Source organism: Perissodus microlepis, chromosome 13 (genome assembly GCF_051167445.1).
Source record: "Perissodus microlepis isolate ML-2025 ecotype Zambia chromosome 13, ASM5116744v1, whole genome shotgun sequence".
Taxonomy (NCBI): domain Eukaryota; kingdom Metazoa; phylum Chordata; class Actinopteri; order Cichliformes; family Cichlidae; genus Perissodus; species Perissodus microlepis.
In genome coordinates this window covers 29,101,055-29,386,516 of record NC_140473.1, presented here as the reverse complement: position 1 = coordinate 29,386,516, position 285,462 = coordinate 29,101,055, and the positions used below count along the sequence as shown (strand labels likewise).

The 285,462-nt window shown below is 40.5% G+C and overlaps 21 protein-coding genes, 1 long non-coding RNA gene and 1 pseudogene across 30 annotated transcripts; 18 read left to right on the top strand and 5 right to left on the bottom strand.

Annotated features, from left to right (window-relative positions):
* The first annotated feature begins 3,712 nt into the window (after positions 1-3,712).
* On the top strand, positions 3,713-4,547 carry LOC146375316 (uncharacterized). The gene is made up of 2 exons (XM_084949276.1): positions 3,713-3,819; positions 3,950-4,547. Exons 1-2 carry the CDS (start codon positions 3,713-3,715, stop codon positions 4,545-4,547), a joined length of 705 nt encoding a protein of 234 aa, XP_084805402.1.
* A 7,669-nt stretch (positions 4,548-12,216) lies between these two features.
* LOC146375315 (uncharacterized) lies at positions 12,217-14,413 on the top strand. Its single transcript, XM_084949275.1, has 3 exons — positions 12,217-12,240; positions 13,507-13,685; positions 13,801-14,413. Exons 1-3 carry the CDS (start codon positions 12,217-12,219, stop codon positions 14,411-14,413), a joined length of 816 nt encoding a protein of 271 aa, XP_084805401.1.
* Positions 14,414-16,575: 2,162 nt separating this feature from the next.
* LOC146375313 (uncharacterized) lies at positions 16,576-37,288 on the top strand. The gene is made up of 6 exons (XM_084949274.1): positions 16,576-16,591; positions 19,916-20,010; positions 20,863-20,871; positions 26,956-27,131; positions 27,265-27,690; positions 37,219-37,288. Exons 1-6 carry the CDS (start codon positions 16,576-16,578, stop codon positions 37,286-37,288), a joined length of 792 nt encoding a protein of 263 aa, XP_084805400.1.
* Positions 31,791-36,780, top strand: LOC146375314 (uncharacterized). Its single transcript, XR_014802122.1, has 3 exons — positions 31,791-32,139; positions 32,264-32,485; positions 36,093-36,780. It is a non-coding gene; the product is annotated as an uncharacterized LOC146375314 (long non-coding RNA).
* Positions 37,289-44,743: 7,455 nt separating the features above from the next.
* LOC146375312 (uncharacterized) lies at positions 44,744-50,492 on the top strand. The gene is made up of 4 exons (XM_084949273.1): positions 44,744-44,873; positions 47,993-48,117; positions 49,729-49,904; positions 50,039-50,492. Exons 1-4 carry the CDS (start codon positions 44,744-44,746, stop codon positions 50,469-50,471), a joined length of 864 nt encoding a protein of 287 aa, XP_084805399.1. The 3' UTR covers positions 50,472-50,492.
* Positions 50,493-59,122: 8,630 nt separating this feature from the next.
* Positions 59,123-61,242, top strand: LOC146375311 (uncharacterized). The gene is made up of 3 exons (XM_084949271.1): positions 59,123-59,212; positions 60,368-60,537; positions 60,635-61,242. Exons 1-3 carry the CDS (start codon positions 59,123-59,125, stop codon positions 61,233-61,235), a joined length of 861 nt encoding a protein of 286 aa, XP_084805397.1. The 3' UTR covers positions 61,236-61,242.
* Positions 61,243-69,582: 8,340 nt separating this feature from the next.
* Positions 69,583-78,275, top strand: LOC146375310 (uncharacterized). The gene is made up of 4 exons (XM_084949269.1): positions 69,583-69,890; positions 76,194-76,335; positions 77,196-77,371; positions 77,470-78,275. The coding sequence occupies exons 1-4, from the start codon at positions 69,583-69,585 to the stop codon at positions 78,041-78,043; spliced, it is 1,200 nt and encodes a 399-aa protein (XP_084805395.1). The 3' UTR covers positions 78,044-78,275.
* A 27,759-nt stretch (positions 78,276-106,034) lies between these two features.
* On the top strand, positions 106,035-108,763 carry LOC146375309 (uncharacterized). The gene is made up of 3 exons (XM_084949268.1): positions 106,035-106,106; positions 108,049-108,224; positions 108,355-108,763. Exons 1-3 carry the CDS (start codon positions 106,038-106,040, stop codon positions 108,761-108,763), a joined length of 654 nt encoding a protein of 217 aa, XP_084805394.1. The 5' UTR covers positions 106,035-106,037.
* A 3,871-nt stretch (positions 108,764-112,634) lies between these two features.
* Positions 112,635-114,366, top strand: LOC146375308 (uncharacterized; annotated as a pseudogene). Its single transcript, XR_014802029.1, has 3 exons — positions 112,635-112,706; positions 113,151-113,338; positions 113,436-114,366. The product of XR_014802029.1 is annotated as an uncharacterized LOC146375308 (transcript).
* A 1,824-nt stretch (positions 114,367-116,190) lies between these two features.
* LOC146375307 (uncharacterized) lies at positions 116,191-117,137 on the top strand. The gene is made up of 3 exons (XM_084949267.1): positions 116,191-116,312; positions 116,384-116,559; positions 116,696-117,137. The coding sequence occupies exons 1-3, from the start codon at positions 116,247-116,249 to the stop codon at positions 117,135-117,137; spliced, it is 684 nt and encodes a 227-aa protein (XP_084805393.1). The 5' UTR covers positions 116,191-116,246.
* A 9,225-nt stretch (positions 117,138-126,362) lies between these two features.
* Positions 126,363-151,583, bottom strand: pdxkb (pyridoxal (pyridoxine, vitamin B6) kinase b). 2 transcript variants are annotated; one of them, XR_014802001.1, is made up of 12 exons: positions 151,259-151,583; positions 142,687-142,741; positions 139,117-139,221; positions 138,554-138,637; positions 137,074-137,108; positions 136,566-136,651; positions 134,527-134,572; positions 134,293-134,404; positions 134,079-134,215; positions 132,432-132,498; positions 129,543-132,042; positions 126,363-129,351 (listed from the first exon to the last, which is right to left on the bottom strand). XR_014802001.1 is itself a non-coding variant. In XM_084948937.1 (11 exons), the coding sequence occupies exons 1-11, from the start codon at positions 151,337-151,339 to the stop codon at positions 131,927-131,929; spliced, it is 924 nt and encodes a 307-aa protein (XP_084805063.1). In that variant the 5' UTR covers positions 151,340-151,583; the 3' UTR covers positions 126,363-131,926. The 2 variants fall into 2 exon arrangements, 1 of the variants encoding a protein (XP_084805063.1); XM_084948937.1 differs by having other exon boundaries at positions 126,363-132,042.
* Positions 151,584-152,392: 809 nt separating this feature from the next.
* Positions 152,393-162,486, bottom strand: LOC146375305 (uncharacterized). Its single transcript, XM_084948936.1, has 8 exons — positions 161,880-162,486; positions 160,222-160,321; positions 159,389-159,487; positions 157,166-157,990; positions 154,497-154,634; positions 154,047-154,107; positions 153,561-153,685; positions 152,393-152,692 (listed from the first exon to the last, which is right to left on the bottom strand). Exons 1-8 carry the CDS (start codon positions 161,922-161,924, stop codon positions 152,664-152,666), a joined length of 1,422 nt encoding a protein of 473 aa, XP_084805062.1. The 5' UTR covers positions 161,925-162,486; the 3' UTR covers positions 152,393-152,663.
* A 500-nt stretch (positions 162,487-162,986) lies between these two features.
* On the bottom strand, positions 162,987-214,195 carry itsn1 (intersectin 1 (SH3 domain protein)). Of its 5 annotated transcripts, XM_084948934.1 has the most exons (48): positions 214,028-214,195; positions 201,357-201,416; positions 199,523-199,615; positions 197,904-197,967; positions 197,554-197,714; positions 196,915-197,100; positions 196,591-196,669; positions 196,309-196,409; positions 196,140-196,203; positions 195,912-196,049; positions 194,080-194,174; positions 193,541-193,680; positions 193,187-193,309; positions 192,733-192,882; positions 191,453-191,593; positions 191,242-191,329; positions 190,567-190,706; positions 188,879-188,962; positions 187,517-187,594; positions 184,307-184,443; positions 183,787-184,064; positions 182,823-182,992; positions 182,601-182,615; positions 181,070-181,317; positions 180,812-180,986; positions 180,645-180,731; positions 180,407-180,564; positions 180,129-180,208; positions 179,874-180,046; positions 179,737-179,782; positions 179,350-179,471; positions 178,963-179,086; positions 178,275-178,469; positions 171,212-171,333; positions 170,088-170,194; positions 169,801-169,902; positions 169,622-169,703; positions 169,201-169,299; positions 169,023-169,106; positions 168,225-168,308; positions 167,815-167,946; positions 167,613-167,693; positions 167,380-167,501; positions 167,090-167,172; positions 166,923-167,006; positions 166,771-166,835; positions 166,420-166,528; positions 162,987-166,307 (listed from the first exon to the last, which is right to left on the bottom strand). In XM_084948934.1, exons 2-48 carry the CDS (start codon positions 201,382-201,384, stop codon positions 166,159-166,161), a joined length of 5,466 nt encoding a protein of 1,821 aa, XP_084805060.1. In that variant the 5' UTR covers positions 201,385-201,416; positions 214,028-214,195; the 3' UTR covers positions 162,987-166,158. The 5 variants fall into 5 exon arrangements, with proteins under 5 accessions (XP_084805060.1, XP_084805057.1, XP_084805058.1 ...); XM_084948931.1 differs by lacking the exon at positions 187,517-187,594; XM_084948932.1 differs by lacking the exons at positions 182,601-182,615; positions 187,517-187,594.
* Positions 214,196-214,918: 723 nt separating this feature from the next.
* Positions 214,919-221,708, top strand: cryzl1 (crystallin, zeta (quinone reductase)-like 1). 2 transcript variants are annotated; one of them, XM_084949373.1, is made up of 13 exons: positions 214,919-215,150; positions 215,528-215,605; positions 216,649-216,721; positions 216,886-216,930; positions 217,593-217,661; positions 218,194-218,327; positions 218,431-218,542; positions 218,742-218,762; positions 219,077-219,175; positions 219,566-219,690; positions 219,862-219,967; positions 220,047-220,092; positions 220,931-221,703. In XM_084949373.1, the coding sequence occupies exons 1-13, from the start codon at positions 215,070-215,072 to the stop codon at positions 221,025-221,027; spliced, it is 1,086 nt and encodes a 361-aa protein (XP_084805499.1). In that variant the 5' UTR covers positions 214,919-215,069; the 3' UTR covers positions 221,028-221,703. The 2 variants fall into 2 exon arrangements, with proteins under 2 accessions (XP_084805499.1, XP_084805500.1); XM_084949374.1 differs by lacking the exon at positions 218,742-218,762 and having other exon boundaries at positions 220,931-221,708.
* setd4 (SET domain containing 4) lies at positions 221,361-226,667 on the bottom strand. Its single transcript, XM_084949372.1, has 13 exons — positions 226,538-226,667; positions 226,184-226,304; positions 225,989-226,084; positions 225,133-225,170; positions 224,346-224,434; positions 223,868-224,104; positions 223,638-223,697; positions 223,412-223,541; positions 223,149-223,323; positions 222,577-222,655; positions 222,383-222,463; positions 222,129-222,252; positions 221,361-222,040 (listed from the first exon to the last, which is right to left on the bottom strand). Exons 2-13 carry the CDS (start codon positions 226,257-226,259, stop codon positions 221,882-221,884), a joined length of 1,344 nt encoding a protein of 447 aa, XP_084805498.1. The 5' UTR covers positions 226,260-226,304; positions 226,538-226,667; the 3' UTR covers positions 221,361-221,881.
* A 1-nt stretch (position 226,668) lies between these two features.
* LOC146375301 (carbonyl reductase [NADPH] 1-like) lies at positions 226,669-237,988 on the top strand. Its single transcript, XM_084949379.1, has 7 exons — positions 226,669-226,791; positions 230,606-230,720; positions 235,734-235,903; positions 235,997-236,104; positions 236,739-236,947; positions 237,054-237,107; positions 237,230-237,988. Exons 2-7 carry the CDS (start codon positions 230,608-230,610, stop codon positions 237,401-237,403), a joined length of 828 nt encoding a protein of 275 aa, XP_084805505.1. The 5' UTR covers positions 226,669-226,791; positions 230,606-230,607; the 3' UTR covers positions 237,404-237,988.
* A 746-nt stretch (positions 237,989-238,734) lies between these two features.
* LOC146375298 (carbonyl reductase [NADPH] 1-like) lies at positions 238,735-254,896 on the top strand. Its single transcript, XM_084949378.1, has 6 exons — positions 238,735-239,419; positions 239,587-239,756; positions 239,876-240,057; positions 252,267-252,407; positions 252,542-252,595; positions 252,727-254,896. Exons 1-6 carry the CDS (start codon positions 239,193-239,195, stop codon positions 252,898-252,900), a joined length of 948 nt encoding a protein of 315 aa, XP_084805504.1. The 5' UTR covers positions 238,735-239,192; the 3' UTR covers positions 252,901-254,896.
* On the top strand, positions 241,588-246,472 carry LOC146375300 (uncharacterized). Its single transcript, XM_084949383.1, has 9 exons — positions 241,588-241,970; positions 242,920-243,132; positions 243,379-243,514; positions 243,714-244,207; positions 244,389-244,699; positions 244,811-244,986; positions 245,349-245,521; positions 245,704-245,918; positions 246,213-246,472. The coding sequence occupies exons 1-9, from the start codon at positions 241,603-241,605 to the stop codon at positions 246,470-246,472; spliced, it is 2,346 nt and encodes a 781-aa protein (XP_084805509.1). The 5' UTR covers positions 241,588-241,602.
* LOC146375299 (uncharacterized) lies at positions 246,865-247,703 on the bottom strand (the record flags this gene model as incomplete). Its single annotated transcript, XM_084949184.1, has 1 exon — positions 246,865-247,703. A coding segment is annotated over one exon (762 nt), but the record flags the coding sequence as incomplete, so codon positions are not given.
* A 2,200-nt stretch (positions 254,897-257,096) lies between the features above and the next one.
* LOC146375297 (carbonyl reductase [NADPH] 1-like) lies at positions 257,097-263,856 on the top strand. The gene is made up of 7 exons (XM_084949382.1): positions 257,097-257,231; positions 259,588-259,702; positions 260,144-260,313; positions 260,407-260,514; positions 261,862-262,070; positions 262,231-262,284; positions 263,179-263,856. Exons 2-7 carry the CDS (start codon positions 259,590-259,592, stop codon positions 263,350-263,352), a joined length of 828 nt encoding a protein of 275 aa, XP_084805508.1. The 5' UTR covers positions 257,097-257,231; positions 259,588-259,589; the 3' UTR covers positions 263,353-263,856.
* Positions 263,857-263,944: 88 nt separating this feature from the next.
* On the top strand, positions 263,945-267,251 carry LOC146375296 (carbonyl reductase [NADPH] 1-like). 2 transcript variants are annotated; one of them, XM_084949377.1, is made up of 7 exons: positions 263,945-264,479; positions 265,191-265,305; positions 265,473-265,642; positions 265,762-265,869; positions 266,326-266,534; positions 266,670-266,723; positions 266,851-267,251. In XM_084949377.1, the coding sequence occupies exons 2-7, from the start codon at positions 265,193-265,195 to the stop codon at positions 267,022-267,024; spliced, it is 828 nt and encodes a 275-aa protein (XP_084805503.1). In that variant the 5' UTR covers positions 263,945-264,479; positions 265,191-265,192; the 3' UTR covers positions 267,025-267,251. The 2 variants fall into 2 exon arrangements, with proteins under 2 accessions (XP_084805503.1, XP_084805501.1); XM_084949375.1 differs by having other exon boundaries at positions 263,945-265,305.
* Positions 267,252-271,963: 4,712 nt separating this feature from the next.
* LOC146375295 (carbonyl reductase [NADPH] 1-like) lies at positions 271,964-275,481 on the top strand. Its single transcript, XM_084949381.1, has 6 exons — positions 271,964-272,076; positions 273,535-273,704; positions 273,822-273,929; positions 274,209-274,417; positions 275,001-275,054; positions 275,308-275,481. Exons 1-6 carry the CDS (start codon positions 271,964-271,966, stop codon positions 275,479-275,481), a joined length of 828 nt encoding a protein of 275 aa, XP_084805507.1.
* A 2,396-nt stretch (positions 275,482-277,877) lies between these two features.
* On the top strand, positions 277,878-284,142 carry LOC146375294 (carbonyl reductase [NADPH] 1-like). The gene is made up of 7 exons (XM_084949380.1): positions 277,878-277,928; positions 280,290-280,404; positions 281,010-281,179; positions 282,688-282,795; positions 283,154-283,362; positions 283,469-283,522; positions 283,622-284,142. Exons 2-7 carry the CDS (start codon positions 280,292-280,294, stop codon positions 283,793-283,795), a joined length of 828 nt encoding a protein of 275 aa, XP_084805506.1. The 5' UTR covers positions 277,878-277,928; positions 280,290-280,291; the 3' UTR covers positions 283,796-284,142.
* Positions 284,143-285,462: the final 1,320 nt, after the last annotated feature.

Genomic DNA, 285,462 nt, shown 5'->3' with positions numbered 1-285,462 from the left:
TGCAGTGATGCGGACGCTGTACCGGTCTGTTGTGGTGAAGAGAGAGCTGAGTGTAAAAGCGAAGCTTTCAATTTACGGGTCAATCTACGTCCCTACCCTCACCTATCGTCACGAGCTGTGGGTAGTGACCGAAAGTACGAGATCGCGAATACAAGCGACAGAAATGGGCTTCCTCCGAAGGGTGGCTGGCCTCTCCCTTAGAGATAGGGTGAGAAGTTCGGCCATTCGGGAGGGGCTCAGAGTAGAGCCGCTGCTCCTCCACATCGAAAGAAGCCAGCTAAGGTGGTTCAGGCATCTGACAAGGATGCCTCCTGAGCACCTCCTGGGAGAGTTTTTCCAGGCATGTCCCACCGGGAGGAGGCCCCGGGGCAAACCCAGGACACGCTGGAGAGATTATATCTCTTGGCTGGCCTGGGAACGCCTTGGTGTTCCCCCGGATAAGCTGGAGGAGGTGGCTGGGGAGAGGGAGGTCTGGGCTTCTCTGCTTGGGCTGCTGCCCCCGCAACCCGGCCTCGGATAAGCGGAAGAAAATGGATGGATGGATGGATCTTTTCAGTATTTTTTTTTTCAGTTTTGCATTTGGGTAGGGTCCGTGTCACTACTGGTTTCATGAGGAAATATCTGTACCCTACAGAGGTTACACAGTTAGTCTGACAATGGCACGTATTGATGTGCCATGCTAAAGTAGTTAGAGGGTTTCCTGGGTCTCCCAAGACAGTATCAGGAGAAAGACAGTTACTCTAGGAAAGCTGGGCAGGGCTGTAGAAGGTCCTTAACCTATCAGCATGACTGGTTTCAGTAAAGAACCGGGTGAGCACTGCCAGAGACCTACAAAATGAACTCCATCACTCTTCTGGTGTGAATGCCTCTGAAAAAACAATCAAAACAAACTTCATGAAGGTAGCATGAGAGCCCAATATACACTAGTGGGCCCTGTGGTCACTGCCCGACACCATGGAGCCCAAGTGGCATTTGCCAAGTGGGGTTTGTGGCAGAGCCACCACTGTTATCCTGTGCTTTTCACAGATGAAAGCAAGTTTACTTTGAGCACACATGACAAGTGTCAAAATATCTGAAGCCATGGATAACATAATGCTGCCCGTAACATAATTCAGCATGACCGTTTTGGTGGTGGGTCAGTGATGGTCTGGAGAGGCAATGAAGGGACACACAGTCCTCTATGGGTTAGGCAACGGCACCCTGACTGTGATTTATATCAGGATAAAATCTCAGACCCTGCACTGGTGCAGAGGGTTCTGGGTTCCTCCTGGTGCAAGAGAATACTCATCCTTATGTAGTGAGAGCAGGCAGCTCCTGGAGGATGAAGGAATTAATTCCACTGACTGGACCCCAAACTCACCTAAAGCCAATGGAAAATCTCTGGGTCACTGTCCAGGAGCTCAGTGATGCCCTTGTACCCACATCATCCTAGATGTGGGATGAGATTCGCCAGGACACAAGCCATTATCCTATTGTCAGGCATGCATACAAGCATGTGGCAGTATTTTGAGTTGCTATTACTATTATTATTATTATTTTTTAAAGAGAGTAGAAAATTCTTCTACAGCAACTCCACCACACAGAAAGTCAGCTGGAGATGTGGGGAGTCCTGATGTGGATCGAGGTCTGCTTCTTCTTTCCAGTGACCGTGCTGTTCTTCTGCTGTGCATGTGGTGTGGTACGTAAATATGTCACATCTTTTTATGTCTATAAGTTTGTGAACAATTAAAAAAAACTTAGCAAAAAAAACAACAACAAAAAACTAAATTCAAATTAAAAACAAAAATAAAAGAAAACATATAAAAATGAAAAGAAATAAAAATTAGCCCAGCGATAGACTGCCAGATGTCAGATACGATCCAGCACCCACGTGACCCTGAACTAAATAAGCTGTTGACTCAAAGGAGAAAGAAAATAAACATGGAGTGTTGAGTCATAATTAAAGTTAAGTAGTTATCTTTACAAATAAAATCAAAAGTCTGACAATCAAACACTTTCCAGTTACACTCTGTAGATTCATCTTACTACAAAAGTATCCCATTGATAGTGTAGGAAGAGTAGAATAAAATAATAAATTCTTACCATATTATATTTTATTGGTGCAGCAAAAGTAAAGTGTAATAATGTCAACTTCACTGAACCAGATACAGTCATGTCATAAAATTAGCACATCCCATGTTAACTGTTGGGCTTTTGACATACAGATTAGTGAATAAATGAAACTCCTTAAAGCCAATCATGTGCTGACAGCTTCACTACTATTCAGAAATTATTCTCTAAGTTCCCAAAAGTTGATTCTGTTCATCTGGACGTAGTGTTTTGTGGGAGAAACGTTTCGTCACTCATCCAGGTGACTTCTTCAGTCTCAGTTGACTCCAGGTTTCCCCAATCTTATAAACAGTACATTTGCATAAATGAAACTAGCACCATCAAAGCCATTGATCAGTGGTTGTTGATCAATGGTCATGAGAATTTGCATATTAATGATCAAGGAACTGACCTCCCAGCCCATTGTTCATTCAGTGGTGCTAGTTTAAGTTATTGTGCAAATGTACTCTAAGGATGAGAGGTTCAAGCAACTTAAAGAAGTCCAGACGCTTTTCTTTCCAAGCTCCTTAGACTACGATGACCTGGATGACTGAGAACCTTCACAGACACATGCAAATGTACTGTTTATAAAGTCAGCTGAGAGTGAAGAAGTCACTTGGATGAGTGACAAAACGTTTCTCCCACTGAAATCGCTACGTCCAGATGAACAGAATAAACTTTTGGGGATTTACTTACTTGCTAAATTGTGCATGCATCAAGATTTTCTCTAAATTCCTGGGATTAATAGGGAGCTGAACACTAGTGTTTAAAAATATATATTCGTCCTTTGGTCTGCACCTGACTATATTGTTATTCTACAGCAAAACAGTCAACACTTTATCTATCTATCTATCTATCTATCTATCTATCTATCTATCTATCTATCTATCTATCTATCTATCTATCTATCTATCTATCTATCTATCTATCTATCGTGTTGACTGTTCTATATATATATATATATATATAGATAGATAGATATATATAGTGTTTTTGGGACATAACATTTTTTGGTTTCTTATTTTGTCACTCATCTGTGTTGCTGTTATAGTCAAAGTAAGCAGGTTGACACAGTGTGACACCTGCTGTTCACTTTTTGTAACTGCTTCTGTTAATCTTCCTGTTTGTTCTGCATCTGGAGAAATAAGTAATGGAGAATAAATTTTACTTACTAATTGACGTTAAATAAAAAAAAAATATTAAGTGTATGTCATGTACACTGGCTGCACTGTGATGAAGCAAGAAGGTGCAGTGTTCAAATATTCATTTTATTTCTGTTGGACATACATGTGAAATTAATTTGATCTTCAATGTGCAGATGTAAGTGTTTGAAATTTGTGTTTATTTTGAGGTGTATGAATAATACACAATATATAAAAATATATATTATAGGAGAAATTGATTTTCATGTTTTCCAACATAAAAGTAAAATATTTATCTTGCTTTATAAGACATAAAATAAATATATTTATTTATTCATACACATTAATCTACACTTATGACTATATAATCTTTATTACTGCATTAATATGGTTTCAATTAATATTTCTGGCAGGGGCGAAAATATCAGGTCCCTCTCATCTATTACACAAACCTCCTCATCTCCGTTCTAATCCATCGCAGCATGACGTTCCTTTGGTGGAGGACACTGTATGACAACAGTGCATCTTTCTTTTACAATTTTGCTGTGACGACCAGTCTTTACTTCAGGTTGTGCATTGCTCTGGAAAGGTAACAGTGTGTGTGTGTGTGTGTGTACTTGCATCTCTCTGATTATTATTATGTACTCTGAAGGATCACTGTGGTCAGAAACAAACTATTCTGTGTGATAATCTGATCATCTTTCTGTTTTGTGTTGCAGGTATTGTTTCATCTCCTGCCCACTGTTGGACTGCCTCAGACAAACTAAGGGTTCTGTGCTGGTCTGTGTTCTCGTCTGGGCCTTTTGTATTGTTAGTGTTGCTCTTGCTGTATTTTTAAATGAATTTGTACGTTTAATTATTTATGCCGCCCTCCCTGCCCCCCTGTTCATCTTCTGTCTCGCTGGGACACTTAAAGCTCTGCCTGCTGCCTCCTCAGTGCCCACTGAAGAAAAACGAAGAACTGTAGGAACCTTGGTTCTGTTGCTGCTTAATTACTTTCTCATAAACCTTCCTGCAGTCACTCTATTACCTGTCAGCTTGCGTCCACGTCGCCCCGAGACAGCTACTGATTTTATCATTATGATCTTTTTTCTGTTTAGTTCATTGTTGGACTTCATTCTGTTTGCCTTCATGTGTAAAGGGCCCATTGACAGGCTGCTGGCACGTCTGTGCTGCTGCAGTATGGAGAGCAACAACACAGGAGATGTGACTGATGTTAGCACAGACAGGTCAGATCATGTAGTCAGAGATGAAGGAAACGAGGAAACAGGGTCACATGACAGGAGAGATGAAGAGGAATTAGAAAATGTGAGATAAGCAAACACCATCCAAAATCTTTCTTCAGCTGAAGCCTCAGGCTGTAAGAATTGTTTTGTTGAGTAGTTGGATGATGTCAGTTTAAAAGTACAAATTATTTCATAATTTCTTCTAAAGGCCCCGTGGTGGTGAGGTAGCTAGAAGGACCCGGGTTCATATCCAGTTTGGGGCCTTTCAGTTTGGAGTTTGCATGTTCTCCTCGGGTCTGTGAGCGTCCTCGTCAGGTACTTTTAATTCCTGCAGTCCAAAACATGCATTAGGGTTAGTTTAACTGGTGATCCTAAACTTCCTGTAGGTATGAAGGGTTTCCTGTGTTAGCTTTGTCTTTAACTCCTATAAGGAGGATGAAAAGAGACTGATGAAATTTCTTCTGAAGACTTCTTGTATTCAAATATTAATCACAGAAGGTTATTATTATGTTATTGCTTTTTATAAGACATTTAATGATCATATCCAGCTTACATTGTTTTTTTTTTAATATCATACTTAATTATATTGTTGTTTAATTTTCAGGATAACTTTTGTTTTCCCTCAAAGTAACAATTTAATTCCTTCTGATCTTTTGAGTTATGACACAATGTAATGTAATATTAATGTTATTGTTGTCAGATGCTTTCTTGGTTGCAGGTTTGTATGTTCAAAAATTATTATTATTATTTTTCTGAAGTTTGAACTGAAATACCTGATATTTTCCTCATTTGTTAAACTCCTCTTCTTTGAGATATCAAAAATAAATAACTAAATAAAAATTGTCCATGGAAGTTATGATCCTCTATGCGCATTTAAATGAGCATTTAATTTCTTCTTACAGTGACTCACAGATGTCATCAAGACTTCAGAGAGAGAATGCTGAAACTATTTAATCTACTGAACAAAAACCTAAAGCAACTACTAAGGCTAAGTTTATTTGTGGTACAAAACATAGATGGGAACAAACTTTTTTGGGATTCAATAGAACTGGGTGGTTTGAGGTAATATTTATTTAGTTTAGTTTACTGCACTGGTGATGTGAGGCACTGTATTTTTCTTCAGAGCTGTATTTGTGAAATAAAATACAATCTAGCTTGGAAAAAATAGCTTTGTCTAATTTTTTGCAGTTACAAATTGTTCATCCATCATGGGTCCTACATTTAATCAAAAGGCCAGCAGGTGGCAGTTCTCTGGTTTCACAAAGATGTAAAATTAAAGTCTATGAGAAAATTGCTTGTTGTTGCTGTCATCTATGGCCACAGTAAACTCCTCACAGATACATTTATGTTGTCAGTTGATAGTTTGAATCTTAAACAGGCTTACCATATAAAAGTATCTCAATATGTCAGTCATCTATGCAGGACCCTGTTCATGTAGAAATATTTCTATTTCTGCCTGGCAACACCACAAACTGCTGATCACTGGGTTTATAAACAACCTAAAGCAGTCGCCAAGCGTTGAAAGTACTTGTACAAAGCAAACTTGTGAACACAGATTGCATGAAAAAGTGTATAGAAAATTAATATTTTAGGGGGAAATAAATCAATACATAACTGATAACAATTTAGATGAAAAAAAAGCAATAAATGAAAAAGTATCATAGATAAAAGGTTTAGTTTTCTTTTATTTTGTATTATTAGTTTCATGTAGCCACTATGTTAGGTATAGGAAACAACACAGATCAACTGATTAGTGTATACGAAACTTGAATGTGGGCTACATCTTGGAGAAAAAAAGTTGTTTCTACGCTGAAAATAAACCATCTGCACTTTGAGTGTGACCACATGTCAGTGGGGGTGGGGTGTAAATTAGGCTCCCACAACTTCCACGTTCAAGACAAACTCATCATATTACACATTTTACCCACTGTTTCATCTGAAAGCAGACCTCAGGTAAGTAAAGACAATGTTTACAATTTACAACATAATTCAATTTATTTTAGATTGATGTTTCTTAAATTAGTTGTCTGATCCTGGTGAATATAAAATAAGTACTGTATTTAGCTGCTGACATGATCAGTTACCAGTTTATTGGGTACACATTCCTAGTCTAAATTAAACTTGCCTTCATGAAAATTACCTTAAATTAGACTGTCTTGATGCATGGTCAATCATCCAGGTAAGTAAATCTCCAAAAGTTTATTCTGTTCTTCTGGATGTAGCACTTTCTGTGGGAGAAACAGTGGACACTCTTTCAATGATGAGGATGTACACATCCTGGACAGGGAGGAACGCTGGTTTGAGCGCGGAGTCAAGGAGGCCATTTACGTGAAAAGGGAAAGACCATCTCTGAATCGAGGAGGGGCCTAAGGATACATCTTTCGCCATCTCACAATGCTGTGATTGCAGCCATTCCCCAACTCACTGTGAATGGTACTCATGGCCATTGATCAGTGTTTTGTAATCAATCGTTATGAGAATTTGCATAATTATGATGAAGAAACTGACCTCTCAGCCCATCGTTCCTTTGGTGGGCTGGTTTCAGTCATTGTGCAATGGACTGTTTATAAGATTTGGGGAAACCTGCCTTCAGTTGAGACTGAAGAAGTCACTTGGATGAGTGACAAAACATTTCTCCCACGGAAAATGTTACGTCCAGATGAACAGAGTCAACCTTTGGAGATGAAATTAGACTGGTTTTAACTTCTTGGGTAAATATAATGTCAAATTTAGCAGTTGCTCAAAGTTAAAACGTTTCTCCTGTTTCTCCTAGTGGTGTGTGGATCAATATTGAAATATCGATTCCTCCGGTACCAGTTATTTATGTTCTAGAATCGATTCTGATATTAAAATATCGATATTTTAATAATTTGGGATAAATTTTTAGTTTATCATTAACAGGAACCCAGTGGAAATAAACTATATCATTCAGAGCATCTAAATTGGAAGGAACTACTTCTTCTTCCGCCTTTCATAGTCATATGCGAAATACAGCTTTTTTTGTATTTTTGGTGTTTTGTTGTCTCTCTCCTGTTTCTCCGTCTAACTGTGTGTGTAGGTGTGTGTGTAGGTGTGTGTGTATGTTATGTTCACACTACCAGATGTTTTGGTCGCCAGATGGATCGCGACAATTTAATGTCAATTAAACAATGTGGCATCCTTTCTTCCTAAGACAAACTCACATAGACTTGGCAACACCAAGTCTATATAAGTTTAGAAATCCAGCATGACTTTTCCCACACATGTATTTTAGGTCAAACAGGAAAAAAATATGAGTTTGAGGAGGGTCATTTGGAGGAACTCAGTGTTTTTCCAGCATTTAGAGCAAACCAGTGAATCACTTTCACCACCTGCTGTTTCACATATTTTTTTTTTTTTCACAGTAGAAAATTCTTCTACAGCAACTCCACCACACAGAAAGTCAGATGGAGATGTGGGGAGTCCTGATATGGATCGAGGTCTGCTTCTTCCTTCCCGTGACCATACTGTTCTTCTGCTGTGTGTGTTGTGCGGTACGTAAGTATGTCACATCTTTTTATGTCTGTGAGTGTGTGAACAATGAAAAAACAAAATTAAAATTAACAATAGAATAAAATATATTAAAAAAGAAAAGAAATAAAAATTAGCCCAGCAACAGACTGCCGACCTGCCTACCTTTGGCCCAGTGACAGCTGGGATACGATCCAGCACCAACATGACCCTGAGCAAGATAAGCAGTTGGGTAAAAGGAAAAACTGAAAAAATAAATAAATAAACATGGACTGTTGAGTCATCATTAAAATTAAGTGATTGCTTAAATACTCACAAATAAAATAGTCTGACAATCAAACACTTCCACACTGTAAAATATAAGTTGTTGTTTCAACTTAAAAATATGATGTAAAGGGCTGCCTTAAAATTTTAAGTTAAGTCAAGAAATAAAGTTTGTTCTTGTAACACAACCAAATGTTATGTTGATGAAAAATCACATGTTGTCTAAACTTTCGTCTTAGTTTAGTTGACTGAGATTTGTTAGTCAGTTCAACTCCTTTAATTGTCATTTTTACTTGGGAAAACTTTCAGCTAAATTAAAATAATCTATTGTTTAAACTCTTGTATAAGTTCAGTTGACTTGGGTTTTTTAGTTAATTCAAATACTTTAGTAGTTCTTTTAACTTAGGAATCTATTTTAGCTTAACTAACATAATCTGTTAGCTAAATTGATTTAAGTTTATTAATTAACTGAGCTCCTTAAGGTAGCTGAGTGAACTCGTGAATCAGTTTCATTTTAATTATCAGAGTTGATTGACTGGATGTAAAGAAAAATGTGTATTGAACATCTTAAGTATTTCTTTGAGCTTTCCATCATCCATTTCAGCAAAACTACCTGATAGGTTTATCTTAGATCTCAGGTTTAAATATCTAGCTTAAATATCTTGTTTACAGAAAAAAATAAAAACCCACAGATTCCATTAAAGTGAATCTGATCAATTCATGCAGAAAGTTTGTTTTAAGAACAAGACAATTACTCATGAGCACCCAACATTCAACATTTATTGTGCCATCTTAGTCATCTGAGAAACAGAAAAATCAGTGACGTAGCTCATCAGGCTCACAATCCATCAAAACTCATAGGTTGCTCCCTGTGAAACAATAAATTTGAACTTGGTCTTGAGCCCAGTTTGGGGGGAGATTAAATTCTGACCAATACTCTAGTAGCAGTAGTGATTCTTGTGAAGCAACAACATAAAGTCTGCATTAATGTAATGTATCAACGGGACACTTGCTATTTTAGAAAAGTTATTCTTTACATTTGCAAAATTTTTAAACTTCATTGTGCTCAGTCACACCTGTTAGCATAAAACTTGAAATATTAAAATAGTACAAAACCTTTGATAAGTGACAGTAAAGATCAGTTTATAACTACGACATCAAACTCTTGTATTTGTCTTCATTTACAATTGCAACAAATTCCACGCAACCAATTTCTCTGAAAATGAGTGCTGCATGCTTCTGAAACATTTGATAAGATGGATATTTCAGAAACATTAGTTTAAGTCGGCTCAATTGCAAAACAAAGGAAAAACTACTGACTTGCATGAGATAAGCATCTGCAGAGTCCACCGTTATATTGCTGTTCACATAAGTTTCTTAAACCATGAACAAATGAGTAATTGTCTAATCTGGAATGTAAAGTGTAGTCATTTAGTGAGATACAAAAGTGAGAATGAGAACTTGCAAGTATCAAAAAACAAACAGTAAAATAAAAACTGTCCTTAACGCTAAAAAAAACTGTCCTTGTTCATAAATAACTGAGCATGTCTTCAATTGCAGAATGCAAACAAAAATGTTAATTTAAATCTACTTATGCTAAATATTGGCTGTGCTCTAACCCAAATGTGGCTGAGAATACACGAAATGTGCAAACTGCAGCTACACTACAGGATCAGATTGTGGCTCCGTAGACAATGCTCTTTTAGTCAGTAAGAGTTTATTTTTTTCCCCTTATATTAACAGCATGAAAAAAGAGCATATGTCAAAGACCCTGGTGAAGACATGAATAAACACAAGACACTAATAATATCAATGCTAGCTTGCCAGTTAGTTTCTCTGAACCCCAGACCAAATCCAGTGTCAAAGATCTTGTAATAATACATTTGGTGTTGAAAAAGTACACATGTTATCATGTGGCATCTACAGGGAGGAGGGAGTTAACCCTTTGAGTTAAAGCTGAAAGTCTGCACTTCAATCACCACTTGATTGTTTCATTTAAAATCCACTGTGGTGCTGTAATTATTAAATTTACTAAAAGAAACAATGCTAACCTTCACAGTCTTGAGAGTCTGTGAGGGATCTTCCTTGAGAAAATGAGGTCCTCTGTCCTCTTCCTTTGTGTAGGGCTCTGGTCAAAGAAGTCAAAAAGAAAACAAAAACACTTTTTAAACAGTGTTTATGAAGCATGTAGACAGCTCCAAATTCAGGTTAGGCTTATCAGGACATTCAAGTAGAATATGATATCCAACCTACCACCAATATACACAGATTCTGTAAAAGTTACCACACTAAATGTCCAGTTGTGAAATATGATGACAGACTTTACTTATCAGCTTTCTTTCAATGAGTTCATCAGTTGAACTGGATAACCTAAAACTTAAACAAAGGAGAACATTTTCGCAGTTGAAGACTTACATCATCATCGGAGCGTTTTATGAGCCTAGTTAGCCCTCCTATGCCGCTCTTGATTTTGTACAGCTCCATGAACCTCTCCATAATGGTCAAGCACAGCAAAAAGGAACCCTTTCAGGTCAACAGATGTAGGGCCATTAGAGAAAACACAAACACACAAAAGCAAACAAACAAAAAGATGCACTTTACCTGCCATTCAGAGAACAAGGAAGTTCAGAGAACAATAAGCTCTGTCTTGAAATCTTTTAAAGTAGAATGATTGTGAAAATGACTTATGTGATGTAAAACTTTAGTAAATGTGTGATTAAAAGAACACTGATTAAAAGGACAAGTAACAATTTCCTTATTCCTCAGATGTTTACCCTGACGAGCAATATACTGCTTTAGTCCAACTGCCTCATTAAAGTTACACAACAGGCTTTTTACATTAAAGCCAGCAAGTCCATTACATACTCCCTTTTTAGATCTGAAATACTGTGCACATTCTGTGTATATGTAGTGGACAGCAATTTACCCAAAAGAGTGCAAAGTTTCCAAGTCCACCTCATTTAAATGACAAAGTCAGATGTGATCATCTAGACCTGTGAAAACAAATTAATGACAAACCTGCAGTTATGGATGTTATTACAACCACAAGAACCTAAACAGTCTGCTCCATTGCTTTTGTTGATGAATCATTTGTTGGTAGCACGTCTGAATATTTAGTTTATGCCACCTGCATGCGATCATCAATAGTGCAATATTATTTCTTAAGAAGTACCCTGACACTACAATCTTTATATCATTTGTTCTACAGAGCTACAGTTACAATATAATCTGTGGTGTTTCCAGTATGACAAAATGCACAAATTGTAACTTACCATTTGACTCCACTGACAAAAATAAATCCCCAGCATCAAGTTTGGCTTCACAGACCTAAAATAAGTAAAATAAAAATATATGTTATAATTATATGGCTGTCACCATTTATGCGTGTTTGCTAATTTTCTGACATATAAGCAATGTTAGTTTTGTTACAAAACAGGGAATGCAGTTAAATTAAAAGGTAAATTATGCAAAAAAAAACAAAAAACTCAGAAACAACCCAAGGGACTTCTGCAGTATACCATGCCAAAAATCAGTGTCTCTTATGCCAATTATTTTATCACTACAGCTCTTTTAGTATGGAAACTTACACAATTTGGTCATACTGATCACAAGAGTTCAAAAATAAGTCAAAATGGAGCTGTTGTTAAGCATTAAGCATTTCAGGTAAAGAAATAACTGCACAATATAATTAGTGCAAGAAATAAACACACTGGAGGACTATCTGGTACATTAAACCCATAAAAAAGGCCATATGTCAGTTTATTAGGTTAAGTTTGGTCATGACGCACAAGCTGGACCTTGTCGGCTAAAGTTACATTAGCTAAAGCAAACATTTCGGTAAAAGAGAAAAACCCACGTCATGCCATAAATTCAAAACATGTTCCAACTTTTGTAGCTCTCTTTCCTTATAGTTATAACCAATGTTACTCACCTCGAAAGCAGATTCCAAAGAAGACGATTAGAAAACGTCCAAGTAAAGTGACCATGTCGTTAACCGCCAATTCCCCATGATGCACCTCCATAGCAGTCACGTGAGACAGTTTTGAATCCTGCTGTGCTCAACTTCCCCACATTGTCAAGTTCCCATAAGTTGCTGATTTAGCTGGACATGAGTTTTCAAGTTAGCTTTTTTTGGTGTAATTGGGACGTTTTTAACTTCTATGTTATAACAACAACTTCAGTCATCTATTGTCAAACTGATATAGAATAATATGTTACAATAACAAACATCTAGAATTACATTTTACAGTGCAGTTACACTCTATAGATTCATCTTACTACAAAAGTAGCCCATTAATAGTGTAGGAATAGAGAATGAAATAATACATTCTTAACATATTATTTTATTGGTGCAGCAAAAGTAAAGTGTAAAAATTGAAATCATTCAACTTCATTGAACCAGATACAGTCATGTCATAAAATTAGCACATCCCATGTTAACTGTTGGGCTTTTGACATACAGATGAGTGAATAAATGAAACTCCTTAAAGCCAAAATCTCATGTAGACGTTCAACATGTTTGCAGTTTGGCTGAAGAAAAAAACACATGTTGGGTCTAAATTTTAGCCTCACATTTTTAGACCATTCAGTGACCTCTGCACCGGACTATATTGTTATTCTACAGCAAAACAGTCAACGCTTATTTTTTTTTTAGATATGTCTTAAGGTAGCTGTGATCATTCTCTGTAATATTCTCAGTAACTGCAATATATAATTCTATATACACTGTTTTTTGAGAGATACCAGTTTTTTTTGGTTCTGGTTGTCACTCATCTGTGTTGCTGTTATAGTCAAAGAAAGCAGGTTGACACAGTGGGACGCCTGCTGTTCACTTTTTGTAACTGCTTCTGTTAATCTTCCTGTTTGCTCTGCATCTGACCTTTCTAAATCCTGGAGACCAAATTTTACTTTCTTATTGAAAAATTAAATTAAATTAAAAAATATTTAGTATATCTCCTGTACTTTCGCTTCACTGTGATCAGGCAGGAAGGTGCTGTGTTTAAATATTCATTTTGTTACTGCTGGACATGCATGTCAGATTAATTTGATATTCTAGGTGCCGATGTGAGTGTTTGAAATTTGTGATTATTTTGAGGTGTATGAATAATTAATTCAAAACAATACATTGTAAGATTATTATTATTTTTCATCTTTTCCAACATACAAGTAACTTACTTTTTTAAGAAGTAAAATAAATATATTTTATTTATTTATTCTTCATACACATTAATCTACACTTATGAGTATATAATCTTATTTTACTGTATTAATGTGGTTTCAATTAATATTTCCTGCAGGGTCAAAGATATCAGGTTCCTGTCATCTATTACACAAACCTCATCATCTCCGTTCTAATCCATCGCAACATGACGTTCTTTTGGGAGGAAATACTGCATTACAACAGCATTGCACGTTTCATTTACTATTTTGCTGTGATGGCCAGTCTTTACTTCAGGTTGTGCATTGCTTTGGAAAGGTACCAGTGCGTGTGTGTGTGCATGTCTCTGAATATTATACTGAACTATGAGGCATCGTTCAGAAACAAACTATTCTGTGTGATAATCTGATCATCTTTCTGTTTTGTGTTGCAGGTATTGTTTCATCGCCTGCCCACTGTTGGACTGCCTCAGACAAACTAAGGGTTCTGTACTAGTCTGTGTTCTGGTCTGGTTCTTTTGTAGTGTTAGTGTTGCTGTTGCCATAGTCTTACATGACCTTGTACGTTTAATTATTTATGCCGCCCTCCCTGCCCCCCTGTTCATCTTCTGTGTAGCTGGGACACTTAAAGCTCTGCCTGCTGCCTCCTCAGTGCCCACTGAAGAAAAACAAAGAACTGTAGGAACCTTGGTTCTGTTGCTGCTTAATTACTTTCTTATAAACCTTCCTGCAGTCAGTCTATTAACTCTTAACTTGCGTCTACTAAATTTTAACTTTTATTCACCTCACTCTGTCACAACTATTGATTTTATCACTATGATCCTATTTCTTTTAAGTTCATTGTTGGACTTCATTCTGTTTGCCTTCATGTGTAAAGGGCCCATTGACAGGCTGCTGGCACGTCTGTGCTGCTGCAGTATGGAGAGCAACAACACAGGAGATGTGACTGATGTTAGCACAGACAGGTCAGATCATGTAGTCAGAGATGAGGGGAAAGAGGAAAGAAAATCCCATAGTAGGGAAGATGAGGACGAAAGTGTGAGATAAGCAAACACCATCTAAAGTCTTTCTTCAGCTGAAGCCTCAGGCTGTAAGAATTGTTTTGTTGAGTAGTTGGATGATGTCAGTTTAAAAGTACAAATTATTTCATAATTTCTTCTAAAGGCCCCGTGGTGGTGAGGTAGCCAGAAGGACCCGGGTTCATATCCAGTTTGGGGCCTTTCAGTTTGGAGTTTGCATGTTCTCCTCGGGTCTGTGAGCGTCCTCGTCAGGTACTTTTAATTCCTGCAGTCCAAAACATGCATTAGGGTTAGTTTAACTGGTGATCCTAAACTTCCTGTAGGTGTGAAAGGTTTCCTGTGTTAGCTTTGTCTTTAACTCCTCCAAGGAGGATGAAAAGAGACTGATGAAATTTCTCCTGAAGACTTCTTGTATTCAAATATTAATCACAGAAGGAGCTCTCCATGCATTTTTATTATTTATTGTTATTGCATTTTGTAACACATATAATTATATAATTATCATAATCATCTTTTTTTTTCTTGTTTTTTTTTTTTTAATATCATACTTAATTATATTGTTGTTTAATTTTCTGGAATACTTTTGCTTTCCCTCACAATAACGTTTTAATTTCCTCTGATCTGTTATTGAGTCATTGAGTTATGACATAATGTAATGTAATATTAATATTATTGTTGTAAGATGTTTTATGGTTGCAGGTTTTTATGTGCAAAAATTACCTTTTTTTTCCAACATTTGAAGTAAAATACCTGAATTCCTCATTTGTTAAAATCTTCTTTGAATTATCAAAAATAAATAAATGAATAAATATTGTCCTTGGAAGTTGCATTCCTTCTTATTATCTTTATTATTATTATTTTATTATTATTTATAAACAACACAGAACTGAAAATACAATGTTTTTATTCACAGTATTTTACATTCAAAGATTCAAGATTCAAAGTGTTTACTGTCACGTGTCCATAGAAAAAAAGGCATTTCTATATGCAATGAAATTCTTTCTTTGCTGTCCACACACAGATACCGATTAATATATACAATAGAAATAGAACAGATAAAAATACAAATAGCACAAATAAATAAATGAAGACAAAAAATAAGACAAAATATTGAAGTGTGAAACAGAAATGTGTGCAAAAGAGCTATGAGCTTAATATGCTGGTTATTATTGTAGAATCTACTGTACAATATAGAGCGCCTTGAGGCGACTGTTGTTGTGATTTGGCGCTACATAAATAAAATTGAATTGAATTGAATTGCTCAATATGCAGGATGACCTAATGTGCAAAGATTATTATTACTGTTCAAAAATAGGTCAGCTGTTCAGGAGCCTGATAGCAGCTGGGAAGAAGGAGTTGTTGAGTCTGGATGTTCTGGATTTCCCATTTCTGAAGCTTTATCTCAAGGGAGTTGTGTTGAGAAATCAATTGAAGTAAATGGTTCCACAGTGTATCCAAATATGAGAAGTATGTGATTTTTAAAGTGTTATTAAAGGTTTACTATTTGCATTCTATTCACTTTACATGAAAGACTAATCCATAAGCCAGAGCATCCAAGGTACAATATTTTTGTATATATTTTATTTATTTGAGTTGGAAAAAAAGATGTAGCAATTGTTATAACATGTTTGTTTAGTAACCACTATTTTTCTCAAATAGTGGTTACTAAACAGGACCCGACCTTTGAGCCAGTCATGTGCACATCGCTGCATGAAATGAATAGTAGTATCAGTTATATGAAGTTCTAATCAGTATCTGTTTCAAACAATATTTTTGTTTTCTCTTGCCTCCTCTACTCCACCACTACTCTCTTCTCCTCATCTCCATCTCCTCCTGTTCCTCCTCACCTGAAGTGTTCGAACATAAGAAATCAGGACCGTGTTTATTTATTCTTGATATTGTCGCAGCTGGTTATCATCAGCAGATATCAGACCCAGCCATCTCTGGACAGCTGACAGGAGTCGGCTAAACAATAATGTAACATTGTAAGCTAACATTATGCCAGCTAATATTAGACTTTAGCCTTCTAAAACTCTTTGAGTACTGAAAACCAGTGTGATTAAATATTATATATATATCAGTATGGAGCTACGTGAAGTACCCTCAGAAGGTCTGCTAGATGATGTGAATGCAGCACTACAGACGATACCTACAGCCACCATTACCGAGACTAACAAGCTGATCTACACCATGGCAGCAGGGATCAGTGAGATGCTTGGCTATAAGTTGAACAGCCACAAGGGGCAGTACTCCGTTTACCACTGGGACCACTGTTACCTTCACCCTCCACATCTTCTCGAGCTCCTCTTTGAGCCCTTGATATTTCTCAAGCTTCTCGTGGTCCTTTTTCTTGGTGTTGCTGTCATTCGGAACCGCTACGTTTATCACTACAGTCGTCTTCTTCTGTTTGCCTACCACCACTATGACCAGTTGGGTAGCCACCACCATTTGTCCGTCTGTATCTGGAAGTCCAACAGGTAGTTCGATCCCCTCAGTTCTGACTACCTTCCCTCTCTTTGTTATCATCTGACTACATTTCTCCAGTCCGAACAACATTCCAATGTCATTGCTGTATATCCTGGTGGTGTGGATCAGTTAATCGATGTCACTCTTGGCATACAGCTTGATGTCATCCATGTACAGGAGGTGGCTGACAACTGATACACTCCGTAGTCAGTATCCATAGCCAGTGTTGTCAGTGATTTCACTGAGAGGGTTCAGGCCTGCCTACCCTGCCACTGAGAGTACAAATTGGCTGGTTCTGTGGAGAACGGCTGGTTTATTCTCCTGCCTTCTATCTCTCTGGTGTACCTCATCAAGCAGCTGGCCAAGGCTGTGAACCATGGCTTAGCAGTTTCCAAGGCTTCAGGTATGGACAGCCTTGGAAACTGCACCTTGTTTTTTTTTTGTTTTTTTGTTGTTGTTTTTTTTTTTTTTTCAAAATACTGTTCAAATGTATATAGTGCTGCAGAAACTGTGCACCTCACCCCCTTTCTTCTCCCACATGATTACACTGAGTAGGAGATGTTCTGTATCTCATTGTACATTGGTATAGTGACAATAAAGGCATTCTATTCTATTCTATTCTATTCTATTCTATTCTATTCTATTCTATTCTATTCAACTCTTTCTATTAAAGTAAATAAACAAAATATTGCCAGTAAGTTAGTTTGCATTAAAAGCTTAATAACCTCTACAGATGTGTCAAAACTTTCACACCCTGTCTCTGTTCACACCTCTGAGGTCACAGGTTCTGACTGAAGATAGTAATCTTTAAAAATCATCAACAAGGTGTTTGTTGCCACTTCAGCTACTCTCATCTGGTGGGTCTGTGGGTTTTAATATGGTGCAAACAGGAAGATTAAGCTTGTTAGAAGTTCATACAGTCACAAATATGGTTTCATAAAGCAGCTGCCAACTGCAGGTTTTAATAAAGTTAAGAAAAACACATGTATATACTACATTTGTTTGGGAGTATTTCCAGCTTTAATTCACAAGTGATGTTATAATAATTATTCCCATAAAAAGGAAAGTGTTTTTTATCAAAAAGCAGCTCTGTGCTCATTATACAAGAAAATATAATTGTTAGACATAAATTTTTAAATAAGAGATTGTAGATTCACCAAAACTGCACAAATTATTTAGTTTGAAACTGAAATACAGATTTAATTTTAGCTGTAATTCATTTATAGGTTATTGAAATGAATACTGCCAGAATTTATTTATTTTTCAAAGAGCAGCAGATTCTGTTCTTCTTTAATCAGTTTACTGTTATCCACTCGATGATTGTAGTAAAGATACGACTACTTTTGCCTCCCTCTATAACCTGTTGTAAAGATACTATTCAACAATGTGTACTAGCTTGTGTAAAAATACTGTCACGTGTATTAAGAGTCATTAGAGCTTTTTGGTTGTCTACTTCATGGGGATCAGGCCATCAGCTGCCCCGTGGTTTTAAACTGCCACTGCTGATAATGTGCCATGGAAACACCTTTGAGACCAGATTTCTACCTGAATAAAAACTTTTACTAACAGTCACAGGAGCTGATGTGATGTTTGCTGTCACAATGTTTTTAATCCCTGATATTTTAAGTTTGCTGGATCTGAGTTTTGGTTTAGGCAACAGTTGGACTGAGTAAAAATCTTGATTAAAATGCATGTGCTTTTGTGACTGTAAAGCAAAATAAAACCATCAGCAGAACAGAAACGATGCAGCTTAGTTGTTGTACTGATCATTTAAGTTAAAATATATCTTGACTCTCGCTGGCTTCATGTTTGGGCTTCTGTGAGTTTGAACATCAGTGAGTACGGGGTGGAGATTATAAAGTTTGTTACCACAACTTCCTCGTTCAAGACAAACTTGTCATATTGCAGATTTTACCCAACGGTTCAGCTGGAAACAGTCCTGAGACAAGTAAGGGCGACACTTATTTTATACATGTTCATATTATTTCTACCTGAAGAGAGGAATAGTTATAAAAAAAACATAGAAACTGACTGAATTAGAACATCTGGAGATAGTTTACTAAAGTCACTACCTTCTTTTCTTTTGTGCTTGGAGTGAGCAGCTTTTTGTGAATGTGTGTGTTGGTAATGCACTAACTGTACCTCGTTGATCTATTTGACTAATTAATATAAATAACTTCTCCCACAGAATGTCAGGGTAACTGTAGCCTGCATAGCAACACAATGTGCAATGTGAACCATGCAGCCTAATCACACATGTTGATTTAAAACAGAGCCTGCAGCAGTAGATGTATTCATATGTATTACTGCTATGGTTAGTGCACTGATAGCTTTGACAGAACTGAATTAGATTTATTTCAGTACATTTGTGTTGGTTCATCACAACATGCTCTTACTGAGTGCTGAAAATTCCTGGTCCAGTTAAATTCCGTGCTCTGAAACTCTGACCCAATAAGCTGTAATTGAATGGCCCTGTCATAGAGTCGAAAATCCTAACTTGCCAACATGAAGGTTATAAGAATAATTTAAAGCTGCACTGAGGAGTTTTTGTTTTCATTGTTGCTGTGCAGGGATATTTCATGAGCAATTTCTGAATCATTTTTAAAGATTGGCATGTAAAGTTATCAAGATCAGTAATGCAAAGTAGATTTTACATTAGAGTTAGTTTAACTGAAATATATTGTTAATCAAATAATTGTAAACTTCTCTGTGCACTCACAAAAAAAAGTTGAATCAACTTGAGTTTTAATCAAGTGTTAGCAATCTACTTTAAATTGTGTTTTTATATTTTTATAATCCTTTCCTTCACCACCACTGTTTGTTATTCTGTGCCAACTTTTGTTTTGACAATCTTTTTTTATTTTTAACTTTAATTAAAGTTAAAAGTTAATTCTCCAGCACATTTGAGGCTATTCCATGTTATTATCAGTTGCCTTTGCTGCTTGTTTACTAACATAATCAGTAATTTCATGACTACATAAGAACAATGTTAACCTGCTGCTTTTTTAAATCATTTTCTATGCCACACCAAAAGTGTATAGATTCCTACAAAACCCTATCACAGGAAATTATCTAGAGTTTCAGAAAGTCCTAGAAGTGATGATGTGGATCGACACGTGTGTCTGCCTTCCTTTGACCATACTGATGATTTGTTGTGTGGTAAGTAAATAAAAATTTTTTTATATGTGAATAATTTGATGATTTAGCGAAATAAATACATAAATAAAGGAAGGGAATGACTTAATTATGGATCATTAAAATTAAATAATTAGTCATTTACACTCACGTTCAAGCTTACTAGTGCTGATTTAGCTCACAGGTTGAGCAAATGCCCACAACCCACAAATAAGTTAAATGAGCAGCAGAGTTTGACTCTAACCCATCTTCCCCTTCTCTTTCTCCTCACTAGCCTGTATCCTCTTCATAATAATAATAATAATAATAATAATAATAATAATAATGATAACTTAATGAAAGACTTAAAAGAGTGTTCCGTTCCACTGTAGAAGTTGCCTATTAGTATAAAAAATGTCAATGTGTAAAATGACAGTTCACCAAAATTTAGACTTTAACAACAGTCAAGCCATCAACTACAAATGGTGTTTCAAAGAGCTCGTTTAACTGTAAAACTGTGCTGATTAATTACTAAAGTAAAACAATCAACATTGTTTCAACACAGCAAAGACAAAAAACTTGACTCTCAGAAATGGTGATTACATTTACATGCATGTCCACAGCACATTTTCATGGTCTGAAAATGGGAATATATATATATATATATATATATATATATATATAGGTTTCTGTAAGGTACAAACATCGAGGGCATAAGTATAGACCGTCTCAGTGATATCATGTAGTGATGTGTCGGTCGGGACATGGATCTGGTTCCTGCCTCGGAGATTGAAATGCTTTTAAATAGTTAAAAGCTTAAAATATTACACATACTATTAGAAATTGGACCCTTTATCAAATTAAGATGGGTATTTGTTTTTGTACTTTATAATATAGTTTTTTGTAGTATAAAAGTATAAAAAGCCATCTATAAACATATAATCTATGTTTTGTATTTTAATAATTCATCTTTCAAATAATTTGACTTTAAATTAATTTAAGAAACAAAAACTCTGAAGAGCCTCTTGGGAGCAGAAAGAACTTTCTCCTTTTTAGTGAACGAGCAATAAGACCTAAATTAGCTGCATCTTGGCAGTACAGATACCATCCTAGTGACAAACTGTTCCTCTAAATGTGCAGTAATTTATTTTTTCACAGGGCAGCAAACATGGAAGCGTACACACATGCAGACTTTCACACGTATCACATGTACGATGTGACTTAAACAAAATGTTCTTTTCCCAATATTACCGAGTCATTCAGAATTTAAAAGCACATACCACAAAAACCATAAAGAAGTTACCTTAAAGTCACTGTTCTCATCAAGGCAACATTGCCTCTAACAAAACAGATCTTATTTCTTTAGTAATGGGTCTGTTAGCTCTAATGTCAGACCTCGCTGGTGCAGAGGTTTGTCATTGTGAACAAAAGCAAGACACTCCATACGGTTCTCACCTGCTAGCAAGGGACGTCCGGCAAGATGTAAAACAATGTAAAACCCATATAGTGTGCCATAAAAGCTAAGGCACTGTGTGTGTGTGTGTGTGTGTGTGTTTTTTGGTGGCGCTGTCACTTGGTGTTCGCTCGCTCTGCGGTAGAGTATCACTTCCTGTTCCTGCTCAAACACAGTGGTGTTTCTGAGTAGCTTATTTGCTTAGCAATTTAATTAACAACTTTTAAATACATTCTTCTTTCATAGTATAATCTTCACGTGCTTCATCCGAAGCACACTTTCTGTGTACTCACTACCTAATTTATAGCCAAAGTATTCACTCACTGTCTCTGTACTGTTTCGCTAGCTTAGCTTAGCTCGTAGCCGACTCGTTAGCACCATGGCTACTTCACCTGTCCCTCCTGCACTTTCTTGCTCATTGTGTCAGATGTTTAGTTACTCCTCGGCCTCCTTTAGCAGTAATGATATCTGTAACAAATGTAGCATATTTGCAGCTCTGGAGGCCAGGATTACTGAATTGGAGACTCGGCTTCGCACCCTTCATTCACCCGTAGCTAGCCAGGCCCCTGTAGCTGGTGCAGCCGAAGATAGCGTAGGCCCCGCTAGCTGTTCCCCGGCAGACCCCAAGCAGCTGGGGAAAGAGGGCGGCTGGGTCACGGTGAGGAGGAAGCATAGTCCTAAACAGAAGCCCCAGGTACACCACCAACCCGTTCATGTGTCTAACCGTTTTTCCCCACTCGGTGACACACCCGCCGGGGGTCAAACTCTGGTAATTGGTGATTCTGTTCTCAGACATGTGAAGCTAGAGACACCGGCAACCATAGTCAATTGTCTTCCAGGGGCCAGAGCAGGCGACATTGAAGGAAATTTAAAACTGCTGGCTAAGGGTAAACGTAAATTCAGTAAAATCATAATTCACGTCGGCAGTAATGACACCCGGTTACGCCAATCGGAGGTCACTAAAATCAATATTGAATCGATGTGCAACTTTGCTAAAACAATGTCGGACTCTGTAGTTTTCTCTGGTCCCCTCCCCAATCAGACCAGGAGTGACATGTTTAGCCGCATGTTCTCCTTAAATTGCTGGCTGTCTGAGTGGTGTCCCAGAAACGATGTGGGCTTCATAGATAATTGGCAAACCTTCTGGAGGAAACCTGGTCTTGTTAGGAGAGACGGCATCCATCCCACTTTGGATGGAGCAGCTCTCATTTCTAGAAATATGGACAAATTTATTAAACCCCCCAAAATATGACTATCCAGAGTTGGGACCAGGAAGCAGAGTTGCAGTCTTACACGCCTCTCTGCAGCTTCTCTCCTCCTGCTACCCCCCCAAAAACCCATCTCCATAGAGACTGTGTCAGCTTCCAAAAAGACAAAAAAACAAACTAAAAACCAGCAACAAACAACTTAAACATAAACAATCAAAAAGAAAGAACAATACAGTATCCACATCTGAACCAAAGAGTAAAACAGTGAAATGTGGATTATTAAATATTAGGTCTCTCTCCTCCAAGTCTCTGTTAGTACATGACTTAATAATTGATCAACAAATTGATTTACTCTGCCTTACAGAAACCTGGTTGCAGCAGGATGATTATGTTAGTTTAAATGAATCAACACCCCCGAGTCATTCTAACTACCAGAAACCTCGAAGCACAGGCCGAGGGGGCGGTGTGGCAGCAATTTTTCACACCAGCCTATTAATTAATGAAAGACCAAGACAGACTTTTAATTCATTTGAAAGCCTGATGCTTAACATTGTCCACCCCAGCTGTGAAACTCAGAAACCAGTCTTACTTGTTATCATCTATCGTCCACCTGGGCCTTACACAGAGTTTCTGTCTGATTTCTCAGACTTTATATCTAATTTAGTTCTGAGCTCAAATAAAATAATTATTGTGGGTGATTTTAACATCCATGTAGATGCTAAAAATGACAGCCTCAACATGGCATTTAGTCTGTTATTAGACTCAATTGGCTTCTCTCAAAATGTAAAAGAACCCACCCACCACTTTAATCACACTCTAGATCTTGTTTTAACATATGGCATAGAAACTGAACATTTAACAGTGTTTCCTGAAAACCCTCTCCTGTCTGATCATTTCCTGATAACATTTACATTTACAATAATTGATTACACAGCAGTGGAGTGTAGATTTTATCAAAGTAGATGTCTTTCTGAAAGCGCTGTAACTAAGTTTAAGAATATAATCCACCCACTGTTATCATCTTCAATGCCCTGTACCAACACAGAGCAGAGCAGCTATCTGAACGCTACCCCAACAGAGGTCGATTATCTTGTTAATAATTTCACCTCCTCACTACGTACGACTCTGGATACTGTAGCTCCAGTGAAAACTAAGGTCTCTAATCAGAAGTACCTGACTCCGTGGTATAATTCTCAAACACGTACCCTAAAGCAGATGACTCGTAATCTGGAGAGGAAATGGCGTGTCACAAATTTAGAGGATCATCATTTAGCCTGGAGAAATAGTTTGCTGCTTTATAAGAAAGCCCTCCGCAAAGCCAGAACATCTTACTATTCATCACTGATTGAAGAAAATAAGAACAACCCCAGGTTTCTCTTCAGCACTGTAGCCAGGCTGACAAAGAGTCAGAGCTCTGTTGAGCCAACCATCCCTTTAACGTTAACTAGTAATGACTTCATGAACTTCTTCACAAATAAAATTTTTATCATTAGAGAAAAAATTACCAGTAATCATCCCACAGATGTAATATTATCTACAGCTACTCTTAGTACCATTGATGTTAAGTTAGACTCTTTTTCTCCAATTGATCTTTCTGAGTTAACTTCAATAATTACTTCCTCCAAACCATCAACGTGTCTTTTAGACCCCATTCCTACAAAACTGCTCAAAGAAGTCCTGCCATTGATTAATTCTTCGATCTTAAATATGATCAACCTATCTCTAATAATCGGCTATGTACCACAGGCCTTCAAGCTGGCTGTGGTTAAACCTTTACTCAAAAAGCCATCTCTAGACCCAGCAGTCTTAGCTAATTATAGGCCAATCTCCAACCTTCCTTTCATATCAAAAATCCTTGAAAGAGTAGTTGTCAAACAGCTAACAGATCATCTGCAGAGGAATGGTTTATTTGAAGAGTTTCAGTCAGGTTTCAGAGCTCATCACAGCACAGAAACAGCTTTAGTGAAGGTTACAAATGATCTTCTTATGGCCTCTGACAGTGGACTCATCTCTGTGCTTGTCCTGCTAGACCTCAGTGCAGCGTTCGATACTGTCGACCATAATATCCTATTAGAGCGATTAGAACATGCTGTAGGTATTACAGGTACTGCACTGCAGTGGTTTGTATCATATCTATCTAATAGACTCCAATTTGTGCATGTAAATGGAGAGTCCTCTTCACACACTGAGGTCAATTATGGAGTTCCACAGGGTTCAGTGCTAGGACCAATTCTGTTTACATTATACATGCTTCCCTTAGGCAGCATCATTAGAAGACATAGCATACATTTTCACTGCTATGCAGATGACACCCAGCTCTATCTGTCCATGAAGCCAGATAACACACACCAATTAGTTAAACTGCAGGAATGTCTTAAAGACATAAAGACCTGGATGGCCGCTAACTTTCTGCTTCTTAATTCAGATAAAACTGAGGTTATTGTACTCGGCCCTGAAAATCTTAGAAATATGGTATCTAACCAGATTCATACTCTGGATGGCATTACCTTGGCCTCCAGTAACGCTGTGAGGAACCTTGGAGTCATTTTTGACCAGGACATGTCCTTCAACGCACATATTAAACAAATATGTAAGACTGCTTTCTTCCATTTACGCAACATCTCTAAAATTAGAAATATCCTGTCTCAGAGTGACGCTGAAAAACTAGTTCATGCATTTATTACTTCCAGGCTGGACTACTGTAATTCATTATTATTAGGATGTCCAAAAAACTCACTGAAAAGCCTTCAGCTAATCCAAAATGCTGCAGCAAGAGTACTGACAGGGACTAGAAGGAGAGAGCATATTTCTCCTGTTTTGGCTTCCCTTCATTGGCTTCCTGTTAAATCCAGAAGTGAATTCAAAATCCTGCTCCTCACATACAAGGTCTTAAATAATCAGGCCCCATCTTATCTTAATGACCTTGTAGTACCATATCACCCTATTAGAGCACTTCGCTCTCGCTCTGCAGGCCTACTTGTTGTTCCTAGAGTATTTAAAAGTAGAATGGGAGGCAGAGCCTTCAGTTTTCAGGCCCCTCTTCTGTGGAACCAGCTTCCAGTTTGGATTCGGGAGACAGAAACTATCTCTACTTTTAAGATTAGGCTTAAAACTTTCCTTTTTGCTAAAGCATATAGTTAGGGCTGGACCAGGTGACCCTGAATCCTCCCTTAGTTATGCTGCAATAGACGTAGGCTGCCGGGGGATTCCCAAGATGCATTGAGTTTTTCCTTTCCAGTCACCTTTCTCACTCACTATGTATTAATAGACCTCTCTGCATTGAATCATATCTGTTATTAACCTCTGTCTCTCTTCCACAGCATGTCTTTTATCCTGTCTTCCTTCTCTCACCCCAACCGGTCGCAGCAGATGGCCGCCGCTCCCTGAGCCTGGTTCTGCCGGAGGTTTCTTCCTGTTAAAAGGGAGTTTTTCCTTCCCACTGTCGCCAAAGTGCTTGCTCATAGGGGGTCATATGATTGTTGGGTTTTTCTCTGTATCTATGAAGCGCCTTGAGGCGACTTTTGTTGTGATTTGGCGCTATATAAATAAAATTGAATTGAATTGAATTGAATTGTGTGTGTGTGTGTGTGTGTGTGTGTGTGTGTGTGTGTGTGTGTGTGTGCGTGTGCGAGCACGTGTGTGTGTGGGTGTCTGTATGTGTGTGTATATTTCTCTATATACGTGACTTCCTGCTGGTCAGAAAAGTCATCTCCCCTCACCTTGTATATGGCTTAACCCCTTTTTAACAGTCTCACCACACACAAGCATAGGCGAGGCCATAAATGGCAAGAAGTAAACATCCTCACTAAGTAAGGACAGAGAACCTTCACATAAGATGTGCCTGCAGTTAAACACTATAGCTAATTGCCTCCCCCACATCCTAGATGTGTAGGGGAGGAACAGAAAAATATCTAAATTTACAAAATTACAAATTTAAGCACAACAATAACAACTATTATCACAATCAACCTAAAAGGGTCTTTCACTCCTAAAATTTAATTTAACTTCACACCACCTCTAAATGATTGACACTTCTATTATATGTAGTGTTGTGAAGTAACCCAAGTGAGTATTTTGTCCTCTGGTGCTTTACATGCACCAGTTTGAACCATTAGGAAAAAGGAGAAGTTCTGACATCAGATAAAAGTCTGAAAAGCAAGGAAGTCAAGAGACACTTTGATTTTACAAAGATTGCTACAATCTGAAAGAAATATTGACAGTTGTTTTATGAATTACTCTCCTTGTGCTGCCTGAGATCATAAAAACAGCATGAACAGCATGTTGTGTGTATTATTGCATTTATTTATTATTCATTTATATTTCCTTCAGGTGCGAAGGAGTTCAGTCCCTGTCATCTGTTATACAAACCTCCTCCTCTCCAATCTAATCCAGATCTGCATAATGATTGTTTGGTTATTAAGAATAGGAAGTAGCATACCTGCTGTTATTCACCTCTCGTGTGTGATGGCCAGTCTGTACTTCAGGATGTGCATTGCTCTGGAAAGGTACCTGTTCATCTTTTAGTGTGTGTACCTGCATGTCTCTGAACATTATATTGTACTTTAAAGCATCCTTACAGTCAGAATCATATTATTCTCATTAATTATAAACAGAATTTGTGTCTCTCCTCTGTTGCAGGTGTTTTCACATCACATATCCACTGTTGGACTGCCTCAGACAAACGAGGAGTTCTGTGCTGGTCTGTGTCCTTGTCTGGGCTTTTTGTATAGTCAGTGTCCCTCTTGCCATAGTCTTAGATGAATTAGGACGATTATTTATTTATGCCGCCCTCCCAGGCCCCCTGTTCATCTTCTGCTTAGCTCGGACCTTCAGAGCCCTGCCTGCTGCCACCTCAGTGCCCACTGAGGAGAAACGTCGAAGTCTAGGAATTTTAATTCTGTTGTTCTTTTATTACTTTCTAATCGTTGTTTCCACAATCATCAGTAACATATTTCGTTACTTTTCTGTCGTTTTGATCTTGTTTTTGCTCAGTCCTTTTGTGGACCTGATTCTGTTTCTTTTCATGCTAAAAGGATGCATTGACAAACTGCTGGCATGTCTGTGCTCAGCTGATGGAAGAGTGTGACTGACAGCAAAGACAGGTGGGCTGATGAAAACACAGTTATAGAGAAATAGGCATCAAACTTTGCAAATTCTGACAAATTAACCAAACACCATCCTCCACAAATATCAGACTCTCCGCCATACCCATTCCCACAATCATCTGTCCTGTTTATGTTTTATCTTCTATGGACTTGATCTTGTTTTTTCTCAGTCCTTTCATGGACTTGATTCTGTTTCTTTTATGCAGAATGGATGCATTGACAGGCTGCTGGAGTGCCTATCTAAATGTTGTTCACCTTTTTTTTTCTTTCCCACATAGGTTTTAGTAGTTTACTTATTTTTTGCTTATAATTTTGTTTGCCACATCATTTTTCTTTGTTTCTACAGTATGTCCAAATAATGTATTCAGTTCATGTAAGAACTTGTCCCTTGAAAATGAAAAAAACAAGATAATGGATACAAGCAGCTGAAATGGGCTTCCTGCGAAGGGTGGCTGGCCTCTCCCTTAGAGAAAGGGTGAGAAATTCGGTAGATGGAATTCGGATGGATTTCTTTTTTTTTTTAATGATAATGGGTTTTCTTTCTGTGGATTTAGGGCTAACATATGGTTTTTCTGGATTATATTTGTGTTTCGTTACATTAACATTTCCATTTCCTCCCATGTACTGACTTTTGGAAATAATATTGTACTATTTGTTATGTTTGTCATATATCTATATGCAGCCAAGACAATCCTTGTAGCTGATGACAGTGATTTCAATAATGAAGCTGCTTCAAAACAGCTTCAAACATTGCAGCAGGAGGCAGCAACTTAATGTCATCATCTCTCCTTTGTTGTTAATAACTGGACTGAACAAACAGCAAGAATACTTGTGATGTGTGACATGGACAAGAGTTTTGTACAAGTTTTAAAACACATAAAGACGTTTTTGTATATTCAATGCTTTTAAAGATGAAATAAAAGAGTTTTACATCACTGTAAATAATATTAATTTAGTTCGGTTTACTGCACTGGTGATATGAGACACAGCAGTATGTTTAAATACAGGACTGTTATTTTTCTGTCTGTTCAATGTTTCTTCAGGGCTGTATTGGTGAAATAAAACAAATATTGCTTGAAAAAATAGCTTTTTCTGACTTCAGTATGACTGTAGTATGGAGTCTACATTTAATAAAGGACAACAGGTGGCAGTTCTCTGGTTTCATAAAGATGTAAAATTAAAGTCTATGAGAAAATTCTTGTTGTTGCTGTCATCTATGGCCATAGTAAACTCCTCACAGATACATTTATGTTGTCAGTTGATAGTTTGAATCTTAAACAGGCCTACCATATAAAGGTATCTCAATAGGTCCGTCATTTATGCAGGACCCTGTTCATGTAGAAATATTTCTATTTCTGCCTGGCAACATCACAAACTGCTGATCACTGGGTTTATAAACAACCTAAAGCAGTTGCCAAGCGTCAAAAGTACTTGTACAAAGCACACATGGGAACACAGATCGCATGAAAAAGTGTACAGAAAATTAATATTTTAAGGGGAAAGAAATCAATACATGATTGTTAACTATTTAGATTTTTAAAAAAGCAAAAAAATCAAAAAGTATTATAAACAAAAAAAATGTTTACTTTTCCTTTACTTTGTATTATTAGTTTCATGTAGCCACTATGTTAGGTATAGAAAACAGCACAGATCAACTGATTAGTGTATACTAAACTTCATTGTGGGGTACATGTTGGAAAAAAAAAAGTTGTTTCTATGCAGAAAATAAACCATCTGCACTTTGAGTGTGACCACATGTCAGTGGGGGTGGGGTGTAAATTAGGCCACCACAACTTCTACGTTCAAGACAAACTCAACATATTACACATTTTACCCACAGTTTCATCTGAAAGCAGACCTCATGTAAATAAAGACAATGTTTACAATTATTGTTAGTATGTCATGGTGAGTTCTGTGTAGCAGGCAGGATGTAGGACACTCTACTGAAACTGCACTTATTAGAGTCTCCAGTGACATCCCGATGAATTATGATGCAGGAGAATGCTCTGTCTTGCTGACGAAAACTTAGGCCCTCTCACTACATTTGCCAAACCTTCTATCAGGAACCCTGGTGTAACTTTTGACTCAGCTCTGACTTTGGACACTCATCCTAATTTATTGGTTCGCTCCTGTTTTTATCATTTAAAAAATATTGCTAAGCTGAGTCCCATTGTATCACACTCAGAACTAGAAATGGTCATCCATGCATTTGTCTCATCTCGTTTGGATTATTGTTCTTTGTTCACGTGTTTATGTAAAGCCTCTGTGGATCATCTGCAAGTTGTTCAGAATGCTGCTGCAAAGCTTCCAAGTCTTCTAAATACTCTCATTCAGGGCTCTGCATGGAGCACCAACCTATATCAGAGATCTTTTACATCCGTACATCCCCAGCAGGTCCCTGAGGTCATGTGATCAGGGCTTGCTGGACGTCCAACATACAAGGCTGAAAACGAAAGGCGATAGAGCGTTTGTAACTGTGGCCCCCAGACTCTGGAACTCCCTTCCTTTGAGTCTGAGATGGGTGTACTCCATGGTTTCATTTAAAAAAACAGCTAAAAACTCATCTTTTTAAACTTGCTTTTGGTTGATTTCTGTTTTTATGTTTTAGCTTTTCTGTGAAGCAGAAAAGAGCCAAAAGTGACTAGACAGGAACGTGGACACAGGAAAAGTACAGAGTACACATGGGAACAGAGACTAAACACGGGCCATAATGCGGATCGCCCCGTGCGAGGTCTGCACGGCATTAACGTGTTAGCACGGGTAGCTTGTTAACGCGTTCACACTGTGCAGCCCATCCGCATTAACTCGCTAACGGAGAATTGCCACACGTCATGTGGAATGAGATCTCCCAGGACACAAGCAATCATCCTATTGTCAGGCATGCGTACAAGGATGTGGGAGCAATAAAAATTACTGAGTATTTTGAGCTGCTACTGATGAAATGTCTGCAAAATAGACTAGCCTGATGCATAGTATTTTAATTGGATTTTCATGATTTGTTTGAATTCAGAGCTCGTTGACAATCTAGGGGCCCAGGGCTCATGTATTTTTGGTGTTTTTTGTCTCTTTCCTGTTTCTCCTAGTGATGTGCGGATCGATACTGAAATATCGATTCCTCCTGTACCAGTTATGTATGTTCTAGAATTGATTCTCATATTAAAATATCAATATTTTAGTGCTTTGGGGTAAATTTGTAGTTTATCATTAAAAGGAACGCAGTGGAAAGAAACTATATCATTCGGATCATCTAAATTGAAAGGAACTATTTCCTCTTCCGCCTTTCATAGTCACATGGAAAATACAGCTGTATAAATGTGTTGCAGCCCCTTGGCGTGCGCACTCACAACAATGGCTGAGCGTAAACGGAGTCACGTATGGACATATTTTGCCTCCACAAACAGCCATAACGCGGTTTGCGATACATGTGGCAAGACAGTGAGGTGTGGTGGCAACACCACTAACCTCGTCAAACACCTCAGAGTAAATCATATCACAGAATATGACGAGCGTATGTTGAGGAGAACTGAAAAGGAGGAGAGGGACAGGTGCTGCTAGTGTGAGATAGACGTCTCCCGCGGAGTCTTTTAGTGCTGTGTTCAAAGTGTTCAAATAGTGCACAACTTTTTTATTTCTATATGATAATTCTGCATTATTAAGCAATAAGAACAAGTAAGCTGATGTCCTGTAATCAATATGAAGCTATAATTTGAAATACAATAAAACATTAAATTTTTGTACAAAGTATCGGTATCTGATCAGTATTGTCGATACCACCCTGAATTTTACTTGGTATCAGATCGTAAAGGAAATCAGTGGTATCGCACATCACTAGTTTCTCCGTCTCCCTGTGTGTGTGTGCTATGTTATGGTCGCACTTCTGGATGTTTTGGTCGCCAGAAGGATGTATTCCTGTGCTGGAGGCAGCCACACCTGCCGCTCGTCACCTGCAGCCACCTGTAGCGGATCACTCTCGTTAGGAGCGACCTATTTAAGAGTGTGGCTGAGCTCTAGTCAGTGCAGGATTCTGAATGTCAAACTTGTTAAGACCTTGCTACTGTGGATTGCCTGCTGAACTGTTTGTGTGTCACCATGAGCCAGGAGCGGAGTGTATCTTCACTGGAGCAGTCATGGATTGGAATTTACAAAACTCAGCCACAGTGCTGAGTTTTGTAAATAGTCATCTCTTCACCGTAAACAAAATCCACTGTTCACCAGAAGAGTCCTGCAATTTGGGGTCCAACTTTCCTGCCAATCCACGGTCTCCCATCGCATACCATGACAGAAGAATCCCACCAGAATGGACCCAGGGGACTCAGATCTCACCTTTGGGGGGGAGTTTGCCTCGCATCTGTGAGTTTTCTGCAGGAGTGTAATCCGGGCCGCAGGTCCCCACAGGAGGCACCTTCAGGTAGTATTTTTTTGATGACTTCCTGTCCTCCACTCCTTTTCCATAGGGGTTTCTGGACATTAACACACTGACTCAAATCGTCATTGCTTTGAGAGTGAGTTCAAGCTTTGAACTGTTTGGTTAGGGCATTCCAGGAAAAAGAATTCAGCTGCCCTCCTGGAAGTCCTCGCCGCCTGTTATGTCTGACATCGGCGCCACTTTTTTTCCGCCATCGCTTGCTGCTAAGTCATTTGACCCTCCTTTACGGAAAAGGCGGCGCCCACATCATAGTCACACCATGTTTCAACTCACCCCAGCGGCTGCAGCAGGAGCAACTGTCATCGGACCACCTGCTCTGGTCGCCGCGGTGAGTAAAACAGACTCTGTTGCTATGGAAAATTCGCTCAGTGTGAGGCAGGAAATAGATTCTGTTTCTTTTACACCTATGGGTGTGTCTGTTTCGGGGTCTGTGACCGCCAACAAGGTGTGTTGTGGGCCTGGTCGGGTAATTAGAACAGGAGCTATGCTTTGTGCCAGCCTGCCAGTTAAGGAGAACTGGGGTTCAGCTCCGGAGTCAGAGAATTGTTATATTTAGCCTTCAGACCCGATTCAGTTCAACTTTTTTGATTACTCTGTCTCAAAGTCTGAAAAGGACACTGGTTCTGCTAATGTCAAAGAACAATCTGAAGAGGGAGCTATTAGCTCTATTGTTGTGGCTCCCAAGAGGACACGCTCCTTGCCACTACCGGCATCAGAGAGTTCCCCCGAGCTACCGTGGGAACCTGTAGGTGCTGAGCGTGCCATGAACACTCAGTTTGGGACTGTTTGTTTTGCTGAATCACCCACCTCAGAGTTAGTTACTCCTATGCCAATCGGCAAGGTCAAAACTGTTAAAAGTGTGGCTAAACCCACAATGGTGGATGGGCTTGATATTTCTGAACTGCCGAGTGTGTGTGAGTAAATCTGCCAGTAGCGATTAATGTTGGAAACTCAGAGCCACAGCACTTGGAGTCAGTGAGCCCAGTAACTATTAGCTTAGAAGCTGTCAACCCCGAATCTGTGGACTTGGTAGCTGTTAACTCTGAGTCTGTGGACTTTCAGGATGTTTTTTCAGAGTTACTGAGCTCAGAGCACATAGAGCATGCAGAGCCAGGTGACATTTTGGCCCGGTCTGGCCACATGGAGAGAAGGATTCTCCCCAGGGCTTCCCCAGAGGCTGAGCTTGTGGCTTCTGCCCCTTCTGGACTCCTGTAGATAGTAAAGCCTGTTGCTCAGCTATTAGCTCAGGCTTCATCTCAGTCACCTGTTCAGTCAACTCCATCCTCTGCTGGATGCTCTGGGGAGCTCATTAAGCCAGCTGAGGACTGCATCTCACTGCCATTACTCGAACAGACTGTGTGCACTACTCAGCCCCAGCCACAGCATCAAATTCAATTTTATTTATATAGCGCCAAATCACAACAGCAGTCACCTCAAGGCGCGTTATATTGTAAGGTAGACCCTACAATAATACATACAGTGAAAAACCCAACAATCATATGACCCCCTATGAGCAAGCACTTTGGCGACAGTGGGAAGGAAAACTCCCTTTTAACAGGAAGAAACCTCCAGCAGAACCAGGCTCAGGGAGGGGCGGGGCCATCTGCTGTGACTGGTTGGGGTGAGAGAAGGAAGACAGGATAAAGACATGCTGTGGAAGAGAACCAGAAATTAATAACAAGTATGATTCAATGCAGAGAGGTCTATTACCAGTAAGTGAAAAAGGTGACTGAAAAGGAAAAACTCAGTGCATCATGGGAGTCCGCCTATGCCTATTGCAGCATAACTAAAGGAGGATTCAGGGTCACCTGGTCCAGCCCTAACTATATGCTCAGACCGTTCTCACTCCCGAAGCGTAACATCCAGACGTTTTGTCACGTCCTGCAGTGTTCCTGAGGAATGCGAAAGATGACCCTCCGCGTTCTTATGGTATGCGCTGGGTTATGGATGAAATCCAGTGGAATGATGCTCCCGTGGTAATAGACGTTCCAGCCCTGTATTCAGCCCTCAATCTAACCTTATCCCTAACCCCAACCATAACCTTATTCCTAACCTTAACCAGCACTTTAATGACATTAAATAGTGGTTTCCCAAGTGATTTTAAGAAAAAGAGAAAACAGAACAGCAAACAGTGTAGACTGAGTCCAAACGGTTCTCATATTTCCTCATTTTTCCGATCTTGTCATTTAGGAACGTGTTGGGTGCCCAAAAACGTAATATGTTGACGATTTGTCAACTAGCGTAAAATATTACGCTTTGGGAGTGAGAACGTGTTGATATGCTTTAGCAAAAAGTAAAGTTTGAAGCCTAATCTTAAAAGTAGAGATAGTGTCTGTCTCCCGAATCCAAACTGGAAGCTGGTTCCACAGAAGAGGGGCCTGAAAACTGAAGGCTCTGCCTCCCATTCTACTTTTAAATACTCTAGGAACAACAAGTAGGCCTGCAGAGCGAGAGCGAAGTGCTCTAATAGGGTGATATGGTACTACAAGGTCATTAAGATAAGATGGGGCCTGATTATTTAAGACCTTGTATGTGAGGAGCAGGATTTTGAATTCTGGATTTAACAGGAAGCCAATGAAGGGAAGCCAAAACAGGAGAAATCTGCTCTCTCTCTTTCTAGTCCCTGTCAGTACTCTTGCTGCATCATTTTGGATTAGCTGAAGGCTTTTCAGTGAGTTTTTTGGACATCCTGATAATAATGAATTACAGTCGTCCAGCCTGGAAGTAATAAATGAATGAACTAGTTTTTCAGCGTCACTCTGAGACAGGATATTTCTAACTTTAGAGATGTTGCACAAATGGAAGAAAGCAGTCTTACATATTTGTTTAATATGTGCGTTGAAGGACATGTCCTGGTCAAAAATGACTCCAAGGTTCCTCACAGCATTACTGGAGGCCAAGGTAATGCCATCCAGAGTATGAATCTGGTTAGATACCATATTTCTAAGATTTTCAGGGCCGAGTACAATAACCTCAGTTTGATCTGAATTAAGAAGCAGAAAGTTAGCGGCCATCCAGGTCTTTATGTCTTTAAGACATTCCTGCAGTTTAACTATTGGTGTGTGTTATCTGGCTTCATGGACAGATAGAGCTGGGTGTCATCTGCATAGCAGTGAAAATGTATGCTATGTCTTCTAATGATGCTGCCTAAGGGAAGCATGTATAATGTAAACAGAATTGGTCGTAGCACTGAACCCTGTGGAACTCCATAATTGACCTCAGTGTGTGAAGAGGACTCTCCATTTACATGCACAAATTGGAGTCTATTAGATAGATATGATACAAACCACTGCAGTGCAGTACCTGTAATACCTACAGCATGTTCTAATCGCTCTAATAGGATATTATGGTCAACAGTATCGAACGCTGCACTGAGGTCTAGCAGGACAAGCACAGAGATGAGTCCACTGTCAGAGGCCATAAGAAGATCATTTGTAACCTTCACTAAAGCTGTTTCTGTGCTGTGATGAGCTCTGAAACCTGACTGAAACTCTTCAAATAAACCATTCCTCTGCAGATGATCTGTTAGCTGTTTGACAACTACTCTTTCAAGGATGTTTGATATGAAAGGAAGGTTGGAGATTGGCCTATAATTAGCTAAGACTGCTGGGTCTAGAGATGGCACTAGTGGTTTAACTACAGCCAGCTTGAAGGCCTGTGGTACATAGCCGATTATTAGAGATAGGTTGATCATATTTAAGATTGAAGCATTAATTAATGGCAGGACTTCTCTGAGCAGTTTTGTGGGAATGAGGTCTAAAAGACACGTTGATGGTTTGGAGGAAGTAATTATTGAAGTTAACTCAGAAAGATCAATTGGAGAAAAAGAGTCTAAATGAATATCAGTGGTACTAAAGGTAGCTGTAGATAATATTACATCTGTGAGATGGTTATGGGTAATTTTTTCTCTAATGATTAAAATTTTAATTGTGAAGAAGTTGATCCCGAGCCAGCTGTGTGCCCTGTGCAGCTGCAGTTAGCTAGAGGACTCTGCACATTCTGGTCCTGCATCTGCTCCTGCTGGAGGGTCCAAAGAGCCCGTCCAGCTATCAGCTCCACCATCGTCTCACCTGTCTGCAGCTGCCACGCCGCCATCTTCATCTAAACCACCTGCTATAGCCACGGCATCCTCTGCTCACACCCCTGTGGCTACTAGTCTTCAGTCAAGCCCAGCCACGTCTCAGCCAGAGCCTGAGGTCTGCGCGCTGGAGGGATCTGCTCAGTCCGAGCCGGAAAAAATTAGCCAAGCAATAGACCGCCGACATGCCTAGAATGTACCCGACGTTTGGCAGCTGGGATGCAGCACCCACATGACCCTAAACTAGATAAGCAGTTTGCTAAAAGGAAAAATTGAAAAATACTCTAAACATGGAGTGTTGAATCATTAAAATTAAGTGGTTATTTTAATGTTAACAAATAAAATAAAAAGTCTGACAATCAAACACTTTCCAGGTACACTCTGCAGATTCATCTTGCTACAAAAGTAGCCCAGTAACCAAAAGTAGTAAAGTGTAATAATGTCACATCACTGAACCAGATACAGTCATGTCATAAAATTAGCAGATCCCATGTTAACTGTTGGGCTTTTGACATACAGATGAGTGAATAAATGAAACTCATTAAAGCCAATCATGTGCTCACAGCTCCACTATTATTTACTTTCTCTAAGTTCCTGGGATTATTAGAGGGCTGAACACTATTCTTTAAAATATATATTTTCATCTTTTGGTGCTTTCATTATGTTTGAAAAGAATGTTAAAAAAAAATCTCCTTTAGACATTTAACTTGTATTTCATTTGGTTGAAGAAGAAAAACACATGATGTTTCTACATTTTCAGGAACCTCTACACGTGACTAGACTGTTATTCCACAGCACAGCACTTAACAACAATTTTTTACATTTAACATAAGATAAATGTGATCACTCACATAACAACTATATGCATCTCTACAGAATGACAGAGTCAAAATGTCTGTATCCTATATACAGGGTTTTTTTTTTTTGGTCATAACAGGTTTTTCATCTGTGTTGCTCCTGCAGAAAAAGGAAAACACTGACACCTGCTGTTCACTTTTTGTAACTGCTTCTGGTAATGTCTGTGAAGGTTCTCAGTCATCCAGGTCATCTTAGTCAAAGGAGCTTGCAAAGAAAAGCGTCTGGACTTCTTTAAGTTGCTTGAAGACATTTGACCTCTCATCCGAGAAGCTTCTTCAGTTCTAAGGTCAAATGGTGGGGAGTCCCAGATTTAAACCTAGTGGGAGTTTCCCCCCAAAGAAAAAAGAAAGAAATAAAATAATGATTGGGAGAAAGTTAACAGAAGGTGAGGGAGAGAGAAAAAGAGAAGAAGAGGGACAGAGGGAGAAAAAAACTGATAACTAAAAAAAAAGAATTAAAAATCAGAGAGACCACAGCATGATCTCCATGAACGGTTCTCCTCTTTGACTTCCTCCTGCAGACCAAAACATGCAGTTCGATATATTTGTGATGCTAAACTGCCTGTAGGTGTGAAGACTGTCCAGGATGTCATATGACAGCAGGGATCAACTCCAGTCACCACCAAGGAGGAGGAAAAGAGATTGATGGAATTTCATCTGAAGACATCTTAAATATTAATCATCTAAAGAGCTTTTGAAACATTTTTATTTTGTATCATTCAGTCATTTATTTATATAAATATCATATTCAATTTTTAGTTTATCTTTTAAATTTGTTGAAAGGACGCTTTAGGTGTCGAACAACTTTAATTTTTAGTCACAGTAGCATTTTAATTTCCTCTGATCTATTTAGCTATTTAGCTATGACACAGTATAATGTATTATTAATAATATTGTTGTTAAATGTTGACGTAGTTGAGCTTAGGTTGTGTTTTTTTAAAGGTGCAAAGGTGCAGTTTTTTGTGTTTTGTAAGTCAAATGTTTTTTGAAGCTGTATTGTTGAAATAAAAAATATTTTGAAAAGAAAACAGTTTTTTCTTTTTACTTTTTCCAATTCCGACCTTCCAACAGGCCTTATTTTCCGCAGTATGATAAAGATGTCAGACAGCTGTCATGTTCCATTTTTTGTGTATTTCATATGTGTGATAAGTTTGTTAGGTGCACATTGCAAGTAGAGTCTAATGAAACATTTCTGAAGTCAGAATGGTCCAGGACCATTTAAAGGCCACACATTTTAATTTCCTCTGATCTACTAAATTTAGACACACTATTATTGTCACGGTCTGGCTGGCAGACCGTGGGGATGAGGAAAGTAGGACCCAACACGCAGGACTCTGCGATGCCACAGTGCACTTTATTTACAGTGAATAGACAGGTAAGTCCAACAATTAACTCAGAGATGTAATTTGCCAATGGTGCTCATCCCTTGCTCCCAGTGCGTCCTGTGCTGTAGCCCCCTTAGTTTGTGTGCTCCCCAACTCGCTTCTTCGCTCGACTTTCCTGGAGGAAGAAGGAAGAACCACAATTAGCCACACACGCTAGTCGACTACCAAGACCACACGCCTAGCACAGACTATACCGGTCAAGAGTAATAATCCCACGTCGACTGTCGCCGCGAGTCCAGGTTAAATACCTCTTCCTAGCCGGGAGGGATGATTACCACCAGCTGGTCAGGTAATCAGCTGCAACAGCAAAGAGGGATTCCCGATGACGACAGTCGCCCGGACACGCCTCTCCCACGACGCGCGCTTCCGTCAACAGCCCCGAGGACAGGGGGAGAGAGAGAGAAGCAGACACACGCACTCTACATACAAACGTGGACAGAACAGTAAACGACACAGACCCCAAATAATAGTCGTAATAATAATAATAATAACAATAATAATAACCACTGCTCACGGACCCGAGTCCTCCAGAGCCGGGTCCGTGACAATTATGTGTTATTTTATTGTGTATTATTCATGTTGTCATGACTGTGTTTAGGTTCTACTTCGGACTTGAATTTGATAACTCCAATAATATTATTTCACTCAAGTTTCTGCATGGGTGTTGACTTTTTAATTGTTATTTGTAAGTTTGAACTCAACATTCTGATTTTCTGTATAATAAAACAAAGAATTCCTGTAATATTTATTGTCTGTAGAACCATAGAATATAATCTGGGAAATTATTAAACCAGTATCATCCCTGATGGATGCATGAATGCCAGCAAACAGCACGTCAGAATCAGAATACTTTATTGATCCCTGAGGAAATTATACGGTCACAGTTGCTCCAAGACAGAAGTAGGGCGATCGTGGCTCAAGAGTTGGGCGTTCGCCTTGTAATTGGAAGGTTGCCGGTTCGGGCCCCGGCTTGGACAGTCTCGGTCGTTGTGTCCTGGGGCAAGACACTTCACCTGTTGCCTACTGCTGGTCGCCAGAGGGCCCGGTGGCACCAGTGTTCGGCAGCCTCGCCCCAGGGTGGCTGTGGCAGTGTGTGACTGGATGTGTAAAGCGCTTTTGGGTCCTTAGGGACTAGTAAAGCGCTATACAAATACAGGCCGTTTACCATTTAAATAAACTAAAACGAATAGCAATAAATAATACAAAGTTACACAGTATAACAAAATTGCCCTAACACATACAAATGCCTTTCCAGCAACAACGTCCTTGGTTCTGCAAGACTAAACATTTTAAATGTAGGGCAAAATGCACAGTGTAAAGGTTGTGGTTAGCTTGTACCTGACTAATCCCTTAACTCTGGGGACAGATTGCCAGGGTTTGATAACCTGTTGAGGCAGTGTGGCGGGATGTTTTCACAACCTATAACGCCATGTTGTGTCCATGCTGCACTCAGCAGTGACGCGGGGTCATCCAACCCTGATACTGTGAGGAGGGAGAGAAGGCCGGGCCTTCTTGTGAGATGTTCCGCCTCCAGTAATTCATTCCACAGAACATTTCCCACTTGTAATGACACCCTACACCCTGAAGCTGTGCTGACCTTAGCCACATTTTGTATTGATTACTGATAGGCTGTATCGATGAGTCGTGACACTCAGATGGAAGAGGAGCACACCCAGCTATTGGTGTCAAAAAGCTGGAAATTATTTTCCAGGCAGCTCATTATAACATCATGGCAGAATATGATATCATGTGGGATATGACAAAACTCTGGAGCAAGTAATCAGAATTCAAACTGATCATTGAGTTACTTAGGATGTAAATGACATTTAAATCTTTACTTGCTAAATATTACATTTGAATGAGCTCTAACAGACTATGTTCAATATTTGGCCACTAGATTGTGTTATGGAGCTGCAAATAGCACAGTGGTTTAGAGGCTTTTTGTCACAGTGTGTCTGTGACTGTGTTTAGTTACACAGTGTTTAGAATTGAAAAATTAAAGTAAATAGTAAACAGAATAGACTTTCTAGGTAATAGATGTATAGTTATTTAATTTATTTATTTCTGTTTTAATTCCAATTTAATGCACTGCACTGGGCTGTACAGTGGTGCAATGGTTAACTTTGTTCAAGTGTCATAGTGATGTATTTCATAGTAAAATTTAAAAAAAAAATCAGTGGTTACAGAGTGCACACTGTGGTAACTTTGTGCAGATGCAAGAAACTGCAGAAAGCATAGTATTCTCTTATATTTGATTTTAATTTATTTATTTTTTTATCAAGTTCCTGGTATGTCATTAAGAAGAATTTGAACTCAAGTGAAAGTATAAAGAAAAAAAACAAGCATAAAAGTGCTTTGATGAGTTTTACTTACACTAGCACAAAGATAATTAAATAAAGCAGTATCACACAGTAAATAGTAGTATAGTAAAAATGATTATCCATGATTCTGTGTTTTTCTGATGAGCTGGTCTCTTTTAATAAAGCTGAGACTCCTTCCATTGAACCAAATAAACAAAATATTGCCAGTAAGTTAGTTTGTATTAAAAGCTTCATAACTTCTACAGATGTGTAAAAACTGTCACGCCTGTCTCTGTTCAAATCTCTGAGGTCACAGGTTCTGACTGAAGATAGCGATCTTTAAAAATCATGTTATCAACATGTTATGCTGAGTGAACGGACTCTATGGCAGAACACACAGAAGCGCAGAACATGCAGGAAGTGCTCTTTATTTACAGTGTCCATTTACATGGGATGAGATATGTACGCTGATAAATAAACAGAGGGAAACCAGGGAAGGGGGCTGACACGCATTCGGAGGGAAAGGGGTAACCCGCGCACGCAGGGTGGATCTGCGAGAAACAGGTTTGAGCTGGGAAACATGGAAAGTGGGATGAATCTTCATGGAAGCGGGCAGTTGTAATCTGACACACACAGGATTAATGAGACGTTGAATAGGGAAAGGGCCCAGAAAACGGGGCGCCAGCTTCCGAGACATGCACTTCAAAGGAAAAGTTGCAGATGACAGCCACACCTTCTGTCCCACGGAGTATAGAGGAGCGGGAGACCATCTCCGATCCGCCGTACAGCAGGCTCGTGTCACAGCCCGAAGCAATGCAGCCCTGGTCTGACGCCAAATCCGTCTACTGCGGCGAAGGTGGTCCTGCACCGCTGGGACCGCAACCTCCATCTCCTGAGAAGGAAACAGCGGGGGCTGATAACCGAAACAAGCCTCAAATGGGGAGAAACTGGTGGCAGAAGAGGTGAGAGAGTTATGCGCATATTCCACCCAGGAGAGATGAGAGCTCCAGGAAGCAGGATTAGCCGAAACCACACAGCGGAGCGCAGATTCCAGTTGTTGGTTGGTCCTTTCAGTCTATCCATTAGAGTGCGGGTGATAGCCCGAGGAGAGGAGAGGCCCCACCCCCAAGGCTGCACAAAACCCCTTCCACACACGTGACACGAACTGAGGACCCCTGTCAGACACAATGTCCTGGGGAATCCCATGCAGCCGAAAAACATGAACAACGAGTAAATGAGCAGTCTTAAGGGCGGAAGGGAGTTTAGGCAAGGGAACAAAATGGGCAGCCTTGGACAATCTATCCACGATTGTAAGGATGACCGAGTGACCAGAGGAACGCGGCAGCCCCGTGACAAAGTCCACCGCGGCGTGCGACCATGGCCGACTGGGAACGGGCAGAGGATGCAAAAGCCCAGAAGGCGCCTGGTGAGGGCTTTTAGAACGCGCACAAACTTCGCAAGCCGCAACATACTCACGAGCATCCGTCACCAACGAAGGCCACCAAAAGAACCGTTTTAACAAAGACACCATACGACGAACGCCGGGATGACAGGCAAAGCATGCAGTGTGCAGCCAATGCAGAACGCGTGCGCGCAAAGAGCTTACCCAGAGGCCCCAATCCCGGATCAGGCTCGTGTTGCTGAGCCCGGCGCACCACAGCCTCGATTTCCCATACCAAAGCCCCCACCACGCAGGAGGGCGGAACGATCGTGCTCACACTCGAAGCCTCAATGTCCAAGGAAAATTGGCGCGACAACGCATCAGCCTTTGTGTTATGGGAGCCCGGATGGAAGGAAATCGTGAAATTAAAGCGGCTAAAAAACAACTGCCACCTGGCCTGCCTAGAATTAAGCCGCTTGGCATTGCGAATGTAAACGAGATTTCTGTGATCAGTCCAAATCACAAACGGGTGCACCGTACCCTCCAGCCAGTGGCGCCACTCCTCCAAGGCCAATTTAACGCCCAGGAGTTCCCGATTTCCAACATCATAATTTCTCTCGGCGGAACTAAATAACCAAGAAAAAAAAGCGCACGGGTGGAGACGCCCATCCTCCGGCGAAATCTGAGACAGCACAGCTCCCGCGCCCATATCGGAAACATCAACCTCAACAACAAACTGTCTGGACACGTCAGGGTGGGCGAGGACGGGAGCGGAGCAAAACAGCTCCTTAAGCTGCGAAAACGCCCGTTCAGCATCCGACGTCCACTGAAAAACACGAGCAGGGGACGTCACTAGTAAGCGGGAGCACAACCCAACTGAAATTCTTAATGAACCGCCGATAAAAATTAGCGAACCCCAAAAACCTCTGCAACTGCTTGCCAACTCACAACCCAAAAAGGACACCGACCCTGCATGGAAGGCACATTTCTCCGCTTTCACGAACAGTTTATTTTCCAGCAGCCGCTGTAACACACAGCGCACCTACTGGACGTGGTCATCCAGTGAACGGGAAAAAATGAGAATGTCGTCCAGATACACAAAGACGTTCTAAAAATCCCACAACACATCATTGATCAGAGCCTGAAACACCGCTGGCGCATTGGTCAGTCCAAATGGCATCACCAGATACTCATAATGTCCCAGCGGAGTGTTGAACGCCGTCTTCCACTCGTCCCCCTGACGTATGCGTACCAAGTGATAAGCATTACGAAGGTCCAACTTAGTGAAAACAACTGCCTCCTGTAACGGAGCAAAGGCGGAAGAAAGCAGTGGAAGGGGATATTTATTCCTCACAGTGATGGCATTAAGTCCACGATAGTCAACACAGTGTCTGAGAGAGCCGTCCGTCTTCCCCACGAAAAAGAACCCTGCAGCCACGGGCGAAGAGTATGGCCGAATCAAGCCTGCCTCCAGGGACTCCGTGACGTAGGTTTCCATGGCAGCCCTCTCCGGCCCAGACAGGTTATACAGCCGACTAGTAGACAGCGAAGCTCCAGGCAACAAGTCAATAGAACAGTCATATGGCCGGTGAGGAGGCAGAGACAGAGCGCGACGTTTGCTGAAAACTGACCTCAGATCATGATAGATCTCCGGCACAGACCACAGATCCAAATCTTCTGGTGTCGATTTGGGAGCACAGGTCGCAGGAGGTGGTAAAGCAGACCGCAGACAGTGTGACAAACAGTGACTACTCCAACTCTCTATGCGACGGGTGGCCCAGTTAATATGGGGATTGTGGCGCTCGAACCAAGGATAACCCTACGGGGGAATCAGGGGACGCAAAAACAAAGAACCTGAGAAATTCGCGATGATTGCCCGAAAGAATTAATAAGACAGGTTCCGTTTCATGGGTGACCGAGGGCAAGGGCTGACCATTGAGGGCAACAACTGAAACAGGGACCTCTAGAAGCCGTGTTTTAATACCGAGGAGATGTACCAGATCGCTCTCAATTAAATTCTGTTCAGCCCCGGAATCTAGAAGAGCTTGAGTAGGGTAGGTCTTGATGTTATTAGATAAGACAGCAGAGAGCTGCATGCGGGGAACCTGAGACCGAGAAAAGGTGCCACCCACCAGTACCCCCGCAGTTACTGGTGGGCCCCGCCTTTTAACCGAAGCTGGCAAGTAGATATAAAGTGGCCTGACTGACCACAATATAAACACAGCCGCCCCTTAAAACGCCTCTGACGCTCCTCAGGGGTAAGTCTTGTGCAACCCAGCTGTATCGGTTCCTCAGTATTATTCCCAGGAGGCAACCACGCTTGGACTGGAGCGGGAGGGAATGAAGGTTGAGTGACCATGCGCGTCGAGGCGCCTTCCCCTAAGGTTGTGCGACCCTGGCCTCCCCGCTCCTTCTCCCTCTCTCTCACGCAGGCGGTTATCGATGCGAATGGCTAACTTTACCAACTCCTCAAAACTCTCGGGTTCGTCGCGGGTAGCGAGCTCGTCCTTCAAATGTTCGCTTAGCCCACAGACAAACGCCCCGCGCAACGTGGCATCCCCCCACCCGGTCTTAGTTGCCTTAACATGGAAATTGATGGAGAACTCCGCTACGGAGGAGTGGCCCTGTCGGAGCGCCGACAACCGTCGTGCGGCTTTGTCCGTGCGCAAAGGGTGGTGAAAAACGGACTTAAAATCTTGGACAAATTGAACATATGTGAGAGACTCAAGAGGATGGAGAGCCAAATAAAAAATGTTACCATTTACCATGATTCGGCCCAACTTAAGGCTTGATCACGAAGGGCGCCAATCAAATATGAAATTTTAGAGGCGTCTAAAATTTAGACGAACGCTGAAAAAGCAAAGACACCTGAATCAAAAAACCCCCACAACGGCCCAGCTCCCCCGCGAATGGTACTAGTGCCGGGGGAGCGGGGTCGCGAGTCGAACATGTACTCCGCGACGCGGGTGGTTCGGGTGGAGGGGGCGAAGGACCGGGAGTCGAGGGCGGAACAAGTCTAGCCAGTGTTTCCTGAATGGCCGTCAGAGTATCATTAACCCGACCGGCCCACTGTTCGGACTCACGGAACTGACGGGTCAAATTTGACAGAGATCTTTCATGTCTCTGGAGCTGGTCACTAGGAACCTGGTCTGTGCGTTCTGCAGAGTCCATAGAATGGTCGGAGTATTCTGTTATGCTGAGTGAACGGACTCTATGGCAAAACACACAGACGCACAGAACATGCAGGAAGTGCTCTTTATTTACAGTGTCCAACTTATTTACACGGGATGAGATATGTACGCTGATAAATAAACAGAGGGAAACCAGGGAAGGGGGCTGACACGCATTCGGAGGGAAAGGGGTAACCCGCGCACGCAGGGTGGATCTATGAGAAAAAGGAAAATGAAACTTTAGGGAAAGATGCCAAACAACCGGTAAGAAATGGCAATAAATATGGGGAGAGTTGGAGAGTCACACTGGCTGTACAGGCTCGGGCGAGGATTCCTGGGATGTGGGAGAAAAGCTGAGATTGATCTCCGTAGTGATCCCGGAAATGCGGCTTCATGAACAGCTGACAGGCAAGCGGGTGATGGATCCGGCTGAGGACAACAGGTAAGCAAACAAAATCCAAGACATAGGTTGGCCGTGATGCACACCGCGGAGAATTAACAGACACGTTACCACTCGGGGAGGTGGCAATACTCCGACACCAGACATCTGTCGCGCTGCTCCTAAATAACACTCCATCAAATGACGTCTGATGTACCGCCGGTGTCTCAGCATCCCGTGACACACCGCCCCGCCTACCTGTGCTGAAAACAGAATCAGACCCCATGACACCACACCAGAGAAACCCCACCAACTCCTACTACAACAAGGTGTTTTCTGCCACTTCAGCTACTCTGATCTGGTAGGTCTGTGGGTTTTAATATGGTGGAAACAGATTAAGCTTCTTAGAAGCTCATAAAGTCACAAATATGATTTCATAAAGCAGCTGCCAACTGCAGTTTTTAATAAAGGTAAGCCAAACATACGTATATGCTGCATTTGTTTGGGAGTATTTCCAGCTTTAATTCACAAGTGATGTTCTAATAATTATTCGTATAAAAAGGAAAGTGTTTTGGGTTTTTTTTTATCAAAAAGAAGCTATGTGCTCATTATAAAAGAAAAATATAATTATTAGACAAATTTTTTGGTGTTACATCAAAGATAGTAGAGTCACAAAAACTGCATAAATTATTCAGAATTTGAAGCTGAAATACCGATTTTATTTTAGCCATAATTCATTTGTATGGTTGTTTAAATAAGTACTGCCAGAAGTGACAAGTATTTGATTTGTTTGATTTTATTGGATTTCTTATTTTTTACTTTTCAAAGAGCAGCAGATTCTGTTCTTCCTTAATCAGTTTATTGATATCCACTCAATGATTGTAGTAATGATACGACTACTTTTGCCTCCCTCTATAACCCGCTATAACGATACTATTCAACAATATGTACGAGTATGTGAACAAATACAATCTTGATTAAAATGCATGTGCTTTTGTGAATGTAAAGTAAAATAAAATCATCAGGAGAACAAAAAAGATGCAGCTTAGTTGTTGTACTGATCATTTAAGTTAAAATATATCTTGACTCTCGCTGGCTTCATGTTTGGGCTTCTGTGAGTTTGAACATCAGTGAGTACGGGGTGGAGATTATAAAGTTTGTTACCACAACTTCCTCGTTCAAGACAAACTTGTCATATTGCAGATTTTACCCAACGGTGCAGCTGGAAACAGTCCTGAGACAAGTAAGGGCGACACTTATTTTATTCATATTCATATTATTTCTACCTGAAGAGAAGCATAGTTATAAAAACATAGAAACTGACTGAATTAGAACATCTGGAGATAGTTTACTAAGTAGTGTGAATGTGTGTGTTGGTAATGCACTAACTGTACCTCATCGATCTATTTGACTAATTAATATAAATAACTTCTCCCACAGAATGTCAGGGTAACTGTAGCCTGCATAGCAACACAATGTGCAATGTGAACCATGCAGCCTAATCACACATGTTGATTTAAAACAGAGCCTGCAGCAGTAGATGTATTCATATGTATTACTGCTATGGTTAGTGCACTGATAGCTTTGACAGAACTGAATTATCTTTTTTTTCAGTACATTTGTGTTGGTTCATCACAACATGCTCTTACTGAGTGCTGAAAATTCCTGGTCCAGCTAAATTCCGTGCTCTGAGAATCTGACCCAATAAGCTGTAATTGAATGGCCCTGTCATAGAGTCCAAAAACATTTCCTGCCATCATGAAGGTTATAAAAACTATTTGAAGCTGCATAGAGGTGTTTTTGTTTTCATTGTTGCTGTGCAGGGATATTTTATGAGCAATTTCTGAATCATTTTTAAACATTGGCATGTAAAGTTATCAAGATCAGTAATGCAAAGTAGATTTTTTTTATTAGTTATAAGTTATTTTAATTGAAATTTATGGTTAATCAAATAATTGTAAACCTCTATGTGCACTCACAAAAAAGGTTGAATTAAGTTGAGTTTTAATCAAGTGTTAGCAATCGACTTTAAATTGTGTGGTTTTTTTATAATTCCATAATCCCTCCCTTCACCACCACTGTTTATTATTCTGTGCCAACTTTTGTTTTTATTTTTAACTTTAATTAAAGTTAAAAGTTAATTCTCCAGCACATTTGAGGCTATTCCATGTTATTATCAGTTGCCTTTGCTGCTTGTTTACCAACATAATCAGTAATTTCATGACTACATAAGAACAATGTTAACCTGCTGCTTTTTTAAATCACTTTCTATGCCACACCAAAAGTGCATATATTCCAACACAACCCTATCATAGAAAAGCATCTAGAGTTTTGGAATGCTCTTGAAGTGATGATGTGGATCGACACGTGTGTCTGCCTTCCTTTGACCATACTGATGATTTGTTGTGTGGTAAGTAAATAACTTTTTTTTCTATGTGAATAATTTGAAGAGTTAGTGAAATAAATACATAAATAAAGGAAGTGAATGACTTAATTATGGATCATTAAAATTAAATAATTAGTCCTTTACACTCGAGTTCAAGCTTACTAGTGCTGATTTAGCTCACAGGTTGAGCAAATGCCCACAACCCTCAAATAATTTAAATGAGCAGCAGAGTATGATTCTGAACCAAAACCCTTTGCTTACTGAAAGACTTAAAAGAGTGTTCCGTTCCACTGTAGAAGTTGCCTATTAGTATAAAAAATGTCAATGTGTAAAATGACAGTTCACCAAAATTTAGACTTTAACAACAGTCAAGTCATCAACTACAAACGGTGTTTCAAAGAGCTCGTTTAACTGTAAAACTGTGCTGATTAATTACTAAAGTAAAACAATCAACATTGTTTCAACACAGCAAAGACAAAAAACTTGACTCTCAGAAATTGTGATAACATTTACATGCATGTCCACTGCTAAGGATTAATTCATGGGCCTAACTATGTGTACATTTTCATGGTCTGAAAATGGGAATATATATATTTGAAGCACTTTTTGTGGGAAGAAGAAATGACAGCAGAGTTCAACTCAGGTTTCTGTAAGATACAAACATCAAGTGCATAAGTATAGTTTCAGTGGTACCTTGCAGTGATGTGTCGGCTGGGAACAAAGGATCTGGTTTGTGTCTCAGAGATGGAAATGCTTTTAAAAAGTTAAAATATTTTACAGACTATCAGATATTGGACGCTTTATAAAAGTAAAATGGGTATTTGTTTTTGTACTTTATAATGTATTTTTGTAGCACTCTGCTTCATGTAGTATAAAAAGCCACACAATAATCATTTAATATAATCTATATAATCTATAAACATATAATGTTTTGTATTTTAATAATTCATCTTTCAAATAATTTGACTTTAAATTAATTTAAGAAACAAAACCTCTGAAGAGCCGCTTGGGAGCAGAAAGAACTTTCTTCTTTTTAGTGAACGAGCCATAAGAACCTCCATCAGCTGCACCTTGGCAGTACAGATACCATCCTAGTGACAAACTGTTCCTCTAAATGTGCAGTAATTTACTTTTTCACAGTGTTATTGTTACAGAGAAACCCTGTGCGCAGCAAGCATGGAAGCGTACACACATGCCGGCATTCACACGCATCACATGTACGGTGTGACTTAAACAAAATGCACTTTTTCCATTTACCAGTTCACCAATATTACTGAGTCAATCAGAATTTTAAGTTCATACCACTTCTAAATGTTTTACACTTAAATTATATGTAGTGCTGTGAAATCACCCGAGTGAATATTTTGTCCTCTGGTGCTTTACTTACACCAGCAGTTTGAACCATAAGAACGTTTAAAAAAGAGAAGTTCTGACATCAGATAAAAGTCTGAAAAGCAAGGAAGTCAAGAGACACTTTGATTTTACAAAGGTTGCTACAATATGAAAAAAATGTTCATAGTTGTTTTATGAATTAGTCTCCTTGCGCTGCCTGAGAGCATAAACATAAACGGCATGTCAAATTTATTCCTGCATTTATTTCGTGTTAATTTAAATATTCATTTATATTTCCTTCAGGTGCGAAGGAGTCCAGTCCCTGTCATCTATTACACAAACCTCCTCACCTCCAATCTAATCCAGATCTGCATAATGATTGTTTGGATATTAAGAACAAGCAGTAGCATACCTGCTGTTATTCACCTCTCGTGTGTGATGGCCAGTCTGTACTTCAGGATGTGCATTGCTCTGGAAAGGTACCTGTTCGTCTTTTAGTGTGTGTACCTGCATGTCTCTGAACATTATATTGTATTTTGAAGCATCCTTACAGTCAGAATCATATTATTCTACACTGTGATGATACAAATTTGTGGGGTTTTTTGTGTTGCAGGTTTTTATACATCACATATCCACTGTTGGACTGCCTCAGACAAACGAGGAGTTCTGTGCTGGTCTGTGTCCTTGTCTGGGCTTTTTGTATAGTCAGTGTCCCTCTTGCCACAGTCTTACATGAATTAGGACAATTAGTTATTTATGCCGCCCTCCCTGGTCCTCTGTTTATGTTCTGCTTAGCTCGGACCTTCAGAGCCCTGCCTGCTGCCACCTCAGTGCCCACTGAGGAGAAACGTAGAAGTCTAGGAATTTTGATTCTGTTGTTCTTTTACTACTTTCTAATGATTGTTCCCACAATCATCTTTCATGACATCTTTTTGATTTTTTCTTTGCTCAGTCCTTTTGTGGACTTGATTCTGTTTTTTTTCATGCTAAAAGGACGCATTGACAAGCTGCTGGCATGTCTGTGCTCAGCGGATGGAAGAGTGTGACTGACAGCACAGACAGGTGGGCTGATGTGGACTTGATTCTGTTTCTTTTATGCAGAACGGATGCATTGACAGGCTGCTGGAGTGTCTGTCTAAATAATTTTATAACTGATTTTATAAACTGCTTTGGACACTTTTTATATCCCAGTTTTAAAGATGTTCAAATCTTAAAAAAAAAAAAAAAATTAGTTTCCCACATTAGGTTTTAATGTTTTTACCTTTTTCTTGCATGTAATTTTGTTTGCCACATCATCTTTCTTTGTTTCTACAACATGTCCAAATAATGTTTTCAGTTCTCTGTAAAAAAAAAAAAAAAAGGTAAAATATAGCTCTATTTTACTATTTTGCTATCAATATATTATATTTTTTTGTTCCTTCACATTACCAATTCAATTTCCTCTGGTATACCGAGTATTAGAAATAATATTGTACTATTTGTTATGTAGATTATATATGTATATGCAGCCAAGACAATCCTGCGATTGTAGCTGATGACAGTGACTTCAGTAATGAAGCTGCTTCCCCACAAGTTCATATATTGTAGCAAGAGCCAGCGACTTAATGTCATCATCTCTCCTTTGTTGTTAATAACTGGACTGAACAAACAGCAAGATTACTTGTGATGTGTGACATGGATAAGAGTTTTGTACAATTGTTAAAATTCATAAAGAAGTCTTTGTATGTTCAGTGTTTTTAAAGATGTAATGAAAAAGATTTACATTCCTGTAAATAATATTTATTTAGTTCAGTTTACTGCAACTGGTCATGTGAGACACTGTATTTTTTTTTATTGGTGAAATAAAACAAATCTAGGTTGAAAAAATAGCTTTGTCTAATTTTTTGCAGTTACAAATTGTTCATCCATTATGGGTCCTACATTTAATAAAGGACAACAGGTGGCAGTTCTCTGGTTTCATAAGGATGTGAAATTAAAGTCTATGAGAAAGTTACTTGTTGTTGCTGTCATCTATGACCACAGTAAACTCCTCACAGATACATTTATGTTGTCAGTTGATAGTTTAAAACTTAAACAGGCCTACCATATAAAAGTATCACAATATGTCAGTCATCAATGCAGGACCCTGTTCATGTAGAAATATTTCTATTTCTGCCTGGCAACACCACAAACTGCTGATCACTGGGTTTATAAACAACCTAAAGCAATCACTAAACATTAATAGTACACACATGGGAACATAGATCATATGAAAAAGTGGATTGAAAATTAATCTTTTAGGTGTTTTAACAATGAGAGATAACAATAAATAACTGATAACTATTTAGATTTTTAACAAAGCAAAAAATGAAAAAGTATCATAAATAAAATGTTTACTTTTCCTTTACTTTGTATTATTAGTGTCATGTAGACACTATGTTAGGTTTATAAAACAGCACAGATCAACTGATTGGTGCATACTAAACCTGAATGTGGGCTACATCTTGGAGAAAAAAAAAGTTGTTTCTATGCTGAAAATAAACCATCTGCACGTTGAGTGTGACCACATGTCAGTGGGGGTGGGGTGTTAATTAGGCCACCACAACTTCCATGTTCAAGACAAACTCATCATATTATACATTTTACCCACAGTTTCATCTGAAAGCAGTCCTCAGGTAAGTAAAGACAATGTTTACAATTATTTTTATTATCATTATACTTGAAGTTAGAGAGATAGATAGAATTTTATTTCGAACATGCAAATATAATTGAAATGACAAGAGAAAAAAACAAACAAACAAAAATTAAAAATCATCAAGTTTTCTTGTATATATCCATGTCTACCGAATGTGTGTGCTCGAAAAGGAGTAGAATGAAATTTACACTTTTCCTGTTCATGCCCCCTTATTCACTTCACTTATTCACTTAAATACTACAGGTTGTCTTCATGTTACATAATGTTCAACAGAGTCTGGTTAAAATACAAAGTGAATTGATCTACAACTATCATCCGGGTTGCAGGGGTGCTGGGGTATAACCCTGAAGTGATAGGGTAAGAGGCAGGGTACACCCTGGACAGCTCACCAGTCAATCACACGGAAACAAACACTGCATGACTTTTAACTGGGGAAGGAAACCAGAATACCCAGAGTGAAACAACTGTAAACTAGCCAGACAGTGAATTTGAACCCTGGACTTTCTTGCTGTGAGACAACAGCACTAATCACCATGCCACCAATCCAGGGTTAACAAAAGTAGGAAAGCTATGATTTCAAGGCTTGATGCAGAATTTTCTGTACATTTTTGTCCTTGACAGGTTAAACCACAATAAATAGCAAAAGCATACATGTGGTGTGTGTGTGTGTGTAGTTGTCTGCCTCTTATAACTCCAGTGATTTTCCTGCAGTTTGTTAATTTCATGAGTCCAGCAACTAACCACAAAATTTCTTTAGCCAAGCCAGGACCAACATCAAGAAAAAAATAACTAAAACCATTTGCAATTTGTTTTATGTCATTAGTCGTTGTATTTTGTACTTGAAAGTTATTTAGATATTCCAATCCTTTAGTTCCTTTATTTACAATATTTTATATAGTACTGTCCAGTCTTGGTTGTTGAGCTCTTTCTTAAGGCGGCAAATTGCTTCTTGAGTTTTCAGTCTAATTAATTTCTTATTAGGTTCACATCTGTTAATCCTGGCGTAGCTCTGTACTGTTGCAAAAACCAGTAGATGGTCATTTAATTAATTTATTATTAATCCACTTAGAACATTCCTGTCAACAACATTAGTGAAAATATTATCGCTAAGTGTAGCACTATGTGAGGTTATTCTTGTTGGACAGCGGATTAAGGTATAAAGACTAATGCTGTACATTGTATGGATGAAATTAGTGATGGCACTGTTCACAGTTGGATTCAACAAATCTATATTGAAATCACAACATAAAATGTCATTTTCATGTTGTTAATGGGATTGTATATCTTCAGCACTTCCTCTGTGAACATTTTTATCCACGGGTCCTGTAGATACAGCTGATTTGCAGATTCTTTGACTTTTCAGCTTCTATTTCAATAGTTATGCACTCCATTATGTTATCCAATGCTAGAGACAGTTCACTGATGATTCTACATTTGTAATTATTATCAGTATACAAGGCAACACCCCCTCCCCTTTTTTTTTATTTCTATTGATGCAATACATGTCATAGCCATCAATTTTTGAATGATTTGAACTGAGGCTTCTACTATTAAAATGTATGTTTGATATTACATTATCCATTATTATATTTTGATTAAACTGCTCATTTGTATAATATTCACATTTTTGGTCATGTTTGTGGGTATAGAAATTGTTTTCAGGGTCTATATCATGTTCTAAGTCCCATGGTTTGTGATCAGAATATTCAAAGGGTTTTAGTCCCAAATCCTTATATACAATGTTCAAATATGGGTAACGTTCATTTTCACCTTACTAAGAAAAGTGATTATTATCACACTTTTGTCATGTTATATGATTTATTTCTATAGTTAGTGTCATGGTTTTTAACGTTTCTAATATTTATTCAGTTCTGAAAGTTCTTTAATGACCACAACTTTTTGTTCTTCTGGTGTTCCTTTGAGTTTGCAGTTTGCAGTCCATGTTAAATAGACAATGAATTTGTATAGCGCTTTACTAGTAGACATTGGTTCCTCTCAGCGTCTTAGCTTTTTTGATTTTCTGTTCACAAAGCGTATTATTATTGATGGTTTTCCACTATTATTTTTTCGAGGCAGAGGATGGCCAGCTTCAATATCTTTACTATTAATGGTCATTCCCTTGCCACTAAAGAAATTGACAATTTGTTTCTCCAAAGAGTTGATGTCAGCTTCAGTGGGCTCACTGCCTTCCTCTGACACTACAGCTCTGGCATATGTTCTGTGTTTGGTCTCCAATCCACTTACTATTAAGTCATTAATACAGGTTTACTGCTCTAGATCTGGCACTCGGGACTCAAGTAGGGCTTTTTTTTTTGTCCTTTTCTTCATTTAGTTTTTGCAGTTTTTTAATCTGTCCCATCATATCCAAAAACAATTTCTGTTGTTTGGAGATATTAGAAAGCTCTCCTGACATGTAATTTAGAGATTTCTTAATCTCCTCCTTGGAGACTGTGCCTTTCTTTGGCGGCATTTTGTAGGCAGCTCAAATAAGAAGCAAACCCACCTGTTTAGTTTTTGATGCCTGCTGCTGGATCCTGGGCCACTAGATGTCAATAGACTGCAGTTTGAAGTCAGCTGAATTCTGTTTTCTTTACCTGTGTCCCAGGTAAAGAAAACATCGCGCTATCGAGCTATCGATCGGGTGGGTAGCAGACGTCTCTGAAAACATTGGAGCACTTTTGCAAATATGCAATGTCTTGATAAACCAAGCAGGTATTTAAAATTTGCACGGCTACTTTCTCACCTGAAAATATGTTAAAGGTTTATTTTGTGACCCAGAAAGATTAATAAGAGTAATATTTAAACTTAGTAGCGGCCGCCATTGTGGGAAACTGGAATTGGCTGGGCCGCGCTATGAATTCTGGGATATGGTGGGCCACGAAGGACACACCGACCCATCCTTCAAATCTGGGGAAATAAAGGCCGCATTTGAAAGAGTCGACACATTGGGACAGCCTTCATCGCCTGGCTGTGACGTAATCGGCCTTCAAATGCTGCCTCCGGTGGATGTAGCCTACGTTTTGGGACACAGCTTTTCTCCTCCCAATTCACATACATAATCCAAGCTGTGGTGGTCACTCAGAAACCCTAGCTCAGGGGTGTTCAACTACAGGCCAAGTGTAGCATAATTCAAATTATTTTAGTTATACATGTAAAATTATGAGGAAAAAATCATAAATGGGGTAATTTAGTGTAATGAGATTGTTTGTTGCTCTATAAATGTAAATGTAAATTTCATCTGATTACTACAATGTTAAATAAGTTAGTTGTCTGATCCTGTTGAATGCAGTATAACTGCTGTATTTAGCGTCTGACATGATCAGTTACCAGTTTATTGGCTACACATTACTAGTCTAATAAAATTATTCTAAAGTTAAACTTGCCTCCAAGAAGATTACTTTAAATTAGACTGGTTTTAATTTCTTGGTTAAATAGAATTTCAAATTTATCCAGGTGATTGATATTTGTATTTTTTGTCTGCTTATTTTGTTGGTTGTTGTTTTTTGCCCTTTATCCCCGTCCCTCTTCCCCGCTGTTTTTCTTTCCCTCTTTCTTTCTCCCCTTTCTTTTCCAGAGTCAAGTCTGTCCTGTATTTAGCAAGTGAAAATAAAATGAAATAAACAATAAAAGGTGAATCAAATAGACCATTACGGCAAGGCTGGGATGGTCCATTTGGTAAATCCGTTGGGCATCTTTCTTCGCCTTTAGACAATAATTCTGATGGCAAAAGAGCCAAACGGGACAGGCAAAAAAAAAAAAGAATTTCAAATTTAACAGGCAATGACTTTGGAAAAAAACGTAACTAAAAATCATATGTTATACATCACAGATGAAAGCAGGTTTACTCTGAGTGCGTGTGTGTATCCTGTTCAACTTGAGAGAGACTGTCCTTTCACCCGGTTAAGCAGAAGTCAACAGTCCTCCAGCTGACGCAGGTGACGAAAAAGGATAGGAGCAGATAGTCAAAACACAGTCCTCTTATCAGGGAGAACTGTTGTTCTCACCAGTCTAAACTTTAAATTTCGCAGTTGGTTTAATGTCATTGGTCATCCGGTCTCTCAATTTTTTCAAAGAGTATATACGGTGGTTCCTCACTTCACCTTTCACGCCTCGCTGTTTCGCAGATTTTTTTTGTGCAATTTTGCAAGTTTTTTTTGTTTGTTAGTTTGTTTTTACAGCGCATTGTGTTCTGCGTCCTGATTACCTGTAGACCATTGTCAATCAATCTCCTCCATACCCAGTCTCCTTTACAGTACAGAATGCATTCAGCTTGTCAAATTTACGTAATTCTTTGATCGCTAGCAGTGTGACTCTGAAGTGCTGTACTATTTTGTTGACACAACAATGTGGACGAAACGTTTTGCACCATCTAAGGTACCTGTGGTAGCACCAAAAAGGCAGAGAAATATTCTAACTAATTCTAACTCTCTGCTCTTGCTCTTGACGAAGGCTGTCGCACTTTTCTCCTCTGTTCCTCTCCCTTAGCTTCCCTGCTTAGCCTCTTATGTCCTTGTCTAGTCTCGTGTTTTTTGTATTACTTTTCCCTGGAACATTCTCTCACAGTCTGTTCTCTAAAACCTAAAAGAGGAATTATGGATTGGATCTACTGGTCCCTAAATGCAATTGACACCCCTTTCTCAACGAAAAGTTTGGGCTCGGGTGAGCCTGAGTGCTGAAGATATCTACCTATTTGGAACCATGGTAACAGGGTTCTGGCTGATCGGAGCTGGCTTGGCCCTGGCTTATCGAATAATTAAGAAAGCGGAACCGGCTGTTCAAACCCCCACAAGGCTGCCCGCTGGGATTGAAACGATGGGAAGTTTCTCAAAATGGGCTCATTGAGTGCAGCACGGATAAGATCTTGGAGAGGCTACGGCTGCTGTGAATACTCAGAATAAGATCTCTGACTGCAGACTGGATTACATCTGGAGGGGCTAGCCCGGAATAATATCTCTGGGCGCAAATTGGATGACATCTCGGGGAGGCGCACTGTCGTGAGTTCTCAGAAATCGGCTCCTTGAGCACAAGAAATGACAACATCACAGAACGCAAGTATGGCGAAGCTCGCTTTCATGTGCTATGTGCAGAGGTGTTTTTTTCTGTTCTCAAACTGATCTCCCTGTTGGAGCTCAGTCTGGGGGGAGTTATTTTTTTCTCCTTATCTTTCCTCATGTGGTGCATTTTCCATTGTTATACCTCTCTGACCTGTCTTCCCCATGTGATGTTTTGTGTAATGTATGTATGGTCGGAGGGTAAGATGGCGCCGCCATTGCGTGCAATAGGTCGGCAGCCTTATGAAATTTCCCCTTGTGGGACTAATAAAGGTATATCAAATCAAATCAAATCAAATTAACCATCGCACAAAAAGTTGGACTTCTGTACATGCTAAAGGAAAGTAGAAGTTACCATATTTTCCAGACCATAAGGCACACCGGATTATAGGGTGCATTAATAGAATAGAATAGAATTCAACTTGCACATGTCACAGGTACAAGGCAACGAAATGCAGTTTGCATCCATCCAGAAGTGCTTTAGCCATGATATAGATATATTACAATATATATTAGCAATAATATAGATATGTAAGTATATTACAGAAATGGGTCTATTATGGTATGTTATAGTGTACACGGTATGAAGTATGTTATGAATATGCTATAACTATAAGTATGTACAGGCTATGAACAGGATATAAATATGAAACTATACAGAAATGTGAACTATGCAGGTTATAAACAGTTGTAGAATTAAAAATTATTGTATTGTACAGAATGATTATTTACACAGAGCTATACAGTAGTGCAGTTAAGATAAGTGAGATATGTGGATAATTTCTACAGAGGCTGTATAAAGTGCTAGTGGTTGTGAGTGGTGGTTCAGTCCATGTTATTATTGTGTGTATGAGGGTACAGTTGTCCATTGTGTGTGTGTGTAGGTGGTTGTGGGTGTGTGTATGTCCAGTCCATGTGTTAACGTGGGTCAGATGTCAGGAGGCAGAGTTCAGGAGTCCGACAGCTGTGGGGAAGAAGCTGTTCCGGTACCTGGTGGTCTTAGTCCGGAGGCTCCTGTAGCGCCTCCCAGAGGGCAGGAGGGTGAAGAGTCCATGTGATGGGTGACTGGGGCCTTTGATGATTTTCAAAGCCCTTTTCAGACACCGCTTCCTGTAGATGTCCTTTATGGCAGGAAGTGGTGCTCCGGCGATGCGTTGGGCAGTTTTCACGACCCTCTGCAACGCCTTCCGGTCCGAGGCAGAGCAGTTCCCGTACCAGACTGTTATACAGTTGGTCAGGATGCTCTCGATGGTGCAGCGATAGAAGTTCACCAGGATGTCTGAGGACAGGTGGGTCTTCCTCAGAGTCCTCAAGAAGAAGAGGCGCTGGTGAGCCTTCTTGAGCAGCTTGGAGCAGTTGGTCGTCCAGATGAGATCCTCGGAGATGTGAACTCCCAGGAACTTGAATCTGCTCACACGCTCCACAGCCGTCCCCTTAATGTAGATGGGTGGATGTGGGTCAGCATTCCTCCTGTAGTCCACGATGAGCTCCTTGGTCTTCTCGGTGTTAAGCAGCAGGTTGTTTGTGTCGCACCACTCAGCCAGACGATCCACCTCCTCCCTGTAGGCGGTGAAAGAAACAAAGTGAAGAAACAAATTAAGTGAAAGAAACAAAACAGACACATAAGTCAAACTTTACTCAACTCATTCTTGAGAGCGTTTAAACAAGAGAGAAAAGTGTGAAAATGTTCATGCCTGTCTGAGAAAAGTGTATAAAGTGTGTAGTGAGGGGTTCTACAGCCTTAAAACATCTATAATAATTGTAAAAACTAAAGCTGACTACTTTGCAGATTTCACCCATCGCGGGTTATTTTTAGAGCATAACTGCCGCAATTAAATAGGAACCACTTTATACAATACATGTATTTTAGAAAAAAAACACGAGTTTGATGAGTTTCTTTTACATATTTTTTTCTTTCAGTTTAAAAGAGAGTAGAAAATTCTTCTGCATCAACTCCATCACACAGAAAGTCATGTGGGAGATATGGGGAGTCCTGGTATGGATGAATATCTGCTTCTTCCTTCCCGTGACCATACTGTTCTTCTGCTGTGTGTGTTGTGCGGTACGTAAATATGTATCATCTTTTTATGTGAGTGTGTGAACAATTAAAAAACTCAGTGAAAAGCAAAAATAAAATAAAATATATAAAAAAGAAAAGAAATAAAAACCCAGCAATAGAGTGCCGAGCTGCCTGGAATATACGCGACCTTTGACAGCTGACATAAACTTGACTGTCAGCTGATATTCAACAGTGTAGGAATAGTAGAATAAAATAATAAATTCTTAACATATTGTATTTTATTGGTGCAGCAAAAGTAAAGTGTAATAATGTCAATTTCACTGAACCAGATACAGTCATGTCATAAAATTAGCACATCCCATGTTAACTGTTGGGCTTTTGAGATACAGATGAGTGAAGAAATGAGACTCATTAAAACCAATCATGTGCTGACAACTTCACTACTATTCAGAAATTATTCTCTAAATTCCTGGGATTAATGGGATTAATAGTTGTCTTTTGGTGCTTTGATAATGTATAAGAGTATTGTTCGACAAAATCTCCCGTAGACGTTCAACATGTTTGCAGTTTGACTAAATAAGAAAAACACGTGTCTAAATTTTAGCCTCACATTTTTAGACCATTCAGTGACCTCTGCACCTGACTATGTTGTTATTATACAGCAAAACCGTCAACACTTAATATAGATATATCTTAAGATACGTGTGATAATTCTCTGTAATATTCTTATTAACAGTAATACATAATTCTATATACAGTGTTTTGGAGTCATAACGGTTTTTTTTGTTTGTCTGTTCTACAACTGACTTTTCTAAATATTACAGAATTAATTTTACTTACTGAGTTAAAAGTTAAATAACAAATATTTAGTATATGTCTTCTATGTTGGTTGTATTGTGATGAAGCAAGAAAGTGCTGTGCTCAAATATTGTTTTTGTTTCTGTTGATTTTCCCAATAACAGTCTGAAATTTGTGTTTATTTTGAGGTGTATGAATAATTAATTCCAAAAATATATATTATAAGATAAATAATTACTTGTACGTTTTCTGACGTACTAGTAAAACATTTCACTTGCATTATATTTGACCTCTTTATAAGAGGTAAAATAAATATTCATTCATTTATATGCATTAATTTACACTTATGATCATTTTTAAATATTGCATTAATGTGGTTTCAATTAATATTTCCTGCAGGGGCAAAGATATCAGGTTCCTGTTATCTATTACACAAACCTCATCATCTCCATTCTGATCCATCACAGCACAATGTTCTCTCTACTGCATTACAACAACATTGCACATTTCTTTTACTATTTTGCTGTGACGGCCAGTCTTTACTTCAGGTTGTTCATTGCTTTGGAAAGGTACCAGTGTGTTTGTGTGTGTACTTTCATGTCTCTGAATATTATACTGAAGCATTGTTATGGTCTGTACTCTCATAATCCCTATTTTGTGTTGCAGGTATTGTTTCATCGCCTGCCCACTGTTGGACTGCCTCAGACAAACTGAGGGTTCTGTTCTGGTCTGTGTTCTCGTCTGGGTCTTTTGTAGTGTTAGTGTTGCTCTTCCTGTATTTTCATATGAATTTGTACGTTTAATTATTTATGCCGCCCTCCCTGCCCCCCTGTTCATCTTCTGTCTCGCTGGGACACTTAAAGCTCTGCCTGCTGCCTCCTCAGTGCCCACTGAAGAAAAACGAAGAACTGTAGGAACCTTGGTTCTGTTGCTGCTTAATTACTTTCTCATAAACCTTCCTGCAGTCATTATGTTAACTTTGAATTCATATCCACATCCTTCGTACGCACTAATTATTAATTCTATCATTGTAATCTTATTTCTGTTTAGTTCATTGTTGGACTTGATTCTGTTTGCCTTCATGTGTAAAGGGCCCATTGACAGGCTGCTGGCACGTCTGTGCTGCTGCAGTATGGAGAGCAACAACACAGGAGATGTGACTGATGTTAGCACAGACAGGTCAGATCATGTAGTCAGAGATGAAGGGAAAGAGGAAACAGGGTCACATGACAGGAGAGATGAAGAGGAATTAGAAAGTGTGAGATAAGCAAAAACAATCCAAAATATTTCTTCAGCTGAAGCCTCAGGCTGTAAGAATTGTTCTGTTGAGTATTTTGATGATTATTAGTTTAAAAGTCATTTAATTATCATATCCACCTTACTTTGTTTTTTTGTGAACATATCATGCTCACTTATATTGTTGTTTAATTGTCTGGATAACTTTGGTTTCCCTCACAGTTACATTTTAATTTCCTCTGATCTGTTGAGTTATGACACAATGTAATGTAATATTAATGTTATTGTTATAAGATGTTTTCTTGGTTGCAGTTTTTTATGTGTAAATATTTTTTTTAAGTTTCAACTGAATCTGAAATACCTGATATTTTCCTCATTTGTTATACTCTTCTTTGAATTATCAAAAATAAATAAAAACTGTCCTTGGAAGCTATGATCCTTTATGAGCATTTAAATTAACATTTAATTAACTTAACTAAACTAAACTGGGATATCACAGGGAACCACACAGAGAAACACAGCCATGACGGACGACACAACACTAACACAGAGGAACACAGGGCTTAAATACACTGGGGAATAATGAGGGGAATGAGACACAGAAGGGGAGCACAGCTGGGAGAAATCAGACATGACAAGACCCAAGGGAAGTGAAACTCAACAGATTCACGTAGGACACAGTCCTACGCTATTAAAGATTTACTATTTGCACTCTGTTCACATTACGTGCAAGACCAGGCCATAAACCACAAGATCCAAGATGCAATATTTTTTAATAGAATTTTAAGTGGAAAAAAAAGATGTAACAATTGTGATAAAATTGTGATTGTGATTTTTAAAATAAAAAATAATAAAAGGAAATCTCGAATAGTGGTTACTAAACAGGACCCAACCATTGAGCCAGTTAAACAAAAACACAACTAAGGTTTACTTAATATAACCAGCCAGACAATTAACAAACAGGGGTATCTGCTGAGGTCTTGCATGTGACAACATGTGCACATCGCTGCATGAAACCCATATGGAAAATATATAAAAATCTTATAAAGTTTGTATCTGTCATGTGTGAAATTTGTATGAAAAGCATACGAGAGTGAAAACAGATTTAAGATCCCTAGAAAAATTATATAAATGAAACCTGTACGTTTTGGATACTTAGTAAAACAATATATGAAAGTGGCCACTTTCATGAGTAAATCATATAAGCCTTATATGATTCACTATATGAAGTAGGCCACATCTGATGCAAGTCTTTTATAAGTTTTTTTCTATTTCTTTTCCACATGGGAAGAAACAGTAGCATCGTGTCTGTGAAGGTTCTCAGTCATCCAGGTCTTCGCAGTCAAAGGAGCTTGCAAAGAAAAGCGTCTGGACTTCTTTAAGTTGCTTGAAGACGTTTCACCTCTCATCCGAGAAGCCTCTTCAGTTCAGTTCAGTTCTGCCTCTGGCCCTGGATGTGAGTGGACGCCTTAACGCCCACTCACATCCTGGGCCATCTGACCTCAGGAAATCACATGATAAGGTGGGGCCAGGTTTCACAATGAGCTCACCCAAAACCCTGGCTGATTGGGATCCACACCCATTTTCACACCTAGGCTCATGTGATTAGAGGATCATCAGGGGGTCCTTTTGTCCCTCTTTGGGGGGAAATTCCCACTGGGTTTAAATCTGGGACTCTGATCACTGATCTACTGAGTTTTAGAAATAATATTGTACTATTTGTTATTTAGATCATATATGTATATGCCACCAAGACAATTCTGCAATTGTAGCTGATGACAGTGACTTCAATAATGAAGCTGCTTCACCGCAGGTTGAAAAATTGCAGCAGGAGGCATCTCTCCTTTGTTGTTAATAACTGGACTGAACAAACAGCAAGAATATTTGTGATGTGTGACAGGGATAAGAGTTTTGTACAAATGTTCAAACACATAAAGACGTTTTTGTATATTCAATGTTTTTAAAGACGTAATAAAAGAGTTTTACATTCCTGTAAATAATATTTATGTGGTTCAGTTTACTGCACTGGTGATATGAGACACTGTATTATGTTTAAATATAGGACTATTTTTTCTGTCTGTTTAATTTTCAGAGCTGTATTGGTGAAATAAAATAAATCTAGCTTGAAAAAAAAATTCTAAATTTTTGCAATTACAAATTGTTAATCCAGTATGGAGCCTACATTTACTTCTCTGGTTTCATAAAGATGTAAAATTAAAGTCTATGAGAAAATTGCTTGTTGTTGCTGTCATCTATGGCCACAGTAAACTCCTCACAGATACATTTATGTTGTCAGTTGACAGTTTGAATCTTAAGCAGGCCTACCATACAAAAGTATCTCAATATGTCAGTCATCAATGCAGGACCCTGTTCATGTAGAAATATTTCTATTTCTGCCTGGCAACACCACAAACTGCTGATCAATGCATTTATAAACAAACTAAAGCAATCACAAAGGGTTAAAAAATACTTGTACAAAGCACAGACGGGAACACAGATCATATGAAAAAGTGGATTGAAAATTATAATATAATATATAACAATGACAGTTATCAATAAATAACTGTTAACTATTTTGAAGCAAAAAATGAAAAAGTATCATAAATGAAAGGTTTACGTTTCCTTCACTTTGTATTATTAGTATACCTAACTTTGTTAGGTATAGAAAACAGCACAGATCAACTGATTAGTGTATAAGAAACTAGTGTATACGGCCTCTTGAAAAAAAGTTGTTTCTATGCTGAAAATAAACCATCTGCACTTTGAGTGTGACCACATGTCTGTGGGGGTGGGGTGTAAATTAGGCCACCCCAACTTTCACGTTCAAGACAAACTCAACATATTAAAGATTTTACCAACAGTTTCAACTGAAAGCAGACCTCAGGTAAGTAAGGACAATGTTTACAGTTATTGTTGTTATAGAGGAGCATAATTCAATTATTTTAGATAGATGTTTCTTAAGATAGCTGACTGATCCCGGTGAATATAATGTAAGTATTTAGCTGCTGACATGATCAGTTACCAGTTTATTAGGTACACATTCCTAGTCTAATGAAATAATTCTAAAGTTAAACTTGTCTTCATGAAGATTACTTCACTGGTTTTAATTTCTTGGGTAAATAATGTCAAATGTAATGTGTTGCTATTTTCTTTTGTTATTAATGCTTGATGCTTAGTTGGTTAGAGGAAAAAAAGCCATTATGAAAAACACATTTTGGTTTCTGACTGTGACACTTCATGTAAAACTGATGGCTTTTTAACACAGTTTAAATATATTTTTAGCTCTGATAATCATATAGCTAGTTCCTCTACCTAAGAAGTTATCAGGGATCCAAAATATCATAAAAAAAAATAAGAAATTGCAGTTTATAAAAAGTTTCAAATGTACAGTGGGGGTCTGTAACTGTAAGTAAAATTTTGCAAGTCTTTACTATATATGCTATAAAAAAATTAAAAGAACATTTAAAAAAAATGAATCAGAATATTTTATCAAAGAAACTAACTTGAATATTGGCGGAGCTACTTCTGCAGCCTGTCCACAGCTCGGACACAAGCATTTCACTAATAAAAAAATTAGAATGTGAATGTCTCTGAACAAACAATCAAAACAAACTTCATGAGGGTCTGACATCCACTAGTGGGCCCTGTGGTCACCGCCTGAAACCGTGGAGCCTAAGTGGGAATTATGGTAGAGCCACCACTGTCATCCTGTGCTCTTCACAGTGAAAGCAGGTTTACTTTGAGCACACAGGTGTGAAAGGGTTGGAAGCCATGGAAAACATAATGCTGCCTGTAACATCATTCGGCATGACCGTTTTGGTGGTGGGTTAGTGATGGTCTGGCGAGGCATTGCAATTAAGACAATACTCAGCCTCATGTAGTGAGAGCAGGCAGCTCCTGGAAGATGAAGGAATTAATACCACTGACTGGACCCCAAACTCACCTAAAGCCAATGGAAAACCTCGGGGTCACTGTCCAGGAGCTCAGTGATGCCCTTGTACCCACATCATCCTGGATGTGGGATGAGATCCCCAAGGACACAAGCCATCATCCTATTGTCATGCATGCATACAAGCATGTGGGAGCATTAAAAATTACTGAGTATTTTGAGTTGCTGCATGTTGCTGCTGATGAAATGGACTAGTCTGATGCATAATATTTTAATTTGATTTTCAATGTGAGTTTGAATTCAGAGCTCATTTACAATTTTATTTCAATTAAACAATGTGACATCCTTTTCTCCCTAACCCATATGGAAAAGATATATATAAATATTATAAAGTTTGTATCTATCTTGTGCTAATGTGTATGAAAAGCATACAAGAGTGAAAACAGATATAAGATCCCTTGAAAAATTATATAAATGAAACTTGTATGTTTTGGATACTTACTAAAACAATATATGAAAGTAATGACAAAGTGGCCACTTTCATGAGTAAATCATATAAGCCTTATATGATTCACTATATGAAGTAGGCCACATCTGATGCAAGTCTTTTATAAGTTTTTACTATTTCTTTTCCATTTGGGAAGCCAAACCTATATAGGCTTGGCAACAAGCCACTGTTGGAAGGCCTCAGACAAACTAGGAGTTCTGTGCTGGTCTGTGTTCTCGTCTGGGTCTTTTGTAGTGTTAGTGTTGCTCTTCCTGTATTTTCAGATGAATTTGTACGTTTAATTATTTATGCCGCCCTCCCTGCCCCCCTGTTCATCTTCTGTCTCGCTGGGACACTTAAAGCTCTGCCTGCTGCCACCTCAGTGCCCACTGAAGAAAAACGAAGAACTGTAGGAACCTTGGTTAGGGGGACTGAAAACTTTAGTTTTCAGTCAGAGTAGCATTTGAATTTCCTCTGATCTATTCTGTTATGACAGTGTATAAAGTATTATTAATAATATTGTTCTTATATGTTAATGTGGTTGTGTTTTTTAAAGGTGCAACAAAGTTTTTGTGTTTTGTAAGCTGTTTAAATTTCTTTGAAGCTGTATTGGGGAAATAAAAAAATATCTTGAAAAGAAAACAATTCATTTTTCAACTTTGTGCAAATACAAGAAGTTCATCTAAAGACCAAAAATAAAGACCATCATTTGGCTAGTTTCATAAAGATGTCAGACAGCATAAAAATCAACAAGAAGATGATAAATCTGTTGGTGTGATCAGTGACTGCAGTAAAACCTACATTGATGCATTTATGGTGTCAGTTGATAGGCTGATTGTATCAGCAGCGGTCTCCAACCTTTTTTACGCCACGGACCGGTTTATGCCCGGCAATATTTTCATGGACCGGCCTTTAAGGTGTCGCGGATAAATACAACAAAATAAAACTAGTACCGGTACCGAAAAAAAAGATTTATTCATAACACACGTGAAAAGACCCAGGAAAACAGAGTTAACGATAAAAACGATAACAAAATAACGCTGAAAACCGATAAAAACCCTGAAAACCATACATTTCACAACTGAGCCTCAACTCTCGAGGCCTGGTACCAAACGACTCACGGACCGATAATCCATGTGCCATGGAAACGTCCAAGTTTAGCTGTAGATTCATGATTCTTTCCTTTGCATTAAAAGCTGATCTAACTTTAAGCTTTGTACAAGTTTGTCCTGAGTTCAGTTCTTTTTATCCATCCATCCATCCATTTGCGTCCACTTATCCTTTTCAGGGTCGCGGGCGGCGCTGGAGCCCATCCCAGCTGTCATAGGGCAAGAGGCGGGGTACACCCTGGACAGGTCGCCAGTCTGTCGCAGGGCCAACACACAGAGACAGACAACCATTCGCACTCACATTCACTCGCACATTCACACCTATGGGCAATTTGGATTAACCAATTAACCTATCCCCACTAAGTGCATGTCTTTGGACAGTGGGAGGAAGCCGGAGTACCCGGAGAGAACCCACGCAAACACGGGGAGAACATGCAAACTCCACACAGAAAGACCCTGGCCTGATGGTGGAATTGAACTCAGGACCTTCTTGCTGTGCGGCAACAGTGCTAACCACTGTGCCACCGTGCTGCCCCAGTTCTATTCTTTTTATTGTGAGTTTATTTGTATTTCTGGTTCATTGTTTTTTGTTTGATATTGTTATCTTCCTTTGTGTCTTTGTTGCATCTCTGTGTCTTGGTCTACACCAGGGGTATCATGCATTTTTACAACTACATGAATGTACTATTGCTGTGTGATTTATTACTATTACTGAAGGTTACTCACCATACCAATACCAACTAGATGTTTAAATCTTAATATAAATGAGTAACAGTAGGTGGACATTAGGTAAGGCTGCACTTTTTGCAGCGATCTCGTAGAAAACTATTCTGCGCGTATATAAAACAACTTTGCTAGCGAGAGACAGAGAGAGGCATTGAAAGGCTGCTGCAACAGAACTTATTGTTTCGGAGGAAAACACGAACACGCTGTACAGTCGAGTCTTAATAGCTTACTTACAGCTGGGCTCGTCAGGCACTCTTTTTGGCTGCAGTGGTTATTATTATATTTACATACTTCCATCTCCTGTTTCTGGTTGGTGACAGCTCGTACTTTTCCACTCACCTTTTTCTCCCTCCTCGCTCACAGACACATAACAGGTATGGCAGTCCATTCTCCCTGCAGCACGGACTACACTGCCCATGAAGCTACATTCTTTAGGGCGATGCCTGTAACACTCTGCCTATTGCCTTCTTATTAAATCATTTAAAAAAATATTTCTTCACATCATCATGAGATGCGAGATTGAGACAGGCATTAGAGCCTCTTATTGCGTTGTTTGTTTGGGTTTCCACGGGCGTGGAATTACCAAAAATAGAGAGGGCATAGCCTAACATATGAAACAGGAAAAGACCTCCATGTAATCCCTTTATTTCAACAAAGTAACTGTATTCTGAATACCACCTTTTTAAACGTTAACTGTAACGGAGTATAGTTACTCATGTTTTGTATTTTAAGTATGTAACGGCGGTACATGTATTCCGTTACTCCCCAACACTGGCTGTATGATAAAGAAACTCTGCTGTGGCAAAGAAAATCTGTCAACACGATTCTTTGAAATTAAACTGTAAAAAATAAATGTGTACAACTGCAGAAAAAAAGTTTTTATAACTCATTGTCCAGACTGTCCAGTTTTTTGAGGTTTTTTTTCTTTTTTAAAACTGTAGTTAAGAAAAAAGCTGAAATTTCTGTCGTATAACGTGAAAACCAAAAACATTTGTTTAATTTAATTGTTTCTTGCAGTATAAATGGCAGTAACCCATTAATAATTAACATAAGAAATTATCTTGCAAAGTATTGGGCAAACAGAATGCTGATACACTTGAATAAGACAAGAATAACGTAAAAGTATTTCTTATCCAATTTCTCAGTTAATCTGGTGATACGATTAAAAAACCTGCAGCCTAGAGCATCCTGGTGCCATGTGCACTTGTGGACACTCTTCTGTTCAAACATGGTCTTCGTTATGGCCAAACTGTGGTTTGCATGGAAATCCAACAACAAAACACTGCTCAAGGTCAGATCCGGGAGGCCATTCCTCACAATCATGCCCCTCCAGGTCTCACTGTAGTTGCCCAGTAGGACAACAGAGTCCCCAGGTGGAGCACCCTGAAGTATCCCACCCAGGGACCCCAAAAAAGTGCATAACCGCAGACAACAGTCAGGACCATTCCCCGACCCAAAGGCGCAGGGAACAAACCCTCTCTTCCACTGGGAGAAACCCCAACGTACAGGCAGCAAGCCGAGGGGATACTAGGACACCCACTGCCTCTCTTCAAGGGTAACTCCACACTGAGACAGAGTCCAGCACCTCTCCAGGAGACTGAGAGGTACTGTGCATTGACCTCAATGCACGGCTTGGGCTCTGGAACAAACTCATGCACTTAGGCTCCTTCCCCGCCAGAGAGGTGATATTCCATGTCCCAATTGCTAGTCTTGGTAGCCAGGGATCAGTCTGCTCCTGGCTGCCGCCCAGCACACATTGTAGCCGACCCTTGGGGCACCTCCCGCAGGTGGTGGGCCTGAAGGAGGATGGGCCCATGTCCCTTTTTCAAAGAGACAGTTTGAAAAAGTCCATGGTGCCCGCTGACAAAGACCTTTCCACCAGACGCTCGCCGGGCTTCTTGTGAGAAGCTAATAATGGCAAGATTTTATTGGCCACATGCGGGCAGATGTGTGCCACTGGTGTGCGTTCTTCCTGGAATGGCCAGCTGGCTATTCCAAAATAACCTTTGTGCCTGTTACCACTATTGGAGGTCCCATTTGAGTGCGTTGGCATGGACCTCATCAGGCCATTTCATTGGAGTGCACGTGGATGTCACTTTGTATTAGTTCTACTGGATTATGCAACGCCATATCCTGAAGCAGTGCAGCTGCACACCATTTTCCTGCAATGAATGTGTTACGGACACTGTTTCAGGTCATCCCCCAAGTTGGCACCCCGAAAGAGATACTGACTGACCAGGACACATTGTTCATGTCTCATAAACTTAAAGAACTGTATGAATTATTGGGCATTAAATCTGTTAAGGCCAGCATCTACCACGCTCTGACTGACACATTAGAGGAGCAACTCAGTAAGGATTTAAAGTCCATGATTCGTAAGTTCATTCACACAATTGAACACAATTGGGATCACTGGTTAGACCCTCTGCTGTTTGCAGTGCGAGAGGTGCTCCAGGCCTCCACGGGGCTTCTACAGTAAGTTGCGGGGAGTGTTGGACCTAATTAAAGAAAACTGGGAGGAAGGTCCAAGCCCAGCTAAATACGTTCTGGACCTGAGTCACACCCCACTAACTGGATTTCTTTGGACTGTCCGGACTACGTGGTACAAGCCAACGCGGACACAGGTCGAACATGCAAACTCCACACAGAAAGGTGATGGACCATGTTAGCCAACAGTGCTAACCACCATGCCGAAGTGCTTCTTTTTCCGTCATTTTTGGTATGTTAGCTGAGATAGGACAACAGTGAGAAATGCTCCTGTGGTTTTAGTTTTTGCAAACAAAAGCACAAAAATATGAGTGAACAATGGATTTACCACCATACCACCTGTGAATGTTTTGTAGTAAACTTTATTATCCATGTGCAATACACACACAGACACGAGACACACACACTGCTTCTTTACATGCAGAAAAAGCTAAACAAAAAATTTTGTGCTATGTCTATGATGCAGAATTGCACTTTCACATTGGTCATAGAGTTACTTTGAATGTAAATGACATTTAAATCTTTAATTGCTGAATATTCAATTTGAACGAGCTTTAACAGACTACGTTCAATATTTGGCCACTAAATTATGTTATGGAGCTGCAAATGGTTCAGTGTTTTAGAGCAGGGGTGCCCAATCGTAGTCCTCGAGAGCTACTGTCCTGCAGTTTTAAGATGCATCCCTACTCCAACACAGCTTAATCAAATAGTTTGATTACCTCTTCAGCATGCCATCAAGTTTGGCGAAGGCCTGATAACAAGCCATTCATTTCATCCAGGTGTGTGTCGGAACAAGGATGCAACTAAAAGCTGCAGGGCGGTAGCTCTTGAGGACTACGATTGGGCACACCTGGTTTAGAGGCTTTCTGTCACAGTCCGTCTCTGACTGTGTTTAGTTACACAGTGTTTAGAGTTGAAGATTTAAAGTAAATAGTAAACAGAATGGACTTTTAAGGCAATAGATTTATAAATATTTTATTTACCCCTGTTTTTTTTTTTCCAATTTATTTTACTGCACTGGGCTGTACAGTGGTGCAGTGGTTAACTTTGTGTCAGTGTCACAGTGATGTGTTTAATAGTCAAATTAAAGAAATCAGTGGTTACAGAGTGCACACTGTGGTAACTTTGAGCAGATACAACAAAGTCCATTTCATTCAATTCTAAACATTTAACAGATTTTTTTTGAAGCAATTTCCAGGTTTGTTATTAACAAGAATTTGAACTCGAGTGAAAGTAAAGAAAAGAGACAAGCATAAAGCTGATTTGATGAATTTTACTTACACTAGTACAAGGGAAATTAAATAAAGCACTATCACACAGCAAATAGTAAAAATGATTATGCGTGATACTGTGTTTTCTTTCCTGATATGGAAGCACGGAGCTGTAAGAGCTGGTCTCTTTTAACAAAGCTGAAACTCCTTTCATTAAACGAAATAAACAAAATATTGCCATTAAGTCAATCTGCATTAAAAGCTTCATAATCTCTACAGACGTGTCAAAACTTTCACACCCTATCTCTGTTCACACCTCTGAATTCAACAATGTGTACTAGCTTGTGTAAAAATACTGTCACGTGTATTAAGAGTCATTAGAGCTTTTTGGTTGTCTACTTCATGGGGATCAGGCCATCAGCTGCCCCGTGGTTTTAAACTGCCACTGCTGATAATGTGCCATGGAAACACCTTTGAGACCAGATTTCTACCTGAATAAAAACTTTTACTAACAGTCACAGGAGCTGATGTCATGTTTGCTGTCACAACGTTTTTAATCCCTGATATTTTAAGTTTGCTGGATCTGAGTTTTGGTTTAGGCAACAGTTGGACTGAGTAAAAATCTTGATTAAAATGCATGTGCTTTTGTGACTGTAAAGCAAAATAAAACCATCAGCAGAACAGAAACAATGCAGCTTAGTTGTTGTACTGATCATTTAAGTTAAAATATATCTTGACTCTCGCTGGCTTCATGTTTGGGCTTCTGTGAGTTTGAACATCAGTGAGTACGGGGTGGAGATTATAAAGTTTGTTACCACAACTTCCTCGTTCAAGACAAACTTGTCATATTGCAGATTTTACCCAACGGTTCAGCTGGAAACAGTCACAAGTAAGGGCGACACTTATTTTATACATGTTCATATTATTTCTACCTGAAGAGAGGAATAGTTATAAAAAAACATAGAAACTGACTGAATTAGAACATCTGGAGATAGTTTACTAAAGTCACTACCTTCTTTTCTTTTGTGCTTGGAGTGAGCAGCTTTTTGTGAATGTATGTGTTGGTAATGCACTAACTGTACCTCGTCGATCTATTTGACTAATTAATATAAATAACTTCTCCCACAGAATGTCAGGGTAACTGTAGCCTGCATAGCAACACAATGTGCAATGTGAACCATGCAGCCTAATCACACATGTTGATTTAAAACAGAGCCTGCAGCAGTAGATGTATTCATATGTATTACTGCTATGGTTAGTGCACTGATAGCTTTGACAGAACTGAATTAGATTTATTTCAGTACATTTGTGTTGGTTCATCACAACATGCTCTTACTGAGTGCTGAAAATTCCTGGTCCAGTTAAATTCCGTGCTCTGAAACTCTGACCCAATAAGCTGTAATTGAATGGCCCTGTCATAGAGTCGAAAATCCTAACTTGCCAACATGAAGGTTATAAGAATAATTTAAAGCTGCACTGAGGAGTTTTTGTTTTCATTGTTGCTGTGCAGGGATATTTCATGAGCAATTTCTGAATCATTTTTAAAGATTGGCATGTAAAGTTATCAAGATCAGTAATGCAAAGCAGATTTTACATTAGAGTTAGTTTGATTGAAATTTATGGTTAATCAAATAATTGTAAACTTCTCTGAACTCACAAAAAAAGTTGAATCCTCTTGAGTTTTAATCAAGTGTTAGCAATCTACTTTAAATTGTGTTTTTATATTGTCATGATCCCTCCCTTCACCACCACTGTTTGTTATTCTGTGCCAACTTTAGATCTGTTTTTATTTTTAACTTTATTTTTTAAGAGAAATCACATTAATTTAATTTCAGATCGTCCAGCACAATTCAGGCTATTCCATGTTATTATTATCAGTTGGCGTTGCTGCTGAACGATGTCAACCTACTGCTTTTTTTTTTTTTTTTGCCTCACCAACAAAGTGCATTGGTATAGATTTCAACACAACCCTATCACAGTAACTGCCTCTACTTACCGAAATAAGTAGAGGCAGGTGCTCAACTTGACTGAGATGGAAGCCTTCCTCAAACCACAATCCAAAGCGCGCGAGACTGAAATCCCGTATGGTGTCGCAAGATTTAACATTGCTGTATTATTGACTTACTTCACTCAAACATGATATGAACAATTTAATCTACCCTCTCTACATATCATGTAGTTTCTACACTATTACAGTTACACTTAACTTTGAAGCATGAGGCAATTGTGTTGAGTACACACAAGCTGCTTACATAAATCCAAGAGATGGCCAATCTCTTTTTATCAGTGTACTTTTCTTGATTTCATCCGTACAGGTGTTCCACACACTAACTCCTCTGACTGCTGTGATATTTTAAATTTGTCATTACTACTGGCCTGCTGAACATAAGGGTTCCTCTCAGGTCATGAGTATTTGGTCTTATTTGGAACAAGCTCTGAATGTTGTGGGGCAAAGATTTATTTACTGCTTTGTACATTGTTTGCGCAGTTCTGAGGTCAACCAAATCTTTAAATTTGAGAATATTTAATTTGATAAAAAGTGGATTTGATGGTTCTCTTAAAGTAGTTTTATTTATTATCCTTATTGCTCTTTTTTGCAGAATGTATATTGGATGGGTGTGTGTTTTACACGTGTTTCCCCACACTTCCACACAGTATGTCATGTACGGCAGTATAATAGAACAATAGAGAGTATATAACGGTGTTTGATTTATGAGATCCTTAACCTTGTAGAGAATTGTCAGAGACTTCGATATTTTGCCTTTGATATGAGTAATGTGGGGAATCCAGGATAGTTTGTGATGTTTTTTCACACCAAGGAATTTTATTTCAGATACTCTGTCTAATTCAGTGTTATTTATTGTCAGCTATTTAATTTCTTTTGCTGCTTCTCATGATCCATATCAATTTATTCTTATACCTCTTATAAGTGTGTTCAGCTTCTATTGTTCTTTTATTTAACAAAAAAGTCTGATACAACAAATTCTTTTTCTTGCATGCGTTCAGTATCCTCTTTGTTAGCCCTTGTTTTCAGTTTTCTTTGATTTAGTTAGTTAATATTATTGATAAGAAATTTTCATATGCCACGTCAACATCTTGAACATAGATGTTACTCCAGTCTTGGTTGTTGAGCTCTTTCTTAAGGCAGCAAATTGCTTCTTAGGTTCACATCTGTTAATCCTGGCGTAGCCAGGATTTACTCCGGAACAAATAAAACACGGAAAAAAGCCAAACAATTACATTTTTAAGTTATCCGAGTTACTTATATATCACGTTTAACCTGAGTAGCAAAAGACAGCAGGGTCTGAAAACGACGAAGCCGGGAGTCCGCTGCTTTCGCCGGCTCGAGGGACTATTGAACCCCCCGGCTAGCTATCGAGCTGGTGGGTAACAGACGTCTCTGAAAACGTCGGAGCACTTTTGCAAATATGCGATGTCTTGATAAACCAAGCAGGTATTTGAAGTTTACACAGCTACTTTCTCACCTGAAAATATGTTAAAAGTTTATTTTGTGACTGTTGAGAATATATTCCTTAATATATATCAGAGTTAAAGAAAATAAAGTTTGTGATTGCTTGCAACACTATAATATTGCGGTTAATGGGTGTAAGAATACAAAATAGAAAATAGGCCTTGAATGGGAACAAAGAACTGGGGTGCAGGGCAGGAGGACAATCAACCCCCACCCCCAGGGCAGGAAGCAAGAGTTACTGAGAGTGAGGGGCAGACAAAGGGCAAACAGACACTACCTTAAAAGGAGATGGGGGTCAGGGTGTCAGCACCCTTGGCCACTGTACTAGTGTAATTTCATTGTGGGGATGTTCACTGTAGGGAAGAGGAGACCAGAGGTTATAACTGTAACTGTTGTGTGGAGTTCTTTAGATCAGCCTTAAGCATAGGACTGCAAAGGAATGCAGTGTGCTGATCTCCAGATGCATCTGTAAGAATAATGGATAATAAAAGGAGTGTGTAAAACATGGAAACATCTCAGCGTGATCTCTACCAGGACCAAAAGATTACCCAGAAAGATTAATAAAATGGTAAATGGCCTGTATTTGTATAGCGCTTTACTAGTCCCTAAGGACCCCAAAGCGCTTTACACAACCAGTCATCCACCCATTCACACACACACATTCACACACTGGTGATGGCAAGCTACATAAGAGTAATATTTAAACTTAGTAGCGGCTGCCATTGTTGGAAACTGGAATTGGCCACGAAGGACACACCCGACCCATCCTTCAAATTTGGGGAAATGAAGGACGCATTTGTCGGCTGCATTTGAAAGAGTCGACACATTGGGACAGCCTTCATCGCCTGGCTGTGACGTAATCGGCCTTCAAATGCTGCCTCCGGTGGATGCAGCCTACGTTTTGGGACACAGCTTTTCTCCTCCCAATTCACATACATAATCCAAGCTGTGGTGGTCACTCAGAAACCCTAGCTCAGGGGTGTTCAACTACAGGCCAAGTGTAGCATAATTCAAATTATTTTAGATATACATGTAAAATATGAGGGAAAAAAAAATCATAAATAGGGTAATTTAGTGTAATAAGATTGTATTAATCAGATGAAATTTACATTTACATTTATAGAGCAACAAACAATGTTAGATAAGTTAGTTGTCTGATCCTGTTGAATGCAGTATAACTGCTGTATTTAGCGTCTGACATGATCAGTTACCAGTTTATTGGTTACACATTACTAGTCTAATAATTCTAAAGTTAAACTTGACTCCCAGAAGATTACTTTAAATTAGACTGGTTTTAAGTTCTTGGTTAAATAGAATTTCAAATTTAACAGTTGCTGAAAGTTAAAAAGTGACAATATTTAAAAAAAAAATTAACATGGGACAAACACAACTGGGCAATGACTTTGGTAAAAAATGTAACTAAAAATCATATGTTATACATCACAGATGAAAGCAGGTTTACTCTGAGTGTGTGTGTATCCTGTTCAACTTGAGAGAGACTGTCCTTTCACCCGGTCATTTGGAGGAACTAAGTGTCTTTTCCAGCATTTAGAGCAAACCAGTGAGCCATTTTCATCACCTGCTGTTTCACATATTTTTTTCTTTCAGTTTAAAAGAGAGTAGAAAATTCTTCTACAGCAACTCCATCACACAGAAAGTCATGTGGGAGATATGGGGAGTCCTGATATGGATCAATATCTGCTTCTTCCTTCCCGTGACCATACTGTTCTTCTGCTGTGTGTGTTGTGCGGTGCGTAAATATGTATCATCTTTTTATGTCTGTGAGTGTGAACAAATTAAAAAACTCAGAAAAAAGCAAAAATGAAATGAAATAAAACTTAACCCAGCAACAGAGTGCCGACCACCTGGAATATACCCAACCGTTGACAGCTGACATAAACTTGAATGTCAGTTGATAGTCGACAGTGTAGGAATAGTAGAATAAAATAATAAATTCTTAACATATTGTATTTTATTGGTGCAGCAAAAGTAAAGTGTAATAATGTGAAGTTCACTGAACCAGATACAGTCATGTCATAAAATTAGCTCATCCCAGATGAGTGAATATATGAGACAGCAAAACAGTCAACACTTAATATAGATATATCTTAAGATAAGTGTGATAATTCTCTGTAATATTCTTAGTAACAGTAATACATAATTATATGTACAGTGTTTAAGGGTTTTAATTGTTTTTTTTGCTTGTCTGTTCTGGAACTGACTTTTCTAAATATTACAGAATTAATTTTATTTGCTGAGTTAGAAGTTAAATAACAAATATTTAGTACATGTCTTGTATGTTGGTTGTATTGTGATGAAGCAAGAAGGTGCTGTGTTGAAATATTCAATTTGTTTCTGTTGGGAATCCATTTCACTATAACAGTCTGAAATTTGTGTTTATTTTGAGGTGTGTGAATAATTAATTCAAAAAATATATATCATAAGATAAATAATTACTTGAATGTTTTCTGACATACAAGTAAAACATTTCACTTGCTGTATATATTACCTCTTTAAAATAAATATATTCATTCATACACATTAATTTACACTTGGGTACAATCATTTTAAACATTGTATTAATGTGGTTTCAATTAATATTTCCTGCAGGGGCGAAGATATCAGGTTCTTGTCATCTATTACACAAACCTCATCATCTCCAATCTGATCCATCACAGCATGACGTTCTTTCAGTGGGACATAGTGGACGACACCACTGCACGTTTCTTTTACTATTTTGCTGTGACGGCCAGTCTTTACTTCAGGTTGTGCATTGCTTTGGAAAGGTACCAGTGTGTTTGTGTGTGTACTTACATGTCTCTGAATATTATACTGAAGCATTGTTATGGTCTGTACTCTGATAATCTTTCTGTTTGTGTTGCAGGTATTGTTTCATCGCCTGCCCACTGTTGGACTGCCTCAGACAAACTGAGGGTTCTCTTCTGGTCTGTGTTCTGGTCTGGGTCTTTTGTAGTGTTAGTGTTGCTCTTGCTGTATTTTTATATGAATTTGTACGTTTAATTATTTATGCCGCCCTCCCTGCCCCCCTGTTCATCTTCTGTCTCGCTGGGACACTTAAAGCTCTGCCTGCTGCCACCTCAGTGCCCACTGAAGAAAAACGAAGAACTGTAGGAACCTTGGTTCTGTTGCTGCTTAATTGCTTTCTCATAAACCTTCCTGCAGTCATTATGTTAACTTTGAATTCATATCCACATCCTTCGTACGCACTAATTATTAATTCTATCATTGTAATCTTATTTCTGTTTAGTTCATTGTTGGACTTGATTCTGTTTGCCTTCATGTGTAAAGGGCCCATTGACAGGCTGCTGGCACGTCTGTGCTGCTGCAGTTTGGAGAGCAACAACACAGAAGATGTTACTGATGTTAGCACAGACAGGTCAGATCATGTAGTCAGAGATGAAGGGAAAGAGGAAATGGGAAAAATGGCGAGGAATTAGAAAGTGGGAGATATGCACCATCCTTTCCAAATATTTTTCAGTTGATGCCTAAGGCTTTCAGTGATTTGAAATCCTGTTCTTTGCACCTACTGGGAGCCACAGATCGCATTATTTTGTTGAGTAGCTGAATGATGTTAATGCAAATGTGCAAATTATTGTTATATCTATAATATATCTGTTGCTGCTTAATTACTTTCTCATAAACCTTCCTGCAATCAGTCTATTAGCGTTCAAATTAGAGCTACACTTCCTTATCACAACTATTGATTTCATTATCATGATGTTATTTCCTTTTAGTTCACTGTTGGACTTCATCTGTTTGAAGTCCACTGTTTGTTTTCATCCGTCAAGGGCTCATCATTCCAAATATTTTTAGCTGTCCCCTCAGACTGTCAACAACCTAAAATTCTGATCTTTGCACCTACTGGGAGTAACAGGAAACATTGTTTTGTTGAGTAGTTGAATGTTGTAAATGAAAATGTACAAATTATTTCATAATTTCTTCTAAATGGCATGAAGGTGGTGCAGTGATTAGTGATTATTTCGGGTTATTATAACCACAGCGCATGAGGGCGCGGGAGAGAAAAGAAAGAAAGAAAGAAAGAAAGAAAGAAAGAAAGAAAGAAAGAAAGTAATGATTGGGAGAAAGTTAACAGAAGGTGAGGGAGAGAAAAAACTGATAACTAAAAAAAGGAAAATAAAGGCAGAGAGACCGGAGCATGATCTCCATGAGTCTGCAACGGTACTTTGACTTCCTCCTGCAGACCAAAACATACAGTTCGATATATTTGTGATGCTAAACTGCCTGTAGGTGTGAAGACTGTCCAGGATGTCATATGACAGCTGGGATCAACTCCAGTCACCACCAAGAGGAAAAGATTGATGGAGTTTCATCTGAAGACTTCTTAAACTCAAATATTAATCATCTAAAGAGCTTTTGCAACATTTTTATTTTGTATCATTGCAGTCATTTTAAAAACTCATATTAAGTTTTTATTTTACCTTTAAAAATTTTTAAAAGGACACTTTAAATGTTGAGCATTTGTTTTTGTTTTCAGTCACAGTAGCATTTGAATTTCCTCTGATCTATTCAGTTATGACTGTGTATAATGTATTATTAATAATATTGTTGTTAAATATGGAAGTGTTTGTGTTTAGTTCATGGTTTGTGTTTTTTGTTGTTGTTTTTTTGTAATTTTGTTATATTTTCTTTGATGTTTTCATTGTGAAATAAAAGTTTCTTGAAAAGAAAATGATTAGCTTTTTAAATTTTTCCAATTACAGGAAGTAACGATTACATGAAGTTATTAGCAAAATATGATGAATCCTGAATCTACGGTATGGGTGTGAGAGAAAAACATTGGGGAGAAATTGTACTTTTACTGCCTTTTCACTGAAGAGGACAAAACCTTTTTCTAAAAATTAATTGATATATAAATATGAGCATAATTTCTTTCCTTTCATGATTCAAAATTATTTGAAATTACATTAGTTATGTGATTCTGATCTGGTCAACTCCAAACTTCTTTCTTTGTTAGTTCACTTCACTGTTACAGGGTTTGAAATTGAGGCTGTCAACCACCTAAAGCAAACACTGAGGCTAAATTTACTTGTGTTACGAAACATACATGGGAAAAAACGTTCCAAGTCATCAGAACTGGGTGGTTTGAGGTTTTCTTTTCTTTCTCATTTTTCCTTTCATTTTCTCAGGTGAAGCTGCCCGGCTGTCTTTGGCTGAGGGCGGAGTCTCTGAGTGTGTGTCACTCAGAGATCTCTGCTTACTGGTGGGTACTTCTTTCATAGGGCTCCAGGTGTAAGAAGGACAGGTAGTGCCACAGTTCCCTGCCATCATTCCCACAGTGACTTTAGGGCCGCATCAGTCTGTAAACTATCAGTTGGTCATCCATTCACAGTCTTTTTTTAATCTCATGTTTTATGCCTGTGCTCCTTCTAAGCTCCTGCTTGGACCCTGACGGCTCAACAATTAGCTGACCTGCAGTCTGATAACCTCTGTTTTGTTCCTTCTCCTCACCTCCCCCTGGACTTTCACATGCCTGCACCACACACTCGGACTGCCTGCTCCTTCTACACCTGTTTCCTGAGGAAAACAACTTGGCAACCCAGTATTCCCTCTCTATTCTGCTGGTCCACAAAACCAAGTAGTTCTGACTCAATTCACACATGACCTGCAGTATTGTTTTTTTTCGGGCAGTCTATAGGGGTGTCCAAATAGGCTACATCCTCCTGAGGACCCGGCCTTCGTGGTCTACGTGGGCTGGGTTCTCAGGAGGCCGGGTAGGCCGGAAGTAAACGGCTGTGAAATTGCGTCACCAGCTGTCTCGTTGGAGTTTAATAAACTCAGCCGTATGCTGCTTGCTCTAGCAGGACACTAGCGTAAATTCTCGATCAACCACACTTCTGTTTAATCAGTTTACTGTGTGATGTTTATTCAGTTGTGTGAAAACTATAACTTCTCAGCCAAACCGATTAACTCAGGAACAAATGGCCATGTGCAGCCAATGGCTTCCCTTCATTGGCTTCCTGTTAAATCCAGAATTGAATTCAAAATCCTGCTCCTCACATACAAGGTCTTAAATAATCAGGCCCCATCTTATCTTAAGGACCTTGTAGTACCATATCACCTTATTAGAGCACTTTGCTCTCACACTGCAGGCCTACTTGTTGTTCCTAGAGTATTTAAAAGTAGAATGGGAGGCAGAGCCTTCAGTTTTCAGGCCCCTCTTCTGTGGAACCAGCTTCCAGTTTGGATTCGGGAGACAGACACTATCTCTACTGCCGGAGGTTTCTTCCTGTTAAAAGGGAGTTTTTCCTTCCCACTGTCGCCAAAGTGCTTGCTCATAGGGGGTCACATGATTGTTGGGTTTTTCTCCGTATCTATGAAACTCCTTGAGGTGACTTTTGTTGTGATTTGGCGCTGTATAAATAAAATTGAATTGAATTTAAATAAAACACTGAGAAAAGCCAAAAAAATTAATTTTTTAAGTTATCTAAGTGACTTATATATCATGTTAAACCTGAGTAGCGAAAGACCCCGGGGGTTTGAAAAGGATGTGCGGGGAGTTCGCTGTTATCGCCCTGGCTAGCTATCAAGCTGGTGGGTAACAGACGTCTCCGAAAACGTCGGAGCACTTTTGCAAATATGAGATGTTTTTATAAACCGAGCAGATATTTGATGTCTACACAGTTGCATTCTCTCCTGAAAATATCTTGAATCTTGAAAAGTTTATTTTCTGACTCAGAAAGACTAATAAGAGGAAACAGCACAGATGGGCACAGGGTGTGTGTGTCTCTTGCTGCAGAGCCATCTTGTGATTATTTTGAGCAGATGCAACAAACTGAAATTTTTTGAAAATTGAAAAATACAAATTCTTTATGATTCTAAACATTAACCAGATGCTTTTCATCAAGTGTTGACTGACATGTAAGGAGTGTGTGGCAGGACTCGACCCAGAATGCAGGACTCAGCAGCAGAATATAAAACTCAAAATCACGGCTTTCTTGACGAGGTGAGGCACAGACAGTATAGACACAGGAGGTTAATTAAGGCAGAGTGGACACACCTGGAGGACACAGCTGAACACAATCAGAGGATACAGGGCAAACAAAACTGACAATACACACACAAAACAGGAGACTATCAAAATAAAACAAGAAGTAACACACACACTGAAAATTAGACCGCAACACTGAATTTGAACTTGATACTCAGACTGGGGATAAACAAACATGGCGATATTACAGACAGGGAAGACAAATGGGTAAAAGACAGACAGATGAACATGAAGGAAGAAAACACAGACAGGAATACAAAGAAAGAAACAAGTCCACAACAAAATGACAAACACTGAATGAACTGATGAATTTTAGTGACGCTAGTGCAAAGCAAATCAAATGAAACACTGTTACACTGTTCTTTGCAGATAAGGAACCACAGCTGTGAGGTCTAGTGTATTTTAACAAAACTGAAACTCTGTCCATCAAACCTTCATAACTACTACAGACCTGTGTCAAAACTTGCTTACTTTTTAGGGTGTCACACCTTGTCTCTGTTCACAACTTTGAGGCCAGACGCTGAAGATAGTGATCTTTAAAGATCATGTTATCAACACGGTGTTTGCTAAAACTTCAGCTACTCTCACCTGATGACCCTGTTTTAATATGGTGGAAACAAAAAGGTTAAGCTTTTTAGGAGCTCATAATGTCACAAACTCGGTTTCATCAAGTAGCTGCCAACTGCAGTTTTAGTAAAGGTAAGCCATACGTGTGTATATACTGCATTTGTTTGAGATTATTTGAAGCTGTAATTCACAAGTAATATTCTTGTGAGTGTTTCTGTATAAGGACAGTCTGTTATTTATTTTATGTTTGCAAAATTCTTAAACCTCTGCTGCAAACTTTGTGTTCATTATACCTGAAAATAAAAAATGTACGACAAAAATCTTTCAAGTCAAGTCAAGTCAAGTTTATTTATAAAGCACATTTAAAAACAACCAAAGCTGACCAAAGTGCTGTACAATAAAATACAAATATAAAATACAATAAAACACAAGTACATAAAACACCTCACTGACAAAACAATAAGTTAAAACAATAAGTTAAACCTTGCTAAAAGCCAATGAGAAGAGGTGAGTTTTAAGAGCAGTTTTAAAAGTTCCTAGGCTTGTGGAGAGTCTGATGTGAGGAGGTAAACTGTTCCACAGTCTGGGTGCAGCCACAGCAAAAGCCCTCTCTCCCCTAGTCTTTAATCTGTACCTGGGAACATCTAAAAGCATCAGGTCTGCTGACCTCAAAGATCTCCTGGGGCGGTAAATGCTAAGAAGCTCTGCCAGGTAAGGAGGTGCAGTACCGTTAAGAACCTTAAAAACCAGCAGTAAAATTTTAAAATCAATCCTAAAAGCAACGGGGAGCCAGTGGAGAGAGCAGAGGACCGGAGTGATGTGGTCTCTCTCTTTCGGTGCTACATGAAAGATGGATGAGTCACCAAAACCTCATCATTTGTTCAGGACTTTGATCTTACTTTGTTTGTTTGTTTGTTTGCTTGTTCTGCCCTCGTTTACCACCAATTACCCTCCAGAGGTGATATAAGCTGGAGGAGAGCAGTGCGGGTGTGGGAGGGGCTTCTGGTGGTCTCTTTGTGAGTAACTCTCAACTGAGCAGTGGCTTTTCTTAAGTGACGCGGCCTCCATTTCTTGGTTTGGCCTACCTGGTTTTATTGCTCAGGCGTCCTATTCATTCCAATCCGGATCCAATTGTTACTGTCCCCCATCCTAGCTTTTATGTGGAGACGCAACAAGCACAGTGTATTATTTTGGCTTTCCTCTGTGACCCTGTTATAAAGATAGTGTTCAACTATTTGTACTAGCATGTGTGCACATACTAGTGCTTACATTAAGAGAAATAAGAGCTTCTCGATTGTCTGCCTAATGTGGAATAAGCCATCGCCTACCACATGGCTTTGAAATGTTCACTGCTGATATTGTGCCATGGAAACATCCAGCTGCACCTTTGATGCCAGATTTCTACATTAATAATGCCCACCTGTGTGGATCGGCACGCTTGTATTCAAAAGGTTTCTCCATGTAATGATCTGCTAGGGAGTGTGGGGAGCCATAGCCCCGTCCCCCAGGGCATGAAGCAGGTATGGAGGAGATCCAGGCCCCAGACATCCAGAGGCCCCAGAGTACGAGGACCCAAGGAGGACCACCGGGGGGTAACCGTGCCACCCTCCTGGGAAGAGCTGAGGAGAACCCCAAACGAGTGGTCACCCAGCAGCCAAGGAGCAGAGGCCAGAGGGGGTGCAGTGACGTGCCCGCAGGCTCTGCCGGCAGCCAGCTGTGCCAGAGAGGACCGGGCCTCAAGCCCAGAGGCCTGAGGGCACCCCACCCCCCGGAAGGGGCCCAGCCGGGCCACAGGCGCCAGGGCCCGCCAATCGGCCACCAGGAGTGAGCCGGTACATACATGAGCGCCCAGCCCCAGAAACCAAGAACCACCAACACACCAACGTCTGACGGCATCAGCCACTGGCAGGGAGTGTGGTGAGGGGAGATAGGCCTCCATACCTCGGAGAGCCTGAGATGTTCCCAGAGAGGTGGAGTCTAAGACCCAAGCTGACATATAGACACAGACGAACACGGAGACACAAACGTGCATTCCCACCCCCATATACACAAACAAATACTTGGCACTCACCCAACATGGAGACAGACACAAATAGACGCTGTACACACAGTCACACTCCCCAAACATACTCTATATCCCAGGTCTAGGTACCCCTGCCCCCAGAGGTCCAAACCATACCCAGACCCAGGAGATGTAACCCGTCTCTCTGGGGTGGAGGAAAGCAGACCGCCTCCTTATCTGCAGTAGCAGGGAGGCCCCGCATCCCAGACCCCAATCTGACGGCCAGCACCTCCTCCCAGCCCCGACGGCTAACAGAACGGGGGTGAGTCAAGACCCGAAACCTCCCTCCTCCTGCTCATATGTAGTGTTGCTGCGTGTTGTTCTAAAGTGCATTTAAAACACAGGAGGGCATGGTGCTTCTTGCCAGAGAGCAGCACGGCTCCTCCCGAAAACCCTTAATGTCTATATGCATTTAAAATTGAGGATAGGGGCAAGCGGCCCCTCCCTGGGGTCAGCTCCCCCACTGACCCTAGTAGGCACCCCCACACTCTGGAACCCACCAGGGCAAGGGGGCCCAGGTCCATCTGGACCGGGGCCCACAGCAGCAGCACCACCGCAGAGAGTCCGGGGCAGCCCACTCGACCCCATCGCAGAGAAAACTGCACCCACCCCATCATCAATCTTCTCGCAGACTACACAAGAAAATAGACACCCAGGTTGAGTGATTCTCCACTTCTCCAATATCTCTCCCCCCACCTGCAGAGTGACCTCCTGTAGAGAGGAGACCTCCTGCAATATAAATATTGTTTATTTAGTTCAGTTCACTCCACTGGATAATGCAACACTTTTAAATCAAGGATGACATTTTTCTGTATTAATTTTTTTTCAGTGCTATAAATAAAGTACATATATTGAAAAGAACATGATTAGCTCTTTTAACTTTTTGCAGTTACAGGAAGTTGACTCAATAAGAAATCTGCATTTAATCTAAAGGCCAACAGGGTTGTTTCCCTGGTTTCATAAACATGTCAGATTACATCAAAGTCTATGACAAGACGACTTATCTGTTGCTATGATCGGTGACCACAGTAAAATCTTCATGGATGTCAGTAAATGGTTTAAAGTCTTAAGCAAGCCTGTGAACCCACAATCATATACATGCGTCTCAACAGAATCGCTGTCTTTTCAGGACCCTGGTCATGTATTACTATTTATGTAGTTCCAAACATTTTAAAATAATCTTTGAATTGTGAAGGGAAGAAAAATACTTGTTATATGTGAACACCAGCTACTTTCTGTTACCGGCCTAACACAGGTGTTCATAGATATGTTATATCACGGTCTCTGAAATGCAGTGACTTGTTCTGTGCCCTATCCTGATATTTAAGGGTTTAATTGATTACAATTATGCTTGGCATGATGAGCCTGGGACATTTGCTCCTCATAATATTAGAAATTTACAGTCAGTATGCTCAAACTGAGGCTTTAGAAACAAGATTTAGCAACAATAAATTATGTCCATCTTTTATATACAGTCTATACGCATAACAAAGAAGAAGGCAGGCCTTGTCACTGTAAAGGAGAAACATTTTTAGAAAAATTAACAAGAACATAATTTCTTTGCTTTAAAGATTCCACATTATTTGTTGTTATATTAGTGAAATGAATCTGGTCAAAGTCCAGAAAGCTTCTTCCTAAATGTAGAATAGATTAGAATAGAATAGAATAGAATTCAACTTTATTGTCATTGCACATGTCACAAGTACAAGGCAACGAAATGCAGTTTGCATCCATCCAGAAGTGCTTTAGCCATGATATAGATATATTACAAAATATATATTAGCAATAATATAGGTATATAGATATATTACAGGAATGGGTCCGTTATACGTATGAGGGGACAAAAATGGGTCTATTATGGGTATGTTACAACGTACACGATATGAAGGTATGTTATGAATATGCTATAACTATAAATATGTACAGGCTGTAGTGGGTATACAAGCTAGGGCTGGGCGATATGGCCTAAGATCCATATCGCGGTATAATTTGAAGCACGTGCGGTAACGATATATATCACGATATATTCTTTTCTTCTGTATAACGTATTTTCCACACTATAATGCACACTTAAAATCCTTTAATTTTCTCAAAAAGTGTGCCTTATGTATGAATTCTGGTTGTGCTTACTGACCTTGAACCGATTTTGACGTGCAGAAATCTGTTAAAAAATGTTTTAGTACAACTTTGGTAAGCCGCACTGCTTGATGGATTGTCAGAGCATTACGGCTGCCGTAGTGAGGAGCTTCGCGGAGTAATCTGGGTCCAAAACTCCGTCAGCTTCAGGTCCCAAAGTCAAACGAACACTGAGAGTTAAAAACGGTCTAAATTCTTTCATCTTTAATTAAATCATCAGCGTTGCTGCTTTACCAGGTGTAACAATTGAGTTTAACATCCAGGCATCCATGAAAACAGAATTTATTAAATTTAACAGAGTTACAAGTTAACAGGAAGTTAGCTCGCTAGTTTCCACCTAAACATGACATACCATGTTCCACCAACTTTTTTTTCCACTCGATAAAAGTTAACGTGAGGGATTCTGGTGGTTGGGGACAAATGCAATCGCATAGCAGGATGCTATACACGGGCCAAACTTCAGTCAGGAGAACAACTGAGATTATTCATCCACAATACTAGGTTAGTTATTAATATAATGCAACAACATGTGTTGTTGTCAGTGTTTGCTTTCTGCGTTTCCCTCACTCACTGTCCCCACTTTCTCGAGCACGGTGACGAAGCATGGGGTGGAGCATTACATAACTACAGTAGGGCCCCCGGTGTTCGCGCGCGCGCGCCACCTCGACCCTGCCAAACTGGCTGTCGCCCGGGAAGAATTTGCCACCATGGGGCGTCTGGGCATCGTGCAGCGTTCGAATAGTGCCTGGGCTTCCCCGTTACACATGGTGCCTAAATCTGATGGTCGGTGGCGACCTTGTGGGGATTTCCGCCGTCTTAATAATGTCACAGAGAACGATCGTTATCCCATTCCCCACATCCAAGATTTTTCCGCCCATCTTGCGGGGACCTCGGTTTTTTCGAAGATCGATTTGGTACGGGGATATCACCAGGTTCCCGTGCGCACGGAGGATGTCCCCAAAACCGCCGTAATTACACCTTTGGGCCTTTTCGAGTTTCTGCGCATGCCGTTTGGCCTGAAAGGTGCCGCCCAAACCTTCCAGCGGTTGATGGACTCGGTCTTGCGCGGGCTGCCCTTTGTTTTTGTATATCTTGATGATATACTGGTGGCCAGCAGCTCGAAGGAGCAGCACATGTTCCATCTGCGTCAGGTTTTTCAGCGTTTGGCGGAGCATGGACTGATTATTAATCCGTCTAAATGCCAGTTTGGGTTGCCGGTTCTCGATTTCCTTGGGCACCGTATTTCCGCCGAGGGCGCGGTTCCGTTGCCTGACAAAGTCCGAGCTGTTTCGGAATTTCCGCGTCCCACGAATTTTAAGGTACTGCAGGAATTTTTGGGGATGGTGAATTTTTACAACCGTTTTCTCCCCAGAGCGGCACATCTGCTGAAGCCCCTTTATGGGGCGTTAAAAGGTAAGAAAGCTAATGACTCCGTTGACTGGTTTCCGGAAAGCATCCAAGCGTTTTCTGATGCTAAGTCAGCGTTAGCTAATGCTGCCCTTCTGGCCCACCCATCCCCCTCAGCGCCGATTGCGTTGACCACCGATGCATCGGACATAGCGGTGGGTGCGGTGCTGGAACAGCGAATCTCGGGTGTCTGGCAACCGCTCGCCTTTTTCAGCCGTACACTGCGTGACAGCGAACGCAATTACAGCGTTTTTGACAGGGAGCTACTGGCGCTCCACCTGGTGACTCGTCATTTCCGTTTTTTTCTCAAGGGTCGTCACTTTACCGCATACGTGGACAACAAACCCTTGACGTTTGCCATGTCCAAGGTTTCTGATCCATGGAGTGCACGCCAGCAGCGCCAGTTGGCAGCCATTTCTGAGTTTACCACGGACATTCGGCACGTGGCTGGTAAATCCAATCATGTGGCTGACTGTTTGTCCCGTGCGTTGGTTTCTCCCATCTTTCTCGGCATAGACTACTCCGCCATGGCTGCCGATCAGAGCGGTGACCCGGACATCCTCGCGCTTAAATCCACCCAGGCGGGCCTCATACTGGAGGACAGACCCGTGCAGGACGGTGGTCCCCTCCTCGTCTGTGACGTTTCCACCGGCCGCCCTCGCCCAGTGGTTCCTGTTTCCTGGCGTCGTCAAGTTTTTGACTCAGTACATGCTCTCTCTCATCCGAGTGTCCGGGCCTCTGTTAAACTGGTCAGCTCCAAATTTCTTTGGCCAGGCCTTCGCAAATCTGTTAAGGAATGGGCGTCGGCGTGCATTCCCTTCCAGCGTGCGAAGGTTCATAAACACACCAAGGCGCCCCTGGAGCCGTTCTTCATACCCGACAAACGTTTCGATCATGTGCATGTCGATCTGGTGGGTCCTCTGCCGCAGTCACAAGGTTTTACGCACCTTTTGACTGTTGTTGACCGGACCACAAGGTGGCCGGAGGCGGTCCCCCTGGCGTCCACTACCGCAGCAGTGGTGGCCAAGGCGTTTTTGTCAACCTGGGTGTCGCGTTTCGGCCCACCCGCGGACATTACGTCAGACAGAGGCCCCCAGTTCATTTCCGAGCTTTGGTCAGCCATGGCTGATGGACTGGGGGCTAAAGTCCACCACACAACCGCATACAACCCGCAAGCTAATGGGATGTGTGAACGGTTCCACCGGTCGCTTAAGGCTGCTTTTCGCGCCTCCTTAAAGGATGGCAATTGGGTTGACCGCCTCCCGTGGGTTTTGCTTGGGCTGCGCTCTGCGGTTAAGGAGGATCTCAGCGCTTCCCCAGCTGAGCTAGTGCTTGGTCAGCCCCTCCGCGTGCCTGGAGAATTCTTGCCCGAAAATCCTCCTCCCTGCTTCGATCCATCGGTGCTATCTCTCAACCCGCTTTTGCACTCGCTTCGGGTTCCTGGTCCGGTGCACCATTGCGTGCCTGACACTTTTGTTCCAAAGACTTTAGAGACTGCTAAGTTTGTTTTTGTCAGGCACGATGCCCACAGGACACCGCTGCGGCCGCTGTATGACGGCCCATTCAGGGTTATCGAACCGGGCCAGAAACATTTTGTTTTGGATTTTGGGGGTCGAAGGGAGACTGTGTGTGTTGACAGACTTAAACCTGCACGTGTTCTTCCGGACAGTAATGTAGTGCCGGCCCAGGCCCCTCGCCGTGGCCGCCCTCCTTCGATGGGGTTGACAGACTCTGGTTTTGCCCCCAGGACTACCCCCAGACCACCGGCGTTTGAGCCTCCTCCTGCCTTTCCTGCTCGCCTTCACCAGCCTCGTTCACAGGATGGACCTTCCTCTGCCTGTTCTCTCCCTCCCAGGTTCAGTCGTTCGGGTCGTTTGCTTAGGCCCAGGGTCCTGGACTGAATAGAGACCTAACTGTGTGTTCAGGGGGGGGTATGTGTGGCGGACCACCAGGTGGCTCCACTCACACCCAAGTTGAAGGAAAGTGCTGGGGTGGAGATTTTGGCGCTTACTATATGTGAAGTTCTGAGAGTCAGTTAATAAAGTTGGAGTGAGACACTGAGACCTCTCCTGTCGTTATTACATACCTCCACAGTACATATATTGAAAAGAACATGATTAGCTCTTTTAACTTTTTGCAGTTACAGGAAGTTGACTCAATAAGAAATCTGCATTTAATCTAAAGGCCAACAGGGTTGTTTCCCTGGTTTCATAAACATGTCAGATTACATCAAAGTCTATGACAAGACGACTTATCTGTTGCTATGATCGGTGACCACAGTAAAATCTTCATGGATGTCAGTAAATGGTTTAAAGTCTTAAGCAAGCCTGTGAACCCACAATCATATACATGCGTCTCAACAGAATCGCTGTCTTTTCAGGACCCTGGTCATGTATTACTATTTATGTAGTTCCAAACATTTTAAAATAATCTTTGAATTGTGAAGGGAAGAAAAATACTTGTTATATGTGAACACCAGCTACTTTCTGTTACCGGCCTAACACAGGTGTTCATAGATATGTTATATCACGGTCTCTGAAATGCAGTGACTTGTTCTGTGCCCTATCCTGATATTTAAGGGTTTAATTGATTACAATTATGCTTGGCATGATGAGCCTGGGACATTTGCTCCTCATAATATTAGAAATTTACAGTCAGTATGCTCAAACTGAGGCTTTAGAAACAAGATTTAGCAACAATAAATTATGTCCATCTTTTATATACAGTCTATACGCATAACAAAGAAGAAGGCAGGCCTTGTCACCGTAAAGGAGAAACATTTTTAGAAAAATAAGAACATAATTTCTTTGCTTTAAAGATTCCACATTATTTGTTGTTATATTAGTGAAATGAATCTGGTCAAAGTCCAGAAAGCTTCTTCCTAAATGTAGAATAGATTAGAATAGAATAGAATAGAATTCAACTTTATTGTCATTGCACATGTCACAAGTACAAGGCAACGAAATGCAGTTTGCATCCATCCAGAAGTGCTTTAGCCATGATATAGATATATTACAAAATATATATTAGCAATAATATAGGTATATAGATATATTACAGGAATGGGTCCGTTATACGTATGAGGGGACAAAAATGGGTCTATTATGGGTATGTTACAACGTACACGATATGAAGGTATGTTATGAATATGCTATAACTATAAATATGTACAGGCTGTAGTGGGTATACAAGCTAGGGCTGGGCGATATGGCCTAAGATCCATATCGCGGTATAATTTGAAGCACGTGCGGTAACGATATATATCACGATATATTCTTTTCTTCTGTATAACGTATTTTCCACACTATAATGCACACTTAAAATCCTTTAATTTTCTCAAAAAGTGTGCCTTATGTATGAATTCTGGTTGTGCTTACTGACCTTGAACCGATTTTGACGTGCAGAAATCTGTTAAAAAATGTTTTAGTACAACTTTGGTAAGCCGCACTGCTTGATGGATTGTCAGAGCATTACGGCTGCCATAGTGAGGAGCTTCGCGGAGTAATCTGGGTCCAAAACTCCGTCAGCTTCAGGTCCCAAAGTCAAACGAACACTGAGAGTTAAAAACGGTCTAAATTCTTTCATCTTTAATTAAATCATCAGCGTTGCTGCTTTACCAGGTGTAACAATTGAGTTTAACATCCAGGCATCCATGAAAACAGAATTTATTAAATTTAACAGAGTTACAAGTTAACAGGAAGTTAGCTCGCTAGTTTCCACGAATGTTCCACCAACTTTTTTTTCCACTCGATAAAAGTTAACGTGAGGGATTCTGGTGGTTGGGGACACATGCAATCGCATAGCAGGATGCTATACACGGGCCAAACTTCAGTCAGGAGAACAACTGAGATTATTCATCCACAATACTAGGTTAGTTATTAATATACTGCAACAACATGGGAATAGAACAGCTGGAGAGAATTCAACATTAATGAATCAATGTTACGGAAGTGGAGGAAACGCAGTTTTTGGCTTTCCCCATATTTCAAAAGTGCTTCATCTCTTTGCTATGACTGTCGCCCGCCATAATTTGCAGATGATAATGGTTGTAGCGCAACTTGATGACATCATCAACATGCGCTATCGCGGTAGAGCGGAATAGTCAAAATCTCTATCGTTGGCCAAATTTATATCGTCTCTATCGTTTCCACCCCTAATACAAGCTATGTACAGACTATGAAGAGGATATGAATATAAAGCTATACAGAAATATGAAATATAAAGCTATACAGAAATATGCAAGTTATAAACAGTTGTAAACAGTTGTAGAATTATAATTATTGTATTGTACAGAATGATTGTTTATACAGAATTATACAGTAGTGCAGTTAAGATAACGGAAATATGTGGCTACTTTCTACAGAGGCTATGTAAAGCGCTAGGGGTTGTGGGTGTGTGTATGTCCAGTCCATGTGTTAACGTGGGTCAGATGTCAGGAGGCAGAGTTCAGGAGTCTGACAGCTGTAGGGAAGAAGCTGTTCCGGTACCTGGTGGTCTTAGTCCGGAGGTTCCTGTAGCGCCTCCCAGTCGCTACAGGGTGAAGAGTCCATGTGATGGGTGACTGGGGTCTTTGATGATTTTCCCAGCCCTTTTCAGACACCACTTCCTGTAGATGTCATTTATGGCAGGAAGTGGTGCTCCGGCGATGCGCTGGGCAGTTTTCACAACCCTCTGCAACACCTTCCGGTCCGAAGCAGAGCAGTTCCCGTACCAAACTGTTATACAGTTGGTCAGGATGCTCTCGATGGTGCAGCGATAGAAGTTCACCAGGATGTCTGAGGACAGGTGGGTCGTCCTTAGAGTCCTCAGGAAGAAGAGGCGCTGGTGAGCCTTCTTGACCAGCTTGGAGCAGTTGGTCGTCCAGATGAGATCCTTGAATCCTTGGAACTTGAAGCTGCTCACACGCTCCACAGCCGTCCCCTTAATGTAGATGGGTGGATGTGGGTCAGCATTCCTCCTGTAGTCCATGATGAGCTCCTTGGTCTTCTCGGTGTTGAGCAGCAGGTTGTTTGTGTCGCACTACTCAGCCAAACGATCTACCTCCTCCCTGTAGGCGGCCTCATCATTGTCATTGATGAGGACAATCACTGTGGTGTCATCTGCAAACTTAGGCTACGTCCACACTAATGCGTTTTCGTTTGAAAACGCATCGTTTTGACCTCCCGTCCACACTGAGACGGTGCTTTCCTCAAGGAAAAACGCAGCGTTTTGAAAACGCTCTCAAAAACGCATACATTTTTAAACGCAGCTGTCCCATCGCAGTGTGGACACTCGGAAAACGCAGACTTTCTAAAACAATGACGTTTTTAGTCATATGATGCAGTCATGTGACCAAATAAACAAAGATAGCGGAGTGCATTATACAGCGGTTGTTTTGATTGCTCTCAATTTTGACAGCCCTAAGAAAGATGAATATCAGTTTGTACATGCTCCAGGTAGCTTTTCTTCAAATTCTTTAATTCTCACTCGCTTTTGCACATGCGCAGGACTGGAACGTAAGCGTTTTCATCTGTTTCAGTGTGGACGCACGAAAATGACTGAAAACGCTAGTGTGGACGCGGAGCGTTTTCAGATGAAAACGCCGTTTTCAAATCTATCCAGGCTAGTGTGTACGTAGCCTTAATGATGGTGTTGGAACCATCGGTAGGTCTGCAGTCATGGGTGAAGAGGAGAGGAAACTGATGATTTTGTTAGTTCACTTCTCTGTAACAGGATTTGAAACTTTAAGATAAACACTGATCACTGATGTTATCAACAACCTAAAGCAACCGCTATGGAAACATAGTTTACAATAACCAGTGCATTGGAAAACTGCATACTTAGGTTTAAAAAATTGTAATTTTAAAAACACAATCAGAAAATCATAAGCATCATCCACAAAAAATGTTAATATCAAGGAGTTTTACTTCTCCCTAGTTTCATGAGGCCACTTTGTTGTGTTCAGAAAACAGCACACATGGACAAATGGAAATGACTGCATGTTAAACTGTGGAAGACGTCCTGAAAATACAAAACAATGTTTGCATGTTGTGTTCAAGATGTTTATAATTATTCACATTATTTCTACTTGAAGAGGAGCATAATGAAGAAACTACCTAATATTTAGAACAAGTCTGTGCTATGATATTGCAAGCATTTCATAAATTATTGTCATTATTGTTATTAAACCTTGATAATCAGTTAAAGATATAATAAAAAAAATACAAGATTTTAGTTTTACATAAAAGGTTGTTTTAAGATAATGAGAAAGTAGAAGATTCTTTCACAACAACCACACAGCTAGAGATGCAGGAAGTGCTGATATGGATCGACATCTGTGTCTTCCTTCTAGTGACCATACTGGTCTTTTTTCTTCTTCTTGTTTTTTTTTTACTGCATGTGTTGTTCAGTATGTAAATATTTCTGTATTGCTGATATTATTAATACATAATATTATTATACTTTTTATTTCTGTTAATATGTAAATATATTGTTTTGCTTTCTTTTAAAAAAAAAAAACATTTAAAAAATTTAATATCTCAAAAATTGTTGACTGAAAATACGAAACAATAAGTCACGAAATTAATAAAAATACCCACTGTGTACGTCAACTTTGGCCCAGTGACAGCTGGGATACAATCCAGCACCCACGTGATCCTGAGAAAGAGAAAGTAAACAGAAAGGAGAAATGGAAAAAATAAAACATGAAATGTTGAGTCGTCTTGAAGATCAAGTGGTTACTTCAATTAAATAAAGTGGGCTTGATGTTGTCAAACTTTTTATTCACTTGTTGCTCCTAAATACGTTTACATTGCAAAACTTTTTTTAGTTGCAAATGTGTGACAACGGCGTGTTACAGAGCCATGTGCAAAACGAAGCACCGAAACGAAGAATTGAGGATTTTTTGTAATAAGCGAATTGAGCTCCTCCATGAATCGTCACAGCCCTACCAAGACAATTTTATGCTCCCTTGGAATCTACACGCTGGTGATGGTGGTGAACAGGGGCGATTTTAGCCCATTCAAATAAAGTCAGAAGTCTGTAAATAAAACAAAACTTTCCAGTAAGACTGCAGATTTATTTTGCTACAAATGTAACAATAATAACAGGGGTTTTTTTATTTATTTTAAGATTAATGTGATCTCTATCATAACAGTAATATGCCTCTCTAAGGCATGATAGAGTCAGTGAGTTTAGGAGTGTGTGTTAAATATTTTTTTCTTTAATTTGTCACTCATCTATGTTTCTCCTGCAGAGAAAAGAAGGCTGATGCAGTGTGACACCTGCTGTTCACTTGTTGTAACTGCTTCTGGTAATCTTCCAGTTTCTTCTGACTCTGAACTTTCTAAATACTGGAGAACAAATTTTTCTGACGTTCTAATGGATGTTTATCACTCTTTCTTCACAGCTACAACGTGCTAAGTTCAAATTTCCCTTTGCTCTCCTTGTAAATTAGTCATAGGTGCAGTGTGAGCACCAGGAAGCAGAGTTGCAGTCTTACATGCCTCTCTGCAGCTTTTCTGCCCCTGTTATCTCCCCCAAACCCCATCCTCAGCTCAGATAAAATAATTGTTGTGGCGGATTTTAACATGTAGATGCTAAAATGAAAGCCTCAACACGGCATTTAATCTGTTTTTAGACTCAATCGGTTTCTTTCAAAATGCAAAAGAACTCTACCTCTGTACAACACAGAGCAGAGAGAGCAACCTGAACGCTACTCCAACAGAGGTCGATTATCTTGTTAATAATTTTGCCTCCTCACAACGTATGACTGTGGATACTGTAGCTCCTGTGAAAATAGAGCTTCAAATCAGAAGTACCTGACTCCGTGGTATAATTCTCAAACACGTACCCTAAAGCAGATTACTCGTAAGCTGGAGAGGAAATGGCGTGTCACAAATTTAGAAGATCAACATTTAGCCTGGAGAAATAGTTAGTTGCTTTATAAGAAAGCCCTCCGTGAAGCTAGAACATCTTACTATTTATCACTGATTGAAGAAAATAAGAAAGAAATTCAAATTTTATTTGTCACACACACAGTACAACATGTAGTGAGATGCTTGTGTCCGAGCTGCGGACAGAGTGGAGACATAGCCGCACCATTCCAGTGGCACCCGGCCTCCGGGTGGCGCATTGCTCAGTGAGACAGAATAGCGAGGTCATTGGTCCTCCTCTCCAATATGGCAGAAGCGAGGCAAAGAGAAACTTCACCAGTCGTCTCTGTCTCATCATTTCCCTGTTTTGCAGGAACATTTAATCTGTTTTACCGGCCCAAACTCTGGGTCGGTTACACTTCTCAACCAGGTATGGAGCTGACTCAAGACACTAAAAGACCTTTCACAGCTACAGCTGCTAACTGGGTTTGTAGGGCAACCTGAATAACAGTTTTCAGTGTGGGGAAGATCTGATTATCCAGATGATTGTACAATGTTAACATATCTGGAATGGCACCAGATGTTAATGTTTTTTTAGCTAAAAAGAAACATGGCCTGACTCCTACCTAACTATATAAAGAGCAACTGGAGGTTAAATGCAGCTAATATGTCCTGCAGTGGAGGCACTTACACCTCCGCTCCACTGCGTCTCAGCCACCATCGCTCTGGCAGCAACAGCGCTAGAGCCAGAGCAGGGGAGAGCCGAGCTGGAACAAACCACTTTGGGAGGGGGGGGGGGTTATCTATACTTTTGTTGTTAAAATGTTCCATCTCAATTACGTACTGTATGCTTTTTATATTTTTAGTAGTGTGTCCCACAAACAGCAAATATTGTCAAAAAAAAGTAAGAAATCTTTGGGGTGCTTTGATTCATTTTGGGGGTGCTGAAACACCCCCAAAAATGGGCTAAAATCGCCCCTGTTCACCACCATCACCAGCGTGTAGATTTCAAGGGAGCATAAAATTGTCCAACATGTCTTGGTAGGGCTGTGACGATTCATTGAGGAGCTCAATTCGCTTATTACAAAAAATCCTCAATTCTTCGCTTCGGTGCTTCGTTTTGCACATGGCTCTGTAACACGCAGTTGTCACACATTTGCAACTAAAAAAAGTTTTGCAATGTAAACGTATTTAGGAGCAACAAGTGAATAAAAAGTTTGACAACATCAAGCCCACACAGCTGCCAGTTTTAAACATAAGCACCGATAACACAACAGTAGCAGTGATGATGACCCTGGCACAGTTTAACGTGGAGGCGGAGTCTATTTATGCATGAAAAGAGGTGGAGCCATTACATTCTAGCGTCCAAACCAGCAGCAGTGTTCCCACAATCACCATTCACAGCAGGACTTCTTCATCAAAGCACCTGATCAACAGACTTGGGCCATGGAGTGTACTACACCATATTAATTTCAAGGCTTTCTTAACATTTTTCACATTGAAAGGGAAATAATGTAAAACATTGTGTTAATTAAACTGCATTAATATTTAAAAAAATAAAATCTGTTGTCCATTAGCCAATAAAAATATACAAGGACCAGTAAAACTCGGTAGGACACTAAATTGTGATTAATATCATTTAACATCTGCACCATGGCCCACTCATCTTTGCAGAATTGTTGAAATTCAACTACATTGGATGGGGGTGGAGGAGGGGGGTTTGAGCATGAACTGCCTTTTAAAGGTCATGCCACATTGTCTGAGTTCAGGTCAGGTCAGGACCACTCCAAAGTCTTCATTTTGTTTTTCTTAAGCCAGAGATGGACTTGCCCTGTGAATCCCTACCTTATTGTGGTGGAGGGGTTTGTGAATCCCAGGGATTCCAGGGGCTATGTTGTCTGTGGGCTTTTGCCCCCTGGTAGGGTCTCCCATGGCAAATTGGTCCTTTGTGAGGGACCAGACAAGGAGCATTTCAGAAGACCCCTATGAGAAGACCATTGAGGGGAAAGTTCCCCTCTGCCTGGGATAGGGTTACCAGGGCCCTGCCCTGGAGCCAGGCCCGGGGAAAGTGCCCGAGGATAAGGTCCGCCTCAAGTTCCTGAAGGCTCTTGATGTTGTAGGGCTGTCTTGGTTTACACTACTCTACAATGTTGCGTGGAGATCTGGGGCAGTACGCCTGGATTGGTATATCAGGGTGGTAGTTTCCATCTTTAAGAAAGACTATACGGGAATCACAGGCCTCAGCCTCCCTGGGTAAGTCTATGCCAGGGTGCTGGAAAGGAGAGTCCATCCGTCTCAAGTTCAAATTCAAATTTTATTCGCCACATGCAGGTTGCCCTGCAGTGGAATGAACCCGCACCCCCCGACCTTACACGCACAACACAGACATCACATGGGGATACAGGTCGGAGAACGGTTACATTATAGAAAACCACTGAAATCTAAAAAAGAGACCTCTACTCATGCTGGGCTCCTGGGAGGACAGCATGAGAACAGGAAACAAAAAAAACTCCTCTGCACAAAAAGCACATAAATGTCCACAGTACAACATTATGGAGCACGTGACCAGCAACAGGGGTGGGTAGGGGGTGAGGAGTAATCCTAGGCAAACACAGCAGCCATCCTGTCACTGCGCCGTCTCTCCAGCGCAGGCCCGGACCCACTGTGTTCTCCAGGAGGGAACAAGCATCGAAGCCGTTTGGAAGGGGAGGGGGGGGATGAGTGAGTGCTTATCAGTGTAAGTGTATGTGTGTGCGTGTCCAGAGTTCAGCTGAGACAGTGTCCTTCGCCCTGCTAGGCTAAGTAAACAGTCTTCCAGCCAACCCAGGTGGCCTTAGAATGGGAAGGAACAGACTCAACACAGTCGTTATCAGGGAGTTTTTGTTTGGCTCCAGCCTTGAGCCCACAGCTGGCGCCGAAGGGATAGCCGCATTATGATGGTGGTTTTTCTTTTGTGCAAACAACTCCTGAGAATTTCAAAGCTGTTCTTAACACTCCGACACTGGTCTCTCAATCTCCCGTTGGAGAGCCGCGAGCTTCTCCATGATGTTATCAAACTTGCGCTCCGTGGTCTTGTCATTCTTGTGCTCAAAGAGCAGATTCTGAGAACTCACGACCGCAGTCAGCTGCTCCAAGATGTGATCCAATTTGCGCTCAGAGGTCTTATTCTGAGTATTCTGAGTATTCACGGCAGCCGTAAGCTTCTGGAAGATCTTATCCATGCTGCACTCAGTGAGCCCATTCTGAGAAGTCGTGCCTCGTCCCATCGTTTCAATCCCAGCGGGCAGCCTTGGGGGGGTTTGAACAGCCCCCCAAGCCAGTTCCGCTTTCTTAATTCTTCGATAAGCCAGGGCCAAGCCAGCTCCGATCAGCAAGAACCCTGTTATCATGGTTCCGAATAGGTAGATATCTTCAGCGTCCTCGATCGACAGTCCCGCCAGGCACACGACCCTCCATTTCTGCCACCCGTCCATCGTGTATCCGGCAGGGAAAGTCCCTCCAGGGCACTCGGGCTCTCCCGAGCTCAGACTTCTCATTGAGAAAAGGGTGTCAATAGCATTCAGAGACCAGTTGATCAAATTCATAATTCTCTTTTAGGTTTTAGAAAACGACTGTGAGAGAGTGTTCCAGGGAAAAGTAGTAAAAAACACGAGACAAGACAAGGACATTCAGTGACAGGTTGCTTCTCCCAAAGACAAGAACCAACAGACTTAAAAACTCCTTTGTTCCAAACGCCATCAAACTGTTTAACTCCTCTCTGAAGGGGAGAGGGAGGGGAAACAGGAGGACAAAGGAGGGGGGAACTAAGCTGTAGTGCCTCTTCACTTCACTGTGCAATACTTTTTGCTAATATTCAACGGTGCAATAGACTTCAATAATTGAAATGTGCTATTCCCTTGTATTCTTATTCCTATTTATTTTATACTCTTTATTTATATATGTCTCTTTATTTATATATGTGTATATATAGTATTCTGCTCACATTCTGTATATTCTGTCGGTGCTGTGCTATTTGGAAACCGAATTTCCCAGAGGAACCCACCCGAGGGATTAATTAAGTTTTATCTAATCTAATCTAATTACATTCTCTCCTAGCAGTATTTTCGTTGATGCCACTCCACTGACAAGTTGCAAATATCCCAAAATGTACAATGATGTAATTTATCTACAAGTTATTTTGTCACAAATAGAGCAGCAGACAGCGATTCTAGAAAGCCAAGTACCCAACCACACTAGAAGCAACATTAAAATCACTGTTCACAATATCTAAACCAGAATGAGAAACAAACATTATTATATTAAAAAAAAAAATTTAAAAAGTTGTTGTTTTACTAGAATTTAAAGAACAGAACAAAATTAGATCCAAACACAATTTAGTTTTAGAAATGTTCCTGGAACGTTAGTGTCTGCAAACAGAAAACAGAACAATGACTGAATGATACCTGTACTATGTGAATGTTAAGTAATCTTTATGACCCATCTATCGTTCACACACACACACACACACACAGCTTTTGAGCGGATGCAACAAACTGGCGACTGCATAATCTTTATGATTCAGAACTGTAAGACCTGTGTTTTTTTATCAAATCTAGAGACAAGGAGGAGCTGAAAAGGGTGCAGGGAGAGCTGAGGGGACTGATAAGGAAAGGAAAGGACAGCTACAGGCAGAAGATGGAGAACCAGCTTCAACAAAACAACGTTGGCGAAGTCTGGAGAGGCCTCAGAACCATCTCGGGCCACAAAGGTCAGAACTCTCTGCCAGGGGGGGGGATGTGAGGTGGGCAAATGAACTGAATCATTTCTTCAACAGATTTGATTCATCCATGAGGCAGTCTCCAACACCAGCTGCAGACTGACCCACCCCCACTGCTGCTGTTCCACCTCTGACACCTCTGACGTTTCACACCTCCTCTACTCACCCTGCTCACTCCTCCCCACCCCCAACAACAGCATCCAATACACACTCAACACAAGGCTCCAGGCTGCCTCTCTCAACCACCCAGGTTAGGAGGGAACTGAGGAGGATTAAAGCCAGGAAAGCTGCGGGTCCAGATGGCATCAGCTCAAGGGTCGTCAGGTCCTGCGCAGACCAACTGTGTGGGGTGATGGAGCACCTCTTCAACCTGAGCCTGAGGCTGGGAAGAGTCCCACAGCTCTGGAAAACCTCCTGTGTTGTACCAGTGCCAAAGACTTCACGCCCCAAGGACCTCAACAGCTGTAGGCTGGTGGCTCTGACACCCAACCTGATGAAGACCCTGGAGCGGCTGGACTGAGCTTCGGCGCCTGCTGAGCTCATCACTGGATCCACTTCAGTTTGCCTACCAGCCTGGCATTGGAGCGGATAATGCCATCATTCACCTCATGCATCGTACCCTCTCTCACCTGGTGAGAATCATGTTCTTTGATTTCTCCAGTGCCTTCAACACCATTCTTCCCACAGTCCTGAAGGACAAGCTGGAGAACTCAGGAGTGGACAATCACCTCACTAACCAACCACAGTATGTGAGAACTCAGGGCTGTGTGTCAGACAGTACGGGGACCCCACAGGGAACGGTCCTGGCACAGTTCCTCTGCACCATCTACACTGCCGACTTCTCCCACAACTCCACCCAGGGCTTCCTGCAGAAGTTCTCTGATGACTCTGCAATAGTCGGCCTCATCACTGATGGGGAGGACAAGGAGTACAGAGAACTGACACAAGGCTTTGTAGACTGGTGCCAGCAGAACTACCTCGAAGGGCCAGCTCTGTTCTAGGATGCCCTCTGGACCCAGTGGAGGTGGTGAGTGACAGGAGAATGGTGGCTAAGCTGTCATTCCTGTTGGACAACATCTCCCACCCCATGCAGGAGACTCTGACAGCACTGAGCAGCTCCTCAGTGGCTGCGGCACCCACGGTGTGGGACGGAGAGATTTTGCAGGTCTTTCCTCCCCACTGCTGTCAAACTCTACAACATAGATTTCAATTGATCAAACACACACATCCACACACGTGCAATAACAATAACACTAAGTGCAATACTAGGGCTGGGCCATATCATACCGTTCACGGTAACACCGGTATAATGTTGGGCAACAATAAGAAAATGAAATATCGCGATAGAATATGGGTAAAACGCGCATGCGCAGTGCCTTTGTTTTCATACGCAAACGGCGGAAAAAGCGTGCCGGTGACAAAGAATGAGAAGGGCGAAAGTGAATTAAATGGATGAACCAGAATTGGTTTGTAAAAATGCTGCAACTTCAGTGGTGTGGAACTGGTTTAGCTTTAGTCCGTCAGATACACAACAAAGGACTATTTTTGGTAGAGCATGCTAGCGGGCCGTCGTTATTACCGTGTTGTTTGGAAAATACGGTACACTTAAAATCAATCCTTTGATTTTTCTGAAAATCGACAGAGCCCCTTATAATCCCGTGTGCTTTATGTGTGAATTCTGGTTGTGTTTACTGACCTCGAAACGATTTTATGTACACGGCGCTCAAAAATATTTTAATACGACTTTGCTAAGCTACGAACCCGCACCGCTTGATGGGCATTACGGCTATCGTAGGCAGGAGCCTCATGGAGTGATACGTACTGTGCTTCAACATAATATTACCGTATTGTGTGTGTATAACCTCTTTTTAAGTTTTGTGGATATTATACATGGTTATGCTGAGGATGTGTCGGCCAATTTCCACTGGAAATGCTTTTTGGTTAAACTGTCAGCAAGGAATTTGCATTTGCACTGTTAAATTTTTATATAACTTTAATGCACATAAAAAAACATCTGCTTGTTTCAGTGAAAATACGTTGATTTTTTTTTTTGCACGAATAAAGTTGTGGAGCATTTTGTCTAGTGTCAATTATATCGTCAGTTATATCGTTATCACAAATTTTCAAATGTATATTGTGTGTGGTGGTGGCAAGGCAATGTGAAGGGGACCAAATGGAAAAAACAACCACACGAGCCTTCAACTGTTTTCAAAGCTTCGAATATAGTCTCTCTTTTTTCTGGTACAGAGTTTTTTGTCATGCTCACCAGCAACACATCTAGAAATAACCACCTGAGCCTCTCAACAAACCCCTCCTTAAATAGATGCTGGTCATACCATCACCAATAAAATGTAAAAGGTCTTCCCACCCCGACACAGCCCAGCTACAAAAACCTATACAGTGAAACATTGCAGTTATTTTGACACACCTCACAAATATCTGATTACAAAACACCCCCCAGCTAAACAATATCCCAACTAACTAAATCAAATCAAACTGAAAATTCAACCCACTCCCCCCCTCAGCTCTCATCAGATGGTTCAACCCACTATCAGTGGGTGATTGGAGAACTCCTTTCAGGTGAACATCATCAGGCCATAATCATGTGTGCACTCCATGACTGAGGCCTTCAGGAAGTTCTTCAAGGGAGAGAGAGAGAGGTTAATGGACTTCAAAACAAAAGCATAACAAAATCAAAACTTCCTATTAGACACAGTGAGTGCGTACATCATTTAGTGAGGGAGATGCTCCCCAGCACCCTCACATCGTGATAAATATTTTTGGTCATATCGCCCTGCGATGTGTAGCTTATTTGAAGAGTTTCAGTCAGGTTTCAGAGCTCATCACAGCACAGAAACAGCTTTAGTGAAGGTTACAAATGATCTTCTTATGGCCTCTGACAGTGGACTCATCTCTGTGCTTGTCCTGCTAGACCTCAGTGCAGCGTTCGATACTGTTGACCATAATATCCTATTAGAGCGATTAGAACATGCTGTAGGTATTACAGGTACTGCACTGCAGTGGTTTGTATCTATCTAATAGACTCCAATTTGTGCATGTAAATGGAGAGTCCTCTTCACACACTGAGGTTAATTATGGAGTTCCACAGGGTTCAGTGCTAGGACCAATTCTGTTTACATTATACATGCTTCCCTTAGGCAGCATCATTAGAAGACATAGCATAAATTTTCACTGCTATGCAGATGACACCCAGCTCTATCTGTCCATGAAGCCAGATAACACACACCAATTAGTTAAACTGCAGGAATGTCTTAAAGACATAAAGACCTGGATGGCCGCTAACTTTCTGCTTCTTAATTCAGATCAAACTGAGGTTATTGTACTCGGCCCTGAAAATCTTAGAAATATGGTATCTAACCAGATTCATACTCTGGATGGCATTACCTTGGCCTCCAGTAACGCTGTGAGGAACCTTGGAGTCATTTTTGACCAGGACATGTCCTTCAACGCATATATTAAACAAATATGTAAGACTGCTTTCTTCCATTTGTGCAACATCTCTAAAATTAGAAATATCCTGTCTCAGAGTGACGCTGAAAAACTAGTTCATGCATTTATTACTTCCAGGCTGGACGACTGTAATTCATTATTATCAGGATGTCCAAAAAACTCACTGAAAAGCCTTCAGCTAATCCAAAATGCTGCAGCAAGAGTACTGACAGGGACTAGAAGGAGAGAGCATATTTCTCCTGTTTTGGCTTCCCTTCATTGGCTTCCTGTTAAGTCCAGAATTGAATTCAAAATCCTGCTCCTCACATACAAGGTCTTAAATAATCAGGCCCCATCTTATCTTAATGACCTTGTAGTACCATATCACCCTATTAGAGCACTTTGCTCTCGCTCTGCAGGCCTACTTGTTGTTCCTAGAGTATTTAAAAGTAGAATGGGAGGCAGAGCCTTCAGTTTTCAGGCCCCTCTTCTGTGGAACCAGCTTCCAGTTTGGATTCGGGAGACAGAAACTATCTCTACTTTTAAGATTAGGCTTAAAACTTTCCTTTTTGCTAAAGCATATAGTTAGGGCTGGACCAGGTGACCCTGAATCCTCCCTTAGTTATGCTGCAATAGACGTAGGCTGCCGGGGGATTCCCATGATGCATTGAGTTTTTCCTTTCCAGTCACCTTTCTCACTCACTATGTATTAATAGACCTCTCTGCATTGAATCATATCTGTTATTAACCTCTGTCTCTCTTCCACAGCATGTCTTTTATCCTGTCTTCCTTCTCTCACCCCAACCGGTCGCAGCAGATGGCCGCCCCTCCCTGAGCCTGGTTCTGCCGGAGGTTTCTTCCTGTTAAAAGGGAGTTTTTCCTTCCCACTGTCGCCAAAGTGCTTGCTCATAGGGGGTCATATGATTGTTGGGTTTTTCTCTGTATCTATGAAGCGCCTTGAGGCGACTTTTGTTGTGATTTGGCGCTATATAAATAAAATTGAATTGAATTGAATTGAATTTAATAAATCTTGCCTGAATCATAGTTACTACAGTTACTGTTACAAATACATTTTTTTACTGTTGTTGGTGTCCTGGAACATTTTCTGAGGAATTTCAGGATGACTTTTATTCCTTGACATTTAAATATATATAATCCATCAATGAAATATAGATTTTTCCTCACTTTAAAGTGATATATCTGATACAAAAATACATAGTTAATGCTGGGTAGAGAAGGAACATAACTAATTCAACAAGACTGCAGTTTCTGGAGAAATTCTGGTGGAATTGTTGCTACTGCCGGTTTCTGTCTTTGGCTTGCAGTCGGTGGGACTAAAAGATTATAGGTAAATAGTTTAGTGCTATAGAGCGAAAACAGATATGCCTAATTAAATGGCAGAGCAGGGACGGGACTATGATCTGTCAAAATGAGACAGAGAGGAAATTCCAACAAATTGCAGAATTATAATGAAATAAGTAAGGGAGCCACAGGAGAGTACACTTATGTCTCTGTTATCTCTATGTGAGAAGTGGGTTGCACTGTGACTATAACCACAAATGTGTTTTAAAAACTGTGATTTTTGTAACAATTTTGTAACAATTCTGTGTCACAACTGTGTGTGCTGGGCAAACGGTGTGGGAGAAAATGGAACAGAAAAAGTGGAAAATATGAAATGTTGAAAATCTAAATAAAGGCAAGCACCGCACAATCAAGCGGCCTGTGACAAACGCTGTGAAGCTAATTAGCCGGCTAATAATAATGATAACAAGAACAACAATACTAATAGTAATACTACTACTACTAATAATAATAATAATAATAATAATAATAATAATAATAATAATACTGTTAAAAATATCCACTTCGCAACCAAAAACAAATACAGAAATGACAAAAGTCAAGACATCAGCCCAGGGACCATTACCAACAATGGTTCATATTTTCATACCACGTCCCACCTCTATTCTGTATACCCAGAGTAAATTCTGATATTATTTGGGCTCTTTCATGTTTTTGTTTTCTGTTCAACAGGCTTTGTTTCTTCTTTCCCAATTCACATACAGAAAAGAAGAACAATGTTAAACTAATGCACTTTCCAACACTTGCTATCCCACACAATGCAGTGGTTTACACAGGAAAGAACCCCATCACAGAAAGTCATGGACAGGAGCAGTATTTCCTTGAAGTGATGATGTGGATCAACATGTGTGTCTGCCTTCCTTTGACTATACTGATCATCTACTGTGTGTCTTATTTGGTAAGTAAATGATGACTTAGATTTTACATTTCTTACGTCTCTTTTTGTGAGTCTGCAATTATGAGAATAATTAGAAGATTTAGCAATAAAAGAAAACTCGTGCAGAGGGCTGATTTGATCTAATGACAATTAGAAATGAATCATTAGTTCCATATGTCATTTCTGGGTGATGACACAGGCTGATTAAATGAATGTACTAAAGAAGGTAAATTTTATAGTAACAGCTCTTGATTTAAAATCTGTATTTATGACAAAGGATAACAAAGTGGTATGGTTAACTCTCGTAATAAAGGTGGAAGGAATGGTTCAAATGTCATTTGTATCGATACTGGTATTAATAATAATGTATACTTGATATATATTGATCCCCATGAAATTACTCCTCTGCATTTGACCCATTTACTCAGTGAAGCAGTGGGCAGCCACACCAGGAAGCAGTGTGTAGGGTACCTCACTCAGGGGTAGCCATTCAGTGGATTCGAACCCCCGACCTTCCGATCATGGGGCGTTTCCACCACTGGCCACAGGGTTGACCACCAGAACTGCTCGATCACCACCGCTGGTACCATTGCTGGCCTCCTGAGCCAACAGTGCAGATAGTTTCAGTTCAAGTTTATTCGGTCTAGTCTCAAGTTTAGATCGTTTAGGTCTCTGAGTTTATTTGTTTATTGTTTATTGTCTTGTTCATGTTCTCTTGTCTTTTAGGTTCCCTTTGTGTCTTTGTCTTCATCTCCGTCTCCTGTGACAGTTTACATCTCTGTGTACTCCCTTCCTCTGTGTATCATAGTTTGCGTCTTACTGTTTCCTTTTTTATTTGACAGCCTCTCTTCCTGTGTTCAGTGTGTTTAGCTTCACTTCACCCATCTCGCTATGACTATTCATTCACTCTCACATGTATTTATGTTGTCAGTTTCTCCTTGTCCCTCAAGCTTAGCATACACTGTGTGATTTTTGGCCCATTTTGAGCTGATTTTTCAGTCGTGCGACCCTTTTGGGGATCGGCCCGAGTTTCGCCTTAATCGTGTCTTGTGCATCGTGTAGTATACATGGCGTAAGGAGAAGTAATTAACACCTCAACCAGCTCCCGATCATCAATCGCATGGTCGCAAGAAAATCAAACGTGAGAGTGTCAACGTAACCTCTCACACTGCGCACGCGCAAACAGAAATGGAAGTGGAAAGACGGAGTAACACGGCAGTGCGGCGTGTGATCTGGACACAAGCGATGGAGGCACAACTTGTAGAACTTTGACAAGCTCATCCGAGCCTTTTCGATGTGGTCTCACAAAATTATCACGACCACACCAACCGTGAAAAGAGTTGGATGGACATTGCTGCTCAATCACACCTGATCAATGTTTTTCATTAGCAATTTAGCAAAGTTGATGGCGGTGGTGGTGTGCATGTCTGTGTGAGCGAAAGACAGAGAGGGAGAGAGAGCGAGAGCGAGTGACAGATTTTCTGTTATAACCTTCATGTTATGGACGCACAGTGTGAGCACTCAGGTTGCATCAGAGCACAACCACAAACTTAAATGTTTTTTATTGCGATTTTCTGTGACAGACCAACACAAAGTAGCACAAGCAGCAAATTGTGAAGTGGTAGAAAAATTATACATGGTTTTCAAAATTTTACGCAAATAAAAATCTGAAAAGTGTGACGGCCATTTGAATTGAGCCCCCCTGTGTCAATAATTTGTAGAGCCACCTTTCTCTGCAGTTACAGCTGCAAGTCTTTTGGGGTATGTCTCTATCAGCTTTGCACATCTAGAGACTTGAATTGTTGCCGATTGTTCATTACAAAATAGCTCAAGCTCAGACAGATTGGATGGAGAGTGTCTGAACAGCAATTTTCAAGTGAATGGCCGGCTTTACCTGCTGAGACGTTATAATAAATATCAATCTAATTAATTAATAATTACATTACATTTATATTTCCTGCAGGTGCAGAAGAGTCAGGTCTCTATCATCTATTACACAAATCTCCTCATCACCAACCTAATCCAGATCTGCATAATGACCCTTTGGGTGACAAGAGTGAAAAGCATCATCACCATCATTATTTATTACTGTGTTATGATGGCCAACCTTTACTTCAGGATGTGCATTGTTCTAGAAAGGTACCTGTTCAGTGTGTGTGCATCCTTGCATGTCTCTAAACATGATCTTGTACTCTGAAGCCTCCTTACAGTCAGAAATATACTATTGTGCACTGTGATAATCAGAATTTGTGTTTCTCTTGTGTTACAGGTATTTTTCCATCACACACCCACTGCTGGACTGCCTCAGAAACACTAAGAGTTCGGTGGTGGTCTGTGTTCTGGTCTGGGTTTTTTGTATTGTCAGTGTCCCTCTTGCCATAGTCTTAAATACATTTCAACATTTAATTATTTATGTCATTATCCCTGCTCCTGTGTTCATCTTCTGCTTAGCTCAGACTTTCAGAGCCCTGCCTGCTGTCACCTCGATGTCCACTGTGGAAAAACAAAGAAGTCTAGGAACTCTGACTCTGTTGTTCTTAAACTACGTTCTAACAATCCTTCCCACAATTGCCTGTTATGTTCTTGATAATCATAATCATATCAGTTGGATTTTGTTTCTGCTCATTCCTCTGGTGGACTTGTTTTTTTTTCATCTTCACTGCATGTGTGTGGTGTGAGGACAGCACTGCATCAGATGAAGAATATGATGATGAGTGTGGCTTACTTTAGAACAGACAGGAGTGTTGATGAAAACAGAGTCAAGAGAGAGAAACAAGGATGCAAATGGTTGAAGAGTTTCTGCAAAATGAGGCAAAAAATATCCTTTACAAATAGTGTTGCATGAAGACATCAGACTGTCAGCCGTGCTTCTCTCAACTGAAGTGTGTCTGTGTAAATAATTTAAAAATGTTTCATAATCTGCATGAACGCTTATTTTATTCCAATATTAACCTTTTTTTTTAAATTTCTCATATTGATGTTAGTGCAGTGGTTCTCAAGGTGTGTGGCCAGAGTTCTGACAGATGAGGCGCAAGTCACCTGGCAGAAAAGTCACGCAGAACTAATGTTTAACATCGGAATCATAACAAAGAAATGGGCAGCAGTTACGTTAATAATATGCGCATCTGCTGCAACAGATAGCCGCAATAAAGAAGTGTACTGAAAGTGCATGATTGCGGATGCCGCTCAGGTGTGTCCGCCTCCTCCGTATCCGCACCGCAGACCACCAAGTTATATATTTTTCATCTCTGTTCACAAGTTTCTGGATTTCTTTTTTTTTTTATAAGACTAAGACTGAACCTTATTTTTCCATGTTTGGCAATCTTCAAATTCTGTTTAACATGTTGCTTTTTTGAAGAAGTGGTGCAGACTAATGAAGCAGTCTAGTGGCAAAAGTTACAAATAGTTGTGTGAAATGAATGTTGTTTGTTTAAAACAAAAATTACTGAAGGATTTATTGTGAATGAGTTTATTATCTAAATAAAGTTGCAGCTCGGCTTTTCTGTCATTGTTTTGTTTAGATGGGGCATGAAAGTATTTTTTTTCCTGCCATGTGGGGAATGATGTAAAAAGTTTTTTGCCTCATCATATTTCTGTAGTCCTCACCTGTGAAAGGCTGATGGAGTATGATGGTGGTGGTGTGGACAGCTAAGCTTGTGAAGGAGATAACTCAAAAACGAGGTGACATATGAGCTTCAAATTGATACCACATCATATCTATTAAAAATCTTGTATAAGTTTAAATCTGCATAACCTCAAACTCACTCTCAGAGGACAAGTTTTCTGAAACTCTTGTGAATGTCATAACTCAAGAACAAGCTGACATAGAATTTTGCAATTGCTGGGTCTCTCATTCATTTTATATGAGACTCTTTAAAGTTAACACATTGTTTTTCTGGACTACATTTGTGTTGCCCCATAATAACATTTGCATTTCTTCTGATCTATTGGCTGATGGCAGCAGGTATTATTAAAACTTTTGCATCTATGCAGTGTAAAGCTGCAGCACAGGCAGATGAACTAAAGCAATGTCTAAGCATGACAAAATACACCAAGGGGCACAAAATACAAGGATGATGAGCTTTGAGTGTTGTTACCGGCTATTTACGCTTATGTTGTATTTTTAATCTGTGTGTGCACATGTATGTTTGTGTATGGACTTTTGTACGTATAAGTATATAGATATATGTACATGTACATTAATATCTTGTTATTTCTGGGGTTGCAAAACCAAATACTCTGGCTTCCTGTTTTTAGGAGAATGGCCTCCCATCTCAGTAACATATTAGCAAAACCTCAGCTACCCAAACCACCTGCTGTTAGAATGTAAATACTATATGCTGATGTAGGTTAAGCAATACTCATGGTTTGTGCATGTATAAAAGGGGAAATGTTGTTGGTAAGTCAGTCACGTCTCTGAGCACATTGGTTTTCAGTGAAGATAGAAATCTTTAAACATGCGGTATCATTGAGGCTGCTACGTTAATCAGCTCTCATCTGATGTGTCTGTGGGTTTTAATGTGGTGGACACAGGAAGACTGAGTTACTAAAGCTCTCATAAAGTCACACGCGTGGTTTAATAAAAATTTAATAAAGTGTATTAAAAGCCAAATGCAGTTTTTAGCAAAGAGAAGCAAAACATGTATAAACATTGAATTCATTTGAGTTTTAATGCATGCTGGATATGGATCAAGATTAAATTTTTACTGGTTTGCATTGTAAATTTCCAGTCTAGTGTCATCCACTATAAATACACTGAACAAAAATATAAACGCAACACTTTTGTTTTTGCTCCCATTTTTCATGAGCTGAACTTAAAGATCTGAAACATTTTCTACATACACAAAGGACCCATTACTATCAAATACTGTTCACAAATCTGTCTACAGCACAGTGATGTGTAGCATTGTAGCATATTTACAGGAAGAAATGTGGGATAAACTTCTTCTTGCTGCTCTGCAAGAAGATCATATTCTCCATAAAACAAGTGCAACAATGTTGACTTTTACACATTGTTCATAAATCTTCCAGAATAATACTTCATGTGGGATCATAGCACCAAGCAGAACTACTGAGCCACCTTTGTGAACATGTAAAATACATGCAACAACAAACAGGACTTCAATGGGTGACCTCATGCTGACTGCATGCATCTTTCATCTTTGTCAATGAGTGTTCAGAAATACAGCAGAGAAGCAAAATTAAAAAACATGATGGAAAAAATGTTCCAGTGTAAACTGACTGAACTTACAGCAACATGATAGTTTTATTACATGGAGTTCACATCTGTCTAACACTGAACAGCTTCCAGATAAAGACTGTTAGTCACTGTGGTTATCAACCACCTCCAACAAGAAACAGCGGTATAGAAAGGGCTTTAAAAAGGTCAGATATGAACTGGCAGTTTAGTTGTTGACAGTGTCGAAATACATGAAGCTGGTTAGGTTTGGGAAACAGCTGTACCGGGTTTTTATCATTGTTTACAGGTTATGGAAACTTTTCTGAAATAAACACAGAATTCAAGGCCTGTCTGACCAAAAACAAACATCTTTATAGATCTATGATCTAATTATCTCTCCGGTTTATCTGCGGCCAGTCAGCTTAAGAGAGGGTACGACTGGCCTGTACAAGCAGGATGCAGCTGTGACTACTGTAGAGGCTTTGAGTTCAAATGTGTGATGGTTAATGACAGCATGTTCATGCTGCAACATCTGCACTGTGATTTTATGATTTTACACATTCAGGTTTTTTTTACATAAAATAAAACATAAGAGATAATTCACTGTTTCATGAGCTACAGTCAGCACTCTGTGTGTGTGTGTGTGTGTGTGTGTGTGTGCGTGTGTGTGTGTGTGAGAGAGAGAGAGAGAGAGAGAGAGAGAGAGTCAGGGGATGGGGTATAATGTAAGCTGCCACAACTTCCTGACTCAAGACAAAAATGATCAAATTACAGTTTTTACAGTTTTCAGCTGGAAGCAGTCCTGAGGTAAATACAGACGACTCATATTACTCATATTCACATTATTTCTATTTGAAGAGCAGCAAATTATGAGAAAACTGACCTATATCAGATATCTTACTGAAGTTTTAAAGTTACACTCTTTTCTTTTGTGCTTGTAGTGAGCTTCTGGATGAATGCGCTACTTCTTTACTTCCTAAAAAAGTTTGATTCTTGTGAATCGAGCTTGCTTTCAAGAATTAAATAAAGATTTACTGAAACTGCAGAGGGAATTTTCTGTTTTCACTGTTCTTGGTGGAATAATGTGGAATTTCTGAATCATTAAAAAAAATCAATTTCATTTAGAAGTCTGAACATAAATCAAACTGAGCAAACTCCGGTCAGCTGTAGTTCAGACATATACAGCATTGGGCTCTATCATAGTTACATTGTCAGTTCACCAGGCCTTGTTTCTTCTTTTCATCCGTTGTTTCTTTTCTAATAGTGTTAACTTGCTGCCTTTTCCAGAAACAATATTTTTCTCTGAAGAAAAAGTTTTTTACTGCAATTTCATCACTGAAAGCTGGAAAAAGATGCTGCCCATCATAGTTATGGTTGCATGGATCTATGTTTTCGACTGCCTGCCTTTGACCATACAGGTCCTTTGTTTTGTGGGCTGTGTGGTAAGTAAATAGTAAATTACTTTCATGTGTTTTTATGTCAGCATGTGAATCATTTTGAGATTTTTTTTAAAAGCTGATTTATAATAATTAAAAAAAAATCATTAGTTATTTGTTGCATGGACATTAAGCACTGATTCTTGTTTACAATGGATAACTTCAAAAAATTAACGTAATACTAAATTAAATCAGAAACACACATCCTACACTATTTGATTGAATAGAGACCGAGGCAGGAAGTAAAACTAACAAAGGACACAAAAGAAAATGACCTTCACAGTAAACCAGGAAGCAACCCAACCATCAAGACCTATCAGATACAGAGACAAGAACACTTCCATAAACTGATATGGACTGAGCCTGCTGTCCCAGTATCCAGTACAAACACTGTTATACTGAGTCTTCCTTTTACTTCATTAATGTGACTTAAATACATGTTTCCTGCAGGCAAGAAGGAATCAGGTCCCTGTCATCTATTACATAAACCTCATCCTTTCCAATGTGATCAAGATTTGCGCCTTCAACATGACAAAAGCAAAACCAAATGACCGCACAGTCTCCAGCATTGCTTCAGTTTTTTACCTGTTGGGTGTGATGGCCAGTCTTTACTTCAAGATGTGCATTGCTCTGGAAAGGTACCTATTTGTCTCAGTGTGTGCACTTTGTACTGTACAATGAAGCATCCTTATGGTTCTGAACTGTGATATGCAGAGTATCTGTCTTGTGTTGCAGGTATTTCTTCATCGCCTGCCCCCTGCTGGACTTCATCAGAAAAACCAAGACTTCTGTGCTGGTCTGTCTTCTGGTCTGGACCCTTTGTGTTTTCAGCTGCCCTCTTGGAGTATTATTAGAGCAGTCTGAACGCATCTTTATTTTTGCCTTGTTTCCTGCTCCCCTGTTCATCTGCTGTCTAGCTGGGACTCTCAGATCTCTGCCTGATGCCACCTCAGTGCCCAGTGAGGAAAAACAAAGAATTATAGGAACTTTGGTTCTGTTGTTGGTTAGTTACTGTCTGATTATCATACCTACAATCATCCTAATAGTTTTGGAACCGTATCTTTTTGACAGTTACTTCATTTCCATCTTCTCTCTGCTCAATTCTTTTGAGGTCTTGATTCTGTTTGTCATTATGTGTAGAAGTCCAGTTGAAAATCTGCTGGCATGTCTGTGCTGCTGCAGCAGATCCAGCAAGAGATCATCAGTGTGAGTGATGGCAGCACACACAAGTGGGTTCATGTCAACAAGGAAAGGAAAAGAGAATAAGAGGAGAACACAGCAGGAGAGAGGCTGAGAAAGCAAGCAAACAATCTATTTCACTAGAACCCTCATTCACTAAAATGTGTATGGAACGTAAAATTTGTGCGTAAAATCATTGTCAGATTTAGGAAATGTGTGCACGATTGTACGTATGTTAGTAAATCAGACTCATTCTAAACGAAGGGGCTTGGCTGCAGTGCTGCCTGCCCCTATTTTTCTATTTAAGGAAGACATTTACCCAGAGGTGAAATTGACTAAAGAAAATGAGTAAAAAAATTGAATTGGCTTGAAATTCCAAAGGCCAAATGTGCTACCACTGCTGGTAACACTAGGGGAATTGGATCAAAAACTTTAATCTGAGCACCCGGAGGAGTGACCCTAAAACTGGGGGCATGCCTCCAGCAGATCCCAGGAGCAACATCTCTAGGAACAGCAAAGATCCTGCACAGGACGCTCAATCTAGAAGGATAAAGACGGGCCAGTGGGGATTTTTTTTTTTTCAATTTCAGTTTAAAATTGTATTAATTGTTTTCTCACAGTAACATTTGTATTTCCTCTGATTTATTGAGTCACATGTCACATGTAAAGGTTTCAGGACACCGCCTCGAGACCTGGAGTTTGACACCTGTGGCCTATAGTAACTTCAGTTTTCTGCAAACACATTGCAGTATGTTAAATATACATCTATATTTTCTTATTCTTGCAAAATTTTGGTCATATTCCATTTGATTCTGTGCTTTATGTCAACTTTTTTCATTCATGTTGGGTGGGGGGGGGTGTTCTGTAGGGCCAGGTGGTTTTATCTCTTCCTTAAATCGTGGAAAAAAACTTTGCCATTTTTGGTTGAACTAACTTCAACTTTAAAAACACCAAAGATGATATAGTAAACCGTGAAATCATTATCTTTGTCAGCAGAAAGATGTGACATTTGAACCATCACCATTTTTAGCCACTAGATGGAGACACAGGGTTGAAAATAGGATGGTGTTTTAGAGGTTTGTGTAACGGTGAATCTGTTTGACTATTCTGTGTTTACACTTGAAGAGTGACAATAAATTGTCCACAGTTTTTTTTTTGGTAGTAACTTGTTAGATATGTATTCAATCATTTGTCTTTGGTGTATTTCCTTTGTGGTGCACTGCACTCTGTAATTGTAGACCTGCCTGGAAAATCCGGTAGCGAGTTAGATCCCCGGTACACCACCAACCAATTCATGTTTCTAACCACTTTTTCCCCACTCTGTGACACACTCCCTGAGGAACAAACTCGCACTATTGGTGATTGTGTTTTGGGAAATGTGAGGCTAGAGACATCAGCACCTGCGGATAAATAAAGACTTCATAAATAATAATTGAGTAAATGATTTAATAACAGATGAACATATCAGTTGAGTTCATAAAGTGTTACCACAATTTCCTCGTTCAAGACAAATTCGTCATATTGCAGTTTTCACCCACTGGTTCAGCTGGAAGCAGTCCTGAGACAGGTAAGAGCAAAGCTTATACCAATTCATATTATTTCTACTTGAAGAGCAACATAGTTATGAAGAAACTGGCTTATAATTAGAACAAATCAGCATTTTCAGACAGCAAGTGGAAGTCATAGTACTACCAACTTTTCTTTTGTGCTTGCAGTGAGCTTCTGTGTGAATGCAGAGGATGTAAATGTGCAGCTTTACTGTACTTTTTATTTGACAGAGAAAATCGGATATTTGTGTTCACATCTTTGTTTAATACAGTTTTAAAGAGGACAGGTGTTTGATCCTGCTGAAGTCAATATATGAAATGAATTGCCTATTTTATCCACAAGTCTAATAAAAAATATCCATGAGGATTATTTAAAGTTATATAGAGGTGTTTTTGTCTTTATTTGTTAACAATTTAAAAGGAATTTCTGAATCACTTTTATTCACATTTAAACAAGTTAAATCAAATAATGAAAGGTAGATTTTACCTGACTTTAAAGTTATTATATTAATTATATATTAATTAATCTTAATTTTACAGGCATACAGACACGTTCTTGTGTATGCTCTTCCTTTTGTCCTTTTTTTTAAATTATTTTATGATTTGTTACATCAGTTCAGCAGGTTTTGCTTCTTCTTTATCAGTTTCATCCACAATTTCATGTCAACATCAGAACAATGTTAACCTGCTTGTTTTGTTTTTTCTACCACCACCTGTGTGCTTCACAAAAGTGTTTTACATCAGACATCTTGGATCATACATAATGACAAATCCGATCACAAAACATTATCAACATGAGCGATATTTCCTTGAAGTGGTGATGTGGATTTACGTGTGTGTCTGCCTTCCTTTGACCGTACTGATCATCTACTATGTGTGTTGTGTGGTAAGTAAATGAAGTAAATAGTCCCTTAGATTCAATGTGTAATGTAATATAATAATTTATTTTTCCTTCAGATGCAAAGGAGTCAGGTCCCTGTCATCTATTACACAAACCTCCTCCTCTCCAATCTAATCCGGATCTGCATAATGATCGTTTGGATCATAAGAGTGCAAAGCAGGATGAGTGTTATTATTGACACCTTGTGTGAGATGGCCGGTCTTTACTTCAAGGTGTGCATTGCTCTGGAAAGGTACCTCTCTGTCTTTTAATGTGTGCGTCCTTGCATTTCTATGAACATCATATTGTACTGTGAAGAATCCTCACAGTCATAAACCTTTTTTTTTTGTACTGTGACAGTCAGAATTTGTGTCTCTCTTGTGTTGCAGGTGTTTTTTCATCACACTCCCACTGTTGGACTGCCTCAGACAACCTAAGAGTTCTGTGCTGCTCTGTGTCCTGGTCTGGGCTTTTTGTATCGTCAGTGTCCCTCTTGCCATAGTTTTACGTCAGTTCATACATTTCATTATTTATGCTGCCCTCCCAGGCCCCCTGTTCATCTTCTGCTTAGCTCGGACCTTCAGAGCCCTGCCTGCTGCCACCTCAGTGCCCACTGAGGAGAAACGTCGAAGTCTAGGAATTTTAATTCTGTTGTTCTTTAAGTACTTTGTACTGATGATTCCCATATCCATCTTTCCTAATGAACGTATTCCCTTTGAAATCATTTGGATCTTCTATTTGCTCTGTCCTTTTGTGGACTTAGTTTTGTGTCTTTTCATGCGGCAGGGGCGCATTGACAGGCTGCTGGCATGTCTCTGCTCATCGATGTGACTGACGGCAGCAGTGAGAGGTGTGGTGATGAAAACAGAGTCAAGAGAGCAAAAGAGGGGGAAGAGTTGATAGCAGAGTGTCAGAGTTTTTTGATAAATGAAGCAAACAACAGCTGATATCTGCATCTCAGACACGCTTTTCTCACCTCAGCTGTCCGTGTGTAAATAATTTCAAAATTACTTTATAATCACTTTTAAACACTCATTGTATTCCAGTACTAAACACATTTTTCTTTTCTTTTTCAATTGTTTTTTCATCGAGATTTTAAAAGTGTTTTGTTTTCCCTTCCTTGTAATTATGATTACCAGTTAATATTCATTTGTTTCTACATGCAAATAATGTATCCAAATATTTGTAACTTTTTAAATTTGAATTTGAATTTTTATTTATGCCATCTCTCATTCATTTTTGTATGGAACTCTTTAAGGTTATTTGCATTTCCTCTGATCTACCCACTGATGCTACAGCAGCACGTGTTATTAAAAACTTTGCATCTCTTTATGCACCCATGATCCTTAGTTTCAGCTCTCTAATAAAAAAAAAAGTCCCTGATCCCTGGTGTCAATCCAGGTGTCTTCGTTGCTTTCCCTGATATGAAGAAATCTGAGTAACCTTGCAGGTCAAATTATATCAGTCGGGCAGCTCTCCTTTCGATTGTGGTGCTTGATCACCTGAGATGGGTTTAGAAGCCTGGACTATCTCTGACTTACATGATTTAACAAAAAGTCTAAACTTTAAGATCACGTCATTCCATTTCCTTTGTTGTTCTTAAGATCAGTGTTGGTCAAGTTACTTGAAAAAAGTAATCAGTAACTAATTACTGATTACTTCCCCCAAAAAGTAATCCCGTTACTTTACTGATTACTTATTTTCAAAAGTAATTAATTACTTAGTTACTTAGTTACTTTTTAAAAACACGATTTACAACCTGAATAGGTGATAAAGCGATAGATCTTTCAGCCCAATTTTACTTTTTCTGCATAATCCATCATACAAAATGTAATCAAATGGAAAAGTCTCTTTTTTTTTAAACTTGTTTTATCAGTTTTAATCTTTTAACTTTATGCATCAAGCAAAGATTTAATTATATGCACCATTCTCTGACTTGAAGAAATTAGTTTAACATTTAAACCTATTTTCTGCACATTCCAGCACATAAAAGAAAATATTTTTTGTGTTTACACTCACTCTTTCAAATAGATGCAAGTGAAACACAGCAGAAAATAAATAAAATCAAAGACTAGCGGTCCTGTTGCTCTATTTTCTATTTTCAAAAGAAGTTTTCTTCCCACGCACAACGGACGCTAACGTTTTGTCACTTTTTATGGAATCAAACTCAAAGTAAGGTCAGTACTTCCACGCTTTAAACGCTGCACGCTCATACTCTCTCCTGCACTCGATATATGATCCATTGTTGATCTGCACACAGCTGTTGTCACGAACGTTGCACTCGCTTACGTCACTGTCATGAGACACTCTCGCAAAAAAATCACGGTTTTAGTAACGCAGTAACGCAGCGTTCCTATGGGAAAGTAACGGTAATCTAATTACCGTTTTTGCAATAGTAATCCCTTACTTTACTCGTTACTTGAGAAAAAGTAATCAGATTACGTGTTACTGCCCATCTCTGCTTAAGATAGAGAATTCACATCACATTTAAATATTCAGTCATATATGAATATTTCTTGAGCAGTGAAATACATGTACCGCCGTTACGTATTTAAACTACAAAATATGAGTAACTGTATTCCGTTACAGTTACCATTTAAAAAGGTGGTATTTAGAAGACAGTTACTTAGTTGAAATAAATGGATTACACGACGGTATTTTCCTGTTTCATATTGTGGCGGGTCAGGACTGTTTGGGTTTTGTTTGACAGCTGTGTTCTGTTGTTCCAGGCGGCAGCGTTACGGTTGCCATGGTGACGCGCGCTCTCTGCGACTGTGTGTTTCCTGGGTGAGAGAGCGCTTTTTTGTTGCTGTTGTTGTTGTTGTTGTTGTTGTGCTAAGCTAATAGGTATGGCGTTATTTTTGTGCCACTATTCTGAGCGCACGTAAAAAAAAATTTGAGCACACGTAAAAAAAAAATTGCAGGTGCAAGTGTTGTATTTTGAGAAGAAATTGATTTTGAGCAAAGAAAAGCTAAATTTGAGTGAACAAAATTCATTGCTGCGTGCAAAAAATGTATTTCAGTGTTTTCTATTATCCACACACAATAGCAGCCCCTCTCACTCAGTTTTTGCATTTGCGCTCGCTGGCAATGTGTTGCTGGCGCTCTCAGCATTTCTGCCCGTGCGCGCTCAACTCTTTCTGTACACCGTTATATTTGTGCCACACAACCAGCCAATCACAGCCTTGGATGCAAAAAAATCTGATTGGCTGTTTTGGTCTCCAATCAGCTCGAAATGACGAAATGCAATATCCCAGAATGCATTTCGTCCAAAACTCAAACGAGGCAGTGGTGGAGGAACACCTTTAATGATATATAGCAGTTTGGGGTCAAAAGAAAGCCATATGTAAAATCTAAAAGTGAGATAGCGGTTAAATAATTCAGAATCTCTAAATTATTATTATGCAGTCCCAATCAAAAGTTTAAAACCATTTGAAAAATGGCAAAAAGTCATATTTTTCATGGTTGGATCTTAACAAAATGTTAACAAACTGAACTTAAAATGTGGATTCATTGTCATTTTCTGTCAGGTAATCACACTGTCATGACGTTCTGATGGAAAAGGCAAAAAAACTTTCCCTTGTTGAACGTGGTCGGGTTGTTGAACTGCATAAGCGGGGTCTCTTGCAGCGCGCCATCGCTGCTGACTTGGGACGCAGTAAGACAGTCATTTGGATTTTTTTAATAATCCTGAGGGTTATGGAACAAAAAGGCCAAATGGAAGACCCCAAAAATTTCACCAGCACTGAGCCGGAGGATCCAATTGGCTGTCCAACAATCGTCGACCCAAATTAAGGCCGTTACTGGTGCCGACTGCAGCCCCATAACCATTAGACAGGATCTGAGACTGAAGGGCTTCAAAAACAAAAAACGTCTTCAAAGGCCTCGACTCCTTGAACGCCACAGAACTGACTGTTTGGACTTTCCAACAGAGCACCAAACATGGAACACTGAAAGGTGGAAGAAAGTTTTATTCTCTGATGAGAAAAAATGTAACCTTGACGGTCCTGATGGTTTCCAGTGTTACTGGCATGACAAGCAGAGCAGACCCCACCTGAGATGTTTTCTACGCCCCATAGTGGAGGGGACCCATAATGGCCTGGGGCTTTTTCCTTCAGTGGAACAATGGAGCTTCAGGAGGTGCAGGAGTGTCAAATGGCCGCTGGCTATGTCCAGATGTTGCAGAGAGCATCCCTCATGACTGAGGGCCATTGTCTGTGTGGTAACAACTGGGTTTTTCAACAGGACAATGCTTTAGTACACAATGCCCGCAGGACAAGGGACTACTTCCAGGAGAATAACATCACTATTTTGGACTAGGGCTGGGCGATATATCGAGTTTTTTAAAAATATCGATATATTTTTATACGAGATATAAGATGTGACAATATCTTTTATATCGATATAGTCTATGTTACGTTATAATTATAGTTGTGGAGCCACAAGTTTGCCTCTCTTTCGTCCACTTTTGTCTTTACGCAACGTTACTCGGCCTCGCCTCTCCTTCACTGAACACAGCTCCCCCTCCTCCCCCATAGCTTCACCTGCAGGCAGCGACAAGATGGACACGGCAAATCTCCGTTAACGAGTTACTGCGCATCGCCCCGTGCGTGGGGCTGGACGGCGTCAACGTGCTAACGAGCTAACCACGCTAACGAGCTAACCACGCTAACCACGCTAACGCCATGCACGGCCTGAAATCCTTTCATTTTCTCAAAAATCGACAGCGCGCTTATGTATGAATCTGGTTGTGCTTGATGACCGTGAACTGATTTTATGTGGAACACGGCGCTCAGCAATCTGTCAAAAAATGTTTTAGTACGACTTTGCTAAGCTACGGAGCTGCACCGGCTTGATGGATTGTCGGAGCATTACGGCTACCGAGGAGCCTCGCGGAGTGATACGTACTGTGCTTCAACGTAATATTACCATATTGTGTGTGTACAGTATAAGGACCATAAATGGCACCTGTTCAGAGACACGGTTATGAAGCGGATTTCAAACTCCACGCTGTCAGTCACGAACTTGGGAACAGAGCAGCTGTGAAATCTGCCCTCGTTATTATGCTCAGCGTCTTTTAGTTTACATTTTGACTGCACAATTGTGAGCTCTTTGTTATGCACAAAAACAACATAGTTTTCTTTTATTTATGGAGCATTATTATTTAATAAATGCTCATAATTTATTTTTGAGTAGTTTTTTTCATGTACGTCTATGCTGTATGTTAATAAAAGTGCCCGTGTGACATCTGGGACACAGCTTTGACTAAGAACTCTCTTTTTGTTCTTACCTTCTGGCTTTAAAAAAATATCGAGATATATATCTTATATCGCCATCCAGCTAAAAAATATCGAGATATGAATTTTGGGTCATATCGCCCAGCCCTATTTTGGACCATCCTGCATCTTCCCCTGATCTAAATCCAGTTGAGAACCTTTGGGGATGGATGGCAAGGAAAGTTTACAAAAAGGGACAACAGTTTTTGACAGTAAATGCCCTTTGTGTGGCTTTATTCATGACTTGGAGAAATGTTCCCACTTACCTCATGGAAATGCTTGCATCAAGCATGCTGCAAAGAATTTTTGAAGTGATCAACAATAACGGTGGAGCCACTCATTACTGAGACTGTATTTTATTTTACATTTACAGCTATTGTCATCAGTCAGGTTTCCTTTCTTTAATGTTGCATCTTTAGCAAAACCTTAACTAACTGAACTGATTGATATTACAGTACAAATGCTATGCACTGATGCAGGTTAAGCAAACTCATGCTTTGTGCATGAGTAAAAGGCTAAATGTTGTCAGTAAAAGACTCTAGTCTCTGAGCACATTGGCTTTCAGTGAAGATATAAATCTATTTAAAAAAAACATGTTATCAGCAAGTTAAGTTGCTCTCATCTGATGTGTCTGTGGCTTTTAACTCAGTGGAAACACGAAGATAAAGTTTCGTAGGAACTCAAAGTCACAAAGATCATTATATAAAAGTGCAAAGTGCAGTGCAAAGCTTATACATTTATGAAAACTGCATTCATTTTGATGTTAATACCAGCTGTGGGCTTTAGATTCAGAAATGAACCTGTCATGATGGGCTGTGTGGCAGGCTAGGTCAGGACCTAAACACAGGACTCAGAGACAGAATACTTAACCAAAGGCTGCAGCTTTATTGCTGGCAAAAAAACAAACTAAAAACAAAATACATGAATACTAAAGAAACAAACCAAACATGAACTGCAACTAAGAAACTTCTGACTGGTCATAGATGACGTAACATGGGACCACGGAACTACACATGACACCCAGCAACACAGAGAACACAACAACAAACAAAGGGAGACTGAGGACTTAAATACACAGGCAGAATAATGAGAGGATGGGGAACAGGTGGAAACACAGCTGGGGCTAATCAGAGAGAAGGGAAGCAAAATTAAACACACTGCACACAGGACAAGTACAAAATAAAACAGGAAGCATGACAAATACTTTGACGCAGACAAGACACGCAGCTTCACACTGTGACTGGGGGAATGAAACAGACATAAGACATGAAAACTGCATGACTAGAACTATGAAAACATGGGGAAGTAACACAGACAACGTGACAATGAACAAGGGAGACGGAGGGCTTAAATACAGACATGAGGTGATCAGGGGAAGTGGAGACACATGAGGGCACAGCTGACACACATCAACCTAATGACGGGACAGGGCGGTAACACTAAATACAATGAACAAAGAACAGACTCTTTCAAAATAAAACAGGAAACATGATGGGACAGACATGACAACACAGGCTTGACAACATAAACCACGCAGACATGAGACATGACAAATTAGACACACTAATCAACAAGGGAAACTTACCACAGGGCGAGATGGCACAGTGATTCTACATGAACAAAGAACTAAAACTAGGAAACCTAGGTGCTAAAGAAGACTAAATATAACAAAACATAAACAATGAATATCAAAATGCTATGAAACACAAAAACACTGGGTCAAACAACCCAGGACTGTGACACTAATCTAACTTAGGCTACGTTCACATTGCAGGTCTTAATGCTCAATTCCGATTTTTTGATCAAATCCGATTTTTTTGTCTGCTCGTTCACACTACAAATAAAATGCGACAGCAAACGCGCTCTAGTGTGAACGCTCAAAGGGGCCCGCATGCGCAAAAGATGATGTCACACACAACGCGCTCTGTTTAGACCCAGAGCAAACAATATTGTTTGACTGATGGCCTTTAATATAAAGACTTCGGACTTCACGTTTCCCAATTTTTGCTTTAAGTTATTTTGTTATTTACATAATAATGTAGATAACCTAATAATTATTCTTATTGCTGTTTTAGAGGAGCGGTGCTTCAAAGGATAGTTGCAGATTTCTGTCAGAATCTGCAGATTATACAGTACAAATAAAATGTTCACGTTTCTCCAACGTTGTCTTCCCAACAGTTTCACTGGATGGCCAGGAAGCGTTCGCAATGTCTTCTCCGGCGCTGATAATTGGCGTCTGTCTTGTGTCAGTGACGTAAAAGACGGATTTAATGCGACTTGACCGTTCACACAGCAGTCGCTTTCTGAAACATCGGATATGTATCGGATTCAGTACCACATACGAAAGTGACCCAGATCGGATTTGAAAATATCGGATTTGTGCCGTTCACACTGTCATACCATGATCGGATATGGGTCGCATAGGGTCAAAAAAATCGGATTTGATGCGCTTTCGCCTGCAGTGGGAACGTAGCCTTAGAATAGCCTTTTAACCCAATAAACACAGTCTGAAACCCAGAGACTAAAAAGTAACAACAACCATAACTGGTACAAAACCAAGAAATATTAACCACACTCAAAAACACATGGACTGGGTCACCAGACCAGGACCATGACAGAACCAGGTTGGAATTACTGTAGTTCATGGTTAAAGAAAATATTCTGAAATGAACATATCATACAGAACCTGTCTGACAAAAAACCCAGGATGCCTGACCTGTACCAGAGGGGTGCAGCTTACACAGTGTGTCTACTGTGCAGAGGCTTTGAGTTTAAATGTTGCTTGCCTGTTAATGACTTCCTGTTTAGGTTCATGTCTAATGGTATGATAAAAATAAGAGGCTCGCTCATGACTGGCTTCAAGGCTCGTGACTATCACGTTATCATATAGATTATATTTTATTTGTTATTGTAGGATTAGCATTTCTGAGATATCATAACAAACCTACTGAATTAAAAAGTAACATAAATCACCATCAACAGTAAATGGAAATGTGGATTACTAAATTACAACACATTTCAGTGACTGAGCAGATTGAGCTGCATAGTTTCACATTTACTGCTGTGTATGATTCTGAGCCACTTGGAGTCCCACATGTCCATCTAGTGGCCAAACAGTAAAAAAAAAACAGTATGCACCTCTTTCACACAGTCATTGGCTCAGACACATGGAGTTTGATATTTTGACATCACTGATCACAAAACTAACAGTATGATGACTAAAATGAACTAAATCTATATTAGAATATAGATGAAAAAAAGAGGGGAAACGCATGTTACATTTTTCCATTACTGTTACTGCACTCTTGCTCTGATAGGCTACTTTTTGAAGGGAAGGACTGCACAGTTAAAGCTTACATGTAAGTCCTCATGTTTTTAAATCAGATATTTTACATATGACATTATGTTTTTCATATTGAGAAACATGTTATATTTAAAGGCTGCATTAAATTCCTCTGCAGGTTAGTGCAGGATAAACAGGTTAGTTTGATGTACTGTGATGGATTTGCAGGAGAGAACAGTGTGTGTGACTGGTGCACAGTGGCTGCAGTTCCATGGTGAGAGGTAGCTTACATCAAATGTAGCAGAGAAGAATTTAAAATTAAGATGATGATGCTGAGATTCATTTACTGAATTCGACCTTCATACCAACTGTATACTGTCTAGTATAAAGACAGCATACACAGTGTACTGTCAGTGTAGAGGATGGAAATCAGCCAGGACAACTCATGAAGCATCTGCTGACAAGCAGGCCAGCTGACCACAACTTGTAGACAAAAAAAACAAAAACTGGAGTTCTCAATAGAAATGATTGTGAGTTGTGATTCTTTTCCCCACACTGAGCCACTACAGCTGACTTTATGCGTTCCCCACCTGCTGAATTCCACTGAACCTCTTCCCTACTCATGTTCCTGTTTAGAGGCAACATCTTTGCTGGTGTTCTACTTACCTGATTCAAGCTGAGTACCTTTATTAGAATTAAAATTTAGACTGAAATAAAGTTAGTATTATACCCACTAATATTATTTAACCTCTTAAGCCCCAACGCCCCCTGATATGGGGGCAAAAGGCAGGAGATCAGGTAGGCTTGGGGCTTAAGAGGTTAATTGTTACTTTAATGTAGGACAAGGTTCAGTTAGCTTTGCACAAACATAGAAGCGTGCTCCAAAGAGCTACTTTTTCACTTTGAGTAAAGAAGTTGAATCAGTACTTTAACTTGTACTGGAGTATTTTTAACACTAGCATCTGTACTTCTACTTAAGTACAGAATGTCTGTACTTTTGCCACCTCTGGTCGACTGGAGCTCAAGATCAGTCATACCATGTAGTTGATGGCTCAGCAGCGCCCTCAGGTGGTCATTGGTGTGGCAGGTTGATCCATTCTTAGTTTCAGAAATGAACTCTGGCTTTTCAAACCCTCACTCAGCACCAGGAAAACAGAGCTATCACTAACCTAAACTAAAAACAATAAGGGATGTAAAAATGGTTTGATTGGAGCCAGATACAGCATTTCACCATATTTACTGCCTCATGAGGCTGACAATGCAATCACATGGTGGACATTGTAAGCTTTAATCCAACTTTTGAGATCTACGATCATGTCTGAGAAGGTTGAGGTGTGGAGACCAACTGAAACAGCACAAAGTCACTCAATGCATTGCATATCACACAGATAAATGTCAAAATAAAATTCATTAAAATACGGAAGCATGTCCTCATTTTGTATGTCCAATAAAATCTAAGGAAGAAACAGATTGTAAATAATGAGACTGATCCAGCTCTTGTACTTCTTAATCTCTCTTTATTGCATTAGAACATACATTTCTCATATATATCTATATATATATATATATATTTATAAATGTGAATTTGTACACTACAATCTTTTATTGTAACATGTTAGAAAATACTCGTAACGCTCCAAAAACATAGCACTAAAAACAGTTACCAAACAATGATTATTACATTTCCTCATTTTGTTTTGGCCGCCGAGAACAGAAGGAAAAAAAAGAGTGGTGGAGTTGAACCTGTGGATGTAGAGGAGGAGAGGACCACTGTGGCACAAGCAGGTGGGCTGTTGCAGTTTTTAATGGCAGCCAATTCATAACTAAACAGAGACGGACGAGGGGAGGCTGGGGTGTGAGGACGGGAGAGCATGGATAGCCACGCAGGAATGAGTCACATGACCACGTAAGCCAGAGACAGAGAGGCAAAGGATCCAATCACACAGGGTTTCACTTCAGTGAAACATTCAGAATCCTCACCGGCCGTCTGATCTGCAGTTAACTTTAAAAACGTGACACACGGTCCACAAACAGAAGCATGTCAGTAGCAGGTGTAAACCTCAATGTTTTGGATGGTCTGAGCCTCCAGTTTGGTCTCATGTCAAACAGTTAAATTCAATAAACTCGACACTTCACTGGCGACATCACCCCTCCATCTAAAACACATAAAATGGTGTATTTCAACACAACCTAACATTTTTTAAAAATCTAAAATCTATCAATTATTTTTTAATGATAATAACCAGATTCAGTGAACAAAAACCCCTCAAAACTCTAAAAACCTCAAAAGATTAGCAACACCTGCTGCCTACAAAATTCAACCCCTGTACAGTTACCATGAACAAGCAGCCAGAGACCAAACCTGCGTCTTTTGTTTTTTTAACCAAGTCAAAATTCAACGGAGGAATCTGAAGCAGTTGGACTTACTGAAAGCAGCGTGAGCAGGACAGACAGCAACAACATGGACACTGAGGCACGTTGAGAACAGGGAACAGCGGCGTGACAAAGCAGTGACAGCAGAAACAGTGAAAGTACAGTTTAACCATCTAACGAACACGCACACGGCAAGGCTAAGGTTTAAAAACTAGCAATACAGACAGAAGAACTGGCACTGCAGGGGTTTGCACAGGTTTGGAGGATGTAAAGGAAGAAGAAGCAAAGTGAGGCATCAAGGGAACATTTAGGATTCAGTTCCCTCTCCGAGCAGTCCTCTAAATGTTCAGCTGGGGTTAAGGGAGTGATTGTCCTCTTGAACACACCTCTCCTCCCCTCCTCATCTTAACCAAAGTGTTCCTTTTCTTTTTTAACCTCCCCCTCCTCTTCATCCCACAACATTTGGCAGATTTTCTTTCCATGTATTTGCTCTTTCATTTTTACATGCGCAGACACACATACACACGAAACCCTGTTACCATAAACGACATTTACACACACACATACACACACTCTCCCACGAGCAAAGACACAACAGGTGGATGCGTTTAGATCCAGTGTTACAGCGGTCGGGTTTGTTAGCAGAGCTGAAAGACGGTTGGCAAAATGCACAGACTCCTTAAGTCTGTTACTGATATGACAATCAGCGCTACAGTGACACAATATAACTGTACTGGTACAAAAGTGTTTTACAAATGAGATCGTTTTTCCCACCTATTTGTCCAAGAGGTGCATTCAGATTACCTCTGAGCACAAGTGTACAACACTGCAGTTCCCAAATGATAAATCAATTAGGGCCAGATTTATTAACAATCTGAGTTTTAATTAACTGCAAACAGTTAATTAACTGTTTGTATGCTTTATTTTGTACCTATTCCTTGTGGGGCTTTGACAAATCTCACAAGGAATGTTGCATTTTTTGGAGGGGAAGACGTTACGATGTGTACGCAATTGGTGCAGGTGGAGATCTAGAAGTTGTGAACAAAACGGTTTTGTGCCGAGGTTCGCAGGCAGGTAAATCACTGACTGCTTTATAATGCAAACTGCAAAGCTCACAAAGTCTCTGCATTCATTTTCTCAGCAGTGCGCATACACACGGAGCTCCATGACATCATAAAGTGACTTTCATTCAGTTGTTTTTTTCTAACTTCTGTCTAGTTTTGGATCATTATTAATAAATCTGACCCACGCTGCAATTTCAAATTAGTCATTCACCAAGAAAAAAAAATACTGTTTTATAAATATTTACTGAATTTTATATTTTTTGGGTTTCATTTTTTTTAGTTGGAATTAAAAGCGATTTAGAGTCAATTTTCTGCAATTTTGTAAACCAGACAATAATTCCGCCCTTTGCACCCCTATAAACAAGATAAACATACATTTACCTACATTTAAGACATCTCATGTTTCCTTCCCTCCCCTCCTCCTCTCTGTGAGTAGTATTGTGGTATTATGATGTTAGATTCCTAAGGCAGTATCACAGTACAGTCCATAGAGAAACAACAGCAGTACAGAAATACACTGACTTGCCCAGAACCTTACATCCAGCTCAGGTGGACCACTGATGGCTTCTGGCTGTTTTTTTTCTTTTTTTTTTTAAGCCTCTGAATATTTGGTTGCACTTTCCAAAATTGAGGAGAAAAAAAGATTCTGGAGGTAATTTAAAACTGAAATCTCCTTTCTTGTGGTGCCCTTGTAGCGCAGTGGGCTAAGGCACATCCCAAGTTCTTGCGACATCATTGGTTTGAAACCAGCTCATGACCACTGTCGCCATTTGCTCTCCTCTCACCCTTCCCATCACGTTCCACTGTGGAAAAGCTACAGGTTATAATACCACCACTGGTTTTGGTTATAACAAATATTAATGCAATTCAAAAGCTGATACTGTGATTTTGAAACCCTGACATTTGACTTTATATCCCATTATCGTCTTTTTGTGCAACTAAAAATTTGAGAGGCATTTTTGGGGCGCATTTATTGTTAATCACTTTTAGCTCTGGAAAATTGTTTATATTGTGACATCTTATTATATAAGATGATGATTTAACTGAAACTGTTTGAACAGATTAAGCTGTACTAACGACTTAACTGTATTAGTTTAGTGCAAAACTAATCTTTCGTTTCAAGATTCAACTCACAGCATTTGGTTGAAATTCGACCTACTTTTACTGCACCCACAACAAACAGAACTATTTCTACCTAACACACCTAATGACTACTTTTAAACATAAAGGTAATAGAAACTCGTATGCACATGCAGAGACTAATTCAGGTTTCTGGTACAGATTAAGACGTGACAAAGACCACAGTGGAGTGTGATGGGAATCAAAAGCTCATTTTTAAAAATAAAAGTTTACAGAGCTGTAGATGTTATCAATACTACTCGAGGCTTCCAGTAAATTCAGTGGCTCAACTTTCAGATATAGAGTTCTGGGCGAGAGCTGGGCCGGCAGCCGTCCGGCGTGACGTGGGTTGGTTCTGGCACTGAGGTGGCCGATTTCTGAGTGGTCTACAATCAGCTGGGGAGAGCTCAGGCAGCTCGGGTTGCCCATTTTTTTCATGTTGTGCTAAGATGAAAAAGGTTCAACTATACACTATGATTTTTAGACAGTTACTATCAGGTGACAACAACTAGAGGCACTGAAGCGTCTGCGAGTGCCACAACCAACCCGGACGTCTCCTGTTTGAGTGATATTGTAGTGCGTGTAGTCTATAGTACAGTAGCATCAACACAATGGTCCAATAGACAGATCAGATAGAAGATATCATACAGATGGTCCAATACAGTTATAGTACAACATCTATACATTGTGCGTTTTTTTTTTTGTTTGTTTTCTCATATTTTTCAAGAGATCTCAGGGGTTAAACTTGGTCACCATTACATCACTGCTGTAAGACGGGTAAGGGATTAAAAGAGTGGTGGGCAGAGCCATAGAAAAACAGTGTTTGATCTTTAGAGTCTTGCAACTTGGCGTCAGGTGTGGAGAACCACTTCTAGAGTGCAACACTGTCAGAAATAAACAGAATATGCCAGTTTAACAGGGTGGCAGTAATAGAGCAATAAAGTAGGCAAGTTTAATAATTTTGAGGTAGAGTTTTGGAGAACTTGTTCAGTGGTTCCACAAAGAGACTTTAGTTGGGCGGCCTGCCCGGTTATAATTTGCAACTCATTTTTCAATTTGTATCCGTGGACAACTGCCTCGCTCTTTGGATGAAAGGTAAGTCACTCCTAACCCTGACCCTCTAAGCCTTTCTTCCTCTATCAGCCGGCTTACTCGCCAGATCCAGGATCCGTGATATGTTCCATGTAGGTTCATACGTTCCATTACTCAACTACATCCACCAAAAAGATCTCGTCCCACAGTCACGCGTACTCCAAGTCAGCTGTTGACAGTAATTCTTGTTCTGCTCTGAAAATCAGCTTCGACCCAGAGGTCTGCCGTATCCTTGGCAACACTGTTTTCTCACATCAAGAGGGACCTGGAGTTGACTCCATGCAGGAAGCCCCATGTGGAGTTTACATGTCTTTACTTGTTGGGAAAGGTTTATGTTAGCCATCTAGTCCCAGTAAACTCAGATACTCTCACATCATTTCCTAATTAAGTAATTTTTAATAAATAATCAGAACCTGCAGCAGGTGGAGAACTGTTTCTACTGCTCCTACGCTGAGCTCACTGCAGAGCAGAACAAGGATGACCTGTAGATGCAGCTGATTATTGCTATTTACTATGAAAATGTTTGTATTCTTTATTGTTTTTTTTATTTTTTAAGAAAGCATGGGTGCACCTATTTTCATGTGCACGTACATACATTGGCACGTGCACATGACCCTTACTAACACCACAAATACAGTCTAACTCTGTGCGAGAGCTGTTATTCAGCAGCTGGGTCACTGTGAATAGACTGACGTGCATCCAAATACACTGACATCACTATTCAGTGTGGCTACAGGGGCAAAAAACCAGGCCAGACTGAAGAGAAACCACAGAAACTAAACCCGAGATCGTTATCAAGTTATCCATGAGAACCTTTTGATAAGACTTACTAATAAGTCTTATGAAACTTAAAAAAGGTAAAATATTATTTTAAACTAGAGGTAAGACTATTAACTTATCCTAGCAGCACTCCAAGGACAAAACCTCTCCCATGTTTTCTATAACAGTTATGAGTTTTGCCCAGATCTCAGTTTACCAGCTCCAAATCAATTCCACTGTCGTGCAGATGATTGAATACTGGATGTTTTTTTTTAAAGCCATCACTCTCATTAACCTTAACATATGACATTTTGTGCTTGTGGAAGTTCACTATCTGAGTCATCCGGAGAGCCCAAAAAAATTCTAAAGAGCTGCTGCAAAGTCCTCTCGGATACCCTGACCAAACCTTCTGTCTATCCATGGCTCTGGTTCCAAAACAGGGTTAAGGGTTAAGTTAGGGATCAGGACACTGAGGACTTCAAAGGGTTAAAGGACTAAAGGGTTTACAATACTAAGGTGTTTAAGGAGTCTGGATGAGTTATTGAAGTTAGGCAATGACAGTCAAGGTTTACAGTAATGAGAGATTTACCGAGATACAGGAGCTGAGAGATTTATGGGTGGAGAGGTTAGTATGAGTCTTATGGGTGGGCAACGTTAGGATATGACTGTGGCCTCCGTAACTATGGCAGGATCTTCTATGTCAGCTTTACTTTGGACCATCCGCAGCTCCAGCTGGGGCGGACTGGGCCTCCGACCAGGACCTGCTAACTCTGAGGGCGAGAGGGGCAGGTAAGGGTCACACAAAATTCAATTAACCCGCAAAGTTTGATTGTGCAAAGTTTGGAATCTGAAGACAGGTGTCATGAACAAACTGCCATTCATGCAACGCATTTAAAAGCAGTTATGCAGGAGAAGCCAGTAACTGATAACAACAGGAGCAGAAATCCAGACCCACAGATGTGAACTATCAATCAGCTGCTGTAGTGAGGACCCATGCAGGTAAGAAATATTAGTGCTAGTTTTTATTTTTACCACTAAAAAATTTGAAACTCTAAAGTAACGCTGTTTAAACTGATTTCATATAATTGTTAGTGTTTTTGTTCATGAAATTCAAACAAGGAAAGCTTTAGGCGCTGATAACTAGTTCTGTTATTCTCACCATGAGCGTAGGATATGGTCCTCTGGATAACGTGATGCATCACTGAAAACGTTTTCTCACAGGCCGTCTGAGAGATAGAAAAGAAAAAAAAAAACAGTAATTTATCTTTTTTCTTCCTGACTTCAAATATGTCACCTTATCTTTTATTTACTTAGCTGTATTTCCACCATATTAAGTGGAAATACCATACCATGTTTGGTGAGAAAAAATTATACACGTGTCACCAGATTTGAGATAAATTCCTATTAATGTTCTCCCTCAGACGCCTCAAGACATTACAGCAGACTGACGTCTGACCCTGGAGGATGAGGTCATAGTGCACCAATCCGATGAGCGCTGAAAAAGCATCAGGTAGAAGTTTCGTTCCTCCCCCTGATGGTCAGCCTTCGGACTTAGAAAGTTTGGACTCACCAACTGCTGAAAACTGTTTAGCTTTTACCACAAGTGAGTATCCACCACATGGATTAAGTTAGCATTCGCTCTCTGGGGTGAGATCAGAAAGGGCACAGTGTAAGTGAATGGGACTAGCAGCAGTGCCTGACAGGAAAGCCAAATCTAAGGGGTTTGAATTTTATGTTTTTTATGTGATTACCCCTCTCACACAGCATTATTGTTGCATGAGCTTATGTTATAGTCTTTTTTTAACAATCTTTTTATTGTTTTTGTAACAGCATACAAAGATTTGTTTTCACAGTAATATGCAGCAGTAGTAAGACACCCCCCCCCGTCCCTGTTCTCTCCCAAACATACATCAAGTAAAAACAACTGAAATATGCAAACATTAGTACAGTGTGTGGCATTTATACATACTGAAAGAAACAAACAACAACAACAACAACAAACAAACAAAAACTAAATAGAAATAGATAGCACAAACTAAATAATTTTCACCCTATCCACACTACTGTCCGATGTTTGCTTCTTTTATAAACCTTCCAAATATCATCAAAATATGTTAACTTGTCTTTGAGAAAATAAGTTATCTGTTCCATTGCCATACATTGTGCCAAAGAATTTATCCAAGCACCAATAGCAGGAAAACCTGATTTTTTGCAGTTATACGTTTTGCCTGTAATATACAATAATCCATAAACTTAATTTGATGAGCTCTTGGTTTAAGATTTTTAGATGTTATAGTCTTCTCCATTACTGCCACCTACTAGACTGTAGTGGAGTATTTCATTATATAGTCGTGTCCAGAAAAAGTTGGTAAAAATGGTAAATGGCCTGTATTTGTATAGCGCTTTACTTAGCCCCTAAGGACCCATTCATACACTGGTGATGGCAGCTACATTGTAGCCACAGCTGCCCTGGGGCGCACAGACAGAGACGAGGCTGCCGAACACTGGCGCCACCGGGCCCTCTGACCACCACCAGTAGGCAATGGGTGAAGTGTCTTGCCCAGGGACACAACAACCAAGACTGTCGGAGCCGGGGCTCGAACCGACAACCTTCCTATTATAAGACGAACTGCCAACTCTTGAGCCACGATCGCCCCAAAAAGCAGAACCGTTGCTCTTGGTTTTAGTCAGAGGACTAATTCATCAAATCTCTGCAGGTCTTTTAATCTGTTCCTATTCCTCAAACTTTCAGTTACTTTGGACTGAGCTCCAAACAGTTTTTCTGTGTTTGTTTGTGAATGTGTACCTTTAGGTCAGTGGGGTAGTGATGTGTCCACGCTAGCAACATAGCAGCAAACAAGTCTCCAGTTCCTACAAAGACAGCATCCACTTTGGGAACTTCTAATCGCACTCTCTGTGTTGTCCTGCTGCCATCTGGACGAACTGAACAGCACAACAGACACACAACAGGTTAAATTCCTGTATTAATGTCAAACTACATTCCTAATCCTGTCGCCTACCATGACGCTGGCTGCCCAATGACACCAGGAAGCGGTCTCCCAGTCTAGAGGGAAGATCAGAGGACGTAATAACCACTGTGTCTGGGCCCATCGCATGGAGGAGGTCCATTACCTACAATCAGAACATGAGATACACAAGTATGAAGCTGGAAAAGGCAAAAAGACAAGCTCTACTTTTACAGCAAGAACTAATGTTCATGTAGACAAGAAAAACAGGATAAGTAGATATGTTACCTCTACAGCGTCTTTCTCTGTGCTGATGTTTTTCCCCGTCAATAATCTAAAACACAAGCAAACAATCACAACAGCTGCAAAATAAATAACGTGTGAAAACATAGTTGCAACAAAGACCCTAAAGACACTAAATCAAGACTCTTTCATGAACAGAAAAACCTGATTCAGTCTGATTCTGCAGGCATACAGACAAACCAGCAGGTGGAGTAACTTCACAATAAAGCTGTGACAGATGTGAGATTCTTAAACTGCTTAATATTACTGCAAAAAAGAGGCTGTAAGGGTTAAAAAAAAAACTTCACATGTGACTGTGGAGATCATAAAAACGTCATTTAAAACCTAAGCAGCAGATGTTACACTTTTAAGAATTTATAACAAAGAATCTGATGGCTTCATCTGTTAGGTCCACTGAGTCCTACTATAAAGGAGGTAAAAATAAGGTTTTAAATCTTACCACGTTAAATGACTTAATGCAGAAAATTGTTTTCTTATAGAGACACTAATATACATTCAAAAAGGTTTTCAAATAGTTTCATGTTTATTAATGTGATGAGAAAACAAACAGAACGCGAATGACATAATGCAAACTATTAGGACTGGGCTTCAACCACCATCTTTACTTTTCCACGAGCAGGCTGACTAACAAGAGGTTCAATTTAGCAGTTTCCATCAAAATTCTTCAAGTTCCAAATTATTCGAATTATGTATTTTAAAGACCATTATATATAGCTTCAAGCTAAAACTGTACCTAATGTTAGCTGTTAGGCTATTATGCTGCTTTACAGGATGCACTAATCACTCTGCCTGGGTCCATCTCGTGGTCCATGACCTACAGATAATGGACCACTAAAACAGTTTGAACAGACTAGGAAAAAAAAGATCAAAGCAACTGTCAGAATTTTTTTTTCTTCTGTTGCTGAGCTGACAAATTATTTTCGACTTAATCAATCATTTCTGTACTTGAATGGCACTAACTGTATTCTGCGCTCTCCTGCTGGTATAACCTTTGAACTGGAGCGTGAATCAGACTTAATCTTGTTCCAAAAACAGCAAAGCTCTAATGATGCAATCTCACTGTGTGATCTCAGGGTAAAGAGGAGTGCTAAATACATAGTGACAGAAGAAAGTATCCATCTTTATTTACACAACCACTATTTATAAAGAAATATTTAGAAAGGAAATAAGTAACTGATGAAAATAATGTATTTTCAAAGAACTCAAGTCATCTTGGATTTACAGTGCTTAAATTAAGAGTACATAAAAGAGATTCTCATAAAGTGTGGAAGGAAAAATAGCAAGAAAGATAAGAGAGGATACAAGGGGAGCAAAGATGTATTTTTGGGACCACAAAATGGAAGTATTAGGTAACATAAGTGGCATTACATAAAGACCGTTTGCACCAATATACTCAGAAAATCAGAACAACTACAAAACCATTCAGGGAGAGTTTGTCTCAGACATGAGCAGAGGACCGTTGTAAGGACTCTCTCACAGAATGTGTGTGTGATTGCATCTGCTCACATGTAGCGGTCACTGTCAGGAAACCAGGCAATAAATAAATAAAATGAAATAAAAACACATCCAGCTGTCTTTATGAGACCTACTTGCTCACATTATTACATTACATTACATTATTATTACTTTACAGATTAAACTTAACGTAGGGATCAGGGTTCGGAATTAAGCTGTGATGATTAAACTTACCTGTAAGAGGATTGGGAATGCATTCATGTCAATGAATGTTCTTACTAGGGAACTAAAGTAATGCATTCACTTCCTGTTTAAAAGGAGTTCTTCCTTCCTGCTGTCACCAAGGGCTGCTCATTGGTGACCATATGATCAACATCTAGTTTTTACCTTGCAATATAAAGCACATTAAGACAATGACCATTGTGAACTGGCACTATATAAATAAAACTAAGCTCTGGCAATAATATAAGGCTTTGTTATGCAGTGATATTAGTCTACTAATCAGAAGGTGAATGAACAGATGGTCACAGAGTCGTCAAATTGTCAAGACTGAAAACACTTTTACTTACTCAGCCTCAAACTGGTTAGGAGTGATGATGTCAGCAACAGGAACCACCTTGTTCTTATAGACGGGATAAAGATTCTGAGGAACATACTGTGGAAACAGAGTCAGAGTCACACAAACACAGAGGACTTCATCTGTGGGCTGTGTTAATACAAAGCTTTTCTCTGATGTTTGTTTTCATGCTTTTACATGATCAACACAAACTGTCCGCATAATGTAATACATACACAATATAGACACACACACACACACACAGTAGATATATATACACACAGAGTGAGTCACTGTGTATATGTAATACTGTCAGATCACAATAATCCCTCTGTCATGAGAAATTAGTCTTGTAACACACCCACAGAACACGAACACAAATATATATATTTGTATAAACACACACACACACACTAAATCCCACCCACACAAAACTGAAAGGCACAAAATTCCTTCTTAAAAACAACAGACATCAGCATGGACACACATACAAAGGGTACACGAATAATCAGTAATCTCACCATAGATCCATGATCTCCAAGGACGGGGTCACACACTGAAACGACAAAAAGATACTGAGAGTGAGAGCACACCAGCAATCAGCGCATTACATAAACACACTGCAGTGATGGGAGGCATGAAAGTGGATTTGGAGATGAGCGCATCCAAGCTGGGAATGAGACTGACAGAAAAACCTATTATCCATTTTTAAAGTATTAAAACAGAAGACCTGGAGACCCTGCTTTGGGCTATACTGTTTATTACATATCAGTTTAGGAAATGACCAATTTAATACTTTTTCTCATTATTGGAGCCTCTGCTGTGGTGAAGGCAAAAATGTAAGTTTAGTTCTGAGGGTGGAGTTGGACATCAGGTCTTGAAAGGTAACTATGCTATAACTCTGGAACTGATCTGCTCAAACATCCATCCATAAATCCATGCATCCATACATCCTCTTAACCACTTATCCAATCAGACTTTTATCCAATCCCCACTCTCCACACAAAAAAGTCACATTGAAATATTTCCACGTGTTTCCATGTGTTTCTAACTGCACTAAAAAATGTACAACCTGTTACTGGGAAGATGTTGATGAAATAATGAACTAATAAGGCAGAGATTAAACATCCAGTAATGTTCTGATATGACAAATAAATATGTGTAATACAGCCAGAAACATGTATACAATTACTCTCACTTCAATAAAACACCCATGCTGTCTTACAGTCACTGCTCTCCTATGTTATTAAAGTATGACAACATTCAAAAGCATCTCGCAGCAGCATGTAACAGAGGATCTTCTATAAGTGCTTAGGTAAACACATTCTGCAAAACCCAATGTTTGCTTATTATTTTGAGCAGAGGCAGTAAGTCTCACTGTATATCTACTATTACAGTGTCCACAGGCAAAACTGCAACAGTCTTGATTTGAGTCAAACTGAGTGGTGTAACATGAGAAAAAAATCCTTCAGGCTACAGAGTCATCCCTGGAGTGAAGTGGATCTACTTTGAATAAGCTGGTTAAATAATAAATGCCTTTGCTGCCTCACCAAAAATGTGTTTAAACTCTGATAACGAAGGCTTGGATGACTCCCTGTAATGTAAAACATTCAGCCCAGGAGCCAAACCTCTCATCTTGATAAATCTGAGACTGACCTGTGGAAGGACGCTGCGGTTGTTTTTGTCCCTCCCACTCTGTCCTCCACCACATCTACCACTCTAAAAGAAACCTGTTTTTCATTTGAATTATTTACTTAAGTTTAAGTTGAAATCCCCAGTAAAAAGACACTTTTCTTAAAATTAATTAAAAGTATGACCAAAATAATCTGATTACAGTTTTTGCCATAACTGAGCAGCTCTACCAACCGCAAGAATTTCCTAAAGGTAACAAAGGTTACAGCTTTATTGCAGCCAAATGCTCAGTCACAGCAGTGGATCTTTTGTTGCATTTAATGTGATTCTTGTGCCCTTCTCACTCTGTGAAACCATGTGTTTGCTTACCGTACACCAGGTTGGGGTTGGCTCTCTTTAGCTCCTGAACAATGTCCACCACCATCTCCAAGAAGGACGTGTCTCTGGTATACCCTGCAGACATCACACACACACACACACACACACAAGGAAGAGACAGAGCAGAGAAATTATTATAGGCGGTGTATGAAAAGATTCATAACTAACTATACTTTTTGATTTCTGTTAAAAACTGTTTTAAACTTAAACTGCTCTGTATGTCAATAATGGCACCCAGTTGAACTTAAACTTACTTAAATCCAAACCGATTCTCAGATTTACCTTAAAAAGTTTTTACAGAAGAAAACTGTGACTTCTTATCTCTTTTTTTCCCGTTGTCAAAATTGATCTACTGCTTTGATAAATGTAGATAACACATGTTATCTACATTTGGCACACAAGTACATGATGCTAAAAAAAGTAAGAAGACTGCAAGGAACTTATTTAAATTTAACCTCAGGGGGATCTAAAAATCAACTCTGATTAAACTAAATTAAACTGTCCCGATATCTGCATTTTGAGCAGCGGTACAAGTGAAAAAGTAGGACACCCACCTGTTAAAACATAGTCATAGTGGTGTACGTTGTTCAGTTTGATCCCCTCATAAAGAACGTGAAGCTCATCTGCTGTCAAGACCTGACCTTTCCAGTGAGAATATCCTTCAGAAAGCACAGGAGAGATGTTACTGTGTTTGCTGTGAAGAGACCAGTGGATAAAACACACTTCTCCTGCAGGGAAATGTGAGCTTTTCAACCGATTCACAAAAAGTAAATCAAAGAAAGTTTAAATGAGAATCAAACATGACGTGATGTGATTAGAAAACTGTACAATGATACTTTAATTAGTCGAGCCTCTCTCTGTGTGAGTTTGCTCCAGTCCCTCTTTCAGTTTACTTCCTGTTTTATTCTGAAGGTCAGACCCTCGTGTGGTTTTCTTTCCTCCTTTATTATTTGTATTTTTTAATGTTTGCTTAGGCTCAACTGTTCCCTATTATTCCTCCCTTCCTGTCTGCGTCTATGCCCTCAGTCTTTTTCAGGGTTCACACACAGGATAACTTTTCTACCCACATTTCATAATATCTAATGTTTCATTATATCACATCTTATTCACTGACATATCAAGATTTTACATTTAATATCTCATTTCAATTAAACCGTGCAAACATCATCCAAAGGATAAGACAAACACCCTGATCATAAATTCCTGAGGTCTTTGTGCCCCAGACATGTCTTTACCCCACAACCCAGAATTTTAATCTAATTGCATGAAGAACGCACACACATACATGCACACACACACACACAGACACACACACACACACACACACACACACACACACACACACACAGCAGGCCTGATACCTGCAGACACAGTATCTGGTTAGACAGGGACAGAGTGGAGGCTAGCAGCAGGACAAAGACGTACATGCTCCACCACACACACACACACACACACACACACTGTGTTTGTGTGTTGCCTCAGCATGTGCTGAATACTGTATACAGGTGTGCATGTATGTGAAGTGGCCACAAGCATATAAGCCAGTGTGGAGGGTGTCTGTCTGCACATGACAGGTTTGCTGCAAGCTGGTGACGTCGTGGCTCCAGGTGAGTCACAGCCAGGTCACGTGGTTGTGGTGGGGGTTCTGGTTGCTAAGCAACAAGCCAGGAGAAAGCCAAAGGGGCTAAGAAAAGAGATGAGCAGTCAGAGTGGTGTGTGCGTGAGAGGGAGGGCAAAATGAAGGCAGGCCTTCAGATAAGAGCTGCTTCTGACGTCATCGCACGCTGCTGTCGCAATTTCCCAACGCCCGCTGCTGTTTACTGCTGCGTCGCATGGCCGCTCCCAGCATCTCTCTCTCTCCATCATCTCTCTCTTTGATTCATTTTCTCTCCTCTCTCCAGTTTTTTTCCTCTCTGTTCACCTTCTCTGCCCCTCTCCCAGCCGCTCTTCTCTCCCTTTTCAGATGAAAACGTCTTCTTCAATATGTCACACCAAATTACACACTCTCCTCTGAGAAATTGCAAATGTAAGATCTGATTAAAGTCTGAGGCATTTCTACGTTAAGGTCACTCAAACAGAATCCCACAATTGATGTGAGGACTTTTTCTTCTCTTCTCCACAACACACCGTCCTCAGCTGTATCACTGTCTACTCTGCAAGTGGATTGATAATAACAGTGAGCTTATAACCTGTGATTAGATTACTCACTCCTGGCTTTAACTCGTCCCTAAGGGTTTAAATTGAACTCCAGTAATTCACTAAGACAAGAAATGCAAGAAAAACCTTATTTTCAGAAGGACTGCGAGGAAAATTCTGGAGTTGGCTCAACTTTTCCTGCAAAACTATCCAATGTCATCCGGAAAGTGATAATGAAAAAGGTGACACTGATGCAGTAATTCACGGTAAAGGAGCTCCAGCCTGTACTGAGTGTATAAGAGAACATACTATTCAGAAGTTGGACATTTCTCTTTTGTAAATTATTTTTTGTATGTCCTATGAAATATTCTAAAGAGAAACCGGATTTCTGATTTTCGTGAGCTATAAATGATAGTTAAACCCAAAAAAGGCTTCAAATTTTTCACTGTGAGATTTCACTATATATGCATCAATAGGACCCAAAAGCAGGACACAGAAAAAGGTAAAGAAACAGAAGATAGACATTAAATAGCTATTTACAAAAATCAATCTCAGCGGGTTTGGGGTTTTCTTGAACCAGCTAACACAAAGAAAGCCTAGCTAAGTTGAATCTAACCTCTCAGGTACATAAACTTTCTTTAAAGCTCACATGTCTGTCATGAAACGTGACCTAGGCAGTAGTTGAAAATACTGAAAAAGGCTGCAACAGGCAAATATAAATACTATCATCTGCTGCTACATTTAAGCTCCAGGCTCGCCCACAAGACACTTATCCTACAAAAACTCCTACAATTATGTTTAGCCTCAGTCTGCAACATCACCACAGGTCACTTTCACTGTTTTTAAGCTCACTATTATCTGTGTCGATAACAACTCCGTACAAAACAATCTGAGGCTGACTTCAAAGCAGTTCACTCGTCAATCAGACTTTCAGCTTACAGCTAAGTCAGCAGTAACCGTATGGAATCGGATCACTTGCATTAAACCATAACACAAGGGGGTCGCACTGTCTTTTAGATCACGTGAAATCAGATATGCAGATAAATTAGTTTACCACCCACAAACAAAATCAAACCTTTGTTATGATCTACTATTTCTTGACTCCACTATGAAGCAACAAGCAACAGCTGGACAAATATGTTTGTTTTCACAGCTGATTCATTCTTCAGGTTCAGTTAGCTTGGATTCCATGAAGTGGGGCCACACATCAGTGCGACAAAGGAGACACGGTGCAGATTATTCACTCACGTCTGGCAATCAGATCCAAATATTATGGCTAAATGTGACAGAGAGATGATGCAGACAGCCCAGAGGCGATGTCTGCATTATCTCTGTAACAAGATGCATCATCACTGCAATCATACAAGTTCCTTCAAATCAAATTAGTTCTGTCACAAGTACGCCTTTGCAAAAATCTCTTTCAATTATACTGATTAGATTTTAAACTTTGACAGTCATCAATAAACTTTCATAATTATTTAACCCCTTAACATACAGCTAATAAGCTTAAGGATGTAAAAAAACAAAACAGTTTTACTGGAGAGCCAATTAAGCAACTTCAGATTTTCACGGCTCATAACAAAAAAATCTCATAAAAGTATAAAAATGAATTTTTCATGAAATGGGATCTTTAGATGATTCTTCTTAAAGAGAACAGAGATGGCACCAGATCAGCAGCATCATGTCCAATAAAAGAGAGACAGAGATGGAGCTTGTATAAAATGTGAATGGCGTTCATCTCCCTGCAGCTATATCTGTGTTTCCAAGCTGTTCTGGTGTCTGAGCATGCAGCCGCTGACCTCCACAGAAACTCATTCATCTGTCGAGTCGTCAGCCTCGGCACGGTCGCTGCCTCGAAGGCAACCATGTCTGTTAACACTCGCCAACACCTCATCACGACACCAGAGGGAACTGACTGACTCACACACACCCACACAAAGCAGGCACGCACAAACTGAGAGATACACAGGCTAAGTCAGTGGCCTGACCTGTATGGTTGGAGAACTGGACGGAGTTGATTGAGTCCACCTCAAACCCTAAAAGCTGAAAACAGAAGACACAGAAAGAAAATAGTTGTCAGAAGATATCAGGAGAACACACTTTTACAGCTCGGCTGTGTTTTAAAGACTTCATTCTGTAGTCTCAGGCTGCTGGTGTGTCTCAGGTACCACAAGGAGTTCACTGGTGATGATGTGTGAGGCACCAGGTTATGACATTAGTGAGATATACTTATTCCTAACAAAGCTTTCATCTTTTCAAAGACCGAGAGCATTATGTCTTAACTGGAACATTGCTGGAATATTGATGCTTTTATTGTGGAGGAGTTGTACCCTCGGGCAGCACAGTGATGGCCAGTGGTTAGCTTTGTTGCCTAACAGCAAGAAGGTCCTGATCTAGCTGGGGCCTTACTGTGCAGAGTTTGCATGTATTCTGGCTTCTCTCACGGTCCAAAGATATGCTGTTAGGGGGGGTTAGGTTAATTGGTGATTCTAAATTGGTCATAGGTCTGAATGTGAGTGTGAATGGCTGTTTGTCAGTCTGTGTTAGCCCTGCGACAGACTGGCAGTGTACTAGAACAATTATTAAAAAGATTTAGAAATATGGTCATTACATTGTCATGATTCCATCACCATGTTTGGTTTGCATATTAAAATATTTAATCTGAGTTTTCTCCACAAGTAAGGGTTTATTGGTTGCCGCAAAGCAATAATTGCCCACCTTTGAGCAGTGGGAGAAATTATCTGTGATGACTTAACCAAGTTAATTTTTTTCATGAAAGCAGAACAAGAACAGAAGGGCAGACACATTGGTTTCTGGGTGAACAGTTTGATTGAGTTTAATGTATAATGTGTTACTTCTCCATTGTGTCAAGTCAACCTCAAAGAGAGGATAGTCATTTGTCATTTTTAATGCAAAGACTCACTAAAGAACAGTCCTTCTCAGGTTTACTTTGGCAGTTCAGTTGTAGCTAACTAGATAGCCTCAGTGCCTTTGTTTTGTGTTTGTGATATTAAATCAACATAGTAAAGCTGCAAAATAATGAGCTGAAAATACTTTAGTACTGTAAAGTTGAACATGAAAAAGTCAAACTGCAATGGAGGGAAAAAGAAACTCTGTTAGACTTCATTTAACCTTGATGGACATATAGGCATCGTCTAAATGTAACTTCTGCTGAAATCTGCACACAGATCTGCAAGAAACAGCTCGTGGTGTCCTCACTCTCTCTGTGTTTCTTAACAGATTTGTTTTTATAAATTACCCCAGAGAGAGACACCCACACACATGGCTCATCCACGTGCTGAGTTAATTGTTATCTGAATGTCTTTATTTTAATTGAGCTAAAGCTGGCAGAGTGAATGAGGTCTTTGTTCTTTTCAACTGACTGTGACTTTGAGATACAAGAATCCTCTTTCAGAGAAGAGCCCCTCCACCCACCCAGGAACACAGTGTAGATATTAACTTTGACCTTGTACGGGTTTCTGAAAGGTGGAACACTGTATTTATTTCAGCAGCGTGAAGCATTCAGAAAACACGATTAACATGCAGAACAATTCACTGCAGTCACATTACACTCCTGTGCACACAGAACTGAATGAATTATGACTTTTTTTGATATATTAATATTTGCATTATCCTTCAAGGAGAGTCTTTTGTTGTCTTAACTTACAGGACTGTCAGTGATCACGTTACACTTTAAACCTCAAGTGATCGTTGCCTTGCCAAAATATTTAATACAAATTTCCTAAATAAAGCGAGGTAAATGGCTAAATGTGGCAATGAAAATTGCTCCCTGTGTAGCTACAGAGCAGATTTCCAAAAGGGATCAAGCCCACTGTTGTCTGGACATCCTGGTGTCCCTCTCTGTCTCTCTACCTGGAGCCAGTAGTTGCCTTTACAGACGAAAACACCTGCTAGCCTGGGACTAATTTCCTACTGGATGTCCCTGACTCCCCTACCCCAAACACTCTATTTCCCCCTCTTAAAAAACAGTTTTTAATGTTAAAATAATCCAAATTGTAATTACTGACCAAAGCAAATTCGACTGCAGTTTCTCTATAATCAAACAACTGCTGCTGTTTGACTTGTTATTGTATATTTTTAATCTAAATATCATACTAGTATTTTGGTTTACTGCAAAGTACATGCTGTCCAAGAAGTCTGTGCTTCAGTTCTGATAAACACTCATTCATTTTATGTAACTTTCACAATAAGTTGTTTGCTATTTTGTGAAATACATTATAAGAAAATTAATAAACAATTGCCCCATAATTTTAACGTTTCAATATCAATGTAAATACTATCCAAACATAATATGCAGAACATTTGCAGCATTTTGGACTGCATGTACCTAAAAAAACATGGCAGCTTTGAGCATAACGCTACTTTCAATCCTATTCAAGATATAAGACTGTTGTTACTCATAGTAGTAGTGGGTGTGATCAATAAATGCATGATGAGGTTGGATTTTACCATTTAGGAATTCTTTCAGCTTCAGTTTTCAAATTTCAGTCAATTCAGAAGTGATTTTGAGCTTCCAGCCTATCACCTCCCGTCTGTTTGGAAACATCTGTTTCTTTGCTGTGACTACACAAACTGTCACTGACATTTATCGCAGCGTGTTCTTTTGGCTCAGCGTGGATCCAAATTGGCCGTTGATGCAAAACCGTGTATTTACAGCGGATGTACATGGGTGGGTCTAAGAATATGTTATTTAGGTCACATCTTCCCATGCTCTATTCATGGGCCTCAAGTCACTGACAGACTGTTTGCACCGCTACTGACGGGAAAGCTTTCACTCAAGGCGAGGATCTTAACAGATTAAAAAAAAATTAAACATTTTGCCTTCTTGGAGAAAAGCTTTTTGTAAATTCCCCCTGCGAGGAAACCCCTTTCACAGCTGACGAAAGACGAGTTCAATTAACGAGTTGCACTTCTGGCTCATCACATCTGAGGCAACACAACAGCTAATTTTACTGCATCGTGACTTAGCTGGCACCATCCTTCTGCAATGACTGTTCAGTTCAGTTTGATTTATATAACAGAGTGAGAAATAAAAGTCCGCTTTTCTCCCCTATTTGGAAATGCCCATACCTGTGGGTGCATGTCACTAAAGTCTGATATAACTTAAAAGTTTTATAATAAGGATCACTTATTCCACTTTAACTGCTACACTCTTCTCTTGTGCAGTTACTCTCTACATTATTTTTGAAAGAACTATTCCTTTCCACTTCTGGCACTTAAAAGAAATCAAAATGTAAAATTTAAAAGTACTCAATATTTTTAATGTTAAAAAAAATCACTATTTGATATTATGGAGGGTGCCAGTGCCCTTGAATTCTGTTTCTATGTGAAAGCTGAAGCTTTAACTTTAAGGCAGCCTGTCTCCATCTTTTCTGACGTCATTAGGAGGAATCCTGTGGCAGCCAATCAGAGCCCTGCTTTCTCATGTTGCCGTCTCCCGGCTGCTGACATGCCACAGATTCTCCGTCGTGACAGCAGAGAGAGGGATGCCCGGCACGCTCGCTGACATCATCCTCATCACCATCATCATCATCTTCTCTCTGATCTGTGACACCAGCTGAATCATGGTTGTTACTGTGCATGGTGAGACTTTCTCCTTCATTGACCTGTGGGTTTTCCATTGGAGTCTAAATTTAACACACTGCCCTTTTTTTAATTAATTAATTTTTGCTTATGTCCACAAGCATCAGCGGTGGTTCATTCACACAGTCTGTCTGCCGCAATCACCATCCAGACACACTCATTATACACACTGGCACCATGAGCAGCTCCTAGAAAATGTATGTTCTTGCAGACTCTTGATATTCTAACACAAATGCTGGCTCTCTTAGCAAGGCTTATCAGTGTATTCATAATGGACACCATGTTCAAGCATGAGCGTGTTAATTATTGCACCAGGACACTCTGCATTGCCGAACAATATCAATTTTGTAATTGTTTTATCAGATCTGGGACCATATGTCTCAGACACTCGGGTGAAGAGAGATGCTAAGCGGTTAACTGATCACCCCCTGGTGAGTTGGATCAGGTGGCAGAGGAGGATAGTGGACAGCCCTGGTGCACCCAAAATTAAACCTATTGTGCAGGTGCACTGAGAGAATCCAGCAGAGGTAGAGGCGCTGGTCCACAAAATCTTCAATTCCCACCTTCAGCAGAACTTCAAAAGCATTACAACGAATATCAGAGACATTGAGACTGAATAGACCATATTTTGTACCTCCCCTGCCGAGGCAACTGCACAGAACTGCAGCCACAAAGTAGTGGGTGCCTGTTATTGAGATAGTCCCTAAACCAGATGGTAAAAGGAGCCATCATGCTCAAGAACGAGTTGTACTGGGCTTGGTTACCCTGAGGTATATCAGAGGTAGCTGACAGATACCAGCAAGCCAAGAGTGTGGCTCTGACAGGAGCTGAAGCAAAAACATGCATGTGGGAGGATCTTTGTGAGGCCATGAAAGAGTTTAAGTTGGTTTCAGGCAATTCAAAAGGGGAAAGTAATGCTCCAATCACAAAAACAGACAGGTGAGGTGGTTCAGGTATCTGACTAGGATGCCTCCTGGGCTGAGGTGTTCCAAGCATGCCCTGTCAGGAAGCTCCAGGGTAGACTCCGGGCACAGTGAGTATATCTTTCAGCTGGTCAAGGAATGCCTTGGTATTCCCCCCAAATGAGCTGATGGAGGTGGCTAAAGAGAGGGATCTGAGCATCTCAGCTAAGGCTGCATTACCGTTCTGTTATGAAATAATATTAAGGAGAAACTGAAGAAAAAAAACAACCTACAACCCAGCAAATTTGTTACCTATTCAGATGTTTATCATGAATCCAAGACATCAGTCTTGAAAACTTAGGGACAAGTGTCAGTGATCCTACTCACCTAAGCTATAAGCAGCCATAATGACAATTTTTTTACAGTACACTTTACATTGCACTAGTTAAGACTGCTTTAGTATTAGCCTTGTATAAACAGGCTTAACCAGGCGTAGTAGTTGAACATTAGTGTCTCTACTGGACTCTGGTGACATGCATCAAAGCCTACAAGTCATTGGATAACCGCAAAATTCACCCTGGGGTACTGCAAGCTAAAAATAAACCTGAACCTTCTTACAACAAGCTCCAGTCTTTCAGGGTGATGTACTGTACTGTTGGCCGATAAAGCCTCACTACCACTACTGACTGCATCACTACTGGCACACTAAAATTATAACCATCCTCAGTGTAATCAAGATAATCACAGGCTCAAAGCAATCCGTCAGCATCATCCTATGTCCTGGTTTAAATGTGCTATACAGTAAATAAAGGTGATATAACTGTAAACATCAGAGATCCTAAAGGAAAAGATTTTCACTTTCACTGTCAGTTGATGGCAAGAACACTAGGTCTCTAGGTCTCACATATCAAATTAACTATAAAGGGCCAACTTTAGACTCTAGATTCAAACGGTGCATTATGTGAAACAAAACAGGAAAATTTCTTAGGAAAAAAGAAAAAATGGCAGATGTACAAAAAGGCAAATTTAAGATAAAAAAATGCCAAGTTCACAAGAAGCAGGGAAATGGCATTTCTTAACTTCTGAAGTAACGTTGGAAAGAAATGAACATACTTGAAATCCTAGTTAGATAAATAACTCTAGCAAAATGCTACGAGGACACCAAAATCAGGCAGCCACATTATAATGTGTAATGAAATGATTTTCATTTTATGAATCTGGAAAAAAAAAAAAGTCCTACCTGAGCAATTCAGAACCAGCTGAACATTTGTTATGATCAGCTAACAAATGTTATATATCATGTGATATCCAAAGACCATTACAAAAAAAATTACCTTCACAGTACGAAGACTTTCAGAGTTACAGGCTATTAATCTGCCTAGTTTTTTTTTTTCTTCAAAACATCTTAAGTACAAGATACTGCTGCATTAAACTTTCATTTTACATTTATTAAACAGCATGTGGTTTGTTATCAGACAAAACTCTGTCACAGCAAAGTTGTTCCCACTGTTAAATAAGTTGCTCTACAGCCTTTATCATTAGTGCAACACTTTGTGATTAAGACAACTTCCAGCTTCCTTTTACCTCCCTATTGGGCTTGAGTACTGTTACTTAACACTATTCAATGATGGTGATAGGACTACTGGTGGGATGTAACGTAGTACTTCTGCTCAATTCTTTTGTGTGGTACGTTAATAAACTACTTAGCAATTACTATCATAGTTAGCCCTAAAAATCATGGAATCATGGTGTCTAACCAGGTATAGCCATCAAGTACAAAATTATCTTACAATTTTTAGCAAATCTGTGATAATAGTATTTCTGCTGATATAAAAACTCTCTGACTTTTAAGTAAAAGTATAACACAACTGTTTAATTTAATAAAAAAGTACCTCACCCTCACAAGTCTTCAGCAGCTACACCGTAATGTCACATAAAAACATTTCACCAAAACAATTAAATGCAGTTCCCGCTTATGGTGTCGCTTACCACCAATACATTTATTAAACTACAAGGTTCCAGTCCTGTTGACCTTCATCAGGTAGACGATTGTAATTTAACAACCTAAATGTATCAGCAATAAGCATTTTTCTTTCACCTGTTACACACTCAGGTGAACAGAGATTTTGAATTAATAGCTTGTCCCTAATAAAACTAAAATGAAATACATATTCTACCCGGGATGATGTATCTTGGGTCAAGCTTTTCAACCAGTTTCCTAAAGCCCTACTCTGCCACACCATGTAACCGCATCAGTAAATTACATCCATTTTGCTCTTCCTGACACTTGGAGTACAGCTCCAAGTGTCTTTCCAACTGTGTCCTTGTTGTTATTATAACTACCCTTTTACTAAATTGCTCTCAGTTTCAGACATGTGTGCGCTTGTCTTGTGTTATATCAGGGTACCACTGATATAACACTGTATAACCATGTAAATACATTTTTCAGTATTACTGTGAATGATGAGACGTGGTGCAGCTAATAGCTATGACTGCCTTCTTTCATTTGCCTTCTTCATATTGATGAAACTCGTTACATCTACTTTGACCTATTGTAATTATTAATTATCAAGTTGTTCTCCCTGAAAAGCCTTGATCTCAAATAGAGGCCATATTTCTCCAATATCAGCCTCTTTTCAGACTGCAGGCTTATTTGCAGTTCCTAAAGTTTCCAAAAGTTGAATGGAAGGCAGAGCCTTGAGCGATCAGGACCCTCTCCTGTGGAAGCAGCTCCCAGTTTGGATTCAGGAGACAAACACTTTTGTTTGTTTCCAGTTCCTGAGCCAATTTCTGCGGGAGGTATTTTCCTGGTAAATGGGAGTTCTTTGTTCCCATTGTCACCAAGTTCTTGCACATCATTTGGGGTTTGTTCTGTGGTGTTGTTGGTCTTTCTACTTCTACTACTTCAAATTTTACAAATGATACTCCGCATCGTTTATATTAAAGCTTTAGTTACCTATTATGTTCCAGAATTGAAACTAGAAATATAAAGGTATATTATGCAGCATTATTATAGAAAAGGTACCCAGCAGATGCACTAATGTATCGTATGCTATTCTGCACAAGGAGTCCTGTTACTTAAGTTTTATTTTGATCAAAAACTTTTATAGCATTACTTCAGTCAGATTAATACTTTGATTATGACTTTTAGCTATATCAATATATAAAGGGCTTGAAAATCATGCCCAATCATTTCTTTATTTTAATTCTGGTTCAATATTCACACTTGCTTTCCTTAAGGAAATCTAATGTCAGGGGGTGCAATCCAATTCACAGGGAAGACTTTAAAATTGTAGTAAAGCAGGGTATAGTTTAAGGATTTTTTTCACTGCGATATTTGTTTTGTAATGACAATAGGACATATTATAACTGCACTGATTTTGTATGAAAATCCTCAGGCTGTTAATCACTGTTGGATGATTCATTCAAAAAGTACTGGTAGGCTACACGTTTTTATACAGCTTAAATACGCTTGCTCTACAGCCTCGTGTTTTCTCTCCACGGATTATGATGAAGAACACCTTGCTCCATTATCGGACACCCTCAATGACATATGTCGCGCCGCAATTTCTCTAGCAGATAACGACTTTCCTCTTCATTTGGTGGCTAAATGTGCAAATAACGAAGACGCTGGTAGAAAAAAACACCTCTGCTGATTAACATTCCCATCTCTGATAAGGATGCACAGGTTTGTGGGGGGGGGGGAGATTATGCACGACACCTGTCGTCGCGGCTGTCCCTCAATATCTGGGCTACTACACAGTTATTTTTAGATTCTCGTTGCACATCTAACATCGCCGTCGATTATGTCCGTTTTTCACTCTCACAGTTGGGAAATTACAACTAACCGGAGCCATAAATAAACGCATCCAAGACTGTACTAACTTTCCACCATCTAATTAGCCATTTACACGTTCCTGTTTGGCGCTGATAAGAGTGCCGCAGTCGGATTTTGTTGGCAAAGGGCAGTGAAACACGTCAGACAGGGTCGTGTCCGATAACGAGCGTCTGGTCGCTCGTTGTCCGAAAACGGGTGCATGCAAATTGTATTTACCTGTAACGGGAAAGAGGCGCTCTTGTTGCCCACATATCCCCGGACTACATGGCTCTGTATGGACAGGACGCGGCATTCCATGGCGGCTCCCGGTCAGCCGAGGAAGAGATGCAGATAAATATTCTCCGTTATTCGACGAGAGTCACGTCTTCACATAACAACACCGGGAAAACACAGTTTGAACGCAACGACCACACCGCCGGTAGGGAAAGAGGAAACGGTAGTTAGCCTGCTGGCTAGCGGCTGTGCGCGCGTACGTCTGTGTGAGCGCTGGTTGTAGCCAGAGCCTTAAACGAGTGAGGGAGAGCGGTGACGTCGGGAGGTGGAGAGAGGGGTGTCGCGCGGATACGCCAATGATACACACGCGCGCGCACACACACAAACGGCGGGAACCGTTTTATTTACGGTAAGCGCTGTGTGTACTTTTTGCAGTGTTGATATTAAAGTCCTTCATGTGTTGACCCAGGCAACCGAACGGTCGCGCGCAGCAAGGACAAAATTTACACACATACACGCACGCGCGCTCGCCGTAATTCTACACAGGCATTCTGTGTGACCGCCTAACGACTGACGTCAACACAACTAGCGCATCCCCGTCAGCACAGCTGGATTTGAATGAATGAGCTCTTATTTTTTCTATTTAGTTCTATTTAATTCTATTCTGTATACAGCCGAATTATTATAGATAACATTTTACATTAACTTATTATTCAGATGCAGTGTAAAATAAATGATTAACACGTAAATGGCCAAAGCAAGAGCAAAATTTAGGATTTGGATTTTTTTTAGGATGTAGTTTGGTGCTGTGTTCCTTTTTTGGCGTTTTATGACTCACACCATCTCTATGACAGAGTCGTGACTGAGGGACGGTGGGTGGGGGCTGGTGGTTTGAAGTGACAAGTGCTGCTTCTGTCACCACATGCCAAAACTGAGAGAGGCAACACAGAAAAAGATAGCTCACATATGCAGAGAATACAGAGAAATGTGAGGGTGTAAGGTGCAGAAACAGAGAGGTATATGGAAGATAAATGGAGCCAAATGAGAGCGATGTGGCTGACAGCTCCATCTGCTGTTCAATGAGGCATTGTGTGTTATACTTTAATTGCATCTTTCTCTCTCTCTCTCACACACACACACACATACACACATACACACAAATGCTGCTGAACATAAAAAAATGCTTTTTTTCGTGTTTTAATCTAATAAATTTCAGTACTGGACATCACACAGAAAACAAACACCCACAAGTAACACATTCCCCACATTTTAGCCAGAGAACCACACAGTTAGATTTCAATGCATATGCTTCCTCTTTTTTCTTCCTTGGAATAAAGATGAATTGAGGAGTTAATGGAGAGGGAGAGGTTGAGGAAGAGTGTAGAGAGTTGGAGGCACCATTCACAGATCATTTGGACTCCTGGTCCAATTTGGGATCTAGAGAGAAAACAGCAGAAGTGTGTTAATTTCTTTTAATTATCTTGTAACATTTTTGTCATTTCATGTTACTGCCCATCATTAGCAGTGCTACAGAACAGCAGCATCATAAGATTCCAAAGAGAATCATCTCCACAGGGAGATATTCTAAGCATTTCTATACATTTTAAACAGCTTTTAAAAAAAGTTTTCCTCTTGTATTCCTACTATAAATCAACACTTTTAAAAATCAAAGGGAGGTTTCTTCCTGTTAAAAGGGAGTTTTTACTTTCCACTGTCACCAACTTCTTGCTCATTGTAGTGTCTCCACCTTACAATAAAGAACATTTTGAGGTGACTGTTGTTGCAAATTGGCACTATGTGAATAAAACTGAACTGAAATTCTCCCCTTTTGGGTGGATGTTTCTGTTTTTCCCCATCATACTTCTAGCTGCTGCTGTGATTAGGTATCCACCAATGCGATATTTGGAATTAAGGATCTCAAGCAGATTTATGTGACAACACGCTGTATTTTATGATGGTTCACGTCAACCTGCAGCTTATCCATCTAGCAGTCTAAGTAGAGACACTCAGACCTCCCTGTACCCAGCCACCACCCGCAGATCTTCTGGGGGATATGAATGCAGTATGTCTTGGTCTTGTCCCAGGGTCTCTCCTCACTTTAATTTAAGCCAGATCCCCAAATCATGCAGTACAGCTCCAATTTTTTCCCATTCATGAATCTATTTTATGAGGGCAATTTGCCACCTGAAAAGGTTGGAACAGAGCGGCGTTATACTTTATACACAGTCCAGGTGGATTTCTCATACCACTCCACAATGCCATGTCACTGAGCATTCCCCATCACTCCCTTCATCATCACTCTCACCATTGAAGGTGAACTGAGGGAAGCTGCTGAGGTCTCCTCCTCCATACACTCTCTGGAGCTTAGCAGTCTCCTCTGACAGGTTTTTTTGGTAATCTGGCTCCGCCTCCAGGAATCCTGCATTCGACCTTAAAGAGTGAGATGACAAATCAGCTGATGTCTCTTTACACGGCTTGCTTCCAGTTAAAGAGTTTCACTCATACAGTTTCAGGAAAGGAATACTCAAAGTTAAATAAGAATACATGTAGCATGGAACAAACAGTAGGAATAAACAGTCCACATGTGGCCAATACCTGGCAGACACTTAGAGAAAATGTAATTACGGTTGATTTTCTGATAATGGGATTCAGACAGATAATTATATCTGGTAGTGTGGATAATGCTTCTGAGCAAATGTACAATAATTAATGTGTTGGTTATTCTAGCTGTAATGTAGACTCTCTAAATGTTTTTCCTATTAAATTCAACTGTAACTCTTTATCTCTCTACCTGTGCATGTTAGTGTATTCTCTGATCTTCTCCAGGAAGAGTCTCTGCACAGGATCCAAATCTGAAAAACACACATTAAAACAACATTTTCTGACTCCCAGCTGATACTTGTCATCGGAAAATACAGCATGATCAAAATGAGACAACAAAACACAGACACCATTAGGACAGAAAATGTACTTTAATATAGAAAAACCACCTTATAGCTGTATATGTCTGCTAAGAAGAGAAGAGAGTATATCAGTATATAAATGTTGCTCAAACTCTGATAATTTATATAAAGATGTGTTTTAAAGGTAGGCACCAAAGTTTTGTGTCACCAATTTTTCATACAACCAAATGTGGGAAAAGTTTGTATAGAAAGCAGCGAGGCACAGAACGGCAACACAACTGCTGAAACTGTCTATACAGCTGTGGTTAAAACAACCTGTGGCCATGTGTGCTCTTTACCTGTGTGTGTCCCTGTATCTTCTTTATCTCCTGTGGCTCCTTCCTCTTCTTGTACCAGCAGCTCCTCTTTCAGAGGAAGAGGAGGAGCTGGAGGATGATCTGACTCTGCAGCCACGTTATCAACAGAAGCTGTTACAACTGAAGAAACAGGACAGTGTAAAGTACGCAGGCCCAGAGCTTTAGTTGACACATTCCTTGGAATTTTATAGAAAAACTGAAAACCGTTCCTGCCTTTTATCTGCTTTTATCAAAGTTTGAATTAAGGTCTTCATCACAGAGTTTATATTTCAGTGTTTTCAACTACGTTTAACCCCACAACATCCATCAGCCCCCATACAGGAGTATTATGAATGAATTATATGGTATTTGTATACAAACCTTAGTCATCATCATATATACAGCAGTATAAGCACCAACTGTGCCCTTAAGCTTCATAACACTACATACAAAGCAAAAAGGGAGTTTCTTGAAATATGTGTTCCCAGTTGGAGAACATAATAGTTGAGTTGTTGTTACCACTGACATGATGAAGTCAGTCCCAACAAGTCTTCTGAAAACCAACCACATTTCAATTGGCTTGCAAACTGAGTGTGAGGCTTCACTTAAATAGAAAATAATGGTGGAGATAATGTCATCTTATAAGGTGGGCTGGCATCAAGTGTATTTAATTTCATTGATTTCCTTATTAACCGCTAAAAAGGGCATACTCTGTCACCAGAGGTAACCACTTTATGTCACGATCCTGGGTCTTATGACCCAGCGTTTTGGAGTTTTAGTTTATGTTCATGTCTATGTTGTTATAGTTCTTTGTTATTAGATTCCCCTTGTGTGCTCCAACCCCTGTTGAGTCTCCCTTGCCCTTCATGTGTTTCATGTCTGTCTTACGTTGTGTAGTTCAGGTTGTCATGTCTGCGTCTTATGTTTCCTGTTTTATTTTGAAGAGGTCTTGTGTTTCTATGTTCACTGTATTTAGTTTTACTCTTTCCCTGTGAGTTCATTATGTTCATGTGGGTTGTGCTGTTTTGATCTTTATAGTTATTATTTCCCTAGGTTTCAGTTATGGTTATCATAGGCTTAGTTCTTGTAATATGGCTTCACTGTGTTCCATGTTGTGTCTACTGTGCCTTTCTGTACCATGTTTCAGGTTCCTATGTTCTGTCTCCCCAGTTGCTGTTAAGTTTACATGTCTACAGTTCAGTCAGTGTGTTTCCTGTTTTACTTTGAAGGTCCGTGTCTCATGTCAGTGTTTCTAGTTTTGCTTCCCTTGTCTCGTCCAGCCTGATTACTCCCAGCTGTGCTCTCCTTCTGTGTCTCATTCCCTCGTTATCCCTCAGTATATTTAAGCCCTGTGTTTCTCTTTGACAGTGTCGTAGTCTCCCTCATAGCTGTGTTTCCCTGTGTGGCAGTTTATCCATGTCCCAGTTTAGATTCGTTTTTCCATGCCATTCTGCAATAAAGCAGCTTTTTTGTTGTCGTGAGTTTTGCGTCTCCTGCCTGCACACAGCCGAAACATGACACTTTAAGTAATAAAAACCATTTGTCCTGTTTGTCCAGGTAATAAATATTAAGCATTTAATTATTTCCTATACTGAAGAGAAATGACAATTTACAGTTTAATTTTTACTTATTTTAAATGAATATATGACTTAAGTTGAATGTTTGGAAATGTTATCTACTGTTATTCATCTTCACACATTTGTGGTGTACCGCACGGATTGATTTTGGATCCCATTTTTTTTATTTATTTATTTTCTCCACATTAGATCCATGGCTAAAATCAAACCCAAGCTCTGAAACTTTAACCTGTAAGAAGTAGTGCTGTCAGCGTTAATCTCGTTAAAATGACGTTAATGCCATACCCGCATTAACGCGGCAAATCTCTGTTAGCGAGTTAATGCGGATCGCCCCGTGCGTGGGGTTGCACGGCGCTAATGCGTTGATGGAGCGATCCGCATTAACTCGCTAACAGAGATTTGCCGTGTTAATGGAGTTATGGCGTTAACATTAATGTCATTTTAACGAGATTAACACTGACAGCACTAGTAAGAAGTGATTGATGCTCATGTACTTTCTCCAGGAGAAAGTAAAGGCTTTCAATTTAAAGCAGCAGCTACCTCTGCTATCTTTCTGTACATTTTAGGATTGTTTTTTTTAATTTTACTGACCACATGCAAACACTTCTAGAACAGGAACTGGCACCGGATTGGTGGAAAAGGGGCATGTGTGCTGCATACTTTTTTTCATTGTGAGATTCCAGTTCAGGAAATTTACCTATTGTTGCTATAAAAAAACAAAAAAAACAAACTACGGTTCATTTAAAAGAGGTAAAAACTTGATGTTCTTTAAAATTTTAAATTAATCATCCACTTTTATGTGGAGTTACCTGGTGGGCAATTTTCTGCTTGATGATGATGTTTTTCCTTCACTGCATTTCTACAAAAGTGGCCTATAGTATCTGCAACAACACATTAATTTTATTTTTAAATATGACATAGAAACAACTTGCGGTGGAGTGCTGTGTGTGTTCAAACTGGATTTCAGTTAAACTAATGTGACTCTCCTGGATCTAGCTCTTGGTAAGAAAACCAACTAACGTACCAAATATCAGTTTGCCTTTAAGAAGCTGTTTCTTCTACCATCGCTTCACCGCTCACAGGAGTTTAACTTACCATCTGGACTGTCTGCTGTTACAGCTTCCTCAATAATCTGGCTCTCTCGTGCACCCTCTACGTTAGCAGGAACAGTAAAGAGCAGCTTCTCCATCAGTGCATCAGTCTGCACATCTTCAGGCAGAGAAACGACTTCAGGCAGAGACAGAGGGTCAGCGTGTGTAGCCTCAGTCATCTCTTTGGTAGTGGTTTCCTCCTCTACCTCCATCTTCTTCTCTACAGCAAGAACTGCAGCTTCTTTCTCCAGATAAGTCGAGGTTTCACTCAGAGATTCGCTTTCCAGAGTTCCCAAAGACGCCTCAACTTCAGCCAAGGTCACAGACTCAGGAGACATGGCCTCCAAAACATTTCCTTCGGGCTCCACTGCCCCTTTTTCTTTGTTCTGATTGATCACCCCATCGATTAGTCTCAGTTCCTGGTCAGTGTCAGACAACTGTATTGGTACTTGCTCAGATCCAATCACAGCTTCAGGGACTGCTGATGTTTCAGCTTCCAGTGTATCCGCAGCTTCAGGGATGGAATCTAGTGTTAAATTGTCCACCTCTGTTGCAACTTCAGAAACAGAAACATCTTCTATTGGCATCTTCACTTCCAACTCTTTTGCTAGCTCCTCAGCTCCCTTCTGGAGCGAGTCACATGTTTCTTGCAGAGCGTCAGCTTCAAGACTCCCCACATCAACCTTCACTTCTGCTAAAGTTGACTCAGGTATCATGGCTTCTGCTTTGCTGGCTTTCTCCTCTTCTTTCTCCAAAGAGTCTCTGTTAGCTGCTTCATGTGGATCCTGTGCTGAGCTGGTATTTATCATGGCGGCAGCTTTGGAAAGCTCTGCAAGAAAAAAGGTCTTTAACCAGAGTGAAACCTTCTCACCTTTCCTGGGTTTTTGTTAATTATTGTGTAGAAATAATGGATTTCTTTTAGGTGATTCAGTAGCAAGCAGGCAGGAATTTGTCACTACCTTTATCATACTCCATATACTTCTCTGACAGGTTTATGCATGCAGCCAAAGGTTTTATAAACATACAAGAAAGAAGAAAGGTTTTTGCTTTTGCACGCAGTCATTACTGCCAAATTTAGACCCTTTACTGTTAGCGTCCGCTATGCTATATGAGCTCTCCTGCCATGATAAACAGAGCGTAACACAGATCTGAATACATCAGCTGGTTTCACTGATACCCACTTCAGCTTGAATCAGATTGTACTCATCTTAAAATGATGACTAGAGAGCAGTGAAATTGCACTGTTCCATTAGCCCTCCTGAAACTCCCAATTCTGTTTTTATTTTTTATTTTTTTTAAACTTCTATTTTAAATTTATTGTTTTTTCACAAATCATGGTCACAATACATAATGAAAACGTTGCCATTATACAAAAAAAACCAAAAAAACCAAAACAAAACAAAACAAAAAAGAGAAACGCCCCCTCCCTCCCCACCCGAGGCTCATGTAAAGAGAAACAGAACAAAACAAACAAAAAACGTATGTCACACATCTGGAAAACACGTTTTTATATAGTCAATAAATGGGTTCCAAGTCGCAGAGAATTTTTGTTGTGATGAGAGAACTCTGTATCTAAGTTTTTCCAGTGGTAAAAAGAAAAGCACCTCCTTTAACCATTGTATGTATGAAGGAGCCTTATCAGACTTCCAGTGGAATAGAATAAGTCTACGGGCAAGCAATGTAGCAAATGCTATGGCATTTTCCTGAGATTTACTAATTTTGTATTGAGATGGCATAACTCCAAAAATGCCAATGCGGAAATCAAGCACTAAATTCTGCGCATTATATGAGATAATGCTTTAAATATATTTCCCCAGTAATTAGCCAGGTTCAGACAAGACCACATCATGTGACCCTCATTTGCTGGATTATGTCCACACCTGGGACAGGCAGGATCGGCTTCTGGGAAAAATTTTGAAAGCCTCTCTCTTGTATAATGAAGACGATGAAGAATTTTAAACTGAATTAAACCATGGCGAATGCAAAGGGAGGAAGTATGTATACGATTCAAACAAGATCTCCACTCATCATCAGATAAATCCACCCCAATGCCAATTCTGTTTTTAATGGATACATTTTGGTTTCCTAACCAAGCAGCAGCACAAAAAAGCTGTTTGTAGAAACATTTTACTCATATATTTACAGTGAATTAATTACACCACTATTACACCACTAAGTCGTGTCTACCAACTGTTACCCTGACTAAGCACATCCTGAATGTACTGACCTTCACCAACAGCAGGGGGCGCTGTGGCTGGCCTCCTTTCAGAGAAGAATTTGTCCAGAACTTTATCAGCTTCTTCTGCAGGCTGGGCCTTGGCTTTCTCTGTCAGCAGAGAGAAGACTGTGAGCAGTTTCTATTCCGTGGGGTAAATAATCTTCTTCATATTTGATCAAAGCAGGAGCTGAGATAACAGATACAGTTATGTTATTAGATTTTAACAAGTTTCTAGAGTAGCACATAGCAGTACTTTTTGTTAGTATTATGGACATCAGACCACAGCACCATTCTGATTTTTAGAAGTAGCCTTCGCCCACCATAAACACCTGCTTCTTATACAGACGCACGTTTATGTTGTGGTTTAATTAAACCTTTAACGTGTAGTTATTTTTTGCAGACGAATACCATCAAAAGAATGTGTCCTGTCATGCATTCTTAACAGGCCACTCAGCACGCATTAGCAGAATGCAAAATCGTCTTCCCTGTCAGGGAAACTAAAAGAGACTGGAAGGCTGGAGTACATGAGAGCTGTTTTACTTTTGTTTAGAGGATTTTTATACTGCAGTTGCATGAAATGTGGAACTTTTGACTGGAAACAGATGTAATTTTTTTAAGCTATCGCACTCATTCCTATTTACTGAGGACTATCTTTAGTTGCAGGCAATTTCTGCACAACAGGAAGTGTAATAACCCCCAAAATCAACTCCTATACCCTTCGTCTGCTGCGACCTTTGCTGCATACCGTACTTTCCTTTGTCTGTCTCTCTCTGTGACCTTGTTTCCAGCCTCTGTCTAGACTGCCAAAAGAAGACAAAAGGAGAGGACGTGTGTTTTCTTACTGATGTGTGTTCTGCGTGGCGGGTCTCTGTCTGATGGTTTGGAGCTGAACCGAGCAGCCTGTGGCGTCCACATCACTCTACAAAACTCCCCGTGGATCCGCTGAACATGCACACATACAGAACCACACATAAATCATGAATGCTCACATTTCATTGTAAAACTGTGTCATTTTTTTTAAATGTCATTTACTTTCAATTCAATTTTATGCATTTATAAGACCCTAAAATTATACAAAGAAAATAGAGTAAACCCCAACACTCATGACCCCCTATAAGCAGATGCTTTGGCAACAGTGGGAAGGAAAAACTGCCTTTTAGCAGGAAGAAGCCGCCAGCTGAAGGGAGGGGCATCCATCTGCTGTGAACGGTTTCCAAGACCGTGCCTAAAAAGGGGCATGTGAGGTGGGACTAGAGTATTTTATTCTTACAATGGGCGTTATGTGTTGTAATAGTACTCAGTACACGAGAGAAAATACTTATATTGCAGCGGTCCCCAACCTTTTTTGCGCCACGGACCGGTTTATGCCCGACAATATTTTCACGGACCGGCCTTTAAGGTGTCGTGGATAAATACAACAAAATAAAACTAGTACCGGTACCGAAAAAAAGAAGATTTATTCATAACACACGTGAAAAGACCCAGGAAAACCGAGTTAACGATAAAAACGATAACAAAATAACGCTGAAAACCGATAAAACCCCTGAAAACCATACATTTCACACCTGAGCCTCAACTCTCGCGGCCCGGTACCAAACGACTCACGGACTGGTACCGGTCTGAGGCCCGGGGGTTGGGGACCGCTGTTATATTGCATAAACTGAAACTTAAAAAACTTAAAAAAAAAAAAAAAGAACCTGAATAGTAGCACAGGTCTGAGAACATTTTACACGCCCACTGGTAAAACACTACCCCCTGGTGGTAACAGTTTATTTTACAAACAGTAGCCAGAAGAACTTTAATTAAATTCAAATTTCCACCTTACAGTGCACATAACGAGATTTCATTGCATTGGCTACAGTTGTGGAAATAATAAGCAGTATTTTAAACAAAATCACAAAAACATGAGTGGTAAAAAGTCTAATTGTATATGCAACTAAGTGCAGATAGAAATATGTTGCAAATGTCTGCGCCTACTTTTTATTGCACATTACAAACATTTAGCAGCTTTAAAGTCTGAGTTATTTAATATGCAGATATTAAACTACTTGCATAAAATGATCTCCAGCTTAATGAAACAATAATCACGATCCAATTTGACTGGTTAACTTTTGTAAAATGATTAGTCTAAATTAGTCTAAATACTTGCAGTTATTTAGTATAAAACCATGCTTAGACTCTGTGACTGAGCTCCACTGCCATCTTTATTAGAGCACAGCGTTTCTCATGAGCCTGAAAACCAGAGCCTCATTTACAATAAAATGATTCGGTTTCATGTGGGGCCTCTCAATATTAGTCCCTAGAGCTCTCTCAGTGACGAACTGAGGATTAGGATGTTACAGAGTTTCAGGGAATAAAACTAAAACTTGTTATCAGTGTGTGTGTGTGTGTGTGTGTGTGCATGCCAGGCTGTTAATCAGCTGTAAAGTAATGAGAAGCTGCAGACACAAACTCGTTCTATCAGCTACAGAAATAAATGTAAAAATAATAGTATACCTACTCTGACACTCAGTCCTGTTGCAGCTCTGAACAGCGCAGCAGCCATGCTGGTTTAAATGAAATCTATCAGAAGTTTGGAGAAATATTCCCAGTGTGTGTTTGGGAAGTGATCCTGAGGGGTTTCCTCCCTCTCTGTGAAAGAACTGAATGTCCCGAGCCTCCCTCTCCTCCTGCACCGCTGTTACCTGGGCCGGTTTAAATAAAGTTTGCTTCGGTGTGTTTTTGCTGACTGTCTCACGCGCTCAGCTCAGTTGTCGTTCTGCCTGTTTTTTTTTTTTTCCTTTTTTTCTAACAACGATTGCATAAAGAATTTGCTTATTTCCTGGTATTTTCAAAGTAAAAGCTGAAATAGTTCAAACACATCCAAACAAATGTTGCTGTCAGACACAGATCGGTTGATGTGCTATTAGGTGCTTATGTTTGCTCTAATTAACTCCACCACCACTTCACTGCAATCAAATAATCTAGTATGATGTGCAAAATGTATTTGAAACCACTATAATTATTACACATTATAAACAATTATCAGGTATGTTACAAAGATTATTTTGCTTTCTTTTCAAAGTCACTGCTTTCTTTTTTTTTCTTTTGGTAAAAAATAAATAAAAAGAACATGTTAGAAATCTGAGTGCCTTATACAAAGCCAGATCTGCATGCAGTGCCCGAACTAGGATGTTTTGAGAAGCATCATTGCTTTTCTACATACATTTTTACTTTAAACCTGCACAGACATTAGCTTTATTGAAGAACAATAATAAATAAAACAGGGAGCCAACATGCCAAGAAGAGCTTTGAATATCCTTCCAGAAGCCTAGAGAAAATTCCTGAAGACTGCTTACAGAAAGCTGCCTCAGAGTTCAGGCTGTCAGAGAATGAAGATCGTCACACCAGATATCGACTTTCAAGCTCGTGAGAACAGTTTTTGCCTCATATACTGTCTCCGTGCATGACTGCATCCGTGCCCCATTTTCCTAGCAAAACATTGAACAAATTAATGGTGGCTCAAGAATTTTGCACAGTCCTGTACATACATCTTTTAGTTACAGTCTATGATTGGATCATACAAGTAGTTAAATCCATAATGAAAACAGCAGCACAGGCAGTGCAGTTCTTGGTCCAACTGAAGTTTATTCTGAACACCGAAAGACAACAACGTACATCATCTTCTACAGTGATAATTAACAGCAGGCTGCCTTTATCGCTCATATATTAACTCTCAGATAACAGCAGTATTATACACAACCTGGAAGGTAGACAGTAAGGTTCAAACTGGATTGGGTTAGTTTCAGTACAGTGAGGAGAGGAGGAGGCGAGGGGGGTACTGAGCAGGACAGTACAGAGGGGTGTAAGACAGCTTCATCATCATTCTTCATCATCATCAGCTTCAGTCTGGGGAAACACAAACATTCATTCACACCTTCCTCCATAGTCAAGCTGCTGAAGCTGGCCGAGCCTCGCCGACTTCTGATTGGACAGTGGCTGGTCACTAAGGTAACTGTTGTCTTCGTGGTAATTTAGAACATTACTGTAACTTGGCACTAAATTAAAACACCTAACTAGATTTACTAACCGGCCGAGTGGCTCGCTAACTAACTTATCTACAATCTTACTAAGCAACCTAGCTAGGCGATGTTTCCGGCCTTGTCGGCGAACGCAGCCGCCGTTTTGAATAATCAGCTCGAGGAAACTTTAGGAGGAAGATCAGAGAAGTATTCATTTTCAAAGCGTGCTTGAAATTGAAACATTGGGACAGTTTTTGAAAGAAGATATAGTTTGGACAATAAGTTCAGTCCACAAATTACAGCTTCACAGTTATTGCCATTACTTTAAATATAAAGTTCTTATGCTGAACAAAAATGGTAGCAGTCAGTGCAGATCACGCTTTTCTTCTTACATTCTCTTCATTTAAGAAGAAAATCCAACGACTGCATCTGAAAATCACTCCTGACTTTCTTTTATTTGCTGGGATCCACCTTTGGGCTCAAGTACAGTTTGCTTATCTTCATTAAAATGTCTTTAAAATGATAAGACTTTAATAAAAACACATCCTTTGAGTGCCTCTTTTTATTAGACTTCCTGCTCTGATTACCCAAAACAGCTGCTGGGTGAAATTCAGGAGATTCGTGTCCTGCTCTGCTCCAAAATCTGCTTTTCAAAGTGCTGGGAGTGCCGACGCACAGTACCGTTGTTTCTACTCTGAGCTTTTCATAGGGTTAAACTGTGAAAATGGTCAAAATGCTATTCCTATAAAATACATCTGTGCCCTACGGAGCCTGCTCGAGGGCCCCAGTCCAGCGGCGGGCCCTCGAAATCCCTCAGGGTTTACCCTCCCTGCATAGTGACGGCCACTGTGACAGCTCAACACAGCAGCATCAGAGTTCAGATGTGTGACAGAAATCGTCTAAATCTGCGACCCCCCCACATATACATAAAAACAAAACAAAAACACCCTGAACAGTTAAGACATTCTTCTTTACAGTACCTCAGTTTAAATCAGCTTTCACGCCTGTTCCCTGTCTTATTATCAGCATTATTACCACAGACGCATGTGAAGGGGACATCTTGTCTGTAATGTATTTACACCAGTCATATATCAGGGTCTCTATATCTTCAGCTTATTTTGCATCGTTAGGATTTCTCATTTAACCTGTACATATTTAGCACTTTCTGAGATAACGTGGCGAGCGTTCAGTGAGCGTCCAAACTGAGCGAAATTATAAAAAAATGTCCCCTCACATGAGCCGAAGCTCAAAGAGTTGATCATTAGACTCTGAGAGACTCTGTGTAAAAAATGCATGGAGACTGAACCGTGCTTTTAGTTAGCCTGTCCATCTTTACACTCGTACCGTCATTCGCATCGGCCGTCTGCCTCACACACACGCACACACTCTCACAGACACACAAACACACTCTCTCACATAAAGGTCTGGGTTCGGTTGGACAAAGAAGGAGGGCTGGGATTGTCGCTGGAGTGTTTGTGAGACTGTCTGGATGAAGCAGAGGGAGAGGAGACAGTAAAGACCTGACTGATCTTCTCCAAGACTCGACTAAATACTGACGTGGACCGGTCCTGAAGGAGGGAGGGGCACAAGCAGACTGGACTGGACTGGACCAGGTCTCGGATTTTCACTTCTCAGTGGTACCAACATGACCGAGAACCATTTGCAGACTAGAAAACCCGTTGAGCTGCTTCTTTAAATGTCAGATCACAGGACAGACCTGCTGAAACGGTCCAATCTCTAACCACGGAAGCACCAGCACACCAGATTTAAGACGTGAACGTGTATGTGACATTTAAAAAATCCACACAAATTTAGATTTAGATGAATAAAATCTATAAATCTCAGAAAAACAATATGTATTTGGATGTTGAGCTCTTTATTTACCCTCTCCACTGAAATTAATAAACCAGAAATGATAAGAATCTCATACCAACTTTTTATGATCCTAGTCCACTTCATCTCTGTTTTTATATCAGTGTGTCACATATTTGGTGTGATTGCTGCAAAGCAAAAATCCCAGCATACTGTATATTATTATTAGTGGCTAAAAATGCATTAATATTTGTATTATTCACATATATTAATGCAATCTCAGTCATAATGTTCATCTCGACTGAGGGGGGAAGTTCTTCTAAAAACCCTCTCTGTAATCTAACACCAAGCCCACTAGAGCTGATCCAGACTATAAGCAGAACATGGGATCATGTGTCTGCTCTATCTTTTGACTATGGAGGCCTCAGACTCACAGGAGCGCCGCCTGCTACACAGAATCGAATGGAAATCTGATCAAGATGTTCTGACAGAAACAGAAACGCTGTGGAGAGTCTTCTTGCCGCACCCACGGTGTGTAAGCAGGTCGATAGGAGGCACAGACTGGAGGCGGTGATGTGTTTTTCAAGAGGCGTGCTCAGGATTGCCATGGTGACCCTAACTGCTGCTTATCTTTAATGTTTAGGAGCTGAAATGGAGTTACACACATTTTCAGCCACTTTGGCTTTTGTGTGTATGTGAAGGTCCTTTCTCCAGCTGGTAATTCATGAAGTTATTCCTTTTTGTTTTAAACTTGAAGATGTTTAGTAATGGCATCATTTTACCCTTAGCTAACTGATCCTTTCTCTCTGGGTATAAAAAGCTCAGATGTACACGCGGAGAAATAAAGATTTGAGACCAGTCCAGTTGTCCAGTCCAGTCTAATCCATCTAAGCTGTCCAGTCCAAACCATCATCTCCTACAGGTCCTTTTAGGGCCAGTCCAGTCCGCCGTGGCCCCGTCCAGGTTTCACGGTTCTTCAAACAGCTGAAGGTCGAGCCTAACGACGATCTCTCCCGTAGGAACCTCGTGGAGCAGCAGCCTCTTTGTGATTGGTCCTTTAGAGCCCTGGTCCTTCTTTATTTCCGCTAACCGGATTTCTGTCCTGCCCAAGAAGTCTGGAGGCAAAGAGGATGATAAACAGACAGAAAACAAAACCACTCATACTTCCTGAAAAGGACAGGGAACGTGAAATGAAGGGATTTAAATCAGCGTGCGACTATCACTGACCATCAGGCGAGAACTGGTCTCGTTCAAACACAGTGATACAAAGGACGTCCTGTTCCAGGTCCTTAATAAAAAACTGACAGTTGGAATTCCACTTTGGATTCAAAGTGTCCTGAAAAAGAGAGAAAACGGCAAAACGATGGTGTGAAATATAAATTATAGCAGACATATTTGTGTCCCTGCAGCAGTGAACCAGCACTGCAGTGGTGTACTGTAGCTGTGACTGTCAATCGTTATGAATTAATACGTTTTATTGTGAAAAATCGGCAGAAAATATTGGCTTGACATTACAGTCAATGAATCTGAAATATGGAATATTAATGAACGCCTGCCTGTAGACCTGTAATGTTTTACCTGTAATGTTTTTGTGATATGGCACTGGGAGCCCATGGTCACCTCGCAGTACGGGTTACTTTTTCCTGGAAGAACAGAACTTATGTATAACCAATAACTGAAAATTAACGTTTTTCCTTTTCCAAATTTAGTTAAAAGGAGTTCATAGGTACCGTGGGAGCGACAGGGTTTGAGCTCAATTCCCTCCACAATGTTGACCATCAGTCTCCCGATACCTGTAGCCCTCTGGGAACGTACTGAGGCACAGAGACATGGAGGAGTCAGAGGACATTTCTGATCATCGTCAATCTGAGGATGTTTATTTCAGTGGGACAACTACCTAGATACGCTTTCTCCCGCTTCTTCTTCTCCGTCTCTATGAAGAGCTCTGAAGCTGCCTTGATTTTCTGAACCCACGCCGTCCTGAATAAACACACACACACACATTTAGAGACTAGCAATGATACACACAGCTGAAGACACTGCTAACTTGTGAGGCAGTCATGTTATTACTCACAGACCTAAACTTAAAGTGAATCCACTAATCCTAGATTAAGAGTGACTTTCAGGTTTGAGAGTTTGACTGCAGGCATTTCCTTTTCACTCAGTCTGGACCGTGAAGCGTCTCACCTTTCGTTGATGCTCTCGGCTCGCAGCGTGTAAACTCGGTCTATGTGGGAGATGTGGAACAGAGGCTCGTCTCCCGACGGGTCTGTCGGCAGCTTCACCAACACCTCATTTAGGAAGATTGGCTGAGAGTGAACACAAACCTTAGTTAGGACATGTTTATCCAGCTCACACTACATAACCCAGGGCAGGTTTAACAGTGAGTCTCTCTGGAGAAAGAGATTGTGTAGTCTTACCGTCTTGTACATGCGGTACTGCAGGTGTGTCTTTGCAGAGAAGACTTTGTCCGAGCCTGACGAGCCCAGAGGTTTGGTCACCTGTGAGGGTCATTTTTGCTACGTCAGTACCAGCCCAGCCACATTCAGACATGTACAACATAAAAGATGGATTTAAGGCAAGAAACTAAACATGTAAACTGTACAGAGGTGCAGGACTCACCTGTGTGAGCAGCAGGAAGTCGTTGAACAGGAAGCCGTAGAGCTCTTTGCTGCTTTTGGCTTTGAACAGCTTCCCGCTGTGGAGGAACTTCCTGGGACCCAGACAGTTGGTGACTGAGTTAAACACCAGTTGCTGAGGGATACACAGGCAGATATTACTGCTATTATTTCCTAATTAACCCACTTTCAAGTAAAGATTCAACACTTAAACTGTGGGCCTTCTGACGGGCTTGGAAAGATGCAGGATGTTTATCATCCTTCAGAGGACTGAGCTATGATTTCAGAGTTAATGGAAAACATTTTATGAATATAAAAGTTAAACAGGAGTTTATCAAACTGTCGCCTGCTGATCTAATACAAATAAATTTACGTTGCCTTGTTTTCAGAGGGCATCAGGAGGATAAGATGTACCTCTGACAGGCCCTCACACTGAACGTGAGCCTGAATCCACTCCAAGCGATCCGAGTTCTCCTTCTCCCTGACGCCCTCGTTCACCTGAAAAACCCACAAAAACACATCGAGTGAAGTCCCATCCAGCTCCAGGATCAGAGCCAAAGTTTACCTGAGCCGGAGGAAGACAATCTGAGTCTGAGCCGTTCTAAACCTCACCGGAGTATTAATGGCTTTCCTCTCACACCATACTTAATGATAATTCAGGAATAAACAACATTTGAAACCAGGGTAAGAAGTTATTTTTGGCCTTGTTGGGAAAACCTCTGGACCTCTCTAGGATCTGTTTCTTTTTCCATCCAGTCTTTGACTTCAGCAAAGCTATAAAAAAATGGTTTCAAACCCGGAGAGACGGGTTTAAGCCCTGCATGAAGCCAAACATGAAACATTTTCATTTAATGCGTGCATCTTCTGCACTTACGAAGTTATAAAGGCTGAAAAAAAAGAAAACCCAAACAATTTCAACCTGCCCCCGTGCACCTTGACAGCCTGAAACTCTGATAGTAGTTAAAGTAGGAATATAAGATTTTGCAGTCTGAGAGTTTCTGGTCGATGTTTCATGAAATGAACCTTTGGATCAATTATTCTAATCTGTGGGATTTCACCAATGGATGTCAGGATGATACTCGTGGATATGCATGCAGGCATCTGCTTTATGTTACCTACTGAACTATAACACAGGTGTGAAGCTTTATTTCTAGACTAACACATTTGAGGTTTTCACTGCAGTGTGGACATCGTCCCGTGTTGGGTTCTCACCTGCGAGCACAGCTCCTCTGCTTTCTCCAGAGCTGCTTTCAGGTGGCTGTGATCTGGATGAGACTCTGGAGTATTTTCTAAAATCTAAAAACAAAAAAAAGATCAACTAGAAAGAAAAACACTGAGAAAACAGACTGAATATGAGGGAGTGTGATGTGTGTGTGGATACTGTGCGTACGTTTTTGATAATGAGAGGGTAGCGCGTGACTCTCTGCATAGGTTTGAGCAGGAAGCTGGACAGAGGCATTCCCTTACACCGGGGATCCATGGCTAACCTCTAACACACACAGAGTGCGGGAGTTGGAGAAAATCAGATCTTTATTCTGCAATTATTCATCCACACCTTCACTTTCCCACATTTATAGTGTCCATTAAAATTACCCGCACAACAATCGGACGAAAAAAGAAAACAGGAAGACCAAAGGTATGTTTGAGTTGCCAGTTTTCTTAGTAAGGTTCCAAACTGAGGGAAGGTCTGTGTGGACCATGACAGGACCGTGCATGAGTAAATAAAACCCCACTATAAAAACCATCCAGGTGATTTTCCTTTGGGACGAGGGGCTAAAACCTTGCCCACAGTTCACTCTACAGCGCTGTACCTTGAGGAAGTCTTTGATCTCGGGGTTGTCGTCGGTTTTCTGTTGGATGAGCGTGGCTCCGTTCAGCTGACACGAACAAAACCTGAACACGAGAACACGTAAAGAGTCATAAAAGACACGAAACTGAGGGGATGATCCCCCTGCAGGCCGACTCAGGACTGAGAGATGGCAGACGGCACCTGATGTACGGCTGCATGTGAGGAAGCTGGTTGGTCAGGATGTCACCAATCATCTTCACAGGCATCCGATCGCCCGACATCTTCTTCCTCACTCTCAGAGCCCTGCAGAGGAAAAGTTTCACCGTCACAGATACAAACACACTGCAGCGACTGTCTGACAGGAGGAAATAGAACAAGGTGAGCTTTGCAAGTCAAATGTGCACCAGATGCAAATGTCCCTGTGTCGAGTAAGTGCATGCGCAGTGTGTGTGTGTGTGTGTGTCTGTTTCACAGCTTGGTGTGTTTACTTCAGCAGTTTGATGTTGCACATGATGAGCTCCTTCCAGTTCACGAAGATCATGGCGACCTCCTTCTCTGTCAGCAGCTCGCACTCCAGCAGAGGTTTGTGGAAAATCTGCACACACACACACACACACGCACACACACACACACACGCACACGATTGTGTGATTTTACCAAGGGAATCAATCATTTCCTGCTGGTACTCGTCCTCGAATATTCAGATCAAATAAAATATTAAAGACAAAAAATCTCAGAAATAAAATGTTCAGTGAGTGATGAAACTCACTGAACAGAGAAACTGTAATGTGCACAGAATAACTCAGATAAACTTTTTATGATCTGTTTTATAAATGATCTTTCTCATTAAATAAGGAAAAAATTGTGTTAAAACTCAAAGGAGTTTTTTTTTTAAACCCATGCCTTTAATTTGGGTTTATGTCTTCAGCTTTGGCTCGGACAATCAGGACGATTCTTTTTTTTATTTTTATTACTGGTCCTGTCTACTTCCTGTTAAAAGAGTTTGTATTTGGCTCATGGGCAAAAAACGAGTGATCGATGAAAGATAAAAAGCCAAAACAATAAAATAAAACTAGACTTTCTGGAGAAATCGCAGCGAGTTGTTGTTACTGCTGGATGTTAAAGCTAAAAACCTTTTTAGTATTTTATCTCTCTTTAAACCCACAGTCTGAGTGTTCTGCATTTGCCTTTCTGTCACTTTAAATTTGTTTTTAGAGGTGTTCAAATAAAGCTTTTGATTAAATTTGTAACAAGCCTACAGCTTCAGTGTGTTCTCCTCCATTTAATTCAGGATTTATTGTTGTTAATTTACTTTTATTGACTTTTTTGTTGTTGTTTGTCAACAATTGCACATATGCCTGAAATAAAAGTCATTGTTATTACTGAGAAAAGCCAGAGAATTATATCCTGAGCACATGCTGTATTACATAAAATCACTCCTTGTGCAGGCCTCCTAATGTTCCAGCTGTGTGCCACGTCTCTCTGATATGTGCATCCTACCACCCATGCTCCTCTCATGTCCAGATACACTTTACAAACTGAGACATGCTTGGAAATTGATACCCAGATAAAGTCAGGAGGATGGAGGATGGAGGAGACCCCGTGTGTTTACCTCCGTGACGAGCTGCAGGTCGTTGACGTAGTTCTCCTCGGTGACGATCAGCTCGTGGATGTACCCCTGCCTCTTCCTTTCCATGGGGCTCAGCATGTCCAGCAGATGCAGGTCAGCGCACCCTGAAAACGCAGCATCACACACGCACAGACACACACACACACACACACCAGCAGTCAGTCAAACATCCTCAAATGTGGAAGGAGCAAACATAGAAAACCTGTCGAGCTGCAACAGCACATACATACCTGAGATCAACTCAAAGGCATTTGCAGTAACAGACCTGAGGGAGTCAGTGTGTGTAACCATGGGCTGCTTTTTGAGACCATTTATATCAAATTATGGTAATTTGACAGCACTCATTTCTAATCTTAGAGTTTTGATATAGTTTTCACAATGTTAAACGACAGTGTTGTTGTTGTTTTTTTAAACTATGTAGTCCAAATTTGTGCTTTTGCCACTGTTGGCCACTAGAGGGCAAACAAAGTACACAAGAAGCCAGGAGACAGCCTTATAACTCTGATTAGCTGCAGAGTTGGTGGCACGAGAAGCTCAAACTGTTGGTTTTAAGACAGAGGATGAAGGGACAGCAGAGAGGATTTATTTTGAAAATCTCAAACTTTAATGGTTAAAATTTACACTTTTTAATGATTTTTTGGCTAAAACTTTAAAATTGATGGTGGGTGTAGTTCGGGAGGCAGAACAGTTCATCTGCTAATCAGATCGATCCCTAGCTGCTCCAGTCAGCATGCCAAAGTGTCCTTGGGGCAAGATACTGAACCCCAAGTTACTCTCCGATGGACCCATCAGAGTGTGAATATGTGTGAATGCTAGACAGAAAGCTTGTATGGATGGGTAAGCGAGGCACTTTTGAGTGCTTGAGTAGAAAAGCGCTCAATGAGTCCGTTACATTTATTGTTTCCAGGCACGCTGTTAACTTTAAATATGTTCAGCTTTAAAGGATCAGGTCTGATAATCTAAGCCAGGGGTGTCCAACTCCAGGGCTCATGGGCCGGTGTCCTGCAGGTTTTAGATCTCACCCTGGGTCAGCCATGATTAGCTCATTACCAAGCCTCTGGAGAACTTAGTCATTTAAATCAGATGTATGAAGGGCACATCTAAAACCTGCAGGACACCGGCCCTTGAGGCCTGGAGTTGGACACCCCTTGATCTAAGCTCTACTCGTGAATGTGTGTGATGTCATAAAGAGGGGATACCCCATTGTGGTCATCTTGGGGACATGGCTGGAGTTTGAGTACAGAAGCCCCGCCAACCTGCTTTTCAAACCATATTTGCGAGGCAGCCAATCAGAAGAAATGGAGTTAAAATTCAGCTTTTGTTGTTTTGGTTAATGCACGGTGAAAATTGTGGATTTGGAGGTTCTGGAGTGAGCAATAGCAGAAAATGCTTAAAGTGAAATGGATGAATTATGGGCTCCACCAAAGCCCAGTGGAAGATAAATTAGCATTAGCATTATTCCAGAGTGTAAATCATGGGGTTGGAAACATTTAAGATACAGGAACAACAAAGCCAAGGGAATGAAATGAAATATTTGTATTATTAAAAGACAGGTGTTACTCGCTGTGTGTGTTTGTGTGTGTGAGAAAGAATGAGTAACAAGGCCAGTCGCTGCAGTCTGTCTCAGAGCGTTTAATCATCAGGAGCAGTCAGATTCACCACCAAAATAAAATCCTGGCTATTTCTCTTTATCAGCTCTGTGCAGGCATTCTGTACATTTCATTCACCAGCATCACCTTCTTCTTCTCCTTTTTTAATACTTTATGAATCTGTTTGATCATTCGCGCTTTATTTTCACTCACTCATTAACACCGACACAGAGCGCAGTCTGGTTACATTTGGCTTGGCTGTTAATTCACTCATTCATTTATTCACTCATTCATCAGATTACTATTTATATTTATACGAAGCATCACCATTACCATTCATCAGATTATGTAAAGAGCATACACAGATTTATCTCTTTGAACACGCCGGACCAGATCAGAGCCAGGCTTCAGCGTCTTTGAGCTGCAGCGCAAACTAACCCGCAGCGCTGCAAAGTTGCCTAAAGATTTAAACTTAATGCTGACGAGGACAGAATGACAACGGGCAGACGTGGAGCGCGGCTCTGGTCCGGACGGGTCTCTGATCTCATGTAAAACTCTGACTGAAAGAAGTCTCGACCATCGGTTACCAAACTTCCCCTCGGACCCCGAAAACAAGCAGCTGTTATAAAAAAAAAAAAAACAGAAAAGAAAAGAAAAAAAGCTCCCAAAAGAAACCAGATTTGTTAAAACATCAATGGTCTGGACTCATGAACCAATCAGAGAGCTTTAGCTCCAACACTGACACACTGAGGAGCCAATGGGATCCAAGCAGGGTAATTATAACAATAACAACAATTATAATGACTGTATTGCTCATTGTATAAAAAGTTGCGTAGTTTAACAATCATTTCTTTCATTGTTTGTTTCTGAGGGTAAACATTAAAATCCCAATACTGTCATCAACAAACTGAAATAAAAATCTAATATGGCAACCCCTATTCTCTTAATACTAGTCTGTTGCTATGCCAACAGACAGAGGGGAAGGCAGGGCGAGGCCGGAGGTCTCTGCGTTCGTTTCTGTAATGTCCTCTGACGATGCTAACTTGGTAAAATGACACGAGGAGAATGATGCTTTCAGGAGGTAATTATTGAGATAACGACGTTTTAGCGGAACAACCGTGGCTCGTGTGTGATGCCCAGGAAAAAACACGGCGGGCTGTGGGAAATAAAGCCACAGGAAGGCAGCTTCGTCTGCTCCTGTGCATCGGAGCAGACGATTTTCTTTTTAATGCTCGGTGAAAATGTGGCAAGTCTGCGGAGCCCCTGAAGCCACTGAAGAGACAAAATTCACGTGTGTGATTTCAATGTGATCAAACCAAAACCTGATTATCAGAGTTGTGTGAGTGAAGCTGCACACTCGAGACGCACAAGTGAATTTGTAGCAAACGATCCACACGCGATAAATAACTCATAAGGAAAAGATTTCAATGAATTCATCACACAACATTTGAATAATGCGTTCATACAGTAAGGATAAAATGCGTGCACAAAAACTGCACCACAATTAAATGAGTTGTGTGGAGAAAGTTTAAATTTCGCGCACAAGATTCTCCCATACAGATGACATTTATTGATGTTGGTATATTTCAATAAAAACAGTTTGCTGAGGTTACTCCTTGTAGGCTTTCAAACAGTTAAGAGCTGAAGTGCAAAGTAACTCATTGTGAAAGATAAATATTGTGTTCACAAAAGATTCAAATATCCCACAAGCACGAGGTATTTAAACGCTGTGAGACTCCAGGAGCTCCGTACACTTCACTTTCCCTTCCTTAACTCTGATTTATTTTTGTAATGATGGTGCAGTCGGGAAAACGGGAAGCAAAACTTTAAAATCAGCTGTTTTTCACATAAAGTATGGTTGACATTAAGCTAACAGACTTTGGTGCAATGCAGTGGGAAAAATATGTTTCTATAAATTTAAAATAATGCTAATTTGTGACATTAAACATCAGCTAAACGACTGTTGGAGGAATATTTGTAGTTTTCTGACTGAGAAAATGAGATGATATCTGTAAATATGAGGCGACTCGAAACGATCACACCAGATTTTGGAGGTTTAATCTGGAGTTTCACTCACGAGGTTACGAGATTATTTTAACGCGGAGGCTGAATTTCAAACTGCTCTTTTAACTGGAATGACTGAAAGATACAAGCCTTTTTTTTTTTTAGCTAAAAGCCCCGCCCCTCTGTGTGTCATATCAGTTTTCCTCATTTTCCTCATATATATGACATCCCATCATCATCATCGTAGCAACAGACAAAACAGTAAACATGTAAACAAAAACAACGGAACAAACATTTAAAGTTAATACATATTCATATGTTAAACTACAACGGATAAAAACGTGTGTGTGTGTGTGTGTGTGTCTGTGTGTGTGTTAGCTAAGCAGCACGGCTTCTTTTTTTTTTTTTTTTAATTCCAGCTGCTCGCTTCCTTTTATGCCTCCTTCCCTACACAAGGTGAAAGGAGGGCAAACTAGCAGAAGGAAGCAGCAGCGAGGATTGAAACTTGGCCTGTAACTGCTGCTGGGACGCATCTCAATACTGCCTTGCTTCCTCTCCTCTCCCGTCTCCTTTAGAGCAGGGGAAGGGAAGGAAGGAGACGAGGAAACAGGAAGCTGGAAGGCGTCTTTGGCGTTGAGGAGAGAAGAGTTAAAGACTCTGACATTGAGACTTGTCCTCCAGCAGATAGTGGGTCTTTCTGTGAAGCTGTGGGAGGGGGAGGGGTTAGTGAGGGAGGTGGAGACAGCGTTTCTGACTGACAGGCTTTGGAACCAATGGGAGCGAGGTTAAAAAATAATTTAGAAAGAGGAATGAGGAGGGAGGATGAGCTGAGCGACTGATTCTAATGAGAGAGTCTCCCATAAAGCCACAAAACGACCCACTATCCACTTTACCACGCTAGCACGGTGTGTGTGTGTGTGTGTGTGTGTGTGTTTACAGTCACTGTGATCCAGTCAAAAACATGTTCATCAGTCCAGTCTTGGATAAAAGGAGATCAATAGTCTCCTCCTTTCTCCCTTCCCTCCTTATCTAAGCATCTCGGAACGGATAAAACAGGAAGAGAAGAAGAAGAAGAAGCAGAGGAAGAAGACTTTAAGAGGAGGAGAGGAGTCCTGACTACTGATCTCCCTCCTGCTGAACAGTGCTGTGTGCAGCCAGAGCCTCAGATAAACAGAGTTTGGCCAAGTCCAGTCAGAGATCTCGCCAGCAGAGGGCGCTTTAACGTTACAGTCTGTTTGTCTGTCTGTCTGTCTCTCTCTCTCTCTCTCTGGCTTCTACTGGTGGAGAGTCGCCATTTCCGGGTCATGTGACCTCTTGCTGCTGTCCCATTGGTTGAGTGGCCTAGTGGGCGTGGCCTAGTGGGTCTCTTTGAGGGCTTTGAGGAGAGGGGGGTTCTGGGTAATGATATGATCCTAGAGAGAGGACGACAACAACAAACATCAACAAAAACAACTAAACAAAACAACAACAAGAACAACAGCAACAACAACCAGTCGGGCCGCTAGGTGGGTGGAGCGTGCAGCAAGGCGGAGAGTGTGGAGGCGTGGTCTAACCCAGCATAGAAACAGAGGAGCTACAGCGGGCAGCGAGGCGAGTCGGCAGGAGATCGTTTGGTTTGTGTAACCTTTTAAAAATCAGCCATAATCCCCGCTACTGCAATCATTTAGAAATACTGTCATCACTGTATTTATTATTATTATTATTATTATTATTTATTTTCAAATAGAAGAAAGAACCAGAAAATTCACATATTTCTATTAAAAACTGGACACAGACTCTTAGTTTGTGTTATATGTGGACCTGTCACACTTACATGTGTAGTAAACAGTAACCAGTAGCTTAACTGATGAACCTTTTCTCTCTATAAAATTCACATTTACAGAGATCAGAGTTTAAAAAAATTTTATTATTTTATTTTCGCTCTTCAACACCGACCACAGGAATCGGTAACGGTTTTTACTGTTTTCATTTGAAGCCACAATAAATTTAATTTTGGATTTCTAAACATGAAATTCTGAATTTTGAGTACTGAGGTTGTGTTACGGTCCGAAGCTGTAACTGATCCAAATACTCACTCAGGAAAACACGATTTTATAAACTTGTTATTATTAACTTCTAGTTAATATATAGATGTATGCAGCTCATCCAAAAAGTGCAGTCGTTCTGTTGCCCCATGTGGCTTCACTGTAGGTGGCAGAGCAGCCTCTCACCCTCTGTAATATATAAGTTGTGGCCCAAACAAGCACAAAAAACCTGATTTAACCGACCTTCATTAGTGAAGGCTCTTTAAGTTTTTGACTTAGACCAGTTTGATTTTTTTCTCTAGCTTAAATATCTCACCCTCCCCACACACAGATGTGTTTTTCCCCTAAAAGAAACACCCGGGGTGGGTGGCTGGGAACAAGATTTACATTAAACTCAGATTTTAAAAATCAATCCCACAGTAAGAAATATTCTTCTCCTGCTCTTGTTGTCATTTGATATGTGCAACACACATGTGCACAGGTATATGATACAGGTGTTGGCTGTTTGTAGACGATGAAAGTGAAACGACTGTGAAACAGACTGTTATGAATCTCATAATAATAAAAACTTAATGGATCAACAAGGAAAACAGATAAAAATCACTTTAATTGTTGACGTATCGCGGTTCACTTTGACCATCATCGATCCCTGGCACCATTATGAATACTGGGATAGAGCGGGCTAAAATTTGATGACTATTTGATGGTTTTTATATTGTTTTGTTTTGGTTTTTTTACCATTACCAAAGTGACTTTTCGTTACTTTACATCAGCTCTGCTCTACTCAAGTTCAACAGGTTCAGTCTGCTCAGTTGGCTCGATCCAAGGATCAAAATTAAGGAAAAATGCTGCCTTGGTTTTTGTTTCGTTTTTTTATCTATGTGGCTTGACCTAAACTTTGGTCCACCACTAGTCCACGAGCCTCACTTTGAGAACCCTGCCTGTACACAGACACAGTCTGTTCCCGTTTACTGCCAACATCTCTCTGCTCCACTCTAGAAACTCTAAGTCTATGGTGGATCATGCTGAAGGGACACATGCAGGGAAGAGGGGACACTTGCACACTAATACATGCAAATACACACACACGCACGCATGCATATACGAACACACACACACACACACACACACACACACACACACACCACCCAGAGGTGGTGTATGACTGGGAGGTTATCAAAGAGGCCCAAAGGAGTGTCAAGGTGAAAGGTGAGAGGTCAAATCAGCCCGGGGAGGTAGGTCAATCAAAGACAGAGAGGGACAGCATCTCCACACCTGGCTCTGGGCTGTGTGTGTGTGTAGAGAGTGTGTGTGTGGGAGAGTTTGTTTTAGTGTGTTACACTACTTTGTATTCACATTGGGAGTCGGTTAGTACGTCTGTATATGTTCCACGCAGGAAGTGTGTGTGTGTGTGTTTGTGGTACTCACACTGCGTGCTTGGGTCAGTATCTGTGGTGAGTTTGACGTAGTTGCTAGGAAACAGACCCTCCCTCCCATTGAGCTCTCCTTTCCACCAATCACAGTCGTCTTTGTTGAGCACTGTGATCACCTGACCCTTCTGGAAGGCCAGCTCGTCGTCGTTCTGCGCCACGTAGTCGTACATGCCGATCACCTGACACAGAGCTTCAGGACCAGAGACGGGGAACAGGGACAGATTATTAGTGTCCGGGTCTCTCTGGATTCTTCACGTTCTGACACTCAATAATTATTAACGGCATCAAATCTGCTGAACTGTGTCTCTTTAAGTCCATTTGGTTGCACACAAAAGCTGCAAGATTGGCTGCATCCAAAATACAAACTACCCGACAATATCAATTATTTTACTCTACATGGGGTCAAAAACAAAAACTCTGGTATATTAGACTTCAAACAAGGCACAAATACCATGAACGCTTCAGGAAACTGAGGTCTGGGGTCCCATAGACTTGTATACAAGCTGAATCCTTTTACAGCCACAGGAGTTTCCCCCTGCTGGCCAGTAGAGAGAATGCAAAGCCTTTTTAAAAAAGGTGCACCTCTTCTTCTTCAGCACGTTTCACAATGGACTGAAGGGCCTCTGTAGGTGTTGTGGTAAAGTGTGTGGATTTTTCTGTGTGTTTTCTGTGTGTGGATGTACCTGTGCTGGCAGGGGCCAGTTTAGGAGGTGTGGGCTCTGTGGGCGTCGTCTTGCTGGTGCTGGGACTCAGCAACTTCACATAATTGGCTGGAAACCAACCAATCTGGCGCTTTTTCCCTCGAGCCTGGACCAATAAAATCAAAGGATGCCATCAGTCACAAACCAATATGTAAAACAAATTATGTACATAATGACAAAATACAGCAGGTAATTCCTTTAGCTTTGTTCTGTAAATAAAATGATACAGATTAAAAAAAATCCTCAGAGTTATCTGGTGAATATTTGTGTCTCATTTAATCCATGTCAGCGTTTCCCATCATACCTATCCTTCTCTACCTCATTACACTGTGTCAGGCAGAGATTAAGTGACGGTTGTGTCTTGTGTACCTGGAGCTCGCCCTCCCACCAGCCCCCTGGGTTCTTCTTCCTGATGAGGATGAGCTGTCCTGGGGCTAAAGTCAGCTGCTCTGCTCCTGTAGCATTGTAGGGGGCGATCACCTGAGCGATCTCTGAACAGGAACAGGAAGAAGATGATGAGGGGTTTTATTTTTTTCTTCTTTTAGTCTCTGACACCTGGTCTATGTGAGTTTTATTTTGAAGGTTTAAATCAGACAAGTTCTCTTCCACATGGCTTTAACTTTAACTGGCACAACAAGGACAACGAAGAGTGAATTAAGATATTTACTGGTCAGTTTGACACTTTAATTAAGGAAAATCAGTTTGGTATTCTGAGGAAAACAGGAAAAGTGCATTTTGGTAACATTACAGGCCTACCTGGTTTCTTCCCAAGGCTGCCCGTCTTCCCTGCTGTTCCCAGTGACTGTGGGCAAAGATTCAGAGTCACAGTGATTAGAAATATTTACCTGAAGATCTTCTATTCTTCCCCTAATTTGTTCAAAATGAGCTCTCACCTCTGATGTGGAGTCCCGTGGTTTGACGTAGTTGGATGGAAAGACTCCAGTCTTTCCTCCGACCATCCCCGTCCACCAATCGCCTTCTTTCCTCGTCACCACGACGATGTCCCCTTGCTGGAAACTCAGGTCCCCCTGTTCATTGCTCTCGTAGGTGTACATGGCCACGTATTCTGTATGAAAGCATGCAGACAGAGTGAGTGACGAGAAGCTCGCTGACGTTTCAGCAAACTCGTCCACATTTGCGTTCGTTACCTTCACCCGACTCTGAAGGCTTTGTTGGGGAGGGGGAGGGGCGTTTTCCATTGGGCGGGCTTTCCGATGCTCCTGTTTCACTGGGAGAGACAAAGAGATAAGAAAAAAAAAAACATTAAATACATGAAATAATTCTTCTTTTTTTATGTGAGCAAAGTCAGCAGGTCTCCCTTGTACTTTGGGTATCTTGCCCACTTTAAGCGCCCAGGGTCACAACATAACAGCTTGTTTAAAGCTGTGCTTTGTGTCAGGAAAAAGCTCGAAGCTTTTTGACGTACTTAGTGTTTTTGCTGCGTGCTGCTGCTGCTGGAACACCAGGGGGAGCCGTCATGGTGGCGGAGATGAGCTTCACGTAACTTTTGGGGAACCAGCCTCTTTGTCCGGTCTGCAGTTCACCCAACCACCACATGTCCTGCTGCTCCAACACTGTTATTATCTGCATCAAATAAAAAGTTCAGTTATTACAATTAAAATGCAACAAAAAGAGAAAGAAATTAGTAATCAGGGGATCTCTACCTCGTTTTTGTTGAAGTTTAGGTGGTTCTCCTTCTTGGCTCTCCAGGGATACAAGGCCTGAGCCTGAAGACCCTCGACCTTCTCTCCCTGAGAGACACAGAGAATCACAGCCGTTACTCTCAGCAGAAAGAGATGCAAAACCAGAGAAATATTGTTTCTGTCGTTACCTGTCCCAGTACGGGAGAAGGAGAGGAACCCGTCGTCATGGTGGCGGGAGTGAAGGCAGAGCGTTGCCGCAGCTGTGCCGAGGGAACGCTCAGAGATGGATTCTGACTGGCCGAAGAGGTCGGCCACGCGTCCCAGCCCTCGCTGTCTGATTGGCTGGTTGTGTTTGAGGGCCAGCTGGAAATATTGCAAGCATGCATATTAATATGATGAGACTGACGTGTCTGTGGGTCAGTAACGGACAAACAAATCGCACTTACGTTGTGCTGAAGTCCGCCCAGTTGCTGTTAGAAGAGGACGTGGTGGAGGAAGCGGTGTGTCCAGGGGCGGGAGGGGGCGTAGTCATCGGCTGCTGGGTTGAGGAGGTTGTGGCTGAGACTGTGGAGCGCAGCGTGATTGGCGCTTCACTGTCAGGTATACGCTCTGCATAATTGGCAGGAAACCAACCGGTCCGCCCTCTGAGCTCACCCCCCAGCCAACCGGGCTCACCTGTTTGCGACTCATCGACCTATCAGAGCACAGGGACAGGATTAGATAGCTCTCATGGCACGCAAGGGATAGAGATGCACGTGTCATGTTCATGGTGGGAGTGGCGCAAACAATAACAACGGTGGAAACAGCAGCAGCTGATCAGATCCTGATTAGTGGACAAATGATGCAAAAAAACAACACGAGGCGCAAAAAGTCCCACGACTCTGCCCGAAAACAACACCCGATTTAAATTTGGCCCCTAAGCATCCTTGTGCAGCTCTGACATTAGGATATCCTCAAACAGAGCAGTGCACCATGGGCAGGCATGTATTTTAACATACAGACGGACAGAACAGGTTTACTGCTACGGTGGCCTTGAGGTGGATTTTTAACAGATAAACCATAACTGAAAACCACAATTAACTACATCTGTAAATTTTAGGATATTTGCCATAAATATAAGAAAAAAACCACAGAGCCATTAAAAAAGTATTCCTGTATTAAATAGAGATGACAAATTGAATCCATGCAGGTTTTAGCAGCTAAACTAAATCTTTTTTTAACTGAACGAGGACTTCTTGGACACACCAGCACAGTCTTTGCTCACTCACAGTCCTACATCTCAGATTCGGCTCCCTCTACCAGAATGTATTAAATTTGCTGCTGTACTGAAACACGTGAGGATGCAGTTGGTAGAAACAAGCTCCTAGTGACCAATCTAAAGGTAGGAGGAGTGCTAGAAGCTTTACAGAGATGCACAAGGAGACAATGTCAAATTGGGCAAAAATAAAACAAGTATGAGTTTTTTTTAATGCACTTTATAAATTTGAAACCTCCATTTTAAACAGTAACCCCCCTGTTCCTCATGGTCCCAACCCCAATCTGTCAGAAACGACACTGCAATAAGTAACATCTCACTGAAATGTGGCTACAAGCTAAAAAGTATATTTCCTCTGTTTTCCCTTCTTAAAATGGTGACAGGGAAGTGGGACGGAATAATGTGATATGTTTACATGAAAAATGGAAAACTGCAAGCTGGGATATTTTATTTGTTTAGTTTATTTATGTGGGAATTAAAATAGCCTCTGTGCTGTAGTCACCAGTCTTTGGCTGATAGTTAAGCACACTCACAGGTTTCCACACTAACTAAAAATAGCACGACATTACAGATCTGACTGCAATAACTTGAACAAACAAAAACCACAAACATTCATCCACTGAAAATGAATGAACATGGAGGCGACGTGAGATGAAAGCGTTTCTGGCTTGTGATTGGTGGAGGCACATCACTGGGCGGGTGGGGGGGGGGCTAGAACTTACCCATTCCCCCTTCACCTTCAGTTTGCACAGCAGAGGAGAGAGGAAAACGTTAATACACACACCGCACAGCCACACACACACCCTTCAGAAAGAATAAAACACAAACAAATACAACACAGGCAATAAGACACGTGTATGGAAGTCCTTTACGTGACCATCACTGACTGTAGTGAGCTTAGCTGATTTCATCTGAGAGAGCAGATTTTTCTGCAAACTACATACCATAATAACATCTCCGGGAGTGATACTGATCTCATCATGGCTACGAGCGTCGAACGGATACAGAGCCCTGTAGTACACCACCTTCACCGGCTGCTGCTGCTGCTGGTCGAAGGCGCTGGCTGAAGCCTTCTGGTCAAATAAACTGGGACCTGGAGCTTTTTCCACTGTGACTAAGCAGAAAAATAAAACTATTAGTAAGAGAGAATAGATCACTGCTGAGCAAATGAAAAGAATGCAGGCTTTATAGTGACGCACTTCCTGCTAGACAGGAATTAGGTCTTTAGCACTAAATTCAGAGTTCAGTGTGTTTATGTGCGCTTGTTTCTCTCCTGAAATATAAAAGAAACTTTTCTGCTTTTTTAAAAACACCTACCAGAGCACACAGGTTTTTTGAATGATTAAGTCAATGGGTTTTTGATGTTACAGTCTCAATGGGCTAAAAAGAAATTGGTCATCACGGAGCCGAGTTGTCAAAAGTGGCAAAGGTCGCAGTTCCTGTAGCTGCCACTTGAGGCTGACTCCAAAATTGAGTCTCTTCTCATACAGTGTAAATTTAAAATACCCCAAATCAGCTGTGAAGATGTCGTGTTTATAGACCAGTGAAAACACAGCTTGGGTGTCTATGGATAGTTTCCACTTACATAACAACCGTGTGTGACATACAGGTGGATACCGACACCTGCTGGGTGTCATCTCAGTTAACTCAAGTAGAGGAACTGAACCTCCACACTGTGAGTTTGGTGTTTGTGTCATTTTGGAACATTTTTAACTGAATTATGTGACAGTTATGTGACATGCTGAGGTCTGAGCTCCAGTTTGAAGTCAGTGAAATAGTGACATTTTATTTGCATGTTACTCAGCATTATTTAGCAGACATCTGTCATCCTCCTACATGAATACAAAAAAGGATTTCACAAAAGCAACACGCCGGTGGCCAAAGCACTAAATGCACATGTTAACACACCTGCTGACGCCCAGGGATCAGCCGGCTGGCTGAAAAGCTTGTTTAGTTTGTCCTGCATTTCCTTCTTGCCTCTCCCCTCGTCCTCCTTCTCTTCTGTCGATCCTGCTCCCTTCCTGACCTCTTGCTCCTCCTCCATCCCTCTCCTTTTCCTCTCCTCCTCTTCCTGCGTCACTCTGTTTAGCCATGCGTGGGATGCAGGAACGGAGGCGGGGCTTGGAGCTTGTGGAGCAGAGCCTCCTGCTTCCTCCTTCCAGGCGGCACCTTCCTCTGACGACAACCTGTGAAATAAGATCATTAAAACAAGTTTTAAAACTCTGATTTTGGGGCAAGCTCAGCGAAACTTTCCAGCAGTTTTTAAACTGGATTTGAGAAGCAATTCCATAAATACAATTTTAACCAGTCAAATTAAAGTTAATTTGTATAATGCTTCAAAACAACCACAGAAAAAATGGCCAAGATGGCTGCTGAGTGACTGACTTTTGCATTTTCTGGTACTGCATCATCTCCACTTGACTCTTACCTGCCCTCCTGCAGCTCAGCGGACTTCCTCTCGCTCGGGGTGTGTATGTGAGCCTGTGTGTGTGTCTGTGTGTGTGTGTCTCCCTCCAGTTCCTTCTGTTTCTGTCTCTGCTGCCGGGTGTGGATCTCCCTCAGCTCCTGCAAAGCATCACGGGATACAGGAAGGAACAAGCGATGAGGAGGAAGTGGGGTCACAGGGCTGGTTGCTAAGGGCGTCCAACGACAACAAACAAGAACACCAACACCGGCAGTAGCAGCACGTTTGTATTAGTCAGGTGAGCGAGGCAAGCTCCGCCCCTTTACTTTGGTAGTCTTGTTAGTTTAATCTAAAACGGACGAGGCAGGACGCTAAACTGAAGCCTTCTGTTTGGGAAGTCTCATTTCTTTTAACCAGTCACTGCACTCGAACTAGAACATCACATGTCACAGAGAACCTGCAGACACTGACGTCGGCGCTTACGGCTTGCTTTCTGAGCTGATGTGCAGTGGAAGGCACAGATCATCCAACTCTTCATGAAAGGCTTTTTGTGGAGCGATGGCGGCTGCTGCTTTTGATCATGACCGTAAACAGATTTGATCCAAAGTTTAGGATGTCATGCATTACCTTTATATCTACACCTGGCAGCGTCTCTCCTCGAGACTCAGTGTAAGTCACTCAGAACAGCCAAGTGACAGAAAGGTTAACAAGGAAATGGTTACCATGACATCACCTATCGACTAGTGACACATCGATCACCAATCGTTACACTTTGGATAATCTTCATTCCACTAAAAGTGTATTAAGTGGAATTAATGTTTTATTCAGTAAGACTGCAGGTGAGTGCCTGAGTCTAGAAACTCCCAGGAAAGTGTTTACAGAGGAAAGTCAGGGCAGAGCAGACGTTTCCCTGACCTCTATAGCAGAGAATTATTTCTGTTTATACAGCAACCACACCCTGCAAATTCAATCAGAATCTGAAAGGCTCCCTCTGTATGATCTGTATATATAGAGATACAGTGACACATCATAAAAGTGTCCTCAGTTTGTGTTCTTGAGGGTTCTTTCTCGTGGAGTTTACCTTCATTCAGTTCAAGCTAGTTTTGAACTTCCTCTGTGGATTTATCAGGATGTTCTGATGCTGCAGACTTAACACAAATAAGTGAAGGTGTGAAATAGGCTCAATATATTTCATCGCAACTAAAAATGCACTCACTTTACACCACCGTGTAACAGTTATTACACAACAAGGAAGTGAGGCAAGGAACATTTGTCCTTATTCCTGTTTTATTGTTACTGCCCAGGTGACATTATTTTATCTCCACTGCTTCTCTGCTTTTCCTGGAACAAGCCTTTGAATGCACATACTGTTCATCACCTATGAGTGTGATGCTGATGTTGTGAAGAGAGCGCAGAGTGTGAAAGAGAAGCTGTCGATTTAATGATCGCAGCTGAAAAGATAAGACTGCCGATACGAGTGGTAGAAATTACTTGAATGCTTTCTGGATGCTTCTTAAGTTCAGGTGTTTCAGGCACGTCCCCACCTCTCTTCTTAAAGGACCACGAAGTATCCAAGAATAGCGTCTCTGCTCTGCCCCAGAATCAGATAGGCCGTAAAAAGTAAATGGGGGTGATGTGGGGGACCAGCTGCCTGCACTCAAGTCCCTGCAACTTGTGTTTCTGTCCGAGTATGATTAAAAAACAAACTTTTCTATATGTTATCAGTACGTGGGAAGGGATGTGACTTGGAAACAGACCCGGCCCGTAATAGAGGGCTTTGGTCATGGTGGTGGGGCGGAGCTTGCACGGCGCACAGTATGTTTGTGGGATGGGTTAGAGGTCAAAAAAAAAATGTATGGGAGGGAGGGGGATTGAAGGGAAGTGAAGGGATGCAACTGTGGAAGGGGGAGGGGCAGTTCTGTGTAGTCATGACAACCAGCTGTGCCATTAGAACACACTCTGTTACTATAACAACAACACAAGGCAGCTGTCGTGTTTCAGCCAAACAACCGATGTGAGGAAACCTCCAGAAATGAGCAATCGAGAGACACAACGAGCCGAACTACAAATGTGAAGACAGAAACCTCCACATCACCTCAAACAGGAAGTGGAGGATACACGAAACAACAGAGACCACACACACACACACACACACAAAAACACAAACGTTTGTCCAGATCAGGTCTAGTTTATTGCCACATTAGGCTGGTTAACTTCTAGTACCTTCTACGTGTCTGGCTGAAACATAATTTGGTAGCACGCAGGCTTTAGGATTACAGTATAGCATCTGTAATCTAATAAATCCCAGCATAGCAACAGCATAAAGTCACCTAAAGTAATATACCTGCTGTAGTGAAGGGACATTTCACCATAATTTATCATCATGGATACACACATTTCACCCGGTGTGTAGCGCTCTCTAGTCTATATTGTCTTGGTGTGAGTTGCATAGTTACAATCATTATCTACGCATTAATCTACAGGTGTTTACTTTCTGTTTTGTTTTTTATATTATTATAATCAAGAAGTTATATCAAAAAAACTACTTAGTGAGAGCAAGGACATCCAGATTCAAAGACCCATGACAGGCATGACACAGTGATGTGTGCCTGTGTGAGGATTGTCCCTCCTGTAGGTTAGCTAATTGAGGCAATCTACATAGTTTACTGCTGACTGCGTCCACCAAGCCGGCAGGTGTAGTAAGAAATTCTGGAAACCCTTTATGTCAGGGCTGGGGGGACAACAGGCCTCAAGGGCCGGTGTCCTGCATCAAGATGTGTCCTTGATCCAACAAAGCTGATTTAAATGGCTAAATTACTTGAAGTTCTCCGGAGGCCTGGTAATGAACTAATCCTTTGATTCAGGTGTGGGTGACCCAGGGTGATATCTAAACCTGCAGGTTTTTGCTTTTCAAAAGGTGAGTTTCATTTAGTTTCATTTTATTAAAGAGTCATCGATCATCTCCAAAAACGGCGCAACTCAGACCAACTTTGATTCTGGGCTGAACTGTTCCTTTAACTACAGCAGCACAGCTAGCCAGCTGGATCAGTAGTGAGCCAACACCAGCCTAACAGAACAAAAGATCAGGGGCAAAGATAGAGAGGATGACAAATTTAGGGTGAAGAGAAGAAGAGACAGAAAGGAAGAACAGTGATGAGGAAAAGAAGGAAGAAGAAGAGCAAAGAATGGCGACAGGAGGAGGGGCGTGATGGGAGGCTGGTTTGTTTCATGGACCTTTATAACGTGGTCTAGCCGAGTCAGACACACTCTGACAGCTGACACACACTCCTGCAGCTGCCCCTGCTCCTGGTGCTGAAACACACACGCATATATGTATACACACACACGCACGCAGTTCAAAACACAGACACACACAATATTTGTCAGTAGATTTCTTTGTTGGTTTTTTTCTGTACACACCAAGTCATTATTGTTGGGGTTAGTTAGTCCATGTAACCTCATGCTCTTGTCACATGACCAGTTAATTTCAATATTAGGTGGATCAGTCTGATTCTTCTGAGACACTAAAGGAAAAGCAGGCTTGCACAATATGGCCTTGACTCATGAAGGGAGGCTCTCGTGAGTCACTGCAATGACTAATGTGCTGTTAGTTTCATCAGAGGTAAAACGCTGGCTGCCTCTAATTGTCACCTTGCTTTGGATCATAAGTAAGAGTTTGGAACCTAAAAATGTTTTGTGAGTTTTAGTAAGTAAGCTTGCTCAAACCGGCTTTACCCATTTTTTTTCCTGCTTTACCTTTAAAACAAACGTATGTTCGACAAATATGTTTTTTACTGCAGGCCTGATCACTTATTCAGAAATAGATGAACAAAAAAATAAACATTATTATCATGTATATCCAGATTACTCATCATGTGAATAATCTTTAGAGATGTCAAAAAATCCTGCATTTAAAAAAGTGTTAAAATGAATTAAAGTTATCAGCAGGATGTTAATGTCACCGTTGAGTCTTTAACTCGGCATTAACAGCAGCATTAGCAGTTTCCGTCTCCGAGTCAGAATTGTTACAACCTTATTAAAGCCTTTGTCGTTTCCTGTGTCAGTCATGTCCTGCTGCTTCATCGGTGCATCTACAGAGCCAGGATCAGTAGCGAGTGGTGCACTCCTCCTTGTTAGAGGCTCTCCTGACTTTGACGTGTGAGATTAGCAATAAACAGCACACAGACTACATCGGTGCGTCACAGCTCGACAATTACAAGACCTCGACTGGCCGCGGTACATCTCTCTGGCTGGCAGGGACAGCACAGTGCAGTACAAGCGATGCACTGAAATGTTACCACAAATCAGACCAGAAGTCTGGTTTGTTGGTGTTAAGGACAGCAAAGCCTTCTAAAGTGACTAAAACACTTCAAGCCTGCAGATTAGTATTCTCACAAGAGGGTGTACAGTGTTTTAGTTCAAATCATTCCTCTGATAATCTGCCAAATCAGGTCCAATCAAAATGCAGAACCCACTCCTTCTTCCAGATTTTGCCATTAATGGCTTAGTGTTAATTGCAGAATTTGATATTGTTTTATATTAGAGTATGTCCCAGCTGCAGTACCACCCCAGTCCAGCAGTGGCAGTGTGCTCTACCTGTCTCCCTCTCTGTTCCTCCTGAAGCTGGCGTCGCAGGGCATCTATCCTGGCACAGTGGTTGGCATAGAACTCACACAGAGACTGGCATGGGAAAGGGAGCAAAAGGCCAGTATAGGAAATAAAATAAAAGAGTAGAAAATATAGAAGGAAGGGTTTATTATGTGGAATAAACAAAGAGTAAAACAGGGAGAAAATGAATGCAAGAAATACAGGTGGAAGAAACGGGAACAAAATATAGACGAGGACAGCCAATAGAAGCAGAAAAGGCAGAAGGTGCATTGTGCCGGATGAGGCACAGCAGAGTGACAAGAGAAGATTTCAGGGAGAGGAAGTGGCGTAGAAAGGAAGGTGGAGGGAAGGATAGTCAAATATCGATTATGTCTCAGTGGCCCCTGCCTCTGTTTGCAAAGAATAACACCACTCAGAGACGGCTGCGTGTTCCTCTGCAGAGAAATGGTTACATACGCCGCTTATACATTTGCTCCTATGCTGCTAGGCTTTACCCAATCACTGCATCGTGGTTTTTACACTGAATCCAACTGAGAGTCAACTTTATTAGATTAGCTGCAAGAAAATCAGTTTACTGTGGTCTGTTTAGTCTCTGCTATCCTCCCTTTCTTCTCATTCTCCTCCTTGTTTAAGCAGACTGTTTCTCCCCTCTCTGACCTGTCTCGCTGTCCGGGGTAAATCCAGAGGAAATAAATAAGAAACGGGGACAAAAGGTGCTCTGGGACACGTAAACAGACTGCAGTGATCCAATTCCGGAGGAATAAAATCTTCATCTCTCTGTAGTAAACTGTGTGAAAGCTACGCGAAGCAGCTGGACTCAGTGTTCCTGCGTACACTCTCCAAAAACACGCCAATCAGCGTTAACACTGAAAACAACAGCAACATGAACACAAACAGAGCAGCAGTCAGGTATAAATAGAACATCAGTAAACATGGAAACTGTGACAAACCAAGCTGTGAGGATGTGGTTATGAGGGATGGACAGGACGTGATTTAGGGATTCAGTCAGAAAAACAGCTACTGTGTTAGAAATTACTTTGTTTGCATTTATCTGGACAGAAAACATGCAACTACTTCACATCTATGTTACAAGGAAATAAAATATGCTTCTCAGCACCAAAATTAGATTTTATTTACTCTTATAATCAACAGATTTAATAATGTTAGGTTCATTTAAAAAGAATAGACTGTTTTAACATAGAGATATATATAAGGTGAATTGGAAAAAGCACGTTAATATCCTCACACTTGTGTGAAAACACCAATGGAGGACAGCTTCCAAACAAAAATGAATAACAACAACAAGACAAATATCACAGTGTGCATCAAACGTCTCATTGTAACATAGTATTAGATTCATATCTGTTATTTTTATGCTTCTTTTTATGTTAAAGTCTTTAATTTATTAGGCAAACCACATAATACTGTGACCTGGCATTTCCTGGCTGGGTTTTTCCTGTGGGGTAATGACACGCGTGAGCACAACTGGTCTGCAAACACATTTCCTTTTAGTATATTTTATGCTAGAAAAAGTGAATCATGATATTAAAAAATGGTTAAAATGTCTTTTACGTTGTCTCTTTTGGGGATGCCAACATGTACACAGGAAAAACCCTGCCCAGTGTGTTTGTGGCTTTCCTGTCCTGCATAGTGTTGTTGATCATTTGTCTCTTTACCTTCAGCTGAGTGTTGAAAGCGTCTATTTCTAGCAGTTTGGCCCTCGTCTCTTTCTCCACAGCATCAAGCTGCTCTCTGAGCTGCTGTCTGCTCATCTCTTTCTGCTCGACAGCCTTCTGCAGGGACGACAGACTATCACCTAAGTACACACACACAGACAGCATGAGACAGCAGCAAGTTAATAAATCAAAGAGGTTTCCAAGCTACGCAGTAATTAGCAGAACAGACAGTTAACAAGGTAAAACGTATGCATTCCTAATCCCTTTTTAAAATTGTAATATCTGAAGCAAAATATTTACTTTGAACGTTTTTATCAGAAACAAAGTATGGCATCACAACCAAGGTTAAAACATTTACCTTAAACTAAAAACTAGATGCTAAAAAACATTTTAGTTAACTAAAATGAAGATAAAAGCGCCACCACTCAGTAGACCCACCTATGGTATCAGTTTCAAAATCCTACGTCGCGCCGTTATCGCATTCACAAACTACAAACTTCCATAAGCCTTTTGCGGCTGAGGGATAAAAACGCAACTGAAACAAGAAAGTCTCCTCTGGAAACTGAAACTAAACTGAATTAAAAAGTGGAAAAAAAAAGAAATTAAAAATCGTAGCAACGAAATTTCAGCTGTTCCACAACAACAACATGTGAGCTGAGTGTCTGCGGTACTCACGGTGCAGACTGTTCTGCTGAACCTGTTTCAGCTGCTCGTTCAGACTCTGCTTATCAGGAATGAGCCTCCCCAACCACTGCTGGGAGTCCTGCACGCAGCCAGAAAGACCAGCAGAAAGGGTTAACACGTACACAGTAATGAGCCGGTCGTCAGTGGGGTCAGAACTGTATTCATTTATTCAATAGCTGCTGGTTTTGTTTGCTTGGCACACCTGCAGCTGCTGTTGCAAAAGCGTGATTTCAGTGATGCGCATCTCTCGGGTCTGGTTCGTCTGCTCCACCTCTTTCCTCTGATTCGACAGACGAAACCGAACATCCTTCAGTTTACCCTCCAACTGGCTCTTCTTGTCATTCTGGAGGAACAACAGACAGAATAGATCACATTTAATCCTTAAAAACAGTGAAATCCAAACTCGAGTCATGTTGATGGAAGATAAAATCTTTAATTGAGCTTTTTCTGTTGTGGAAATAGAAAAAAGGTCTGGATTAGCTGCTCTATTGTGGACTAATCAGTGTGGATTCATGTTTGACCCCACGTTTCAGCCACTTTTCACAGATTTATTTTCATCTTCTATTCATTACTTGCTGAGTTTGATTCTTCATCAGAAGAGACCCTTTAGCCTCATGAAAAACACACCTCCACTTTACCAAATATCTTCTCAGGGCAGAAGAATGAGGTGACACTTAATCTTAATCCCGTAGCTTTATTAGCAGTGATTAGTTTGATTTAATGAAAACATCAGTTCATAAATGCTGACGTTTCCATCTTTTTCTTCCAAATTAGAACACTGAAAGGAAAAAAGTAGAATCACAACTTTCTATTGTCACATTATCATTTCATATTACCCAACAGCTGTGTCTGACCTACTGACACTAACAGTCTGACAAAGAGGCAGGACAGTGATCAACCAGCAGCAGTCTGATGGTTTTGTGCAACGACGATTCTGAGAGTCAGTTACTAGTCAGTTACTTACTATAGATGGCAGACAGTTGGTGTCGTAAGCCACCGCCTCTGTTCAAAGATGGCCGTTCACAGTGGACATAGATGCTTCTATGAACAGAGGTGGTGGCACCAACTGTCTGCCATCTATAATCCAGTTTTGAGTTCCCTTCCCAGACGCCTTAACGCCCACTCACACCCTGGGCCATCTGACCTCAGGAAATCACATGATAGGGTGGGGCCAGGTTTCACAATGAGCCCACCAGAAACCCTGGCTGATTGTGACCCACACCCGCTTTCACACCTTGGCTCATGTGATTAGGTAGAGGATCATCAGGGGGTCCCTTTGTCCCTCTTTGGGGGGAAACTCCCACTGGGTTTAAATCTGGGACTCTCCACCATTTGACCTTAGAACTGAAGAAGCTTCTCGAATGAGAGGTGAAACGTCTTCAAGCAAGTTAAAGTCCAGACGCTTTTCTTTCCAAGCTCCTTAGACTACGATGACCTGGATGACTGAGAACCTTCACAGACATATTGAGTATTTTTGATTACCAGAGCCTCCAGCTCAAACTCCAGCGTCTTCTTCCTGGCTTTGAGCAGAACTATGCTCTCCTGCTCTCGGTTTCTCTGAGTCAGAAGCTCCTGCCGCCGCTGACGCTCCCACTCCAGCTGACGCTGGCGCTCTAACTCTCTCTTAGCGGCCTGCCACACAGACACAGAAAGTTCTGTTTACGCTCAGGACGCAGTTTTATAAAGAAACTGCACAACAACACAAAAGACTGGAGGTTAAACATTATATACATATAGTACATCATACACTTGATTACACATGACTAGTTATCTGGTGCAGCAGTGTGAATCAGGCTCTTTACTGTGAGTGATTTAAAGGGGGGGGTTGGTGTGCGCTTGTCTGCAGCACTAATTACAAGTTTGCAGCAGTTATGCTTCAGCCCAGCTTTGGCTCTTTAATTAAAATGCAGATGTTCTCTCTGTCTCTCTATCATACCTCTCTCCTCTCTATCTCTTTGCGCCTCTCTTCTTCTCGCTGCCTCTCCAGCTCTCTCTGCTTCTCCAGCTGTTTTTCTAGTTCCTGTTGCCGTCTCCTCTCGTGCTCCAGACGCTCACGCTCCTGAAGCACAAACGTAGAGAAATGAGCTGGCAGAACAAACAAACCGGTATTTGTCACGCGTCACCCCGATGGGTTTCCGTATCCTCCAAGTTTCAAGAGTTGAATTAAATAATTTACTGACGCAGGAGATTGTAGCCAGAACTGCGAAAGCGCTGTTTATTTTACGGCCTCATAAAGAAGCCTTAAACCATGAGCAAATCAAATGTGGAGTGCACAGTGAAAAGAGCAAACCTTTCTCTCCTGCTCCTCCCTCTCCAGGGCAGCCAGCCTCTCCTGCTCTTTCCTCTGCTGCTCCTGCAGGGCCTGACGTCTTTTCTCCAACTCCAGATTCCCTCGCTCAAAGTTTTCCCTCTTCTTATCCTCAAATGTCACTGCAGGGAGACAAAGAGGACATTTATAAAGTGGGCTATGATAGATGGTTTGTAAATTATTTAATTGAAACTGCTAGAACCGTTTTAGATGAGAGGAAGAAGCTTGAAAACAGAGCCGACTACACAAGCACGGTTAGGTTCTGTCAGCATAATGAACACTGGTATGGAAGTGGCTGATGGCCACAAAAGGCCAAAAAGAAAAACAAAGGGATGTTTATGTAAATGCTTTTGAATTTAAACACAGATGTTGCATTATATTAGTTTATTACAAAATTACTGAAGGTTGCAGAAGCCAAATTAAGTCAATGATGTCTAAACGTCAGTAGCAGCTCAGGGTGAATCTAATTCCACTTTGACCAGTAATAAAACAGCGTGTACTCGCTGGTTAGGACGAATCACCTGGTAATTTCTTCTCTTGGCTGCTCTCCGTTTCCTCCTCCATCTCCTCCTGAACGCTTTTCTGGTCTGACTGAACGCTGTCGCTGCGCACACGCCTTTCACACACAGGGACGAACAACGACCGATCAGATCTTTCAACCTTTATCATTTAAAATAAGCAATGCCGCACAAAACAATAATCGAGTATTGCATCTTTGCATTTAGCATGTAACAAGTGGTCAGCTGTAGGGGCACTGAAGGAAAAGAACTATTAAAGATCGAGGGGGAAATGTCAGAAACAAATATAAAATGTTTTAATTAAAGTCATAAATTTCAGAGTAATAAAAACCAAACCTGCAAGACATTTTTTTTCTAGTGCAGGGATTGCAACACTTCACTTTGTAATGCTGAATCAGAATAAAACTCACATATTTGATCACCTGACATCATTAACTCCAAAGAAACCTTTTTGAAAATGAGAGTAAAGTTAATACTGACTGTCTATTTTTACTATTATGTGGTTATTATATGATTGTAAGGTCCCTGCACACAGACTCCAGCTGCACACAGAGACCAGTGTGGTTAGTTCAGGTCGAAGGAAAACTCATCGTCTGCCTTAATGACATGACTGGAGAGAGGTGGTGCTGGTGTTTCTTATGAGCTCATATGTGTGTAACAGTCTCATCAAGAAGTAATTGTTAAATACCAGTGCAGATTAGTATGACCACTAGGGGTGCAACGATACTCGTATCGATATTGAACCGTTCGATACTGTGCTTTCGGTTCGGTGCGCATATGTATCGAACAATACAAAATTTTTAATTTATTTTATCAACTTTCCTTCTGTCGATGCTGTCTGTGTTGAGCGCTCAGTGGATCTGCGCTCGACAGTGCAGCCTAGGCAGAGTAGTCGAACGCAGATTCACTGAGCTAGCGAGACAGAAGTTAAGCTCTCCTTGCAACATGGCAAATTGAACTTCCCCCACCCTCATTCAGATCTGGCGTTTGGAGCTATTTTGGTCTTCATGTGACGTATGACCCTGAAGTAAAACAGTATGTTGGATGTGCCACGCAATGCTCAATTACATGGGTGGGAACTAGTGTGTTAGCGCAGTTTGCTCGTTAACGTGTTGGCCGTCCAGCCCCACGCACGGGGCGATCCGCGGTAGCTCGTTAACGGAGATTTGCCGTGTTGTGGCGTTAACGTCATTTTAACGAGATTTACGCTGACAGCACTAGTGGGAACACAACGAATATGACTGCACATTTACTCCGACATCATCCTAGTGCAAAGACAAGTGGAAGCAGACAAAAACAACAAGCACGCATGCTACAAACTTTACCCGAGTCATTTAGACAGCTGTTAGCACAGGATTCTCCTTATGGGGACCTGATATGTTTAATATGCTGCTGAGAGTATAGCCCAGAAGAAGCGTATAGTATAGCTTTTATTTTGGAAAGAGACATTTCTCTGTAATAAACTCTCTTTTCCAAAGATGAGGGATTTCTCGATCAGATATATTTATTATTTTTATTACTTTGTTGTTTCAGCAACATTAAATTTAAAAACTGTACTTTTGAGTTAAAATATATATTTATAATTTTAATAAATGACAAATTAAAAAGGCATGAACATTTTTTTTTGTATCGAAAAAATATCGAACTGTGACACCAAAGTATCGAACCGAACCGTGAATTTTGTGTATCGTTGGACCCCTAATGACCACATGTAACCTCTGTGCTCAGTTCTAGCTTTTTTTTTATTTTAAATGTTTGGAGGTTGATTTTTTTGGTTCTTGTTTAAGTGACCAGCACATTGTCAGTAACATCCTCGTGTTTCGTTCAGCATTTACCTGAACGATGGTGGGAGGTATTCTGGAGGTAACACAGAGGGCAGCGGTAACCCTGACATAGCCATATCTATGAGGTGCATAGCCAAGATAAACTCCTCAGCTGTCAGCTTTCCATCCTGGTCAATATCTGAAAGACTCCTGAGGGGAAAAACATGAAAGGAAAAAGTCAGATTTAAAGGACTGCTGTTTTCTGTTCTGATATGGAGGGTTAAATTCAAGTGTACTCACCATATCGTGGCAAGCTGGGTCTGAGGAAGACTGGACTGCATCAGGATTGTGCGAGCCTGGGGACCTGAAACACAGACGCACATCAAATGTAGAGAAAGACACACACATTTACATGCAAACATAACAGAAACATGATGATAATCAACAGCATGTGAGTGTGTGTGAGTACCAGTGAGGTGTCCACTCATCATCTTGTCATGGGAGTTAAAAAGCTGTCTGTACTTCAGCCTGGAGGACTGAGGAACCGCCCAGTCAGCAGGGGGCTGAGCACTGGGAGGAGGACAACAGAGTAAAAAGCAAGAATGAGAAACCAATGAGATTTTATAATTAAAGAAAAAACTACATGCTACGAAGGACTATAGGTTCAAGTGCACAGCAGACTTTTACATGAATGTAACAGCTAAATTCACCAAGTTCAGAATGGTGCTAACATTTGGATTGCTTGACCTACCCAGCAGCATCAAAGGACGAGCCCTTCTGCAGCTTGGTACTGGCCCGATTAAACGAAGAGGACTTGTTGACAGAGGGAGCTGAGAGAGACAGAGAGGAGTGCATTTTAGGACTTGGTGAACTGCATGTGCTGTTGTGTAATTTTACTAAGAAGCCTCTAACTTAAAAACAAAATAGTGACCCGTGTCTTAGAAAAGCATTCATGGAGAGATAAGAGAGCGTGTGAATGTCTGAAATGTAAATACATTAAGCTTGTTATGTGTAAATACAAGCTTAGCGATGGAACGCATCACAAAGATGTGACGGCGATGCTCTCCACTGTTACCTGGGTGGGAGAAGCCTGAGATAGGCTGTATTATGCCCGTGGGAGGAGCTCCGTTGGCAATGGGCTGTGGGAGGGGTGGCGGCGCAGACGAGACGAGTGGGGGCGAAACCCCGACGGGAAGAGGAGGCAAGGGGAGCGGGGGCACGCCGGGCAGAGGAGTAGCGATGGGTGCCATGGGAGGCATGCCTGAGTTAAAAACAGAGCGAGAAGACAAGATGATCAGGCGCTGGTGTGCACACAACACATGCTGTCTGTACACACAGTGAAGGAGGCAGGACCATTATCACTATATATGAGTTAATTTAAAAGACAATTATTTATTATAAATTATCTGCAGTATTTTTAAGAAATGAAGATGCCCCATGAACTGTCCTGACTCCAATGATCTGATCCAACTGATTTTTCTTTGACACTTCTGAGCCCTCGTAATATCAAAGGTCCAGGAGATAAATTTGTGGCTGATCAAAACAGGTTTATATCAAATGAAAGGTCTCATTTTCAATCGGCTCATCTTGTAGAAGAGATTCATTTAGTTTCTTTATAAATTGAATAAATACAGTAACAGGTATTGCTGATTCTCAGAAAAACGGGATGGCGCTCACTTATTTTTCATGGAATTAGTTCAAGTGTCAGTCTTACCAAAACCAGTCTGTGGGGGTAAAGGTAGCGGGGGTTGTTTCATACTGGGAGGAAGCGATGGGGGCAGAGGGTGACCCTGTAGTTTCAGCTTGATGAGCTTCATTGCGATTGAGAACTCGTGGATATCCATTCGGCCATCGCTGTTCATGTCAGCCAGAGCCCTGCAGATTCACACAGAGCATGAGCGCTTTAAAAAATTAACGAGGGGTAAAATCTGACATGGATTAAAAACCACTGGTGCAAAAAAAAAAAAAAAAAAAATCTTAGACAATAGTCTGCAACTTCTTTGAAATGCTACTTTTAAAGGAGAGTAATACATGAGTTGACTAATTCCTGGCTATGTGACTCACCATATTTGGGCGAGGACGGGCGGGGGAAGCCCTGATTGGAGAAAAAAGTTCCTGGCCTGGTCACCTGACAGACAGACAGACAGAGTGTGAGATCACCACAGAGCCCAGAGAATCTAAATGTAAACGACCTCTGACCTTTATTACAATGTCAACTAAATCATAGCAGATAGTCAAACCTTATTGAAGTTTCTCTGAATCAATAAAACATAATCTATGATATGAAATGGCTTCCAACTTTTCATTCTTGAACTAAAGCAGCTTTACATGACTCACAGTCCAAAACGTTGTTGGTTTTTTTGGTTTTCTTTTTCTCTTAAACTGGGACTCAAATTCCCGTTTTCCAACCCTGGGGTAGGGTCTGGGAGATAAGCCAATCATTGGTGAGCTATGGCTGTTGTGCAGGTACACAAGCAGAAGCAGGGCAGGGATCAGCGGGGTGTGATTGACATGTAGATGCTAAACAATGCCAAAAGGTCAGATCAAGGGTCCTGCAGACAACAATGGTCCAACTCCAGGAGGTGAGAAACTGCCTCCTGACGTTACTCGATTACAAAAACAAATAGATTAGAAGCTCTAGATAAACAGTAACAGGTTTTGTAGGCAGTGTTTCCTTAGCATGTTAATTAACATGTTAATTAAGAAGCAACACAATGTGTAATAGTCAAACAACAGTGAGTCTGCCCCTTGATTCTTCATCTCCTCAGCTCATCCTCTGTCTGAAACAAGCTCTTTTCCTTCTCCCTTTAATGTTTCGGGTAAGCCTGGCACTTTGATCACTGTTCCCGAAAACTGACAGCAACTCAGCCATGTGACCGTTTTTTCTCATGCCTGACTCAGGAAAAAGAAATCATCGCATCAGCACTGGAAGAGAAGCAGAAGTCATTGAAACAGGAAACAGTTTTATTTTGTTGGTTGCAACAATCTCCGTCTGCCTCATCACAGGAGTCTGTGCGCCTGCACTCTTACATCATTAAAGTGCACACAGAGACCGACCCGCTTGAAAAACTTGTGCGTCCAGTCTGACCAAAGCAACAGTTGTGAAGTTGCTTTTGGCACATGCTACCTGTTCTTAAGTACAACATCAACTGCCTGTGAGTCAACTGTCTTCTGATTTGCTGCCCGTCACAAACAGCGTGGGAAGAGCACGTGGGGTGGAGCTCTTTCGGTCGCAGATATCCACTCTCACTGACTCACACAGAGAAAGGAGAAACAGCTGCCTGAGAGTGACCGTTTAAAGCAGTCTGAAGCCTGAATGAAGCTTTGCCTCATCATGTGTTACATTACAGTTAAAGTTTGTCTTTATTCTTCGAATAACAGCATTTAAGCAAATATCTGAACAGCTGTACTTGTGAGGCACATTGAGATTTTGAACTGGATGAATTTACTATTAAATTGCAGTCATGGCTCTAGTGGCTGTGATGATTTCCCCTAATGAAGTCCAGTTTTCTTTGATCCAACCACATTTCCCACAACGCACATCGAGCACTTAGGACATTTGACACCTGGACAGCAAGTTCCCCACAGAGCCAATAATAAAACAGGTGACACTGGCATTGTGCATGCCCCTATCACCCCTTACCCATGTACTGTATGTTTGTGTGAGAGCGAGAGAGTGTTACCTGTGATGAAACCCCCAGCAGTCGGAGAGAGGCTGTGAAACTGCTGGTCATGTTTGGCTCTCTCGTCCGCAGAGATCAGAAACACATCTGGACCTAACGCATCCATAAGAAACAACAAACACACACAGAGCCAGTTACAACCCCAGAGGTCGAGCCCAAGTCAGATACAGACAGGAAGAAAAGGGAGGCTTGAGAGGAATGCATTAGTCATGAGTCTCACTTCCTGTTATATAGCTCCTATAAGGGTTGGACAGAGTGCCAGCTCAGAGATGAATGGATGAGGAACTGAGTGCATAATTAACATGCGAATGCAACCAATTCATCAGCAGTTGACAGAAATAATGTGAGCTTCTCTCATCACTGAGTTTACTACTTAAAAAGCCATTTCTGCTTCACCAGCCCTCATGCTCTATCCTCAGCTATAAAGAGATGTTGTGATACAATGTGCTGGTGTTAACTGTGATACAGAAAATTATTTAACAAAGATAAGATAATCCAGTTCCAGCACAGTTACAGTGACAGGCGGTAACTTTGCAGTTTTGGTGGCTCTCTTCTCTTTACAGCCTTTCAGTTTCTGCCATTGTGCAGCCACAGCTTTTCTGAACACTTCACAGCTGACTAAAGTAAAGTGACCGCTGCTGATGGCATTCATGTTTCTACTGCTGAAGAACGTTACACGGTGCAGCAAACCCACGAAAATCCCACAGAGAGCCCCACAAGTGACAAAGCAATAATTCAAGGAAATTAAGAAAGAAGATAAAAGAAGGAACAGGGTGCAAAAGTTTTGTTATAACTATAAAAGACACCACACGATGAAAAAATGAATATCTCATGTATTTGCACACTACATATATATGGTGTGTATGCCCTTTTTTTAATACTATAAATTTAAAATACAAGAACAGGAATTTAAACTACACAATATCCATCTTTTCTTGCATAAATCCATATTTTCTGTCAATTGCACGACCTTTCTACCATTTGTCTTACTTCCATTTACTTGGAAGAGAAGGGAGTTAAATGTTTAGTGAGTCATTCTAGTTCATTGGAAAATGCAAGACAAATCACTGCTGACTGAAAGTCATTTCTCGGTAACTGTTGATAAAAATTATACTTGTTGGCTGTCTTTTGTGCTGGAAGCTTCTGCCACAACATTTCAACAGAAATACAACAATTATCCTGCTGGAAATGTGTTTTTAATTCTCTTCTATTTTTATTAAAGAAAAAACTGTACAAACATTCATTCAGCCTCAAATGCTTCTAGCTGCAGAGATTTATTTCCAGCATGTCCCTCTGATGACAAAAAGCAAGTTTGAGTGGCTGCTCTTCATTCAGTGCAATACGTTTTGGGTGACAGCTCACGGTCTATGGTCTGACAAATCTCAGTCTGTGTGCTTTTTAACTATTCGACTTAGTCTGCCTTTGCCTCCATCTCTTAGTTGTTGTGATGGGAGATCTGTCTCTTTGGCTACAATTTTAGAACAACTTGGTTGTTGTTTCTTTGACAGGAGCTACATCCACTCATAGCCACTCAGCTACAGTGCTCCCCAAAACTATATTAACAGAAAAGTAAAATTAATTGTTTTACTACTTTGTCTCATGGGCATAAAACAAATATATCTGAAAATATAAGAACAATGTAAGTATCTAAAGTAGCAACAATATCAGCTTTGCTGTACGGCTAACACACTATTTAGAGGGCATCATGTGAGAGACTTTATTCTACTTCAAAGATGTGGTTTGTCTGATGAACTCTTGATGTTGTCATTTAGCTTGACTGAGAGAAAACGTTCACTATACCTCTTTGTTAAGTCAGCCACATGTAATTACTGACCTGTGAACGTGGTTGGGAACTGTGCCATGGTTCGCTCAGTCTTCTGCAGCTACACAACACCTGAAACAACACATTAAGAAAAACAGATGAAAGTTTTATCTGATCGAACCAACAAAACCTGTTCACCTCAACACTATTTCTCTAGTGAACCAGAAAAATGCTTTTATTTTGAAGGAGCCAGCCTCTGTGTGCGAGGTCAGCAACCCAGCAAGATGTTTAAAGGACAAAACAATGTCTGGTCAACAGCCAAAGGTGCTGACACAGTGGACAAACTCAGTGAGGGGGAAGCAATTTTCCAGTCCAGTCTGGAGCTCATTTTCCTCTCTGCTGTCTTTCTTTTGGGTCTCCATCCCAGTGATCCTTACACGCTTACACTTACTAACTTTTAAAGAAATTTATCTGGATGTTTTCAAATGTTATGTTCAAAAAAAAAAACTCCAGTTGTCATCTGTTCAGACTGCATCCAGTCAGAGCACATTAGCTATGCTTGTGCATGTCAACAGGGCAGCAAACTTCTCTTCATGCAGAGCAGGCTGAGCCGTAGCGCAGTCACTTGTTTTCAGGACCACTTTGCTTCACCAGGGCTTCCGCGCATTTTAACAAGAACAGTTTTTAGAACATAATGCATGCAATTAAAACCTAGTTCACCTTCAAAAAAACATAGAAGAGATTCATTGGTTTTATAAGACTAATCTACAGCTATCCTCCAGAGCTCCTCTGCTTCTAATGTCTTAAATGTAAAAGGCGTCTGGAGGTTGTTTAGTGGAGTTGCTGGAGTTAATGTTAGAGCAGAGTGGGGTGCCAGACTTTGGTGATAGTCCAGATCTGACTACACAATAATACTGAGCAATGACCCACACATAAAAATACCATCCATGGTAGTGTCTTGGTAGGTACGTTGCAGACTCACACCCACATGTTACAGCTGTGTATCGTCACAAGAAGTTAGTGTCAAAAATGTGTGAAAAAAACAGTAACGTTGGCCACTCATGTTCACAGTGTTGATCCTTTATTCTGCCTCTGATAAACAAGAAGACAGAAGTCATAATAGACAAAGAACGTCTTTGTAGTGAAGCAAAACAAGTTAATAAGAAAACTCTCAACTGAAGCCACTGTCTGTGCTTCTCATCAACGCTTTCTGAATATTAAATGTTTTCCTTGTTTTTTCCTGGACTTTATCCTCTTGTGTTCAAGCTGACCTTTCTACCAATCAGCACCCTGCACACGGCAGAGTACAGACTTTTGGCTTTTAGAGGATTTCACCCAAGCATATTTCCCACAGATAACACTTGACTCATATTGGCCAGTGACAGTTGCTCAGGTATATTCTGTGATTTCAGTTAATTTCTCCATCCGTCTAATATGATGACATGATTGATTTACTAATGGAAAATCCCCTCACTCTCATTATGCACTGTAAAAATGACACGAAATATCGAGCTTGGTTCAAATGCTGCAAATTTGTCCAGTGAAATTACGCAGTCAGTGTAAACGGCTCCATTAAAAATGAGAGGTCGGAGAAATATTTTTAATGACAGAAATATTTGCACAGATTTTACATGCCTGGTGTGAAAAGGCCTTTATTTTGAAAGTTCAGTCGCTGTAACTAGCTAGTTCTAGTCCATCTTGTGTTCCCCTGCAGGCAAGCAGACGGGGTTGTTTTTGTGGTAATCGGACAACTTACACATTCTGGTTACAGTCCCATAATCGCTCTCTCTGCAAATTCAGAAACCAATGCAAAAAGATACCCACATACTATAAATTGTGCATTAGCTGAAGGTGCTGCAATTATTTCTGAATAGTCTACACAAGCGGTCCCCAACCCCCGGGCCTCGGACCGGTACCAGTCCGTGAGTCGTTTGGTACCGGGCCGCGAGAGTTGAGGCTCAGGTGTGAAATGTATGGTTTTCAGGGTTTTTATCGGTCTTCAGCGTTATTTTGTTATCGTTTTTATCGTTAACTCGGTTTTCCTGAGTCTTTTCACGTGTGTTATTAATAAATCTTATTTTTTTCGGTACCGGTACTAGTTTTATTTTGTTGTATTTATCCGCGACACCTTAAAGGCCGGTCCGTGAAAATATTGTCAGGCATAAACCGGTCCGTGGCACAAAAAAGGTTGGGGACCGCTGGTCTAAACAGCTCGCATTAGTAGCTAATGGTTCCTTGTTGGTTTTATTATAGAACCAAGACACTTGAGAACTGTAACTTCATAAAAGCAATGTTAGCGTCAAATCTAAATAAATATTTTAAAGTCAGTATTTCTTACAGACAACACAGACAGAAAAGTTAGAAAAATAAATGTAACTTATATTTCCTCCAGCACTCTCATCTCTTACAACAGCTCATGTGTCTGCATTAGCAAAGGCGTGATAATCAGATCCAGACCTGCCTCCCACCCCCTGTATCACAGCTAGCAGACAGCCCACAATAACAATGTGACATACATTGCAACAGACAAGGACTTAGGACGGGTGGATGAGTATATGTATGTGTGGGTTGTTGACCCTTTTACTGTGCCCAAGCTTCACACACACAAGAAATTACCAAACAGTGAGGCCAAATTCTGTTTGAGAGTCCAAATCAAAAATGCAATTTTTCCATTTAGTCCCACAGGGATCGTGCCACGCATGATAGCTAGAGTTTATTACATTAAGTTCTCAGATGGCGACTCATTGGATTTCAATACAGCATAAGGACAGATGGAATTTAGTCTACAGTGCTCAAACAAATCATAAAACTCAACACAAAGATGGTTTTCCAAAATCGCTCTGATATTGCTGTATCAATAAGACTGCTAAACCCTTCAGTATGAATCTGTCCTTGGCCTATTGAAGGGCTTGCTGTGGAGTGTGTGTGCCCCACTATCATCAGAGTGGGAGGACAAAGTAACCAACTTAAGTAGGTCAGAGGAACAAAGCCCACTCCACACACACGCATGCACACACGCACACACACGCATGCACGCACACACATGTGGCTCAATATTACACGAAAGAATATTGAAGCAGCTGAGCGCCTGCAAACATTTTTGCCTAGTTTAAACAACACACAGGGAGAAGTGATTAAACTTCTAGTCATCTACAGAAAAATGATAGCAAAACACAACAGTTTAGAGGTGATGCTCAACAGATGGTGCCATTTACAAAGAATGGAAACAGTAGCAGAAAGTGTAGGGCCTATAAACTGCTGAATTATTTTTACCTTCCAGCATCTCAAAATCTAGTGAATGAAAAGTCAAGTTGCATAAAGTCCTCACCACAGATTAAGCTGCTTGTGAAACAAACTGACGTTTGTATACAAGAACCAGTTATACACAAAACCCAAGTAAGAACAAGAGGATCACACCCATCGTGACACTGGAGGAAAAAATAATAATAGCGCTGTCCAAACATTCGTACTCATCATGAACTTAGAAGAAGCTTGAATAGTTGTGACAGATTAAGGACAGCTATCACTCGACTCAGTAGGCATCTTAGAGGTGTGCCTTATTTTTATTCTTATTTATCTTTATTGCATTGTAATTTAATAAACTGATAACAGCATAGTGAGTGAAGAAAAGCACTCGCTGGGCACACCTGAAATATCAGAACAAACAGTCACATGTCAACGTCGCTCTAAAATATTTGAGATTCTCAACAAAAACAAGAAATTAAACATAGGTAAATTATTACTTGTTGGTGAACACCTCTGACATACTGTAAGACATTTCAATCAGCTGATTGTCAGCAAGCGTTCCCTCTATGTACATGTAGATGTTTGCACATGCACAGAACAAATCTGGTTTTGGTATTTATGATTCAAACAACTTGCCCAGATGTAGAAATATTTTTAAGACACCACATGCAGCATGTTTTTATTAAAGGTCGGAGTGATTAATTATTTCATTGCAATTTGAAACACATTTTTTAAAACAATTTTGGGCATTTTCCTGCCAAACCTCAACTCTGTCATGTCGTGGGTAAGATGCTAAAAGAGAAATATCGAATGCCAAAGATAACTATAGATCAAAGAACAGCTCCCAGTGAAAAGCCAAAGTCCATCACCAGTCTGACCTTTCAGAATAAAATAAAAGATCATATCAGGATAAAGATATTTGTGCCTTCAGTCCTGAGCTAAAGCTGCAGGATGTTAAGGCAAACATATGGAGATGACATCAAATTCAAATAAATGCATCAGGAGACACATATTCAACGGCAAAGGCTCCTGATATGATCTTTAGGCCAGATCCCCCAGCTTACTTTATTCATCAGCACACACAGCCTGAGTGTGACCTTGCCTTTGCAGAACTGTACGACAAAAACAGGCACAAATCTTTCTGAAACAATAGCAAGTACTGAACAGAAATTAATTTGAAGCCCTTTGTTGCATCGAATCTTTTGTCATATTTATCATGTGCAGTTAAGGGTTTAATGCTCTGTTTACCCCGTATATATGCACTGTAATTGTGGGATTAGTCTCCATAATTAGAGCACTGGGATGTAACTGGAGTCTGTTATCATGGCTTGTGGCAGATGACTGTTTAAGCCCCTCTGTCCCCCCCCCCCCTCTCTCACACACACACACACACACACACACACACACACACACTAAAGGCTTCTGGTTGTCCCTCCCCCTCATTTTCCTGCTGAAGCTCCTGCATTACTAATGCTCCATCCACTCCAATATTCTTATGACTGTGGACATCCTCTGAACTGTACTGTGCCTCGCAGAAAAAAATGCTGCAATCTATGCTTATAGTTTCCAATTCCCCTCAAGCGCCATTTCTACTTCTGTCTTAAAGTGAACATGTTGCTCTTAATCAGAGAAGTGAAAAAGCACCTTATGAACACAGCAGTTAAAAGAACTCCTGTCACTGCATTCAGCACAGAGAAAATGAAATGAGTAAATGTGATGTTCACTCACAGTATAAACATGGAGATAACACATAATGAATGTCAGTTTTTTAAACATTTACTCTATGATCACTCACATCATGCTGGATCAAATTAGACAACAGATTGCTCCACCTGTGATTGCAAACATTGTCAACACAATCTTCTCAATCAGCTCTCCTGTTTTACTTGTTGGTCTAACATGTGTCCACTTATGTCAACTAATCAGGGTAACGCAGATCATTTGTTACCATTTTATATCGGTGCTCTTTGATACACCATTTTTAAACTTTTGGTGGGTCAAAAATTCATGTGACAGGAAACACATAAATGTCACATTGTGGAAATGTCACCTGTTATTGGCAAGGCCCTGTTATTCACCCGATACTGTTGCGTCACTAATCAAGAGATTATTATTATAATAATAATCACAATTATAATCATAATTATTACTATTATCATCAAGTAGAATGTGAAGTTGTCCTTGTTTTCTCCAGTTAACATCACAGTACAATGTGATGCATTAGAAAACAGACTTCTTGTAGTTGAAAATCGAGGTTTGGAGCACGACTACCTAGAACTGGGCGATAGAACGATAACGATATGTATTGCAAAATAACTTTTTCTCGATAGAAAAATTAAACTATTGCGATAGGCCTCATCTCTCTTGTCCTCTTAAAAAAAAAACCAAAAAAAAAACCAGCCAATCCAAATTAAGTAGCGCAGAGCCGAACCAATCACAGCCGCAGCGTCACGTCACGTGACTTGTTACGTACAGCACAAGTGCCAAGCCGCACATGTGTATTTGTTTGGGAAGCAGCCAGCCACCGTGCCGCCCGGTAATGGAGGAAATGAGTGTGCCGACTGGAGAAAAATCAACCGAGAGCGTGACCGAAGGTTACCGAAGAGAAAACAGATGATGGTTCCAATGCCAGAGAGATTGTCGAACGGAAGAGCCATAGAAGTTCCGTAGTGTGAAGGTATTTCGGCTGTTTCAAGTCTGACAAAAAACAGAGTAGCGCGCACTGTAAATTGTGCCGAAAGCAAGTCTGGAAATACAATAAAGCGGTGCAGCTCAATCTGTGACTGGAAGCGCTAATTCGTCATTCGGCTTTTGTCAGACTAAAGTAACTGTTAAAACTGTTTGAAAAGCTAAGCTATACAACAAGGAGAGATTGAAAATTTCCTTTTAGTTCTCAGTTTATTTGATATTGACAAAAGTTAGTCAATTTTGTCTGATCTTCTGTAAAACAAACTAAAATTTATTTTTAGAATTAATATTTTGTTTCTAAGTGGAATTGACAATTTAGTAGCCTGTTTTGTTTGTTCTATTTTGAAACTTAAACGCTGTAGCGGCTGCCTTTTGTGTAGTTTGCAATATTTGCCTTTATTTATCTGAAAAAGTCTCATGTTCCTTAAGTACATCTACCCTGTTGAACTTATTATGGGAAATAAATATTTAAATCAAAACAAGCTGCTGATTATTTCACATTTTACTTGTGAGCAACGGCACATTTAAATCTTACAAATATAGTTATTTGGCTTATATCGTGATATATATCGTTATCACCTGAAATGAAAAAAACATATCGTGATATGAAAAAATCTTATATCGCCCAGCTCTACGACTACCCACGTAACAGCGCCGCTATACTCGACGCTTTGTTTGTGTCCTGGGCTGATTTTGATGTCATTGCGCCACAATCTTCGCGCACCTCTCTAAGTAGTTTTCAAGGAAAAAACAACTTACCCACATTAATAATTAATATTTTCCTATAATTTAAAAAAAATAAAAACTCAGCTAATTACTAAACTGTAAAGAAAAGGACAAGCACATAAGAAGGAGAAGCAGAAGACCATTGAATGACAGAACTAAACCCTGATCTTAAGAACATTCATTTGTTATTTTGTTGTTGCATCCTGTCAGATGGCTTAACAGTGACAGTGTTGATATTAATAACTGCAGGCTCCTTGCATGAGCGCTCACACGCGACATACTCCCCCCACATATAAATAACATGTGCATTTTATCAAACACACACCAAGTCCAACCCCCTCCTTCCTCCTCTTCTCACTCACACGTGAAAGACACACCCGCTCTGAACACACCCTGTGACACTGACCCCAAGCTCTGCATCCGTCTCCAACACGCTCTACCACATTTTTTATCACGATGATGTCAAGTGCTGAGGCCTGATAGGTGGCAGTACCCACACCCACCCAGCACAAACACAAGATTACCAGAGCAGTGTCTCCATCAGCTCCTCGTGCATCTCCCCCAGGCTTCACATCCCACTGAACGTTAGTACCAGGGGCACAGCACAGACAGGTGAGCCCTATACATAAACTGTCTCTGTGGGCAACCCCACCTTCTACATCTACATCTCTTCAGCATCTCTGGACATTTTTCCCCATTCCACGTTTTAAAAAAACATCTAGGATACATCATAGGTTTGCACATTTATAAATTCACTTTTCAACATGACATAGTCTAGAACTACTACTCTATAGTTCTGAGCTTTGCTTTGACTATCAACCAGAAATGTATTTTTTTGTTTAAGTGTTTATTATTTATTTATATTTATGCAGTCTTACTTCTGTAACACTTTTTTAAAAACACAATTTCAACACTCGTTTCCTCTTTCACATCATCTTCTCACCATCTGCTCCACAGACAGTCCTCTACAAGAATGAAGCACACACACGATTGACATTAGCCTCCCAACCTGCTTACAGCCTCGTATTGTGGTCAACCTGTTTGGTGCCAAGGACCAACTGAGGTTAAACTAGATCATTAAGTCTTGACGTAAGATTATTTAATAATGTAATTATCTTGATAATTGTGTAACTCTGTAAATACAGTATGCTGGTTGAACGGGCCTAAAAGCACTATGTTAAAATGCATTAGATTCTATAATGCGTTTCATTGATTAGAACTAGGAAAAGTTCAATAAATGCATCCACAGACATTTAAGCAACTACCTACAAACCATTTTTTAACCTCAAGAACCAGCATCGTTGAAATATTTTGCAATATTTTATCAGCCTGAAACACAATGGCCCTGCTTACCTCATCGCACACTTTTGGTTAGGAACCGCTGATACAATAAAGAATAATGCTGGTTGATTTTAGTGCTGCCCAGCTTCAGTTGAAACTGTTATCAATATGCTGACTGCTTTGAATAATTTTAGTTGCCACTATATGAGCTCAGCTTGTGCCACATTATCTGGAGGGGGACCTGCTGCTGCTTCACTCTGGCTGTTGTGCTGGGTAAATTTAATAGGTACAGGGTCGCATCTGACATCTATCGGTCTCCTGCAACTGCTCTTAGCTAAACCATTCTTGACCTGTTAGTTCTACTCTGTGTCTGTTTCTGTGGGTGTATTTCTTAAGAGTGGACTTCCCTCTTTTCTTTTTTAAAAACCTGAATTTTACTGTCTTAAGGAAACAGAAATCAGAATACATCAGCTGTGCTGTGAAGCCAGACTGACTCCATTATTTTTAAGTTGTGAAAGTGGAATCAGAGGACCACCATTCCCCATTTTTTGGAATTGAAGTTTATCCACCCGCTGGATTTATTTAGGCAATTTAATCATGGCACTAACAAGAAAAAAATATTCAAACCAAAAACATTTCATTTCTTGAAAGGCCCCTCCTGCTACCAGGGTCCTGGATAACATGTCTTGTCTTCTCCCTGATTAGTAATGCTGCAAAAACTTTAAAATCTGAAGGCAAGACCAACTTCATCAGTGGTACAGCAAGTAAAAAGGAAATACAAAACTATTCTCACCATGTAGCTTCTTAAATTCTGAGTAGATTTGGAGCCTCACAATTTTGCCTCACTCAAGCTGCTCAAACACTTTTTATCCTGAGATTACTGTTAGTGCTGATTACCTGTTATTCTTGAAATGTGAAATAAAATCTCGTTAAACAATGATTACAAAGCAAGTGATGAACAATTGCGTCATTTGTCCTGTATGTCCATACTGTACATCCTGTATTGTTGTGAATAAACATGTAATAAGGCAATATCAGTGGCAACACCCATTACGATGGCTGTGCAGGAGCTTTGAGCTCAAGCTGAAATTCTGACCCTGATACCAAGGTTGGAAATCTTATTTAGCACAAAACTGAGAAATTCCCATGTTACAGCAACCAAAGCAGTAAACAAAGCAGCGAAGGTAGTGAAATGAGAGAATAGAGCTGTGTTGAGTTGCAGTTGCAGTATATACTTCCTATATCTGTCCTTCTTACACTGTTAACCGTCTTATCAGGTTAGCCAATGGTATTCTTTGTCATACGGTATGGCAGTATGACTATACGGTGTTTCATCACTGATACATGCATGTACACAGATAAGAGAAAACTCCCAGGCCTCTGGTAGAAGATCAAGTTTACCAAGATAAGCAGATTTGTTAAATGTTGAGTTGGGCTCCAGGTTATGGTTTTCATATAATAGAATGCAGATTAACCACCTAATCTATCTTAAAACTTTGTCCTTGTTTGTGCACTATACTGTATTTTTTTACCCTCTAAAGGTCCTGCAATTAAAAAAGAGTAAATAAAATAAAACAACCAACCCTGTTGAATGGAGCTCTGGGACACACTGGAACAAACTGTTATGCGATGCTGAGATTGATGTTTGGTTAATTAAAAAATCTGCAGTATTTTTGATGCATTGATGTCTCCGCCTCACCACCTTTTGAACTCTCGCAGCCCCGTAAAAATCCCACTTCCACTTTCACACCTCACTGTTGGGATGTTGTCTTCGCTGTAGTCTTCACCAGGTTCACGCCGAACATGCTAGATGACATCTAATGCTATCCATTGTTTGTCACACTTTCTAAGAAGTCACAGAAACTCTCCTTTGCCACATATCACTCATATATATCAACATATCACTCATATATATCAACATATCACTCATATATATCAACATATCACTCATATATATCAACATATCACTCATATATATCAACATATCACTCATATATATCAACATATCACTCATTTGTCGGTCTGTTTGTCACAGCCAGATTGTGCACTCACAATCACTTTTTTCAGTTCATCATTTAGAGTCACAATGAAGACACAGAGATAACTAAGAAAAGTCTGTTGTTTCTGAGTCATTTTTATAACCCTTCATGTAGTTAGGTTTATAGGAAACCACAGGTGTGGTATTTTAGTGACCACAGACATATTCACCTTTGTTGCACTGAGCTTCTACTTTTTCGCTTTATTAGACAACCGTACTGGTTCACCAATTACCACAATAGTTCACGTTCTTTCCATACAATAAATAGAATAGAATAGAATAGAATAGAAAACTTTATTTGTCAATTCCTTCAAATGTACTTGCCATACAAAGGAATTGAAATTACGTTTCACACTGTCCCATGCGTAGACATTGACAACAATAAAGTGCAGATGCACAACAAAAAACAGCCCTAACAATAAGGTAATATTGAATAGGGACCTAAAAATAAATAAAATAAAGTGTTCCAACAGTGTTCTCTGGAAAATAGTATACTAGTCTACTATATAATAATATAAATAATGCTAAAAGAAATACTAAAAATATGTAGCAGCAGGTGTGTGCAATTGCAATGCAGAGGTAGTTGTTTCAAAAATACACTGTTGTGAGCACTGTTTGTGACTGTTTCAAGCCCTGCCTTCTATCTGCAGGAGAAGTCTGGGCTGTATGATATCATATATACATAAAGCACATTTTACAAAGAAATATAAAAAAGGCCCTCCTCTGTGGCAGTTGGGAGATATCTTGGCCAATCTGGTGCAGACAAAATAACCACTGGCAACACGAAGTGAGTGTATGATTTCTTAAAACAAACGACTGAATCCAGAACCAATCAGGGAAAATATATTGACAATGATTGACTTATGATAGGGATAGGGACTCTAAATACACTTAGAAACAATCAGAGCCTTCAATGTCTACTAGCAGTCCACCTTAGATTATCAATACCAATAAAGGAGCCCTCTGCATATGCCACTTTTAAGGCGTATCTCAAACAATGGTTTATCACAAACCAAGCATGTGATCATTTTAAACTCTTTTATTGTGTGATATGTTGTTTGTTTTGTTACATATCTTGGTGTTTTTCTTTATCACATAGTTTTATGTGACCTGAACAGTCACAACTGAGGCAAGTTAGCAGTTTTGCTAAACTCTGGCTTGTTAGATCTTCTTGCACTGATGTTCATTAACATGCACTGTCCCTGTTAAATAAACACAGACCTGCCTAAAGCCAAAGTCCAGCACAGACACAGAGAGAGCAGTTTTAAAAAGATGCAAAACAGATCCTCTCTAGGTATAAGGTTACTCTGGTGCATCGCTGCTCCTTTCTACATCTACCATCAGTCTCTGTTGTGAACTGATGGATTCCCTCGTAACTGCTGAAAGACTGTTAGCTAGCATTACACAGCATGCTATTCAGTGAGTGCATTTTTGTAAATGTACAGTAATTAGTGCATGTCATTATGTTTTGTTCTGCTGAGGAGAGTTAGCTGTGGATCACATTTTTTGTCTCATGTTAATTTTGTGTGTCAGGTTAACACAGGTCCCCTACCAGTAATGACCATTATTAAAATGCATTAGACAGACGTGAAACGCCACATCTGGCATTTTGTCTTTTTACAAGTATCACGTTATTGAATTTAAATCCTATTACCTGAACATTATCACTGATTTTAACACGCAGAAATTACAATCCCAAAAAAGTGTAATAGTGGATGCAGACCCAACAAGCACCAGCCATGAACTGAGTGAGAGTATAAAGCAGAAATACAACAACACGTCCCAGCAATGTCCAGTTAGGTTAGCAAAAAATAACGTGCTCAGATTTCTTCCTTCCATTCTTAGCCCACTTTCTTCCAGTTTTCATAACAACATCAAAGCAGTACTGGCTAGATTTTCTTTTCTTTTTTTTTTTTAATCAACTCGGGAATGAAACAAGCTCCAGTCCTCCCACCTTCACGACGGCCACTCAGCATCCACGTTACCATGGAAACCAGACGAGCCGATGGAGCCTAGTAAGCCCTGTCAATCAAAACGCTGATGTTACACCTTCTCTAATGCAGAGGGAGTGTGCTAAATTCTCTGGAAAACAGTAACAGGAAAGATTCGTTTGGCAATCCCTCCTCACTTCCTGCATCATCTCAGCTGGACTCGCCAAATGATGAAGTGTGTTGCTCAACATACACGCGATTTTAAGCCCTTTCAGAAAGATTATAAGGCACTCGGAGGGTTGTTTTGACTGGACACGCAGCTGTGGCTAAAATCCGGACTTATATCAGCAAAGGCTAGGCTTACTGAACAAACCTCCACCCTGAGAGCAGCTCTCTGACCTCGCACCGTCAGCACTGTCGTCTCATCATCTTACTCTCAGCCGATCCGGGTACTAACGACACTCCATATAAACACAAGGAACACGTTTGTGAAATTAAACGTTAGGTCGCAGGCAGGCAATGCAGATGCAGTGATTTAACATTAGCATGCAGGCTAACTATTAACAGTGGGTGGGTAGCATCGTCTTAACAGTTTCCTTACGCTCCGATCTTGTTTCAATAACTAATATCACGCATTTCCTTAAATTCTTGAACATCTCATCACATCACTTATGGAGGCTGATAGGAGTACATCCCACGCCGGTAAAAAAAATATCCATTTATTGCCTCTAAAGCTGTCAGTGCAGTTAGCGAGCAGGCTAACCAGTGATGAGCTAACGCCAGCCCGCTCAGGGACATTCTTTCACATCACCCATACTGCACTCGGCTCTTACCTCATAGTTCACTTTCCATCGTTGAATGCTGAATAAATTAGGCAGATGGGTGCTTATGTGACCACACAATGTGGTCTCTTCTCCCAAAATTTGCTGTTTTATCACTAAAACCCTTTCCGGTGAATCTCCCGTGGCTCTGGAATCCTGACCGACTGAGGGACAGCTGGAAAATGGGGTAACGCCACTGAGATATCGCGATATGTTCTCTCACGGTAAATTACATCGACGCAATCTCGCGAGAACGGTTTTCTTGTCCGGATCACAGGGATTCTCTGCGAAATAAACGGATTAGTAGCGCTCCTGTCGGCAGCTGTTAATTAGAAAATACATACATTCATACATTTTAAGAATAAATTAATAATAATTTTAAAAACTCTTAGCAATAATGTAAAATATATAATGAATCACATAGATAAATAAATACGACATGGCTAAGATTTCATCCTTGCAGGCAACACATACAGAAAACCAACACCAAAATAAAATAGCCTTATTAAGTAGAATAAAACCGAGCTACAAAACAAATACTACTATAGTAATATCACTCAAGTGGAAATTACTAAAAACATAATATTTTGACCCTTTGACAAAAAAATAGCTCATTGTTGTAAAATAAAGCAAAACTAGAACAGAATTGGTTTAATGTAGCAGAAAAATAAAATAAACTAAATAAATGCAGAAATTCATTCATTAAACTGAGTTTTTGCTAGTAATTCACTGGCTTTTGTTAAGGCATAAGGTTTTGTTAAAACAGTTTTAATTAGCGTACTGTTTTCCTTCTTCTTGTATTATTATTATTATTATTATTATTATATACGAAATCGAACACCAATGATTCATTTCATATTACATGTCCAGTAGTGGGCGGTATTGTAGTCATAGAAAGAAAAAAACAACGAAGAAGAGGAGGTCAGCTGATTGACTTTATCCATACCGATCCCGGCGGTTTGATTTTTCCTATATTAGACTCAGCTGTTATTTGAAGAGCATTAGTCCAGTCGGTCACGTTATAATATTTTGATATTCTGTGTTTGTGGATTTGATGAAAATCTGCAGCGTTATGAAAGGTCTGTACTGCCGAGCTGTCAGTGATGCTGAACCCAAGTTCGTTATCCAGGAAATGGTGAGTTTGAGGTTCCAGCTGAGCAACTACAGCACGTCAGTATTAAAGGAACTTATTAGAAAAGCAAATTAGCTGTGCAGGCTTAATCTGCATATTTAACTCCCTGCTGCTGATTAGTCTCAGCCTACTGAACAATCCCTGCTTCTCTGAATATGTATAACAACTAACTGTCTGTAAAGATTATTATTTAGCAGGTGTTTTTGCTCTTTCATAGTAAGCTGGATTCAAATGTTTAGAAGAAGATCATGTCAGATATATGCATGATTTATTTCTTAGTTAGTGTAAACATATTTTACGTTTCTGCTGTTTTTATGTGTTTATGACTTCTACCTTTGTCTTCATTGTTACACTGAGCGGCTTTGTGTGTTTCTCTCCAGACTCTCCCAGATGTCCTGAGCAGCCATCAGGTCAGAGTTCAGGTGAAGGCGTGTGGACTCAGCCCACTGGACCTTAAGGTACTAACAGTGTGAGACCTGTGGCTGAACATGTTTCCAGGTGGGTTAGTGTAGCTTAGTTATAGTGCAGGTTAGTTTGGCCAAAACTGGAATTAATCCACACACATTCTCCATTTGTCCAAATCAGGGTTGCAGGGGGCCTCGGGTCTATCCCAGCTCTCATAGGACAAGAGGGCTGGACAGGTCACCAGTCTGTAACGGGGCTAACACAGAGCGACAGATAACCATTTACACTCACAGTCAAACCAGTTAACCTACCTCACGCATGTGTTTGGAGAAAGTCTGGAGTACACGGAGAGAACCCACTCAGACACTGGGAGAGCATGGAAGCTCTGCCAAAACATCCCCAGATAGATTCAAACCCAGGATGTTCTTGCTGCAAGGCAGAGTCACTGCACCACGGTGCCGCCAAGTAAAAGAATAAAACTACAAAAAGTAAGAAACATAATTGTTTCATAAGTGAACCATCCAAAAATAAATATAATAACTCGGGGCTTTACCTTATTTCACTCAGGCTCCAGGGTTTCCCATATAGGTAGTAGCTCATCGTAACTCCCATTAATGAGCTACAGTAGCCTACAGCAGGGCTTAATCTATTATTAACTGTGATATTGTAAATGTGGAAGAGATTTCTAATCGTATTAAGAGGATGGACCTGATCTCAAAATGCTTCAAAATATTAATTTAAAAAAACTATCTACCTGATGTCCACCTCCTTCGTACCACACTTGGCACATTCCTGCAGAAACGTCAAACCAGACCAAAGGGTTTGGTCTAGTTTGATGGTTCCTGTGTCCAAATCAGAGGAGGATGATTAATTTCACGTGACTTGGCAGCAATTTACAAACACAGCTGGGTTAGAAAAGCTGTTTGTTTAAAGGTGTTTGTTTGAGGCACACTCACAATGTTTTTAAAAACATCAAAGACACATTTGTGGTTTAATTTTTCTTAACTTTCTTGCTGCTTTTGTTGCCTCTGAACTGAAATAATTTGATAAATGCATCACTGATAATAACTCACTACTTTGCTGATGTCTATTACAGCTGTTCAGAGATGTCGGGATGCAGAGGGATTTAATCCCTGTCGGCAGAGAGGTGGCCGGGGTCGTCCTTCAAGGTCGCAAACAGACACAAATTTTGACTCTGAAATTCGCTTTATTGTTCAGAACAAATTCACACGTGTGTGTTTTCGTGTCGAGTGAGTAAGAGACCTTGTGATGCATCATTCACGGGTCTTAATTTTTGTGTCTGTTTCCTTGTTTGTTTGTTTTTTCCTGACAGTTGGTCCCAAGGTTACCTTCTTTCAGCCGGAGGACGAGGTTGTAGGTAGGGATGATTTTTTAAATGGAGAATGTGAGGTTTTCTGTAGGATTGCAACTTGGGAATTTCTATAAGTTTAAATCTTTTTAAGAATAAATACTTGTGTTTACAGATGTCTTTGATTGTTCATTGTTTCTGAACTGTGACTCAGTTTTCTAAGTTGGACATGTTTTAATATTAGATCTGACTGAAACCTTGAATGTTGTTAGATCATATTCAAGAAGATGTCATAACCAAAATAACTTTAACACACTTGGACTGGTTTGTAGGGTTAAACAAGTCCTAACTTGCACAAAAATAAAGACACTAACAGTCATTTAAAACCAAAAGAATTTGATAACCTTGATGACCCCGAGCTAACTCAGTGATGAGGGATGAGGATTTTTTTGTCTCCTTAATGCACAGTCGGATTAACACTTTTTTTCCCCACTAAATTTTCAAAATAAAATTTCCTTTTAATTATTGAATTGTTAGAAAAGACATATTTCTCTGCTAGGGTAAATAGACATGGAGTCACTTGGTTCTTACAAGCAAGTCTTAATTCACCCATAATTCATTGTACTGTAGTACAAAGAACTTAGAGATCTCTCTGAAGTCTGTTTGCTTTCTCTAAACTTTATCTTTGTGAAAGCGGCTCCACATTTCCCATTTTCATCGTCCCTCTTCAGGTATCCTTCCCCTGGACTCCAGCTTCTCAGGACTCTGTGAGGTCATTGACGCCGATGAATATTATTTAGGTGAGATGCACGCTCTCTCACATCTTTATTATGTGAATTTTATTTTTCCTACTTTCATCTATCAGATTTTATGACAGTAAACTTACTTCTAAATTCTTTTAGGTCTATGTTATGTTTTTTATTCTGACTCTTGACTATACTAAATATCACAGCACTGACTCACCGATCATTTCAGAAAAAAGGTCACTCTGATCTAAAAGGTGAACCCGTTCTCGGCTCTGCTTCAAAGTCGACGGGCAGAATGTTTTTGTGTGTGTCCACCTTACCTCTGCACCGCATGAACTTTCAACTTTTTTGAATCAGAACTTTCAGATTGAAAGAAATGTAAAAGCACCTGAAGTGCACACACTGCCCTGATCCACCCCCATAGTCTCTGACTACATTTATAATCTTTGGAAAAGAACAGAGTGACAATCACCTTCTAGGCAGATGGATTTTAGAGCAACGAAAAGTTCTTAAAACTTGAAATCTTGTAAATAAAATCCTATAAAAAGCTGTTCAGTGAGCATTTTTGTGTTTCTGTGATCTCCAGTTCAGAAGCCAGAGAAGCTCAGCTCGGTGTGTGTGGCAGCAGCGCTGCGTGACGGCCTTTGCGCTTACACTGCTCTGCACACACATGCTCGTATGGCGGCCGGACACACGCTCCTGGTCACGGACGGAGCCAGCGTACGTAAAAACACTCAAAATATAAACTGTGTGCGACCTTGTAAAGCAAAGCTCTAGTTTGATTGCACGCACGAGTAATGATCTCATCCCTCTTGCTGCGAAGTCTTTTGGCCTCATGTGTATCCAGCTGGCTTGTTACCACGGGGCGAAGGTGCTGACGACGTCACACTCACCACAGAATCACACTTTCCTGGAGCAGCTTCGGCCCAGCGTAGGTGCGTACCGACCCACGCTGACATTTCTGTAGCTCGCATTGAAAAACTTGATGATCATCTTTGAAATGTTCTCCAAAATCACATTTTTAGATACTGCAACTGGCCTTTTCTTGTCATTCCTTTCATATTCACATACTCTGCTTCCAACCTGTTTTCATCTCTGCATCCTGTCCTCTCCTCACCTTCATATTCTCCTCAGGTGTTCAGGATCCCTTAGTAGGTGAGCTCTTTTCCTCTCTTCCCCACTGACTTGCCTTGCTTCCTAGCTTGATTAGTAAAATAACTGTCATTGGTGTTTGAGCTGTAATTCTATTTATAGGAAGATAAGCCATTAGTAATATTTTTTTTCTAGTTTTGCAGAAATAATAATTTCATCTAAAATCTGCTGCCATCATGTGGTCGTTAGTGAAAACTGCAGTTTGCAAATTAAATGTGATCAGAGTAGAATTACACACAACTCAGTCTGTTTCTCAGTTTTAAATGTTTTCTGAGCTGCAGTGACTCATTCTCTCATATATGTGTTTATGTGTGAAGCCAGAGTTATTCCAGTGTATAACAGCTCATCAGAACTGCTGTCGGCGGTTATGGAGGAGACGGGAGGACTGGGAGTGGATATCGTTGTTGACTCTGGAGGTAAAAAAAATTAAATTGCTTTTCCTCACATCTTCTCCTTCTAGTTTAGATATTTGAAGTTTCTACACTATTTGGATGTCCAATCACGCAAAACTTCAGTTTTGCAGATGTTTACAGCCACTCAACAAGGCACCTTTGATGAGTTGTGATGGAATGACTAAAATATCTGTAATATAAAGACTTCCTGCCACAGCTCGTATATTGAGACTGTGTCGTGCACCTGTTTTATACGTCGTGGACACACCTGTGCTCCTCTCATGACTCTCCTCCATCCTTCACTGATGCATCCTTCAAGGTGCTGCAGTCAGACGTCTGGTCACAGGCAGGATAAAGAGGCACAAATCAGACACATTAGAAAAGACCTTTGTGTATGTTTGCGTGTGTGTATAGTTTGTCTGCATGAAGAGGAGGAGGAAGTGGAGTCAAAAGAGAAGAAATTACTTCCACACAAACATGACATCATCAGTGTGCTGGGAGTGGGCGGCCACTGGGTTACATCCCACCAAGACCTGCAGGTGAGCTGGGGTCAGACTCAACAGCGGCATCATAAATTGATAACTTCATAGTTTATTATTACTATTTGAATAGAAATAACCTCTGTGGCTTTAAAGCATCTGAATGCAGCTCAGTCTGGTCTGTCTTCAGTATCACTTTCCTCACCTCTCTGTGTCTCTGTGTATTTGCAGTTGGATCCTCCAGATTGCAGATTACTTTATTTAAAATCAGCCTCTGTGTCCTTCCTCAACCCTGAAGTCTGGACAGCATCATCATCGCAGCAAGGAAGATACCTCCGTATCCTGTTCTTGCAGCATATAATCTAAAACCTTAACCCTGTAATGTGCATTTCTGAAGCCTTAACTGACTTTTGCAGATATTCTGAAGGATATCGTGGAGAAGATGTCAAGTGGAGTACTCAGGTAACCTCAAAATCTAGTTTAAGGAGTACTGGATGACATTTCTCAGTGGGATCATACTATCTTAGATAAAGTACACAAATCCACATTTTAACACATGAGGTCAACTTTCCAGTTTCCAGGATGCTCACATATGGTTCCCACAAACATGCAGAAGTCCCAAGTCCAGCAGCTTAGACAATTTGTACATATGTTTGGAACATTACCAGAGGTGTGATGAAGTTTCACAGGGGACATATGTCCTCATTAGCCACTTATATTGAATTAGCTTTAATGGTGTATTTATTGTTTGGAATGAAGCCTTTTTAAATGCACAAAAACAGTTTGTTTCACCTCTGTCTTCTTGTATGCTTTTTTTTTTTTCTCTAGGCATTTATTTTGTTTATTGCTAAATCTTTACAAGCAGACATTAAATAAATTATAACATATAGAAGGTAGGCCTTTCCCTTTCACATGTCCAAGACAGACTTCTTCTATTTTTGACAGCTCTGGAATTTGCCTAATCTGTCTGGATCTGGATGAAATATCTCATTATTTTTAACATTAGACTTCTGCTGGAACAGCACTTGCAGAAGTTTAGTTTCCAGTTTAGTGCGGGGGTGTCAAACCTGCTTTGGTTGAAGGAGGCTGGAACGATTGCTAATAGCCTACCATTCTTTTAAGGTTAAGAAGTAAATGTTTAATTTAATAAGCCTTTAGTTTAAAAGACAAATGACGATCAAAGATCTTGTGCAGGCATGTTGGTACAGACCGTAGTTATTTCATGGATTTGGGATTCAGATTGTTTTAAAATTGGACTGTAATGGGTCTCTGATCAAATTCACCTTGTGTGTCTCTGCAGGCCTCAGCCCGAGGAAGCAGTCCCCCTCTATGAAGCCACAGTTGCCATGGAGACTGTCCAGCGTCACCCAAAGACGAAGGCTGTTGTTCAGCTCTGACCTAACTAATCACATTATGCAGAGATAAAAGAAAACAGCTCAGCTGGATCACTTCTCTCTGCAGTGACACTCTGTTCCAATCAGTCACTGTTTACTTGTTAACACAGAACTATGATCTGTTTCAGGCCCAAAAATATGATAACAACAGGAAAAAGGCGCTCAATCATTAACTGCTTGAGTTTCAGAGTCACCTGGACAGTTTTACTTCACACTGCAGAAGAAACTCTTTTCCCAGAGCCAGTGATATCCATTAAAATCTGATCACTCTTCATCACCTAATGTTGGTTTAGAAATGCACAAGGTGTCATCTGACTCAATAAAATCATATTTCAATAAAAAACAAGGCCGCTTTTTTGTTTATTATGCAACAGATCTTTTGTTTGTTCGTTTCAGATCCATCTGTTTGTGAAGGGCAGCCGATCAGAAGAAAGTTGGCTTAAAGGGGTTTTAATAGACTTAAAAAACATCAAATTGAGGACCAAGTCCTAGTATGACAGAAACAGGGATTATGTTGAATCATTCAAAGCTGCTCTAGTAGATTCCAACACTAAAAAGATGGAGCTGAAAATTGAAATATGTCCCTTTGAGCTGTAAATTACAACATAAACAGCAGCTGGGATATTTGGTGGCTTCATAAAATGTGTAATACAAAATCTAACTAGTAATTAAAGCAAAAATAAATATAAAATAGCGGATTTAAAACTGGAGATGCATCCTTTCTGTAGTAGTATTTTGCTTAGAGCAGTTAAGCTGGTGGTGATGAGAGCCTGTAACAGAGCATCCTATTGCTTTTCTCAGTCAACACACAGCACAGGAAACACTTCAGCCAATCACTTGACTTCTTGCAGCAGCTGTCAGATCACAGCACCAAGTGGACTGTCATTATGTCTGAGTGATTCCTCCAGTGCCTTGAGGCAGCTTCCCAGGATGCACCTCTCTTCCTGCCGCAGTGACTTGACCACATTTAGCTGCTCCCTAATTGGCTGCTCACATTGTTGGAGGAGGTGTGAGACCTACACACACACAGTGCAGGAGAAAAAGGAATCAGGTGATGTGCTGCAAAACAGGGACAGAGTTAAATTCATGCACATGTGCACACACCTTATCTAGTGCGCTGCATGTGTCTTGCAGTAGTCGCTGACAGAGACTCTTAGCCATCCGGACGCTCCACTGCTCTCTCTCCTCACACACCAGCTGGCCGAGCAACACTGCCTTCCACTGGTGGCTGTAAATTACACACACACATGTTCAGGCACACTCCACAGACAGAGAAACTGATCCAGATTGTGAATGGATGTCCAGATTTTGGAGCAAAACACATTGATGTACATGTATAAATGTGTGTTTAGGCTTACTACAGTGTTTGTGGCAACGACAACAGCCTGAGAGCCGTCATCAGCCTCCAACTGGGGCCGTCACTGGACACAGTGAGATTACTGGCAGGAAGGCAGGAAACATATGAAGGCATTTTTCCATTTTGCAGTTGTATCCAAGTTAAGTATTAGTCCTGTTTACAGCTGAATCATTAAGTATGTAAACCGAGTCTTACTGAAGGAAATTGTTCTCTCTGAGAAACTTGATCTTCTGAGTCAAACTTCTGTCGCCTCTTAAAACATCACAGAGCAGATCTGAGGGACCACAGTGAAACACACAAACATCAAGTTTTAAGCCAAACAGTTTTCCATATTTTCTCTTATATATCTAATGTTACACTGGCAGATGCAAATAATAAACATGTTTCCAAAGTTTTAAATAATGAGGTCGGTGTATGTGCAAGTAATCCCTGTAAGCAAAGGCTTAGGCTTCATAATACTGCTTTAAACACTCGTTTTAAATTTATTTTTTCCCCTGTTTGCTTTGTAGCAGTGAGAGGGGATGATGGCTGTTTGTGAGAGGTAGCCAATCAGAATGAACTTAAAAGAAGAATGAAGGAAGGGAAACAGCTTGTTTCAGATTACCAACATGTAAAGTAATGACCTATTTTAAGTCCAGGGGGTCATATGTTCATAAAAGTTCATTAGCACTGTCATAAATATATCATGATCAATATATGTAAAAATTAATTTGATTCGACAATAGGGCAAAAACTTCCCCCTGATAAAACCTACTGCAGAGGTTTACCTGTGTCCACATAGACCACACTGTGGGGATTGGCAGTGGTAACAAATCCGTACTCCAACAACAGCTGCTGGTTATCGTGGGAACCGTAGTTAATGAAGGCCTGCTGGTAGCGCAGAGTCCCAGACACACTCCTGATTTCATAACATCTTGTCACATCGTTAAAACCTGCTTTTACCTGACAAAAGAAATGCAGTCATACACTCTCAATCAGTACAACCAGCTCCGACTCAACAGCTACAGTATTCTTGCAGCATCACATTTACCTGCACGTCAGGGCGATGGTTGAGCAGATCCAGGAAGGGAGCTAAAGCATAATTATCAGGTCCTGACAGGAAGCCGCTTGAAGCATGGCTCATGAAGACGGTGCGTGTGTTGACACTACACCACGCCCACCTGGGAAAGGAGGAGGAGCTTAGTTAGAGATAGTATTCTCATTCACTAATACTGTTATGTAAACGGTTCATTTGGTCAAAGATAAGGAACGTGTACCTCAGCGCCTCATAGGTCAAAACATCCGCTGTGGGCTGACTCAGAACCGGCTGCAGGGACCTGAACCAGTGAACCAATCACAGCGCGATCATTCACTTTTCACACAAGAAGACTAAACATCATTTGAACAATTACTTTTATTCTGATGCATTTTACGCCCCATTCAGCCAATTTTTAGAAAACGAGCTGATCCACAAGCGAGTACAAATCCCGGCCTTAACCGCACTCACCTGAAAAACTCCTGATTGGAGGAGTGCATTTCCTTCACTGCCTCCCTCTGCTCCAAGGCCCGCCTCTGCACACTGGCAGGTAAAAGAGTCATGACATCATCGCTGAAATAGGCGGGGCAGGTGTAAACTGTGGGCAGCACATTGATGTAAGGGAACCAATCAGAGGCCTCTCCTCTGTGCTGCTCACACACCAAGAAGATGCAGAGGGCCAGGAGGGGAGACAGACGAGGTTTCCAGCTGCAGAGAAAAAAACACACCCAGAAACAGTTTGGTTTCATCTCATTCTGGCTAAAATACTCAGAGTCCATCAGCTGAATCTTTCTGTGTGCCGAGATAGTGTGAAGTACAGGCGCACAATTAACCTGGCACTGAGTCTGAACTTGTGTAAGCTTACGACGCTCTAACACATACATAGATTAAATCCTGCATGCCGTATAGAGGATGGAAATATTGGAATATGTTTACATTCTGTGTTTACCTCTTGATGTACCGTCCCAGGTAGCTGCGCAGAACGGTGGAGGTTGTGAGGAGGCACGACTCCGGCAGAGAAATAATCAGCTGACCGGGCTGCCACACAAACACCAACAGATAAAGCTTTAACATTGAAACGTCACTACAGGATCTACACTTGATCCTGTAACTAATTCCAAACAGTAACCAATTCAAATGTTTAAAAAAAATGGTGACTACACAAATTACCTCACTAATCATATTTGTATTTTTTTATGAAGCAGCAGTTTAACTTAATTCTTTCTTATAAATAAAAAGGCAAAACACACATAAATAAATCATTAACTGCCTAACAGATCAAGCACAAAACCTATAAGAAAGCTATATAAACAATATACAGTTATTTCTTTATGAATAATATAAAACTTAATATTAAAATAACATTTTGTGCATATGTCAGCGTGTGCTTTGTGATGGTTTTAAATGTATGCTCATGTTTCAGTTAGAATTCAGAATTACTGCAAATATCAGGCACGTGGTCACAAAGAAGGTGAACAAGTGGATGTTGAGTTTAACAAAATAAGATCAAAGTTAAAAAAAGTAATTTTAATAAACCATTAAATAATTTATTTCTAACATTATAACACTTTCATAACAACTTCAGCCTGTCAGCAACTTGCTATGTTTATTCCCTGAAGTTTCCACATTGTGATTTCCAAAATAAAATAACATTTTTGATTTTTTTTTTTCCTGAAGATGCAAAAAGTTCATAATATATGTTGATAAAAATGTGGCATTTAGGGAATCTGGATTACCTTAATGGTTCTGAGAGACTGCAGTCCTCTGCCTGTGTCTGTATGAACCAAATGTACATGTGAATATCATGATTTAACACACAAACTGCCAGTGTAGGTAATGTCTCTGATTGGCCCAAGAAGATACCAACAGAAAACCTCCTCACAGTCATGCTTTATAAAACCAACCAGGTCTGAAAAAGGTTCCAACTCAATCCTTCAGAATCAGCTGAGGGTCAAGAGGTCACATCAGCATGTGGGACAGGTGTCTAGGGTCTATTTGTTTGATACCAGGCTCAGCCCAGATGTCTTCTATGTCAAAACAATGATCTAATATAGTAATATTTAAATACTCATAAATGTAGCTCAGGGCTGTGAAATGCAGAGACAACACTGTATAGTAGTTTGGAAATATCCCACTGATCAAATGGTTTTAAAGAAATGTTTCAAAACTCAAAAGGCTCAGGCTTGGCCCACGGGGGGTCTCACACTCATGACAACCATGCTGAAGATTCTGGCTTTAGGTGTCATACTTGGGGTGAGTATAAAACTGATTAGGGTGCTCCCGTACTTGGGAAATTGTGAACATTTAAAAACTCTGGAATACAATAATGTGAAGTAGTTTGGAGGTCAGTTCATACAGAGTGTGTACTTCATGTCTATGTATTGTGAGAGGCTGTAACTCAGAAGATATTCATAGCATGATGGTAAAATTTGGCATGGCTTCAGTAAATATATTTAGTGTACAAAAAATCCTGATGAAGTCAGGTGGGAAGTTCTGAATGAACCTAAAATCACCCAACAAACAATGAGCAGCTTTCCTTTTCGGGTTACATGATACTCCTGAGGATGTGGAAAACAATATAGGATGTGGTACCAGTGAAGAGAGCTGTCTGAAGCAGTGTGGAGGAAAATCCTCTGTGGTGAAGAAACTTCCAGAGCTTCACATGTTGCGGCTGGTGACACAGAGACACTGGAGAGACAAAGAGAGAGAGAGGGGGGCAGAGAGTCTGAGCTGAGCCAGCACGCAGCACTGAAACACTTTAAATTCAAGCAGTCAGCGTGTTTCTACCTGACCGGGCGCTGCTTTCGTGTTTCTGCCTCCTCTTCCGGGCAGTTCGTCCAGCTCTGTGACTGTGACCTCTCATGGTCTCTTTTTGTAGGTAAACACACGCTCATCTGGACAGCTCTCTCTATCGAAACACACAACATACGTAAGACTTTGTGAGTCTGAAGAGCACAAATAAACTGTAATCACTGTAACAGTTTTAACAATCACAAAGAACTACAAATGGACGATCAATTAAGAGGTTTTTTGTAGGGTGCTGGAGGACTACATGCCACATAAAAACCCTTCAGTGAGCCACAGCACTGATCTCTAATCTGTTCTGCTGTCGTTTATTTTTAATCAGATGATCCTACAAACCTTCCAACCTGATCCAAAATAGAGAGAAATGCCGAAATATTGTCCATATTAACGTGAAACTCTTCGCAGTACATCTCATCCATAACCCAACCCACGTGTTCCACTTGTTTTTCCGGGGATGCGCACCGATCCTGCGCAGAACGCCGCCCTGCTTTTCTTCTTTTTCTGTTTTGTTTTTTTTACAGTCGTACATTTTCATGTGCAGCGCTTTTTGTCCTCTCTGCAGCCTCATTCAGGACCAAACCCCAGCTTCAGTAAGTGTGAGGCCTCCGCTACATCTTACAGTTTTCGTTTGTCAGCAGCTTGTTTGAATTTTAGCGGATTTAAGGAGGCGTCGGGCCGACCTGCAAACTGAAAGTCAGCGTTATGTAACAGAGAGAGACGCTGGTGAAAGGTCTTCTGATTCTCTTCGATCAAAGGCTTTTAAACGGGAAGTTTGGACAAATTATTAATTCCATGCTGTAATTTACAGTCACGTTCGATTTGCACATGCCTCGTAAAACCAGCGTGTTTGTATCGTTTGTATCTGGACTGACTGATCGCACTGTCTACACGGCTCCTTTAACTGCAAATACAACTAAACTTATTTAATTCACATTCTGCAGTGCATTTCAAAGCTGCAGTATGTGCATTCAATTCATTTCCCCCCTGAAATTATTGGAGCAATATATGTGGATTTGTTTTCCCACTATTTTTCTCTCTGGAACTGTCTTTTTTTTTTTTAAACTTTATTTAACAAAACAATAATTATACAACATACGAACAGATGAAGTATACAAAACAACAGAACATGAACACACAAAGCCAGGGGTAAAAAGAAAAAAGTAACAATTATAAGAATACACACAAAAATTCACATATATATATATTGTTTTGAGAGCCTTTTTGTTGGTGGAGTCTGATATTGATTGTATGTACATTTCCACATCCTTAAAAAAAATGACAGAAATATGGTGTTTTGTTAGTAAACTTACATTTATGGATAAAAAATTTAGCTAAAAGTATTAACAAATTTATCATAAAAAACATTTATCATTCTTCTTGGGGAACTTAAAGAAACAGAATAAAACATTTTCCCATCGTAAAGAAAACTCCCTTAAAATATGGACAATAACAAACCTGCTAAATTCCTTCCAGAATCTCTGTGTAAAAGAACAGTACCAAAAAAGATGTGTCACAGTTTCTGGATGATCCCCACAGAAAGTACAATTAGTATTTATGTCTCTTTTAAATTTTACCATGTAGTGACTGGCTGGATAACATTTATGTAGAATTTTAAATGAGACTTTTTTCACCTTATTTACAATCAAATATTTATGGGGGATCATCCAGACTGTCTTCCACTTGATATCTGGAACATATCGGTTCCAATAAGATATTATATATGGGAGAGAGACGATGTCTTCTTGGAATAAACTACATATTTTCTTATTGCTGTTAGTTCCTGTGAAAAGCAGATTTTTCCTATTGGTGACTCAGCTGGATCAGGGAGAGTGACTGAGGTAGATATTGAGCTGTCAGTGTTTTTATATAACATTAAAGTCCCTGAGGGTATGGCACCAAGCACCATTGAGAATTCCTGAACACTGATTGGAAAATTATATAGTGCAATAAAGTCGTTGTAAGTAAGTAGTTGTCCCTCTTTATTAACCAGCTGAGCCACCAATAGGATCCCATTTTGGACCCAAGTTTCCAGGAAAAGTGATTTATTTTTAAATAAAATATCTCTGTTGTTCCAGATAAGGTATTTGTGTGGTGAGAAGTTGTGTTTATAAATGAGGGTCCACGCTAAGAGGACTTGCTTATGGAAGGATGAAAGCTTTACAGGGAGTTTCTCAACACTGTAATTACAATTTAAAATAAAATTAAAGCCACCAAAACGAGAGAAAATATGATATGGTATAAAGTTCCAGATAGAGGTAGGGTTTTTAAGAAAATGTTTAGCCCAATTAATTTTGAAAGTGTTATTTAAAGTAGAAAAGTCTAAGACGTTAAGCCCACCTGATTCGTATTTATTCATCACAACAGTTTTTCTAATATAATGCGTACGGTTTTTCCATATAAAATTAAAGAGCATGCGGTCAATATCTTTACTAATTTTCTTATCCAGATGTAAGGAGAGAGCAGCATATGTTAATCGGGAGATCCCTTCAGCTTTAGTAATTAACACTCTACCTTTCAAAGACAAGTCCCTTTGCAGCCACTGGTTGAACTTTTTTAGGGTTTTCTGTATAATTGGAGTGAAGTTTGAAGAGCATCTTGATTTCTGGTCTTTGGATATTAACAGTCCCAAGTATGTGACTTCTTGTTTAACAGAAATATTACAGATAGTATTTGCAGGGCAGTCTTTAATTGCTAGTAACTCACACTTTTTTAGATTTAGGCATAAACCAGAGGCCTCAGAGAAATCACTAATCACACTAAGGGCTGGAGGAATTTGGTTTGCATTCTTCAAGAAGAGTGTGGTGTCATCGGCTAACTGGCTGATGACGAGCTCCTTATCAGCTATGGTGATTCCTTGTACAACACTGTTTGAAATATTAGTTGCAAGAATTTGTGTACAAAGTAAAGATAAATATGGTGAAATAGGACATCCTTGGCGAATACCACGTTTCAGGTCAAATCTCGGGGTGGAGCCGTTAATCATTTTAATAGAACTATTGGCATTTGTGTATAAGGTTTTGACAGCTTTACAGAAAAACTTGCCAAAGCCAAATTTTTCCAAAGAGTGGAAAATAAATTGATGTTCAATTGTATCAAAAGCCTTATAAAAGTCCAGGAAGAGAATTAAGCTATTGTCAGGTACCAAATCAGAGTAATCAAGTAAATCCAAAACCAGTCTAATGTTATTAGAAATGTGTCTATTTCTCATAAAGCCTGATTGTCTGGAACTGTCATCGTGACTCAGCAGGCTTCCGTTTTTCACTTTGACCTCTACGCACTTACAGAGCTGACTCACTTTATCTAAACGTAAGTCTGTTTGCCTCCTGTTGGTGTGTTTAACGCAGCGGTTGTCAAACCCTCTTTCACAAACAGAGAAAAACAGCCATGAAAAACTTTTGTTTGACATCCGCGAAACTGCTCATTTACCCGTGCAGCGCCCTACATGTACAATATCCAAGTAAGAAATACAGGAGATGAGTGATCTGGTTTACAATAAGACACTGTTTCAATTCTGCTTTAAAAATATGCAGAACATTCCTTTATTCTAATTAATAAGCTATTCCAGTATTTACTTCCTTAAACTGACAGTGCACTTTTTTCCCTCCCGGATTTTCCCCCTTAGACTTCCACCAGGTCTGAAGCTGCACTTAGATGTAACACACATATTCACGGTCGGGTCAGTTATCCAACAGCTACAGACGAAAAACTGGGGAGAGAATTTAAAAACTATAGCAGAGAAACACTAAATTGAGAAGGAAATAGGCCGTCTATAGTATCTGACACATAAAGGACACACTTGGAACAAAGGGACAGAAAACTCAGGCCAAGGCCAGCTGTAAGGTGGCTGCCCTCCCAACCAACCACCGTGTCAGGGCAGGCACCCCAGCCTCAGTGAGCTAACTGTGCCTTCAGGCTGCAGCAACTAGGAAAACTGCACAGTCCAGAGAAGCCCAAGTCTACATTGGGACTAAACTGTATGCCTGCACAGGGACACAGGAAAAAGTGACAGCAGTGTGTAGCATAGAGTGGAGAAAAAGTCAATAACACCTGCCAGAAAATAATTTTTGTGCAGGAAAAAAAACCCAAACTTTTTTTTAAACATTTCCCACACAAATTAAAAACAAAAAAACAGCTGAGTGTGCTTAGTTGTGTAGCACAGGGTTGTAATGCCGACATCTCAGTGTGTTGATGTCAGGCTGCAATTAAATGAATACTTTAGAGAATTCTTTAATTTTATCTCATTGTACTTTTTTTATATAATAAAAAAAATAAATTTTACCATGATCTAAAGTTTTATTTTTCTTAGATAACTCATGGTCCCAGTCCAGAGCAGGGCCCACCTATGAGTTTAACCACCACTTGTGTGGAGTTCAGACACTGATGCCTCTCTCTCTTTTTGTACAGACATGCCAACCCGAGTTGCCGTGGTAACTGGAAGTAACAAGGGCATCGGTCTGGCCACTGTCCGAGCGCTCTGCAAGCAGTTTGAAGGAGAAGTTTACCTCACTGCCAGAAATGTGTAAGTGACTCACCTGGTGACACCTGGACCAAGTTGATGACGTATCTGCAGTTTAATCATCTCAACACTTTTGCATACCAAGAGCTTAAACAAAACTAAAGCTCGGTCAGAGCTAACAGGAACTGCAACTGTGGTTTGTTTGTTCATCCAAGCTTCTTGCTTCAGGCTCTGAGCACGCACACGGGGGTAAAAAAGGGCATTTGATGCATCATTTGACTGTCCTTCTGCACACAGTTGACCAACTGATGTGCCGGGGGTTTTGACGTTCTAGTGCTCTAGTGACCCTCGAGCTCTCGGCTAGCTATCGAGCTGGTGGGTAGCAGACGTCTCCGAAAACGTCGAAGCTCTTTTGCAAATATGCAATATCTTGATAAACCGAGCAGATATTTGAAATTTACACACCCACATTGTCGACTGAAAATGTTAAACGTTTATTTTGTGACCCAGACAGATTAATAAGAGTAATTTTAAAACTTAGTAGCGGCCGCCATTGCCATTTGGCTGGGCCACGCTATGAATTCTGGGATATGGTGGGCCACGAAGGACACACCCGACCCATCCTTCAAATTTGGGGAAAAGGCTGACGTATTTGTCGGCTGCATTCGGAGGAGTCTACGAATTTGGACAGCCTTCGGCGCGTCGCTGTGACGTAATCGGTCTACAAGTTTTTGGACAGGACCAGAACAATACTGGAAGAGTATGCTGTTATTTTTGTGCCACTATTCTGAGCGCAAGTAAAAAAATGAGCGCATGTAAAAAAAAGTTTGCACCTTAGTTTGCACTTGCACCTGCAAATTTTTTTTACGTGCGCTCAGAATAGTGACACAAAAATAACGCCATAGGAAGAAGACTGCAACCCATAATGCAGGGCTCTAGAGTGCGACCAAATTTTTCAGTGGTGCGACTAAAAAAAATCCTAGGTTGCACTGGTGCGACCAGCAGCTGTTAGAATAAAAAAAGAACAGAAAAAAAGTCTCCACAACTCTGAAAGTCTCTGTGTGGTCAACAACATACACACATTATGCCCCTATCATGGTCTAAACCAATCAGTGATAGCCAGGGGCGGGACCTCTCTGATTGGCCGTGGTCCAGATATTTCTGTAGTCCTTCGTGTGTACATTTGAAAGTGCAGGTGGAGAGAGAGAGGTGAGTAGTTTGAATAAAGCTCACAGATTCTGATGTGTTGACGGTCCGGACTTTGTGTTTACGTCTTTTTTGCGCTCGATTCTGAGCTGCAGGTTTTCTCTCTCTCCAACCAAAATTCACTGAACCAGCAGCAAAAGAAGATCCAAACTACGCTTCAAATTTAATAAATATCGTTATTAATTCACTCTTACTTTTGCAGTTTTTCTTCCAAATCACACTTCATGTGCAGCTCTCTCTCTCTCTCTCTCTCTCTCTGTACTTCAAGAACAGTTTCCCATCTCAAATCTCTGTTTTCTGCATTATTCATTCACTTATTACCCACCAGTGTACTGTTGTTTGCAGTGCTGTCGGCAGCTGTCTTTTTTTTTTTTTTAACTTAAATGACCTCGGACAAGAAAGCCTAATTTCTGCTGTTCAATACTGAAGAAATTTATACTTTTTAAAATTATACAAAATTGCAGGATATTTTTAAGGTTATCTGCTAAAAAAAAAGCCAGGCCAGGAAAATCTCCTTCATGTTTTTCTGTGTTTTATCCTCAGTTACGTTGACACAAAGGCATCTGCTATGATGCTTACACCTCTGGTGAAGTCTCACGAGTGTCAATACTAATAAATTATCAAAATAATAATATTTCTGACTGTCTGAGGCAAAATCGAATCGAATCGGGACCTTGTGAATCGGAATTGAATGGATTATAGAAATCAGTGATGATACCCTGCCCTATTGAGTAGTCTAGACCTGACTGAAGTGGATGTAGCTGTGGGTAATAAGAAAAAATGAAAAGAACTGTTGATAACTTTTTTGTTAAGGTAAGGCCTGATCTGTCTGAAATTCATAGCCAGTGCTCTGACACGGAGCCATCAATCTCTGAACGCTGAAAAAGCACAGTGTATCCAGAAAACACATTATATGCTGCGATAAATGCACTGCCCAACTGTCCCCTCACCCCATTGCCTTTCAGCGGCAGGTAGCAGCAAACAGGTCGTCAAAGGAGGCCGAGATGATGATTAAGTTTAACATCGTCTACAACATTACCAAAGAGTGTCAAAGCACTTTAAGCACAAGCACTTTTTCAGTAATTTTTCTTTCTTGTAGAACTGTGCTCCAAATGAAGAACTTTGTGTTGACAAGATTGTTAGTTAATCATTTACAAAATTAATATTGTCTGTATAGACAGTAATTTCCCCCCCAAAAAAGTGCACATGTAAAACTGCGGTGTTAAGCAATGCGGTTGAAAAATTTGGGTGCGCCTAACTTTTGTGCTGATGTGCCTAAGAAAAAACGTTAGGCGCACCAGTGCAACTGCGGCAGAAAGTTAATCTAAAGCCCTGCCATAATGGCAATGATCAGTGGCTAGTGGATCTGAGGGCAGTCCACAGTAACCTCCCTGAACAGGGACCAGTAACCATCACTGTGGCAGACATCCAAGAAAGGGTCTCCAGAGTTGGACATGGTTCATGCCTACTGGCTGAAGAAGCTAACTTAACTCCATGAGCGCCTGGCAGCACAAATGAACCAGCTGCTAGTTGATGAGAGACACCCGGAATGGCTAACCGAAGGCTGGACAGTCCTGATACTCAAGGACCCACAGAAGGGGCCGGTCCCATCCAACTACCAACCAATAACCTGCCTCAGCACCACGTGGAAGCTCCTGTCAGGCATCATAGCGGCTAAGATGAATAGTGGTACTGGTGGACTGAGCAGTCGCCCAAGACTGCAAGACTAGGCTGACCAACCTGTGCACTGCCTGGATTGATTACAAGAAGGCCTATGACTCAATGCCCCACACCTGGATCCTGGAATGCCTAGAACTATACGAGATCAACAGGACCCTAAGAGCCTTCATCGGGAACTCAATGGGGATGTGGCGGCCCATAGCACAAGTTACCATCAAGTGCGGGATCTACCAAGGAGAAGCTCTGTCCCCACTGCTGTTCTCCATACGCCTGAACCCCCTCAGTGAGATCATTGACAAGACTGGCTACGGATACAGACTATGGAATGGAGCAGTTGTCAGCCACCTCCTGTACATGGATGACATCAAGCTGTATGCCAAGAGTGAACGAGACATTGATTCACTGATCCACACCACCAGGATATACCGCAATGGCATCTGAATGTTGTTTGGACTGGAGAAATGTAGTCGAATGATAACAAAGAGAGGGAGGGTAGTCAGAACTGAGGGGATCAAACTACCAGAAGGCAACATTGCAGACACAGAGGACAGCTACAAGTACCTGGGGATCCCACAGGCAAACGGGAACCATGAAGAGGCCACTAGGAAAACTGCACCACCAAGTACCTGCAGAGGGTCAGGCAAGTCCGGAGGAGTCAGCTGAACAGTAAGAACAAGATCCGGACCTGCCCATGATCAGGTACCCTGCTGGGATAATAAGCTGGCCAAAGGAGGAGAAGGAAGCCACTGACATCAAGACAAGGAAGCTCCTGACCATGCATGGAGGGTTTCACCCAACTGACCGCGTGCTCAGTGAAGGACAGGCCCGTATGCGGTATATACCACCGGCAGATAGAGGAAGTGGCTGATATCCAGAAATCCTACCAGTGGCTGGACAAAGTTGGACTGAAAGACAGCACGGAGGCACGAATAATGGCAGCACAGGAACAAGCTCTGAGTACAAGATCAGGGCTGGGGTCTATCACACCAGGCAAGACCCCAGGTGCAGGCTGTGTAAAGATGCCCCAGAGACAATCCAGCACATAACAGCACGGTGCAAGATTCCAACTGGCAGGGCATACATGGAACGCCATAACCAAATGGCCGGCATAGCGTACAGAAACATCTGTGCCGAGTATAACCTGGAAGTCCTGAGGTCAAAATGGGAGACGCCCCCTAGGGTGATGGAGAATGACCGAGCTAAGATCCTGTGGGACTTCCAGATACAGACGGACAAAGTGGTGGTGGCTAACCAACCGGACATAGTGGTGGTAGACAAACAGAAGAAGACGGCCGTAGTGATCGATGTAGCGGTCCCGAATGACAGCAACATCGGGAAGAAGGAACACGAGATGCTCGAGAAATACCAAGGGCTCCGAGAAGAGCTTGAGAAAATGTGGAGGTCCCAGTGGTAATCTGAGCACTAGGTGCAGTGTCTCCCAAACTAGGTGAGTGTCTCCAGCAGATCGCAGGAACAACAACGGAGATCTCTGTCCAGAAGAGCGCAGTCCTAGGAACAGCTAAGATACTGCGCAGGACCCTCAAGCTCCCAGGCCTCTGGTAGAGGACCTGAGCTTGAAGGATAGACCACCCGCAGGAGAGGGGGAATTTGTTTTGTTTTTTTTATTTAGAAAAACCTGGAGAAGGTGACACAGGTGCTGCTGAAGAGTCAAGTGAATATTTTCATGTTGGTACTTGGTATGCTCACGCTGCTATTTATCTCCAACGTGATGGGATGCACATTAGAGTAATGGGCTCTTCAATGCATTCCTGTGGGACACTGTCTCATACTCTCATGATGGAAATCACTGAAGTTTGAGGTCAGATGAAAGTGAATCTGTTTTTCAGCCATTTATGTGTTCAAGCCTATAAATTGGTTCAATAATTGAATATATTCTTGCAACAGGTATGTTACATCTTTAATGTAACTAAAGGAATGAGTGAAATGTGGCGCTTACAGATGATTTCAACCTGAAATTGTGAACACGTCTTGCTGCACATTTGTTCCATTATGTGTACAGCAAATGACCGTGGTGATGTGGCCAGGCCAGTGATGGAACTTCATCATGTTTCAGGGCCTTCAGGGACAAAATGAAGAGAGAAAGACTGAGAATCTCAGCTGGTATAAGGTGTAAACGATGAGATCGAAGACAAAGTGAATATAAATGAGGATGTTTTGCTCCTCTTGCAGAGGCCGTGGTGAGGCAGCGGTGAAGGCTCTGAACTCAGAGGGACTGAAGCCCCTGTTTCACCAGCTGGACATCGACGATCTTAACAGCATCAAGACCGCCGCTGAGTTCTTCAAACAGAAATACGGAGGAGTGGATGTCCTCATCAATAACGCTGCGATAGCATTCAAAGGTAGTTAACTTCTTGTGCTGATGTATATCATAGTGCTGTGGAGCTGCACACACTGATGTTGTAATGTTGACGGAGATCACGCTGTCTCCTCAGTGGCAGACACGACTCCGTTTGGCATCCAGGCGGAGGTGACCCTCAAGACAAACTTCTTCTCCACCAGAAACATGTGGACTGTCTTCAATGAGATCATCAAACCTGGAGGTACAGCTGGACCCAGTCTGCATCATATTTTACTTGAAAGTTTGCATTTTTAATTGAGTGAGCGTACATGTCAGTAACTGATAATGAGAAACTTTTAGTTTTTAAATATATTAGACATCAATCAGGAAGAGTTGTTTGGAGTCTTCTTCTTGCCATGATGTCTGTATCCTAGCTGTATGCCAGGACTTCAAGGTGAGTTCGCTTCTTCAGATGATAAAACTATGCATCTTCGATTATGCAGCCTCCCTTGCTATTTGTCCTCCAAATTAATTTTAAGACCTCCTTCAGCATGGCTTACTGAGATTTATTTCTGCCTGACAGGCAGCAGAGCAGAGGACAGATGAGAAGAATAGGCATTGGTTAAAGAAAGCAGGAAAGCTTTTTCACAGCAGCCATTCTGATACATCATAGCTACATAAACACGGGTCTAAAAAACAAGAACACACATTTAACTGAACATCAGAAGTCCTCCTGGAGAACCTGCTCAAAGCTTATCCATCAGTCTCTGAAACAAACCTCAGATGGAAGCTGTTTGTAATTTAAAGTTTAAAGGACTCTAAGAGCACGAAGGAGACAAACGTCCTGTTTGTTTTCCATCTTCAGATTCTTGTGTGTCTACGTCTGTGTGTTTTAGGTCGTGTGGTGAACGTCTCCAGCATGAACTGCGTCAGTGGTTTGAAGAAGTGCAACTTGGACCTCCAGCAGCGTTTCCGCAACGAGAACATCACAGAGGAGGAGCTGGTGGAACTGATGCAACGATTTGTCGATGAGGCCAAGAAAGGCGAACATAAAGAGCGTGGCTGGCCTGACGGGGCCTATACAGTGTCTAAAATTGGATTGACGGTACGTTTGATTAATGCGTTCGCTGTTATTAACCAGAGACATGAACATTTGACCTGAAACCATATTATGAGACACTGATTATATTTGTGTGTGGATGTTTTTAAAGGTGCTGTCCGTGATTCATGCTCGTCGTCTGACCAAGGAGAGACCGAATGACGGGGTAACTGAAATATATAACTAACAATGCAGAACTTCTATATTCAGTGGGGTTTTTGTCATGGTTTTATGTCCATTAAATCGTCGTTGCTAACATTTTGTTTTTAAATTTGATTCTTTGAAAAGATCCTGTTGAACGCCTGCTGCCCAGGATGGGTGCGCACTGACATGGCTGGACCAACTGCTCCCAAGTCACCAGATGAGGGCGCTGTCACACCGGTCTACCTGGCTTTGCTGCCATCTGGAGCCAAAGAGCCTCATGGAAAGTATCTCTCGGACAAGGAAGTCCAGCAGTGGTGAAAGAGAGTTTAACATGAAAAATAATTTGCAAAGAAAGTTTGTCTCTGAAAAGACTGTTCAGAAGTGGTGATGAGCGTGTGGTGATGAGCGTGTGAGACTCGCAGCGTTTCCACATCAGCAATAACAAAATGGGGTGAAATCGAAACTGTGAAACATTTAAAGAATGAAAGTCACCCAACATAACAAAAAAAAACAGTAACATAAACTGACATTGCTAAAGCTCTGGGATGTTTTTTTTTTTAGGGCAGAGTTTAACTCTTATCCAAATATTTTGATAATAAAACCAGCATCGTTCATTTTATTCTCGGTAACAGTACAGTACTGTGTTATGTGTGTGTCTGCTAGCTGGAACGAATCAAAATGAAAGTGAATCTGTGAAATGTTGAATTGTCAGCAAAGCCTTCAGTACATAACATTTTCATATCTTTGACGTCATAAACTTGCCTTAACTGGATGAAGCTAATTGTTCAGAATTACTAGAAAATGTGTTTGTTTTATACAAAATGCTGTTTTTTTTGTGTTTCTTTTAAATAAAACATGTGGATCTCCAGTCAAAATACCAAATAAAGTGACTTCAAAACATAAGGTTGAGTGGTCTGAATGTTACAGTGTCCCTGTATTACACACCCAGAGTGCATCAGCCACTCCTCCGCCATCTTCACCTTTTCTTTGGTTTGTCCAGTTTCCTCTTCACGTTTCTGTAAGGAAATCTGTCTCCAGCATCTCGGAGCTCTTCTTCCCTGGACCAGTTAAGTCCCTGTGAGAGCAGCCAGCTGTTTTTTTTTGTTTTGTTTTTGTTTTAAAAAAAACAACAATTTCTGGGATATTTTCTCTATAATAAGATTCTTTAGAACATTTTTGGCCATCTTGAGAATAAGCAAACCTGTAAAAGCTGATGCTCTGCACTTAACCAGCGTATAAACTATTGTCTGTTTAATCAGGACAGCAGCAGTTTTCAGCTGTATTAACAGAATAATTTTTTTCATTTTGGTTCAGTATTGAATGTTATTGTTTTATGTGTACTTTTAATATTCAACTACCTGTTAGTTTATCATTGCTTTACGCGCTGATAATGTTCAAAACTCCACCCAGCTTCCCTCCCACTATTTGCAGTATATAATTCATTGTCCTCTGCATCCCTCTCAGTGCTGCTACAGCTCCCTTCAGAATCACAACAGCAGCATAAGGAAGTAAGAAACCTTTTTTATCTTTTGTTCCACATTTGGTAGCTGACTGTTTCTTAAAATCTTCTCGTGATTCTGAGGAAATGGTTATATCCAAATATCCTCTTTTAAAATAAAAATGGACTGAAAACAGAGAGTACATTTTAATCATATCTCAACTTAAAAGTAGGTCTAATCATATTTTTACATGTTATAAAAAGATGTCCCAAATCGGTTTATTTATTCTTGAAGTTTCATCAAGGCTGTCGTTCTTAACATTCAGGGGATTTCATAACATGTTTTCCTTTTTCGAATCTAATTTATGATCAAACTGATTTAATGCGATGCTATAATTCCACAGCCACATTTAAAACGGTTTCAAAGTATGAGTTTACATTAAAAATGAGTTTTATGATAAATTCTGCAAATTTTAATTTAATCCATCTTTAATTTCTTGTGTTTTTCATTGAAAATATATTTGGATTTGCCTGTTTTAACATGTCGTCATGACTCTGCAAGTCTTACAATCAGCCCTCTTACACTGCTGATAAGAGAACTGACCTACAACTAAGGAGCTATTCCATAAATATTCATACATGTTTTTTCTGATGTGGGAATACATGTGAATGCCTCGGCCTGATTCTCCTGATATTGTCCTGCAGCTTTATGTCCTCCAATCTGATAATCAGTGGCTCAACATGAAACTTCATACACTCATATCTCTTTCTGCATGTGCAGACATGTCGACCAAGGTTGCAGTGGTAACTGGCAGTAACAAAGGCATCGGTCTGGCCATCGTCCAAGCGCTCTGCAAGCAGTTCGATGGAGACGTTTACATCACCTCCAGAGATGTGTAAGTGACTCACCTGGTGACAGCTGGACCTGGTTGATGTGAAGGCCTTCATATGTAACTGTGGTTTTTATATCTAGACATTCACCTAACTCTGAAGTTTCACGGTGAGGTCCACAAATATTCAATTAACTGAGAAGTACATGAAACTTTTTTTGCTCCTTTTGCAGAGGTCGGGGTGAGGAAGCAGTGAAGACTCTGAACTCAGAGGGACTCAAACACAAGTTCCACCAGCTGGATATCAATGACTTGAACAGCATTAAAAACGCTGCTGCCTACTTTAAAGGGAAGTATGGAGGAGTGGACATTCTCATCAATAATGCTGGAACAGCATTCAAAGGTAGAATTAGAACTATATAATAACACATATCATACTGGATCAATGTATATGGTAATTTAATACTGCAGCTGTGAATTGAAGTGGATGGCGTTCACAGCATGTTAACTTTTTCCTTTCAGTGTCAGATCCAACTCCCTTTGATGTCCAGGCAGAGGTGATTCTGACGACAAACTTTTTCAGAACTAGAGACATGTCGACACATTTCCTGCCAATGATCAGAGCTGGAGGTACAGATCACATTATACATACATCTCTATCTACCTACCTACCTACCTACATAATTATTTCTATAACTTTGAGTGTTTCTAGAGTTCACTGACCTAGCTGTAAAATGGAAGATGTATGGTTCTGCCTAAGCTGAGTAACCGAGAAGCCACTTTAACAGAAGTCCTCTGCTGTTGTGATTGGTGTGGGGGTAGGGACAGGCTTGGGGCGTTGGGGGATTCCCCAGGAGCGTCTTCCTTGGAGGGCTCAACTCGGGGTATGTGTATGGGGGCTCAGCCCTGGCGTGCGGTGCCGCCACTGCATCGAGCCACCTGGGGGGCTCTTCAACTAGTGGGGGAGGCTGTTACATCTTGCAGGAGCTCTCCTCTCTCCAGGAACTCACTCTGCAGGAGGGGGAGATATAGGAGAGGTGGAGGAAGAACTCAGCCTAGGTGTCTATTGTCTTGTGTAGTCTGGAAGATGAGTGGATGACGGGGTGGGTGCAATTTTCTCTGTGGGGCCGGGCGGCGCTGCTGAACTGGGCCCCGGTCCGGATGGGCCTGGGCCCCCTTGCCCTGGTGGGTTGCAGAGTATGGGGGTGCCTACTGGGTTCAGCTGGCCGCAGGGAGGGGCCTCCCTCTATGAGGTGCCGTAAGGGACATTATTACTGAAACGCTCTCACACACACTACTGAAACGCTCTCACACACACTACTGAAACGCTCTCACACACACTACTGAAATTTTACCTCTCACACACACTACTGAAACGCTCTCACACACACTACTGAAACGCTCTCACACACACTACTGAAATTTTACCTCTCACACACACTACTGAAACGCTCTCACACACACTACTGAAACGCTCTCACACACACTACTGAAACGCTCTCACACACACTACTGAAATTTTACCTCTCACACACACTACTGAAACGCTCTCACACACACTACTGAAACGCTCTCACACACACTACTGAAATTTTACCTCTCACACACACTACTGAAACGCTCTCACAAACACTACTGAAATTTTACCTCTCACACACACTACTGAAACGCTCTCACACACACTACTGAAACGCTCTCACACACACTACTGAAACGCTCTCACACACACTACTGAAATTTTACCTCTCACACACACTACTGAAACGCTCTCACACACACTACTGAAACGCTCTCACAAACACTACTGAAATTTTACCTCTCACACACACTACTGAAACGCTCTCACAAACACTACTGAAATTTTACCTCTCACACACACTACTGAAACGCTCTCACACACACTACTGAAACGCTCTCACACACACTACTGAAATTTTACCTCTCACACACACTACTGAAAATCCAAGGCATTTCAGTTGAACAGGAAGGCGTTTCAGTTAAACAGGAAGGCGTTTCAGTTGAACAGGAAGGCATTTCAGTTAAACAGGAAGGCGTTTCAGTTAAACAGGAAGGCATTTCAGTTAAACAGGAAGGCGTTTCAGTTGAACAGGAAGGCATTTCAGTTAAACAGGAAGGCGTTTCAGTTGAACAGGAAGGCATTTCAGTTAAACAGGAAGGCGTTTCAGTTGAACAGGAAGGCATTTCAGTTAAACAGGAAGGCATTTCAGTTGAACAGGAAGGAGTTTCAGATGAACAGGAAGTTGTGTCCAGACCAGGAAAGTGAAGGAAAAAGTGGTACACTTCAAACCACTACACAGATGTCTACTCAGCAACCTGCTAGTAGCCTAAGTGAAGCAGCCGCATTACTCAACAGTATATTAGCCTCAGCAGAGACCATCAGAACTTTGTCAAATGCGACAGTCGTGGGGCAGCAACCTGTTGCAAGTACCAGTGTGGACGGACTGGATAGTCACTTAACATCCCTCTTTCCCTCACGTCAACGTAGCAGCTTGCCCATGCCAGCGACATCTACAGTCAGGAGAGAATGTGCACCTGCACCACGTTATCAAACTCGGCAATGCTTCGGCAGCTGGACATCAGGCACCAGAAGAAAAAGGTAGTTACAAAGTTTAATGAGTTTGTATTCACTTGCCTGAAATGGGGCCATATGTAATAGTCTGATATTTAAGAATATACTGCAGGGCTGGCAAAATCGCTAGCCCGACGTCCTGGGGCTAGCGATTTTTCCAGTCGGGCTACCAAAATCTATCTCTGCCCTGCCCGTCGGGCTGTCATAGGAAGGAAAAATATATGTCAATGCTTTTGCATTCTTCCGGAAATGTAGCTGGGTAATTATGTCATTGGCATCGGTGAGCCACTGTCAACATGTGACATATTGAAATCGCGTTTGAATTTGCGCTTGTTTTTTGCTTTCACTTTGCAATCGCGCGAATTGTGTATAGAGAGCGACAGCACTGATTGGTGAGTGACGATAATTTGCGCACCAATTCCTCTGACATCGTCTTATCAATCGTTAGCTTACTATGCAAACATGACAAGTGAACTCTCCCGCAGCAAGCTTAAACATGTGAGAGGTTGATCGCGCAGAGAATCGCTGAGCGTTATGTGAGTGCGTGTGTAAAAGCAGCAGGATATATATTTTAGTTCTGCTGAGCCAAATAAGACAGGTCAGGGTGAAGAAGTGACAGCCAAAGAAAAGCTTACCACAAAACGGAAAAGTTATGACAAATCAGACTATAAGGCAAAAAGAAAGTGCAGCTTTGGTTTCATGGACAAAAGAATTTCTGTGGCTGCAATATGACAAGCTAAATAATAACCAGGGGTGCACATAAGTGGTCTGCAGGTGCGCATTCGCTGTCAAAAACAAAAGACGCGCACAAGATAAGAAGTTGCAACGTGTGTTTGTGTACATAGGATTTTCTGGAGGAGGACAGACATTTGTTTAGAACTCTTAAAGATGTCGAAGACGCTCCTTTAAGCAATTACTTTGGTTTTCCTCCACTTGCTGTTGTTTATGGTATCTAATAGTTATATTTATATTTCAGAGCTATGGCCCAGCAGCATGACCATTTCAACAAAGATGTTATACTACTTCCAACTCCATCATGGGGAGTAGTGTGCAAACAAGGTTCAAAATTATGGTTACACAAACATGGGCACATCCTCAGTGCTTTTGAATTCCAGAAGACCTGGGACAACCAAACTGTCGTGAAACACATCAAGGAAAGCTTTGGTGAACGCATTCCAGACGATGTCAGGTAAAACACTATTGTTTATTGTTACTGTGTGTATTCATGTAATGACTTGTACTTAAAGATAATATACCAAAGTAAAGAAGTTTAAAATATTATTCATCATTATAAAAACATATGGACTATACCAGTAGAATTTAAAAGTCATAAAAGCATACACACAAACAGAACAGTATATAATAAAATATTTAACTAATATTTAAAATATTTAACTAATTAGCAATTGCTGTTGTCCCTATTTATTTTTTGTAGCCTCGAGTTTCTAATGGCTTGTGGCAATAAGCTGGTGTCTCCAAAGCTCCAAGATGGTCAAGCGCTGAATGGGATGCTGATCCTAAAGGTTTTTAAAACCAAAGCCCTCTATGTAAGGCCATCAAAGACACTTTTAGTAAGTTCCTAAAAGAATGAAAAGTAATCATGATTTGGGAAAAAACATGTCAACAATTGGGCTTCTAGCAAAATAGAATATATTTATTTAAAACAAGTGTTTGGGAGCAATCAATATGGATATTTCTTATTTTAATCTTTTTAAGATAAGCTATAATTACTTGCTTTTGATATATGTTTTTGGTCTTTCTCTGTTGAAGAGTGAATCAGATGAAGACAAAGATCCTTCCCACATCAGCTCCAAATCAGCATTAAGCAGTTGTGCAACTGATAAGGACAGTGACAATGATTGTTTTGAAGTTGATAGTTCAAAAATCCAACAAGACATGAGCAGCCAAGTCACTACAAGGTTAAGAAGTCATGTTAAAGGTGATAACCCTGGCACTAGCAGTGATGAAGAAGATGATACTGGGACCAACTGTATTGGAAGGAGTGTTGGTAAAAGGCAACGAGCAAAGCAAGGAAGTGATGGGAACAGCATTTGTGATGAAGGCTACATGGCAAGAAGTGATGACAAACCTAGCACAAGCAGTCACAGCAGAGATTTCAATGCAAGAAGTGAAGACATCCCTGCCATGAGCGTTAATGATGAAGATTATTCTTCATATTTAACTCTCGTGGCATCGCTTTCTGGCGATTCTTCAGATGATGAGGATTTAAATCAAGCTATAATTGCGAGCTTGGAGAATCAGATGTGAGTAACAAACATACAGAATTTGAGTTTGAGACATGATTATAGCTTTCCAGAATTGTTAAATCAATATAAAACTTTTAAGCTTTAAATCTCTATGATCAGTGTGACACATATTCTCAAATTCTGTAACATGACTACATGGCTGACATATTTTATTTTCTGTTTTATTTTCTTTTTTTAGTGCAGAAAAAGTCCCTGTTCAAGAGATACTGCTGGAACTATCAAGCAAAATTAGCACAAAACAGCAGTGCAAATTTAATATAAATCGCTCTGCTGTGTGGGAGGGAGCCTTGCGTGGTTTTCAAAGGCTATCTTATGATCCCAACTTGATGATCTGTGTGAAATTCTCAGATGATATGGGGAAAAATGAGGAAGGGGTTGATTTAGGTGGGCCAAGGAGGGAATTCTTGAGACTATTGATGGACACAATTGCCAGGTCAGCCATGTTTGAGGGGAAAGAAAACTGCAAGAACTTGGCACTTGACAGTACTGGTAATTACCTATTTTTCTAAGATTAATAGTGGGAACTGTTTAACTGATATTTATTTTTACAGGCAACATTACTGACAATTTTGCTTTTCCTTTTATTCTGTTGCTTTGCAGCTCTCAGAGGGGACTGGTACTACATCTCTGGCAGAGCCATTGCAGTGAGCTTGGTACATGGTGGTCCACCACCTAACTTTCTGTCACCAACAGTATTTTCCCTTCTGGTTGGAAATTCAGCAAATCCAGCCCTGGAAGACATAGCTGACCTGGAACTCTTTGAAAAAGTCAAAAAGGTCTCTATATGTTTATTTTATAAATCTTATAGTGAATTGGAAATAGTTTGTGTTCCAGTTTTCTTTTGCAGGGAATGTTTATCCGGATCAGTTTGGCCATTGCTGAATGCCAAGTTTTTATATGTTGCTGCTGTATTAAACTAAGACTCAGCAGATAAGGGTAGACGAAAGAGTATATTTTCTCATTTTTTTAAGCACATTGTAAACATATTAAAAAAATTTGTGTAGTCATTTGACTTCCAATGTACGCTTGGGCATATTGTGATTGTGTAGACCACTGGTGGCTGGGTTCCTTCTAATAGGTTATAAGACTACTAAGTAACTTCCATAACAAGCCCTTCCTCTGCTCTTTGTGATGCTAGATATCTCAAAGTACAACCCTTGAGGACCTTGAAAAGTCAAAAGAACCTCTGCTTGATTACTTGGCCAATGCAGGATGCCTGAGGCCTATGCGTTCACTAAGAGACAGGGATCTGCTGGTACATGACATTGTCATGTTTCAGGTCATCCACAGGGTTCAAGGTCCATTTCAAAGGTATTTGGGTATTCTGTGTTTTTCAGATTAATTAAAATGGTGATAAAAATCTTACCTATTAATCAAAATGGTCAGTTAATAACCTAGTATAATTGATTGTGCCAAATTGATAATATACAATTAACTTAGAAGCATGAAATTGCAGAATTATTGAATAAAATTTCTTTGTGCTGTTTATCCAGATTTTGTGAAGGTCTGAAAACTCTTGGGGTTCTCGAGAAAATGAGGAGGCATCCAGACAGTTTTCGCCCTCTGTTCTGCTATGAGCCACATATGCTGACTGCTGACCAGGTGGATGATCTTTTCAACATTAATCTATCTCCAGAAGGAAGCAACAGAAGAGCTGCTGAGGAGATGGTTGTTACCTTCTGGAGAGACTATCTCCAAGATGCAGAAGGTAATTGTCACCACTTTAGTGCACAATAAATAGATGTAACGATTTATAGGTTAGCATTTCTGAAATCTTTATTTTAAATAACATACTCATATAACAATAACACCACATTACCCTCTTGGTTGTAGTAACATTTTTACATAGTTCTTTGAGACTATTGAAAGATGAAAAGCATGCTCTATAGTCATTGCAATAACAGTCATTAAGATTCTTGCTTTAGATTAATACTCACTGACAATTTATGTTGGCCAAATGAAATAACCTTTTAACACTTTTTTCCTTCTCTGTTTTATGCAGAAGAAGAAGGACCTTCCAAATTACAGAAGATATTGGCCTTTGCAACTGGAGCAACTGCGGTGCCACCTATTGGCTTTTCCCCAGCACCCTCGATTGAGTTCATTCATAGAGGAGACGATGACTTCTCTTCTACACCAATTTTCCCTCTTGCCAACACGTGTGTTAACTGCATTAGGCTGCCACTGCATGTTTCATACCAGCTGTTCAAGGAGAAGTTTGATTTTGCATTAGGTAACACTTACGGCTTTGGCAGGGTATGAACACATTATGCTGGAGGAGTTTGCGTGTTTCTCTTTTGTATTGGTCTCTCTATTGATTCAAAGTGAGTATTGAGTATTAACTTGTTAAGGTTTTAATATTTCCAAATTTACCTGCCTCAGTCAAATTGATGTTTTAAGACATCAGTTTGACAAGAAGTGATTGTTCTTCAGGATTCATACAGGTAGATACCAATTGTTTAACAGCACTTCAGAAGTTAATTTAGATTGTTGAGTTTGAATATACAAAATTTGTGTCACTTTACTCATTTCATGTGTATGTCCATCGGTTTTTGATTTGCTTGTCTTTGTGTCTGTTTATTCTTCTGCCTGTGTCAGTTTCTGTTTGACAACAGAGCTGTCATTTTATCATTTTAAAGAAAAATGGTTTCAATATGTTAGTTTCGATCAGATATGTTTTCTGAAATGTTTGTTTTATATATTTTTTTTTAATTTTTGCAAAATATTTTATTTAATGTAGAAGGTGTAAAAGTGAAGAAAACACATCTATTCCATGATTTCCATCATTTTCTAATGGATTCACTTGTTGAATTATGTTCATTGCAGTCTCATTTATGTTGATGTCAATATCTGGAATATTGACATTATTGTTTGTTTGAAGTTCTGGTAATGGCCCTTCTTCATCAACGCCATAATAGTTATCAACATGAAAAATGTCATTTATAAACGACAGGATTCCCACATTGTTTGTGACACCTGTATGCCACAGCTGAAGAGGGGTCTGTCCTCCTTGTGTAGAGAGACCATGGTTGTTCCACTGATTGACAAATTCTGTTAATGCTCTTTCAATCCTTGGCAAATAAACATAATGCAGACAAAAAAGATGTAGCTCATTCAGTGAATCCAACATACCCTGTTCTTCCATAAAGTTAAAGATATTTATAAAGTGTCTTGATACAACTCTGTTGAGTTCTGCCCACAGTCTTTCAATTCTTTGGTTATGTACTGAAACACCTGTAATAACACTGCCTACTCCTCTTCTCTGTAACATAAAACGAGCAACCTGTATATTTTCCATACCATGATCACACCTGACCCTTAAGGGCAAACCAAAGTTTTGTATTCCTTCCAAAAATAATGACAAGACACTTGAGGCTCTGTTATTGGATAAGCAACGTAAGTATATGATAGTTCGGCTGAAGCCATCAACACAGCCATGCAGGACCAAGCGCCATCTAATCAACTTGTGGTTGCCGTCAAAATGCCTGTTGAGAGATCAGAAAGCATTACTACAGTTCCACATGTTTGTTCATATTATTTAGTAGTGAATTCCTGACCCTGTACTTAAACAAAAACTAGAGGTCTCATTTTGTACATTTACTTCAACAACACCACACCTCTCTCTCTCACACACACACACATGCTTACACGTGCACACACATACACACAGTGGCATAAAATGTCTTTTTCCACACTACATTTACCTGGCACAATCGATGTTAGAGATTAAAATTGTGATGTGAAATAAAGGATTAAACAACTCAACAGTATATACATTAGACGACATCTAAATTGATGTACTATGAATCCCCCAAATATTTACAGTTTTTTGCAATCGCTAACAAGCGCCTACCCATACTTCAGATACTTTTTCTAAACTCTTAACACAGACTCACACCTACAAAACACAATTGGCCAAATGGATAATTTTCTTCTCAAAAATACATTTTGGTAAATATATACTAACCCTTCATTTCAAAATAGAACACATCTTTCTCTGCACACACTAACTGTACAAAAACACTATAAATCTGACTCAAAATGAAATTAGTCTGTCAAAGAATAACACTTGTTTTCACTTCACAAGGTACATGCAGTCAATCAAAGTACACCAGGTTTCAAAATACTGGCTATTATTGACATTACAAAAACTGCATAGACTTTTATGTTTCAGTTTTACAGGTATTTGCATGCGAAACATGCAATCCACCATTTTGACACCAGAAATGTCTTGGTTGGTAACTGTATGTCCACATGTACAGTAATGTTCACATTGAAAAGCATTCCAGTAAAAAGCAAACAAGTTTTTGTTTCTTTACTGTTTACTACAGGAGGTACAGTAGAAACACGGTATGATAGGACAGAGAAAGTTTTACAGTATTGCTTACAGTGAACAAAATATCCATGAAACACACAAGAGCATTCTGAACAAAAAAACAACAGCAAAAAGCCAAGATAAAAAGGGGGGGAGGGGGGCTAAAAAAAGGCTGTGTGTCAATTATTCAATTGTTTGTTTATTATCAGCTGAGATATATTTTTGATATTGATATTGTTTTTGTACTGATATCATTGCAGAAGCAGAGGTTTTTATACTGTATCTAAGGTTTGGAATATTGTTTTTGCTATTGTGGGATGTTGTGTGTTAACATTCGTAGATACTACAAAAACAGTCCATAATTTTGTTGGGAGGTATAGCTTGTCTGTTAAGAAAATGTAAGCATTGTGGAAATGTGTTCACTGACTGCATATTGGGTGAACACGACATGAAATGTGTGAATGGTATGGCCACAACAGACCGATGCTGTGCTAATTGTGTTTAGAGTTTTGCAAATGTGACAACTGTTTGGACAAACGCTTGTTAGCGACTGAAAAAAACTGTAACATACTTATATCAATTTCAGTTTTTTTGGTTATTGTTATTTTTTTTTATTATTATTATTATCTTATGCTGATCATATAGATTAACTTCAGTAATGTTTTGAATGAAGGACCTTTAATTTTGATGTATTGTGTTAATACTTTTAAACACAAGGCCTGACCATTTGTTTCAACCAGTGAACTTACCATAAGTGGTTGGGGGCCAGAACACTATAGATCCTTCGCCTTATCGCATGACGACGTCTAAATGCACGTCCAATAGGATCCACTTCCTGTAGACTTTGTCTGACCCTCCAACGTTGAACTCTTAAGCCACGAGATCTCAGACTTCCAAGAATGTATACTTCCCCTGCATTTGGAGTGTTCTGTAGGATATCCGTCACAAGGCCATTCAGTTCTTGATTTGAAATATCCGCATAGCTTAATGGCTCAACTCCCAAAGTTTGTCTGTGTCTGTACAGGGTTCTTCGACTTATTCCAAAGCATGATGCAATTCTCTGCCATGTCATACCAATGGAAACAAAGTGAGAAATCTGTTCAGCGGATATAGTGTATCGTGGCCGACCTGGATGACCACTCAAGGTGGTTGGGGGTAACAATCTGTGGGTCACATAAGCAGATCTCCGTCTAGCATCATATTCATGTAGCAAGCTGCAAAAGCATCTATACAAGGATCCTAGTAGGTTGGTGGCAACCCTATTATTGGGATCATATCGAGATACAGCAGCAAGAAATTCTGATAGAGTTCGTGTATGATCATCTAGCTCTCTATAAAGCCGCTCTTGTCTGATATTGTCCGAATTTTCATTTTGGAGCGCCCCAATACATTGCAGAGCACAAGTAAAAAATCTTTCAACATCTTCTTCATTGGTTCTCACCTCAAACAACAAAGAATGTATGTAAAAAATGACAAGGATCCGATGTAATTTCATTGTAGATGAGGTACTGTCAGACACAGTCTTTCCAGATTATACGGGCAGCTAGCATAGCCAGGATGCCACGACTTGTTGCAATAGGCTGCTACCCTACAACAATGTTTGGATAGTCACTGATGAAGGCAAAAGATTTTTCAATTATACCTCTAACAGACTGTTGTAGACGTCACCGTGGTGTTAGCTGTGCATTAATGTGTTATTTGTTTTTCCTCACCTTCCTGTTCAACTGAAATGCCTTCCTGTTCAACTGAAACGCCTTCCTGTTCAACTGAAACGCCTTCCTGTTTAACTGAAATGCCTTCCTGTTTAACTGAAACGCCTTCCTGTTTAACTGAAATGCCTTCCTGTTCAACTGAAACGCCTTCCTGTTTAACTGAAACGCCTTCCTGTTCAACTGAAATGCCTTGGATTTTCAGTAGTGTGTGTGAGAGGTAAAATTTCAGTAGTGTGTGTGAGAGCGTTTCAGTAGTGTGTGTGAGAGCGTTTCAGTAGTGTGTGTGAGAGGTAAAATTTCAGTAGTGTTTGTGAGAGCGTTTCAGTAGTGTGTGTGAGAGCGTTTCAGTAGTGTGTGTGAGAGGTAAAATTTCAGTAGTGTTTGTGAGAGCGTTTCAGTAGTGTGTGTGAGAGGTAAAATTTCAGTAGTGTGTGTGAGAGCGTTTCAGTAGTGTGTGTGAGAGGTAAAATTTCAGTAGTGTTTGTGAGAGCGTTTCAGTAGTGTGTGTGAGACCGTTTCAGTAGTGTGTGTGAGAGGTAAAATTTCAGTAGTGTTTGTGAGAGCGTTTCAGTAGTGTGTGTGAGAGCGTTTCAGTAGTGTGTGTGAGAGGTAAAATTTCAGTAGTGTTTGTGAGAGCGTTTCAGTAGTGTGTGTGAGAGCGTTTCAGTAGTGTGTGTGAGAGGTAAAATTTCAGTAGTGTGTGTGAGAGCGTTTCAGTAGTGTGTGTGAGAGGTAAAATTTCAGTAGTGTTTGTGAGAGCGTTTCAGTAGTGTGTGTGAGAGCGTTTCAGTAGTGTGTGTGAGAGGTAAAATTTCAGTAGTGTTTGTGAGAGCGTTTCAGTAGTGTGTGTGAGAGGTAAAATTTCAGTAGTGTGTGTGAGAGCGTTTCAGTAGTGTGTGTGAGAGGTAAAATTTCAGTAGTGTGTGTGAGAGCGTTTCAGTAGTGTGTGTGAGAGCGTTTCAGTAGTGTGTGTGAGAGCGTTTCAGTAGTGTGTGTGAGAGGTAAAATTTCAGTAGTGTTTGTGAGAGCGTTTCAGTAGTGTGTGTGAGAGCGTTTCAGTAGTGTGTGTGAGAGGTAAAATTTCAGTAGTGTGTGTGAGAGCGTTTCAATAATAATGTCCCATACGGCACCTCATATCCCTCTTCCCGCTCCACCACAATCACCCACACATGCAGGGCCTTGGGGTAAAGGTGTGTCACCAGGGTGCAGGGGAGGCATCCCCCCCTCTGTCCCCTTCTGGCTGCCTGTGCCTCAATTTTATCCCACAACTTAGACATTCACATTACTCATACTCTCATAACACATACATATAGGACCTCTGCTTCTCTCCACCCCAGGGAAGAGGGTAACACTACCTGGATCTGGGTGCAGTTTCCCCCTCCAGGGGCAAGGGTACCTAGATCTGGGGTATAGAGTAAGCTTGGAGAGTGTGATTGTGTGTACAGTGTCTATTTATGTTTGTCTCCACGTTGGGTGAGTGCTGAGTAATTGCATATGAGAGCATGAGGGTGGGAATGGATGTTTGTATCTGTGTGTGCCTGTTTGTTTGTGTCTATATGTCAGGTTGGGTATCAGACGCCACCTTTTTATGGACATCTTAGGTCCTCCAAGGTATGGAGGCCTATCTCCCCCCACCACTTCCCTTGCCAGTGGCAGACGCCCTCAGACATCGGTGCATTAGTGGTTCTTGGTGTCCGGGGATGGGCATTCAGGTACACACCGGCTCACTCCTGGTGGCTGCTTGTCAGGGCCTGGAGCCCGGGGCTCACTCGGGCCCCTTCGGGGGGTGGAGTGCCCTCGGCCTCTCGGTCACTCTGGCACAGCTGGCTGCCGGCGGAGCTCATGGGCACGTCACTGCAACCCTTCCTGGCTTCTCCTCCTCGGCTGCTGAGTGACCCCTCATCTGGGACTCTCCTCAGCTCTTTCTGGGATAGTGGCGCGGCTGCCCCGCCATTGGTCTTCTTTGGTCTCTTGTGCTCTGAGGGCCTCTGGATGTCTGGAGCCTGGATCTCCTCCATACCTACTCCAGCAGCGTTTCCGCAGCGAGGACATCACAGAGGACGAGCTGGTAGCACTGATGAGAAAATTCCTCAGTGATGCCAAGAAAGGCGAACACAAGCAACATGGTTGGCCTGATATGGCATATTCAGTGTCTAAGATTGGAGTGACGGTACATTTACCCAGTTTTTCTTCAGGATGTTAGATTAGGAGGTTAACTAATGAACTGATTAACTGAATTAATTCAAGCCTTTTTTTTTCTCGGAGACTCTGATTATCAATATGGGTGTTTGTTTGTGTTTTAAGGTGCTGTCCATGATTCACGCTCATTGTCTGTCTAAGGAGAGACCAAATGATGGGGTAACTAAAATAAGACAAGCTCTAATGAACTTACATACAAAGCCATCTCCGAACCTTTTGGAGTCCTTTTGGAGTCCACTGAAACCTCATTTCTTATTCATGGACTCGGATTTGTTTATTCCTTTTTCCAGATCCTGTTGAATGCCTGCTGTCCAGGATGGGTGCGCACTGACCTCGCTGCACCAGATGCTCCCAAGTCCCCAGACGAGGGCGCCATCACTCCTGTTTACCTGGCCCTGTTGCCTCCAGGAGCCAAAGAGCCTCACGGAAAATATCTCTCCGACAAGGAAGTCCAGCCGTGGTGAAAGAGAGTTTAGTGTGTGATTCCACATGAAGAATTATTTGCAAAGATAATTATTTAAGAAAAGTGATGTTCCAGGCATCAAATACACAAACCATGGATGTTATCATGCTAACTTTGCATTTTAAAACTGCATCAAACAGACTGATTTTGTTCTGGTGATGTGGTATATGCTTGTTTGTGTATTTTGGGATAAAATAATCTGTGTTAAAGTGACAGTGTTCATGATGACTACTCAATTTGTGGCCTGTTTCTAAACTTGTATGCTTTCTTTTTTGACGTACAACGCAAACCTTCTTTAACTGAAATCAAAGAAAATAAAATGCTTTTAATTAAGACTCGTTTCATGTCAAAACAATTAATCAACTTAAAAGTAAGGTTTTTAAAAGCACATAATTTTAATAAATCTACATTGTAAATGTATTTATCTAATATAAAACCAGAGTAATAGATCATCATTAAAAAAATTATGAAGCTAGGGTTGTAGACGTAATACTGCTGATGACATTTGGCACCCTGAGACAGTTTTTAGAGCATCTTGTCAAGTCACACTTGCATTTGTACCACAGGGTTCAAGGTGTCTCTAAATTAAACCGCTACTTAAAAACGTACAGTTGTCTAATGTCCAACCTTCCTCTTATTTGTAAAATTCTTGAAAGAGTAGTTATCAAACACCTGGCTGATCAGTTGTAGAGGAATGGTCTATTTGAAGAGTTTCATCATAGCACAGAAACAGCACTAGTGAAGGTTGAGTGAACTTGGTACTTGTCATGTTAGAACTCAATACAGCATTTGATACTTTTGACCTTCATATTGCACTTCAGAGATTAAAACACAACACTGGTATTAAAGAAACTGGTTCAAATCATATATAAAAGAGAGTACAATTTGTGTTTACAGATGTCTTTGATTGTTCATTGTTTCTGAACTGTGACTCAGTTTTCTAAGTTGGACATGTTTTAATATTAGATCTGACTGAAACCTTGAATGTTGTTAGATCATATTCAAGAAGATGTCATAACCAAAATAACTTTAACACACTTGGACTGGTTTTTAGGGTTAAACAAGTCCTAACTTGCACAAAAATAAAGACACTAACAGTCATTTAAAACCAAAAGAATTTGATAACCTTGATGACCCCAAGCTAACTCAGTGATGAGGGATGAGGATTTTTTTGTCTCCTTAATGCACAGTTGGATTAACACTTTTTTTCCCCACTAAATTTTCAAAATAAAATTTCCTTTTAATTATTGAATTGTTAGAAAAGACATATTTCTCTGCTGGTAAATAGACATGGAGTCACTTGGTTCTTACAAGCAAGTCTTAATTCACCCATAATTCATTGTACTGTAGTACAAAGAACTTAGAGATCTCTCTGAAGTCTGTTTGATTTCTCTAAACTTTATCTTTGTGAAAGCGGCTCCACATTTCCCATTTTCATTGTCCCTCTTCAGGTATCCTTCCCCTGGACTCCAGCTTCTCAGGACTCTGTGAGGTCATTGACGCCGATGAATATTATTTAGGTGAGATGCACGCTCTCTCACATCTTTATTATGTGAATTTTATTTTTCCTACTTTCATCTATCAGATTTTATGACAGTAAACTTACTTCTAAATTCTTTTAGGTCTATGTTATGTTTTTTATTCTGACTCTTGACTATACTAAATATCACAGCACTGACTCACCGATCATTTCAGAAAAAAGGTCACTCTGATCTAAAAGGTGAACCCGTTCTTGGCTCTGCTTCAAAGTCGACGGGCAGAATGTTTTTGTGTGTGTCCACCTTACCTCTGCACCGCATGAACTTTCAACTTTTTTGAATCAGAACTTTCAGATTGAAAGAAATGTAAAAGCACCTGAAGTGCACACACTGCCCTGATCCACCCCCATAGTCTCTGACTACATTTATAATCTTTGGAAAAGAACAGAGTGGCGAAGGTGCTGACGACGTCACACTCGCCACAGAATCACACTTTCCTGGAGGAGCTTCGGCCCAGCGTAGGTGCGTACCGACCCACGCTGACATTTCTGTAGCTCGCATTGAAAAACTTGATGATCATCTTTGAAATGTTCTCCAAAATCACATTTTGAGATACCGAAACTGGCCTTTTCTTGTCATTCCCTGTCATGTTTTCTGAGCTGCAGTGACTCATTCTCTCATATATGTGTGTTTATGTGTGAAGCCAGAGTTATTCCAGTGTATAACAGCTCATCAGAACTGCTGTCGGCGGTTATGGAGGAGACGGGAGGACTGGGAGTGGATGTTGTTGTTGACTCTGGAGGTAAAAAATTAAAATTGCTTTTCCTCACATCCTCTCACATACTTGAAGTTTCTACACTATTTAGATGTCCAATCACGCAAAACTTCAGTTTTGCAGATGTTTGCAGCCACTCAACAAGGCACCTTTGATGAGTTGTGATGGAATGACTAAAATATCTGTAATATAAAGACTTCCTGCCACAGCTCGTATATTGAGACTAGGGCTGGGCCATATCATACCGTTCACGGTAATACCGGTGTAATTTTGGGCAATGATAGCAAAATGAAATATCGCGATAGAATATGGGTAAAACGCGCATGCGCAGTGCCTATGTTTACATACGCATGGCGGCGACGCAGAATGAGAAGAGCGAAAGCAGATCGTTGAATGAAACGGATGAACCAGAATTGGTTTGTAAAAATGCTGCAACTTCAGCGGTGTGGAACTGGTTTAGCTTTCGTCCGTCAGATACACAACAAAGCACTATTTTTGGTAGCGCATGCTAGCAGGCTGTCGTTATTACCGTGTTGCTTGGAAAATACGGCACACTTAAAATCAATCCTTTGATTTTTTCTGAAAATCGACAGAGCCCCTTATAATCCCGTGTGCCTTATGTATGAATTCTGGTTGTGTTTACTGACCTCGAAACAATTTTATGTCGTACACGGCGCTCGAAAATCTGTCAAATGTTTCAGTACGACTTTGCTAAGCTACGAAGCTGCACCGCTTGATGGATTGTCGGAGCCTCGCGGAGTGATATTTACTGTGCTTCAACATAATATTACCGTATTGTGTGTGTATAACCTCTTTTTAAGTTTTGTGGCTATTATACATGGTTATGCTGAGGATATGTCGGCCAGTTTCCACTGGAAATGCCTTTTGGTTAAACTGTCAGCGAGAAATTTGCACTGTTAAATTTTTATATAACTTTAATGCACATAAAAAACAGCTGCTTGTTTAAGTGAAAATACACTGATGGGGGTTTTTGCACTAATAAAGTTGTGGAGTATTTTGTCTAGTGTCAATTATATCGTCAGTTATATCGTTATCGCAAATTTTCAAATGTATATCGTGATAAATATTTTTGGTCATATCGCCCTGCTCTAATTGAGACTGTGTCGTGCACCTGTTTTATACGTCGTGGACACACCTGTGCTCCTCTCATGACTCTCCTCCATCCTTCATTGGTGCATCCTTCAAGGTGCTGCAGTCAGACGTCTGGTCACAGGCAGGATGAAGAGGCACAAATCAGACACATTAGAAAAGACCTTTGTGTATGTTTGCGTGTGTGTATAGTTTGTCTGCATGAAGAGGAGGAGGAAGTGGAGTCAAAAGATAAGAAATTACTTCCACACAAACATGACATCATCAGTGTGCTGGGAGTGGGCGGCCACTGGGTTACATCCCACCAAGACCTGCAGGTGAGCTGGGGTCAGACTCAACAGCGGCATCATAAATTGATCACTTCATAGTTTATTATTACTATTTGAATAGAAATAACCTCTGTGGCTTTAAAGCATCTGAATGCAGCTCAGTCTGGTCTGTCTTCAGTATCACTTTCCTCACCTCTCTGTGTATTTGCAGTTGGATCCTCCAGATTGCAGATTACTTTATTTAAAATCAGCCTCTGTGTCCTTCCTCAACCCTGAAGTCTGGACAGCATCATCATCGCAGCAAGGAAGATACCTCCGTATCCTGTTCTTGCAGCATATAATCTAAAACCTTAACCCTGTAATGTGCATTTCTGAAGCCTTAACTGACTTTTGCAGATATTCTGAAGGATATCGTGGAGAAGATGTCATGATCCTACAAACCTTCCTAAAAGTTGAGAAATGCCTAAATATATAGAGAGAAATGCCTAAATATTGTCCACATTAAAGTTAAACTCGCAGTACAGCTCATCCATAACCCCAACCCACGTGTTCCACTTGTTTTTCTGGGGATGCGCACCGATCCTGCGCAGAACGCCGCCCTGCTTTTCTTCTTTTTCTGTTTTTTTTACGGTCGTACATTTTTATGTGCAGCGCTTTTTGTCCTCTCTGCAGCCTCATTCGGGACCAAACCCCAGCTTCAGTAAGTGTGAAGCCTCCGCTACAGCTTACAGTTTTCGTTTGTCAGCAGCTTGTTTGAATTTTAGCGGATTTAAGGAGGCGTCGGGCCGACCTGCAAACTGAAAGTCAGCGTTATGTAACAGAGAGAGACGCTGGTGAAAGGTCTTCTGATTCTCTTCGATCAAAGGCTTTTAAACGGGAAGTTTGGACAAATTATTAATTCCATGCTGTAATTTACAGTCACGTTCTGTTTGCACATGCCTCGTAAAGCCAGTGTTGTCAACTTAGCGACTTTGTCGCTATATTTAGCGAGTTTTCAGACCCCCTTAGCGACTCTTTTCCTGAAAAGCGACTAGCGACAAATCTGGCGACTTTTTCTGGTGTTATTGGAGACTTATTTATGACGACTTTTTGACGTGAACGAGGGTATCGCCCCTACTCTCAACAAGCAGCGGTTGCTGTCGTTGGCACCTCGCCCGCGCCAAAGCGCTCACAGGTGGAGGATGGTCCTCACGCAGCTGCTATCAGGGTAGATGTTCACCTCTATGCGTCCAAACTGCAAATGAATCGCGCATGAGCGAAGCCGCTGCTCCCGCACTGACTGTAACGCAGTCAGTTCTCCACTGTTATGCTGTTTTGTGGATCACAAGGTTTAAAACTACTCATAAACACACACACACAAAGTAACTCCACCATTTCGGGTCACTTTTGCGGGTCCAAGCCCGGATAAAGGTGCAGGGTTGGGATTGTGACATTAAAAAAAACAAACAATAATTGCTAAAAGAAATTTAATTTGTAGTTCTAAATAAATTCTAAATGCATTTAAGACGTTTTTTACTCACTTTATGTCTCTTCCACGATGTTATTTCTCTCTCCAACAACGTAGTTTACAATTAAACTAAACTAAACTTATTTAATCCACATTCTGCAGTGCATTTCAAAGCTGCAGTATGTGCATTTAATTCATTTCCCCCCTGAAATTATTGGAGCAATATATGTGGATTTGTTTTCCCACTATTTTTCTCTCTGGAACTGTCATCGTGACTCAGCAGGCTTCCGTTTTTCACTTTGACCTCTACGCACTTACAGAGCTGACTCACTTTATCTAAACGTAAGTCTGTTTGCCTCCTGTTGGTGTGTTTAACGCAGCGGTCGTCAAACCCTCTTTCACAAACAGAGAAAAACAACCATGAAAAACTTTTGTTTGACATCCGCGAAACTGCTCATTTACCCGTGCAGCGCCCTACATGTACAATATCCAAGTAAGAAATATAGGAGATGAGTGATCCGGTTTACAATACGGCACTGTTTCAATTCTGCTTTAAAAATATGCAGAACTTTCCTTTATTCTAAGTAAAGGGGGGGGGGAGATGTGTGTATTCATGATCGTTTATGTTAATGAGAGTGTGGGGAGTGAGTTGGAGGGTGGGGTGGGGTGGGCCGCTTTTAACCATGTAAAGCACTTTGTGCTACATTTTTTGTATGAAAAGTGCTTTATAAATAAAGATTGATTGATTGATAATAAGCTATTCCAGTATTTACTTCCTTAAACTGACAGTGCTTCCACCAGGTCTGAAGCTGCACTTAGATGTAACACACATATTCACAGTCGGGTCAGTTATCCAACAGCTACAGATGAAAAACTGGGGAGAGAATTTAAAAACTATAGCAGAGAAACACTAAATTGAGAAGGAAATAGGCCGTCTATAGTATCTGACACATAAAGGACACACTTGGAACAAAGGGACAGAAAACTCAGGCCAAGGCCAGCTGTAAGGTGGCTGCCCTCCCAACCAACCACCGTGTCAGGGCAGGCACCCCAGCCTCAGTGAGCTAACTGTGCCTTCAGGCTGCAGCAACTAGGAAAACTGCACAGCCCAGAGAAGCCCAAGTCTACATTGGGACTAAACTGTATGCCGGCACAAGGACACAGGAAAAAGTGACAGCAGTGTGTAGCATAGAGTGGAGAAAAAGTCAAAAACACCTGCCAGAAAATTTTTAGTGCAGGAAACCCCCCCCCCCCCTTTTTTTTTTTTTTTTTTTTTTTTTAAAAAAACGTTTCCCACACAATTAAAAAATAAAACAACACAGATGATTGTGCTTAGCTGTGTAGCACTGGGTCGTGATGCTGACATCTCAGTACATTCATGTCAGGCTGCAATGAAATGTGAATATTTTAGAGAATTCTTTAATTTTATCTGTTTGTACGATTTTTTTAAAATATAATAAAAAAATCAAATTCAGCCTGATAATGTCGCTAAACCTTTATTTTCCTTAGATAGCCATTGCTCCCAGAGCAGGGCCCACCTCCAAGTTGAACCAACACTTGTGTGAACTCATGACTTCAGACACTGATGCCTCTCTCTCTCTTTGTACAGACATGTCAACCCGAGTTGCCGTGGTAACTGGAAGTAACAAGGGCATCGGTCTGGCCACTGTCCGAGCGCTCTGCAAGCAGTTTGAAGGAGACGTTTACCTCACTGCCAGAAATGTGTAAGTGACTCACCTGGTGACACCTGGACCAAGTTGATAAATGTTCACGTATCTGCAGTTTAATCATCTCAACACTTTTGCATACCAAGAGCTTAAACAAAACTAAAGCTCGGTCAGAGCTAACAGGAACTGCAACTGTGGTTTGTTTGTTCATCCAAGCTTCTTGCTTCAGGCTCTGAGCACGCACACGGGGGTAAAAAAGAACGTTTGATTATTTCAACCTGAAATTGTGAACACGTCTTGCTGCACATTTGTTCCATTATGTGTACAGCAAATGACCGTGGTGATGTGGCCAGGCCAGTGATGGAACTTCATCATGTTTCAGGGCCTTTAGGGACAAAATGAAGAGAGAAAGACTGAGAATCTCAGCTGGTATAAGGTGTCAACGATGAGATCGAAGACAAAGTGAATATAAATGAGGATGTTTTGCTCCTCTTGCAGAGGCCGTGGTGAGGCAGCGGTGAAGGCTCTGAACTCAGAGGGACTGAAGCCCCTGTTTCACCAGCTGGACATCGATGATCTGGACAGCATCAAAACTGCCGCTGAGTTCTTCAAACAGAAATATGGAGGAGTGGATGTCCTCATCAATAACGCTGCGATAGCTTTCAAAGGTAATTAACTTGTTGTGCTGATGTATATCATAGTGCTGTGGAGCTGCACACACTGATGTTGTAATGTTGACGGAGATCACGCTGTCTCCTCAGTTGCAGACACGACTCCGTTTGGCACCCAGGCGGAGGTGACCCTCAAGACAAACTTCCTCTCCACCAGAAACATGTGGACTGTCTTCAGTGAGATCATCAAGTCTGGAGGTACAGCTGGACCTAGGGCTGTGCGATATGACCAAAATCTCATATCCCGATAAAAGACATCTATCGTCCCGATAACGATATAAATCATAAAAATTTTAAATTTTTTGTAAATTCTGTGAATCTCGGGCAGCTCGACTTGCGGGAAGTGTTTCCAGCTGGGCGTCGTGTACCTGGAGTCGAGTGTTTTAACCGATGCATGAAACTATATATTTTTAGACATAAGTTGTAACGGCCGCCGTTTTCTTTGTGAGTATTTATTACACGGCGTGCTGCAGGGAAAAGCCTGTTCTAACGTTTGAGTCTAAGGTTTATTTTTTAGCACCTGGCAGCTGTTTTTTGTTCCTCATATGTAAACAATCTGCATACCCTTTCACGTGATTCAGTTTATTTTGAAAAGTTTCAACAGGATCTTGAGCTTTATTCTGAAAGGTTTATGTGGAAAATAAACAAGCGGACACGTGATGGTTTTACCGTCGTTGTTGCTAACGACAACGCATAAAAACAGGCGCTTGTCCGTCCGTAGTGTGGTTATATTAAATATAAGAGAAAGAGAGAACTTTAAGAAATTAATATAGCCACTACAGTGACCATCAGAACAGTTTATTAACAGTATAAACAGTTTATTTTGCGACACCACGAAACAAACGATAGCGTAAAATGAAACAATAGACATTTTTATATCGTCATCCGATATATATCGTTATATCGAACAGCCCTAGCTGGACCCAGTCTGCATCATATTTTACTTGAAAGTTTGCATTTTTAATTGAGTGAGCGTACATGTCATTAACTGATAATGAGAAACTTTTAGTTTTTAAATATATTAGACATCAATCAGGAAGACTTGTTTGGAGTCTTCTTCTTGCCATGATGTCTGTATCCTAGCTGTATGCCAGGACTTCAAGGTGAGTTCGCTTATTCAGATAATAAAACTATGCATCTTCGATTATGCAGCCTCCCTTGCTGTTTGTCCTCCAAATTAATTTTAAGACCTCCTTCAGCATGGCTTACTGAGATTTATTTCTGCCTGACAGGCAGCAGAGCAGAGGACAGATGAGAAGAATAGGCATTGGTTAAAGAAAGCAGGAAAGCTTTTTCACAGCAGCCATTCTGATACATCATAGCTACATAAACACGGGTCTAAAAAACAAGAACACACATTTAACTGAACATCAGAAGTCCTCCTGGAGAACCTGCTCAAAGCTTATCCATCAGTCTCTGAAACAAACCTCAGATGGAAGCTGTTTGTAATTTAAAGTTTAAAGGACTCTAAGAGCACGAAGGAGACAAACGTCCTGTTTGTTTTCCATCTTCAGATTCTTGTGTGTGTACGTCTGTGTGTTTTAGGTCGTGTGGTGAACGTCTCCAGCATGGTTAGCGTCAGTGCTTTGAGCAAGTGCAGCCCGGACCTCCAGCAGCGTTTCCGCAACGAGAACATCACAGAGGAGGAGCTGGTGGAACTGATGCAACGATTTGTCGATGAGGCCAAGAAAGGCGAACATAAAGAGCACGGCTGGCCTGACACGGCCTATGGAGTGTCTAAAATTGGAGTGACGGTACGTTTGATTAATGCGTTTCCACGTTTTTATGTGTTGGGACTGTAAACTGTGTAAAAATGAATTTGGATACTTGCTGTTATTAACCAGAGCCATGAAGATTTGACCTGAAACCATATTATGAGACACTGATTATATTTGTGTGTGGATGTTTTTAAAGGTGCTGTCCATGATTCATGCTCGTCGTCTGACCAAGGAGAGACCGAATGACGGGGTAACTGAAATATATAACTAACAATACAGAAATTATATATTCGTTGGGATTTTTTTTCATGGTTTTGGGTCCATTAAATTAGGGGTGGGCGATAGAAACGATATAAATTTGGCCAACGATAGAGATTTTGACTATATCGCTCTATCGCGATAGCGCATGTTGATGATGTCATTAAGCTGCGCCTGTTTTGGTCGAAAGCATCGCAGCGGCTAAAGCCATTATCATCTGCAAATTATGGCGGGCGACAGTCATAGCAAAGAGATGAAGCACTTTTGAAATATGGGGAAAGCCAAAAACTGCGCTTCCTCCACTTCCGTAACATTGGTTCATTAATGTTGAATTCTCTCGCCGCTGTTCTATTCCCATGTTGTTGCAGTATATTAATAACTAACCTCGTATTGTGGATGAATGATCTCAGTTGTTCTCTTGACTTAAGTTCGGCACGTGTATAGCATCCTGCTATGCGATTACATTTGTCCCTGACCACCAGAATCCCTCAGGTCATCCTCATTCATCCTCCAGCTTCATTGTGCTAATGTTATGCTAACATAGCTGTGTCGCTAGCAATCACGTAGCACAACATTATATACCAGGTAGTCCAGCTTCAGTAACCCTGCAAACGCCACTGCTGTTTAGTTTTCTGTCTTCATATATGTTGGAAGTGGTAGCAGAGCTGTACGTTTTAATTAGTTTCAGAAATCTCTCAGTCAGAACATGGTATGTCATGTTTAGGTGGAAACTAGCGAGCTAACTTCCTGTTAACTTCTAACTCCGTTAAATTTAATAAATTCTGTATTTACATATATCGCGATATGAATTTTAGGCCATATCGCCCAGCCCTACATTAAATCGTCATTGCTAACAGATTTTGTTTTAATTTGATTCTTTTAAAAGATCCTGTTGAACGCCTGCTGCCCAGGATGGGTGCGCACTGACATGGCTGGACCAAAAGCTCCCAAGTCACCAGATGAGGGCGCTGTCACACCGGTCTACCTGGCTTTGCTGGCACCAGGAGCCAAAGAGCCTCATGGACAGTTTGTCTCTGAAAAGACTGTTCAGAAGTGGTGATGAGCGTGTGAAACTCAAAGCGTGTCCACATGAACGATAACACAATTAGGTGAAATCGCAAAACTGTGAAACATTTAAAGAATGAAAGTCACCCAACATAACAAACAACCAGTAACATAAACTGACATTGCTAAAACTCTGGGATGATTTTTTTTTTAGGACAGAGTTTAACTCTTATCCAAATAGTTTGGTAATAGAACCCAAATTGTTCGTTTTATTCTCGGTAACAGTACAGTACTGTGTTATGTGTGTGTCTGCTAGCTGGAACGAATCAAAATGAAAGTGAATCCGTGAAATGTTGAATTGTCAGCAAAGCCTTCAGTACATAACATTTTCATATCTTTGATTTCATATACTTGCCTTAACTGGATGAAGCTAATTGTTCAGAATTACTAGAAAATGTAGTTGTTTTATACAAAATGCTGTTTTTTTTTTTGTGTGTTTCTTTTAAATAAAACATGTGGATCTCCAGTCAAAATACCAAATAAAGTGACTTCAAAACACCAGGGTGAGTGGTCTGAATGTTACAGTGTCCCCATATTACACACCCAGAGTGCATCAGCCACTCCTCCACTTTTTCTTTGCCAAGCCAAACGCCTCAAACGTATTGGTTTGTCCAGTTTCCTCTTCACGTTTCTGTAAGGAAATCTGTCTCCAGCATCTCGGAGCTCTTCTTCCCTGGACCAGTTAAGTCCCTGTGAGAGCAGCCAGCTGTTTTTTTTGTTTTGTTTTTGTTTTAAAAAAAACAACAATTTCTGGGATATTTTCTCTATAATAAGATTCTTTAGAACATTTTTGGCCATCTTGAGAATAAGCAAACCTGTAAAAGCTGATGCTCTGCACTTAACCAGCGTATAAACTATTGTCTGTTTAATCAGGACAGCAGCAGTTTTCAGCTGTATTAACAGAATAATTTTTTTCATTTTGGTTCAGTATTGAATGTTATTGTTTTATGTGTACTTTTAATATTCAACTACCTGTTAGTTTATCATTGCTTTACGCGCTGATAATGTTCAAAACTCCACCCAGCTTCCCTCCCACTATTTGCAGTATATAATTCATTGTCCTCTGCATCCCTCTCAGTGCTGCTACAGCTCCCTTCAGAATCACAACAGCAGCATAAGGAAGTAAGAAACCTTTTTTATCTTTTGTTCCACATTTGGTAGCTGACTGTTTCTTAAAATCTTCTCATAATTCTGAGGAAATGGTTATATCCAAAAATCCTCTTTTAAAATAAAAATGGACTGAAAACAGAGAGTACATTTTAATCATATCTCAACTTAAAAGTAGGTCTAATCATATTTTTACATGTTATAAAAAGATGTCCCAAATCTGTTTATTTATTCTTGAAGTTTCATCAAGGCTGTTGTTCTTAACATTCAGGGGATTTCATAACATGTTTTCCTTTTTCGAATCTAATTTATGATCAAACTGATTTAATGCGATGCTATAATTCCACAGCCACATTTAAAACGGTTTCAAAGTATGAGTTTACATTAAAAATGAGTTTTATGATAAATTCTGCAAATTTTAATTTAATCCATCTTTAATTTCTTATGTTTTTCATTGAAAATATATTTGGATTTGCCTGTTTTAACATGTCGTCATGACTCTGCAAGTCTTAAAATCAGCCCTCTTACACTGCTGATAAGAGAACTGACCTACAACTAAGGAGCTATTCCATAAATATTCATACATGTTTTTTCTGATGTGGGAATACAGGTGAATGCCTCGGCCTGATTCTCCTGATATTGTCCTGCAGCTTTATGTCCTCCAATCTGATAATCAGTGGCTCAACATGAAACTTCATACACTCATATCTCTTTCTGCATGTGCAGACATGTCGACCAAGGTTGCAGTGGTAACTGGCAGTAACAAAGGCATTGGTCTGGCCATCGTCCAAGCGCTCTGCAAGCAGTTCGATGGAGACGTTTACATCACCTCCAGAGATGTGTAAGTGACTCACCTGGTGACAGCTGGACCTGGTTGATGTGAAGGCCTTCATATGTAACTGTGGTTTTTATATCTAGACATTCACCTAACTCTGAAGTTTCACGGTGAGGTCCACAAATATTCCATTAACTGAGAAGTACATGAAACTTTTTTTGCTCCTTTTGCAGAGGTCGGGGTGAGGAAGCAGTGAAGACTCTGAACTCAGAGGGACTCAAACACAAGTTCCACCAGCTGGACATCAATGACTTGAACAGCATTAAAAACGCTGCTGCCTACTTTAAAGGGAAGTATGGAGGAGTGGACATTCTCATCAATAATGCTGGAACAGCATTCAAAGGTAGAATTAGAACTATATAATAACACATATCATACTGGATCAATGTATATGGTAATTTAATACTGCAGCTGTGAATTGAAGTGGATGGCGTTCACAGCATGTTAACTTTTTCCTTTCAGTGTCAGATCCAACTCCCTTTGATGTCCAGGCAGAGGTGATTCTGACGACAAACTTTTTCGGAACTAGAGACATGTCGACACATTTCCTGCCAATGATCAGAGCTGGAGGTACAGATGAAGAGACTCTGGTGCTAAGTGCACATTACATACACTTTACATAAATGTATTAAACAAAAAGTAAACAAAGGCATTCAGATTTGGTGTCACTCTAAGATGGGGTCACATGCATCCTGTTTGTTTGAATCAGTTTTAATTGTCATTGACATTAGTCTATCAGGAGTAATAAATATCCTATATATGTCTGTCTGTCTATCTATCTATAAAACTGTTTCTATAATTTTGAGTGTTTCTAAAGTTCACTGATCTAGCTGTAAAATGAAAGATGTATAGTTCTGCCTAAGCTGAGTAACCCAGACACCACTTTAACAGAAGTCCTCTGCAGAGCTATGTAATTGAACAAAACACCAGAAATACCACCCTTATTGTAGAACATGGTGGGAGTAGCATCATGGTAGGTGTTGCTTTGGAGCAGCAGTGAATGGCAGTTCTTTGTATGTATTTTAGGTCGTGTGGTGAATATCTCCAGCATGCTTAGTGTCACTGGTTTAAAGCAATGCAGCCCAGAACTCCAGCAGCGTTTCCGCAGCGAGGACATCACAGAGGACGAGCTGGTGGCACTGATGAGAAAATTCCTCAGTGATGCCAAGAAAGGCGAACACAAGCAACATGGTTGGCCTGATATGGCATATTCAGTGTCTAAGATTGGAGTGACGGTACATTTACCCAGTTTTTCTTCAGGATGTTAGATTAGGAGGTTAACTAATGAACTGATTAACTGAATTAATTCAAGCCTTTTTTTTTTCTCAGAGACTCTGATTATAAATATGGGTGTTTGTTTGTGTTTTAAGGTGCTGTCCATGATTCATGCTCGTCGTCTGTCTAAGGAGAGACCAAATGATGGGGTAACTAAAATAAGACAAGCTCTAATGAACTTATATACAAAGCCATCTCCGAACCTTTTGGAGTCCTTTTGGAGTCCACTGAAACCTCATTTCTTATTCATGGACTCGTTGTTATTCGTTTTTCCAGATCCTCTTGAATGCCTGCTGTCCAGGATGGGTGCGCACTGACCTCACTTCACCAGATGCTCCCAAGTCACCAGACGAGGGCGCCATCACTCCTGTTTACCTGGCCCTGTTGCCTCCAGGAGCCAAAGAGCCTCAGGGAAAGTTTCTCTCCGACAAGGAAGTCCAGCCGTGGTGAAAGAGAGTTTAGTGTGTGATTCCACATGAAGAATTATTTGCAAGAGATTTAAGAAAAGTGATGTTTCAGGCATCAAATACACAAACCATAGCTTACCATAAAATAATCTGTGTTAAAGTGACAGTGTTCATGATGACTACTCAATTTGTGGCCTGTTTCTAAAACTGTATTCCTTCCTTTTTGATGTACAACTCAAACTTGCATTAACTGAAATCAAATAAAGTGCTTTTAATTAAGACTCATTTTGTGTCAAAACAATTCAACAACTTCAAAGTAAGGTTATTAAAAGCACACAATAGCAATAAATCTACATTGTAAATGTATTTTTCTAATATAAAATCATCCATACTATAATAGATCATCATAAAAAATACGATGAGGCTGGGGTTTTAGAAGTAATGCTGCAGCTGCATTTGGCACCATGAGAACGTTTTTTAGAGCATCTTTTCAAGTCACACTTGCATTTGTACCACAGGGTTCAAGGTGTGTCTAAATTAAACCACTACTTAAAGACATACAGCTGTCTAATGTCCAATCTTCCTCTTATTTGTAAAATTCTTGAAAGAGTAGTTATCAAACACCTGACTGATCAGTTGTAGAGGAATGGTCTATTTGAAGAGTTTCATCATAGCACGGAAACAGCACTAGGGAAGGTTGAGAATGACCTCGTGACCTCTGACAGTGAACTTGGTACTTGTCATGTTAGAACTCAATACAGCATTTGACACTTTTGACCTTTATATTGCACTTCAGAGATTAAAACACAACACTGGTATTAAAGAAACTGCGGTGCACTGGGTCAAATCATATATATTAAACAGAGTACAATTTGTGCATATGAATGGGCTGTCTTCTGCACACATGAAAATTAATAACGGTGTTACACAGCACAGTTCTGTGATGGGACCATTACCATTTTCATTGCTATGTAGATGACATCCAGCTCTATCCATGAAGCCAGATGATACAAAGTAACAAGTTAAACTAGAGGCATGACTTAAAAACAAAAGGCTCTGTGGCGATCGTGGCTCAAGAGTTGGCAGTTCGTCTTGTAATCGTAAGGTTGCCAGTTCGAGCCCCGGCTCGGTCAGTCTCGGTCGTTGTCCTTGGGCAAGATACTTCACCCGTTGCCTACTGGTGGTGGTCAGAGGGCCCGGTGGCGCCAGTGTCCGGCAGCCTCGCCTCTATCAGTGCGCCCCAGGGCAGCTGTGGCTACAATGTAGCTGCCATCACCAGTGTGTGAATGTGTGTGTGAATGGGTGGATGACTGAACGTGTAAAGCGCTTTGGGGTCCTTATGGACTAGTAAAGCGCTATACAAATACAGGCCACCTACCATTTACCTCTAATTTCCACCTTCTAAATTAAGATAACACTGACGTTATTGACCTTGAAATTTAACCAGATACTTACTTGGCTTTGAGTCAAAGGAGCTTGCAAAGAAAAGCGTCTGGACTTCTTTAAGTTACTTGAAGACGTTTCACCTCTCATCCGAAAAGCTTCTTCAGTTCTAAGGTCAAATGGTGGAGAGTCCCAGATATAAACCTAGTGGGAGTATCCCCCCACAGAGGGACAAAAGGACCCCCTGATGATCCTCTAATCGCCTGAGCCAAGGTGTGAAACTGGGTGTGGGTCCCAATCAGCCAGAGTTTCGGGTGTGTGTTTATTAGAGGATCATCAGGGGGTCCTTTTGTCCCTCTGTGGGGGGATACTCCCACTAGGTTTATATCTGGGACTCTCCACCATTTGACCTTAGCTTCTCGGATGAGAGGTGAAACGTCTTCAAGTAACTTAAAGAAGTCCAGACGCTTTTCTTTGCAAGCTCCTTTGACTACGATGACCTGGATGACTGAGAACCTTCACAGACATACTTGGCTTTGAGTAACACTTTAAGGAATTCTGGACTAATTTTTGCACATTAAACAAATATGTAGTGCCTTTAGTCATTCACAGTTCCCACAACAGATCAGTAGAGTTGGCTGGTTCCTCTCCAGATGGTTTGAAGCTTAGCAATTGCTCCTCGTTGTCTAACCAGTCAGGACAGCAGCAGTTTTCAGGGGTACTAACAAAAATTTTAAATGTATATTTTTTCATATTGTTCCAGTATTTATGTATGTATGTATTGCTTTATGTGTACTTCACCTACCTATTAATATTCAACAACTTGCTAGTTTATTATGGCTTTGCACACTGTTCAAAACTCCACCCAGCTTCTTTATCATTGTTTGTAGTATATAATAAGTAATTCATTGTCCTCTGCAGCGCTCCCAGTCCCGCTACAGCTTCGTTCCACATTACAATAGCAGCATAAGTAAGTAAGAAACATCCTTTTACTTTTGTTCCACATTTGTTAGTTGACTGGCTCTTTTGTAAATAAATCACATGACATGTCCTCCTTTATAGCTGGAATGTACTGAAACAGGCAGTTAAACCCTCAAAACTATGGAGCCCCGGAGGGGACATGGGAGAAAAAAAAATTAAGACGGACTTTTGCGAGATCTCGCAAAACTAACTCGGGATCTCGCAAAAGTTTTGCGAGATTTCGCAAAACAAACTCGGGATCTCGCAAAAGTTTTGCGAGCTCTCGCAAAACAAACTCGGGATCTCGCAAAACAAACTTGGGATCTCGCAAAACTTTTGCGAGCTCTCGCAAAACAAACTCGGGATCTCGCAAAACTTTTGCGAGCTCTCGCAAAACAAACTCGGGATCTCGCAAAACTTTTGCAAGATCTCGCAAAAGTGTTAGCCGCATTCTTCCCATTAGCTTCGAGCTAACGGGAGGTCTCGACCTCATGTTAGCTTCGAGCTAATGGGAGGTCGAGACCTACTACAGCCGGGAGGAACACCGCTTTCCCGGCACATCGTGCCTCGACCTCCCGGTCGGCTTCGAGCCGGCGTCCGAAGAATGCGGCTAAAACTTTTGCGAGATCTCGCAAAAGTTTTGCGAGATCCCGAGTTTGTTTTGCGAGAGCTCGCAAAAGTTTTGCGAGATCCCGAGTTTGTTTTGCGAGAGCTCGCAAAAGTTTTGCGAGATCCCGAGTTAGTTTTGCGAGATCTCGCAAAAGTCCGTCTTAATTTTTTTTTTCTCCCATGTCCCCTGCGGGGCTCCGTACAAAACAAACATTGTTGACATTAAATGTAAGATTTATGATGAATTCACAATTTTTCAATATTACTTATTATATATATTTTGAGTTCTTACTGTTTCAATGTATCATCATGACTCTGCAAATCTCACCGGTTTACAGGCCTCCCAAACTGATAAGAGAACTGCCTTAAAGTTAAACAACTATTTCATATACACGCTTCACACAGGTTATTTCTCTGCAATTAATCATTGTACCCATTACACACTGTTCAGATCAAAGGTGACCTGACATTTAACAGCAGTAATGGTATGATGTGAATATGAAACTATACACGCAAACACTGTGTGTATTTCTTATGGCACGATGGTGACAGAGTTCAGAGAAAGACTTAAGACTGTCAGATAAACTTTCTGTGTTCCCACCATATTTGATCAGGTTCTGAGGCACCTTTATCCAGCAGGTACATACTGGTCTTTGAAGGCAATGCAGGAATCTCAGAACAATGAAATAGCAAAACGACATAGGAATCAAAGACCTACAGAGGTCAGAGGGTGCCTGTTTTAAATTGTAGGGCCTTTCTGTGTGGTATTTGCATGTTCTCCCTTCAGGTATACTAGCTTCTTTCCACAGTGCAAAGGCATGCATGGCACATTAATTATTCTAAACCGGCCATTTACAAAGGCAGAAAACAAACTAACAATATCAAATTAGCATCTATTTATTCCTTGGTTTAATTAACCCAGAGGTAACTGAGATTTAAAGAAGGTTCGTAAGAGGCGTTGAGGGGTGGATGTGGCTTCCTACTACTGCTTTGACTATAAAGACTACTTAGCTGTAAGATGGCTAAGTAGTAGTTATAGCTTAGCAATAACAAATGCTGCTTTTAACAGTTGAAGTGGTTATGCATGCTTAAATAACAAATCCCAGGAGTTTCAGAATGCTCCAGCCATTTTCACTTTTAATAAATCACATGTTTTATTATGTTTTCTCGTCTTAGGTAAAACAGGACATGATATAGTGTGATAACAGATGTCCAAAAACAAGAGTATAAAAACCTCAAAAACGCACTCCCTTCTCTCTTTTATCCGAAATGTTCATCACGGCAGATTCATCCATTTCTTCATGTCAGATTGCCTGTTGATATATTCTAAATTGATCAGTAGTTCAAAAGATAGTAGTTCTATCTGTTTCTTTGTGCTCAGATGTGTTCTAGCCTCCCCAATATCTCTTTGTATCTTCTCAAGTCTTTGTTTCTGTGTTATATGTTGTTGACTGAAGGTGAAAAATAAAATTTTCTAATTAACCTGCCAGTTCCCAAGTACAGAGTTTGCTTGATTTCCAGCTTTGCACATGTAAGAAAAATGCATATAATCATGATATGAGGTTCAAAGTGGTTGACTGATAGCGATAGTGCAAAGTGGAGTGAACTGTGACCTAAAGCTGGCTCTTTTTTGGCTAATGTAATAATGTGATTACCCTGTGTGTTTAATAGTCACTTGTTTTCTTACGTCCAACCGGTCGTGGTAGATGGCCGTCCCTCTCGGTGTCTTCCTGTTAAAAGGGAGTTTTTCTTTCCCACTATTACAAAGCGATCGCTCATAGGACGCCATCTGATTGTTGGATTTCGGTTTCTCTTTACTCCGTATTATTGTAGGGTCTCTACGTCACAATATAAAGCACCTTGAGGCAACTGCTGTGATTAGGCGCTATATAAATAAAACTGAAATGAATTGTATTTGATTTTTGTAAGGAAAATGTAGCTCAGACTGGATGCTCACGTAAAGTAGTCAAAGTCAATATATAATTATCTTTTGTTCTGCATTGTAGCTCTCTCTCTCTCTGTGTGCAGACATGTCGACCAAGGTTGCCGTGGTCACCGGCAGTAACAAAGGCATCGGTCTGGCCATCGTCCGAGCGCTTTGCAAGCAGTTCAATGGAGACGTTTACGTCACCTCCAGAGATGTGTAGGTATCTTTACCTGGTACCACCTGGACCGAGCCTGGGTCATGTGGGACAAATATAACTGTAGTCACATCCTTAACTGCAATCTATGTGGATTTAATAGCACTTGTGGACATTATTACAATATCCTTAAAGACTTTGTTTTAAGTTTTAAAGTTTTGGGGAAATGTAATATTCATGTAAATATTCATGAATATTCACCAACTGCCAGAGTTAATGTCAACGTCAATGTCAATGTCAATTTTATTTCTATAGCACATTTAAAACAACATAGTTGACCAAAGTGCTTTACAGCTTAGTTAATGAACAGAAAATACAATACACTGTGACAACATAAACAAAAAACTTAATGGTACACAAACTGAATTCTAATTAAAGGCCAAGGTGAAAAGTTGAGTTTTAAGATGGAATTTAAAAGACTGTTTCAACTCTGAAGTATGAATATCAAGTGGCGAGTTATTCCAGAGTCCAGGGGCTGCAACAGCAAAGGCCCGATCCTCTCTATGGTTTAATCGAGACTTCGGTTGTACTAAGAGCATATGGCTCGATGATCTCAGTGCTCCTTTGAGGTTATATATGTTGAGGTGTTTGCTTAAACAGCTGAGTCCCATACCATTTAAAACTTTGAAAGTAAAAAGTAAAAGAATCTGAAAATCAAATGGACAGGGAGCCAGTGCAAATTTGCTAAAGCTGGAGTGATGTGATCATTCCTCCTGACACCTGTTAAAAGACATGCTGCAGCATTTTGGACTAACTGCAATTGATGGCGAGATGAATGTTCAAGACCCAAATAAAGAGAACTGCAGTAGTCGAGTCTAGTGGAGATGTAGGCATGAATACATTTTTCAAGGTCTTCTGAAGGAAGATAAGTTTCACTTTGGCAATTTCACTGAACTGATAAAAATTGGTCTACACACCTGTGGACGCTTGCTTCTCTAATTTAAAAGCGCTATCTAAAAACACTCCAAGATTTCTTACAGTCTGGGAATGATGACAGGAAAGAGAACCGAGGGTATCTGTTAACTTATCCAAAGGGGTATGACTTCCAAAATCAATAACTTCAGTCTTATTTTCATTTAGGGTAAAAAAGTTCTGTGTTAACTAGTCTTTAACATCATGTATACAGTTAGTTAAACAGTGGGACAGACACATCCAATCCAATGGATGGCATCAGCATAACTGTGAAAGGGAATGTGTGGCATTTCTGATCTGGCATTTCTGATCGGCGTGCATAAAAAAAAGTAAAATTTTATGGAAAACTTTCACTTAGAATAAATATTAAAGTGTGCTTTCCATTTTAATATTAGCACTTATTAAAATGTGCTAGCTGTTTTTAAAGTTCTTTAGAAATAAAGTTGGCTTGGCTTTATGGAAATGTAAGATCAAAAGGAAGAGAGAGTTAAAAAACCCACTGAGCACTGAGAGTAACAGTAAATGAAACTTTTTTGGTCCTTTTGCAGAGGTCGGGGTGAGGAAGCAGTGAAGACTCTGAACTCAGAGGGACTCAAACCCAAGTTCCACCAGCTGGACGTCAATGACTTGAACAGCATTAAAAATGCTGCTGCCTACTTTAAAGGGAAGTATGATGGAGTGGACATTCTCATCAATAATGCTGGAATAGCATTCAAAGGTAGAATCATAAATATATACTGATGGATGTCGAACTGGATCCACATATACAATAATCTGAAACTGCAGCTATAAATTGAAATTGATGATTCAACACGTTATCTCTTTTTCCTTTTAGCGTCAGACACATCTCCATTTGGTGTCCAGGCAGAGGTGACCCTGAGGACAAACTTCTTTGCCACCAGAGACGTGTTGACACACTACTTGCCACTCGTCAAAGCTGGAGGTACAGATGCAGAGCTCATTTCAGTCTACTGCTGCTCAAGTTTTTTTTGGGTTTTATTTTAATAAAAATATTCAGACTCCTTCAGATTCAGACTAACTGTAAAGCATGGTGGAAGTAGCATCATGCTAGGTGTTGCTTTGGAGCAACAGTGAGAGGTAATTACTACTGATGGTTTCCATAAAACCTAGAGGAAGGAATGGGAAGTCCTACACCACAAACACTGAATAGAAGTGAAGCATGGTACTGAGTGCTTTAGGCATCTGATTGTATGTGTTGCAGGGCGTGTGGTGAACGTCTCCAGCATGCTTAGCGCCAGTGGTTTGAAACAGTGCAGCCCAGAACTCCAGCAACGTTTCCGCAGCGAGGACATCACAGAGGACGAGTTGGTGGCACTGATGCAACGATTTGTTGATGAGGCCAAGAAAGGAGAACACAAGCAAGGCGGCTGGCCTGATATGTCGTATGCAGTATCCAAAATTGGAGTGACGGTACGACTGAACACTTTGTGTTTAGATTTTTACCTGACGAGGTTGCAAAATATGCTCAAAAAAAATGAGCACAGTGGAACAGTGGTCAGCACTGTTGCCTCACAGCAAGAAGGTCCTGAGTTCAATTCCACCATCAGGCCGGGGTCTTTCTGTGTGGAGTTTGCTTGTGTGGGTTCTCCCCAGGTTCCTCCCACAGTGGGGATAGGTTAATTGATTCATCTAAATTGCCCGCGGGAGTGAATGTGAGTGTGAATGGTTGTCTGTCACTGTGTGTTAGCCTTGTGACAGACAACCTGGCAACCTGTCCATGGTGTACCCTGCCTCTCGCCCTATGACAGCTGGGGTAGGCTCCAGCACCCCCCGCGACCCTGAAAAGGATAAACGGAAGCGAATGGATGGATGGAGGTTGAAAAATGGAGGAATATTCAGATAGGGCAGGCTAAAGTCAACCTGCAAATTCATTATTCCAAACTTGATCCCTGAACATTTGCGAAACTTCAAAGACAAACTTCAATTAAAATGCTTTTGCTTTAGTTTTAAATTCTTGGAGACTATCATTCATTATGTTTGTTTGTGTTTTAAGGTACTATCCATAATTCATGCTCGTCGTCTGTCTAAGGAGAGACCAAAAGATGGGGTAACGGAAATTTTTGATCTTAAAATCAAATTATAAACAACTGTCTTGATTCTTCTATGCTGTGCAGCATACCAGTTTGTTTTATTGATATAGTGCCAAATCACAACACCAATTGTCTCAAGGCACTTTATATTGTAACGTAATAACAGTGTGAAAATAAATTAAACAGGACTTAATATGATATTATGTATTCTTAAAGATTTTGTTCTGTCTTTGTAGCCTCCCTTCTTATACTTGTTATTCTTTTTTACAGATCTTGATTAATGCATGCTGTCCAGGGTGGGTACGCACTGAGATCGCTGCGCCAGGTGCCCCAAAGTCGCCAGATGAGGGCGCCATAACACCGGTCTACCTGGCCCTGCTTGCCCCCGGAGCCACTGAGCCTCATGGAAAGTATGTCTCTGATAAGGAAGTTCAGCCATGGTGATAGAAAGTTGAATATATAATGACATAAAAAAAAAAAAGTACAAAAACAATGTAGTTATTTTATAAGTTTATACTTTTTCTTGCCAGAATGAAATTTGTAATATTTAAGGCCATAATGTGATACATTAGATCTACAAACGCCCGTATCACACAGTTAAAACCAAAACGTTTTCCAGTTTAAATGGGTTTTTTTTTTTAGGTTGAATCCATCAATTTAAAAATGATGTTCTGATAACTGACAGTGTTCAACTGATGAAAACAAAACTTAGCTATATTTTTTTCTTACGTGTTTTAACAAGTGAAAAGTAAACTTGCTGTTTCTGAATGAAGATATTTTAAAAAAGAAAATAAAATTCTTGTTATTAAAACTTTACTGTGATTTTTTTAAATAATAAATTGACTTAAGGTTGAAAATGTTTTTGTAAGAACATAATAGGTTTATGGCTACAATGTAATTTTATTTATATAATATAAAATTACAACATTGTGAATAATTGTCAAAAAGCAGTGAGCTTGAGGTCTGAATCAGTTTTTAAAGCAACTTGTCTGGGGTGTAGAATAGGTCACACGTTGTACCCATACTGCTGGTGTTTTGCTTATCGGGGCAATGTAGAGCAGAACCACAAAGGAAGCTAAAACATAAACATCCTGTCCTGACAAAATGCTGTTTGCTGGACAAAAGCACATACTCTGTTCTAAGCCTCATACTTTTATATGTCCGTAGTGCTAGAGATGCAGTCTTTGACCCTCTTGCTGAATGTGTAGCTGCAGCAGAGGATAGTGTCAAATGTGCAGAAACGCTTGCTGGTTTGCAAACTGCACAATGTGATCGGATCAATAGAACAAACTCTGACTGCTTGTTTAGACGCGCAGAGAACTTTTTGATTTGCGTGACTTGACGGTTGACTCGAGTACAGCTGCAGAAATCAGGATCAAGATTAACTCAGCTCTGCCAAGTTCACATGAGAGTAACTGGGTGTGTCTGTTTCTTTAGTTTGTATAATTCAATAGTTGATGTTTAATCAGCAGGTTCTTGCTCACATATTTAACTAAAAGAATATATATTACAGAATGGCAGCTCCAGAGGCCACAGAGATAAAGCAAACACTGTTTTGCCTTCATCTTTATAAATGCATCAGATTAACAGAAAGATACGTTAGTTTAAACTTCCACACCCCTCCACATAACCTGTACAACTTGCTTTTGTGCTGCGTGGGACTCACTTGAAAGAATGTTTAAAAGTGAAATGATTAGAGAAATAGGTGAGGCAGCAGCAACAGGCCTAAGCATTGTGCAGCACATCAGCGATGTATGTTTTTAAGGACAATGCAGTCATTAATACGGACTAGCTTAAAGCAGTGGAATGAAAATTTGATGATGTGCTGTGCCCTGACTCTTTGCACGTTCAACTCGTGTGACTTTTGATATGTGCAGCTGACGATGGGAACTAGACACCACTTTCATTTTCATTTCCTGCTAAGGTGCAGACGCATGCACGCAGGTGAGGTGGAGCAAATAATTCTTTGAAGTTATTTTCACTTAATAGAGCTTCCACTGTGTGACCTGATACCCTATAAACTTTATTTTAGATTCACACAAACACGCACGCACGCATGCACACACACACACACCCTTCAACAGCATGTCTGAACAGTTGGTGACTTATCAGATTGTAGCACCACAAAACAAAATTCTGCATGACAGAGAAACAGCAGGTTTCACTGCATGTATAACATCCTGCAATGACAAACTTTAGATTTATTCCCATGTTTTTCTATCAGTGGTTCCCTTAAAACTCTGCCCCTGGTTGGTACTGGTTGAAGATCACAAAACACAAACTGCTGAATCTTAAGCGAACATCCTTTTGTTAATATCTACATGAAACAGCTTTCAATTTGATTCCCATTCAGTAAAGCAGGAACCATTCAAAACATTTAATAAACTCGCTAAATTACTGTTAATAAAAAATAGTCAGAACCCACCTCCCCCCCAGCTGCCTCAAAGCCACATTGCTACCCCATCTAAAGCGTCTTGTTTAAAGGACAAACAATGTCAATTAGTTGAGTTTACACTGCTAACACGTGTCAGTGAAAGCAGAAATAACTGAATAACTGGAATCAGTAAAAGAACTGGTTTTGTTTACTTAACTATCCATGCAAAACATTTCAGAGATGGAGGAGGAAATAGATTTTTTCAAATTTAATTCCAAATCAAAGGACTTCATAAGACCTTCACCTTTAGAGGAATTACTCAAACTCTGATGTCTTGAATTATTTTTTTGTTAAAACTGATTAAACTTGATCTTGCATTACAAATGTACCTGGCTCTGTTACCTGGGTCTTCCGTGTAGGCGCGGTATTACTGCGCAGTGCTCCCTCCTCCTTTGTCCCTCTGCGAGCGCTTCACTCCTGTGGTAATCTTCAGTCAGGACGACAGCTTCAGCCGCAGGTAAGAAACGTCTGCAGCCTGATTAATATAACTGCGTTTTTTTCCGTGTGGGCGAAGAACCAGTCCCCATTTAAAAGTTTGTCGTTTTGATAATTAGGCAACAAACTTTTCCTGTTTTAATATCACACCACGTTAGTTCATCACATTACAAAAATCCGGTTAAAATCCGTTATTATAGCACGACAGAGTGGCTCTAATGTCAGACCGTCGGGTGGTGTTAGAATGAAAAAGGTGAGGTGGCCTGAGCAATAAATTAAAATACACGAGAGGTCTTTTAGGTTTTAATGTTGTACCAAGTGTATTTACACAGTGACAAAATGCAGAAGAAAACCTTTATTTTTTGTAAGGACTAAACGTCAAAACCCCAGAATGGGTTAGATCAGTCATGGATGCATGACTGTGTGTGTCTGCGTGTGTGATAGGTCATCTGGTGTTATGCATTTCAGTCTGGGATGCTCTGTCTCTCCGGATTTGAGAAAGTACTAATAACAGGATGAATAATGTAAATGTTTTTAGTAACATAAAAAGAAAAAAGGAAACTATGTCCCAAAACAGGAAAAAGTCAGAACAACATGGAAAAACCCTAAAAAGAAATGCAAATGTTTTATCTACATTTGCAAGCTTAGACATAGGCTGGACTTTATTATCAAATTATCTATTATCTCCTAAACATTAGATCCTAGCAAATCTATCTATATATATATACATATAGATATACATATATATACATATATACATACATATATATACATATATACATATATATATACATATATACATATATATATATATACATATATATACATATATACATATATATATACATATATACATATATACATATATATACATATATACATATATATATATATATATATATATATATATATATATATATATATATATATATATATATATATATATATATATATATGTATATATATGTATGTATGTATGTGTATATATATATATATATATGTATATGTGTGTGTGTGTGTGTGTGTGTGTGTGTGTTGGAGCTGACACTCTAGCTGTGGTTGGAGCCACACTGCCACCATCAGTGGAGGTAAAGACCAGTAAACTCGTTCACTAATGGTCTATTGTTTAAGGAAGTTGCCAGCCGCTGGGATGGATTCTTTGCCCGAGTTTTGATGTGTGTGATCCCCTAACGCTATTTGCACATTAATTATTGTTTCAACACTCGCCTGGGAGCGGGACTGTGAACCAGTGATACAGATAGTGGGAGAGAAGTGTTACTACCAGGAGGAGACTGTCAGGCAGACAGAGAGAAAGCACAGCAAAAATTTCTGACACAACTTCACCTACTTCCAAGGTGCATGGAGAGGATGAAAGAATTCACAATACAGGAACTCTAGCAACAACTTTAATAATTGACCAACATGTTTTGGCTTGTGGCTTTCAGCAGGGTCATGACCCTGATGAAGTTGGTCAATTATTAAAGTTGTTCATCTTCCCTTAAGTGTTGCTGGAGTTCCTGCATTGAGGAAGACAGAGAGAGACAGAAACAGGAAGGTGTGTCTATGAGGACAGGTACATTAAACAAAGTATGAAGAATATGGATCTTACATGAAATATGACAAATCTCTGGCTGGTTCATTTTCCTCTGAATATCACATACTTCAAAGGTTTTATCGAAGCTGTATTGATTTGTATTATTCATTTCCCATCCAGAACAGTTCAGTGTACACACATGTACATGTCCTCTGTGTTATGTTTTAGTATTGAAGAAATAAAGAACTTGACACACCAAACACTTGTGTCCAGGCGTCTGTGTGACTGTGAGTGTCAGAAGTGGCCCAGATGTGTTTGGAGCTTTCAGACTACAAATTTGTCCATAGTTTGGCCTTCTACTAATGTTTGTATGAGTTAGCCAGCTTTATATAACTAGATCCTGCAGGTCATCTCTGAAAGCTAAAGTCAAACACTTTAAGTACTGACAGCCTGAGTGTGGCTGCTTAAAAACCTGTTAGAATGATATTTATGCAGGATTATTGGAATTTATTTAGCTAGAAGTTTGTGTCACACCTGTAGGTCGTAACAGTCATTACAGTGACTCTTTAAATGATTGCTTTAGTTTGAAACTGTTACTGTTGGGCTGGTTCTACAGCTGTAAACCACACTTATATGTATTATTAAACTGGAATAAAAATGTGTTTCTATAAGCAGCTTAGCAAATCCTTTAAGAGTACTTTTATTGCATTAGCTCTACCTAGTGTTAGCGGAGGTGACTCAGCAGTGGACGTCCCTGGCCTTTCATAGAGTTTATTTGTCAGCTATTGATGAGTTTAATACTTTGTGTGTTTAAGCTGTTACTTCACATGTCGCTCTCTTTGTGAACAGACATGTCAACCAGGCTTGCTGTGGTAACGGGTAGTAACAAGGGCATCGGCCTGGCCATCGTCCGAGCTCTCTGCAAGCAGTTTGAAGGAGACGTTTACCTCACTGCTAGAGATGTGTAAGCACCACAGCTGGTAACACCTGAACCAGACTCATGTTTGCACCTGATTTTACTGCAAAATCATCTGTTTTACTTTATTGCTGTAAGGATATTTTTGGTTTATTTCCATGTATTTGATGTTTGCCTCTAACCTTTTCAAACACTTAAAAATCCTAAAAAAGGCAATGAAAAAACCTCTACCCCTTGAAAACATAAAGTTACATCATTATTAATTTAAATCTGCAGAAAACAACTAATTAAAAACAAATATTTATCTCTAAATTATAAAACAATTGTAGGTATTAAGATGAAAAGATTAAAAGTGCTGAATCACAGTGACTCCTTCTGTTTAACAGTTTTGAATTCAGTGCAGATTGGCGACATCTGCTGGTCACATGTTGGTATTTGTTTTTGATGTATATGAGTTTAGATTTTTTTTTACGCTAGTTTGTAAAGTAATTGCATCTAGGAGCAGATTTGATTACATATTGCAGTTATTTTAAGACAGCAAGAAGAGCAAAGAGCACACACAGATGCTGTTGTCCACACTAGGAAGCTGAGTGAGAAACAATAAACCAGCATGGTTTTCCGAGGCAGACAGTAACGCTTTGTGTGTGTTGCAGCGGGCGTGGTGAGGACGCAGTGAAGGCTCTGTCCTCTGAGGGGCTGAAGGCCATGTTTCACCAGCTAGACATCAATGACTTGAACAGCATTAAAACTGCTGCTGCTTACTTTAAAGGGAAGTACGGCGGAGTGGACATTCTCATCAATAATGCTGGGATAGCATTCAAAGGTAGAATTAGATATATACATTGATTTTAACTGTATTGTGCACTACAGCCTCATACACAGGAAGTTCAATTACAACGTCTAGTACTACTGACACCACCACTATTTCTTTTTATCCCATGTGAAACATAAAGCTGCAACTTGCTGCGACCGATCTAGAATAAGAAAGTAGGTTGTGTGATGATTTTTTTTCTTCCCAGGTTCTATAACAGAAGGTTGTTTATGTGAGGAGGTTGTTGGCCTCTTGCACAACCATTTGTCTAGCTCCTTGCCTTTGACTAACCTGGTATGCTATGTAGAGCTGAGGCCCTGGGGTCTTCAAGCATGCAACCCTGCCCACTATCGAAAGCCAGGATGTTAATACTGCTGTGGCTTCTGTTTAGACACACTGGAAAAATACTGCTAAGATTGATGCTCCAGCAGCATCAATCTTTATCTAGAATTTAAAACATTTTACACTTGAGCAGTCAAGATTAACCAAAGTTGTCCTTTTGTCCGTTTTGGAAAGGATCCTAATCAAAGGGCACAGGAGGCAGGACGGTCACTCGGCGGCTGTAAAGTCAAATGGACACACACAGATTTTGTACTAGAGACCTGAAAAGTCAAAACTATTTATTATTCAATTGATTCTTTGTCAATATTTGAAAAATATTAAAGTATCCATAAACAAGAACCATTTGTCCTCCTGTGCTACGTTTCCTTTCCCCCACTTTTAGGCCTTTTCGTTGCATAAATGATCAGAAAGCCATTTGGCTGTGCTTGTAGCTCATCACACTCACCGTATATGGAGCAAAGAGTGACGTTTTAAGTTAGCAGCTAAAGTTAGCAAGCTTAGTTAGCAGGCTGTGACTGTAGCCTGTATGGGTCCGATCTTAAGGGCACCAACACCACAAACATATTCAAGGGGCCCACTTCAGGGAGTCCAGTTAGCTGAGGTGAAGCCAAGCTGAAGCTAGCAGATCTGTCACTTAAAGTAGCTATGCCACATATTCCCCCAGCTGGGCTGAAGGGAAAATAGGTTGAGCATTTTAACGTGGGAGTCTGTGGGGACTGACTTGCTTTTAGAAGAAACCACCAGCAGCCATCAGAGGAGATGCAGGTTTTTACACCTCCGCATTAGCTTCAGTTTTTAGCCCTCGGGGCTGCACTTTCATTGTCACATGTACTTCCATCATGCATGTCTTTAAAAGTTCAGGGTTGCTGTGTATGTGTGAATACAGCTATACAATAATATAAGAAATGCTGTGGTGCATATGTAAGTGAATTAATGTGTTGTAGTCTTCCTGAAAACCATCAGATATTCGCCCCTAACATCCACCGTGATGAAGAAGAGTCAGATAACGTAAACATTCTGAAAATTATCCTGTAGCTCTGAACAAAAAGAGGATTTTTAATCAAATACAATTTATTTGATTAAAAATCCTCTTTTTAATTAAATAAAAAGATCTATAAATGATTAAGGCTGTTATGAATAAGGAGGTGACAACATGTGAACTTTGTTTTTTTTTTCAGTGGCAGACACAACTCCATTTGATGTCCAGGCCGAGGTGACCCTCAACACAAACTTCTTTGCCACCAGAGACATGTTGACTCACTTCCTGCCGATCGTTAAAGCTGGAGGTACGAACACGAGGCTGGATCCAATCTGCCGGTCGTGCCCGTCGCTGCTGCTTGAATAAACAGCTTTGGTCAGCGTTTGATTAGAGGAGCAAGTTTGGCTTTGATTTAGACTATTAATGACTGTGGATGTTCTAAAATGTTCTCTGTTGGCACATCTTGAACATTTTATCTATAATTGGAAAACGATATCTTTTGTTTTGCCCTCAGGATGTGTGATCACAATTTGACGACAACAATTAAACATACAGACACACTACAGCCAACTCGCATGTAATCTTTCCTGGAAGATGATGAGTTTGCTTGATGTGCTGTGAGAGATGCACATGAAGAGGTTTGTTACCCTGTGTGTGTGTTTCAGGTCGTGTGGTGAATGTTTCCAGCTTTGTCAGTGCACTTACGTTGAACAAGTGCAGCCCGGAGCTCCAGCAGCGTTTCCGCAGTGAGGACCTCACAGAGGACGAGCTGGTGGGACTGATGCAGCAATTTGTCAGCGAAGCCAAGAAAGGCAAACACAAAGAAGGCGGCTGGCCCGATTCAACATATGGAACATCTAAAGTCGGGGTGACGGTACGGCTGATGTGAAAATGAAGTTCATATCAACATGTAAAGAACCTGCTCTAAATCTTAATTGGCGTACTTCTTTGATTATGATTATGAATGTGTGTGTTTTCAGGCCCTGTCCATGATTCTTGCTCGTCAAGTTTCCAAGCAGAGACCAAATGATGGGGTAACTAATATTTAAAATCTTTAATGTTGCCAACAACATTATCTCCTAGTTTCTGCTTTGTTTCCTTTTTATTTTCTGTGTTTTTTATTCTTTTAACAGATCTTGCTGAACGCCTGCTGTCCAGGATGGGTGCGCACCGACATGGCTGGTGATAAAGCCCCCAAGTCACCAGAAGAGGGTGCTGTCACTCCAGTGTACCTGGCCCTGCTGCCACCCGGAGCCACAGAGCCTCACGGAAAATTTGTTTCTGACAAGCAAGTTCAGCCGTGGTGATGAGTGTGTGATTGTCAGCGTTTCCACCCAAACGACATGTCGAAGATCCATATTTAGAATAGATGAACCTGAATAACCCAGACACATTAATACAGCAACCTGAAGATGCCCTTTTTTCAAAACAATGCATTTTTAACAGTTTGAGTCTGTCAGTGTGCATGTGTGTATCTGCTGGATTATAACATATACAGTAATTAAACTTGTGTATGTGTAAGTGCTGGCTAATGTTTTTGATACAACACTTTGCCTGTGGCAGTGTGAATGTTTGATCATTTTTTACATGGAGGAAAGTAAATGTGCTTTGTGTATGAAATATGAATCTCCTGAAGAACTAATAAACAGTTTTCTGCAGCACAGGGCTTGTGCATTAACTGGTTATGAGCAGAATAGAAACATTAAATTTATTACAATGATATAGGCAGCACGGTGGTGCGGTGGTTAGCACTGTTGCTGCACAGCAAGAAGGTCCTGAGTTCAATTCCACGATCAGGCCGGGGTCTTTCTGTGTGGAGTTTGCATGTTCTCCCCGTGTTTGCGTGGGTTCCCTCCGGGTACTCTGGCTTCCTCCCACCGTCCAAAGACATGCAGCTTGTGGGGATAGGTTAATTGGATAATCTAAATTGCCACTAGGTGTGAATGTGCGAGTGAATGTGAGTGCGAATGGTTGTCTGTCCCTGTGTGTTGGCCCTGCGACAGACTGGCGACCTGTCCAGGGTGTACCCTGCCTCTCGCCCTATGACAGCTGGGATAGGCTCCAGTGCCCCCCGCAACCCCGAAAAGGATAAGTGGAAGCGGATGGATGGATATAGAAGAAATGCACATAAAACCGAAGACTTGTCTTCAGTTAAAAATAATGACATTTGTTGTTAGCTGAGGATGAAAATGATTTTGTTATTCGGGTACATTTGTGCCATTATAAAGCATAAAAACTTAAGAAAACTTGATGGTGGAGAGAAAAGGAAGCCATTTTTTCCTGCTCTTCCATCATCTCTTGAACCAGAAAGCCAACCATACAAGCAGCATGCAGATACAGATTATGATGTAAATATCATGTTGCTGTGACGTCAGACTGGCAGCCCGTCCTGGATGTACCCCGCCTCTCACACGACGACAGCTGGGATAGGCTCCAGCCTCCTGGCGACCCTGAATTGAATAAGCAGAAGAAAATGAATGGATATAATATTGGAGCTTATATAATGAACTTGGAACAGAGCGCTCTGGCTCTTGCTGCAGTGGCATTCTGGGATATGACAATCAGATAATCAGCGAAAAGTAAACACAAAGCAATTTCCACAACCTCATCTCCAGCTAAAGGAGTTATCAGCCTCTGATAAGGATAATGACTTTTATTTTTGGACACTGGAAATGGCAACAAAAAACAACAACTGCCAATAAAAGTAAATAATTCACAGCAAAATGTCATAAGATGGCAGCATGAGCTGATTATTATGGACCAAAATGCTGATAAGTGGTAAACACTGGAATAAACAGGTGTTATGGATTTAAAGGGAAACTCGAAGCAGGAAGTTACAGAGCTCGGGGTTCACATAGTTACGAGGACGATCCAACAATCAACAGGTGTAAACAGAGACAATATATGCACAGGTCAGCTGGAGAGAGCAGACAAAATGAGACAGGGGGAGTAAATTTAACATTAAACTAAAAAC

Coding starts and splice junctions, on each gene's coding strand:
- LOC146375316 (XM_084949276.1), top strand. CDS start 3,713: ATGACGTTCCTTTGGTGGAGGACACTGTATGACAACAGTGCATCTTTC. Junction 3,820..3,949: donor TTGTGCATTGCTCTGGAAAG/GTAACAGTGTGT, acceptor TTTGTGTTGCAG/GTATTGTTTCATCTCCTGCC.
- LOC146375315 (XM_084949275.1), top strand. CDS start 12,217: ATGATGCACCTCCATAGCAGTCAC. Junction 12,241..13,506: donor TGCACCTCCATAGCAGTCAC/GTGAGACAGTTT, acceptor TATTTCCTGCAG/GGTCAAAGATATCAGGTTCC. Junction 13,686..13,800: donor TTGTGCATTGCTTTGGAAAG/GTACCAGTGCGT, acceptor TTTGTGTTGCAG/GTATTGTTTCATCGCCTGCC.
- LOC146375313 (XM_084949274.1), top strand. Junction 27,132..27,264: donor ATGTGCATTGCTCTGGAAAG/GTACCTGTTCAT, acceptor CCTCTGTTGCAG/GTGTTTTCACATCACATATC. Junction 27,691..37,218: donor AAACTGCTGGCATGTCTGTG/CTCAGCTGATGG, acceptor AAACACTGACAC/CTGCTGTTCACTTTTTGTAA.
- LOC146375312 (XM_084949273.1), top strand. CDS start 44,744: ATGGAAATTGATGGAGAACTCCGCTACGGAGGAGTGGCCCTGTCGGAG. Junction 48,118..49,728: donor TACTGATGATTTGTTGTGTG/GTAAGTAAATAA, acceptor TATTTCCTTCAG/GTGCGAAGGAGTCCAGTCCC. Junction 49,905..50,038: donor ATGTGCATTGCTCTGGAAAG/GTACCTGTTCGT, acceptor TTTGTGTTGCAG/GTTTTTATACATCACATATC.
- LOC146375311 (XM_084949271.1), top strand. CDS start 59,123: ATGTGGGAGATATGGGGAGTCCTGGTATGGATGAATATCTGCTTCTTC. Junction 59,213..60,367: donor TCTGCTGTGTGTGTTGTGCG/GTACGTAAATAT, acceptor TATTTCCTGCAG/GGGCAAAGATATCAGGTTCC. Junction 60,538..60,634: donor TTGTTCATTGCTTTGGAAAG/GTACCAGTGTGT, acceptor TTTGTGTTGCAG/GTATTGTTTCATCGCCTGCC.
- LOC146375310 (XM_084949269.1), top strand. CDS start 69,583: ATGAATGTGTTACGGACACTGTTTCAGGTCATCCCCCAAGTTGGCACC. Junction 69,891..76,193: donor GCCTCCACGGGGCTTCTACA/GTAAGTTGCGGG, acceptor TTTTTCTTTCAG/TTTAAAAGAGAGTAGAAAAT. Junction 77,372..77,469: donor TTGTGCATTGCTTTGGAAAG/GTACCAGTGTGT, acceptor TTTGTGTTGCAG/GTATTGTTTCATCGCCTGCC.
- LOC146375309 (XM_084949268.1), top strand. CDS start 106,038: ATGATGTGGATCAACATGTGTGTCTGCCTTCCTTTGACTATACTGATC. Junction 106,107..108,048: donor TCTACTGTGTGTCTTATTTG/GTAAGTAAATGA, acceptor TATTTCCTGCAG/GTGCAGAAGAGTCAGGTCTC. Junction 108,225..108,354: donor ATGTGCATTGTTCTAGAAAG/GTACCTGTTCAG, acceptor CTTGTGTTACAG/GTATTTTTCCATCACACACC.
- LOC146375307 (XM_084949267.1), top strand. CDS start 116,247: ATGTGGATTTACGTGTGTGTCTGCCTTCCTTTGACCGTACTGATCATC. Junction 116,313..116,383: donor TCTACTATGTGTGTTGTGTG/GTAAGTAAATGA, acceptor TTTTTCCTTCAG/ATGCAAAGGAGTCAGGTCCC. Junction 116,560..116,695: donor GTGTGCATTGCTCTGGAAAG/GTACCTCTCTGT, acceptor CTTGTGTTGCAG/GTGTTTTTTCATCACACTCC.
- pdxkb (XM_084948937.1), bottom strand. CDS start 151,339: ATGGAATGCCGCGTCCTGTCCATACAGAGCCATGTAGTCCGGGGATAT. Junction 139,222..142,686: donor CCAGTTCTCCAACCATACAG/GTCAGGCCACTG, acceptor TGCTTTCTGAAG/GATATTCTCACTGGAAAGGT. Junction 138,638..139,116: donor CTATGACTATGTTTTAACAG/GTGGGTGTCCTA, acceptor TGATGTCTGCAG/GGTATACCAGAGACACGTCC.
- LOC146375305 (XM_084948936.1), bottom strand. CDS start 161,924: ATGGCTGCTGCGCTGTTCAGAGCTGCAACAGGACTGAGTGTCAGA. Junction 159,488..160,221: donor GCCACGCAGAACACACATCA/GTAAGAAAACAC, acceptor CTCTGCTGACAG/AGAAAGCCAAGGCCCAGCCT. Junction 152,693..153,560: donor CCCTCAGTTCACCTTCAATG/GTGAGAGTGATG, acceptor TTTTCTCTCTAG/ATCCCAAATTGGACCAGGAG.
- itsn1 (XM_084948934.1), bottom strand. CDS start 201,384: ATGGCACAGTTCCCAACCACGTTCACAG. Junction 190,707..191,241: donor TCAGCAGAACAGTCTGCACC/GTGAGTACCGCA, acceptor GTGTGTACTTAG/GTGATAGTCTGTCGTCCCTG. Junction 167,007..167,089: donor GCGGGAGAAAGCGTATCTAG/GTAGTTGTCCCA, acceptor TCTGTGCCTCAG/TACGTTCCCAGAGGGCTACA.
- cryzl1 (XM_084949373.1), top strand. CDS start 215,070: ATGAAAATCTGCAGCGTTATGAAAGGTCTGTACTGCCGAGCTGTCAGT. Junction 218,328..218,430: donor TGGTCACGGACGGAGCCAGC/GTACGTAAAAAC, acceptor CTTGCTGCGAAG/TCTTTTGGCCTCATGTGTAT. Junction 219,691..219,861: donor CATCCCACCAAGACCTGCAG/GTGAGCTGGGGT, acceptor GTGTATTTGCAG/TTGGATCCTCCAGATTGCAG.
- setd4 (XM_084949372.1), bottom strand. CDS start 226,259: ATGAGAGGTCACAGTCACAGAGCTGGACGAACTGCCCGGAAGAGGAGG. Junction 223,698..223,867: donor TCCAATCAGGAGTTTTTCAG/GTGAGTGCGGTT, acceptor TCACTGGTTCAG/GTCCCTGCAGCCGGTTCTGA. Junction 223,324..223,411: donor ACCATCGCCCTGACGTGCAG/GTAAATGTGATG, acceptor TTCTTTTGTCAG/GTAAAAGCAGGTTTTAACGA.
- LOC146375301 (XM_084949379.1), top strand. CDS start 230,608: ATGCCAACCCGAGTTGCCGTGGTAACTGGAAGTAACAAGGGCATCGGT. Junction 236,948..237,053: donor TGTCTAAAATTGGATTGACG/GTACGTTTGATT, acceptor ATGTTTTTAAAG/GTGCTGTCCGTGATTCATGC. Junction 237,108..237,229: donor AGGAGAGACCGAATGACGGG/GTAACTGAAATA, acceptor TTCTTTGAAAAG/ATCCTGTTGAACGCCTGCTG.
- LOC146375298 (XM_084949378.1), top strand. CDS start 239,193: ATGCCTCGGCCTGATTCTCCTGATATTGTCCTGCAGCTTTATGTCCTC. Junction 240,058..252,266: donor TTATTTCTATAACTTTGAGT/GTTTCTAGAGTT, acceptor TACCTACTCCAG/CAGCGTTTCCGCAGCGAGGA. Junction 252,596..252,726: donor AGGAGAGACCAAATGATGGG/GTAACTAAAATA, acceptor TCCTTTTTCCAG/ATCCTGTTGAATGCCTGCTG.
- LOC146375300 (XM_084949383.1), top strand. CDS start 241,603: ATGAACAGGAAGTTGTGTCCAGACCAGGAAAGTGAAGGAAAAAGTGGT. Junction 241,971..242,919: donor TCAGGCACCAGAAGAAAAAG/GTAGTTACAAAG, acceptor TTTATATTTCAG/AGCTATGGCCCAGCAGCATG. Junction 245,522..245,703: donor GTTCAAGGTCCATTTCAAAG/GTATTTGGGTAT, acceptor CTGTTTATCCAG/ATTTTGTGAAGGTCTGAAAA.
- LOC146375297 (XM_084949382.1), top strand. CDS start 259,590: ATGTCAACCCGAGTTGCCGTGGTAACTGGAAGTAACAAGGGCATCGGT. Junction 260,314..260,406: donor CGCTGCGATAGCTTTCAAAG/GTAATTAACTTG, acceptor CTGTCTCCTCAG/TTGCAGACACGACTCCGTTT. Junction 262,285..263,178: donor AGGAGAGACCGAATGACGGG/GTAACTGAAATA, acceptor TTCTTTTAAAAG/ATCCTGTTGAACGCCTGCTG.
- LOC146375296 (XM_084949375.1), top strand. CDS start 265,079: ATGCCTCGGCCTGATTCTCCTGATATTGTCCTGCAGCTTTATGTCCTC. Junction 265,870..266,325: donor GCCAATGATCAGAGCTGGAG/GTACAGATGAAG, acceptor TATGTATTTTAG/GTCGTGTGGTGAATATCTCC. Junction 266,535..266,669: donor TGTCTAAGATTGGAGTGACG/GTACATTTACCC, acceptor TTGTGTTTTAAG/GTGCTGTCCATGATTCATGC.
- LOC146375295 (XM_084949381.1), top strand. CDS start 271,964: ATGTCGACCAAGGTTGCCGTGGTCACCGGCAGTAACAAAGGCATCGGT. Junction 273,930..274,208: donor GCCACTCGTCAAAGCTGGAG/GTACAGATGCAG, acceptor TATGTGTTGCAG/GGCGTGTGGTGAACGTCTCC. Junction 275,055..275,307: donor AGGAGAGACCAAAAGATGGG/GTAACGGAAATT, acceptor TCTTTTTTACAG/ATCTTGATTAATGCATGCTG.
- LOC146375294 (XM_084949380.1), top strand. CDS start 280,292: ATGTCAACCAGGCTTGCTGTGGTAACGGGTAGTAACAAGGGCATCGGC. Junction 281,180..282,687: donor TGCTGGGATAGCATTCAAAG/GTAGAATTAGAT, acceptor TTTTTTTTTCAG/TGGCAGACACAACTCCATTT. Junction 282,796..283,153: donor GCCGATCGTTAAAGCTGGAG/GTACGAACACGA, acceptor TGTGTGTTTCAG/GTCGTGTGGTGAATGTTTCC.